At 38.9% G+C, this 212,639-nt stretch overlaps 6 protein-coding genes and 1 long non-coding RNA gene across 12 annotated transcripts in view; 3 read left to right on the top strand and 4 right to left on the bottom strand.

Moving 5' to 3' along the window:
- The window catches only part of slc2a1b (solute carrier family 2 member 1b), a 23,961-nt gene extending 12,762 nt beyond the window's left edge, over positions 1–11,199 (bottom strand). Inside the window, exon 1 of the mRNA XM_042508960.1 lies at positions 10,784–11,199. Within this exon, the coding sequence (XP_042364894.1) occupies positions 10,784–10,798 (15 nt within the window). The 5' untranslated portion in view covers positions 10,799–11,199. The remainder of the gene's footprint in view (positions 1–10,783) is intronic.
- A 24,366-nt stretch (positions 11,200–35,565) lies between these two features.
- Positions 35,566–42,942, bottom strand: LOC121949284. The gene is made up of 4 exons (XR_006106226.1): positions 42,827–42,942; positions 42,539–42,625; positions 41,558–41,720; positions 35,566–35,625 (listed from the first exon to the last, which is right to left on the bottom strand). It is a non-coding gene; the product is annotated as an uncharacterized LOC121949284 (long non-coding RNA).
- A 3,972-nt stretch (positions 42,943–46,914) lies between these two features.
- phc2b (polyhomeotic homolog 2b (Drosophila)) lies at positions 46,915–97,287 on the top strand. 4 transcript variants are annotated; one of them, XM_042508947.1, is made up of 15 exons: positions 46,915–47,037; positions 62,149–62,500; positions 64,138–64,299; positions 64,433–64,510; positions 65,832–65,993; positions 67,825–67,959; positions 68,230–68,524; positions 78,532–78,842; positions 80,311–80,500; positions 86,560–86,771; positions 89,627–89,756; positions 92,229–92,334; positions 92,427–92,541; positions 93,413–93,737; positions 94,288–97,287. In XM_042508947.1, the coding sequence occupies exons 2-15, from the start codon at positions 62,207–62,209 to the stop codon at positions 94,440–94,442; spliced, it is 2,670 nt and encodes an 889-aa protein (XP_042364881.1). In that variant the 5' UTR covers positions 46,915–47,037; positions 62,149–62,206; the 3' UTR covers positions 94,443–97,287. The 4 variants fall into 4 exon arrangements, with proteins under 4 accessions (XP_042364881.1, XP_042364872.1, XP_042364864.1 ...); XM_042508938.1 differs by having other exon boundaries at positions 92,226–92,334; XM_042508930.1 differs by having other exon boundaries at positions 86,557–86,771.
- Positions 97,288–98,483: 1,196 nt separating this feature from the next.
- LOC121959541 (T-complex protein 11 homolog) lies at positions 98,484–112,217 on the top strand. The gene is made up of 10 exons (XM_042508909.1): positions 98,484–98,615; positions 100,063–100,153; positions 100,278–100,407; positions 100,521–100,641; positions 102,291–102,511; positions 103,666–103,802; positions 104,845–105,026; positions 106,599–106,780; positions 107,229–107,401; positions 108,446–112,217. The coding sequence occupies exons 2-10, from the start codon at positions 100,075–100,077 to the stop codon at positions 108,676–108,678; spliced, it is 1,458 nt and encodes a 485-aa protein (XP_042364843.1). The 5' UTR covers positions 98,484–98,615; positions 100,063–100,074; the 3' UTR covers positions 108,679–112,217.
- Positions 112,218–112,773: 556 nt separating this feature from the next.
- anks1ab (ankyrin repeat and sterile alpha motif domain containing 1Ab) lies at positions 112,774–168,530 on the bottom strand. Of its 3 annotated transcripts, XM_042508886.1 has the most exons (14): positions 168,062–168,530; positions 151,741–151,813; positions 142,360–142,475; positions 137,141–137,239; positions 134,645–134,791; positions 131,411–131,518; positions 128,929–129,102; positions 125,247–125,384; positions 125,017–125,088; positions 124,629–124,712; positions 124,359–124,496; positions 121,133–121,309; positions 116,142–116,240; positions 114,250–115,268 (listed from the first exon to the last, which is right to left on the bottom strand). In XM_042508886.1, exons 1-14 carry the CDS (start codon positions 168,347–168,349, stop codon positions 115,149–115,151), a joined length of 1,833 nt encoding a protein of 610 aa, XP_042364820.1. In that variant the 5' UTR covers positions 168,350–168,530; the 3' UTR covers positions 114,250–115,148. The 3 variants fall into 3 exon arrangements, 2 of the variants coding, with proteins under 2 accessions (XP_042364820.1, XP_042364830.1); XM_042508896.1 differs by lacking the exon at positions 116,142–116,240; XR_006106924.1 differs by lacking the exons at positions 116,142–116,240; positions 151,741–151,813; positions 168,062–168,530 and adding an exon at positions 112,774–113,150 and having other exon boundaries at positions 114,717–115,268; positions 142,360–142,581.
- A 21,828-nt stretch (positions 168,531–190,358) lies between these two features.
- snrpc (small nuclear ribonucleoprotein polypeptide C) lies at positions 190,359–195,923 on the bottom strand. The gene is made up of 6 exons (XM_042499887.1): positions 195,860–195,923; positions 194,317–194,359; positions 193,555–193,663; positions 192,572–192,631; positions 191,593–191,697; positions 190,359–190,573 (listed from the first exon to the last, which is right to left on the bottom strand). Exons 1-6 carry the CDS (start codon positions 195,865–195,867, stop codon positions 190,452–190,454), a joined length of 447 nt encoding a protein of 148 aa, XP_042355821.1. The 5' UTR covers positions 195,868–195,923; the 3' UTR covers positions 190,359–190,451.
- A 2,388-nt stretch (positions 195,924–198,311) lies between these two features.
- On the top strand, positions 198,312–207,575 carry ilrun (inflammation and lipid regulator with UBA-like and NBR1-like domains). The gene is made up of 5 exons (XM_042508873.1): positions 198,312–198,576; positions 201,354–201,508; positions 201,664–201,861; positions 202,873–203,177; positions 207,205–207,575. The coding sequence occupies exons 1-5, from the start codon at positions 198,419–198,421 to the stop codon at positions 207,238–207,240; spliced, it is 852 nt and encodes a 283-aa protein (XP_042364807.1). The 5' UTR covers positions 198,312–198,418; the 3' UTR covers positions 207,241–207,575.
- The last annotated feature ends 5,064 nt before the right edge of the window (positions 207,576–212,639 follow it).

Genomic DNA, 212,639 nt, shown 5'->3' with positions numbered 1-212,639 from the left:
TCTGCTGCATCTGGAAGAGATCCTGTGAGAGCGGTGAGAGTGAACCAAATGACACATGACACCCACAAACCGTTTCACCACATTGGTCCTCCATGAGCCACCATACTGAAGCAAAGAGGATTTCCAGAGTTTCAATTGCACCATTATATTCTAGAGAGGGCAGACATTTGTACACTTTATATTGCTAACATTCAGCAACTCACACCAAAACAATCAATATTGATAAACAGCACTACAAGTAAAAGGAAAAAATATGTAATTTTGGATTTGGGGTGAACTTTAAAGACTTTAATTCCAACCTTGAATCTCTGGAACATTCTTTAAACTTCCACATAATAAAAACAAGCAGTGACCCCCCGCACCCAGATTTCATAAAAAGGACATTCCTCAGAAATTATTTTAAATTACTGTGTTTGCTCTGTAATATCACCAACAGTAATCCTGGTGACAGAGGTAACCTGGGTAACACGAGTCAATGACTTTTTAGGGAGGGGGGGGGCAGAATTCCTCCCCTGCATGTTGAAGAGGGAGGAGAGCTGCAAGATATAAAACTTCTGAGTGTTTTTGGACGCAGTCACTCCAGCGCATTCAGTGGGCCTGGCTAAAGACACTAAAAGACCCTCCTCCGCTTCTGGGCCAATGGGGTCTCTTGTTATGAGGGTCATCAAGTCCTCGCCAGAAATGTATATAAACACAGAAACGTTTCAGTGCCGTGAGCTGGGCTCTTAAAGGAGCCACACTGCCAACAAGGAGACCAACCAGATCTGATGTCATTCTGTTGAGCCACAGCTGATACAAATCGAAAAAGAAACAGCACGAGGTTTTAGTGAACAACTACCAGCTGTTTTTGACTATAAACAGAAAAATCCGGTCTTTCCCTTCTGGGAACAGTCTTCACTGGAGACTTGTTCAAACCCTGCCCCCTCCAGGGAATAGCTGCAATTATTTTCAAAGCTCCCTTTACTGTGGATGTCAAACGAGGGGACAGCAGAGTATGTTTAAGTGAAATCAAGCAACATCTTTACCTTTAACCCAGATACAAGAAGACCTCCCTAAGTCTGGCCTCAGTCCACACATACTGTTTGTATAAGCCAATGAGTTTCAGTCTAACTTAAACTCATCATATTTTGGGACTTTCTTCAGCCACTCCTCTCCTACCTGTCACAGTAAGAACGTGTGTTCGATACTGTTCCTCGTACATGGAAACCATACCCAGCAACATAATACGTGACTTCCTCACTGGAGAAACAATGAAGTCACACCCTCACAAACTATTTTATGACCATAGTCTTCGGTCCTCTTTTTGTTCCCTGGTTCCTCATGTTTAGTAACCTCTGAGGCATGTTTCACTCAGCTGTAGCTTTCTGTTTTGTTTACAGTTGTAAATGGAGTTCTTGTTTGTTTACTTACACATGATGGCTAAGCTGTCCACTCACACGGGCCTGGCATTACACTGCATACCACGCTAATCTACATGTATATATAAAGCTGATTAGGGGAGTTGCAATTCTCTGTTTAGAGAATATTTTTTTTATAAAAGACAAAATAGGATTAAAATTCCCTGAAAAAAAAAATCCTAAAACAGTTCCCAACAAAAGAAATGTGTATAAATAACAGGTTGTGTCCTAAAGAAAGCAAATAATTATCAAAAAGCATGTCAACAGTTTAAACTACATAACTTTTTAATATCAGTTCAAGCTAGATTTTAAGATGGATATTTAATGCTTTGTAGCTAAAGTGACTTTCACACAGCCGTGTGGTAGCTCTACAGTGTGCATCTAATGGTTCTGAACATCGCAGTAGGATGGACAAGATGGAAGAGCTGGTAATATTGATGTCTGAATATCCAGAATAAAAACAGTTATAAGGACACCCAGAAGAAAAACTGGTCCTGCGATAACACTTGAGATGAAGGGTGAATTAAAAAATAAAAAATCATTGCACTGTGGCACAAATAACTGAAGCCTATTTTCTTGGGGAGCCATCTACACGACACCTGGGTAGTTTGCACTTCAGCATGTGATGTTCACTGACGCACCAGCGTGTCATCGCAACTGTTGACTTATGCTAAAGATGTGCTCTCACTTGTTTATGAGTATTTTTCTTGAAGATAACTCCTCCAGAGTTTCAGTTCGACAGAATTAATGCCCCACATATGTCAATTCCTCCACAATTATTTTTGGTCAAACTCTGGCTGCACATATCAAAATTCCTGCACAACTCACCTCTGCTTATAGCAGCTGCCGCCTATAAAAATGCATTGCTTTTTGGTGAAATGCTCTCACAGGTAAGTGTCTGCCTCTCAGTCTGTGAAAGCAGCTGCACAGGGAAAGTTAAGAAAGATTTATGGACATTTTTAGTCATGATGGTACAAAAGGTTTTACTGCTTGTAAAGAGGAAAGTCAATAATCGCTAAGAGAATCAGCCTGTACGCATCTCGGTGACATTTGTTAACATTTTTGCAATTCCACTTTTAATTAAGGATGTTGAAAATGTAAAAAAACAAAACAAAACAAAAAAAAGTACTTGCTTGCTTATTTCTCACCCTGCTCCTGAAAACCAACTTGCCCTCATTTTCCAAACTAAACACATCTGAAAAGTGTCAGATTTCAGCATCAGCACCTGGTATATTGAGATCAAGGGAATCGTGAGTGTAATAAGCCTTCTCTCCTCCCATACCTTCACTTAATGTAAATGCTGGCCGTCCATGAAAAAATTGCCCACTTTGCATGTGAAACTACATGTAAAACATGTTGTGGGAAGGCAGAAAAGGAAATTCTATTTATTCATTGTCCTTTGCACAATAAACACGTTGATAGCGGCTTTGGTTGCTTAGCGCCACAGACTCGACTCGACTGACTTGTATTGGATAAAGACTGAAAGCAGTAAAGACGACTGAGAGAGAGCGCATCAACAAAGCACGCGATGAGAGTAAATCAGCTGAATGGAAAATGAAGATCTGTGCAAACATTTACTGTAAACAGAAACTCGCACTCAACCACGCCACTCTCTCGCTCAATTGCGCAGTAAAATGACTTTATTGGACTACAGACTGTAAAGTATAAAGAGGAAATTAGGAAGGGATTTCTCCAAATTAGGACATCTACAGCTACATAAACAGCTTCCGTAAACCATCACTACTCTATTTATGTTTGAGCCAGGCATCATCCAACATCCCAAACCTCTTAAAACATAAAGTTGATCTCAAATATTAAACAAACTTGAAATAATGATCTTGAGTTCTCTCTTGCTGACCCTAAAAGTATACGCTTAGTTATTAAATGTGACTCTTTTCTCGAGTACATCTACTGTACTGATGCTTCACCACACAGAGAGCCAAACCAGGAAACAGTAACTTCAACTCTGACAAGCTCACAGGGAAGGGACAGTCATTCTTTAAAATATGACAATGTCTTGTTGAAGCTTTTTTCCTTGTTGACGACGAAAAGGAATGTCTACAGGAAATCCACAATGTACAAAAAAAGTCATTGTGTGTGAATGCTGGAGTACAGCTGTTCATCGCTACCACGAAAAACGTTAAAAAATTAGCAGTTCTCTAAAATGTGGGTTATAATCTGGCACTGGTTGAAGAGTTTTTGAGATCCTTAGCTTGAGTTAAAGAACCAATACAACACTCTCAAATACTCACTACACATAAAAGTCCTGTATACAGAACGTCATCTAAGTAAAAATTATCAGCAACACTGAAAATCCTCAGAGTATCAAAGTAAGTGTGCTAGTTATGAAGAAAACTGTTCCCTGTGACTAATACATACATGTGTAAGCACTGTGTTTTATTGTTGTAGTTGGTTGAGGTGGAGCTGGTTTTAATTGCTTTATATACAAAGGCTGCATTCACACCAACTCGGTGTTTCAGCCAACGACAGAAAGCCAAAATCACCATCTCAGCGACAAATTCAAGTTTAGCTAGAAGCTAGTTTAGCTTAAACAAAAAAGAAAAGACAAATATAAAGTTATAATACACAAATGTGTATTTATCTTTTGGACTATTTTGAATTTTTGCTTTTTTGTGAAATGTTTGATAATTCAGGCAATTATTTAAATGAAACCATATGAGAAGTTTAGAGAGGAAATGACTGTAGATGACTCAGACATTTGAAATGTTTGGGTTTTTTTAAACTTTGTTGAATCTTCATCTGAAGAGTAACTATTGACTATAACTGTCAGTGGTGTAAAATAAAAAGCATGAAATTTTCCTCTAAAATGTCATGGAGTAAAAGTACAAAAAAATGCATTGCAAGTTAAAGTGCTTCAAAATTGTACTTAAGTACAGTACTTTAGTAAATGTATTTAGTTACACCCTCTGACAAGTAGTAAAGTCAATGTAGCATCTGGAAGGAAAAATATTTAGGCAAACATCCTGGAGGCGACTCCTAATTTCCACGGAAATTATAAACTGGGTCAATTTCAAGACAGCAGACAACTGGAAGCAATTCTAAACATTTCTCCTCTTGATAACCATCAAAAGCATTTCCCAGTTCACCAATTTCTACCGAACTGTGCAACAGTTTGTGTCTCTGTTGTCGGTAGCAACAGAGGGGCTTTGCAGAGTTTCTTACAAGTTTGTGAATCATCACACTGAGACTCAGCGAGTGTTTCCTCAGAACCGGGTGAGGCTGCGTTTGGTTGTTAAAAAAATAAAAGAAGCAGAAGTAAACTGTAATTCGGCTCAGCTCACTTCCTTCTCACCAGATTGAGCCGGATTCTTGGTGATGGCCTACACTGCTGCCGTCACGTTATTCCACACGTCACCTCAACAGTGTCAGCTTACACAGCTGTGGGGAATCTAATACGTGCCTTGTCCTCACCTACACTCCTGTGAGCACTGTGCAGCTATAAAGCCTCCTCACGCTGAGCGGGACAGTTTACAAACATTTTTAAAGATTTGTTTTAATGCAGATGGATATATTTTCATGCATTAGCACAGATGTTAAAGCAGATACTATGACTAATTTCCCATGTAAAGAGACTGTGTCCCTGCAGCGGACGCAGGTTTGACTCCAACCCTCCAACCCTTTGCTGCATGTCATCCCCTCTCTTTTCTCCTTTAATGCTTAAATATTAATTTCAAAGAAGAAATAAAAAATGAAAATTAAATACAATGGCTTATGCATGCTATCTATCTATCTAGCTAGCTATATACACTTTTTTTAAAACAAGTAATTCATTAATTAATTTGGTGATTGCTATAAGGCTGGGCAACGTGACTAAAATTTTAAAATTTATAAAAATTCATCAGTTGAATATCAATAATTATCACACTGTCAAAAAATGTCAAATCGTTATTCATTTATTTATTTCAAGATTACAGGCAATTTTTTGCATCTAAGTGATGTTGAAGAAACCATTTGGATAATTGTGGTTTAATCTTTTCTTTTCTTTTTTTTTGTCAGAGGGTTCTGGTTAGCATAATAACAGTTGCCAAACAATGTAAAAATAAGAAACAGACAAAACAGACAAAAACAAAACACTCAGCTGTGTTGTCTGATTAATAAAAAAAACATCTACTTTCATAACCAGTTGCCTCAGTTCTATTACTGTTGTTGCTTTTGTGTGTATTATTTGTGTATTATGTGTGTACAGAGACTCTATGGGTGATGTAAATAAATTAGTATTAACTCCACAGCAGAACAACAGCGACGTGTTTCTGTTATTTACCTCAATTTAACATTCTGGTAAAATTCATTCATGTTCATGAGCAGCTCAATTTTTTCAGGGGGAGTATGAAAGGGATCGGTATATTTGCCTATGAAAACCTGCATATCAAACAAGTATATGCAAAACGTCACAGACTTGAATATGTGCCATGTCATTGTGAGGTTCCTGGTATTGCTGGTTATTATTAACCTTTATTTAAACACTGAAGAACAATGAGAAACTTATCTTTTCAATGCTTGACCTGTGAAACATCTCCTAGCTGCTTTAGAGATCATTATTTTAAGGGTGTTTATTTATTTTATTTTTTTGTAAGTGTTGCATATAGTACGAGTAAACAGAAACAGAAAGTGTTAACCCCTTATCTGTCAGGGCCGGCGACACTTTGGCCCGTCAGAGTGAGATCAGATAAGAGTTTATTTACAGTTAGGCTCCATGTTTGGGAACACAAGTGTGGCAAATACAAACAAAAAGATTATTATTTGATTATTTTCATAGAAAAAAGAGACTGCACTTACAGCATGTGGTCTTTAGTAAAGTGTTTTAACCCCAACCCGAGTTCAAATCCCACATGACGGACTGTTACGATGAAAAATAAGAAGGCAAGTTTGTAATAAATAGTTACCGTCAGCCTTCATAGATGCAGTAACCCCCCCCCCACCCCCCCCACACACACACACACACACACACACACACACACACACACACACACACACTCTGCTCCTGCTTGAGAGGAAATAACTCTCCATGTCAGCAGGTGGCAGTAGTTTCTATTCGCTATTAAAAAAGGGAAACTGGAAGAAGAAACTAGCTGGCTAGTTTGCACATTAACAACTCAACCTGATGTTGAAAGAACAAACGATATTAACCGTGCGCTACCAAACAATGACACAAACAATTAGAAACTGTTTTGTAAAGAGCTCAATGGCTGAAAAAAATCATACTTAGTATTACAAGTTTGTTTTAAACCTCACTTCCTCTTGACTTTAGTTGTTTGTTTGCTTTCTTAACTTATGTTTGTCTACTTGTGCACTGAGCTGAACTGCTGATAAGAGCTAACTCTCTAACCAACTGCCTCTGCTGTCTCCAACGCTGATTCAACACGCTGAAAAAAGCTGGTATGCAAGGTCTGAAATTATTTTTTAGACTCAGGGTGGCTGATAGATGAAAAGATCTTCCGACCAAGCCTATGTTTTTATCAGACAAAATGATAAATTGCCTTTTATGATAACAGATAATAATGTATTATGTTGACTACAAACTTCTGAAGCTAAATAACACCACAGCCGCAGCATGTGAATAAGTTGACTCTGGTTAGCAGTGATACAGTGTAACCATCAAGGGCTTTTATAGCCCTCAAAGATTTACTCGACAAATGGGAAATCTACCCGCATTTGGCTTTTGGTGGGTGTACATTTCAGATCCTGCCGGCAAAAGTTGACTAGTGCTAACTGCAACACACTGCTAAAACTATGGTGACAGATACTTAACGATGGCCCAAAATTGACCAATGGCCAAACATTGGCACAGTGTGTCAGGGTAAGGTGTTTGAGTGTTTCATAATTATCAGATTAAGTAATATAACTGCTTAGTTTAGAGGTCAACAAAGTATATTTCCATGTAAATGAACCATACAAAGCTTACCTCTAAGCAGCCTTAATAATCAGTATTTTTTTCAGATTATGCAGCAACACGTCAGACAGTTCAAACTGATTCTTCAGAGCAGTCGATGAGTGGCAATGTTGAGGTGAAAGTATACATTTAGAAGTCAAAGACAAAAGTCAACACCCTGTGTTGATCACTAGATCACTAGAGTGCGCCCAAAGACGTCATCCACTTTCTCAAGAAAGTGAATTAAACATGCACTCTTGCTTGCATGTTCATCTCAATTAAAATCTTCCTAGATCTCTTGATCCCAACTGTAGCAGGAAACTCTCATTAAGCCTCATTAGAACATAACTGACAAGTTACACTATAAGACATACTGAGGGGAACAAGTCATGCAGATGAAAGTAAATCTACTGGACTTTCTTAAGGAGGGCAGGAGCTGGCAGGTGGCTGAAAGGCGATGGATGGAGAGGAATTAAAGGCGTGCAATTAAGTCTGTACAATGTGAGGCCGGTTGTTGGCTCTGGACTCCTAATCAAAATACCTGTGCTGTCAAGTCTGTCAGGAATGAAAAGTTTAGTGGCTGTTTCGTTCAAAACAGAGCAGGTCAACTGTATGCTTGACCCCAATTCCCATTTTCATTCTTTGTTGGAGAAAATAATATTTTTATACAACGTGGGTCAGCAGCTGTTGAGACAGATTTGAGCGCAGCATTTATGCACTTTTGTTTTTAAATATTTTCCACGTAATTACCCTGTTTAAAACATTTGTTAGAAAAGTTATCAAAAAGTAATCAAATGTAGTATGTTATATTACTTGGTTGCTAAAGTCATTAAAACAGTTACAGAAATCATTACATTTTGAACAAGGTAACTAGTAGTTTTGCAACTTATTATATTTCAAAAGTAACCTCCCCAGCACTCCCTGCCTACGTAGATATAAACGGCTCCTTCTTAGTTTCAGGTGATTAAAACAAACCTATCATGTAATATTTGATTTGTGCCAATAAACCCTCCTAAATTCTACACAATTAAACGTGACATTTAGTTATGCAAATTCTCCTGAAGCAAATGCCCCATTCATTAACATGGAAGAAGCCGACTGCGTGGCTTCAACAGGACAACACCTTTGTGGAACAACAGGTGGCTAAACAGGTTTTAATATTTGAGCATCAACACGTCTGAATCTGTGTCACTTAGCAAATCAAACTATGTTCTGCCACTTCCTGCAGTACTTTTTAGTTTTCTAAAAACTTGAAATTTCCACATACGTGACTGCATCTGCACATAACCAAGCACAACAAGCCAGGTATGAAAATCCAGACCACGAGATGTTAATTAGCCCGTGCTAAACTGCCGTTAACTACAGACTCGCAAAAAAAAACAAACACAAAACAGCTCAACACTGCTGGAAGCAACAAAACACAAAAAGGAGGCAGTAAAGCAAACAGCCTGGGAAGGAAAGGGTCAAAGCTTTGACACCCCCGGGGTTGGCAACTGCGTATTCCCCTCGGTGGAGTCTCACTCTCCCTGGAAATCTACTGTGTTGGTGTCATAGTGGGAAAACTGGGAACAGAGAGAACCGTTCCCATCACGTCCACAACAAACCCCCATCCAGCTGAAGGTCCACCAGCACAGTGTGTCTGGTGACAGCTAACCACAGTGTCAGACTGGGCTGCTCCGCTGGGTTTAACTGGTCTGACATCGGAGACCAAATAGGAGAGAGAAGTTTTTGGCGTACGTGCTTCACTGTGCACCACGTCTGTGTGTGTATATCAGTGACCACAAACCACACCAGTACGGAAAGAGTATTAACACCAGATATGTCATGTTTGCTTTCTGAGTATCACAGTCTATAACTGGGACTGAGATGGAGATGAGGTTAGTGGTTGTTTAGATCAAAGTACGAAAATGATGCTGTGTCAACCACTGGAGAGATATTGCAAATGTTCATACATGCTCTTACGGTGTGTCTTTGATGCTCAGCAACTTAAAAATTATATAAGGTATTTTCTTGCGATTGTTTAATGTAATAAAACTGCACATCACAAGTTTTCAGGGTCTGAGAAGTTTTTAAATGTCTTTAAATGTTTTGTCCAGCCAACAGTCCCAAACCAAAAGCACAGGCTGAAATAGTTAATTGATTTGTTGATTGTACGACTGCACAATACCAACAAAAATCTAAAAATAAATTTATTTAATTATATTTGATATACTTAGTTAACTGTTAATAGTGCCCTTACTCAGTACAGTGCAATTTAGCAATTACTTGTACACTACTTATTTCTTTATTCTGCTACTTTATATTCTGCTAATTCTAACAATTTCAGAGGGAAATATTGAACTTTTTTTCCACATTTTATATGCAGTATGTATTTACATAACAACCTATGATCTGCTAACAGTGTATTAGCTTCACCTTCACCAGCTACTACCTAGCTTTAGTAATAATGATTTGATCGAGCTGAAACAATTAGTCAATTAATCGATTAATTAATTTTGGGAATAGAAAATTTTCAAGCAAAAAATGCATAACATAAGCTTCTCAAAATGTGTGGATTTCTGCTTTTCTTTTTCTCAAATAATAAAAAAATAAATAAATATATAATAAATGACTGTGGATCAAATTGTCACTTTAGAATCCGATAACTATTTTTGTAGACGATATTAAAATTGATTAACTAAGAAAATATGCAGATTAATCGATCCTACAATTAATTTATGACATACTAATGCAACATTGACAGAGAATATCCTGGTGCATAAAATGGTATTTGGAGTGGATTTTGCTGATACTTCTGTTCTTTTTCATACGTGAATTATTTATTTTTTTACGTTTAGTGGAGTATGCTGTTATAATGATACTTTTACTTGAGTAATACTGCGTCCTACTAACACACAGCTATATCATGGTCTTATAAAAGACTCTTGGGTATAAATAGCTCCTATCAAACTTTAGTCACGTAGCCCTCTTTCACAAGAACAGCCAGCCTTTACTCCAGTCTGCAGTGACATAATGCTGCATCACACACACGGGGAGCACGCTGACAACGCGCGAGACACCACAAAGCCTTCAATACCTCACGTGAGCTCACATTTACCCGAAAAAGATGGATTTTTATGTGGATTTATAAGAAAAATAACTCTAATAAAGCTACTTGAGGTTTCTATTCGGAGCAGATGCGTAGTAGACTGCTTTAGTTTATAAACAAAGGAGAGAAAATGGTCTTTTAAACAGGCTTTTCGGGACTAAACAACACTATTTAGTAGCACAGCGGGGTAATAACTACACAATAGATAAACAGGCTTTGAGCTGCATCATGAGTCTCCGTCACGGCACATGTGGAAATGCCTCATGGGTAAAAATACTGTGAACTCAGTGAACTCGGACACACTGACAGCACGCATCTAACAAAGCAACCCAACTGGTTTTGCCGGACTTAAAAGCCTATTGTAGTAAAAAATAATAAATAAATAAAATAAGTCACAGATATATTTACCTTTCCCGAGTCCATGGCTGCGCAGGGAGGGAAATATTCTTTGTCTTCTTTTTCTTTTGTTAAAGTTGACACGATGGAGAAACTTCCTCGGGGTCTCCCGGTGGGTTTCGCTCAGCACTCAGTCATCTCAGAGGGTTTTTTTGCTCCGGTGAAATAACTTCAAACTAAAGTTGAGTGTTTTTAAGGATAAAAACTTTAAATATTTCGTGTGTCTCTCTGTTTAAAAGCCCAGCAGCTTGAGTTTTTGTCGCCCCGCGTCGTCTGGTTTCACAGCTCCAGCTTTAATTCACCTCCAGCCTCACGGATGTAAAGTCTTCCAGGATGTCGGAGCTCAGCAGCTGGAGGAGGAGAAGGAGAGAAGTACAGCCTTGTACGGTTTTATGGAAACGGCTCTTTGCACACCGGAGCCGGGTTACGCTTCATATATTGTAGCTGACGCAATTTTTTTTGGTGGGGTGTGTCCACACTCGAGGCCCATCCTTCTAAACAGCCAATGAGAGCGCGCGGTGGCTTTACATCATTGGCAAGCTGTGGCGCAAATATGCAGGTCTTTTACTTACTAAAGAAAAGCAGCAATTTAAAAACACGTTGTTAGAAGTGAACGTTTTTCACTCATACTCTTTCCTAACAATAAGTACAGTATTAGCTATATCCACTTCAATTACCAATAGTTACTGAAGTATTTTGCTACTTTGGAGAAGAGTGACGCCTGCATTATGGACTGTTATTATATATTATTTATTATATGCATAAAATTGACATAACCAACCATTACATGTATGTATGTATATCAATTGAATATGTATTTCTTTGCACTATAGGTACTATTTGAATTGTGTAAAATTGTATAACTTATGGAAACACTTAACTCTACCATAGATATGTATTTAGATAGATAGATAGATAGATAGATAGATAGATAGATAGATAGATAGATAGATAGAAAGGGTGGACAGATTATCGGCCTGGCTTATTATTGGGGCCAATATTTGGCATTTTGCCAATTATCTGTATCAGCATTTATTTTAATGATCGCCCCATTTAACAGATTAAAAAGTGCAAAGCAAGTTTCAGCACTGGAGGAAATTTTACATTACATTTAGTTTTTTTAAATATTGAAAGAAAGATTTTCATTTTTATTGTAAATACATATCAGTTTCAAATATCAGTTATCAGTCTCATTAGTTACTAATAATCAGTATCGGTCCAGAAAAACCTATATTGGTTGACCTCTGATAGATAGATAGATAGATAGATAGATAGATAGATAGATAGATAGATAGATAGATAGATAGATGTATAAGCTAATAAACAATTAGAGAATATGGCAATTTGTCGAATGTCAAATAAATAAAAGAAGAAAGAAGAAAAATATTTAAGCCTACCACTGAAACTTTGTGGAATACAAGGGTGACATTGGAGAAAACTGAAAAACTCCACAGTATGAGTATGTCTCAAAAGTGCACTTAAATGCCAGTTATACAGTTTACAGACATTTGGTTTACTATCATATATGACAAAAGCATCAGATTCACACATTAGCGAAGATGGAACCTGTGAATTGGTTTGGTATTTTTCCTTGAGAAAAAAAAACAAAACCTTAAATTATTAGTTTTATTTAATAATTTTTAATAATTCATTTTTGAAAATAATACATTTTGATCTCTTTGGCTTGGATTTATCTAAAAATCTGCAAATATACAAGGGCAGTCCTTCTTGTCTTCACTAAACAGTAAAGTTAAGTCTCCCGATACTGAGACTTTACAACCTGGCAACCCAAAACATGTTTAATTAATGGTTTATATCTAATCTAAGTGATTTATTAACCATTAACCATTACTTGCAACTTAAAAACCGCTTATATGGGGTGTTCTTTTCGAAAGTTGTACCAATTTTGATATTGCAATATCACAATTATATATATATATATATATATATAAAGTTTCTCAAAAATCTATTGGGAAGCAGCTTGTGGATAAAATTATCAGACAAGAATGTTTGTTTTTGGTTAAGCCAGTAACAGCATGGTATATGTCATTATATCAACCCAACCCTGATTTAATCTGACGATTGTCAGAGTTTTTCAAATACAGTATGTAAAAAAAAAAAAAAATGTGTCAAATGTGTTACCCAGCCCTAGATATAACCCAAGGAGTTTCTGTTTCTTGATCATTACACCAAAATTTTAAAGATACAGATTGGTAAAAAATTGTATTCTTATTCTGTATATTCTTATTACTGTGTTGCTGTCCACTTGATCTTACATGCACCATCTGTTTGGTTTCCTCCAGTTCTCAGCCTTTCTAACAATGACTTATTGAAAACATCCACGTGTGATCTAATGATCTTCAGCGTGTCGGTGATACGACATGTCTGCCCTCCATTCAACCCCTCTGCTGTGATCTGGCATGTTTGTTACCAAAGGGCTTGAAAAAACAAATTTCCAAAATGAAAACTACGCTCTGCCTTTTGTTTGGGTTTGAGGGGAGGTGTCCGGTCCGAGTGGATGTAAAAGAAATTAAGAAAATAATTAAGGGAAATGCACATGTTTGCACAGTGCATGAAAGCTCTGAGAAGAGGGAGGGTAACGGGCAGAATTTGTCAAAAAATTTGTTCCCCTTCGTATTTTATCTTCTGCCTTTGAAACCTTGGGAAAACAATAACAGGGAAACGCTGAAGAAAGGTCAAATGTGAGCCATGAAGGGACGGCACTGGTTTTCCAACAAAGTGTCTTAAATGACGAATTGGAAAAAAAAAAAACACAGTAACAACTTTTATTTTTGTCCTAAACACGTGTCACAACAACGTTTCCAGGAGTTAATGTCATCATAACATTTCCTCCATTTTTGTCATGCATTTGCAGGAATTGTAAAGAAGTCTTGTTTCCATTGAGGGGAAGAAACTAAAATGCAAAAATTTCAAAACTTTTTTTTTTTTTAAACACTCAAACCAAATTTATGTGCTTAAGCTGAAATGAGGGCGTGCAAAAACTAAAAATTCTCATTATTCTCCTCCCATAACGACCACAACAATAAAGACGAGCTGATAACATCACCTTACAGATGATGCACGTGCCTTTTTTTTAACACGTAGTGGCTGAAGCATTTTGAAATGGAAGGAAAATAATCATGATGGCAAAAGAGGAAGAGCGCCGAAGGGACATCGTGGGGAAAAATGACACATTATGGAACGGTTTGTTTATGTTTGCCAATCCTTTGAAAGCCCAACGAAAACAATAACAGACATTTTTCTGAGACAAAGACCTGGGCGAATGTTCTGAGGGAGAGTATTGTGCACTAAATCAAACGTGCAGGATGCCAGCCACAAGGAGTCCCAGTTTTGTTTGGACAAAGCCTTTGCATAAAATTATATAATGTTGGAAACGTTTCTACACTGCATAACGCATGGAAAATTGTTTTCCGTGTTCACAGAGGAATCCTCTTTGATCCATTGGCCTCCAGGCCTGCAGCCAAAAATAATACTAAAGAGACGAGCAATGAAAGGTGTAAAGCAACAGTCTGACATTTTGGGAAATAAGCATATTCCCTTTATTGCTGAGAGTTAGCTGAGAAGATTAATATCGATTTCGTGGAAAATATGAAGCTACAACTAACAGGGAATGAGCTTCGCTTTGCATAAAGGCTGAACGCAGAGGGAAACAGCTATCCTGGGACTATTAAAATATTAAAAGAAATCACCTTCCAGTCTCTCTGTCCACCCTGGTGGCACCAAAGGGTGGACCGGGGGGCCACAGCCACTAAAAGGACCAGTAAAAGTAGGCAGGCTTAGAGTTTTTTAGAGCTACAGCGGACTCCATACACACCTCTCTCAACATTAGATCGGAAGGAGGATGAAGGCTGATGAATGAATGAATCAGACTGATGCACTGGAGAGTCCAGGCACACGCGTCTGCATAGCTTTAATATACAATTTTTCTGCCATTTTTTTTCTCATTTTCCACCCCTCTCACGCCTGCACGCTCTCTCTCTCTCTCTCTCTCTCCACCCTCTTTCCGTCTTGATTCAGTTCATTTAAACTCCTGCCAATGTGCCATATAAGCATAAGACAGTTCACAACAGTTTCATAAAAAATAAATAAACAAATAAACCGTACCAGATTAAAGCCCGAGAAAATAGTAAGAAATTACAGCCCGGCCTGACCCACCAAATCGGGTTCGTGCAGAAAATCAAAGCACTAACCCATACCTACTTTGATCACTAACATTGCAGCGTCTTACATTTTAATAGTTTCAATTAAAAGATAAATAGACCTACCAATTACAACACAAATGTGACACCACAAGTCTATGGCGGTTTGCTCCTAATGTAGCCTCATAAACTCTGAAGACCTCCTCGGTCTGTTTGGATTTATGTTATGGATTACATGTCTGAAACTAACCTCTCTGCAGGCTGGTGTACTGTATGTGTCAACACTTCGTGCACCTGACTGCATCCATACTGAAACCCCGGTCTAATTTTCATCTGAGTCAACTGTGAGCTCAAATTCTCCTGTCCTGAATAAGAGCACGGGACTCTATGTGCCCTCGTGCACGTAGGCCCCCTTGCTATGTCATTCTCTCGAGTCACTGTCCGTCACCAGCTTTTGTATCACTCTGCGCTCTCGGGACGGGCTTGCAGTGTTGTGTGAGCTCACAGTTTTCGGTCAGTCAATTCTCAGCGAATCCTCTGCATGTATCTGCAGTGAGGTACACCTGCTCTTTACACTGAAAACCTTTCATTAGTGAGCAACTTCCTCATATCTTCAAACTGAGTCAAATTGTAGGAATCCTGCATTTAGATTTTTGTTTGAGGCGTTGTCCGTAATGGCTGTTTTTCTAAATATGCCCTAAATATGACAGCTAAAGTCACTTGGGTAACTCTCCCATTGAGCAAACTGATAACAAATCAGCAAATGAGTGTAAGAGAAATTAATTTTGCTTTTAGTTGTTTTTTTTTTTTATTATAAAACCTAAATTTTCAATGTCTGACATAAGAGGAAGGCCCAGTTGTTGCTTTTTATTGACCTGACACACCTTTCAGTGTCAAACACAAAAGCCAAATACTTACGTAGTAATCCCTCAGAGAACACGCTGCTTTCACTTCATCATGTGGCAGGGCATTATGTGGGTGGAGGAGGCATTTAAACCACTCAGGGTTGAATGATTTATGAAATGTAAACTACTAGTGGAATAACACAGGCATGCATTAAGCCTTTAAAAAAATAACCACAATGGGCTGAGTATGAACAGTCATTAAGAAATAGTTGTTGTGATTTGTCACAGATAGAGGCACACTCAGGAAAGGAACAGAATTATTGTATTACTATTAGTATTACTATTACTATTTCAAAAGTCTAGGTAGAGCAAGAGAGCTACAAGTTTATAAATATTATGTCAAAACTGAGGATTTGGATGCTTTTCAAGATGGATGGGATAATGAAGGATTGCTTTTCTATTTAAAGGCTTGGAATTTACATTTGAAGATATTTTGCTTTAATGGACTTAACTTATTTTGGGGTCTTTATTATAGTCTGTATTTGTCTTTGATGCAAACTATTTAAAATGTAAATAATTAGAATTTATTTTTTTTTTTTTCGATTATTATTTTTTTTCAACAATGTGGCTAAAAATTCATACCAAAATCAGGCTCAAATTGTAGTGTGTATGTATTAAAGCTCAGTGATTAACCTGTTATATCTTCTTTTCTTTTATAATCAATACAAAACCTGAACAGTGTAAATAGAAGAAACAAGACATAACATGTTAAGAGGTGAGCTTTATTAATGCTGGTAGCTGGTGCTGAGCTAAGCTAACCAGCTATCTGGCTAAAGCTTTAAATTTACTGCAGAGACATGATGAGACTGGAATCGATCTTCTTCTCTGACTCTTGGCAAAAAAAACAAATTTTCGGCCCTTTGATGAATGTCATCCCTCTCTTTCTATCCACCTTTCATGCTTAAGCTCTCCTATCAAATAAAGGTAAAAAAAATAATAATACATTTTTTTAAAAAAAAGTGTATTTCCCAAAATGTCAAACTATTCCTTTAAAGATGTATTGACTAATGCAGTGCTGTAACAGGCCGTGTGATAAGAAAACGATCAAATAAGAGAAAGATCAGCTCCAAATGGACAGATCATGGACTCTCACATTTGTTATTTTTGACCCCTACATCTAAATAGAAGAAAGAGTTGAATTATTCCTGAGTCTTGATTTGGTACTTCTCATCTTTGCATAATAATGGCCTTATTTTTTTTAAACTGACGTCACTTGACCACACCATTCAAACATTGTAGATGTTATGTACACGGATAAGGAATTCAGTCTATGAGCGGAAATGCGACAACAGGATGTGAGTTACGGCATTCACCTGACCGGCACACTTTGCATCTTCGCGGGAGCTTTTCCGAAAACCGAACATACAGACGCAATACGGTCACTCCCAAGAGTCTGGGTTTGGGTCTATCAAAAAACAGGTTTGTTTCCTGTTCTGCGCAGCCTGGGCTGTGGTCCTGCAAAACACAAATGCATCAAAGGCCTTCTTTCATCGTGGGGTCACAACAGTACATCAGTGGTGCCTGTGAGATCAGAAACCAAGATGCCAGATTTGTCTTTAGTGGCCTGAGATACTTAAATCTGAAATAAGTAATAAAGATAATAAAATAATTTAAAAAAAAACAACATATATATATATATATATATATATATATATATATATATATATATAATATGTATATAATATAATATATATATATATATAAATATATAAAAATAAAGATTCAAATTGTAGTAAAGCAGGATGATTATGCGCCGTGGGCAAAGAGATAGTTTTAATCAAAATATATGCAGGCCTCATGCAGGGATTTAATGTTTAATGTTAATGTTTTTGGCCATCAATCATAGAGCACAGAAAAGTTAAACAATGAAATTATCTACTTTCAAATATTAAAAAAAATGCAGTTGAATAAATAGCCTAATATGTATACACATATCTTAACAAAATATATTATTATCAATACATTTCTGTCTGTATTGACTTGAGAAATATAGCTATAATACCCAAATATTTTGGTGCACCAGAACAACAAGCTTTACACTAATACGACACCTTAAAAGGTGATACAGTAAAACTTAAAAGCATACAGTTTCTTATTCATATATTGGGCAGACACACAGCAACATTAACATGCATGCAATTCAGCATTCAGTAACATTTGTGTCTACCTGATGAATATAAAACCTTAAACTGACTCTCTTTGTAGTTCTCTTTCGGTCACCAACTCTTTAGGGAAGTATCGTTTGGCGTTTCAGTCGCTGAATGTGGCAGCTTATCACCAATTTTGTCTGGGTCAGCAACATCCAGCTGACTCTCTTGTGAACGACCATATTCCCTCAGGAACTAGTATAATGGAGTAAATGTTTTTCTATTGGCCTAATATTCAGTTCACAATATTGAAGACAACATTTACTTGGCATTGACTGGACTCCTTAATTTGAAATTACAGCAGCCCAGATTATGATGCCATTCAAATGGAGCAGATCTGTCAGCTAAACATTCATTCTGTGAACTTTACTCCAGCACAGTATAACAAAAATAGCTTTTAATGTAAACTGTTTATGCCACATTCCTACCCTATCTATGTTGTGTAACTTTTCAAAATAGTGCTTCTTTTTAGGTGTCAGGAGTGTAAATAAGTCATCCTCGACATTTGTTGTGTTATGTTTTCAGAATGGTGAAGACAACAATCAAATACAAAATATGATGTAAACTCTATGGGACTTTTTTTCTTTGGCAGCTATCATGTTTTTCCCACATGATGTAAATATTTTTAGGCATTCTATTTTCTCAGATGTCTAGAGAAATACTGTGGTTAGTGGCCGTAATTGGGGGGAAAAAAATCTCCTTAAGGGAGCATGACCTCCCTTGGGTGGACTGTGCCCAGAATTTTTAAAATGTCTGCTGCTGCTGCATCGGAAAAAAAGACACTGACGAGTGATGGGAGTAAATCAAAACGGGAGTTTTAAGGGAGTGGTAAAGATGTCCAAAAAGCTCAAACAGTGCGATTAATAATGCTTAAACAGTCCATCTGTAGGGGAAGCTTCAGAGTTGAGTAAGAAATCCCTCAGTGACTCCCTCTGCGTGTCATCCATTGTTACTATAAAATGATGACAGTAACTTTTTAGTCATGCAACAACATATAGTTGTTAAGATTTCACTCATAGTAGTGAATACAGAAGCCCTATACTGGTGACCCTTCTATGGACCTTGTTTTCTGTCACTGGTGAAGAGTTACAGACTTGGCCTCTTGATTTAAGTTTCTCTCTTGGCTCTACACCAACATGTCTGGTAGGCCGAGGACATAGGCTGACCTGTCATTCATCCTTTTTGGGCATTAGGAATGTAATTGAACAGAATCCTATGCCATGCCTGTTCACATAGTGAGAGATGTCCTCGCTCTGAATGGGGTTGTACTGGGTAACCGTTACTCCCAGAGACACTGCTTACACAACCATGGATACAGCGAATCCAAAGAAATGTACTCGGGGACAAAAAGAATAAAACAAAGAGGGGACACAGTCATTTGGACCACTTTTTTAGCCAGACATGGCCCTCAGGATGGCAATGTCGGCCAGTTGGTCCTGCGTGAAACCGGAGCTGATGCAGCACAATGCCAACACGTCTAAAATTGGGACATCAGTTTGGTTAGTCTCTGTTGTGTCACGCCCATTCAGCAGGTATCGCTGACCTGGACTGTACATGCACACACACTCGCTCCTATTGAGACATCTGATATCTGCGACTGTTAAGAAGATAAAGGTATCCACTGTGTTGTGTCATACACCTCGGGTAACACAAAAGGCTCTATCTACAGTCAACAGGAATAACTGGAGTGTCTGCTGGACTTTTACACACTGCATTCCACTGCAGCCTCTACTCAGAACAATGTTTATACTGAAACAAGCCTGAGAGTCTTCAACCACGGCAGCAGATCTGTGAGGCTGCACTGAGGCACAGTGGTGCTTGGAGCTAAACGCAGCATGCTAACATGCTCATAGTGACAAGGCTGATATTATCTATAATCAGCATGTTTACCATCTTAGCTTGGCATGTTAGCTTGTGAACATTTGCAAATTAACATTTAACACAAAGTATAGCCGAGGCTGATGGGAATGTCATGTTTTATAGGTATTTGCTCATAAATCAAAGCATTGAATAAATTAAATGAGTTTGGGGGCATTTTATTATGCCTTCACGCCTGTGATAGCCGAGGCCGGATGCATTATGTTTTCAGGTTATCCATCCGTCCATCAGGCCCAAGTATTATCTAAAGAATGCCTGGAGGGGGATTTCTTCAAATTTAGCACAAATGTTCACCTTGCCTCAGGAATGAATCAAGGTCATCTCGCAATGTGTTTTATCGACATTTCGAAAATATTGTGCAAGTTTTGTACAAATCTGTGACGGAAACCCACCTACTGTGATCTTGCGCTTGTCTTAATCTCATGATGGCAATATTTAAGAGGGCCTTGAGGGAGTTTCCTCAAGTTTGGCACAAACATCCACCTGGACTCAAGAATGGACTGATTACAATCTGGTGGTCAAAGGCAAAAGAGACCTCTTAAAACATATTTGAGGCCATAACTCAAGAGTTAATTTGCTCAAATTTCACACAAATGACAAATAGAATATAATGATGAAGTTCTGACATTTCATATCCTAGAGAGCAAAGGTACAGGCACAGAAGGAGGGATATTTGGTCAGGTACTGAATTGATCACACTAATCTTCAAACGGCTAATTGTATAGATCTTCTGTGTGTGAAGCTTCCATGTTTTCACCGACATGGATGTAAACTGTAAGTACAACTTGACTGGTGTGCAAAGGTATACAACCATGTGGTGACATTTCTAGTTCCTTATTTATTAGTTGAGATAGGCAGTTGAGTTTCGGGGTAGATGCAATGCTCCATTATAAGACTCTGACCTGTTGTTAATTGCTAAACTGCAGCTTGTGCTCGTTTTAACAGCGCAGGAACAACCGACTGATTGAATTCACACGTGAAGGCACATTCTTGTGAGGCTCAAGTACTTTGACGATTTAATTCTGTGTTCTCTATGATGTATGTTAGCCTACAGTATTTGCAAGTTTGGTCATACATATGCAGCAATAAACACGCCATAGTGTTAGCTACTGCTTTCACACAGTCTGAATCTGCAAAATAAACAAGACCGCAAAATCTCTCTTTGTGTTGTCTGTTTGGGGATACAGATAATTGGATGGTGAGAAACTGATAAGATAGTTTCCGCCCTCTCTGACTGACTGGTCTTCTCCATTCACTGAAAGGTCAGCATGTTCGGACAGTGTGCGGTTGGTCGACAGCGTTAGTTTGTGTTTCAGAGTTCCCTCTGCATGAGTTAAGTTGCTTCCATGAGGGGAACCACTGATCACGGCATATCCTTACAAATAAACTGATCTCTGTCATAAATTTTGAGGTTTCAAATGCTGCTATGATTGAACCCTCAGAACTTTATAAAATTAGTTTGACTATAAATGACTTTTGACTCCATAACCATGCGATGATGATGTGATTTTGACAAAAATATAAACATGCATATGTATACATGTATATAAATCTATTTCTGATGATAAGTGGATGTATATTATGTGTAATGTATGTATGTATATGGAATCTATAACCTGCAAGTTTCAAGCTGGTCTTTATACTGTACTGAAATGAGATGCTTTGAAAAATGTCTGGCAGTAATCTGACTTGTATGACTAAAACATAACAACACAACACTTCCCAACATTCATTTTCAGGTGTCTGTATTTTGTTTACAAGCCTCTAAATATGCACCGTGATCTCATCCCTACTCGTCATATTTTGTCGCTTGGACAGAAGCCCCGAAACCTAAAACATTGTACTTCTGGATCAAAGTACAGTGCTTGTTGGACCCATAAATGCCCTCAGTCGACTTTCATGCTCTTTAGACCACATCCATTGCTCTGAGCATCTAATAGCAATGCAGACGGGTTTACATCGCAGTTGGTGAGAGGCCTGGTGCATCTCACACAGGAACTAAAGTCTACTGCCCAAGTGGCGTATTTTGACACCCTAGGAGGGATATTAGGCTGGATTTAAGTGCATACATAACAGTAACTCACATTACGTATGACAGATCACAGTGCTATTTATATTTTTCCAAAATAAATTCTACATAAAGAATCTCAAAACTGCCCTTGTTAAGAATAACAGTATTTCAATAGAAACATATTAATGGTGTTTAATTTGCAGCATACCATTCCAGTATTTACAAATCTGTCCAAGCTCTAGAAGTGAGTCAAACCCCATAGACTTCCATGTTCAAATGCCCAACTTCACAGCAGAAATAAACATGTTTATAGCCTCATACAAAAAAAAACGTTTTTGGTCTCTGTTGCTAATTTCAACATTTATGACAACTGTGGGGGAGATTTTTCATATGATCACTTCTAGCTCATAAAAACCAAGTTGGTGACTGCCAAAATGCTCAAACTGGACTCCACAAACCAATGGGTGAAATTATTTTCAAACAGTCCATGGTTGATATACTCCCCAATTTTGGTAAAATGACATGGGAATTTGATGACATTTCCTGTATCATCTGTACTGGACCAGTTGATAACCTCAGTGACTTGGTAACGCTCAAAATTGTCCTCTAAAGGATTCCTGAATAAAGTTAAATTCTAATACTTATGCTCCTCGTGTTAAAATGACTCAAACAGTCACCTGACGACCACAGAGAAAAGATTCTGCGTTTGTTTTCAGCAAAAGCAGAGAGCAACAACTCTGCCAAGTACAGCTTTAGCCTTCTTGTGTCATAAACCATGGCTTTGGCACCAAGTCATGAAATTCTAATCATTTCCTCGAAGGTGATGTGTATGTTTCCCGTCTGCAGGAGATCATTATCCCGATTACAGAAAGTCAACGATTGCGGAAACTCAATTATCATTGATGTGTGAAAGGATTCACTTGTGGTGTTTTCAAAAATTCATTTTCAAATCAACTAACCGGTGATGAAAATGTGAATGTTGTGGCTGCTGACACATGTTGGGTGAACATGAGTTTAAACAGTTTTCTTGAGCGTCTGAATTCCACCTCTGTTATGTAACATATTTAGTGATAATCCTGCAAGTCGTGTAATACCAACATCAAAACAAACAAGCAAAGCAGACTCGAAGAATCTCCCTCCTTCTCTCTGCCAGCAGAATAACCCTGTTTGCACTTTGTGTTGAAAAGTTGTCAATTTAGAAAAGTCAAATTTTTTTTAACCTGCTTTAGCGCTGAGGAGGCTGGTTAATGCTTCTTGGAAGAGGTCCACAGTTATAAGCAGTTGAGAGGGATTCAGATTTGCACACCACAGATTTAAAAGGTCACAACAGAGGTTCAATTGTATGGTGCTTCTGAGAAGAGTAGGGGATTAAATCAAAGACTTTTTTTGGAGAACTCCTTTCTTATTATTTCTATTGTAAAAACTGTGAAAGCATGTCAGCTGAGGCCAGGGGCAGAGGTCAGTGGGTAAAAGGTTATCAGTGACCGTGAGAGCAGCTGTCTGTCAATTGTTATTACACACACTTCAACTTACAAAATGTTGCATCACATTATGTTATGTGGTATTTAAAATAAAGACAGAATTTTTGCTGAGGCTTTTTCTTTGTTCATGATGACACTGCATATTGGTTTGATGGTTGGTTGTTTTGTCAGTGAAAGTTAAAGCTTTGTAAAAAAAAGACTCCCAATGTTCTTTGATAAAAAAGCTGCAACTCAAACAGGAGGTGGCCTCCCTCTGCATTTTTAAAACACCTACAAAAAATTTCTCACAGAAAAATGTCTGTCTCACAACCTTCATTATCAGGGTTCAGAGTTTTTCTTTCATGTTGCCCCTTGCTGTTACTTCCTTATTGCCTTTCTTAGCCAAGCTGGCAGCAGCACGGCTCCAGAGATGGCAATGTCTGTCAGTCCAGACGGAAATATCTAAACAACGGTTGGAGAGATTGTAATTCTGTGCAGACGCTTGTCCCCAAAGGATGAAGCCCACTGACTTTGTTAATCCACAGACTTTTTCCTCTTGCAACACCTTGACGCTGACCTGACCATGAAACACAGCATCCCCAGAGAACCTTCGTTATCATTCAGTCTCTATCTGCCCTCTTTGCCTGTCTTTTCTTTGTTTTTATGCCTCTTTGCTGGCGATAGCTAATGCTAAAAGCATCAGGTTTTCAGGTTGTCCTTTCATCCGTCCCATTCTCATGAATGTAATATCTCAACAATACCTTGAGCGCAATTCTTCAAATTTGGCACAAACATCCACATGGATTCATTGTGTAGTGTCAAAGGTTGAGGTTACTGTAACCTTGCGGCCGTCTCATAGTCATTCACACAATATCTCAAGAGAGAATTTCTTCAAATTCGGCACAAGCATCCACTTGGACTCGACAGTGAAGTCAAGGTCACTGCAATCTTGCATCCATCTCATTCTCACGATATCTCAAGTTCACCTCTAGGTAACGTCTTCAAATTTGGCACAAACGTCCACTGGGATCTAAAAAATGAACTAAATTTATTTTGGTGGCCAAAGGTCAAGATCACAGTGACCTCACAAAAGATGCACAGGACATTCGGACTATTATGCAACATCTGGTCAGTATGCTGTGTGACCCAAACAGTCAAGATGGTCATTTATGTCCAACACATACAGGTGAGGAACAGAAATACTGGAGCACAAGTTCCACCCAGAAAGTTTTGCAACACTATTTGCAATTCATAAGCTGTAGTATATTGCTGAAAACCTTAAACCTGGAAAACATTTTTAAAGTAAAATGCAATAGAAAAAAATCTGAAAACTACAATTTTACTGCATTTTTATAAAGAAAAATATGAATATAAAAATATCTATTAAAGCATCCCAGTATTTGACCAGAGAGGTTAAAGAATAATTGTTTGAAATGTTCCTGCGTATCACTTGCTGTAATTCAGCTTAGTTGAAAGTGGACTGATGAGCATATTCACGTGGGAACACACGGGCATTGTTTCTGCATTTGTTTACTCCAAGTCTGCTAAGCTCTTATTTCACTACCACAAAGAAAGTCTTTGTCCTTGTACATTTGTTAAGGTTTTTGAATGACTGAGAATAAGATCTCTCCACACTGCCTGATGGTGGTTAATGGTCCGTATTAGATGCAATGAAAGACGGAATCTACACTGGCATCTCTCGAGTAAAGGGACCAGGAAGTCGTGTTTATATTAAGACTTACGTAAAGTTAAAGACATTGTTGTACAGATTTGTTTATGAAAATCACAAACACAATCTGTGCCCATATCTGCATTTTTAACACGGAAAAAATAACTCCCAAGGAAGGCATCAAATACTATCACCATTTTCCTAATATTGGACTTCTTTTTGATATCTACTTCTGAAAAAGTACTACTCTGTTGCCTGCTGTATTTTCATGTTTTTGTTCCTCATTCCCATCTGTTGCAACCTTTTGTCAACAATACCGGCATGTTTTCAGGAAACAAAGTCTCGTTTATCCAGTCGTATGTTAAGTAATCTCCAAACATGCATTTTTTACTAAAACGTTGCAGTAAAAAAAACACTTCTGCCTATGAGTAGCGCACCCTGAGCCTCCAAAATTTATCTGCACAAAGCATATCGAGGCATGCTACAGGGCCGTGCATTGGACTGTTTGTAGTGACCTATTTAAATTGAAATATTTTAGTGAAGCAAAAGCGAAAGTTTCCTAACTGTATGGCACCATTGGCACAGCAGTGTTTTCCCAAAGCAAAATAGTTTTGTTTATTTAGCAAGCATTGTGACTTAAAGCAAAAGTGTAAAGAAGCAAGAAAAGCAGATCAGGAATTACTGAAGAACTGCCATTAAAATATCTATGACTTCATGATTTATTCTTTATATAAATATGATAGCATGTGAGTAAGTACTCAAATGATCAGACGTTTTGCATAGAAGCACTAATGTCTTGTGAAACAGGTTTTTATTAATGAGGCGCAATTTCAGTGACACATGAGGTGTGGTGAAATTAACATTCACACATCAGCTCAGGAAAAATAAATAACAGCAACAATCACCATGGTAACAGTCAACAGAGTGGTGAATATGTTTGAGGTGACCTTTAAAAGAGTTGGCATGTCAACTGGTCACTGAGGCTTTCTCAATCTTCACCCACAGCCTGAGAGGTTGTGAAACTACAAGATAAAGCACAGTCGCTAACAATAGCTTATGTGTGGCAAAAAGTAAAAAAAAAAAAAAAAAACACACATCATTGTGTGGCCTTTAACTGGGCCATCAGACTTTTTCAATCATATCAGTTTTTATATTTTGCCACATATCACTTCTCAGGATTTCTTTTCACTGGAGCTTCATCTTTTAATTCCTTCACCCTGTCATCTTTTCAGAAAAAATACAGAGATTCTTCAGTTCTGAGTAAAATTATTCCAAGTTGTTGGTTATTTTCCTAAGTATTTTTCATCTTATGTAGAAAACCATTGGGGAAAGAGATGGTTTTCCTGGCTCATACCAACTAAGCAGAAATCATGTGTTGTCGGTCAAAATATTAGCTGAAGGCAAAACATTAATTACTTGAAGAACAGAAAAGATTTCTGTCAGTGAGGAGCAACATTAAGGACATTTTGCGCAACTTAATTCTTAACAAGAAAGGCCTTGTGTTGGCAGAAGCAGCAGCAGCAGGAGTTACAATCAAGGTTTTTGATTATTCAGATGCGTGACACAGATTTAAACCATACTACAAAAGTGCACTTAGCAGAGTGCAGATCTGTGTGTGAATATAGATACAATATAATTAGGAGGCTGAATGTAATTTTAATCAGTAAAACACAGCCACAAATCTTTGATCCATGTCATTCATAACTAGACTTTAAACAGTATTAACTTTATCTGTAAACTACAGCCCTATAAAGAAGGAAATAACAATAATGAACAAAACTAAAATAGACAAAACCCCCCACATTTAATTACAAATAAAGTCAACAAAATTGAGCAGACAGGGCACCTGGTAGCTCACAGAGTGGGTGCCACAGGTACAAAGGCTTTAGCGAGCAGGCAAAATGTACAGATTTTGAAATGTACTTGGTGTTGTATGACACTGTGCGATGGACAGAGTAAAATCAGGCTGCAGCCAGAACATGGTGCAGATGCATCTAGTGAAATTGTCCCTTCTAGCTCCCTTACAGACACGTTGGTAGTGAAGATAACAAAAACACTTGATTATTTAATGTCATATCATGCCTACCTTTATGACATGAGTATGGGACTAATATCTGCTCAGGTTCAAAATGAGACCAAACTTTTCTATGGATGTCTGTTTTTGAGACACAGCAAAGGCCAAAATGTGGCCTACAGCAAACTAAGCAAGGCTAAATGTTTATAACCGAGTCAAGTCAGCAGACAGTGACATAAAACAGTCAATAAAACAGGATTTTCAACAACATGGAATCACTGGAACCACAAGAGGTCCTTGAGCGCACAAACATAAATGTACAAATGAAATATGATTGGTCCAGTAGTTAGCGAGACTAGCTGTGAACAGGCGAATACACACACTCTCACATACACGACCAAATGCATAATGCCCTCCAGGCTTGGGCATAGCAGAAAGAACTAAAATTACCACCACGGGGCTGTATGCCTCCGCTCCTCTCAGCAGCACTGAAGATCTATACAACCACAATTTCAAGGTGGTCACCCAAGATCAGTGTCGCCAATTCAGTATCTGAACAAATGTCTCCCCTTCTGTTCCTGACTCATGACGTTGAGTAACGGCCAGAAAAAGTGTTTTTTGTAGAACATTAGGATATCACAGTTGACCTTTGACCTCTGGATGTAAAATGTCAGAACTTTATTATATGAGACATTTGTCCTTGAGTCTACTCAAATGTTTGTGCCAAACCTTAAGACATTCCCTCAATCCAATCAGTTCATCCTTGAGTCTGACTGAACATTTCGCCTAAATTTGATGAAATTCCTTCAAGGTTGTCATTTACAAGAATGAGACAGATGCAAGGTCACACTGACCTTGACCTTTGGCCGTCCTCGGTTATCACTGGTTCAGAGCCCATATAATACATAGAATATGATAAATTAATTAAATTAACAAAAAATATCAAGTGAAATTACAGATTGTTAACAATCAATTACTAAATGTTAATAAAGTTTGCTAACATTTTTTTAAGCATAAAATGTAAATAAAGCATAACATTTCCTAGGCAGTCCGTCCATCAGTGTTGTAGTACTTGAGATCAATCTTGGTCACTTTCTGAAGTTTTGCAACCTCAGCTCTGAATATCTATCATATCTGAAATATGTGTAAGCTCTCAAGTCAGTCTTCTTGTAATTGTTATGCAGATAGATGTTGATTTAATTTTTAAACAATGTTTCGTAATGGGTAGTAAGTAAGGGTCGACAGATTATCAACCTGGCCTATTATTGGGGCCATTATTTGGCATTTTGCCGATTTTCTGTATTGGCGTTTTATTTTAATGATCATTGATCAAATTAATTATTTAAAAAGTGCAAAGAAAGTGTCAGCATGGGAAAAGCTTTTACTTATTCAAATTTTCTCTTGACATTGTAAAAAAAATTGCTAGGAACTATATATGATGTTGAAAGTCTTAGTCTAGATTAAGCATTTGCTAAAGGAAATTTAGACAAAGTTTTGTGTTGGAGTTTGTTATATTCCAAGTTCTGAATATTAACAGAAAGATTTTCACTTTTTGTAAATTGTAAAACATTTTAAATGCATATTGGTTCCAAATATCAGTTACTGGTCTCATTAACTACTAATAATCGGCATCGGCCCTGAAAAAACAACATTGGTCGAGGGTACTTCATGTTGCACTCATGAGCAGATGTGATTTTGAGGACTCATTGCAGCTATGTGCCAGCACAGTACCAACCACAGCACCAACCACAGCACGTGAATGAGCCCAGGAACAAAGTACAACCCCAAAACCAACCAGAATGAACCGGCTGACTCAGAGGCAGCCAGAGGGACTTAACTCCTATTCTTATTCTCTCCATCTCGCCTCATCTATCTTCACAGGCTCACCTAAGCCCAACAAGGTCTTGATTCACAGTAATGGCCCTGTCACTCTGCCCACTGCCCCTGCAGAAACTCAGTTGACCAGGCAGCAGGCAAGAGGCCAAACAAGGCTGTAACTCTCGGCTAAATCGCTGACACACTCCTTTCCTTTCTTTGCTGGGCCCACAAAAGCTGCACCCCTTGGTGCCACGGGGCCCCTAAGTCCGTCCCGATTAAGACGCCCGTGAGGTGCGTGGAGGGGAGCGGGAGCTGAGGAGAGCTAAATGTGTCTAATCCCACAGTAATTAAACAACCACAAACAAAGAAGAGCAGTATGAAATATCAGACTTTAATGTAAATGTTTGGTGGTAAACTTTCCCATGACCCTCTCACCATTGTTTGACTTTGTCTGTGACTTACATAACCCAAAATTATTGGTGAATGCATTAAAGTTTCTGCACATCCATTTGGTAAGCTGACAGTAGCTGTGATCGGAGTTAAGTGTAACTTCGGTATTTTTCACTCTGTACCCTATTTTCCCATGTTTTTGTGTCTAAGTGACTAATGGATACAGAAATTTTTGAAACTGGTCCAACACTGAGCGTGAGTAACACGCTGCAATGTAACCATTTAGGGGAATTGTGCACTGCTAGTTACATCCACTAAAAGTGCTTGTTTTTGCCAATGACAGGCTCAGATTATTGTGTCTAACAACATTATGGAGAGTATCCCTACAGAGAAAGACCTTTTTGTTAAAGAGTAAGCCCCTTTTTGTTTTACCAGAAACAGCCCTGAAATGCCTTTCACAAAACCACAAAACTCCATTAAATTTATTTCCGTTTGTATTTATATTAACGTTGTCTGTCCACTATTTCAACAATAACCATCACTGGTTTGGTTGAAAAAAAAACAACCCTTAATTCACCTAGTTAGTTGTGAAATATGTTGGCTCTATACAAGCTTGAATTGCTGTTTATTTAAATAGAGTCTGGTGGGTTTGTGAACAGCTATTTCAGGGCTGTTTCCACTTTGAAACCTGAGAAAATTGGCTTGATTTCTTTCAGAAACAGGTAAAGGCATTGAGTGATAAACAAAGAAATGACCCAAAAATTAACAAGAAAGTAGTGAAAAGTGCAAGAAAGTCCCCTGAAAATTAGTAAAAAAAATAGAGCGAGAAAAGAAAGAAAAAAAGAAAAATCAAAACCAAAGAAATTACTTGGGGAAAGTGCTTTAAAAATGATATTAATTCTATAACCTAATTCTAAATATGCAACTATAATCATTATACAGTTTTCCCCAGCTTTTTTTTCTTTTTTCCCTAAGTATTTTTCTGGTGCGTTTACATTTTTTTTTTTATAAATCTACTTATTTCTTACATATGTTTGAATATCAGGTTGTTCATTGCCTTTTTCCCATATTTTGGGGAAAAAAATAAGAAATTAGCTGAGGGTTCAAAGGTTTATATATTTGTGTGGAACCGATATGCATTTACAATAAAAATCAAAATCTTTCTGTCAATATTTAGAATTTGGAATATGACAAAATCCAACACAGAACTTTGTTTAATCAAAACTAAGACTTTCAACATCATATACAGAGAGTTTCCAGCCACTTTTTCTAGAGGGGCAAAGGTCAAAAGCAGACCGCCTTGAAAACATAAGCGCGACTCATATATGAGGAAAAGAGAAAATTACGGAGGGTGTTTATTTAATCTTATGTTGTAGATAATAATGGTCATGCAGCTGAAAAATATTAATTATGATTATTTTCTCAAATAAGCACAACAAGCAGCAGTAATCTGTTATCAACGAGTTAAAACCATATTTTCCTTCATAAAAAAAAGGTGAAGTGGGCACATTATAATCTCAAACAGGGAACCCGCCTCCCTCTCTCTTCATCATTATGTTCAATTAGAGAAACGTCACTCCCACTGCCTGCGAAACCGTGCAAAATACAAAAACAGATTGTCACATGGCATTAGGCTGCTGCTGCAGTGTTTGCTGAAGTTCACTGGAGCATCTCTGTGGTCTGCGGCTCCAGCCAAAGGAGGTAAGAGGGGAGTGAAGCCAGTGAGAGGACATGCAAGCGAGCCTGCTGCCTTCTTGTGAAAACTTATTTTGTTCAATGAAAAAAAAACACTGTACAATCATGACTGCTGTCTGCTGCACTGTCACAAGACTCAAATGTGTGAGATTACTGCTTATAAGTAAATTTGACCGTGAATGTCAGAGCAACAAGCCATTTTATAAAACTGAGGTGTAAATATGTAGAATTTGCTAACGGAGGCTGTGATTGGTATTATATTATCCAGACAGGACCTTGAATTCCAGGGTCTTGCCAAGCCTCTGGCATTGTTACGAAGCATAAACACCTCTTAAAATGCTCGATGAAAGGGGGGATTTTAACTCTTAGGAAACAGGTGGAAAAGAGTGTCTGCTTTCTAGGCAAAATAAAGTTTCAAACTAATAAAACCTATCACATTATAGACTGCACTTTTGACTGATAAAGTTGGATATTTATTTATGTTTATTTGTAGCAAAATACACCATTTCTTTGTCACACTATTTCCTCCAACCTTCAAGACCTTAGGGAGATTAAAACTGCTTTCTGTTTTTTTTAAATCTGTTTTTTTTGAAAGCTGAACGTAATTTCCTGTTAAGTGTTAAGATCTCACATGCGCATACGCTATCAGAAATATTACTGTGCATTCCCTAACGGAGGTCTTATTGCGAATGCGCGAACAGAGGTCCATGTGTCTGCAGCTAGGCAGTGTTGTCCATAAATGGTCAATTCTGGCTGCAAAAATCCGAGATGGACAACAATCAACTTGCCGTCAAGTAGTCAATATTCAAATGGGTGACATCATGGTATCTGTCTATTATTTTATACAGTTTTATGGGAGAATATTATGTTTTGGGCCATGTTTGGACCACTGACTGTTTCACAAGTGATACAAAAATGTTGTTACTGCAAAGGAGCATGTGCTTAAGTCGGTCATGAGGGAAGGCAGTGAGAGCTGTATGTCAGTGTGGACTGAGGGGAAACCCGAGGCTGGCTTTTGTTTTCAGGATGATGATGCATTATTAAAACATAACAAGTGGAGAGGAACTGTTGCAGCAGCACATTCAGGATTGCACTGGTTCGGTTCAGCTCAGCGGCACGTCACGATGACTAGACACAAACTGACCCCCCCTCTCTCCGCTCTTTTTTCACTTCACATTTGTGCCCGCACATCTCCTTCTGGGCTGTTTTCACTATTATATCCTGTCTCCCCATGTCTCTATCTGTGGTTCTTTCTTCTGTACTCCCGTCTCTATGGCTGCACTCAGTCACTCTGTGACACTCAGACTTGACAACAGTGGTAAAGTTATCAAGTTTTAGTCATTGAAATAAAGTGGAAAAAGGTACCAAGAAGAAATTTATGTAAAGATAATATACTTTTTTCCTTCTTTTCATTTATTTGATCTTTTCTACAGTCCTTTTCTGATTAGATACTGCACCAACTGTCTCTTTTTCCATGGCCGTAGATTTTGTTTCAACACTGGTGGGGCAGACACATAAAACTACAGACTTGGGGGTCCTCTGGCAGGAAACTTTAAGCATCAAACTCTTAATTTCCTGTATTCTGGTGAATGTTTATGCACCATTTTTTTGCATTTTCTACATCAGTTTACAGCGTAAATGTCTTTACTTTCGTCAAAAGCCTTCTGCTTCTTTCTTGTTTTCATTGGTGGGGACAAATGCACAAATATCAAGGTCCCGTGTCCCTTGCCTCCTGTAAAGTCTAAATCATCGACTGTACAAAATAAAGGACATAACTATCATGAGGTCACCCACTGGTTTGTTGACTCCCGTTTTGAAGCCTCAAGTTTTGTCATTTGGGCCGTTGTCATCTTCTTTTTTCGGAGCCAAAAGTGATGATGCCTAACAGGCAGCCCATTACTCAAGTGAACACGCTGTTAAATATGCATAACTTTGGGTCTTAAATAAAATGTGAAAAGTTGAGTTATTGATTTAAATATATATGTATATATATATATATATATATATATATATATATTCATCCTCTGTACAGTTGTCATGGTTGTTGAAATTAGCTATACAGACAAAAACATTTTTGTGCCAGGCTGTAAACAGTTTTATTTCTGCTGTAAATGTTGGCATTTTAACATGGGAGTCTGTTGGGATTTACTTGGGTTTGGAGCCAGCCTCAAGTGGCCATTTAATGAACTGCACTTTTTAGCACTCCGCACTGGTTTCATTTTCCAGCCTCAGAGGTTGCTGCTTGGAATAAATTCAGTTTGAGCTGAATTTATTTTAGTCAGATTAAAAACACTTCTTTCTATGCCAGCTGGAATGTAGCACAAAGGATGAGTCACACTTGTGGCACATCGCCCTGCACCAAACGTAAAAGTAGGTCATGTGCGATGTGTTTGGTTACAGTTGTAGCCACACCAAGCTGCTCGGGTGCCTTGGCACTGCATCATCCTCCAGTGCACTGTGCACTGACAGCTCACCTGTTTAGTCAAGTCTAAATAAGATCATTAAAGTCTGCAGAGTTTATGATATTATAATTATCTTGTGGCTCTCCAAAGTGTTTTTAGTGAGTTTTTAGTGATGATTATGAATGACTTATATTTTGCATATTGCAGTTTCACAGTAAAATTAATATGATGATTTAGACACCCCTTTTTTGTTTCTGTCAGACTCTCATGGTATACGTGCACAGAGTCTCATACACTTTCACTCTGACTCACAGTTGGTTGCCAGACTACCAAACACTTCAAACTTCTTTTCAGGCTCTGCCTCTTCACAGATCACAAGCTCCTGTGGTTTAAACCCTCAACACTCTCTCGCACTGACAGAGTGGAAATAGCAAATGTGTGCGTGCAGGCAGACATGCTGCACAGGCTTGGTAATACTTCCGCGCTTTACTTTACTGTGGGTGGCATACTTTCATAAAATACCTCGTTAAAAACAAAGTGGGTGTCACACAGCAGAACAAAAACAAGTTTGCCACAAACCTGATCAGCTCTCAGGTCAAACTACTACAACATGTCTGGCAGTGAAGAGACGCTAACATGTCCCGCCTACACTGTTCCTGTTAGGTCACCTCATTTGACCTCAACAGCTCACAAAACACACACACACACACACACAAACACACAGAGAAAAAGAGACAGAAAATTGGTTTGTTTCAAATAATGAATAATTTAAGTATAAAGTATAAAATAATTACATGGACATATTGCAGTAAAATCTTCAGACCTTTTTTGGGCAAGCTTTTTTCAACCTCTTTTGTTTTTTTTTGTCTGTGCAGCTATGACGTTTGAGATGCTTCTGATTTAGATCATCTCCACTCCCCACTCATCTGATCGTTTCTAAGTAATTTCACAGTGTGACACCAATCTTCCTGCTAACTTCATTTCGTTTTTTGACATTTGGAGATGATTAAAATGGAAACAACATTGATGTCATGGCCTGACAAGAGAAATTAGTTGTTTTTTTTTTCTATTTTCATTTTTGTATTTTTTATCCTTTGTTTGCTGTTTCAAAATGATAATAATTATTATTAATATTATTATTATTATTACAAACATTATTTTTATAGCACTTTCAAAACAAAGTTAAAAAGTGCTTTGCAAAAATGATTTTTAAAAAAAAAAAGCGCAATAATAATAATTATAGTAAGAGGAAGAAGAGGAGGAAATTCGATTTTCAAGTCATAGCCAAACTACATGGTCAAAAAGAGCCACATAAGAGAAAGATTAAAAAAAGTCAAATTAAAATTAAAAACAATAAAATTAAATTTGTATTTGTAATTTCTTTGTATATAAATAGGTTTTAAGAAGTGACTAACAGATAAAAATGAGTTCAGGCCATAAACCCTGTGAAAGCACATTCATAAAGGTGAGTTTTTATGAGGGGTTTAATCGAGGATAAAACGCATTATTTTTACATAAGCATAGATAGAATTTTCCAGATTAACCTAACACAACCTTCACGTTAATTTAAAGATGTTTCTGCGGGGCGTGCAATGTCCTTTTAAGACAATTACCTGAGGATTTCATGAGAGCATTTAATCACCCGTCCAAAAGAACAGGAACGGTGACAGGTTAAACACTGTTTTGCGTCACTGGAATGAAATTACGTCCACATGAATGGTATTTTACTAGTTACGAGGCAGAAAACACTGAAACATAATTATTATTATGGACACATGATATGGGCAAACAGAAGTAAGCAAAGGTAAATATTAATCTGAACATCTATTATGTTTCATATGTTTTTATTTTTTATTTTATTACTTTGTCAGTATTAGTCACTTCTTCAGTGGGAACTAATGTGACCTTTTTTTCCAAGTATAATTTGCCGAAACCTGAAAGGAAAATGATGAGAGTAAGTGAAGCCAAAAGGCAAAACGGAGGCACGGGCAGCAACAGTACACAAACACTCACATGGGCCATTCATTGGCGGTGAAACGCCCTGCGAAACACTGCAGCCTTGTTCCTCCCCACACATCGCTGCACACTGCCCGGCATGTTGTAATTTTGATGGCAAAAATCCTATTATTTTGATCGGGTGTGAGGAAATTGAAGTAATGAGCGTATTTGATGTGCCCTGTAATTCAGGTTCTGCAGAGAGGACGGAGACACCGTTAAGTGCTGTGACTCAGCTACCAGTGCTGAGGCACTTTGATGGACCACATGCTCTTATGAAAGAATCCTGGCAGGAAACACAACGATTTTTCTGTAAAAAATAAAAATAAAAAAACATCAGCTTTTTGTGGCACTCTCTCTGTCTCATAAAGAACAATTGCTTTACACAGCATCATCCCAGCAGAATAATGTTTGTGGCACTATCCTCGCTGTAAATGCAGTGATTTCTCTCTATAAAGAACAACCGCTTTTCATGGCACTACACCGGCTGGAAACACAGCTCTGTCTCTGTGTAAGAAACAAACCTTTCTTGTGGCACTATCTCGGTGAAACTGCAGCCATATTTCAGTAAAAAAGAATCACTTTTTGTGGCACTATAATGGCTGGTAAAACAAACAAACAATTGTTTTCATGACTTTCCCGGCAAAAAACACAGAAATGTATTTGTAAAAATCAACCACTTTTCGTAGCACTATCCCAGCTAAAAACACAGCAATGTCTCGCTAAAAAACCCAAAGCTGCGTCCTTGCTGTAGCAGCCATGGGTTCGCTCCTGGCTCGTGGCCCTTTGCTGCATGTTATCCCCTCTCTCTCCCCTTTTCATACTTACAGTCTGTTCTATCAACTAGAAGCAAAAAAGGCAACATAATGATTTTTAAAAATTGTTTTCGTGGCACTTTTCCCACTGAAACCACAACACTGTCTCTGTAAAAGAAGAACTGCTTTTTGTTGCACTGTGCCAGCAGGAAACACAGAGATGTTTTGGGGAAAAAAAAAAACAAGAGCTTTTTTTGTGGCACCATCCTGGTGGAAAATGAAGCAATCTCTCAGTAAAAGAGAACCACTTTTCATGGCCCTTTACCGGCAGAAATCGCAGCAATGTCTCTCTGAAACAGAACCACTTTTCAAGGCAGTATCCTGCCAGGAAACGCAACAATGTCTCAGTAAAAACAACCACGTTTCATGGCTGTATCCCCAGTGAAATCAAAGCGATGGGCCGCTAAAGAACAGCCATGTTTTGTGTCCAAAAAGACTTCACCACTCACAACAAAAAAAACAGACTGAATTGGTCTGCAGCTTGGCAGGTGTCCGGAAGTGGCACGCTGTCCACCATCCTCTGTACTCCTCGATGGCAAAGTCAGCTGATACACAACATCACTTTAGAAACATTGATACGATATACATGAGATGTAAAAATGTAACATATCCTTGGTTTGCAGAAAAGTTTAGTGTCAACATTTTCTTCTGGCCACTGGGCAGAATTCAGAGGAAATTCTCCACAAGATTTTGCAGGATGCCAGAGAGAAGTATTAACTCATTTAGACATGTCAACAACAGTCACTGGAAAGGTCAGAGAAAGTTGGGAAGTAGTCTTCCTCTTCTTGCTCCATAAACGATGGGCAGTTCCTCTGACTGCTTCACTCAGCTTGTGAATAACTGTAAATATCGGTAATAGTGGTGTAAGCACACCATGACTGAGTAAACAGGTCAACGTACAGGATGCCTGTCAACCTTTTTTGTGAAGTCTACCTCATGCAGCAGGGAGGGGATGTCTGCTGGGTATGAATCAGACTAAATATCCTTCCTCACAATAGTCATCCCCGCTGTACAAACACTCAGTGAGGCAAATCGGAGAACGACACAACAATGAGGAGAAAACGAAGTAAATCTTGAACTAATAAGCAAACTTTGATGCGAGAGGCCACTCTATCGTCATTCCCAAGCTCTTTCATGCAAAAAAAAAAACAGTTCAAAAAAGGCATCAAGGTGGTGGTTTGGTCTCTCTCTTTGAAGAAAATAATGAAAGCAAACACAACAGGACTAACCAGAGAGGAAGCAAACGCATGCAGCCTTTGACTTCTGGAATTTTCATTGTTTCAGGGGAACAATTAACCCTGTTCCTGGATGCTATTTTAAACACCTTTTCAACGATGATGACAACTGAGAACAGAATTCGCAAAAGACATTACAGACTTAAAGAGGAGCTACGCCCATTTTTTAAGTTCATGCATGTTATTGCCATGGTCTAAAGCAGTCAAAAACATATTAGTAAACAAGAGCAACTCTCTCTTCCAAATCCATAAACTAAAGAGCCTAAACTCAAATTTGTGGTTTAAACAAGTATAGTCTGGAGCTGCCTCACAGACAATGAATTGGTAGAGATGTTTTAGATAGCTGCTCTCAATCAGTGAGTGAACCTCAGAGCTCCATCTACTGGACTACAGAGGTACTACAAATGGGTTAGATTAATTCAATTTGATTCAACTCAAACAACCTTATTCCTCCCAAAGGGCAATTCAGTTTCAACAGTCTACAGACCACACAAACACCCTCAAATCAACAGCAGACAGAGGCAAGGAGCACGCCACAGACAACAAATAAACAAATCAGTATGTTGGGTTGGGCCAATCACGCAGTACACAGTTCAAATTTTAAAGAACAATGAGGAAAAATAAACAAGGAAATAATGAGGATGCAAGGCAAAGAATACACAAGCGGTGAACAGCCAGGACAGTAAAATAAAACGGAGTAGCAGTCGGAGTCACTTGAATCAAAATGACACTTTTTGTAATTGACAAAGCTAATTATTTTTCTATTTAAACATGCTTAAGACTTCACACAAATAAAAAACTATCAAATTAAAATGCATGTTTCAGTGGCCAGTTATGTCTGAATATCTCCACACCAATCACAACACATCATCAGGTAGAGACAAACGTGTGTTTGTGCTGTTAGCTCGGGAACGTTGCCTTGGATGCAGTGACATCAAATGGATCAGTTTTTGAAACCAAGAGGTGATGTGAGCGAGAAGCTGAACTCATTGGCCCATTGTCTAATAATCAGGGCCCCTGGGTACAGATATGCTAAGGGCCACACTACCTCCCCTACATAGAAACAAGACACAGACTTTAGTATTGTGTCTCTTTGTGGTAGTTTTGTTTCTTTTTTTAGTCATTTTTTTGTCTTTTTGAGGTGATTTTCTGTCCTTTTTTAGTAATTTCATGTCTATGTTTTGTGTCTTGTAGTTGTTTTGTGTCCTTTTGTGATGGTATGGGTCTCTGGGATCATTTCTCATTGAGATAATTTTGTGTCGCTTTGAGGTCACTTTATGTCTTTTTGGGCATTTAAGTTTCGTTTTGGTTTGTGTCTCTTTGTGGTTGTTTTGCACATTTTTGTAGTTATTTTGTGTTTCTTTGCAATCCCCTGCATCTATTTGTGGTTGTTTTGTTTCTATTTGTAGTCATTTCAAGTCTCTTCCTGGTCAGTGAGTTTTAATTTGAGGGACAGTTTGCAAAGTCAGGGCCAGGAGCAGCCCTGACACTTCTGACCCGGGGCCAGCGTCCGGAGGGCATGTTCAGAAATCCATTCTCACTCTGCACCAGTAAAGCTCCAAAGTGTGTGATAAGAGAACGTGAATGCATTAAATTTGAATTCATGATGGCAGGCAGTGATGCTGTGTGGTAAAGGTGGTGAAACTGGCAAAAACTATCAAAGTTACAGAGACACTTTGACATAAAGTAGTCAGGATGTGTTGTGAAGCCTAAAGAATATTCCCAACATTAACAGCTGACAGTAGCATAACAGATATTTACAGAGATAGATCAATTTTTTTTTCTCCATTTTTAGGTCATGCTTTTTATCGTGTATTTGGGATGGGGGTCCTCTGACAATCAGAAGTGGGCCTTCAGTTTCAAAAGATTGAGATGAAAGATTGGGCATTACAAAAGAAAAAACCTTTTTTACTTACTTAAGTCACTATACTTATGTATATATGACAGACCACTGTAGAAATATGAATATGTTAGCAGGAATAATTCCACAGTTAATTTGGACTTTATTTATTTAATTATTATTTTTGTCACTTTGACCGACGGTGGCTTTTAGTTTTTACACGGAGAGGCATTAGACAGAGGTAAAATGCACCTATTGTGGCATTTATTGTCTTCCACACAGACATCCTGACACACACCAACTTATACTCTCCCTGCTACAAGTGATTAAGAGGAAAAGGCCACTTAGGTGGGATCTAAATAATATGATATGATAAAGAATTAACAAAAAAAACAACATCTAAGGCTATTCTATATGATTTTTTTGTTTTGATTGTGATTTTTTTCTTCTCAGAGTAGGATTTCTCCAAATGAGTGGGAGCCTGAATGAGTGAGGGCGAGCCTGAGCTGAGAACGTACTTTGTAGGGTTGTGACATGATGGCCCCCTCTTGTGGACAACAAGTAGAATAACATGACAATGCTTCCAAAATCAGATTAATAACTTACCCTATGTAGATACAATGTTTTCTGCACTACAGACTGAAACATCGACTCATACACAAACACCAGCAGCAGAGGGCTTAAAACAAACAGTCTTAAAAAGGAGTCTTAAATTAGAAAACCACTGACTCCTTTTCCTAAAGACTCAGGAGCATATTGAAATAACGTCACAGAGCGCCACAGGAAGTCATTCCTGCCTGTGACCATTAAACTTTACAACTCCTCGTTCAAAGTGTCAACAACACATCTGTAATTAAAATTCCATCATTTATTTATCATACTTGAAATGTCCTATAGGGTTTTTAAAGTGCAATAATTCTTTATATCATTGTGTTAACTGTAATATTTGGTGCAAAACATCAACTACAGCAATCATCTGTGCAATTATTATATATTATTATATATTCTTATTGTTATTCTTACTTATGTATGCATCTGTTTTACACTGTAGCATCACACACGTTTATATTCTTAATTTACATACTAGTTTTATACATTGCATTGTAGCATAAGGCACAGTTTTAAATTTTACACACTTTACACACTCAGCACATTTTATATATTTATCATTTTAAATATTTACATATGAGTGCTTATTGTTTACAACTGTATTTCTTTACATTTTATATCTTTATACACTTGACATACTTGGCACCTTATACAAACTTATATTTTTTAATATTTACATACTAGCGTTTATTGTTATACGATTACTGTATATCTTATATTTTTATTTACTTTGTGTTGGCACTTATTTCTACTTGCTATAATTCTCTATGCTTGGCATCAGAGCGACTTTAACAAATCCCAATATCCCCCGGGGAGCAATAAAGTATTACTGATTCTAAAGTTTACTGTTTACTCCGGTGGGTTTGGTGACTCCAGCAGTCACAGAGGGCTGTGTGGGCACAGAGAGGGGGATTTCTGTATGTGAGAATGATGCGTGCCAAGCATTTCCCGGATGAATAAATGTAATAAAGGACACACCCTTGTTTGCCTTTAATAGGCAGAGTCAGTGCCATTATGTTTGCTTTCAATGTGGGAGTTGACTGTCGAACATTTTGTGATCTGTTAGGCTACAGTGAGTGCAGTATTATTGTGGATTAATTCCAGTCTTGATTGTGACTCACTTAAATGATGCCTCACTCTGCGGCGCACTGAATTCACGATGTAACATATGTTTGTACCATGTGTGATAAGTCTTGCAGGTATCGTTGTAGTTATATAGTTAGAGGTTATCAAGGGGCCAAAAAGTAAATTATTGTTTATTTTCAACCTTTTTTTTTAAAAATTTTGGTATTTTTTTCTGTTGTTGTTGACGTGTATTTCTTCACTATCAGCAGATTTGTTTGCTATTTAACCCTTTCATCCTTTTTACTATTTTTATTGCTATTTATAGCTAGTTGTTTATTTTTTATGGAATTGATCTTATTATTGATTGCTATCATGTGTTATATATCCTTTTAGCCCACTAATGTACAGTTTGGGCATTGCTGTCAAAGAGCTTAACGCTTCAGTTCTAAACACCAAACTATCTTTCACTTTTCTTTCAATGTTTAATTTTACTTAAAAAAAAGGAATATGGATGTAACATTTCCTGTGTACAATTTATGTCAGCATCATAAATGAGATGTTTGTTTGCCATTTTAAAGGAGAATTGCCACAAATCACCTCTTTCACTGAGTTAAGGACATTTTTGCTTATGTAAGGTCTGTGAAAAGCGAAGGACAAACACACAAAAATCTTGCTTACCTTGGTTTCATGGCGGTCTTTCACAGTATCCTCTGCAGCAAAAATCCATGTTGAGTAATAATTGTCCATGAAAAGATGACTGGATCCCAGTTTCAGTCATTTCTGTTCACTCACAGACAGTTTTCTGTTCTCTCCAACGCTCCTCTTCCACTTCTCCCATCACCTGATTTAAAATGTAATAAAGTCATTATCTGTGCGATAAAAGAGCTGCTCATCATACAGTTTGTTTGTTTTTTACCGTGAGACAAAGCGACTCAGTGAAGCTCCAACAGATGTTTACACATGTAAGCCTTTTTTAAATGTAAAATTGTATCAAAAATGGTACGAAATTTGCAAAGACCTAGTGGTATTTCTTTATGTAAAGAATATCATGATTGGGGAAAGGAAGGAAGGAAAGATTAGTCTCTGCCTATTAAGACAGACAGTTGCATCAGGATATAATATACATCGCAAAAAGCTTAATCTTTGAGGTTAACCAAGGTCAAGATTTAACACACACATATATATATATATATACACACACACACACATGCACACACAAACAAACTAATCGGTACATATATGGGCCCAGTGTGATGACTCTGAGTCTGATAAATATATAAATGGCTCCACATTGACAAGTTACAACATTAAAATAATCTTACATGCAAACAAAATAATATAATATCCCATGATAATCTATGAAAATCATGTTATGATCATAGAAAAATTATTATGTTTAAATTAATATGATTCTTAAAAAAAAGACCTTCTTCATAATGAGTAACCTAATTTCCCTGCTGATACTTCAAGTACATTTTGCTGTTATGAACTATTACTTAAGTTACATTTTGAATCCAGGACTTTTTTTGTAAAGCAGTATTAGAAACTTTTACTGAAGTACTCAAAAACATTTGAGTACTTCATTCACCACCAGAAATAACATCATAACCAAAATTTCAGTAACTACAAAGTGACGTCATTCGTCAGCGTGCCGCTCACCTCCTCCGTCATTTGGACTGGTCCATTGGTGGAGGGTTATGGGGGGAGACGGGGCTGCTGAAGATGAAGCTGCATCTGTACTTTGGCCTGATATCGGGCAGAAACAAGGACAGATAATTTAGTGTTGATAACTTGATAAAAGCTTGATTATATTGATTCACTGACAGTGACGCAAAATGTAAACACGCAGAGTTTTCTGTGATGACATTAGCTAATGCTAGGGCAGCAAACTTAGCCTATTTCACCGTCGACTAAACTGGTTAATTTCTGCCAATCACGGTGACCCACCTTTCTGTGTGAAGAATTGGGCGACTGCTGTTGCCCTTTCTGTTCTGTCTCGTGTTTCTTTTTGTCTCTGGTATCCGGACTTTTCTTCTGGAAGCTTTTACTTGAGGCTCAGCTCCCCCGACCCTCTTCACCTCCTTATGCTAACAACAACTGTTAATTGCGCCAGGTGTAGGGGGCAGGACCGAACCATTTCATAACAATAGACGGGGGGAGCAACACTTTCTTTTATTTATTGATTTATTTTTTTTGCAAAAACAAAAAATAAAAAGAAACCGTCAGTATTAAACGGTTAATGGCGATACGTTAATCTATTCCTGAGGAGAAAAAAATCGTAATATTCTAATATTTTTAGGGCTCCTGACAGTCATAGTCCCTCAGAATCAACCACCAAATTATTGTTTGGACTTTCGTTTTTTCTTTTTTTTTTTGTTGTTATTTGTTTTTTGCAAAAAAAAAAAAAAAAAACTTAAAATACATATTACAATGAGTACAACATATTTTGACCTCTGCAGCAACTCATTTGTTAAAGTGGATGTCAGATATCAGAGATCATTGGTAGCCATCCACAGACACAGTTAAGTCTAGGGATATGCTGCCCTCCAAATGTATGTTTAGCATTCATATTTGAATCTCTCAATAGTTATTATCAAGAGCTTAGTATTTTACACACAATAAAAAAGGTATGTTTATACATGATACTTAAGGCAGCTCTACACATTATTGTAGTCCCAGTTAAACTTACAACTCAGTTTTATTCAATATATGTAGTGGGGGGTCCTTGCTCCATTTCTCTTTCAGCTAAGGGGTCCTTGGCCACAAAACCATTGAAGATCCACCAAGGAAAAGTTGATTATTGTGTATTTGTTGTTGTTGTTGTTGTTGTTCTAGATCTATCTGTGTGTATGTAGCCTGTATACTTTTTTTTTTAAATTTCACCTTATCTTACGTACTCATTCCCTTATTTGATTATTTACACTTGTTTTTTGTAATTGCATTCATAGATCATTCAGATGTTTTGTGGGACCATTGGGGATGGGTGGGTCTGGGACAAAAAATGTGTCTTTAAAGTTCATCGCATTGCATTGTTCTTGTTAAAATGTATAAATACACAAATTGCTTCCTACTGTTTTGTTTGTGTCTGGGGATGGTCGGCAGACTGCTACGACACAACCAGAGAGACTGGATTGATATGGAAAAACACATTCAAAAATGTATAATGCATTGAGACATTCATGCACAAGCAACAACCTATCTTTTTCTCAATAATGTTGGTTTACAGCAATAAATGCTGAAAGGATTGAAAAACATTGAAACAACAAAAAAGCCAAAGCTGCCAGAGCTTGTGTGCTAGCACTAAAAAAAGAGCTGTGCAAGAGTATTTTTTTGACACAGTATATGATTTTCCAATTTTAACTCTTAAAGTGTGTATAAAATCAGCGAGCAGCTCTGAGGAGGACACTCTGGTCCTCCCCATCTCTGACCTTCCTGAAATGGAAGATAAACTGAGCTGAATGGGAGACCATATAAATATTCCATAAGTATTACCTACACAACATTACATCTGATCCATTATATCATCTAAACATCACTTTAAAGATATGTTCCAGCCCAGCTGAATCCAGTGTTACCTCTGCAGCAACATTAATATCGCAGTCTGCGTGCTGTGAGTCTAAATAACATGTCTTTGGGGATTAACAAAGTTACTGGGATGATGCTGCGTTCATGCTGATGCTGCGAGTGAGCGAGGTATCAGGGGAGCTATGAAACACCAGATAATTAACTCAAGGGCCAACCAAATCAGTCATATTCTGATAAATTATTCAGTATTTGCAAGCAGATGAATGCACTCCCTCCTCATATTGCAGGCAACACAATAGCAACTGGCTGAAACATTAGCAATTCATTGCTGTCCATTTTATTATTGTGCACGGTCATTTTCATGTGGACACGCAGTGTGAAATGAGAGCTCGCAAAGTGGTGTGCAGCACAGTTTGACGATGCTGGTGGAGAATGGATGAGTGCAAGACGACAGTGAAGAGCACAACTGAAACATATTCACAAGACCAGTTTTGTCCGAGAGAGTTTTGTGGAGAGAGTGAATTACGTTATTGATGGGTGCATATTCATCACTCTCTTCTGGAAAATGAAATAACAACTAAATAGTTATTAAAAAGTTAAAGACTTACAAAAACAAAGATAAAAATAGCAATAAAATATAAAATAAAATATATTTTAAAAAATGAATATATAAAGAAGATAAAATAACAAAAATTATATTAAGTAATTGGTTAATAGCTTTTCTTTTTTATTGACAAATACAATTAAAATATGTTGATTATTTTCTCTTTTTTTTGTCACATAGACTTCAAAATAATCCAAGTTTGAGACAATAAATTCTACCTTGCACTTTGTACTTTGTAGCATGGGGAAACTATCCCAATGCAAAAGTTGAGCTCATTCATAAAGTAGAACAGTTGTGAAAGTGACAGAATATAAAAGATTTTTCTGACCTATTGAGGTGCTCAAAACACTAAATTTCATCCAGTTAGAGGTGCTGTTTTGTTAGTGGGGGCTCATCTTGACCTCTGACCCTGCAGGAGACAACAAATAAGGCAGTTTTAAAGAGGGGCAATAAAGTGTCACATATCTTTAAGACTTTGCTCTGGTTCTCCTGCAGCACTAAAGAGTACCCAAGTGAGCTGAAAATCACAATTGTAGTGTAGTGGTGGAAGTACATTTACTAATGTACAAGGTACATTACTTGACTATTTCCATTTAACACAATAATTCCATTTATATTTCTTATATACTATATGAAGAGACAAGTACTGTACATTTTACACCACAACATTTATCTGACAGCTTTGGTTACTAGTTTCTTCTCAGGTTACATATTTTAATACCCTTCACATCCAATGAAAACCATGCATTTCTAAAAATGTGTTAACTTAAACTTAATGTTTTTCTTGTAAATTGAAGAGTAAGTGTTTCTTTTTGGGTTGAGACAATCTTCCAATTTCGAAAGCTAAATCAACTATATAAAAAACCTGCTTGGATCAGATGGAAAAATGCATTTTCACAAAGCTGAATACAGGGCTGATTTTCTGATGAAAAGCTGATTTTTAGATATATGTGGTTTTCACAGGACAGAGATGCTGCAAATCATGTGATGCTAAGAACAGAATGCATTTCTGTAAATTAAACAAACTTAAAACAGTACATAAAGGAGTTGAAATTAGTACAGCATTAAACAGCTACACCCGTAAAATGCCCCATACACATTAATGCAACACTAATATGCATCTAAAAACATGTGTAATAGTAAAACTCTGACAGGAAACATTTCCTGCAGAACTACTTCCGATACTTTGGTATATTATGTAAAAATATCCAGTACATAGGTTCAAGGTTCCAGGAACAAGGTTAATTTGTGGTGAAATAAACAACAATTACAAGGGCAGTTGATGTCATTGAAAAACTTGGGTCACAGACTCCCTTCAACAATGTCAAATAAATGAAGATAAAGTGCAATATTTAGGCCTACCACTAAAAAACTACAGTTTCAGTTAAGTATGAGAATATCTCAAGTGTATTTAACAATTTACTATCATATGTGACAAAAACATCAAATCCACACTTTTGAGAAGATGTATGTGATAGACAGATAGATAGATAGATAGATAGATAGATGACTAAGCTAATAAATATAAATAAATAAACAAAGAATTTGCACCTTATTGTTATTTTTTATTTACACAGGATGGTTTTACTTTACTTAAGCAAAGGATGTGAAAACTTCTTCCCTTCACTGAACTTGAAGCTTCAGTGCAAACACTGTGCAGTGCAAGGGTTAAATCCCTTTGTTACCATGGTGATCAGGACAGCAGTCGCCACTTGACAGGCGCACAAGAGGCAGGAGGAGGCGGAGGGGAAGGGGGGGAGTGGGTGGGCTGTTGATTGACAGCAGAAGGGGGGGGGTCAAACGTCATACTCTGCGCTCATTGGTCAGATGTGCGTCACGAGGCCAGTTTGGAATGCAAATGAAAAGAGTTGCTGCGGCCCACCCACCCCTGCTCCGCTCCGCTCTGCGTGCTGCCGCTGTCTGCTCGGAGCCTGTCGGATACATCCAGGAATGGTGTAGAATATCAGGAAAAACAGCCAGGGAGAGCGGACACAAGGATCAGCGAGGCTGCGAGGCTTTCACGTTAACGGTAGGTGGTACGGCTATAGCTCGTCTTGGCACGCGGTGTCACGGTTGGCACTGCGGGGTCAGTCACCGTGTGTGTTTGTTTGTGTGTCGGAACGCGTGAGGTTAATCGGTCGCAGTGGCTAACGTCTTCCCGGGGCCCCAAAACAGCAGCACGGAGAACCGATCGTCTCTAGCTTGCTTGCTAACGTGTTTTAAAACGGCTAACTTTAGCCTGCAGAGCCTCTGTGTAGTTTAAAACAGCAGCACGATGACGAAAAACAACCCGAGTAGCGCTAACGTTAGCTAATGTTGTCATGGAATTCAATAACAGCTATCAAATAAGCTATGAATGAAAAATCAGTGCTTGATCAAACACTGTAAGTTGAATATTTTGCCCAGCAATAGCATCTCTTCTTCGGCTTCTCTATTGCTTGCTCCGCTTCATCACTTTAAAAGTGTTGGCTAAAGTTAGCCAGGTGCTTTCTGCAGGAACTTTGGTCCCACAGGTCATGACCTTTGGCACGGAGGAGGAGTTATTTTGACAAGTGTGGGTCATCAGGTTAACTCCAATGCTACACTGGAGCTAGAATAGTGTGGCCATGGCCTTCCAGTGACCTGACTGTAGTTAAAATAACATCACAGCTATACCATCTCTCCTCAGTGTGTCTGTGTTTAGACACAGTATGTGGTCATGTGTTTTCAAGTGTTTGCACTGGGCTGCAGCTAACAGTAGTTTCCATTATGGATTAATCTGTCTTTTTTCTTGTTCAATTTATTTAAAGCATTTTATTGAGAGTGGGGTCAGTTTGCACAAATCATTAGCAAACATATACAAATATAGAGATTATTGGTACATTTACAAAACTATTTCAGACACCTTTCTCTTTTAGGTTTAAAAAAAAAAAAGGAAAAAAAGTTGCCATAATTATTTCCCAGAACCCAAAACATCATTCAAACTGTGTGTTTTGTCCAACAAACAGTCTTAAATTAAAAAAATACTCAGTTTACTGATGTATATAGCACTTTGTAAACTCTGTTTTTAAAGTTGTTGTATAAATAAAGTTATTATTATTATTATTATTTTTATAGACCAAAAAAGAGGTTAAAAAATACATTTTTTCCATGAAAATTAACCAAAATGAGCAATGGATTATTACAATAGAATCTAATTTTATTACCTGTTTATTAGATAATCAATTAAATGACTACTTATTTTGGCTCTCGCACAAAAAGTTTGCCCAAAAGACAAACCAATTTGAATGTACAGCTGAGTGATATGGAGAAAATCAAAAAAATCACCATATTTTTGACCAAATAGCTCAATATGAATAATGCCACATCAATGCCAGGTTGACTGTCTGTGCTTTCACAGAATACTTACATGCTGACTTTTTTGATCATCATCATTAATGTGAATTTAATGACTTAGTGGGTACAGGGAAATAATATAATGATTTTAGTTTTTATATATAAATATATATGAGAAAATTTGTTCGAATATTGTTTCTTGCACCCATTGTGTGGTTTTGTTAATTTCCTACAGCCAATAAGGTCAGACAGCCACTTCACAAGTTAAAACCTAGTGACACACGTTGCACCTCTGTATGAAACCACTTAGTGGTGAAAACCTAAAGCGGGGGTGTGATATCACCAAGAAAATAAAGTACAGGAAGTGACACAGGTTTAGCTTCAGCGTTTAGCTTCACTGGACAACATCACTGATTACTTCCTACGGCACGCACCGCCTCGTCATATTATCTGCACTCTCAAGAGGGTCACATCATGCCCAGTAATTTGCTTATTTCAAGAATAAAAGCAGCAACAGGCTCAGAGAAGATGCTCATAGATTTTCCTCAAGGCTACAGGGTTAATTGCAGGGGGATGCTTGCTTTATCTGCTTAAAAGCAAATCAAGCTGTTATTATGGGATAGAGGGACTCCCTTTCAACCTGACATCACACAGCCTGGGAAAATTACCCAGAGACAATTACTCGCACTCCGTTGGCTGATTTGTTTATTTCACTAGAGTGAGAGCGACAGGTCATTCTCATGTTTGGTTTACACATATTTGCATGAGAGATGTGATGCTCTCTCCTCTGTACCACATCTATCAGAGATAAAAAAAAAAATGATCAGCAATAGAGAGGCTTGACGTGCTCACCCAGTAGAAATACTTAGACTGATCTATTCTTCATGCAGGGTACTCAGGCGTGCTTTTGTTGGTAAGATACTCAACAGATGTGCTCCCGTATGTGCAAGGTGTCAGTGTCAATCACAGCAGCAGCCAGTGTTTTCTCTGTAGTTACATACATGTTGTCAGAAGGTGTGCATCTGGATACAATTTTTTTTCTTTTGTTGCCTGTTTCATCGGTGGATTGCTGATTTACATGTTTTTTGACAATCTATTTATGTATAAATGTGACAATTACAAGTCAGATTTGAATGGTTGAAGTCGGCATCCAACTGTGCAATGATTTAAAACCGTTGTGATGACTGAAGGGAGAAAAATTCCCGTTTATTGCATGGAAAAAAGCTTCTTGTCAACCACCGACAGTCAATGTAATACAGAGAAGCATTTCAAAGATCCACCTGCTGGAAATATGGAGGAACAAATGAACAAATGTCACGTTTTTTTACTCCAAGGTGAAGAAATCTGCATCAAATGATTGCAGGCACTCGGAAACTGAAGTGTTGATATTCAAAACGGTTACAAAGAGCAGTGATTTTCAGTCATCTGCACCAAGCAGCACAGTTAAAAGTCCCAAGTCTATTAGGGCTGTACTCGACTCAGAATTATGTCAGATATGGCTGTTTAATACGACGATTTATTTTGTTTTCCGTTCAAAGCTTTAAATATTGAACGGGCTCCACAGGCTGATCAGTGTAACAGTGGAGTTCACATAATATAGTAAACAAGCTAACAGCACTAACGACAGATCGCAAATGTGCAACATGCTGACATTAGATATTAAACAAAAGCCAGAGACTGTGTTGTATTTACCTCCATTGAACTTTAAATTCACCACTTCATCACCTTACAGTGCGGTCTCTCTCCCTCTGTGCCGCTGCCTGCATGTCCGCAACTGCAAAAAGTAGTGTGAAAGTCAAGAGCACTCACACCGAGAAAAATCTGGGGACCAAAACATCCCCAAAACTACACTGCACAGACAAAATAACGACTGCTCAACTTAAAGCAACCTCAATCGACTAATTGTCTCGGACTGATTATTTGAATCTCCAGCTTTCCATGGGCCTTTTTTAAAGTCCATTGGTAAAAAAGAGAGTCCAGGCGTGGACACATTAACATTAAAACAGGATCAGCATAAAGGAGCATTCTCTTATTGATATGGACACGTGTCAGTCAGCTGTGTTTGCTGTGCTTATTGACATAAATCTAAGACTACAAGACATCTTACAAAATGTCTGATCAGGTCAAAGGCCGCTCTGACCCAGTGACCCAGAGTGCATCTCAGGAAACGGGGCTATTGATTATAGGTTGACGAGGACTTTTGCATCTGTTTTAAATGCAGAGTAACAACTTATGTAGTGATCAAATTTTTCTATCAAGATTCCACTATCTGAGTGTGCTGTATTTGTTGTGAGAATAATATTTGAAAATGAAAAGAAAACTTTTAACAAGACTTTGTCATTTAGGGGCGTAGTCATCTCGTCCGTGAGTTAATAAAAAAAAAAGAGCTCCATGCACAGTTAGCTTCCTCGTGATTCCCTAGCGACCTGAGGCTTCTCTGTTATTTTTTTGGATTATCTGAAATTTTTAGTGGGGAATTTAGAGATGAAATGTTTCAAAAATTTCATGTCATGATTATAAGGACCTAAATGATCACAGTTACTAGTATTAAATATTATTTTTGGGGGGCATTTTTACAGCTTTACTTGACAGAGAAAGGAAAGGCAGGGCCAGGTTGGGCTCAAACCCAAACCGCTGCACTAGAGCCTCAGCCTTAAAGTTTTTTGGGCTAATGATGAGCTACTTGGGCACCCTTGTGATTATCAGTATTATCTCGGTATTGCTGAATGATGTCGATAAAGTGCTGAGACACACTAGGGGTGTAAACATTTCAGTGACAGATTCAATGATCAGAAACAAGCACATAATCAATAATCCAATCTTACAGATGCAAAGTGAAAACATTGAGACATATTGTGTCAGGGTTGGAAATTAACCTTTTTTATCCACCTGTCACTGTGGCAATAGATTACCAATTTTTTTTAAATTCACATTGCACGTTTTTGTCACCATTTCTATCCAAGTGCACCTCCTTCCCAAACATTCAAACAAAGCTAGTGGCCTAAAATCAGGCAGATAATATTTTACAGTCCACTGTTTACTGATATTATGATAACGTTGTAGTGTGATGAAGCTTGTTATTTACACCCCTTAAAGAGTATGCTGGTAATAAATCACTTTTTTGAATTGGTTTTTGGTCAGAAGCTTTAAGGTATGTGGTTAACACAAGCTTAAGAGACTTCAACGTTTAATTCTACGACATTAAATATGTCAGTTAATACCCCACTTGCGATCTTTAAAACTTCAACCCTGGTGCACTCTATAGCCAATACCTTATATAAACATGAGAAAACCGTATCAAATGTGCATTAAAATTACAGATTGCCTGTCTTTGAAATGCTTGCTGGAGTGTCACTGTAGATCAGGATGAGGGATCAGTATAGCGTGTACTTTAGTAATAGCAAAACAAACCCTCGCTGCATGCTGCGCTCACACGGCTGCGTCTGGGAGACTGTTTGATAACTTTGGCTGATGCTGGGCTGTGTTTACCGTGAGCTTTTCAGAGCCTGGAAAACAAACACAGTTTACTGATGCTGCAAATTTAGAGCAGTAATACTAACCATCAGGAACTTTACTGCGGTTTATTGTGAAACCAGCAACTGTTTCATCCTTGTTTCTGACGAAGGCAGTTAAGCACTACATTTTGTGTGCTGCAGCTCATCTCGAACCTGACCTATTTTTTTTTGGTGTGATCGACGCCTGAGAGTGATGCCTCAGAGACTGATAGAACGGTCTGGATTGAAGCGTGCTGCTAATCTGCAAGCTTTGCCAGAACTATTTAACTGTGGTATTTATAGATCAGAGAGAGATTTTTTTTTAACTTTCAACCTCGGTCTGTCACTGTGCTCTTCTGTCTGCCTCTCCTGTGTTTATTTTCAGAGTTGTTAACAGTCCAGGCGATTTTTAGCATCTCGTGGAGCAATCTGCACTTTGCAGGCTGGGGCCTTACTAAATGAAGCTGAGCATAAAAAGACCACAGTCTACTGGGGAGAGTCAAGTGAGAGCGTTTTGTATCTTCACAGCGTGAGTCTATGTGTGCTGGAATGGTACACACACGCTCAGCACACTTAACCTGGAAAGCAGCCAGCGTCTCTTTGTGCTGGTCTGCTCGGCTGTGGAAGGCGAGGGCCGTCTGAGTCAGATGGCTCAATTACGGCAACCCGACCAATCTTGCCTCGGGATCAGAGGGTATCTCTGTCTTACACACTCTAACAAAGGCACTGCCCTGCTTGCTCTGTTTGGACAAGACCCATCGACCATCATCAGCCTCAGGGGATGACCCCGGCATCACCGAGGAAATGCTGCTTTATAGAGCGCAGGATGTGGGGGCTGACTCTTACTGTTGTCATTCACAGGAGGCCCTTTCATTCATTAGAAATTAACCAGAAAAAAGGCCATGTGTGTTGTTGTCTGTTAAGATTTGGATTTGTTAGTTCATTAGAGAAACCTGATGAATGCACTTGACGCATGCTAATGGATGACTTACTGAGGGCTGCAGCTGAGATTGTTTTCATTAATTAATCAAACGATTTTCCGTCGTTGTTTTTCACCAGTTTAAGGAAACTGTATTTTATTAGTCAGATGAACTTCCCTAAAGACTCAATAGTGATGTCGTAAAGTTTCTAGATTTTCCAGACCAAAAGTACACCAAAGAAAGACAGTCCATTTACAATGTAGCGATTGGAAAATTCTGATACTGATGCTTAAAAAAACAATTTGGCTGAAAGCTAATGCTGATGTTTTCTGTTGTGGTTTATTCTGTTATTTATTCCCCCCTTTGTGCCAGGCAAACAAAGACATCTTAACTATAAAAAAGTAATTCGTCTGATCAATTCACTACCTTTGAATGAGCATCACACACATTTTTTGAAACAACCTTTAAAATAATCTGCATCTATTTAGAAAAACTGCCTCAAAAGCCATTGACTATAAAACACATCACAATTCCCTCTTTAGTATCTATTTTATAGTGCTTTGAGAACATTATTACATGTTCTTTCAAACTCTTTATTTAGGCTACATTTTACAAGATTTCATTTCAAGACATCATGATAACGTTATAATTTACCTTTCGCCCAGTATTCAGTTTTCACTAAACAGAACTTGAACGCATCGTAGTGTAACTCAACAGCCTCTGATAGCTGTTAGTTTCAGCCACTGGCTGCTAACAGCTACTGTTAACCAGTTCTCCTCCTGCAGACGTCAACATGCATTTGTCGTTCAAAGTTAAGCATTATCAGGGAAAAATCAGGGTGTGTCCCCTGGCACGTCAGTAATAAGTTTACTCACTTTCAGTTGTCCTCAGGTTGACGTTAGTCTCGAGCTCTGCGTGTTAGCCTGCGCAAAATGTGACACAACAGAAAAACATCAGCCACCTCCATCGGGCAATGTCATTGTTTTTGTCAGTAGGTCGATGACAGTGAACAAGACAAATAACAGCTGATACCGACATTTGGCTGATAACTCAGTGCATGCCTTTTACAATGATAAAAAAACAGAAAAGCGGCGAATCCTCACAGTTGAGAAGCTATCTATAATGAATTTTCTCTCAATTATTGTTTTGGCCCTAATCATGCAAACATTTGGGCATGGTTGGTTTCTTTTCCTTTCTTTTTTTTCATGCGTCAGTCTCCGTTAGGAACAATCCTGGATCACCGATTCTACAATAAATAAATTATTACAAATCTGCCTCTCACAGTATCTGAATTTCCTGAAGAAATATACACCAGCTTGAACGCTTTGTCCATAAAAACGAATGATTCTGGCAGACAGATGCTACATCTCCCCTGAGTGATTATAAATAGGCACTCCTCACCAAAAGCTAATTGAAGACAAACACATCCAGTTAATATATTCAGCTCCTTTAAAGGAGGAAATGATTTGCTGTTTTAAATGACTATGATGTTTAATTAATCAGCTAGTGTTGTTTCTGTACAATTTCTTCTTGAGAAGCTCATGTGCCGAATCCCTCTGCTCTGTTTTGTTTCATTTAAAAAACTTTTCAGATAAATGATAATAAGCACAGGGGTGGTATATTTTCAAGTTTTTAGTGCGCTGGTTGGCTGTGTCTTTGATGTAAGAATCGGAAAGAAAGGCTCACATGGTGCCGAGATCATTTATTTTTATACAGCTCACCAGAAGAGCTTGTTAGGCGTCAGCATTCTTGAAATTGATAATGGGCTTGAGCGCTCGTTCGACAAAAGGCGGGGTTTATTTGTTTAAACGCCCCTCGCTGGACCACCCCTTACACCCTCGCTTCACTGCGAGCGCTCTCTGTTTATTCTACTATGGCAGAGGTCTTTCAGATGTTGAAGTCTATCATCAAGCAGCTCATATCAAGCTGAGCCGCCCCGTTTCTGTGTTTTTTTCCTTCTTGTTTTGACCCCCCTCCTCTCTCTGCTGCACAGCTCTGTTACCCAAGTGTGAGACTCACGGCTCGCGTTTTCAGGCTGCGCCGCCAGCTAATCTATATGCTAATGAGAAGATAATAATCAATGAGGTTCATGCATGGTTGGCCCCAATCAATACCACATTGCACCAGCAAACGCATCAAATGGCTACATTTCATACAGACAGACAGTTGGGTGGTGTGTTAATGTGGCGGGGCCGAGCATAAGTATGTCATTATCCTCTGGTTTTATCTACCCTATTTCACACAAATGAATTCTGTTGTCATTAAAGCGAGGGCTAAATTCAACTGCAAAGCTATCCCATTTCACTTTTAGGAGGGGAGGGATGCAATTTTCGGCTCTTATTGTTTTGCATTTCATTTCCATAACTGCTTTGAATAGGTGGTTTGATTCTCTCCTGCTGCAAATTGGCTCATAGATTTCGATTTATATTATTAGTGGAGTTTTGCTGGTGATTAGAGGAGGATTAGAGGAAATTTTGCAAAGATTTAGTCTCTCAGTACATCACATCAGGCAGTTACTAGGTAATTATCTTGTCGGATCACTTTTTTTTAATTCTCTAGCTTCTGCAGTCTTGTCAGAAAATTGATGATTATTATTCTTTTGTATTTATCTGTTAAACATTGTAGCATTATACACATATTTTGTATTTCAAACTTTACATATGAATTTTATGCATTGCAGTGTAGCACAAGGCACATAATTTTACATTTTTGCACACTTTAAACACTCAGCACATTAGACATTTATAGTTTTAAATATTCACATCCTGGTTCTAATTGTTTTGCTATATAAATGTATTTATATTTTTACATACTCAGCACATTATACATATTTATAATTTGTTAATATTCAAATACTAGTGCTGATTCTTTTTATTATTACTGTATTTCCATTTTATATTTTAACATACTTTGTGCTTATTTCTACAAACCACAATGTCCCCCCTGTGATAAAGAGGTATTTCTGATTCCTGTCCTGCTTGAAGGATAATGGGTTGGATATTCAGTCTGTATATCACAGCTCCTGTCCTGAGCTGAATGTTATGGTACAAAATTGGCCCACTTAGTGCTGCTGGTTTATCCTGTGGACCTTCACATTTAAAGCACAGAAACTGAGCCTTCAGTTTTGAACTGTTCAGACATATAAACTACACAAAATAAAGTGTGCTGTCATATTAATGTCATAACCTTTTATTTGACTCATAAAAATATTTTGAGTGATGATTATAGTCTATCTTATGTTGGAGGGTCAATGCATCCCAAAAAAAAAAAAAAAAAATCAGTATTCAGGCAGCAGCAGAGGGGGAGGGGAAAGCCGGAGTAAAATCATTACCATCATCTTCATTAGAGAGGATCCCGCTGCCCAATCAGCACGCCGCTCTGCACGGGGATTCCATAGGCACCCCGTTGGCTGTCGCTAGGATACCACATAATCAGGAGGCAGGCCGCGGCCTGGTTGGTGGGTTCGGGTGTTGATGCTGGGACGACAAGCTCGCTGTGCGTTGGGGGTAGACAAGAGGGGCTGGGGGTTTTGGATACAGCGCAGAAGCACGCTCGCACACGCTCATTCATTCAGTCAGTCAGCCAACCAGCCGGGTTCTCAGTCAGGCAGACAAAGAGGAGCAGCATCCTGCAGGAGGACAGCACGCTCCCGGGGGATGGGGCATCATACCCCTGCATCGCGTTGGGGGGGCCGGAGGAGGTAGGAGCACCAGGGTTAGGGGGCTTTGTCTCAGCAGCAGAAAAACCCCTCCACACAAACACACACACACACACACACACACACACACAAACATAGACACAGGCATGCATTTCTCTGTGGATCTCATGGCTATTAAAGCCATTATCACACATCAATCGATTTGTGCGGCCGAAGAAAGGTTTTTCATTTGGGTCATCTGAGTTTTCCTGTTTGCGGACTGAAGGACGGACACTGATGGAGGCTCCTGCACTTCCTCTCTGTGATCTAAGCTCTGTAGAGACAGCCAGTCTGTCTGACAGTCTCTTAACAGCTCTCATCTTCCTGCAGGCTATGCAAATCCTCCAGACACAAATCTGACAGGCGGTTCTTGCGGTCTTGTAATGCCAACATGAGTAGATCAATATGTTCTCTTGTGAGAAGCGCAAAGAGCTGAAATTGTGTTGTTATGGTGTTGACCGGCTGTTTTGCAGTGTATTACAGGCTGCTGGCGCTGCTTTGATGTGCTTGACTTCACCACTTTTCATAGGGAGCAGTTTTTTCCTTAAAAGAGCTCAAAGCTTGATTGTAGATGTGGAAGTGGGGTTAAGGATTGGAGTGGAGGGGGTGGCTCACTGATGGATGTGTGACTCCTCTCAGAGAGACAGGGGATGAAGGCATCATTACCAGAGGGGATTCCCTCCCCTCTCCGTACATGAGGAGGCAATGGGAAGCAGACTCTGGGATGTAGGCTAATGACGGCATACAGGCAGGCTTTGGCAGCAGTGGGGCTTTGTTTACAACCAGAGAGCTGGACTAGATTTCAGCTTTTATGCAGACAAGACATTTTAAATTCATGACAGGCATTGCTGAATGCAAACCCATGGTCGCTTTGTTTTGGGGGATTAATGGTAGACTTTGGTTTTTGATATTTTTACAAAATTGAATTTCTTTCAGTTGAGTCACCTTTTTATTAGCTCAACATGATGACTACACTAAATCTTATCAATGAGTCACTGAGGGCTGCAGCTAATGGTTGTTTTCATTCATTCATTTAATGTTTTATTTTATTTTTTGTTTGATTTTTGTTTGTTTTGGGTTTTTTTTTTCAAAATTTAAAAATCTGTATTAAATATTCCCCAAAGACTTCCCCAAAAACCTGACCAGATTTCAGCTTTTACTTAGACTTAAAATTTTAAATTCATGACAGGCACTGCTGACTGCAAACTATGGTTGCTTTGTTTCTGGGAATTTTGTTATTTTTAATAATTTGATTTTCTGTCAGTTGAGTCTCCATTTTGGGGGGTTTGGCTCGGGCTGCACTACTATTTTTTTATTTTGACATTCTTATTACAATGAACAATAAACACATTGTGAAAAATATTGCAATCAGAGAGTCTTTAAGTTAGTTGGAAGAGAGTGTAAATAGAAAACTGCTTAAAAATGTAGCTATTACTTTAATTAGCGTTTTTTTGTGTTTATGATTTTTCAATTTGTTCATTAAAAAATGTCGGAAATAATTTCATCGTTTTATCAAGCCATTTGTTGTATTTTACCAGTATATTGAAAATCGCAGAAAGTATGGGTAAAGACAAATGGATACAGCATTACTATTGCAATATTGTGTGTGACAATATTGTTTTAAAGGCTAACATTAAGTCTGGGATGAGATGCAAAGTTCAGTGAGATGACTAATGCCTGAACTTTCCTCCTCTCTGCATTAAAGGAAAACGACTTGCATTGCTCTGCGTTCATTAAATTGTGGCAGTCGCTTATATAATAGCTTAAATTAGTCATTTTTGCTGTGTTATACATTTGCATAAAAACAGCTATAAATAAACTGTGTATAACTCAATTTTTTTGTTTTATTATTAAATGATTAGTATGCCAAATTGAAAAAAAATTGATAGTTAACTAGAATCATAAAAAAATAGCTTTTTCAGTTCATTGGATCCATTTTACTGAAATAAAAATGAGTGAACTGAGAAACTTTATCTTTAAAAGTTTATCTTACTACACAAAACAGATGTTGATAAATCTTTCCTTCATGGGACATAATGTACAGTTCAGAAACTTAATAAATTGCAGTATTTGGCAATATATGTTATTGCAATACTCAGCTTATTACATAATGTTTAAAATCGCAATAAAGATTGTGTTGTGACTAAAGAATCATGCTAATATCATATCGCAGGGCCTCCGCTGATTTCCACCTCATCAGAAAAGATAGAACTGAGTACACTTTAATATCTGTATATTTATGGCAAGTAATATATGGTGAAATTCATCTATTATCATTTTCCTCATATCACGCAGCCCTAGTTTTGGCTGCTGCTCATCTTTTATTTAACTTGTCCTCATTTCCTGTGGTGACCCCAGTCATTCTCTCTCAAAGAACAGTGTTGACAAGATTTTGTCTGTTTTGCACGTGAAATCATTTTCAATTGAGTCATGTATATAATATATAATATATAAAATTGAGTCATGTATATAATATAGAATATATAATTATTACACCAATTACCTAATTCACGAGCACCCAACGGTTTAAAGTTTTCATTTAAAGCTCATACAATCCTGCAAACGAAAACCAAACTCAAATTGCGGTCTTTTTCTTATTCCGTGATGGATTTGTTTACGCCGATGTTTAGGGCTGCTTTATCATTTCAAGGAACACCATATGTTTTCGTTAAGATTGCAGTTTGTTTCCAAGTCTGCTTTGTAGCATAAGTGGGCTCTAGAGCTGTGCTTTGGCCCCTAATCCGTTCAAAAGAATAATGAGGGGGAGGAAATAGCTTAAGAATTGCGGCACGACAGCAGCGTTGCTCCTTATTTAATTACTTCCATCACACCCTCGTTCCACTCTAACCCATTTAAAATCCTCGACCTGCTCACTCAACCTTAACCCCGCACTTACTCTGCTTACCTTCCAGCCCCCTCCCCCCATAACTTAATGCTCACACCTCTAACCTCAAGGCTAGAAATTCCATCCTCCCTGATTCGGCCTCTGGTTTCAGCTGTTACATCAGCTGTCATGCTGTTTGAACCCCCTCCACCACATACACACTCATTAATCCCCCCCCCCCGTCCTCTACGCCGCTCGCATCTCAAGTGCTCCTGTTCTGTTGGTGCGGCGCGCCATCAAAGACTTCTAACTTTATTCATTTTCTTTAAAACAAACTGTCATCTCTTCCTCCGCCAAAGGAGGATCCTTCTCTCCTTCCATCAGGTCTCGTCACCTGTCAGGCCCTCCATCTCATCCGTCTGGAGAGCTCTCAGCCTTTTCCTCTTGTGCTAATGGATAGCAGAGCACCAGGGGACCGACCTTAAAAAGGCTTTTATGGACGGGTCCTAAATCGCTCGTTCTTTTCTCCTCCATGACTGACGAGAAGAAATGCAAGTCTGCCTCGCTGTTTGTTAAATATGGTTTTGACACAGTATGAGCAGTTTTCTGAACAATCATTAGGCCTATACTTATCTTAGAGTCAATGACGTGGTTTCAAGGTTTGGGGCGTTTTGATGGGAGTGTGTGTGTGGGAGTTTTAGTCACAGTCATTAGAAAAATCCTCTGCTTCCTTCCCAATTAATTTTCACCAAATGTGTGTGTTCTGTGTGAAACGCTTTAAGATGTAATTTAGGGCGGCCTCTAATGTCAGCCAGCCGATCTGCCTTTCATGCTGTATTCGCTGGATTTCATTAGTAGCCCAAATGGCATTTTTGTGTGCTTCTCTAACCAGCTTTGTTGTGCCATACCTCACTTTTCTGTTTTTGGAGAGTGAAGTCATCGTATAGTGTTTCAGAAACAGACTTTCTGCCTGCAGTCTTAGAACAGTCCAGGGGTGATTTAGTTGAACAGGCTCCTAAATATAGATGTGATATTCCTGTTATGAATTTGTGCATGAATATAAACAGACTTCAAAAGAATCCTTCATTTCCCAGCTGACGCTCATCCTGCTGCAGATTTGTGAAAGGCAGAACTTTGCTGTGGTATTTACTGCACTGAGTCCGTCTGTCAAGTCTTGCCTATCATCGACTGATAGACGAATCATGTTTTTTTTTTTTGCTCATTGATCCATATTCCATTTGCAACATTAGTTTCCTTTTCTTTTTTTAACAACCATGTAAGAAGGCTGAAACCCCAAATTAAATGATTTCACTTATTTTTTTGGCATAAGAACTTACTTTACAACAAGACGTTTCCATCCAGCGCTGTTTGTTGTGTGTCGGAGGTCCACTTTAAGAGGTGTATGTTTGCACGGCAGTGGTACTGTCCACAGTACTAAAAAAGAGAGAAAGAGATCAATAGACAGAAAGAAAGACAAAACACATCATTTGCTTCCTGTTTGCTCTCCCAGGTTGTGACAGAACTTCTGACCTTCTCTTAAAGTGAGATGCAAGCTGCAAACAGCTGTTTATTCTGCCCCTCCCTGGTGCTTTTGACAGAACTGTTCATAAATCCCAAAAATAATGTAAAATAAAATAATGTTCTTATGTAAGTGCTCTGATTTGTAAATGTTTACAAATTGGGTTGCAACAGTATGAGATTGTCACGGCACAATAAGCACCTCCGAAAATACTGAAGTTTCAAGGTTATTATCAGCTATAATGACTTTCTTTGGTTTGAACTAACACTTTATCATAATTTAAACTTGAAACCATTTAAAAAATGTGTGCAAAATGAACAAAATAAAGGTGAGATTCTCTGTCCAGTTGCATTCTTTTTCAAGATAAGTAAATGTACTTTGTAGTGTAATCATCAATGTTCATACCACAGTATACCCTGAAACCAGTGTACCGCTGCAACTTTAATACCACAATCGATTATACAGTATAGTGTGATTTATTGAGGGAATTGTAACCTCACTGTCTTGCAACTGCAACAATTTGACTGTGAGACTGGCAGTCCAATCAGGCTCCTAGATCGAATGGTTGAGTAGTCCTTTGAGGACTGATAAATTGTGTCCAAGTACTCTGTTTCCAGCTTCAGAAATGTCAGGATGTTAGCTTTTCTTTGTCTTTTTAATGTGAATTGAATATGTTTGGGGTTTTGAAAAGCCAGTAAAATGGATCACACTTGTTGTGGAAAACTGGCATTTTGTGATGTGTTAAAGACACACAGATTAATTTAGTACCGCTGGCCAAAAGGAGAATTTATAAGAACTCTTCTTTCCTGCTGCAATAATCTTTTTAAACAAGGCAAAACAGTCGCTGCTTTTTTAATGCAGCTTTGCACACGTTTTCACTGATCGATGGAACTGTGATGTTATGAGTCTCATGGCTGGGAATGCTTTTTTCATGTTGTTTAAGCTCCTATCTGAATGCAATTTTCTGTCACTTTATGGTAGATAATAAAGTTTTATGAATCTTTAGGAAATAGTCTGCAGATTATTCACTAGTGAAAATAACTGTTGTTTTTTAGCTCTATAAAAAGTTTTATCTCTGACGGGCTGTCATCATCTTTCACTTCCGTTATGATTTCTGCATCAGATCAAATCTTCCTTGACATTTTGTATGTTTCACGGGTCTCACATTTCTTTGACATCGAGCTGTTGTTAGCTGTTGTACAGGTTTAGTTAAGCATCTGCTACTGAATGCAGTTATTTCTTAGCTTGTCCATTGTATTTTTTTTTTTAAATATGACAAAATACATCTAGTTTCTCAGGTTGGGGTGTAAAAAAAAAAAAGTAGCTAGTGTGGCATAATTCTCATGCAGCTCTCCTTTTTTCTCTCCTCAGGCACAGGAGAGCCATTCAGAAGAGCCGGGGGTCAAAGGTGAGAAGAGCAGAGGGCACCATGGAGAGTGAGCCGGGGGCCCCTGCCTCCACGGCCAACAGCACCGGGACCACCACCACCACCACCACCTCCACCACAGCACCCCCCTCCTCCTCCAGCACCACGGCTGCCAGCAGTAGTAGTACCTCTAACACTACTACTACTACTACATCTACCACGTCCACTAGCAGTAGTAGCAGCAGTAGTAGTAGTAACACTAGCAGTATTGCCAGTAGTAGTAGTACTACAGCAGGTAGACAGGCGGTGCCTCAGATATCTGTTTACAGTGGGATACCTGACCGACAAACAGTGCAGGTGAGTCTCTGCATGCTGTGATGGAATTATCGACGGATGATTGTGACTTGCAGACACACTCAGATCAAATGATACAAACGAATAAATGATAAATAATTCAACTTTCCTTTGCTCTGCTGCCCTCTGTTGGTATACATAACGCCACATTCAGGCCCAAACATCCTACTTTAGTTGGAATAAATGAATGAAATAAAAGGCATTTGTCTTCCTAATCAATAAGGAACTCCATGATCACATGATCTGTCCAAGTTAAGGGGAGGAATGCTCTCTCTGCTTTAGTGCTCATGACCCTGTGACCCGGGAATAAGCCCCTACACAGACTCACGCTCTCCCTGACTGAGAGCCACGCAACTTTTAGTGCTGATGCTTTGACAGCAGTGTCTTTGTTACATTCAGACTTCCTTTTCTGGCACTCAGCCTGCTGACAATTAAAAGACAAACACTATTATCACCAGGCGGCTTTGGGCAGAAAGGACTGCTGGTCATTTGTGGTCAGTGAGAGTTGTGTTGCATCTCTGCTACCGATTTCCTCCCCCATTTCAAGACGTGTGGGTCCGGATGCTTCTGTGACACTGCGGACCACAGGTCAACATCTTCGCTGGTTGCTTGGCAACCGGACAGAGGGCACTTTCAGAGGTGAAGGGTGAGGAAAGTTTTTCAAAGGTTTGGGGGTTTAGCTCTGTTTTAATTAGGTCAGGAAATCTTGAAACTGTTCCTGAAGATAGTCAATACGCTCAAGCTACAGTCGTAGCTCGACTAGGCCATTTAACTGGACTACTGTCCCAGTATACAAGCCCTGGGGGATAATCCATTTATTGATGGGAGTGCACCCAACTCTGCCAGAGTAGGTGGCAGTATGGCCTCTTTGAGATAGTTGCTATGAATCTATATTATTTATACAGCCTATGATATAGACCTTTTTTTTCTCACTGATCCATGTTTCATTTCCCATTTTTTACTTTTTAACAACCAGATAAGAGGGCTGAAACGCGCAATTAAACCAATTCACTTCTTGACTTGGCATAAGAGCTTCTTCATAATCGGACGTTTCCACCCAGTTTATGGGCACAGCAGCAGCACTGTCCACAGCACTGAGAGGGAGCGAAACAGATCAACAGAAGACTTTTACCTTTACTTTGAGAAGAGATGCATCACTGGTTTGAAGTAGCTTTAGCTGCTAATGCTGCATTACTTCCCTTGTATTGACTGCTCCCCTGTGAACGCACAATTTTGCCTTCTTATACGAGTTGTGAGGTATGAGGTGCTACTGGTGTATTTTTTGTGATACTGTTGCACGTTTTGAACACTGTTGATGCGATGTTAAGATTCCAGGCAGTGTTGTACACAGTGACATTTCTCTCAGTGTGGGAGTGATGTGGGTGGCTTGAAGCAAGTGGATAATCGGTGAATGTAGGAGAGGGGCACGCAACAACACACACAAGCTAGAGGCACGGAGCTTTTAGTTTTTAACAGCTGCATTAACATTTTTGAACAGATGTATTGACTCTCTGACTCTTCCTTTTTTTTTTTTTTTTTACTTTCTAATATGTTCACCCTGACTAAATTTAATATTCAAACTCTTTTTTGTGGATATTGCAGCACTTAACCACTCTGTTTCTGTGTGTCTTTCTATGCAGGTTTTCCAGCAGGCGTTACACAGACAGCCGAACACAGCAGCACAGTACCTGCAGCAGATGTACGCCGCTCAGCAGCAGCATCTGATGTTACAAACTGCAGCCCTCCAGCAGCAGCACAGCCTCAGCACCGCTCAGCTCCAGAGCCTGGCTGCTGTACAGCAGGTCAGCGAGCGGTCATCTCTTGAAAGAATCACTCCTGCAGTGTAAAGATGAGGCTGTTATTGTTGACCCGCTCCATGACATGTTTCAGGAAATTGTAAATTTCTCTCTCTCTCTCTGTCTTGCTGTGTGATAGGCCAGCATTGCAGCTGGCCGGCAAAGCTCTTCACAGAACGGCACTTCATCCCAGCAAACAGGATCAACTCAGGCTACGGTAAGTGCAGTTTTCGGTGTTGGGCCTGTCTCCTAAGAGCCTCTTAAGTTTGAGTTATCTTTGTCCATTAGATTATCATGGAAGTAAGTTGATTTTAAACTAAGATGCTTCGAGGAAACTTGGTGCCACACTGGCTGTGCTCCTTCTCTTTTACTTTGGCAGAGATTAAATTGCATTTGGTAACATTTAGTAGTGAAAATGTTCACAAATTATGGATGTTGTATATTTGACGTATTGTTTAAATGAGCTCTATATGATATTCAGAACATTAATATAGCAACAAACAACAATTTGCTATGCAAAGGGTAATTAATGGGTCCTGAGCAGAGACTGAAGGGATGCTGTGTGTGTGTATGGTAATCTGAGCTTCTCTGCTCTTTTTTGCGGTTGGTGCTCCAGCTGAGCATTGACATTAGCGCACGTGAGTCCCTGTGTGTATCCCACTGGTCAGCTAATCGCCGCTGCTCTGTACTGTTCTCATATATTGGTTACTGCTGATCGTGGGACGAAATTGTCTCGGAAACGCTCACCCCTCCCTGGTTAAGCACTGTAAATCGGGCTCTGAATTATAAGAGTTTTGGGCAGATTCACTGTTAACAATCTGAGGAGAAATCTGGTCTCGGCCCCTGATCGGTACCGATGTCCGGCCCAGTTTATTAGGTAATGAGGGAGGTTTACAGATCCAGTCTTACACAACAAAAAAAGTAACACGCCCTTGGGCCCCTTGGCATCTAGTGACAGACTTGGGAGTTTATGCCACTGTTTGGCAGCTATGAAAATTGGCTTCAAAGCGTGGCACAGCTCCTGGGGGCCTGTATTAAAACTGACAGTTTAAATCTCACCTCCAGCTCACTGAAGAATAGACGACTTGTGTTGACCTCGACTGCCACATCATTTTCTCATCCGGACTCGTTTAACGTTCTGATTTTTTTTTCCCTAAAATATTAACATTACAGCAAGTTGTCACCTCAGGCCACTCTCTGTTTTGTTTACATCTGCTTCTCCATAAGATCATGAAAACTTAATGTCCTGTAGTGAGTGATGAGAGAAAAAAAAACCATCTGGGATTTTTCTCCTTAATGCAGGGATGCAACCTGATTTTCAGAATTGGTTATCATTTAAAACACTCCTGTAGTCTGAGCCCGGCTTTAACTGCCAGCCACTGCCACCTCCATGTTGAGAGCCGTGTGCAGACAACCACAGAATCACAGATATGCTCTCAATATCTTACAGTGCTCCTTTAAAGGAAAGCGGTGTAGGGATATAGAGCGGAGCAACGGAAGTCATTAACCTCATTATCCTGTTCATCCTCTCCTCATAGATCAACCTGACCACCTCCCCAGCAGCAGCTCAGCTGATCAGCCGAGCCCAGAGCATCAGCTCCACTCCCACCAGTATTTCCCAGCAGGCTGTTCTGCTGGGCAGCCCATCCAGCCCCACGCTCACAGCCAGCCAGGCACAGATGTACCTGCGCGCACAGATGGTGAGACTGCACATATAAGGAGCACAGCCCCTGGCATATATACATGAACGTGCATATATACACAAACACAACCTCACACACATACTGCCTGAATAAACAAGCGCACTCCAGCTCAGGGTTTTTTTGTCTTCTGTGTGTTTTGGAATTGGTGTGTTTGTGTGTATGCGTGCTTCTGCTTTATTTTCATCTTGCCACCAGAGGGGGTGGTCAGATTAATCTGTCGGGCCCCAGGGGGCCCATTAGAAAACACAGAAGGGGATGTCTTTAATGTGTGTGCTCTGAAAACAGTTTTTGGGCATCACAGGTGTTCCTCTGCTGCAGCTTAAGGTTCAGTTGTTTTAAAAATGAGTTGCTAGGAGTTTACGGTCTTTATTAGCTGCTGTTGTGGGTAGCTTGTGGGTTTCAACTTACCATCATTTCGGCAGCTGGCACACAGACTGCTGCTGTCGCCTCATTATGACACAGCATCGTCAGACGTGTCTGAAGCCTCAGACTGCAAAGACACATTTGTAAGTTTGCCATGGCTTTTATCACTGGGTTACTCTATATTAGTGCATATGATTCACATTTAACCCACAAATGTGTTTAATTCTTTTTAGTTGCTTGCTTTTCCACATATTCACCAATTAAATATTCAAAACTATACAAGTATTCTCTATAATTACGAATGTCAATATGTTGTCTTAAAAATACTTTTAAAGATAGAAATTAAAAAGATTTACCTTATTACCTGTGATTCTGTAGTTTTCATGGTAAACATGGTAAAACAGACTGAAAATGCATTGAAACCCACTGAAACTAAAAAAAACTGGATCCTCAAGCTAAATATTTTCACCAGCTGTATGACTAATAATATTTCTGCACAACTTTTATTTATAGATAGGAGCCCCTAGCAGGTGTGTACTGAAAATAAAACATGTTTATGGCTTATTTTAGGGCATTTTCTACCATAAAATACACAAATAAAAAACAGTGTCTCAAGCGCCCAAAAAGTAAATTTAATATGATAAGAAAATGTTTGTATCTCAGTAACTACAAGGAGGACAACCATGATTTTAGTATTTTTATACTCATAACAAGCTGGAAATCACTTTCTATTGGAGATATTGGAAAGCTTCGTTTGAGCAGTATATCCACACAGGTTATAATAGTTTAAAGGTTTTCAGAAATATCTGAGGTCCCTGTCTGGAGGTGATAGTTCGAGATGATCACCATGTCAGCTGACACTTGTGTGCCTCGTCCTCGCTCTCTGTGCGTTATACGTTCATGCAGAGTGAGCTGTAACATGATGCTGTATAATTGTTGTGACAGTCTGTTACACACTGCCAAAAAGAATTTACTTTTTTATTTTTTTCTGTATAGATTGAACATTCGTAATGTATGTTCAAATAACGAAAAAGAAATAAAAAGTTTAATCATGAAAAAAAGTTGAATTTTAATGGTGTGCACACGTATGCAGTGTAAGAAAAATTCACACAATAGACATAATAAACACAATTTGAGCTTTTTTTTTTAAAAAAAAAAACGTCTGACTTTGATAAAAGTGTGATTTCTTGCCCAAAGTATGTCTCACTATTTCAATATTTTTTTCTCCAATCAGAATTATTGTTGTGGCATGTCTCCTTATCATACTATATATAGTCTTTTGTAAAAATGGGTTAATCATAATCCTTTGTGAGCTCAAGGGTCATCATAACTACCTTTTAATTGTGCTGCACCCTTTTTCTATTAGTCACTTTGCTACTTTATTGGAGATTAGAGAAGAATCCAATACAAACCCTCATGTCTTACTGATCCACTTCTTCCTTGTTGTGTGTGTGATGCTTTCCAGGCTCAGCAGAGTAACCTGGTGCAGGTGGCCAGGAGCCTCGGCCGTGCCGTTCCTCTGTCGCCACAGCTCATCTTCACTCCAACAGCCACAGTGACGGCCGTCCAATCAGAGAGTTCCACGCAGGCCTCCTCACAGGTACGTTCCCTGGAAGATATTGCAAACTTTTATTAAACATGAGCATCTTGAACTTGAAGTTATGCACTAGACTGTGAGATGGCAATGAATGGCTAAAAACTATTTGTGCTTCTGCTGTGATAATAACTGGATGATCTCTCTGTGAGTTTGCAAAACAGTAAAGAACATCCTCATGCTTTCTGTAATAAACACATTTCTGATAAACTATTAATATTGCTCCTTTGTGATTCTATCTGTATCAATAATCTCGTACCATTCTGTGTCTCCCAGAATCAGGTGCAGAATCTGGCCATCCGCGGCCAGCAGGGGGCGACCACGTCCTCTTCTCAGACTCAGACGCTGCAGGCTCTCAGTCTGAAGCAGAGCCCTGTGCCCATCCAGCCTGCCGCACTCGTCAAGAACTCCAGCCAAGTCACGCAGACGTCCACAGGAGGGAAGGCGGCCTCCTCCGACAGTTCATCTGAAGCAGGGAAGAAGGGGGACAGCGCAGCTGTCACAGAGGTCCGAGCTATAAACATGAGCCGCAGCGTCACAGCCGTCAGTGCTCAGCCCCTGATTGCTCCAGGTGAGTGGAGTCTGCGGCCCCACAGCCTGAAAAGTTTAAATAATGTGAAACTGACACTGACAGAGCTTAGATCAGTGCCAACAGATCTGGGCCAACAGAAAAAAGGCGCGAACATCCTCCTATGTGATCTCTCCCACAAAGGCATTTCCTGTTTGGTCTGTGTAGTGAAAATAATGGAAATTAGCAAAGTGAGTTTAATCAGAACGACATAGTTTTAGGGCCACATTGAGGATAAAAGAATCTATTTTTGAGATTTCGAGAATAAAGTGGTAATACTATGAGAAAAAGTCATATTACAGGAATAAGGTTGTAGTTTTAAGAGAAAAAGGTTGTAATTTTAAGAGAGTTAACTTGTAATATGAGAATAAAGTCATAATTTTACGAGAAAAAAGGCATCATTTTATGAGAATAAAGTAGTAATATTATGCAAATAAAGTCATACTTTTATGCGAGAAGGTGTGTCCCCGGTGTAGTGCTGTGCCACACACACGTAACCTGTTGACCTGTGCCCTGCTGGATTTATAGTGTGCTGGCAATATGTTTATTTTTATAATATAATATCCCCTTTCTCATAAAAATACGACTTTATTATCGTAAAAATACAAATTTTGACTTCATTAGCATCATATTATGACTTTATGCTCATAAATTATGACTTTTTTCTTGTAAAATAACAACTTTTTTCTTGTAAAATAACAACTTTTTTCTTCTAACATTCTGACTTTATTCTCATTATATTACGATTTTATCTCATCAAATTAAGATTTTTTTTTTATTATTTGGTTTTTACAAAAACCCACGTTTGGACTGCGACCCACCAGCCAGGAGTCCCAAAGTCTTTTTAGAGGCTTCGTGTTATTTCTGTACAGACGGTGACACTCAATATTGCATAGGAAGTTTATTTTCATTTTTGTGGGCAGATAACTAAACTGTTAAACTGTATGCCAGCTGCTGCGTGCGTCTTTTTTTAAAAACAGATGACCATTTCAAGCCCTGAAATAGACGTGGGCCTTCAGGCAGCTGTCATGTATACAGTAGAAATGTGTTCTCGTGTTTATAGTGAGATTGGATGAGAAAAGAGTTTTTACACTTTGAGCTTTTAATAGCTTTCCCTGGGCTGCGAGTGTGACATGTCAGGGCCTGCATCACAAACCTATTCACTCACTGAAGGGGTGAAACCAGCCGTATTAAAGAGCGTGTGTCGGGCCGTGTCTGGAACAGTCGAGCTGCTTTGTGAATCAGAAGCTGTGAAAGGCACACTGCCACGCAAGAGTCTCTCTAAACCACTTATTGTGTAATTGAAAGTCAGCAGCTGTGTTATTTTTTTCATTTGAGTGTGAATGATTGTGAATATGCCAGCGGTACAAGCTGATTTAATCACATTTGGTGCAGTTTGTTTGCAGGATAAACCCCTTCAGATGCACTATTACATTTAGAGAGGATCCTGATAAGACGTCACATTTCATAAAATAATGTATTTGAGCATAAAAATGTGTGTATGTATGTACCAAATGTGTGCAAGTGTGTGCTGGGGGTAGCAATGAGCATATGTGACTATAAACCTAATATACACTGCACTACACCGTGTTAATGCATGCTGTTGTTTTTAGCTGCCTATTCAGATGTGTGCGTGCATGTTTAGGGCCTGTGTGTGTGTGTGTGTGTGTGTGTGGTGGTGGTGGTGGGGGGGGAGTCAGGATTATCTGAGCGTGTCAGTGCACAACTGTGTCTTGCTTTGTTGCAGTAATGGATTCACATAAAATAAAAGGGAGGATGGAAGCTGAAAATCTGGCTGCATGCTGTCTGGAAAAATTAACATGGGTTGCCATAGCAGCAGGCCATGAGGGACAGGTGTGCACATGAGATGCTGGGGAGTTAATACACCATGATTCAGGAGGACGAGAGGCTGTATGGCCGCCTGATGGGACTCAAATTAGGGTAAAAGCTTGGTTTCAATTTGGCTGTGACTAGATTGTGCACTTTGATTTCCAGCATAAAATCAGAGGAAACTTTTTGTGCCGACATGTCTCTGTCTCTTTTTAACCTAAAATTTAGCCAACTACTTACATGATTGATGTTTAATGTCCTGTTGTTGCTAATGGATGAGACAAACCTGTAATTTAGCTTCAGGAAACCAGAGATTTTGGCTGGTAGTTGGTTATCCGTGATTACCATAATAACCTTGGCTTTAATGAGTACATACAATTAGGCTCTGTGTCTAATTAGTGAGTATTTTTAGTTTTGTTAAAATGTAGAAAATGATGTGTGACTGTTGCTTTTCAAATTACGTGAATTACTTATTACTGTGAAGAAGAGCATTTAGTTACAGTGCATAAATACCACGCTACATTACTTTTGCTTTCCACCCTAAATGGGTCGTGCTAGACTCCTTTTTATTTGGCTAATTATAGTCTTGTGTAGCCAGACCCATCTTCACAGCCCTATGTCAGCCTTGCAGCCAATTTTTCCCCCAGTGGCCTCTTACGGTATTGCAGCGGAAAAAATCCCCTGCAGCCACCATTGTAAAAATTTTAAAAAAGCTGTCTGTAAAACTGATGACAGGACACTTGGAACTAGAAACCCCATCAACCATGAAAGTTTTTCGATTTGAAAAACTTTCCCCAAGCTGAGAAACATGATTTAAAAATCTGTGAAGTCACAATGTAAAGTCTTTGAGCGGAGCGGGAACTTGCAAACAGGGCCAGAGGGAGAAACACATTCAGTTGGCCGCATACTGCCAAAGTAAACCCGTAAGTTAGAAAACAAGAGCAACTCCATTTGAATTACTAGCCAGTATCTTTGGTCTGGTATCTAGGTTTTATTAAAATCTATAGTCTGGAGACACGCATCATCATTCTTCCATAAGGGGAAAATGCTCTGAATTGTTTGTTTTTCTCTAAACCAGTCACAATTGCCTTGGGCAGCACTAAGACCAGGATGCAGCAAAATAGTGTCGGGGTATAACACACACATTGACAGGGCAAACTGTTGGCATCACACAGCTAACAGTACCTAACAGTTATTAACAGGTTGAACAACAGAGTCGAGCCAATGTGGTTTATGTTTTCTTGGGACCGTTAAACGTTAGTTGTTGCTGTTAAGTTTTGCTAACAGGGCAAACCACCTGAGAGGAGAGCAGCTCTGAAAAGAGCAGCAACAGAAGTTTGCTGATCCTGGTGGGAGTCACGGTGGTCTGATATCAGACACCCCGGTGCCAAAAGGACTGAATTTAGATTGTTTGACTGGAGACGTTTGCAAATCAAGTGGCAAATCAACTCTATTGGGCACGAGAGTCCTGAAATTCAGAGTCTGGGCTCTTTTGAGGCGCATTCACAAGTTGTTGTAATCGAGGTCAACTTAACAGCAATTCAATCAGCAAGAAAAACTGCACTACAAGAAAAACAGCAGACACGCCTTATAGCACGATCCAGTCATCTTGCATAGGGGATTTTAAAGAGAGCAACACGCAGATATCCTTAATAGCCGACAAATGACAGGCTTATAGCCACAGTCTCTATCCGGTGAGTCAGACCAGGTTAATTGGGGAGTAAGCCTGTAATACCAGTACACATAGTCTAAATAATGACAAACCTCTTAAAACTTACTTTCTGAGTCATATTAACCAGGTTACGACTCGCTTTTATGCTGATCTGACATTTCTGGCATGACTTGAGGGCAAGGTAGAAGTTGGGGAAACAAGTCATACATGCCAAGAAAGATGTTCTAGAGGCTTAATATTAGTTACCAAAATGTTATTGTTAAAATAGTATTGTAAATCAAACACATCTTTTCTTTCATTAGTGTTGAACTTGACCCTTGAAAACTGAGGAGGTGTGATTCACTGTGTTTTGCTATTTTTGGTCATCGGTTTTTATCTTACTTTCCAAAAGATGGCAGATCATTTCAGAGCTTCGTCTGTGTTACTGTGAACTTGACATTCCCTTGACGAGGAGCTGGAGTGGAAACAATTGTTACGTCTGGCTTGTTGCAGTCAGCGCTTGTCATCGCCTCCTCTTGGCACTGAAGAGCCAGCACCTTACTATGAGAACCACAGCAGGGAACCCCCAAAAGCACCCGGTTCACAGATGAAAAGACCAGATCTGCACACGCAAGTCTGTCTTGGCATCTTTATGTAGCTGCAAGCTGCAGTATCAGTTGCCAGTTTCACTTGAATATGATTACAAAAACCTTGGAAAGGCAAGGAAAAACATTAAAAATGCTTCAACTTAATGCAAAACTAAAAGACCCCAAGACTCAAAAGTAAATTTTCCCAGTTTTAATCCTGAGTCCCTGTATTAATTGATCATTGTTCTATGATATTTGTTATATGCCACATAAAAAAATCAGTATCAGTGTAATTTTACAATAAAATCTCTATCTTATCTCTTTTTCTAAAACCAGGTTAACAAAAGTCCGTCCAGTCATATGAGAATTTGGGCATTTAGGTAGCCATTCATCATCCTCAGAGTGTGTTGTAGCTCCGTTTGCGCTAAACACAAGGCCCTGAACACTTTTTAGTAGTCCGATCAAAGGAGGATTTGTTTTAAATCCGTTTTATAACCGTCACATATTTCACGAAAACGTAACATTTGAGCGATGTACAGCACAGAAGCTGAAGACGCTCTTAGTTTAATTTCACGGGGACTTTAAAAGGCCAGTGTGTAGGATTTAGGGGGACATAAATTGGCAGGAATTAAACATAATAAGTATGTTTTCAGTAGTGTCTAATCATCTTAAAATGAGAATCATCATGTTGTCGTCAGTTTAGCACAGGGAGCAGATCCTCGCCTACAGAGATCACCATGTTTGTGCCTTCATGTTTCTACAGTAGCCCAGGATGGACAAACTAAACCAACACTGCCTGTAGACAGGGCCATTTACATCTTTGCTTTAGCGTCCCCGCTGTGACGAGCAGCGTCAGAGAAACACTGATTTTGTATTGTGGAGTGGTTTTATTCAGTGTTCTGACTGGTTGAAATCACTGAGTGTTTGTTTTTGAGAGGAAAGATCTCTGCTGATAATTCGACTCCTGGTAAAAACCTCCTGAACGATGAAGAAATTCTAACATGGAGAAGTTTGAGCTGGTTGCAATCTGTAATCACTTCTGCTAGATTCCACTAAATCCATCAAATCTTACACACTGGACCTTTAATGACTACCAGTAATTCACCTTAATGCGCTTTTTTTTTTTTTTGTCAATTAAAACTGACATTCACAGCCTCAGTGTTCAGCCTCACTGTAGAGTATAAAACTGCTAAAACACAGAGATGTGGAGTTTTGAAACCAGTCAGGAACTGGATTAATTTAGCTCTCTTAATGCCTACTTGATAAAGTATCTCCAAGTCAGTGTCTGGATTGAGTTTAAGTGAAGAAAGATGGCGTAAGGCCTGCTGTTGCTCTGTTGTTTTAGGTTGGAATGTGTTTCATGAACGTAAGCCAAAGCAGCAGCCAGTGAGAATGTGGAAACTCAGGGATTTTCCAGAGCCTGGTGCTACAAACCCATCAGGATCATATACTGTCCTCGACCGCTGGACATTGTGCAACAGCACACCCGTAGAGTAAGAGATCTACACGCATTCATAACTTAGGGGGCGTGGAGATCACTGCCAAATACTGAATATTGTGCGATTGTATGTGTGTGGGTGGAGGGGGCGGCTGAGTCATTCCAGTGCTTCATCCTGAGACCTTGAGGCAGAATAGCATTTAAATGAATTCCCCCTTCTTCCTCCTCCTCCTCCAGGACTTCTCTCTGTTCCTCGTTAGAGTCTGAGAAAGTTGTCAGGATTCACAGGGAGGGCTGGTCATATCCGGTGCGCACTGATTCAGAAATCCCCCTCCTTCACTCACACTGGGGCCGGAAATCTCTTGCTACCTTATTATTGTGTGAGACTTTGAGTGCTACAATTCAATTATGGATCCATTCCTGATGTGTTTTGACTCTCAGGTGGCAGTAATTCATAGTCTTTCTTATTCAATGGCTGCGTTTACGACGGCATAATTATTAATATGAAAAAAATCAATGTTGTATCTGGAATCTAATGTGAGTTACAGTGAGCAAAATGTTCTCAACGACAGAATAAGAGAGGTCTCGAGGTATTTCTCATGCCCTATTGTCCTGGAGTAGTGCCACAGTCACATGGTTGTTATTGCACATACATTGGTTGCCAAACATCAAGAAGGCAGATTATGAGAAGGAGTGAAACACAACCGCAGCAAAGTCAGAGTGCTTCAGACTGACGAGAAACTCCTTCAAGGTTCTGCATGCGTCATTCAGAGCATTAATGTAGCAACAAACCACTTTTTGTTATCTAAAGATATAGTGGATGAATGAAGTCACACAACCTCTGTGTGTGTGTGTGTGTGTGTGTGTGTGTGTGTGTGTGTGTGTGTGTGTGTGGGTGGGGGTTGTAATCTTAGCCTCTCTGTTGTGATAAACCAGTCCAGCTGAGCGTGCACGTTAGTTCTTGTGTGTATCGCACTGGTTAGTTCAACACTGCTGCTTTGCAGTGATTATCACTGATTTTGGGACAGCATCCTCACAGAAAGGGAATCATCCATCCTCCGCCCCCCCCCCCCCCAAACCAGAAGTTATTTAGTTTAACTGTCAACAAATTTAACAAATTTGACAAAGAGAAGGAGAAAATGTTGCCATTTGAGAAGCTAGAACCTGGAATGTGCAGCATTTTTTCACTGTTTTCACTTGAAACATTGACAATTATGTTCTATATTTTTTTTAAAAAGTTGTTGAATATTTTTCTGTCAGTCAACTCCTCCATTGAATTGCAAATCATTCGAGCTCTAGTTTTGTCAAACTACTATTTCTAAGGTCGAGAATGAAGTCATTTGTATAATGGTGTTCTCTTCTTCTTACACATTGTGGTTACTCCTACTCCTACTAAAAAAAGGATTTTCCAAACTTCTTACAATTTAAATTAAGGAGTTTTGCATAATCTTACAAGAGAAAATCCCCAAGCATCTAATAATCAGTTGTTTTTGCCACACAAAGGCATAACTGCTGAACTGATGGATGTTATCCCCTGAAGTGATTGTTGAAATATAATCGTTTTTCAATTGATTACTTACTTAATACTTAAATGTCAACTAATTTCAAAATCGTTCATCGCTTTAAGTAATTATGATGATAAAAAATTTAATTCTCAGATTCCAGCTAATATATCCTGTTTTTTACTCCTCTATGACAATAAACTGAATATCTTTGCATTTGGGAAAAAGTAATGAAAAAACACTGTTCATCATTTTTCACAATTTTCTGACACTTAATAGACCAAACAACTAATAATCGGTAAAACAATCAACAAATAATTCGACAATGTAAATATTTGTTGCTTGCAGTCCTAGAACTATCTAACCCACCCGGGCTCACATACATCCTGCTCTCAACATTGTAAAATATCCCTTTACACCATAGCTCTGAATTCTCTCTCTATGTGAAAAAAAAACACTTTCAGCAGATCGTGTAGCATTAAAGGACTAATGACATGCAAACTCTGCTGGACAGAAACATCTATATATCCCACAGCAGGGCACAGACTGCGGTTTGTGCCTCACAGGGAAACTTTGAAACCAGATGGAGCCTATCCCACACAAAACATCATGAAAAGAACAGGGGGAGGGTGGAAGCGGGGGTGGGGGAGATTTGAGTCAAACGCTGATGTACTTGGCAGATTTCCATGCTTGGATTTATTGGGGGGGTTTATTAACAGGGCCAAACACACCTCTGTGTTCACACGGCTCATATAGCAGAAGCTACCGTGCAGTGCCGTGGTGCAGGAGTCGTTTGTTGTTTGTGTCTCAGTAATAAGAACGAGTCGATTACTTCTCTGTATTTCCTGGTAGAGCTGTTACAGATCAAGGAGGCGGCAGAGAGGCTCTGACCTGCTGACTCAACATGAACTCCTTACAGAGTGTCGTGGACAGTTGGCTCTGCGTGTTCGTTCCTGAGGCATTTCTAATATTAGACTGGCCTCGGGCTGCTTCCGCTGAACCTCTCTCTCACTCAGACGTGCTCCCACAATGCAAGATTGATGTGCTGTGTCTCGGGTTTTGGGGCAAGTTATGAGCTCAGGATGTCTCTTAACCCACAGCGGCGCAGACAGGTGGTGACAGGCCATTTTGAAACAATTTGTGAGTAATGGTCAGACCTAAACTGCAGCAGCGGGCCTCTCAGTGCACCTTTCAGCGAGCTCTTAATATTACATCCTGTCAACATGGGGCACACAGGTGAAAGCTGCGATGCCAGCTCCTCTGTGCAGACGTCTGCACTGCTCATGTTTCGTAACGTGTTTGACTTATAGCTTTTGGTGTATCTGAATCACCTTATAGAGAAGAAGAATGTGTGATCTGATGTGCAGTGTGTTTTGGGTAATCTTTGTTTTAACACTGGTCCTGCAACTATACTATAACAATAACCCTATAACTATAACTATACTAGAAAAAAGTGACATTTGTCTGATCAACAATCCAAAAGCATTCAATTTATAATGACATAATGTTTTAAAAAGCGATAAATAATTCACATTTGAAAGGCTAGAACTGGAGAATGTTTTGCATTTTGGCTTCATTTAGTGGTTTACAGATTTACAGATTACCACCACTGTTGCACATTGATTTTCTTATTGGCTAATCAGATAGTTTACTTTGTTTTAGCAATATTTCACATCGAATTCTTACTTTTCCAGTAGTATCTTCTGTAGATATATTTTCATTTTTAAAGTTAGTCCAAAAAATTTGCAATCAGAATATAGATTCTGATATTTTTTAAAAATGCTTTATAGCCATTATGTAAGGAAAAAAATGATTACAGCGACTATTAACTCTTTCAGTGCAGTATATTTGGCATGGGAGACTTAAACTAGAATAGACTTGAATCCAAAATTTAATGCTAACTAAAACTTTTTAAAGCTGTTTCACTATCACAGACAAATTTCCAATGTTGGAATAAAATCCTGAGAATTTCCCCACATTTGTTGCATGCTCCTCTGATCTCGATCGTTTGATGTTGGAGGGGGGGGTCATAAAACTATGTCAGTCTTTTTCTCGTCTTGATGTTTTAATAAAATCAAACATGTTTAATATCACTGGGCTCTCTGCAGCACCAAACAGGAAGCAGAAAACTGGGTAGACAGTAAACATGGAGGGGACTCTGGACTCTGGGGAGGTGCATGGCTGTAAAAAGACACGTCTTGCTTTTTTTTTTTGTACTGTGGAAAAAGAGGAGAATCTGGTGGAGTTGTGGCGAGAAGGAGACTCGATGTTTATTTCTGCGTGTATCAGATTCACCAACCGGCACTTATTTTAGTGAGAAATCCTAATCTTTTACATGGTTCTCCTCTCGTTCCCACAGTCTTCTCCCACTAAAATAGTGCAGCTAAACAATGGAGGCCGGCGGTGAGTTGAGGCGACAAAACGCAAAATGTAAAATTTGTATGTAAATACAGTTTATCTTTATGGATTAAATTGATGCAGAATTGACAAGAATACTGTTGACACATGACGCCTTTTATCTTGTGTTTCTAGGGTTATGTGTTTTCACAGACGTGTAACATATTAATATGTTGTTTTTATTTCGGGGAGTTTGGTGTAATATTTTCCACAAGGAACAGGAGGCGAAATAAGTAGTGACTTGTAAAATCTTATAGTTTGTGACTAAAAACATGAGCAATATTACATTTATGCATAGTGCATTGATTTGTTTGTAACATTTGCTCCTGGCTTAGTGCACCTTACATTTTATATTTTTTACTTTTTTAGCTTTTTTACTTAGTTCTTTGTTTTGGCTTATTTTAATTTTTAAATTTTTTTTCATAAAGGGAGACTGTCAATTAAGAATCTCATGTACGGTGTAAACCGCTGTGTTTTTATTGTACATATGACAATAAACTTCTTGAATCTAGACGTGAGAGGGTATTTAGTCATACAAAAATCTTATTAAAGCCTCTTAGTGTATGTTAGGCAGAAAGAGATAAATGCTGTTGTTGTCGTTCCAGCGTACACACAGATTCAGCCCCACTCCCTGGTTCAGCAGCACAAGCAGCAGCAGCAGCAGCAGTTTGTGGTCCATCAGAGCCAAACTTCCCAGAGGACCGCGGGCCAGCTGCTGCAGACGGCCTCCATTCAACCGTCACAGCACCCGGTCCCCGTACTGCCCAAACCTGCTCCACACCAGCCCTCCACGCCCAGCCAGCAGGCCACCATCTTCCACTCCACCATCAGCCCCCACGCCCTCCACTCCTCCCTCAACCACGCCAAAGCTCAGCCCGTCCAGCTCACCGCCATCAACCTCCAGATACAGCCAACGGTGAGTACAGCCACACACACACACACACACACACACACACACACACACACACCAGGGTCTCAGAGGAGCATGTGAAGAACTTTGATTGATAAGATTACGACCACAGATAGAAGAAGAAGGCCAGAGACTTCCCCTTTTCCTTAAAGTTAATAGCTGTCTTTAGATTTTGTGTATTTTAGACACAGTGGACCATGTTTGGACAGTTACTGTTGTTAATGGGGGTTTTTCCCACAATCCCGGTTTCAGTCTTTATGGAAAGTAATGTCAACTGGGAAATAATTTGTTTTTAGCCCTGCTAGCATTGTGCTGTTAAGTTTGGTGGTTGGTTGGTTGGTTGGTTGGTCCACCTCTTTGGTCCAGGCTGAAATATCTACAGCGATTAACAAATTTCGGGGTAATCCATTTAAACACATTCAAGCCCCTCCCCCCTTTCCTCTAGCGCCACCATCAGGTTAAAGTTTGAATTTGACCAGTGCTTTGGTTTATGACCAAATATCAGCAAAACTAATGACATGTTAGCATGTTAATATGCTAAACTAACATGGTTTAAACATTATACCTGCTCAACTTCAGCACGTTAGGCCCAGACACACCAAACTCATCAGATCTGACTGTTAAATCACCTCACGTCACCTGTGTCTTGGACAAAAAGTTGTAATTGAACACACGAAAAAAGACTACAGCCAACGGCTAACTGGCACATAGGTGTGCCGCCTGCAAGAGACGAAATTCCTGCATCCCAGCAGGTGACGGTAGTCTGTAGTTGTGATTAAAAAGGGAAACCGGTAAACCGTCGGGATGGATTCAAGATGCTAGTTTGCCAGTTAGCACTTCAACAACACAACCCGATGCTAACAAAACAAATTCTATTTACCGTGTTCGAGCGAACAGTAACACAAAGAATTACTAACCATTTTAACATTTCTGTTAAAATCTCAATTAAAAATACAACTAATAAAACGTGTTTGTTATGATCAGACGCCCTGTGACTTTAGCTCCTTGTTTACTGTCCTCACCTCTGTTTCTCTTCTCGTCCACTGAGCCCGACTGTCAGTCAGAGTGATTTCATTCACCGACGGGCTCCACGCCGTCTGACACAGATTAGACTTGCTGAATCTACTGAGAGAAAAAGCCAACAAAAGCCGACTAGTACTTTTTGTGTTGCTCACATTCTTGATTTTTTTAAGTGGTAACCAGCAAAACAAAAACTACTGTTCCAACAACACCCACTGAATCCATGTCTGCTCCAAGACAGACACGTTAAAAAAACACAGGAATCTTCTGAGTTTGGGATTGTTGGTGTAATATTTTCCCACTGGTGTGATATTTTCCAAGCCTAATGGTTTTCAGTTCTTGAGTCACTGACATTAAAGGTATTAACAGTCCCTGATCTGTCTTTTTTTTTTTTTTTTGACTGTCTCAGATGTTACTTTCTCATGTTTTCCTTTCTCTCTGATGCACCTCTCAGGCCTCTCGACTGGTTCAGGACAGTAAAGATAAGCCAACCTCACTGGTGGTCAGAGAGACGTGTCCGGCCCCCGCCACGCAGCAACAGCAGCCACAACAACAGCAGCAACCTGCGCCTTCGCCATCACAACCCGCCAAGCCTGTAGAGCAGCCCAAGGTCGACTCAGCCGCACCAGCTGCTCAGCCACAAGGTAATGACTCAGCATGACTTCCTAAACTGCTATTTTACGCTCAAACATTTGGGTAAATAAACTTTTTAAACAATTAGCCACTAGGACAAGAAGTAGCAGAAACTGTACCATTATTTCTGCTCTGCTCCGTTTGTATTGGCCGACTCTCGTACACCTTCAGTGGAGGAAAAGAAAATCAATGCTGATGTTTACTTGTAATTCAGAACATGTTGTGTCTGCAGCACATTTACTTTCACTATCCTCCGTCTCTTATTGCTTTGTTTGTTGTTGATTTCCCTGAGCTGCAGCCAAAAAGCTGACCTGATACCCACAATTCCCTCAACGCTGCACAATCACTTAAAGCCACAAACCAAACAAAAAGCTCCCAACATCACAACGACAGTAACATAACCAGACTCATAATGAACTTTCATATTGGTTATTTTGTTGTGTGTAAATTACATTGGAGACGTTTTGGCACGCACTTATTAACTGTGATAGTGTGCAATATCAGCCTGTCAGTCAGTGAGCAGGGCTGAGGCTGACCCCCACAGCGCAGGAGACGCAAAATGATCATATTGTAGTCACACTTATTTACGTACATGAGGGTGCAAAAAGTTATACTGCAAATTCATACAACACCACTAAACAACAACAACAGCCTTTCTGACAAGGTGTCAACAAAACCTTAACAGTATCAGGCAGTCCCTCCAGATTTTTGCTGGCTTTTTTGGAATTATTGAGGCCCAAAATGTCAGCTTTTCTAAACCTTGTGATACATTTTGTAATGTTTTATACAGCTTTTTTGTGCAAAACAGTTTACCTCTGTTTTAGTTTAGGGCATGAGGGAATTGCCTTGCACTGTCTTAAATTACTTGCGTAATTTTGTTGGTAAATGTAAGAAGTTTGTGCATCTACACACCAAACCAAGGCTATCCCATGAAGGCTGGGACACGCTCTTTGACCCCATGGGAGCTGTGGGGTAAGACACAACCATGGTGTTACAGGAGCTGTGATGGTGGAGGGTTACAGCCGACGATAGTGACGATAGACTTGATGATATCTGCTTAAGTGTGCTTCTGGTGCGCTCTTTTTAACTTCCTTGAGTGTAAGGCTGTGCGATATGACAAAATATATCATCTAACGATAAAAAAAAGTCTTATCGTTTCACGCTTTGCATCCGTCCATGTGCCGCAGGGGCGTCTACACAACGCACGGCCCCAAAACAAACAAACATGGAGGAGCTGGAGAGCGATTCTGAACGTGGGAATTCAGCTTAAGACACTGAGCGAGGTTTCATTTATCCCTCGGCTGCAGCTCTCTGTCTCTTACAGACACAGACACAGAGCAGGGCTTATGCAGAGCTCCAGAGCGTGACTGTTTAGTCACATTTTGTGACCATGGAGCACCACAATGACCTGCAAATACTATTAATATATTAACGGGAGAGCTGTTATTTTTTTTCAGCTCGCAGTGAATGAATCCTCATACCGCGGTTACAGTTTAACTTCCGCTAACGCTGACATCCAACTGTTGACCAGAAGCTTCAGGTCCACAGCAAAAACAGACGAGCCGGGTCCTTAAAATCAAAGCACAGTGGGTTCCGCTTTGATTTATTTAATAAGAACGATACTTTATTTAACTTCATTCTTTACTTTATTTAACATTATAACAGTATTTTATTATACTATATTATAGTAGTACTTTATGTAACTTTTTTATGGCAGTTGCTATTTTATTTATAATTGTAGGTTATTTAATATTTTTTTATTTTAGTGGTTTACAGTAGTTTAGAGGAGATTAAAAATATCGAGATATATATCGCGTATCACAATAAAGCCTAAAAATATCATTATATTATTTGAAAGATATATCTCTCAGCCCTACTTGGGTGCGCTTGGCCTGATGGAACGCCGCAACTTCTCTTCTTTTTAACCTCCTCGCCATAAACAAGAACATTTGTTTTGTGACTCGTGGGAAACTATAATGATTGATAAAATTAGCGGAAAAGCTGTGGTGATTGGAGAAATTTGCAAGCTCGTATCGAAGTCACAGGGATTTGCTGAATTTGTGTTTGTTGTTGCAGCATCCTGTAGAGGCTGATAAAAAGGATTTAGTGCACGGTTATTCTGCTGAATTAGCACACATGTTCAGGCTAATGAACTGGTAAGTCAAAGTATAGTAGTACTGTTGGTGTCCATTTTTGAGGAAGAGAACAGCTTTTGTCCATTAGACGCTGAGGCAGGCTTGTATCATCGAATACTATGATGGCTGCTGGAAAGAATCTAAGTTTCTAAAAACGTGAGATGAAATGTGGGATGACTCGAAACTGATTTCACAATATCATCCAGTCAAAAAGCTTCCCAGAAATGTTGCATCGTCAGTAAAATGTATTTTATATTGCTGCATTTTCTGCTTATTGTGCACATTTTTCTAAGCCAGGTGATTTGGATAAAAGGGATAAAGCCAGCTCTGATAGGTGACTCATGGTCAGTAGCACACCATCTTGCAGAAGCTAAATCTTCCTGCTGAGCACAAAATTATTCTGGTGTTTTTTCTACATGTTGACAGGGATCAGTTTCTATAGTGATTTTTCTCCTAAACGGTTGGAAATGGAGCTAATGCTGTGTTTCTTGTAAAATGAAACATTCTGAAGACCACAAATAGCCGTTTATGTGCTGTGAGTTGGGTGTGATATTCACCACCAGAGCAGGAAACTATTTTTGTAATCCACTGGCTGCAGAGGCTGATGGGCTGATGACGATGGGCCCAAAGTTTCAGCTTTTCTTTTTTTTTCTTGCTTTTTTTCAAACTTTAGGAAAATGTACCAAAAGCTGATTTTCTGTCAAAGTGGCTTATTGAGTTAACAAGGTTTCCAGCTACAAAGATTATCTGCACTGAATTTGGAACTTCAGCTCTGCTCTCTGCTAACAGATATTCAGACACACTGTGATTTCTCTTAAAAGTATTTAAATAATAAATAAAGTGTGTAAATAGAGTAGACAGCGTTACAGTAAGCGCATACTGATGAACACATTCTACAGAATGTACAGTATAGCCTGCACTGATGACTCTGATGTTATATCCTTTGTGTTTTCTGTTCTGGATTTTGGGTTTTTTGGGGTTTTTTTAGGTCATGTTAAGACAAACATTTCCCTTTCCTATTATATCCATGTTACTGACAAACATTTATCAATATCTCGTTGTGTAAATGCTTATTGAAAGCACCAACCAACCCAACAATATTGTCACAATATAGATATCGAGGTATTTGGTCAAAGATATTGTGATATTTATGTGAGCACTAATTAAAATGTAGGCCTGCCTAATTTTAATGTTTAAGCTGGTACGGGTGGAACTAATTTCAACTACTTTATGTATTTAATGTAGTTTTAATGTTTACATGTTTTTCTATTGTTTGTGTCAGACATCAAGTTGTCAGTTGACAGTTAAAGTTCCCTTCAGGGATTAATAAAGTATATTCAACTTCAACCTGCCGGTCGACTTGTGAATATCCCCTTGGGGATCAATAAAGTTATATCTTAATCTGTAATATTACATCATTATTGATAATGTTTGTATTGATTATCTGAATCCGCAAAGTAGGTGAACTTATCAAATAAATGTAGTAGAGTAATATTGCATTTAATTGTAAAGGAGTTGAAGTGTAAAGAAGCAGAAAATTTTATAAACTCTTGCAAAGTACATCAAAACTGTACTCAGGTAGTACTTAAGTAAATGTACTTAGTTACTTTCCACCAATGAATGTGTGCCAGTCAGTGTGGAAAATAGATTAAAACTAAAAATTATATATTTAGAGATCTTTTTGGCGTCTCATCAAATTTTTTCTCAGATGATGCATTGGGGGGACCCGGACCCTAAAATTCCTCTCTATGGCCCTGCAGCAACCACCCACTCTCTCCTGTTTATTATTCGCTGTAATGGATTGTAGTTTAATAGGTTGGGACAAAAATAAAATCTTTTCAGCATTAGGCTGAAAATAGAGGCAGTGTTTTGGCTGCAGTCATGCAGCAGCAGGCTGCAGAGGGGCTCAGCTGCTCTGGTAGCTGCTCTGTTAGCTGCTGTGGGAGGAAACTGGAGGCGGATCCTGTTTTCAGCTTTTCTTTAACTGGTCCGAAGCGGCGCTGCAGCGAGCGCAGTCCAAACAGCGGCGGCAGGTCGGTGTGTCTCTGTCGGATCATTACAACAACAAACACGAACAAACCGCACATGTTTTCTCTGTGAACTCAGCGAAAGTTGGTAAGAAAGCGAATGCAACAGTGGAGACTTTTAACATGATTCAGCACGACGGCTTCATGTTTACTTTCGCTTTGTGGGTTTTAGCGGAGGCAGGCGTCGTTGTTGTGATGGAGGGGAGTGATGCATGACGGATTTACGGTTTGTTATTGATCGACTGTGTGTCAGTAGGTCACTGCAAATGTTTTTTTTCAGCAGCAATGAGTACAGAAAAGTAATTTAAATCGGCAGCAGGCAGGTGGCTATATGACTGGGTACTGTTTTGCATGAAGATGACTATATTGTGATAATAATGTGTCTGGTTCGAATAACATGACCTCATGAATGCTGTAATCGGGGATTACTTAAGGACAAACCACTATTTAGATATGTAAAATTGTCAAAATAAACAGTTTAAATAAAGTTTTAGCTATTCAGTTTGTTCCTAATAGCAGTGGGTAAACAGAGGTGGTCTAACCCTCTTCTACATTGCAGGTGTACGTTTTTTTTTTTTTTTTTTACTGTAAATTGATTAAAGGGCTACAAGTAATTATCAATTTAAATGTCATTTAAGATGCTGCTTGGTTTCTTGATTACTAATTTGACATGTAAGATGTGATAAAATTCAGAGAAATGTGCATTGCAGATTCCTAAAGCCCACTTTTATGTCTTTTAATGTGTTGTTTTGTCCAACTAGCAGTATAAAACTCAAAAATAATCAGTTTAGGATGACATACGAGAAGGAAAAGCAGCAAGTGAAATCAAAAAGTGTTTGATGGTTTTGATTTAAAGATTGAATTAAACAATTTAATCTGGGCTAAATGTTATTATCCAGAGCCCTGTGGGACAGTATTAGAATGCTTGTTTGTGCAACCAGCAGTCCAAAACCCCCAAATGTTGGGTTTACAATCACATGTGACAAGCAAAGGCTGAAAGTATTCACATTTGAGAAGCTGGAGTCAAAAAATAATTCATATATTTTATTTAAAGATTGATTTTGACAATTAATTTGGGTTTCTGATTATTATCTTACTAGTAAAGTGTCACAAAATCGTGAAGAATACTTGTTTGTGTGACCACCAGTCCAACACCACAAAATATTAGGTTAATCAACATATATGAGATAGGTAAGCAGTAAGTATTCACATTTGAGAAGCTGGAATGAGGTGTTCTTGATTTAAAGATTGAATCAGACTATTAATCCAGGGCTCCTGATTATGTTCTTAAATAATCAATTGTTTCGCATATAAAATGTCGCAAAACAGTGAAAAATGCTCAGTGTAATTATCCAGAGCCCAATGTGACACTTTCAGGATGCTTATTTTGTGCAACCAGCAGTCCAAAACCCCTAAAATGTTCAGTTTTTGATCACATATGACAATGAAACGCAGACAGTGTTCACTTTTGAGAAGCTGGAATAAAAAAATATTTAATATATTTGATTTAAAAATTGAATTAGACAACTGATTTGGATTTCTGGTTTCTTTTTTTGTTTGTTTGTTGGCTGTAAAAGGTTACAAAACTGTGAAAAATGCCCAGTGTAATTAACCAGAGCCCTGTGTGGCATTTTCAGAATGGTTATTTATGTGCGCCTAACAGTCCAAGTCCCAAAATATTCAGTTTAAGGTCACATGTGACAAGGAAAAGCATTAAATATTCACATTCAATGAGCTACAACGAGAGGCTGTTTTGATGTTTTTGCTTGAAAAATGACACAAACGATTAATCAACCACTTTCTTTTGGCTCTAATTAATCAAACTCCATCCACCACTGACGAGCTCTCACAGAGTACATGCTCTACACATTAACTGGATGACGTTTGTTTTCATTTCTTGGTCAGCAGGCGGGGGCTCATCCAAGAGGCCGAGTGTTGCACCTGGGACCCCACCTCCAGCCATGACCTCAGGAAATGAGAGTGAGGCGCCCACCGTGACGGGCAGCACGCCGCAGAACGGAGAGAACAAACCGCCCCAGGCCATCGTCAAGCCCCAGGTCCTCACACATGTCATCGAGGGCTTTGTCATCCAGGAGGGCGCAGAGCCGTTCCCCGTGTGTGTAAGTGTCCCGAGCTCAGCACCACTCGCAGCGCGACATGATAAACAACCCACAGCCAGCACGCTCTCTAGTGTACTCGCCTGCAGGGAGCTGTCAGCAGGCAAACCACCAAACCCTCTGTTACTACCACGAGTGACAGCTCGCAGCCTCTGTGTGATCCAGTCATTAATTTTAGGGAGAGTGTCGCTGAAGGAGTACAGATGGATGTAGGTGTGTGTGTAATGAGCTGCAGCCTCTCAATTATCTCAAAGGCATTAAAAACACCTCCCTTAATCTGTCATCTCCCTCATAGTCCTTTTATTATATTTTGTTTATGTGGTGTATGTGTATACATGTTGACATGTGTATTATCACTTCATTATTATAATCACTAAAATCAGGCTAAATGTTACTCTGAGCATCCTTTTGTTAATTTTGTTTGGGTGCAGCATGATGACATGTGCTTGTTGTTTGTTTGTAGGCTTTGGGCTCACTGCCTCCTACTGGACAGTTGGTGTAAATGCTCTGTTTACAGGCATAAAGGTCTGAGCACACAAAGAATCTGTGAAAGAGTGAAGTATCTCCATTGCAAAGATATTGAAGTGGTACTTTCCACTAGGGCTGTAATAAATGACTTATTGATTCTTGAATTAGGTGTTTATTCTATGAAATGTCTTGTTTTTGTCTTAACCTTTTGAGACATTACATTTATAATATTTTAAGGCAGAGAAAAGAAGCTCTTATATTTTAGAGGTTGGAAATATGTTTTTTTTTTTGGCATTTATGCTTGATTTAATTTCATGACTTAATAACTCAATTATCACAGTAACTTCCAATTAATTTTCTGCTTATTGGCGCATTAAATATTTGACCAGTAGTTGCTGGGTGATATGTATAAAATCAAATGTCACAATATGTTTGACCAAATACCTTGATATTGATGTTGATATTGCAACGATATTATAGTGTATGTGTATAGTTCAAAAAATATTGAGCTGATTAGATTTTTGATCAGTAATGTGGATAGAGGCAAATAGAAGAACAACTGGAACAGTCTGAAAGTTCAAAAAGTTGCATCACTTTAAAGTAATGCATCCTTTAAATCCAGGAAAAAACAACATTTATGATATAATATCTAAAATCTAGGATGATATCTTGTCTCATAAATAGCATGATATTAATATAACATCAATATATTGCCCAGCCCTACTGAGCACTTGCTTCAGCACAATGTCTCCAGTGGCAGGTTGTTAAAGAGGACCTGTAGTGCTCATTTTCAGGTTCATACTTGTATTTTCTGTTTCTTCTAGAGTAAGTTTACATGCTTTTATAGTCCAAAAACACTTTATCTTCCTCGTGCTGTCTGTGCTGAAACACCAGTACTCACCCTCTGTGTGATATCCTCCGTTGTAGTGCCTGTCTCTTTAAGCCCCCTTTTCGAAAATGTCCATTTTGCTGTGATTGGTCAGTGTGTCCAGGTCTCCTGTGTCTCCCCATCTCTTCACCGTCATTGGACTTTAGGAAAAACCTGTAACAAAGAATAGCGGCACTTTTAACTGCGAAAAATCAACAATAAAAGCTTCTAAACACAACAGAACATATTCCAGCAGGAATATGATCCGAAATCAGGGAGAAATTAACAGCATCAGCCACCACGTTTACACGTTTCCCCCCATGTTAGCATATAACTACGTACATGTAGCAGTGTAGGCTTTGCAATGTAAGCACTAGCAGTAGCGTGCCTGGAGCAGATAACCATATAAAATCACTCAGTTTTCTGTTTTCTGTCCCAGATTTGTGCAAAATTTAAGTGACATTTTCGAAATGTCGATAAAACACAATTGCAAAATGACTGCGTTTCCATTGAATGATGTCATGCAACTTCTCCTCTCGAGATAACATTCGAAGAATTATGGCAATGGATATTAAAAACATTAGCGGGTTAATTTCTATTGCAACCAGCGCACTAGCTGTCAATCAAAGGAGTCGTAGGTGTGTTATGCGAGCAATAATGGAAAGGCAAGACCCTTATACGTGGGAATGGCCACATATGAGGAATTTCTGGGAGTTTAAAAGTCCACGATCTCCCAGAGGGATTGTGGATTCAAAACTTCTGGATGTTTCGGTCAATCTTTAAAAAAGTTACACGGTACGATAACACCTCTTGTGTTTATCTTGTGGTTTTGCGAAATATGACTTTTCGAATCGCCTGATATACCTCATGTGATCGCAAAAACTGTTTCGAGTTTTTTTGAAATTGATGTTTTTCCATTAGGTGTGTTTTATATCCACAATTTCAATTTGTGCAGTTTGAGGGTTAATGGAAACCTGCCTTGTGATATCAAACTGTCACTAGAGTAGAAAAAACTGCTAAACACTCAGATGGTTTGATGTTTTTTGCTCACAGTGATTATTACTTTGTACATTTACCTCATTATTTGAGACCATTTAATACGAAAATCCTACATTGCAACAATTTACAGAGGAGCATGATAGGTCCCCTTTAATTATCAAAGTTAGCCTCAAAAAAAGCTATTAAATGGCTATTAGTCCAAGTTTGACCGTGAAACTGTCTGCATTCACTCAATTTCATTCCATGTCATCTCATCAATGGGCCTACTATAGTAATGTATTAATGAGACTGATTGATTAGTAATGGGTGGTCAGATAGGACACAGTTGGTGTAGTCATCAGAATATGTAAAGTTGCCTTTTCACTTAATTTTACTGTTGTTATATTTGCAATATCATAATCCTGTATGATGCTGAAGCAGTCCGACTATGCTGTCAGTCAGTGATCACAGCTATTGTTTGTTATTGATGGAGCACGTGCTGTTTCATTTTGATAGATTTGTAAATATTATCTTTCTGTCACAGGTGGAGCGCCTGCCGATCCTCATCGACAGCCCAAAGAAGCTGGATCATCAGCTCTCCTCAGACCCAGACAAAACCCCCGTCAGCAACGCAGGAAACAGTGACTCTGAGCCCGAGGACATGAACCAGCCAGGTGAGACAAAAAGTGTGAAATATTATCCATCCATCCATCCATTTTCTTCCGCTTATCTGGAATCGGGTTGCGGGGGCAGCAGCCTAAGCAGGGAAGCCCAGACTTCCCTCTCCCCGGCCACTTCGTCCAGCTCTTCCTAGGGGATCCCGAGGCGTTCCCAGGCCAGCTGAGAGACATAGTCTCTCCAGCGTGTCCTGGGTCTTCCCAGGGGCCTCCTACCGGTGGGATGTGCCCTGAACACCTCACCAGGGAGGCGTCATGGAGGCATCCTAATTAGATGCCCGAGCCACCTCATCTGGCTCTTCACAACGCGGAGGAGCAGCGGCTCTACTCCGAGCTCCTCCCGGATGACTAAGTTTCTCACCCTATCTCTAAGGGAGAGCCCAGCCAACCTACGGAGGAAGCTCATTTCGGCTGCTTGTACCTGTGATCTTGTTCTTTCGGTCACTACCCAAAGCTCGTGACCATAGGTGAGGGTAGAAACTAAGATCGACCGGTAGATTGAGAGCTTTGCCTTTCGGCTCAGCTCCCTCTTCACCACGACAGATCGGTGCAGAGTCCGCATTACTGCAGACGCTGCATCTGCCTGTCGATCTCCCGCTCCATCCTTCCCTCACTCCTGAACAAGACCCCGAGGTACTTAAACGCCTCCACTTGGGGCAGGATCTCATCCCCGACCTGAAGGGGGCACTCCACCCTTTTCTGACTGAGAACCATGGCCTCGGATTTGGAGGCGCTGATTCTCATCCCGGTCGCTTCACACTCGGCTGCGAACCAAAGTATTATTATATTATAAAGTACAACAGGCTGTGCAGCACCGTGCAGGTGTTCATGGACCTCGAGATGCACCAGTAAGACTTTTTTTTTCTAAAGCTTGTGAAAATTTTATTGTTGTAGGAGGTTCATGAAATCGCAACATTACAATGCATCAACCTCATAACGACGGACACACCATCATGATGTTAACAAACACAAACACACACACACACACACGCACACACACACACACACACACACACACACACACAGTTACTGCAGTTGGGTTACTGTTGTGACCTGACAAACAGCGCTGAGCTGCTGTGATAAACGATGAGCTGGTGCTGCACACGCTGTCCTCTGTCTCGCCACAGAAAAGGCTGCCCTCAGCGCAAATACATGCCTCTGCATCAACTCACCAAACCACTTGACCTCTGTGTGGCTCCGTCTTCTCTCCCCAGACCCAAACCAACACGCTAAATAATGCAGCTCCTCCAGTCATGCTTTTTACAGCTAGAGATGCTTTTTATCTCAAGTTGCTTATTGAGCTTCAGAAATCTCAGTGCCTTCACATTAAGGTAACACACGTGTTGGAAGTAGCATAATAAGTGAACAAAGCATAAGTACAGTAAAGCAGGAGCTGGGTCCCGCTCTTTATGCTGAGAGGCAGACGAATGCGGTTTGTTCCCCTTACAGTTAAACACGGAGCAACTTTCTGCTTGTAACTTTATTTAATGCACATTCAAGTGTTTCATCGTTATACGCTGTTGGCATCGAGCCTGATAGACATTTTTTACACCTATGCGTCGCACTGTAGTCAAGCCTGTCAGTATACAAACACGCACAAGCCCTGTCTCAGTGCACAGTGTAGTGTTTTTCCTGCATGCCTCTACAACACACAATGTTAGACATCTGTTGCTGCGACTGGATATCCTGATTTTTTTTCATGTCTCACTGGCCCCTGAAACAAAGAACTAATAAGAACAGTGTCAACATCAACTGGATTGAATCAGTGCCTTCCTAAAAAGAAGCCTCTCAAAATCAAATCAAACCATCTGTACTCAAACAAACAGGTTTTGTTTGTTGTTGTTTGGAGGGTTTGGGGGTTTTGTTTGCTACTTTCACACATGTGAAATGTCACATGTCACACTGATATTGTGGACAGGGTCGTCCACAACAACTAGAGCGATAACAGTGTGAGCATCCACACTGTTGCACGGCATCATTCTGAAAACAGTGGCGCCAAGCGTGCACTCCAGCTATTCTCACGACCTGTTACTGCTTTATGATGCACAGAGGAAGAAAAATCAAACCAACTCGTTGTTGTGATGTTCTGGTGTGTACAGACCAAACTGCACAAGCACATCGATTGACGCTAGCAGACACTGATGCGCAAAAGTGAATCAAAAGTAATTCCATGGATATCATTCACCGTTGTAATTGCCGTTATAAATGCGGTATGGATCTTCTTAAAATGTAAAATATATCTATAGTTACCGTTGTAGTCAGCATTCTTGGGTTTGACGAACCTTTTAGAAATAATTCACTTAATGTAAACCTGAATTTAAAATGCATCTGTTTATGCAAATATCTTTCATATGCTGTACTTTAAACGTCTGAGTAAGTTATTTGGTCAGAGATGTCACTATTCAAAGAGCGAATGTCTCATTTTAAAAGAAGTCATATTTAGTGTCTGTCTTGTTTCTCTTCCAGCAGAAAAAGAGCAAGAACCCAAGCTGACGTGTGAATACTGCGGCTGGGTCGACTTTGCGTACACGTTCAAAGGCTCTAAACGCTTCTGCTCCATGGTTTGTGCAAAGAGGCAAGTCACTTGTTTAATGTTTCTTTCCATTCAAACACTTAATTTTTTTTTTTTTTAAATACACGCTCTGATAGTGGACTTTTTATGGACAGGTACAACGTGGGCTGTACGAAACGAATCGGCCTTTTCCGTCCAGAGAGGAGTAAACCAACGAGTCGCTGGCGTAGAAGATCTCAGGGCCGCTCCAGTATAGAAGCTAAGAAGCAGGTACACACACACACACACACACACACACACACACACACACACACACACACACACACACACTCCTCCCCTATTGTAAAACTTCTTCATCAACACTTTACCTCCCATCACATACTGCTTCCACTGCACATTTTATGCCCCGCACTTTTCACGCCTCATGCCTTTTAATGAACTTCAGCATCGTTTGTGTCGGGGCCCGATTATCTGCCTCTGTCTTTAAAGGGTCATTAAGCACTTTATGGTCTTTGTCAACGTTTATTGGTGACCAGTAAGAACAGAGTGGCATTAGCAGAGATTTTCTGCCTACTGCACAAGTTATATAGACATCAAACGTAACAGGATTGGCTGTTTTGTTTTTAAGCCACTCATCTGAGACATTTGTCTGAGTAATTCTCCATATCCTGTGACCTGACTTCTCTTTTAAAATACTACATCTTGTAATGACACAAAAAGTCAAGTTTTTACTATAGAGACAAGTAGTTTGGATGATGATTTTTTTGGCTCAGGAACAGTCCTTTAAAGCTTTTGATGCCAAAATGTTTTGAGTTATGTAATGTCTCTGGGTTGGGTCCTGAACCTCCAGTGGGGGGTGCTTTTGTTTCATGTTTGGTCCAGGACGTGAGTTTTCTAATCCAGAGGGTTCAGCACCTGACAGAGTAATTGTCGAGGCATTGGTATCGATCCAACAACCCTTTTAAATCCCTGCAGGTGTATTATACTCATTTGAAGCTATTGTAGAGTATAAATCGTACTTATTACCCGTTAAATCTTTGATGTGTCTAACACAATGTCCCAGCGGTGTTTTTTACTGACGAGCCGTTCATTTCTCAAATGCGGAGCCTTGACGTCATGCCCTGACTATTCTCCTCTCCAGAAGCTGTCCCCCTCCCCGCAGCAGACTCAGGGCGGCTCTGTATCATCGCCGCATCCCTCACAGCCTAGCCAGGAGGAGTCCAGCCCGTGTTCGGACATGTCCAGCTACGAGGAGCCGCCGTCGCCCCTGTCAGCAGCCAGCTCAGGACCCCCACCTCCCGCTCCGGCGCCAGCCCAGGTCCCCGTCCACCGGCACCCAAGCAGGGCGTCAGACCAGGAGGGCTGCGCTGTTAGAGAAGCACCATCGCTCCGTCAGCGCTTCTTACCCAACGACCCCACCAAGTGGAATGTGGAAGAAGTTTACGAGTTCATCCGTTCACTGCCAGGTCAGAGGAGCACACACAGGAAACACACTCCTAAAGCATCACAAGGCGGGTTCCCATTAGCTCTAAAATTGCACAAATTGAAATTGAGAAACAAAAACTCTGCCTTGCTTGTTTTACACAGCGATCACACTATAAGGCCACAAAAAAGTCTTCTTAATGCCACCTTTACATTTTTACACAGAACCAAACAACAACAGCATCACACCACTCCAGTGTGTGATTCTAGATAGCGCACCAGCATCGCCGAACCAAAAGAGGCATGACAGGAGTAACAGCAACAGTGTCAGCCTCTATTGTGATATCTTGAACAGGCAGTGTAAGAGGGGCTGATTTGAAGCGTTGAACTGTTTTACTCAGAGTTTTAACCAGTATTAATCACCTTATCCTCTGTGGATATTTTGGCTTAGAGTAAAAAACCTTTTGAACAATGAATATTGGAGAAATTCTAACCTGGAGAAACTAACATGTTTCATTTGAGAGACTCCACAGTGTCAGAAAATGACATCTTGTACTTTTAAGTGTGACTAACTGACGTTTGCACTTCTTGCAGGTTGTCAGGAGATTGCAGACGAGTTTCGCTCTCAGGAGATTGACGGACAGGCTCTGCTCCTGTTAAAGGAGGACCACCTCATGAGCACCATGAACATTAAACTGGGACCTGCACTCAAGATCTTCGCGCGAATCAACATGCTCAAAGACTCTTAGCAGGAGAGAGTGTGTGCCTCGTGCATTGATCTTAGTGTGTCTTTGTGTGTGTGTGTTTGTAAGCGTGTGAAAGAAGAGTGTGAAACTTTGGGAAATGATGTCATCGTAGCACTGACAACAGACGGACTGCACTATGGCCTCGCCTCTTCCCCACTACTGGACCGACTCCTTTAAATCACATTCAAACTCATCTGTTGAGCTGCATCATTTAAACTTTGTCATTCACAGGACTGATGTTGTTTATACGCCAGAGCTGCAGCTCAAACACTGGAAGCTGTTGAATTGTGTTTACATGCCCTTACAGGGGTCAAAATCAGGAGCCACAATGAGATCTGTGCCATGTTCCAAAATGTTGATTCTCACATCAGATGATCTGATTTACGCCTGCTTTAACATGCAAGCTGTATCAGACTTGGATAAAGAACACAACATTTAAACGGCAGGTGAAGTTTGCCTTTAGACTGCTGTTGGATCCACCTGAGTTGGACGTGTGTTCTTGCCCACATTGTGATCAGATCTGAATGTGGAGTTGTCAGTGAGCGTCTGTCGCTCTATTTTTGGTTTTTCCTGCATTGTTGGCACCAGTTGACCCTTGTCAGTGGCTTTTTGGACATTTCAGTATGTTGAATTGGAGACAGCGGAGTCTGTGGGTAAATTAAATTACTCTAATTGGCAGTTCAGCTCAGAGCTCAAAAAGAGAAGTTGAAGTGAGGAAGAAGTCAAGAGGGAGTGAGATCGAAACTTATATAATATTCGGGGATGGGTTGCCATTGAGCCTTTTAGCCGAAACAGGTCATAATTGTGTTATTATTCACTGGCGCACAGTACATATCTTTTGTTCTTTCAACATTGGGTTGTGTTGTTTATGTGCTCACTGGCTAACTAGCGTCTTAAATCTGTCCTTTTCGGCCTCCTGGTTTTCCTTTTTGAATGTTCGATTACAGACTAACGCCGCCTGTTGCTATGGAGTTATTTTCTCTCAGGCAGGTGCAGAATGTACATACTTGTTGGCTGTAGTCTTTGCAGTGTGTTCAAGTCCAACTTTTTGGCCGAGATACAGGCAATACTAGGCCAACCAGAGTAATGCAGTTAAGTGCTAACCTCTGAGGTTGAAAAATGAAGCCAATGCAAAAGTGCCCAAAACTGCAGTTCATCAACTGGCCATGAAAGGCTGCCTCCAAAACAGACTAAATCCCCTGTAGACCCTTTTAATAAAATGTCCAACTTTACAGCGGAAGTAAAGTAAGTGGAAAAATGGTTTTGGTCTGTATAGCAAATGTTTAACATCCATGACAACTGTATGGGATTTAATTTATTAGGCCTCTTCCATTAAATTCAATTAAGGCCCAAAATTACATATATTTAAAGTGGATTCGCTTCAGTGAGACCTTGCTCTCTGCAAGGCGACACTACACCCTGTGAGTCAGCTACAAAGTCTTGTCCAAATATGTTCACTTCTGGCTCCAAAAATCAAGATCGCGATGGCCAAAAGGCCAAACTGGAGGCCTCAAAATGGCAGTCCACAAACCAGTGGGTGACGTCATGGTCGCTGCTTCATTATGGCTCCAGTTTAGTTGCATTCTCAAAATAAAAGAAAGTTATTTTTAAAAAATCATCCAACTAAGCTGCATATCATAAAGCCACACATCACTCTTTCCTCTATGAAACAAAAATAAGTCAAGCAGATACAGAAGCATTGCTGTCCTTGACCTGAGACATGCCGTGTAGCTATTTTATTATATTAAGATCTGATAAAAGCAACAGTTATTAATGTCTGGTGTAGATGCAAAGGTCTTTATTAGATATTATCCAGATACAGATTCCTCAATAATAGCAGCTGTAAACGGGGTCTCAGATTTAGCCCGAGAAAAAAAAACGTAGTTTTATGAAAAATGGAGAAGGCAATAAAGAGGGTTGAAAGAACAAGTCAAAGTGCACAACCTGCTCAGTTACACCTGGGCTGGGTCATATTTCAACACAGTCGTTCTGAATTAAGTCATTAAGACGAACGTGAGTAAAATCTGAATTTATTATTATTATTATTATTATTATTATTATTATTATAATAAGAGATGTTTTTGTACAGTTTTGTTAGTGTGTGAATGAAAAAGCCATTTCTCTTTGTGTGGCTGGGAACAGAAGATTGCATTCATTAATTTTCTCATTTTTATTCAGCAGATGCTCCTTTGCCTTTTCTCACAATAAGACTCTCACAGCCTTTGAATACAAAGCTTGAATGCAGAGAAAACGTTTAAGCGGTTTCTTTTTGTGACATTGATTTCCCTTTCATGAGGAACTCGCCAGTTTTTCTCCTGTAGATTTTAAACTACTTACAAATGATTTTTCACAATGATTTACTAAAATATGACATTGATTTCTCGACTCGGCTTCATAGAAGGACACTAAGTTATCTGAGGAACAGTTGGGGCGTGCAGCCTGGCTTTTGGCACTTATTTTCCTTTTTGTTTGCTTTAGTGTTACGAGACACTCCAGCTAAAGTGAGAGCTGCACTTGTGCAGCAGTGCAAACACATTTATATGTATATAGCCGCTTGATTAAGGAGAAAGACAAACCAAGTGTGAAGTTCTCATTGTTTAAGTTATCCTTGCTATTTTAAAACAGAAATTTAATGATGTTCAGTATTTTTGAAATATGCAAATGTATAAAATGTCATGGCCCGGGAATTGTTTTTTAACTTTTTTTTTCTAACAAAATATGATCATGTCTATTTGTGTTTTTTGGCTGTGATGGAAGGTCAACTTTTTTAGATAAGGCTTTGTCAAATGCTTGTATTTATCAATACTGTTTGTTACACATTTTGCAATTATAAATAATTTGCAATTCAGTCCTGTCTTAGACCTTTTTTGTGTGTTTGTGTGAAAGAAAAAGTCGATTTTTAATCTCAGTGACTTCTCAAAGGCATTAAAAGTTGAGGTTTGTGAGAAAACAATCAACTAAAGTCACCCAACAAGCAAAGCAGTGAATTGTCAGATTTGTCTATTTAGAAAGAACAAATTATTTTATTTTTGTTTGAGAACTCTGAATTTGTCTGTCACTACAGTTTTGTTGTTTTATTCTATGTTGGTCAAATAATTACAGGCAATTTTAGCGATAATAAATAACATAAAAGGTAAAATGATCTTTACCTTGTAAGAAAAGCATCACAACAGCAAATAGTACAAAAACTGTCACTAATATTGGTTGTCAAATATTTGTAACTTTACTACAGGGATAATAACAATACAGGTTGTGTAGGAAAAATCTCACCCAAAGAGAGAATATATATATATATATATATATAGAAATTAATTTGCAAAATTCTAAAATTAAAGTCAGATACAAACCTGAAATACAAACCTGTCTTATTTTTTCTAATGCGCGAATTCTTCAAAGCATTTTAATTTTCAGATTTTTTGGGGCAGACTTAAACGTGTTAAACTGATTCAAAGTATAGGTAAGGTAAACAAAAAAAACTAGATGCTCGTCCACTGAAACTTAGTATCACTATCTACAAAAGTTTACTATTGAAAAATACATATGTACTGTTTGTGTTCACTGCCGATTTCATGCATATCGCTGTCTCTGCTTTCTCGAGGTTCCTGGTTAACAGGAAACGGGATATTTCCAGCTGTTCACACACGATTGTCTTGCACAATGGACCATTTTATACAAACACGCCGGCCGCTTTCCATTTTGTTTCCACTCTACTAGAATGGTGCTGCAACAAGGAGCAGGTACGATAGTTTTCTTTCAAACGCAGTGACACGCCGCCGCAGAAACACACACTACGGACACGCCCACTGTTTTGTTTTGATTTGAGAACGAGCCAAACCAAATGAACCCGCGGTCTTTTTCTGTATTCAGCACTCAAAGTAATAAAAGCCAACGATTTAATATGTTTAGATCCATATTTTGTATCAAGATATAATCGTTCATACAAATTTAGATCACATGTTAAAACGAACACAAAGTCTGTAATTTTCACCCCCCCATACCTAGAGTAGAATGGTTTAGCCCAGGTTCAAACTTGACGGTTGATGTTGTTGCAGCTGAGAGACTTATAAACGGTACACAGACAAACGGTTATCATATTTTATTTAACGTTTCATTTTTGTATATTTTTTTTAATTTTCATTTTTAACTTTAACTTTATCACCAAAATACCAACAACAGGTAAGTTTAATTTAAATTTGTTTTTATTGTTATTACAGTGGGGTTTCGTGCTTGTAGGCTGTTTTGTTTTCGATCATATTTTAATTAACGTTAATGTCAGGAGGTTTTTGCTGATTTAAGTAACGTGAACGCTAACTGTCGTTATCTTTGTTTTTTTCAGTGGTGAAAAGTAAGGTTAATTGCATTTTACTAATTAAAGTAATGTTACGGCACTTACTGTACAATTTTAAGGTACTCATAAATTAAGCTACAATTGAGTATTTTCAACTTTTTGTTAGCTAACGTTAATGATATAACTACTGTCACTGTTACTTATGCGCTACTAACGTTAGTTACACTTTATTGGACTCACTTCACTGACTTTTTCAGGGTGTTTATCCAATAGAGGTTATCCTTAAGAGGCCTTGATATATTGAAATTAATTTGATCAATATCAGGCCTTAAAAATCATTAAACAGTCTTATACTTTAATTTGTGAGGTCTTAATTAATTGGCATACACATTAGATCTTAGTTTATTTATCCATCTCTTAATTTCTTTTTGTCACAGTGAAACTCTTTGAGTGAAACTCTTCTCTGTGGAAGTCGACATTTCTGATGTTAAAAATCTTTAAACCTACCACTGACAGTAATAGTTATACTTAATATTTGCACTTGTACGTGTGTTCAAAAACAAACTCACTCCAGTAACCATATTCCTACATGAAACCTACGCCTGCATGGACAACTTAAGTTATGCAGTGCTTGAAAAGAAAAAGATAATTTGCCAAATGATTCACAAACTACCCAGCAGTATTTAAGTAACGCCAAATTGGTTCCACCTTTACACTTGAATGCACCAATAAAAGCTATCATCTGATACTATAGTGTGTATTTTTCTGAAATCGGCCATTCTGCATTATGAGTACTTATACTTTTGGTGTCATTTACATTTTCATATAAATTATCAATGTATTACGTTTACTTGTAACAGAGGTTTCCTACACTACGGTCTTGTAAATTTTACTGTAGTAAACATCTGAGTAGATTTTTTTTCCAGCTGTAAAATCATACTGTAACTGCCATGATTTCTCAGCTGTTTGATCAATAAATTGTCAGGAAAAATAGTGAAAAATGTTTGTTATAAATTTCCCACAGTTGATCAGATTTCTTTTTAATTGAACAACAGTCCTAATCCCCAGACATTCAATTTGCTATCATGTGAGACAAAGAAGAGTAGAAAATCTTCATATTTGAAGAGCTAAAATGATCAAAGGTTTGGCTTTTTTTTCCAAAAATAAAGAAAATGCTGAATTAATTGTCAAAACAGTTACAGATTATTTTTCTGTTGGTTGGGTAATTAATGAATCTATTTATCAATGCACCCCTTAATATTTTTTGTAAACATTGTGACTGATTTCACTAGGCTCTGTTGGGTTTATTAGTTACGGAGTAATTTAAATGTCTAGACTGTTGCTGAAATGCCAAATCAAAGAGACGAGGCTGCTGACGATTCCCCCGCTGACCTTCCCTGTCTGGAAAAACTTGACTCTCCCACAGGTATGGAGCTTTATTATGGCAGTTATTGTTTTCAGGCACGTTCAGGGACCATTAGTAATTGAATTATTACCACCTTGGCAGTTTTAATTATCTGAGGGTGTGTGTGTCCTGTCTATGGTGTCAGGGAGCCCACCCACCGCCTCATTATCCAGTCTGATGGAGCTGGAAAATTGTGTTTCCAACCTGAACCTCGCGCATGAGATAGTGCTGAACAGAGACTTCTGCTTCAAACCCAGGAGCCCTCCTACAGACAGGCAAGAAAAACACTCCAGCACAACTACAGTGGCCTTGGTTATTCTTCTTTCTAAAATTAATTGCGAGTTTAGTCTCTTTTGAGCTGCTTTTAAAACAGTTTTTCCTTCTGTAGCCTGGAGGGCAGAGTGACGGAGATTGTTCACAGAGCGTTTTGGGACAGTCTTCAAGAGCAGCTGAACAGTGATCCTCCAAACTACAGCCATGCTGTCATTCTGCTCCAGGAAGTCAAGACTGTAAGTGTGCATGCCATCAAATTGGAGGCATTAGCAGCCGAGGAAGAGGGTCTACTGAGACCTCTGACCCCATTCATTCTCATACGCTCTCAAGATCAAAACCAGAGTGTGCAGCAGTACGGACAGATGACACATAAACACACAGCCAACATCACGGTCTTATCAGAGCAATCTGCTGTTTACAGGCACACTGACACTGAAATAATATATATAATATGTTGGTAACAACAAAATTAGATGTTAAACAAGCAAACATTTACACTGATTTGCAGGACGAAAGAACAGAATATCTACATTGCAGAGATAGTGATATGGTTCTTTCAGTGGGTCTCATAAAATGCCATTTCATTATCGATTGAAGGAATAGTTTGACATTTTTGGGATTATGCTTAGTCGCTCCCTGAGAAAGATGAGAGGACTGATGTCACTCCAGTGTCTATCTGCTGAATATGAAGCTACCACCAGTAGTCAATTAGCTTAGCTCAGCATAAATACTGGAAAGTGCTAGCCAACAAAATGATAATCTCATCATAACTCATGTGTTTAATTTATTTTTAAAAAATAGTGTTAAAATACCAATACCAACATTTGAGAGCTCACAAAAATCCAACATAAATATATGAGCATATCTTGGTCATTTAAAATTTTAAAAACATTATAACAACACTTAAATGCGGTAATTATGGGTACTGTGGGCAGTTTTCTGAAAAAGGAGAAAAGGCCAGAATTGGAAAATACACCTACCTCCTGCAGCTCTCCTCTCTCTGTCCTAAGCCCCTCCCACCAGACGACCGCTCCAGGACGTGTAGAACAGCCAATAGGATCGCCCTCTCTCTGAAATGAGCTGTGATTTACCAGAGTCTCCTCTCGCTGGCTAGATGTTTTGAAGCCTGAAAACAGAGAAGAGGAGGTGCATAAGTCTATTGTTTTCTACAAGGCTCCCGCTCCTTAAAAAGTGAACTCATTAATCTAAAAATAGGGCCTTAACTGGTATTAAATTGAATTAAATGAATCTTTCAAAAGTCTTAAAAATGCTCAAACATGGGATTTTATTAATCTTTTTCTGACATTGCATTGTAAAATCTCAAAATATTTGTTAACATAATTTTTTTGTTAAATAACTAAAAAATTAATTTTTCTTAAACCCATCATGATATGAATCCAAGCTGTGAAATCTCACATGCGGATTAAGAAACACAAAAATCACCCAGAAAACCATCCAGAAATGCCAGATATTTCCTACTTCTGTTGGTAAACAAAATAAATACTTTACGGATAACTTAATACGTTTATGTGTTGCAATTAAAAAAGATTGTTTTTTCAACATTTGATGCAGATAATCTACCCTTTTCACTGGACAAAAAAAAGTCATGTTTTATGTTACAATAAGCATTTGGGCAAAATAAAATTGGCAACATTGGTTATTAGAAAATGAGTCCTATACTTAAATCCGAGTGGCATTAAAAAAGTCTTAAATCCCTCCTGCCTTTAGCTGCAGGAGCCCCGGTTTTCTCAGACCACATGAATTACAATATACTAAAGGGTTGCTATGGAAGTTTACACAGTGACACCCCAAGATAAACTGTTTACCTCAGTTTTATGGGGTAATCTGACATTAACTTCATTAATCATCTCGCATTACCTTTTAGATGCTTCAGGCCCTGCTGCTGCCCGGTCACGTCAGACTGAGAGCTCAGCTGGACGAGGTTCTGGACATGGAGCTGATCCAGCAGGAGGTCGATCATGGAGCTCTGGATCTCCACAGACTGGCAGGATACATCATTAACACCATGGCATCTTTATGTGCACCTGTGAGAGACCCAGCGGTCCGGGCACTGAGGGACCTCGAGGACCCTGTGGAGCTCCTGAGGTGAAAAGCAAGTTTTTGCCCCCATTTTTTTTTTTTTTTTTTTTTACAGGTTGAGCTGAAAGATCTAAGACTATTTAAATGTGCTCAAGACTCATTTCCCTCAAATTCTGGTCACAAAGTTGTTAAAATGTGATAAAATCCATGTTAGTGAGCACCTTTCCTTCTCCAAGACAATCCATCCACCTGGCAGGTGTGACACATCAAGCTGCTGATTAAACAGCATAATTACTGCACAGGTGTGCCTTGGGATGGTCATGGTAAAAGGGTACTCTAAAATGTGCAGTTTTATCCTGAAAAAAAAAGACATTTATAGTGGTGACCTCTAGCTCGCTGGGTAGAGCATGTGTACATATGCCTCAGGCTTCTGTGGCAACCTGGGTTCAAGTCCAGCTTGTGGCCCTTTGCTGCGTGTGGTTCCCCCTTTCCTGTCTCTCTTAAACTGTAAAGGACATTTATTAGGATTTTACATGACTGGTGCTACAGAAATGCATTTTTTTAGTCACAGATAGTTCGTACATTATCATGCTGCAACATAGGTCATTGCAGCAGATGTATGGCACGACAATGGATTTCGTTATGGTATGTCTGTCATTCAAACTGCCTCGATGAAATGCACCTGTATCTGTAGCTTATGCTCATCCATACCATAACCCCATCGCCACCATGGGGCACTCTATTCACAACGTTGACTGCTTGCCCACATGACACCATACACGCCGTCAGCTATTTTCCCAGCTCAGTGTAAACCGGATTCATCTGCAAAGAGAATATAAGTAATGATACACTTTAATCAGCATCTTGATATGCCACACCTGCCAGGTGGATGGATTACCGTGCAGAACATCTCACTAAAACGTTTTTTTCACAAATTTGTGACCAAAATTTGAGATAAATAAGTCTTTAATGTGGATTAAAAAAGACGGATCATGAAATTATACCTGTAAAAGATAGGAGCAAAAATAAAAGTGTTTCCTTTAAATGTTTTGTTCAGTGAAAAAAACGAAAACAATATTAATATCAGTCAAGGGTCTGTCTGTTTTTTGAAATGTGCTATACGGTATGACTAAAATTTGCTTGCTTGCATTTGTTAATTTTTCATTAAAGCATCCCGAAAGCTGTTTCACTAAAAATGAATTCCCCTGCTGTTACCTTAGGGAGATCTTCCATGTCTTGGGCCTGATGAAGACTGACATGGTTAACTTCACCATCCAGAGCCTGAGGCCTCACCTCCTGCAGCAGGCCGTGCAGTACGAGAGGGCCAAGTTCCAGCAGATCCTGGACAAGCAGCCGGGTGAGAAAGAGTGCTTAAATATCCAACCTGACTGCTGCACTGTGAGTGATGGACGATAAAGGTGACTTTGCGACTGTGAAATTTATGGTCAATGGAGATTTCACTTTTCAATTAAACAGGTTTTGACCCTTGTCGCTCTTAAGTACTGTCCTGCCATTTTTCAGCTTCCCGCAGAGCAAGTGAGGAGCCGCACAGCCAATCAGTGACCTCTGGCTCAGATATTCTATCTAAATGCAGCTGGCCAATCAGTTTTTCTAAGAAATGACTCTCCTTCAAACTACCTTTTGTTAGTAAATTAATAAATGAGATTAATAATGTGTAGGATGGTATTCCATGTATTTTCTCTTTATATCAGCAGTATTTAAGTCTTTATAATAAAAAAATACGGTTTTTTTTCCAAAGGTTATATCCTCATTTGGTAGAGATTCCATGAGAGTGAAACACACGTGCAGTAAAAATAATTACCCTTTTCAAAACCTGAGCATATTGGTTTGATTTCTTGCAAAAACAAGGAGAGAATGCAATGAGCAAGTTAACAAAATGGTCTAAAATTAGCAAGAAATTAGTAAAAAACAGCAAACAACAACAAAAAAGGAAGAACATTACTAGAAAATAAGCCAAAAATTAAAAAAAGTTTAAATCTATAATTTGAATAATTACAAAAAATAGTTTTCTGGATATTTTTCCTATTTTTCTTTTTTTTTCATTTCACCCTAAAAAAAACAAACTCATTTTCAGGTCTCTTTCTTGTCACCTTTAAATCATTTCTTGTAATGTGTGGGACACTTCTTGCCAAGTTGCTCGCTGCTTTTTCCCCAATATTTCAAAAGAAATCAAACCTATTAATGCTCAGGTTTAGAGGGTTAACTGTTTTTTTCCCCATCCTCCCCAGTACTCCCCACATTACTTCCTGTTGAAGAAAACATACATTTCTGTATCACGAGAACACGTGAATCCTCTGGTAATTCAGCGGCGCTACAGCAAATCTTAATGTCTAACTGTTGTCCCTGACGTATATTTACTGTTTTTGGGTTTTTTTCAGCTGCTCTGGATGATACAACAGCTTGGCTTCAGGCAGCCGCGTCAGAAGAGGCGTCGGCCGTCAGAGCTCAGTCTGAGTCTCCCAGTCCTGACAGCCGAGGTCCTGTCAGCGCCACTGCTGTCCTCAACCGGGCCTACATGCGTCTGCTACACTGGGACCCGCAAGACCAGAAATATCCCGAGGTCAGCTGCAGCCTGTAAAACATTACATCACACTACACTTTGCCTTTCATTGGAGTGATATTTTATTGATTATGAAGCAATATTCTGCCCCACCCACACACACACACACACATACTCGTCCTCACCCTGCTGCATGTTAAAGTGTGTGACAACACATTAGAGCTCATGCAGCACCTTTTCAGCCTGATGAACTGACGCGGCCCTGTCAGATGAACTCAAGCACTCCTTCATCAACATCAGCCATCATGTTTCAAACGCGTTCATCTGAACCGATTTTAAACTCCATGTTACTTAACGCTATTAATTATATAAAAGTAGGTACAGTTAGCCTAAAAATAATATCCTCGTATCAGTAAAAGGTCAATTTTTAGGTGATTTGGTCAAGTTTGCATTTGTATTACTGTCACATGGAGTGGACGCTTCAGAAATTGTATCAGTTTATCTTTTAAGTTACTATCCACATGTTACCCATTACTTTTAGCTCCCAATTTATTAATTTATTTTAGACATTCATCCATTTGGCCATTTAGCTATTTAAACACTTCATCCATTACTTTTAGCTATCATTTTCAGCAATTTATCCAGTACTCATAGCTCACAGTTTCACCCAATATATCTATTACATTAAGATATAAGATTAAGATGTCTAATTTAACCATTTATGCTGTAGGCTTCTTGTAGCTCAGTGCTTTTAGCTCACAGTTTTACCTAGTACATGTATGAGTGTGATTACTTGGACATGAATAACCTGTTTATAAGGCTCTTCCAGGTTATGATCGTATTCAGGATATGATGTTTACATAAGTACAGAGAAATTGGGTTATATATATTCCCTGTATACATCCCAGGTTTTTTCAGAGTACTCCAGCGAGCTTATTCGGGTTTCTCATAAATTGAATGTGGTGTTTACATGCTTCAACTATTAAAGAGGATACTCCAAAAATCTGATCATAAACGGGATATTCATGTCAATGTTAACGCATTCAATTAATGTTTAGGTGTCTATTTTAACTATTTATTCATTAGGCTACTTTATATATTTTCACTCTTTATTCATTACTTTTAGCTAACTTTTCCAACCATTTATCCATTACCTTTAGCTCACAATTTTACATATATATACATTACTTTTAGCTGTCTATTTTAACCATTTATCCATAAGAATTCTTTTTTGTTTCAACGCTTCATCTAGTACTTACAAATTTTAGCTGTTTATCCGTCTTTCTTACGTTAACTGGTTAGAACTCCATGCTCGTTTTAATTTCACACACTTTAAGTTACATGTAGTGCTCTCTGTAACAACAATAACAGAATATATAGTTTTAATCAAATTGCAATTTAAAGTGATTTCTTTTTTTCCCCTCAATTTATCGAGCTACTTTATAATCTTTCCACGTGCCTCCAGGAAACTGCAAAATGAGTCCCTCAGGTAAAACTACACCTGACTGTGAATCAACTTTTTGTATCCAAAACCTAGAATGTTGTCATCATGTACAGCTGTTGGTTTTATTTACAAAGGCTCGAACGCTGCAAAATCTCTGTTAAACCATCTGACCTGACCTCTACACACAGACTGTGCTGATGGACCGAGCCCGCCTGGACGCGCTGGGCCAGCGGCTCCGGATGCTGGTCCTGGAGGCGTCGGTGCTGCTCCTGACCAGCGCTCAGTGCGGGGGCTCCGTTTTCTCCCTGCAGGGGTTTGTAGGTAAACTCAGGCAGTCCGTCACTGCCCTGCTGGAGGGCAGTCACACCAGGTAAGAGGAGAATTTGGTGATGCATGTACTGGCTGTCATGGGGAACAGGTATTGTATGAGAAGGAAACCAATGGAGGTGACAGGAGGAAACTAGCTTGTCAGAACAGATCCAGCTAACCTCATTCTTTCTATTCAAGAGAAGCCCCGTCATGATTAGTGGATAAATGTGGAACAGCAGCTTGTAAATTCGAGGACTGCTCACACTCCAAGCTGCAATAAAATGCAGCGCAGGCTACTTCTTCCTTAATCACCTTTATTAAAATGACATTTTATTTCATCTAAACCTGAGAGAGCCAGATGTTATTAAAGACCCCAATTTATTGACTTCCATGACTCCCAGGACGCTTTGCTCAACACTTATAAACGGATAATTCATAGGCCTGTGACCCAATACACATCTAATGAAGCCTGTTGGTAATTTGTCTAATGCTGTTTTCTGGTGGTGCAGGGAAGCTGACCTGAAGGGGGCGCTGCTGGGGGTTGGGGAGACAGTGCTGCAGCTGGTGACCGAAGCTGTGAGCGGCCAGGGAGGCACAGCGCTGCCTCAGGAGAGCCAGGATCTGCTGAAAGGACAAATATCTGAGCTGTGGAAGCACAACAACCCTGTCCGCACACTCATAGGTCAGACTGAACACAAGAGCGCTACACAAACAATTAACTGACGCACAAACGGGGGGAAATGGTATACGTTCACGTATTAGATAGCGGTGGTTGTTATGCAGTACTATGTAAAAGTCTTAGGCCACCTTAAATGTTATTTTAGCAAAGTTATAATGATCATACATATTTATTTCTCAGTTGTCTTTTTACTTAAATACAACCACAACATACAGTAAAAATGTACACAGTATTAAAATGCAAATATTTAAGGATAAAACAACTTCAGCATGCTAAAGTTCCAGGTATTTAGTGTGACCTCTCTTTCCAGTCAGCATGTCTTGAACTCTCTTTGACAGACAATATGAGATTTACAATACTAATCCTCTGGTGTTTTTACACCACGCTGCATTCAGGACGTGCAAAACTAAATATTATGGAGTCGTACAACCACAAGAAGAGGAAGCTTGTATGGAAGATACATACGTGACATGTTTCACACTAAATATTGACCTAAGTCTGAAGAAGCCATGTTGGTCTGACTTTTTTAGTGTTTAAATGCATTGTACATGTTCTCTGTACACACACACATAAATATACATCCCCATTACAACAAAGCTAAAACAACAAAACGATGGTGGCTTAAGACTTTTGCACATCTTGTAGCTTAGAGAAGAGTTTTTCATTATTGATTTTTGTGCCCATTATTTTCTCAATTGAATGAAACTGTCACATCAGTCGTTTTCTCTAATCACCAGTCCAAAACCAGAAACATATTTACTTTGTTGCCATATGAAGAAAAGCAGCGAACCTTAACGTTTAGGTGCTGAAACCAGAGGATGTTTAGCATTTCCGCTCACAAAATGACTCAAATTCTTGATTATCAAAATAGTCACAGAATAATGTGGTTGATGGTAGTATATTTTAATCTATTGGAGAGAACATGCGTCATAACGTCATTTAGTTTCACATGTCCACATGGATGTTTTTAAACTTGAATGTGTGCTGCTGCAGAGAGCTGACTTCTCTCTCCGTCCACCCCCTCATCCCTCCCTCCATCACACATAGGAGAAAGGGTACAGGGCTTCCTCCAGGCCATGCTGCAGGGTGGCCCCGCTAAAAGGAGTCCAGAGCCGCCCGCTCCCCTCAGGCTGGTGAGCGCTGAGCTAGCCGAGCTGGGGACGGCCTTTGGGCGAATCGTCCACTTCAACCAAACTGTCTTTGGTCCGTTCTACGCACCCATCCTCAGGAAAGCGCTGTTCCCACCAGGAGAGGCCGAGACGGGGGAGGACTCACGCTAGGCTGATGGCGACCCCAAAAACCTCCTTAACATAAGCTGTTGTTGGACATTGAATGTGTCGCTATAGAGTGTAAATACGGTGAAGGAGAATGTTGAAGGGAAAAACATTTACAGACTAAAGAAAAAAAACTTGTATATTATTATTTTTCAAGTGTTTGAACAAAAGAGTCTAAATCAAAGCATAAGACAGGTTCTTAATTATGCATTTTAACTACACATCTGACTGCACAAACATTAGGAAAACCTAACTGATTGTGTGAAGCAAAATGAGGAATAGCTTTCAACTGCACAAGAGTGACTAACAGTTTGCTGTGTGTTACTGAAAAGAGAACAAGATTGTGACTATGAAATTGTTTTTTTTGAAAGGATAATTTGTTGGTTTACTTCATCTCCAGATAAACACCCTCAGGAAAAACAACCAAAGATTATGCTAATAGTTTGTAAATAATAGTTAAGTTTTAATATGTAGCCGGTTTCTGTACTCTTTTTATGTTGACAGATGTTTTTGTATAACTTACCAAAGACGGAGTGCACTTAAACTTTGTTTTGTTTTGGGTTTTTTTGCACCTGGGATGATGAACCAAATTATAGTCAGTGTTTCCCCTACAGTTCTTGATATTAGTGGAAGGTGGAGTAACAAACTTATTTGTAAATACTTAGCAAATTGATTAATATTCCATTTTTTGGCAGCCACAAAGAAATGAAACACAATTACCAAAATTCTTTGAGGATTCACTGCTGGCGGCGATGGATTTTAAATAATATTCAGGGAAAACTATTAGTGAATACAGTTATTGTGAGCTTAGGTAAACACAAAAGCAAACAGACTGAAAGCTTAAATCCAGTGCAACAGATCACTCACGTAAACTTTTAATTTTGTAGGGGTTTTTTTTTTATTACTAAAGAAAGTTTAAAGAGGGAGCTAGCATATTTTCATGTACAAAAATTAATACATAGATGTATACAGGAATACTGCCAAAATCAGTAATATGATTTGTCTGGATTAATTTGGAATTCTTGATTAGCCGACCTGAAAATGTAACCCACGTTAATCATAAAGAGTAATATGCTGTAAATAGTGAGCACTATCAAGTTGGATGAACCCCAGAAATCAGCTTTTACGCTATTTAAAAGCAAAATTATACATACCTTTAAGACAAAATTCACAGAGGGAAGCATTTTCTGAGAGTAAAAAATCCTGTCAACTTTTTTTTTAAACCTACAAGGTCTTCAGAGAATACTCACAAGACTCCTATACAATATGAATAAAATAATATTTATTCTGCTGCACCATTAAAGACATTTTTAAACATTTCCCAAACTGCAACTTGATTTACTAATCCAGGTAGTCTGAATTATCATATCTCCTTGCACTTACAGTTCGGCAAAAGAAAATACTGTATGTAAATATAAAATATAATGTAGCATTATTATAAAGTGATATAAAACATTTTATATTTTATTTGTCTTACAAATCAAACAAGCACCTGTGTCATTAACATCTTCTATTTTTGTTTGGTTGAGGAGAGTTGCAACTTGTGAAATGGATTGAGTCTCTTCCATTTTAAGCAAGTTTTTATTTATTTTTTATTCTAAATGGTTAGAGCAGTCTTCAGCAGCAGCAGTATCAATCTGGGTTTTTCAGAAGACATCAGACATTTTAGAGAATCAGATGCGTCCCTCTGTGACATGAATGTAATGTAACACTTTGGTACGCACAAACTGGGGCTAATCGTTTGTTGAGATTAGAAGTTGCACCACCCACTAATCTCTACAGCAGGGGAAACACTGACGGTTTAATTGTACCATAATTATCATGTTGTTGTATTTTGTCACTTTAAATTCTAAACGGCTGGTGTAACTTTTTTTCTCTCCATTTAACTTTTTAACCATAAAAAAATCAATGCTGACAACAGACTTGAGAGGGATTCTTTTGTCATTGTATTATTTAATTTTTCATTAATATAATATTGCTTTGAAATTTGAAACAGTATCACATTTTCATTGACAAACCATACTCTGTCCACAAACATGGGCAAAGCATTGTATGCTGGTACAGTTTTTTTTTTTAATATTTCTCTACATTTTGTTACATTTCTGTTCACCCTCAAAACCTCCCACAGTTACTATCTCCATTAGACCTGAATCAATAGAAATGCTCGTTAATGATCTCTATCATTAATGGTCTACAGTGCTCTAAACATTACAGTACCTACATGACAAGATCAGAGGGTCACACAGAGGCCAGTAAATAGACTTGACCCTTTCTGACTGACCTCTTTCAATACAGGAGTGATACACAGGTCCTGTTTATCCAGTGACAACAAGTTACCTCTCGTCCGTGTGTTGGGGTTCATATCAGGGGCAGTGGAGGAGCGGGGGATATACAGAGTGAGATCTAAATGTTAGAGTAGTGCCGGTTGGCCCTGCAGGTTGCATAAGGCTTACCTCTCATTTTCTCCCTCTCTCTCTCGCTCTCTACCTCTTTTCCACTGCTCTGCCCACTAACTCAACACACACATCCGCTGCTCCCCTTCAACTCACAGCTTGGTATCCGGAAACTTGAACGCTGGGGTGAGCTACACAAGGAAAACACCAATGTTAAAAAAGACTGGTACATGCACAGCCAAAAGATCATGCCACCAAAACTTGCTTTAAATAGCTGCTGCTCATTAAAGTGTAATGCTTTTTTATATTATGCATCCATAGTAGAGCAGGTTGTCTTGGTGACACACAAAATGGAAGATACATACGTGACAAGATGTTGGGAGGGATGACGACGATGGAGGGATGAGGGTGAAATCGCTGTATAAGCGTGTAACAAAGAGGGGGGGGAACATAAAAAGCAGATGAGTGAGAGGAGACGAGACACTGCTACAGTACATACAGAGACTGCTCAGGCCAAGTGCATCAAAAACACAAAATAAACACTGCCAACATGCATCGTCAGTGGAAGCTAACAGTTAACAGTCAGAACAGAGTGGCAATGACAACAGCCACGGTACCGCACACAAACCGGTTACATCTTAACAGTCAGTCTCCAGACACACCGTCTCCTGGAGCTCAATACCTCACGTCTCCCGCAGCACACAGAAACAAGGACAGTGGACAGTGATGTAACAGCAGCAGTCCAAACTCCCATGAGGACAGACAGAAACAAGGCATACAGCACGCACAGTAGGTAGTGCACACAAGGCGGGAGGGGGACCCACAGATATGTGTCGACTCTACGATGAGCATTTTTGAGTCACAGTGCAGGAGGAAAATTCTTCTTTAACAAAAAAGCACAAAAAAAAAACTGTGTCATGTTCTCAGCATAGCAAATCCATTCGCATTAACACCAGAGCAACACTTAGATTTGGCTCTTTTAATGTTGTGGAATTAAATCTTTTCACCGCCGTTTATTTTCAAGTGACACACTTTGCATGTACTGTACCTAATTCTAAATTGGTGTGAAACAGCGTGGATACCTACCCATGTAATCATGATAATAAGATGCTATGTTGGGAAATGTGCGCCAAATTGTGCTCCAGGCTCATTAATATACAAATGAAATTGTGTCGAGGATGTTTACCAAAATTGTAAAATGTGGATCCAATGCCAGCACACTCAGTCCTTTTTTTGTTGGTTTTTTTTTGGTAGTATTCTCTTTGTGTTTTTTGCCTCTGGTTGTATCAATATTGGGATCCTTCACGATCCCATCGTAAATCACTCTTTCCCAAAATATTTCAATCAGCCCGTCTATCAAAAAGTATCACAAAATGCTCTACTGTCCTATTTGCACCGTAAGAAATGAAAAGGTATTAAAAGGGATAGTGCCACGTTTAACACAGTGTTGTTTTTTTTAAATTGACAAGAAGATGCTGTGATTTGCAGTCTCTCTGCGCTACCATGGATGCTGAGAGACTGCGGACAGGGCAGTACAAAGGCCAGAGCAAAGACTCTCATCTGGACAAAACTGTACCATCATAAGAACATCCCAGCCAGTCACAGTCAGTTTAACACACCAGAAATCAGAAGTGTCGTCTTTTTTTTTCTTAGTTTTTTTTTTTTGTCTTTCCGAAGCAGGGGGGAGGCGTGCATTTGTTGGGTGGTGGTGTTGGTATTCAGGGAGGTCGGGGGAAAGTGGGAGCTTTAGTTGATTATAGATAACCGAAATGACGTAAGGCTGTTGTCCTCGGTATAGTGTAGGAAAGTGTCCTCCTGTGTGTGTTTGTAGGTGTGTGTGTGTGTGTACGAGGGTTCAGTTCTTGGTCCGTTTGAGTTCAGACATCAGTGATGGATTCGTGACCAATCCATCGTGTTGTTATGAGTATTGTACAAATGCGTAGAAAAGAAAAAATAACAGGTTGTTTGCTGCATGTTGCTGTTTTTGTCTTTCTTTGATTAAATAGTCCGTCTTGCATCCCATGCTAGCAAAGCAGCCTCCTCATAGTGCCTCACAGTGGTAGATGCCTGGTAAGACAGGACAGGCTAAAGATGGAGAAAGAAAAAAAATTATAACTGTCTGGAGGCAAAACAATCCAATAATTCAGTGAGTTAAAAACAAAAAAAGTGACGTTGAAAAAACGAAAAAACGAAGCATGCTTTTTTGTTTCTTCACAGACTTGGAATCTAAATCTTCAATCAGTGCGATATCAAAAGGGCACGTTAAAGGAAAAGTGGCAAATATTCTGATTTGCTTTCTTGTCAAGAAACAAAATCGATAGAATTCACACAGAAAACATGAAGCTACTGCCAGCAGACAGCTAACTTGAGTTTTCACAAACACTGCCGACAGATCGAAACAGCTAGCCTGGTTCTGAGTGAAGGTTAATAAAAAATTGTCCAAGTACGAGCACCTCTTAATCTCACTAATTAACATATTATATCTCATTTGTTCAGTGTTTTACAGGGGCTATCCTGGTAACTCGATTTCTTCTTGGACAGAGCCAGGCTAACGGTTTCCCTCTGTTTCCAATGTTTTTGCTCTTTGTTTGCTCATTTACGTATCAGCTGAATGCCGGCTGTAGCTAGTATATTTAGTGTACAAACGTGAAAGTGGTATCAATATTTTGATATAACTCTCTGCAAGAAAGCAAAAAAGTGCTATTCCCAAAATGTGTGACTTAACAGTTTAAAGGCATATTTCACCCACAAAATGACCTTTTGCATATCAATTACTCATCCTGTTACGTTGAATTTGTGACCAAAACGCTTTTTTATGTGTTTCTCCTTGGTAAACAAGTATCCAAAAAAGGAGATTTTTGTTTATGAATGTAAAGTATGCGTGGGCCACATTGAACAGCAAAACTATATCAAAACGTGATTAAGACTCTTGCACAACTTGTGCAGTGTAATTGTGCAGGTCTCACTTTTTCAGTCGTATGCTCAGTACTTCCCAAACACATGAATTTACACTAAAACTTCCCTTTTTAAAACACTTTGGTACAAACAGTCTCGAGCATAGATGAGTAGCACACCTGAGCAAGTGCATGTGAACTCTGCTCTTTGGCTTGCACAAACAAAGTTCAAACGCCTGCCTGTGCGCACTACTCGTGAGCAGAAGTGTTTTTTTTAAATAGTAAGATCTTAGCAAAATACATGTGTTTGGAAAGTACTGAGCATATGCCAGGATAAATGAGACTTGGATTATACTGCACGTCTTTTGAGAGTTTGTATCCAGATGTTTTGGTGTTGCTTTACTGCTGCCAAAGATGGACCATTTTTATTTCAATTCAAGAATTTTCTCTTTTTTTGGATTCTTTGTTCACAGAGGAGACATGCGAGGAAAATGTTCTTTACAACGTAACACTGGTTGAGTAAGTGATACACAAATGGCCATTTTATGTGTGAAGAATTCCTTTTAAGACACTGGCCCTTTTGGTATTACCCGTAACTTTGTAATTTAATCAATATTATACACCTGACCCTCCTGGAAATTAAACTAAGCCCAGGGGAAGTCTAGATACAGAGCAAAATAAAAAATGAACATGCTCGTTTTGCCTGCAGTCAATCAATTTAAAGAATGGCCTGAAAGAAGAAGAATAAAGATGCAACCTCTGGGAGCTATCGGGGATTTGGAGGCAGATGCAAGTTGTCAGGAGGAGGAGGATGAGGAGGAAGAGGCAGTTTGGTTGAGAGAGCAGGGCCACTGTAAAATGAGATCAGTCCAGGATCATCCGTTCCAGGGCTCCGCCATTGGCTGCAGCAGCAACAGGCGAGGGAGGCTGCCAGGGGTGTTGGGGAGGCACGGGAGAGCCGCAGGAGTGTTTTGTCATGGCGGGTAAAGAGGTTGGTGTGGGTCGCTGGGCAGGGCAAAGGAGGGTGCAGGAGTAGGCAGCCCTGAGGGATGCTATACCATCACAGTGAGAAGGCACGGGGCTCGCATGTATATAAGTGTGTGTGTGAGAGAGTTAAATAAAGAACCGGATGCAGGGGGGAGGGGGGAAGTACGAGGGGGTGCAGAGGGGCGGCTGTGGGGGTCCGGCCTCAGAATATGGTGGTCTCGTACTTGGTGCTGACGGGGCGCCTGTGGGAGTCCCGCTGGTCCAAGAGCCAGGTGGTGCTGCCCAGGGACTGCATGTCTGCGTCCATCTCCAGGGGGTCGATCTGCCGAAGGGGGGAGGGAGGGAGGAGGGACGAGAGGAGGGCGTGAGACGGGCGGCAGTGGAGGGCCATTGCGCCACACTGACAAGTCCTCAGCTCACACACGTGCATGTGGATTAGAGGTACAGTCCAGTGATCATGTCATAATCACAGACACTCAGGGCTCAATCCACAACATGGATGATGTCTGACAGGAAACACACTCTGTAACGGGAGCAGTAAAACCAAAGCTACGACCCTCTGGGAGTTAGAAAACACACTGATTAATCGTTCAAAAAAAGCAACATGTGCTCGACACCAAACATGAGTGCTACTGTCACAATAAAAGCAGTCAAAACACACTGATTTATGCTGATTTACTTGGAGCTGATTATAAATTTTAAATGGCTAAAATGATATCAAGATAGGAATTTGGAATTTTTAAATCCACTGAATACGGCAGACATACTCAGTTTGACGTGTTTAAAAAGTAGAGATACAAAAAAAGGAGAAACGGCTTAAAACCATCCAACAGAGACAACCAACCATCTTGTTTACAAACCCTCGCTGACACAATTAAGCCAACAGTCCTCACAGAAGCTTATACAGAGACGGTAAATCACATCAAGAAAGCCTCTCTTCCCTGAATGTGTTTAGCCACACAGCTAATTGCATCTTAAACTCTAAAATGTAAGATGAAGATGAGAGATGGGAAAGTAAAGGGATGAGGAGAACGTTAATGGTTGAAGTATTAAGAACCACAAAACGAGAGCACCAAGTGCACCGCGGCACCCCGACGACGACAACAACAACACAAAGAAAAGAGGGGAGGGGCTGGTGTGTAAGCAGATGTGTGTGGTGATTACAGGTTGAATAGAGGAAAGGAAAGAGAAGGACCTGGACTCCAGGGCTAACAGAGTGCAACGGGAGGAAGGAAGGACGGTGGGTAGTACACGTGTGACAGTGACAGCAGCGGCATTCGAGCAGAGGGGCACCCTGGGAGGCAGGAGGACCAAGAAGACAAGAACAAAGACATGTTAAAAAAAACGAGAGAAAAAAGAGGGACAGAGCATTTAAAGAAATATTACACTGCTGGAAAGATGGTCTTTTCAAAGGCTGTCTTCTTTTACTGTCTGCAGTAAAAAGACGCAATACTTTTGACGTTGGTGCTACATGACCAGAGGAAACAGAGGAAAGGGGCTGTGGCATAAACACTCCAGCTGGTGGGTGACATGGTGCAAGTTTTTTGGTTTTGACACAGGAAACAATAAACAGGAAACAACCTCCAATAACAGTGAGACAGTAAGCTGAAACATGTTTCTGCAAACATTTTAAGCGAGAAATATGCAATGCAGAAACAGCATCTTGGTTCATCTGACAAAAGAAGACGTATGCAGCTCCTTTACTTCAGTAAAAGTACTTATACCACACTGTGAAAATACTACTACAAGTCAAAGTCCTGCATTGAAATGGTTACTTAAGTAAAAAGTAAGACAGTATAATCAGGAAAATGTGCGAAAAGTAGTAACAGTAAAAGTACACATTGTAGAAAAAATAAAATAAATAAATAGAATAATTAATCAAATTAACAAAAAACAACCTCAAATTATTTTAAAGAAATATTAGAACATGACTTAAATGTTCTTCAAAATGTTTTTTCTTTAAATTAATTTTCTGTCGACTGATTTATCAACCGATAGTTTCAGCTGTACTTGTATACACTGTTTGTCAATTGTAAATATAACAAACCATCATATTTCAGAGACTCTCATGTTTCATGCAAAAAAAAATTGTAGGGTAACTAGTAGATGTATAGAGTAACTAGTAGATAAATGAAGTGAAGTTAAAAGTGCAATATTTCCCTCTGACATGTAGTCGAGTAAAAGTATAAAGTGGAACAAAAAGAAAGTAAGTACAAGTACCTCAAATTTGTATTTAAGTACAGCACATCAGTAAATGTGCTTAGGTACATTCCACCACTGATATTTGATCAACACTGCATAGTTTTACTGTGCAGTGCTGATTTACCAGTTTCAGAAGACATTTTGGGCAAGACGTAGGCAATACAGTAACAGAATCTTGATTTGTATTTGATCAGTGCTGGTAGGTTTTACCGTTTGATTCGAGTTTGAGAAAGAGAGAGAGAGAGAGAGAGAGATATCTGCCTTCAAGTGATAATGCAGTGGGATATGCAGAGTGGAAGCTTAGGCCATGTTAACAGGTATCAAATAATTAACTGGATTGTTTTCGCTGCAGGATGCATTGATTTGGTTGATTTACTTTAATGTGAAATGAGACACCCACAGGGTTACTCTGCTGCATCATATTGCCTCTGGCACAATGAGGTGTTCATTTTAATCATTTTTAAAACTAGTGTACCCTTTTTTGACAGTTCTATATAGTTTTTACCAGTTGAAGGACCACAAAGCTGTACATACAGAAAAATAAACAGACCAGCCACACAGAAATATGGTAGAGCTGCTGTTCAGTGTAGAAGCTTCAGTTGATTATAATGGACATATCCTGCTGCCGGCATGCTGTGGCAGATGTGTCAAACTGCGTCTGTGCCCCATGTACTTTTATACAGAAAGATTCTTCTACTTCTTGGGTTCTTGTAAAAGAAAGGTTCCTCAGATCAGTTAAGTATCCTCTTTATGACACATTAAGGAGACCTTTTAAAGTATTTCATGTGCACAGCAATGATTTAAACCATGGTCAATATGTTGAAACCCATTTTTCCACCAAGTTTATAGCCATGTGATGTTTTAGGGCCCATTCTTACAAACAGTGCAAAGCGGCACACAGTGCTAGTTTTAGACTGATGCAGTTGTCATTTTCAAGGCCAGCGTCCGCACTAAGTAGCAAATGCACTAGTGCCCAGATGGGCACCCATTGGCATGTAGGTCTTAAAATATAGTATTGTTGGCACACTGCCTTTTTTTGAGGCAGCAGAAAGCAACCAACACCGACCAACAAAAACCTGGTCTTAAGTCAGAACAGCATAGTTTTTTCCTGCAATTTCAAGGTACTGGTTCACAAAGCACGTACACTCTGCTTGTTACACACACAGGGACGTAGGGACAGGTTGTGGGTGGGTGAAATAATAAAATACCATTTATGAGGAAAATATTAATTAGGTTATCTAAAAGGTGAACACAGAAAAGAGCAGCGAAGAGCTGCAGAGCTGCTGTAAGACTCCTCATTAAGAGAGACGCTGTGTGCAGCAATACACGAGGAGCAGCCAAACTTCATTGATTTCAGAAGCTAAAAGTTTATAACCACAGTTTTTAGTTATGCTGCTCAAATGTCTCACAATATTTGCTGCAGTGTTATTACTCTTCTTACTGAATTACAAATACGGCTCGCTTCTCCATTTTACAGCATCCACCAGGTGCAGGCATGCCTGGCTTTTAAAGGAAATGGGAGATAACCATGATTGATTCAATTTATGTTAGGCCCAAAACACACTTATGACTAATTAAGGGACTAAATACAATCCCTTTGTCCCTTGCGCCTTACTTTGCACCCCTATTATGCCTTGTTTAACTGGCATAAGTGGAGATGGAAACCCTCTTAATACACATGCACCATGTACTTTAGACCATGCACTAAAGATCGTTTAAATATGGCCGATAGTCTTTGAAACCTAAGTCCTAAAATTAGTGGGTAAGACAGTTTTCTTGATTTCAGACATCAGTATCTCCACAGTGGCTGAACAGATCTTTACCACTCAAACTGCATTTGAAATGACCATCTCCTTTCATTTTATTTTGCTATTTGAACCGTGAAGACAGCTCTCACCAGTCTCTTACAGCATTGGTTTATATAAAGAGACACATGCTCAAAACTCAGCACAAGGCTAGACTAGGCCCTCGGGAACATAGGACCCTGAGAACAAAAGGACAGCCCCCTGGATGCTACAGAGTAACTTAAACTCTGTCATTTTCTGTACTGGAGTATTCTCCAGCAACTCCAGCCAAACTTAACTGAGCTTTATGAGCATCACGTTCGTCCTCATCATAACAGCTTTTTATTGCAACATTAAAGTGAGAGCTTTGTTTGAAAATATGAAAAAGTATGTCAGCTAAGCAGCCAAATAGGGTTACATCAACAACGGTTTAATCTTACTTTGTTCAGAGTTCCATTTAAGACTTTTTTTAAATTCCAATTGGAATTATGTTTAAGACAATTTTCTAATGATCAAAATTGAAGAATGACAATTTTATTTTGTCCAAATGTTTATTGTAACATAAAAAAATACTTTTTTTCTAGTAAAAATCTAAGATTATCTATATCACAAAAACAGTTGTTTTTAGAGCAACTGGCCTGTTTTCTGGGCAATTTTGTGTTTCTCAATCTGCGAATGAGATTCCACTCCTTGGACTCCCATCATGATGAGTTCAAGAAAAGGAATTTATTAAATTATTGAACAAAAAAATAGATGTTACCAAATATTTTGAGTTTTTACAATGCAATGTCAGAAAAAAAGATAAATGAAATCCTATGTCTGACCATTTTTAAGACTTTTGAAAAATTAATTTAAGCCAATTTAATACCACTTAAGGCCTTATTTTTAAATGAATAAGACTTCTTAAAGATCCGGAGGCAACCTTTTGTACCATAGGGGTGAGAGCCAAAGGGGCAGCATTAACATTTTGGATTAAAATGAAATATATATCAAATAAAAGCTCTTTTTTGGCAAATTCAAGAGTAATTCAGAATTATTTATCAAAAACCAAAAGACTTAACACTAAATACACTGGACTGTTTGGGGACAATAAAGGTGAACATGTGTTAAATAAATGCCAAATATTATTCACCAGTATAATATCATCCATATGTTCATGTGGGTTTAACATTTAGGAGTTAGCAGCTACAACAGCTAGATATGTTCACTTTTGTCTGAAATTAAGAACTCATTATCTCCGATAATGTTTTAAATATTACAAATAATTCAAAGAGGTAACGCTGTCATCATTATCCCTGTAAATTGCTTATGTGCTCAGCAACAGTAACTAGAGGAGGTTGATGGCTAAGCGAGCTGTCAATTTGCCCTTATGGAAAATTAAAAAATAAGAAACCTGTACGGCTGTCACGGTCTGTTTAAACCAGCTAGATTTGGTAGCCTTCACACAGCAATAAAAAGCATTAAAACAAATTGCAGCAGATAGGAGTCCCCCCCGTCTCATTTAAAACTTAAACAACCAGCCAGACTCATTATGCAGCTCTGTGATTACTCCATATATTATCCTTACAGGCAGGTAGTAAAACAAAGTGATTTGTGCCTCTGCATAAGCATGTGGTCTCACAGTGAGCGTGCTCCCGGCTGTGCAGCTCTCTCAGGTGACAGTGATCACTGAGTGCTCATTATATGCAGCCTGAGAGGTCAATGCATCAATGCGTAGCTCAGGGTATACGTCAACATATATGCAACACAATTAATCAATAGCGAGGAAGCAGCGGATGGGCCCAACCAGCGCGGCTGAGTCCTCAGAGAAGTCCCAGAGGAAATTATATACCCGCCTGTAAGCAACAAATAAAACAATTCATTCATCATGTTTCGCATATGCACAAAAAAAAATCTTCGCTGATCTGAGTGAGTCAGAGTTGAGGGGTGGGCGAGATGAAATTGGTTGCAAAGTAATGACTCATCACTTTCTACCACACACAGCAAATCTTCCTTTGTAGGTGGCCCATTGGGGATTCAGTGGCGGGGAAAAGTCGGTCACGAGGTCTGTGTACCTTTTCTGAATTATGATTGTACAACGGCACGTTGCTTCTCCTCCCTCTGTCCTCTTAACAAAGTAGAGCAAATTCAACACTCACACACACTCAGAGATAACACACACTCAACATGTTTCTCTGAGGAGTTGTGGGGTGGTACTCACTGCTGATCTCCGCATGCTGCTCCACGACTGAGATACAGGACGGCTGGTTTTGGTCTCTATGACCTCTGAGGTCAGAGATGTAGGTGGGACATAGTGCCTCGCCCTCGACTGCATCGCCATCTGATAGGCCACCTCGAACGCCTGTCCCAGTGTTAGGATGATCTCATAGGTCTGTGTCTGTGTGAATGGAAAAAAAGTGTGTTAAAAATCCACAGACACTGACATAAAGTCAGGCCTTGGTAATCGACCTTTTCCCTAAAGGCAATTTGACTTGTCATAGTAGGGAAAGCACAGGTGAAATCTATAACATTAATGATGGCTCAGCTGCATTAGGTGTCCCAGTAAGCTTTTGCAGTCAGCCAGCATGAACAATACCAGGAGCTTCCCTAAGCAGAATGCAGTTATCATTTATGTCATTGAATCCAGCTGTGCTTCTCCTACTATGACATGTCAAAGTAAAAAAGGTCTACTGTGACGGCCCCCTGCTGTTTCTGTGCTACCTCCCTTCAGGGCTACAGACCTGGGACATGCTCAATCTGAAAATGGTGTGGATTTTTAAAATTTTTTTGGGTTGAACAACATGTTTCCTTAAAACTATGTAAAGTGGTGTGAAACAGGCTTTAAGGTACGTTTTCTCTCACTTGGCGTGTGTGTCAGAGGTTTTACCCAATCAGCAGCTACATGTATATTTTTTATTATTCTTTCTAACTGAACCTTTATTTATACAGATAATCTCACTGAGACACAGGGTAATATTCTCAAGAGAGACCTGTTTTGGACAACATAAAAAAGTAATATAATATAATATAATATAATATAATATAATATAATATAATATAATATAATATAATATAATATAAATTCTAGTGGATCTTTAGTTCTTACATGCATTTTTTTTCACACTTTCTTTTGCAATGTAAATGTTTGTTTGTGTGCGTGTGTGCATGACATACCATTAAATTCCCTGACAACCTTTAGTAAAAACTATAGCTTGGACTATCAAAATCTGCTGTAAGTACATTTTCATGACTTCTGACTCTGTAACTCTAAACCATTAAAACAGTTATTTTATTGGGTTTGTAAATGTGTGTTTTCAACCATTTGTTGAGCATCACAAAATAAACATTGCACAGCACACACACATGCTGCTCTTCCCATTGTTTGGATAATTATATGGTATAATTATCCTTTGGCTCTTGTTTGAATATCACATTTTTAGAGAAAAGCAAAAGCTGTTTTTACATGACATTCTGCCACATGGTGCAGCTGTGTTAAATACGAACATGTATTTTAAAATTGTATTTTGGTCTTGTGAAAGCTTTTATCATCTCAGCTCAGTTTTCCTGCAGTTAACCGACACTCCACAGTGATTCATCTGCCAAAGAGAAAAGATTGTCCTCGACCTTTGCAGAAGCTGAGACACAAATTACAACATAATCTGTGACTGTATATAGAAATGCCATGCATAGCGGGAGTGGAGGTTTAATCAAGCCATTTGATGAGCCAATCAAGGAAATAATGTCCACAAGATGCTACATGCAGTTTTGACTGCAGGATACCAGACATCCCAAGAGGGACACCTTTTTTTTCCAATGATGAATTTCACAAAAGTCAAGAATTATAGGAAGATGGATTGTATCAAAAAGTTAAAGTTACACTATAAGCTTATATCTGGAGCTACAGTCATATTTATATTATCAAGCACACAACTGAACACAAAACTATTTTTTCTCTCGATTGCTTACACACATTAAGGAAATTCATGGGTCGCCTTAATCTAATGATCACACCTCCTTAGCATTATCTGGTGAGTGGATGAACTCCTTTTCATTGCTTTCACACGATTTTCTTTGAGTTTTAACACATTTGTCAAAATAGTGAACACACTTCTCAAAGAGAAACACCAAACCTGACTGAATTAGCTTGTCAACATTACAAACATGTAGCAGCTGCGTTTTAAAAATTGCTATCAATGCACAATTCAGCGTTAAATATTCAACTTAAAACAGAGATCAATACAGGGCTCAACAAAAAGGATCGCCAAGGGAGAGTCAAATGCCAGTAAAGGCTAAGGCTGGTGAAGCCCAGTCATGCTCACTAGCATGACTGGGCAAATGTTAAAAAAAAATAAAAATCAAACTCATAATTTTTCCAGAGCTGGTGATGGCAGTAAGAAGCGAGCCATCTCCTATTCATCTCTGCTGAGATGTGCACATGCACAGTACCAGTCGGGAACTCACGAAAACATGGCAGTCGGTAAATACAAAGTTTATGAGCTGAAGCCCACGCAACAATTTCAATTACCCAGAAAACAGGTGTTTACTTGGGTATTGTCAGGTGGTGTAGACAAAACTTAAGCTATGAAATGTGCAGTTTGCCGAGGTTTGAGAGTGAGGTGGATAAAAACAGGGTTCTTTGTCAAAGGCTTGTCTAGTTTACGAGAAAGGTCATAGCATGACAACGAACTTAAGCCCTTTTTATTTGATAACCGCTAACAAATGAAAAAATTCGTTAGGGTGCTAGTAACTTTGGGCAAGTAGATTTTTCACCCACTTGCCCCTTAAAAAGTGAAACAAACATCAACGTTGAACCCTGCAATCGACTGAAGCTCACTGAATATTGAGCCCTGTGATTTTAATTTCTTACCGTTTAACATGTAATGCGGGAAAAAATAACTATAATATGGAAAATTTTTTTTTTTGTGAGAATCTTTGCCATTTTGTACACATCAAAACACAGGTAAAAAAATGTTGATGGGCCCCTGTTTACAATGTCCTTTACAGTTGTATTTAGTGATACAATAACAGCACTAAAATATTTTACAAATTTTATAGAGATTTCAAATACTTTGACAGTATAGTACAAGTATAGCATGGTGTCTGTGGTAAAAAAAAAAGGAGTCAGTACTGTAAGAGTGCTACACAAAAGTCGAAATGAGGGATGCAGAGATTGATATTGATAGCTGTAGTTTAAGTTTTTACTGTTAAACAAGAAAACTCACAGTTTCAGTTGAGCACATATTGTAGGTTTTGTTGAAAATGTTGTTGTTTTGATGGGTGTGTGACAGGTTTCGAGAAGGTGTTGTCATTTTGCAAACAACATCTGCTGTTTGTGTCATTTTGTCTTCTGTTAAGGGCTGTGTCTGAGCTGTTTTGAAAACTGTGAATGGAAAAATGCGCCGAAGCAATCGAGAAAAACTGTACCAAGAAAGCTTTGTATTACTCACCACTTCCACAGTGCTGAAGACATGACAGAAGTGGTGGCCACTCTTCAGATCCTTGGTAATGTAAGCAAAAGTGCAGAGGTCATCTGGGTCCTGGGCGGCACATGAGATGTTCCTGATCTCATGCTCCGCGACTATAGTCTAATGGAGAAAGGAAGGAAATGAGTGCTTACTGGAAATCAACCACTAATGAAGGCTGAGAGAGTTGCCTGCAATGTTTGGGTTGGACCGATCGATGTACACAGAGACACACAAACATAACTCTCCCATTACCTTCGTGGCTGCATCGATGAACTTGACCCCTCTATAAGTAATGGACAGTATGACGACCGGACCCTTTCTGGAGTCCTTTGATTTCTGCAGTGAACACAATAAATATATGGAACAACAAAACACAGTTTTTCATGCACTATAAATGTAACAACAGAAAAAATGAATGTACGAGAATGTGCTCAGGCTGAGAAAAGGTTTTAGTCTGTTGTATTTCTCTGCAGTAACCCTGTCATTTCATGCCTGACATTTTCATTGTTTGATTGCTGGAGTTTATTTATTTTTTTATTTATCACTTTCAATCAATAAAACACTTGTGTTTTTCTTCAAAATGTCAGAGCCAATTAAATGAGAAGTAACAGTACTTTTAAACCTTTTCAGTAATACTTACTCTAATTTTAGCACAGGCATCTTGTGTGGACTCAATCCCTCGTAGATCCCTGATTATCATTGATCCTAGGTACTAGGAGAAAATAAAAATCCAACCACAGGCTACATGTCAAATACACAGCACAGGATGGAGATACTAGCTGCAGTAAAGTAAATTAAATATTCTTGTCAATCTATTTTGTGGTAAACATTGGGTTATTTTGTTATCTAAGGCAGTAAAAAGTGACTTACGGTTGCCTCGTACCCGCAGGAGTCCAGGATGAGCTTCTCAGGCTGGTGATGCCAGGCGGACACCGTGGCGTAGGTAGCAGACTGGCTCGGCGGCCGGAGGTTTAAACGAGAGTCTTTGTGCCGTTCACTCTGTCTGTCCTGCAGAGAGGCAAAATGATTGGCTGGAGGAAAACATGACTAACATTTGTGGCATGAAAGAGATTCAATTCTTCTATAATGACAGTGTAAACTTTTTTTTCACATGTGCACACCTCAGTCAGTATAGACCAGTGTTTCTCAGATGGTACAGGTACCCTTCAGGGTGCTGCAGGGGGTTAGTGAGATGTGTTTGTCAATTTAAAAAATATCCCAGCTGGCATGGGATGTCAATATGACATCAGAAGGAAGTTGGACTCTTAAATCTAATACATGTTATATTTAGGCTGAAATGAAAATCCGGTTTTATGATATTTTAAATGCTCACTACAATGTTAGAATTTCATGTCTTGTGGGCATTAAGTCTCATATCAAGATGACGTTGGTATGAGATGTTTGGAAGTTGTTTGATTTTGGCTAGTTCACAATGCAACTTAAAACCAACAATTTATAAGCATCATGAGTCGTAAGTATTCTACATCAAACTGATGTTGGTATTTGATGTCCGGACATTGAATTTTGGTCACCTGACATCACAACTAAGTGGCAACCTCAAGGGCTACAAAATGAAGCCAGTACAGAAGTGACAAAAACTGCTGTTCCTCTAATGGCCACTTGAGGCTGGTTCCAAAACATTAAATGTTAAAAATATCTGACTTTACAGCAGAAATAAACACATTTACAGCCTGGTAGAAAGTAAAAGTTTTGGTCTCTATGGCTAATTTCAACATTCCTGACAACTGTCCGGGGGGTGAACTTTTACTTTTACATTTTATTAAGGTTTAAAGTTAGGCATAATTGAGGGTAAGCCGCTCTGAGTGACAGGCTGTCGGCCGACAGTGTCCTTGGCTTCTCAGTGAAATCCACTCCTTGCTCATCCACAGAGCCAGCCTTTTTACCCAAATATGGTCACTTTGGGCTCCAAAAGATCAAAATGGCAACTGTTGAAATGCTGAACTCGAGCCGTTATAACAGAAGTCTAAAAATCAATGGGTGACATCACGCTGGCTACATCCATTATTTTTACAGTCCACAGTCTCAAACCAGATTCAACCAAATCTCAACATCTAACAATGTTGGTGGCCAGCTGGGATCAGTCATGCATAATAAAATAATTATACTATGATGAGATCAATAACAACATGTAAGTCTGATAAACCATGAACCATTTTATATTCAATATTTCTGTTTTCAGTGCAATCTTTAACTACCTAAACTCTCCACTGCCACAGCAAACACAATCATGTTCACATTTGTTCACTGTGTGCTTCTGCCAAAAGTGTTTTGTGCTGGTCAGGAGTACTCAGCTGAAAAAGTATTTAAAAGAGGACACATTATTGAAAAAAGTTTTTGACCAACCGATGTAGACAATAAAGTGTGATAAGACACTGTATTCTGTGCATGTTAGACTTCTGACAGCTAGAATATTAGTGTGAAGGCAACTCAAGTGTGCTCGCTCAGCACTTTACAGTAATATAAGTCCTTTTTGATCTGCTGGTATGCTCATAAATATTCATGCACATGGTTGGGCCTTTAGGTCAATGCGGGCTGTGCTCCTTCTTTCATAAATCACCTGTCAGAATAAAATATACTGCTGCAAATAATCCACTAAGCATTTAGGAAAATGATAAGTATTGATTTTGAATAAAATGGATCCTGAGTGGTGCAGTCGTTGAACGTTCGTGATCTGCGGACGCTCCTCTGTGTTTTCTCTTTGGTCTCACTGAGTCAGAAACGAGACATGTCAGCTGAACTGTTTGTGTTGTAGTTTGACCTTTAGGAAATGGTAAAATTAGATCAGAGTTATTCTTAGCTCAATTCCTTCAAGAAGTACCCAATAAATTCAAGGGAGCAAATGAGAACTGAATTAATGTCAGCCAATGAAGATGCTGTATTTAGTTATTAAAATATTTCTAAAAATCAGAGATACTCTGAGGACAAGATTTTAATGGGCGAGTTAGTTGAAATGACAGGAGCTAAAAGAGCACAGCGCTTCTTCTGAAAGCTAACTAACTGGTAAACTTGAAGTGAATTTAAATGATGAAGATTCAGCTCTACAGTAGCAGAAAACATCATGTTAAGAGCTGTCTGATGGCTAGTTTGAGCTACAACTATTGCTTTGCGGTTGTATGCCTCGTGAAGACTTTCATTGGCGAAATGAAGCCATGATGATTGTGCTGCATTCACCATTCCACAAATTTGGAGCACGGGCACAGAATGATAAGAAAAGGGACACATGCCCAAAGATAGAAAAAACAGGAAGATTTGCGAGGTCACAGTGATATTTAACCAAAATCTAATCAGTTCATTGCTGAGTCTATGTGGAAGTTTGTGCCACAGTAGCAGAAATTTGCTCACAGCATTCCTGAGATATCACATTCATGAGGATGGGAAGAAGGTACAGCTGTACAGCCTCTTTTCACAACTGTTGCCGACACAGAGACGAGAAAATTGAAGGTAGAGCAGGGTGATAATCCAGCATTGTTAACTTTTAGTGAAATTATATCAATCCAAATGAATGATTCGATGCATTTCTTTATAAAAAAAAACAAACAAGACATGAATAAACAGGTCATTTTAGATTTTGTTCTGCATGTTTGAGGAGTTTTGTTTGATAAAATGCAGGATGTGATTTGCATTGAACATTAGCTTCATTCTTTTTATGTTATTTAAATACATTTTCCACATTGTGGTTATTCATATTAGAACAATTATCAAATGAATTCAGCCATCTCATACAGCCCTAATGGAGGGTTCACTAAGCTAACTAGCGAAACTTGACAATGTCTAAAACATATAGATTTAGCTAGAAGCCATTGTGCTGAGCTTGATAAAATTAGTTCCCCCGTGTGTTATATAATGCATATATTCAGTTGCCAGTTTATTAGGTACACCTAGTTAAAACTAATGGAGTGTAATACTACTGTCCTGCAATAAAATAATGTTCCATTTTTGTTTTAAAACAACAGTTTTAAAACAATATTGATTCAATTTTGAGACCATTTTGGGGGATGTCATTTGTGGTGGTGCTCCTAATATACTAGCAACTGAGTATATTATCAAACATTTTATGAAAAATGGATCGAGAAATTGTGGAAAATTGGCTAATTCAGCAAATTAAAAACCTGAGAAATCAAAGTTCTCCATCATGTTGATGAAAAACTTTTTATCTAATAGTTCCACTGATTTCTATCTTTGTCTTTGATGGTCTAATAATCCATCCAGAGATATTAAAGAGTTAGTTACCACAGTATGAACAATAGACGCAATTCACATCATCTCACTGTGCTGTGGCTATTATCCCATTGCTCAACCCTAATTACCCTTTGCTGTTTTCTCTGGGTACACTCTGATGCTGTCATGGTTCTTTGGGTCTGCCCACTATGATTTAACTCAACCAGTGGGTTTAGTTTTGCATCCAGCACGGCTCATGTGACAAGACACCCTGACACGTCTAACTTTGTACAGCATCCTCCTCTATTATTCAGCTAGTCGCTCACTGGTGGTTTCCCAGCGGACGATAAAAGTGAAGTAAGGTGGGACTCACTACAGAGCGCGGCCTCTCACTATATGAACGCAGAGAAACACTACACACTTCTTGGTCAACTCCTCTCCGTCTCCGGTCCGACTCAGCCAAGGGCAGGAGCATGTCCATGGAGCGACTGGTGTAGGGGTCCATCTGACTGAGTGGAGACGTGGTCTGGGACAGGAGGTCATGGAACTGCCATACGCGCACACACAGTCACACAAAAGAGCACAAACAAACAAACAAACACACACACACACACACACACACAAACACACACACACACACACACACACACACACACACACACACACACACACACACACACACACACAGAGCACAGCACAGATTAATGATTTGACAGCACTGTCTACATGGGCTGGTTTCCCTGATCTACATCCAAGCTTAATCCTCGACAAAAGAGCCTCTTCCATGGAGATTCTCCATTCTTTTTAGCCCAGTTTAATCTGCCTGGGAAATCAGCCCTGAGTATTTAACTGTTGTGAACATAATGATATTGAAGAATCTCATTCCAAAATTAGATTTCTGCTGCTGGAAAAAAAAGAAGGATCCATTTTCTCACAAAATTATGTTGGCATAGACATAAAGCTTGTAGTATAACGTTGTTTAACCAGTTTAACCTAAGCTCTGTTTTTATTGTTGCTCAATAAGAAAAGTAACAGGGTATAATCATCGATCTCTATTGAAATACTGAGCACTGTAACAACAAATCTAAACAAACGTAAAACCATTAAAAAAAAAAAAACAACATTCTGTTTATGGACATCAGTGACACTAAATATGGGTTTTATTGAGGCTGTAAGCAGAGCAGCCTTTCTAATTGGGCATATTGAGCACACCTAATCTATTAACCAAATTAGCACTGACAGTGTTTCTGCACCTGATGGTTAAATAGCAGCATTAACAACGCTGCAGTCTGATTCACACTCTGCTGTAAGGTGCTTTAGATAAAAATATTTTGGCAGATGCTATTAGCACGCAGATGTTTATAGCCAACAATACTATTTTCACCCAGGTGTATATACATTCCTGTGCGTCCAAGCAGCATCAAAATATTATGTTAACATGAGCGGGTCTATTCAGATATTATGCTTAAGTTTATGTACACAATGTCCATTCAGCAGCTTTACATCCAAAAAAATGTTGATAATATATGTCTAGAAGATGCTAACAATGACTCACACAAGACAAACCCAAACCTCATGCAAAAGTCCCATGCATCCACCACATCTCACTACATCTGAGAATTATGTCATTAGGCAGCTTTTCATCATCCCTAAATTTGCACAGATTGAAATTTTGAATATTAAATACGTCTAATGGAAAAACATCAATTTAAAAAAACAAAAAAGTTTTTACGCTCACATGAGGTGGTATTTCAGGCAGTTCGAAAAAGCCAGATCTTGCAAAACTGCGATGGAAACGCCTGAACCTGACCACACCCAAGTACAAGGGGCTTGCCTTTTATTTTTGTATTCTCTGCAGATCACAAAGCAGAGAACTAGTTTGGAAGATGGAAACATTCAGCAGCTGGAAATTTTCCCATTTCTTTGATTTTGTCGGGAGGTAAAATGACAAGAACATTGTTGTCAAAGGTAAAGTGTGTGCAGGTGATTGTACAAAGATTTTTTGCCACTGCAAAAAAACACACAACCTCAAAGCTCCTTAAACCAACCACCAACTACGATCGACAGCACAACAGTGCGAAGCTCCTGGAAATACACACCACCAAAGATCATCCCTCTGCAGCTGTGGGAGAAGCTGTAGCCCTACACTGGCTAAATAATCGTTTAATTGTGGACAGCTGCAGACTACTAGCAACAAAGATCTAACGGAGCTTGTGGCTGGATATGTGGTGGATGAAATGTTGCCTACCTCCATGATTGACTCTGGCTTTTTTAGACAGATCCTTGGAAAATACTAGTCACAGGCAACAGAAGAACCCCATAAGAAATAACAAGTAACAGAAATGTAACATAACAAGTATTACCAGGGCTGCACGATATCTTGTTTTTTAGATTGTCATCGCAATGTCAACAAATGGCAAAAGACTGCAATGTTGCATTCAATTTTTTATTACTCAGAAAAGAAGAGAAAACTGCACTTTAAAATTTAACTGATTATTTTTTTCGTGGTTCTTTTTGTGCTCAGTTCAATGTTCAATTTGTTCAATAAAATAATGAAATAAAGTCCTTTCATTTTTTTTTTTTACAAACAATTTGTTGTATTTTAGCTGTATACTGAAGCAACACAAATATCTCTTTAATATCGGCATAGTTATTGTACGATTTTTACTGCGATATTAATTACGTTATTACATATATACCTCATATTGTGCAGCCCTAACGAACAGTGTAATGAATTGCTGTTGGCAGAATGTAATAAGTATAGTAATAATATTACTTTTGAAAAGAGTCATATGGAATTAGTATTAAAATGAATTTTTTTAAGTAAAAAACCCAACACTGATCACCAGTCTTACCATAATTGGGGACAGACGGCGGGACTTGGTCGGAGCCTCTTCATAGGGTCTCTCTGCAAGAGAGGCAATGATCCTTTTTCTGTGTCCCAGGGGGCCAATCTTAATAACCTAGAGAGGACAACATCAGTGCTTTGTCACATCAATATCGCAAACATGAGAATTTATTTAGACTAAGCTAACAGAGATACATCCAAAATACACTGACACAGAGTTGGTGGCATGCAGCCCTCACTGGCAGGCATCCACAGGCAAACAGAAATGACTCTCGTCAATAATTCAGCCTCAATCTGTTTTGCTGTAAGCTTAAAGTACAGCACTGTCTCCTTCCTGGGACACTCTATAATTTACAATTCATTTTTGGACATAGTGCTTAAATAACAGACAAGAATTTGGAGATTTATGGGATAATAGCAGGTAACATGTAAATGCTACTTTGAAATATCTGTATTACATAGATTCACTGCATTTGCCACAATTTAAATCCGTTTTTAAGTTACAGTATTTTAACACTGACACCTGACATGTATCTACAGTATCTGTCTCCTAAAACCCTTGACAAAATGCCATATCCGCTTGTGTGGCTAAAACCCTCTGAGGAGGAAACATAGGTTAATTTTATGTAGTCAAAACTCATTATCTTAATACTGTATATTTGCATAATTGGCTATTAACATTCAAGCTCATCCTGTAAAGGTGGATGTCAAGTGATTAATGTTACATTCTCAATTTTGTTGCTGGTACAAAATATTCCATAACAGGCTCGTATGGTTCTTTGTCTGAAGGCTTCAATTATTTATTCAGTGAGAGTCAGAGGCAGATGAGGCAACTGGTCTGTAGTCTGGATTTCTGGTGCTGTTTTCCTTTTTTTCGTGTACAGAATCCCAGTGAGACCAGTGTGCATGAGGTGTGTGAAATAGGAGAATTTTTTAAATAGTAATAAAGAGCCTGGGGACTGTATGAGAATGTAAACCAGCTCGTAGATCAAATTGATGGTTGATACCGAGATGCTGTAAGATGCTGAAGAGGATGTAGGAAATGTAATGGGCAAAGTGAGTCCTGCCAAGACGCTCACAGGCAGTTCTGCTACTCTGCACACTGAAAGTAATGTGCCCTCCTCTCACACCCATCTTTTTGTGCTGCATCGCAGCGAGCTGGACACCATCCCTCACACACTGCATATACAGTGTGTTTGGCTGCTGCTTTCCTGCTGCTGCTGCTGCTTCTACTGCAGCTGTTGCTGGTTCCTGCCATTTTGCCACCACTGCCTTTGTGTTTATCGCAACCAAACACACACAAACACAGTGATGAGTGGGAAAATATGATCGCTGTAATTGCCCCTGAACTGCCTTCTGCGAGTGCTCATTAACCATCAAATCATGTGGTTGCCTGTCATGACAAAACAATGCTAATGTCTGCATGATCACATTACAACTACAACAGCCTTCATTACTACCTCTATTACAACAGCTCTTATTCCTACTTAACAGGGACAAGCATTTCAAGTATTTTCCATATTCAAATAGTTGCATTTAATTATTATAGAGTTCTCAGGTACTCACAAAAAAATAGAATAAAAATCTGACATAAGAATACGGTACAAAACAAACACCCAAGCCAAAATGCTGGTTGGAGTTAGCCTGCCTTTCTGCACTGCTCAAGTTGTAGAGATACTCAGGTTCAGCATTACATAACTTGCCCTGCAAATTAATTTTATTTGTTCTGTCAAATACTTTCAAAGGACTCTGAGTATCTCTACAACTTGAGCAGTGCAAATAGAAAGCGAACTCCAACCAGCATTTTTTTTTTTTTTTTTTTTTTTTTTTTTTTTTTTTTTTTCAAATACATAATAAACCTCTGGTAACCCACAACAGTCACAGATGACTTTTCTGTCCTCTAGATACATGTTACTGCAGTACAAATGACTGAAGTGAGATGAACAGATCTTATTAGATAAAACAGAGGCTGACAAAGGTTTTGTTTCAGCATATCGCAAAAATCACAGAAATATTGCACTGTGCCACCCTAGTACAACACATAAATGCAGGACAAATGCATCAAAGCCCAACGTATTTTGAAGATAAATACAAAAAACATTTCAAACTCTCAGCTAACTGTGATTGAATGACTGATAACAGCTGCAGCAGTTTCTATTTGAGCGCATGTCCACACACTTTGTGAGACTCACCAGGTCAGTGTTTCTGTTCTGCAGTGCCATGCATTTGAGCTTTAAAATCTTTTACACAGGAAATGCATTTTCTTGTTGGTTATTAGCAAAATCGGATGAGATCTGCAGTCAGTCAGCAACAACAAATAGTTAATGTGCATAATGGGAATAAACCCATAATGAAGCATCACCAAAACATCAAAAGGTTCTCTGTAAAGTTCCTGTTACTCATTGGATCCAAACTATTTCGGCCTGTGCCTCATACAAACAACACCAAGGATACTTGCAATCCTTTATCACAGGCTGTGAAAGTTCAGCCTAAAACTGTTTTTTTTTCATCAAAAATTGGTTCATATCACAAATATTTAGATGCCAGACAAAGTACAACAACCCAGTATTTTACAATAAATTCAAGATTAAAGAGACGTCAGGAGAAGAATTCTTTAGCAGAGGGTATGTTTTTCTTTCCTATCCTGTTAATCACCTTGCAAAGTCTCAGATTTATCTTGGGAACCCACTGCTGTAGTCTAAACACACAAACACGTACATTCAGAGACAAATCGACACCTGAACACATGTTCATTCAAACTGGTACATGCTTTTCTCTAAAACCTCCACAACTTTCAGCCCAAAGGAAATTAGTCCTCCTTTGTAATTACACATTTTCATAAAATGTTACAAGATTTCTATAAAAATTAAACCAAATTAGATACTCAGTCGCCATGTTGCTCCTTAATTTACATTTTATCAGTTAGTTATCTACTAATTATGCAGAGATATTGAAAACGTTTCTGCTATAGTTTTATGCAAATGCTTCAATCATCGAGCACTTCTCTGTCATTTCAGCATTTAATTCTAAAGTGCTTCTTCACCTCAAACATGATCAATAAATCAAGACAGTCTTATGTTTATTCTCTGAGGACTGGCGCAGAATTTCTAAAAACACAAGTCCATCAAAACTCACATCTCTTTTTCAGAGCTTAAGGCAGTGAACAATTTCCTGCTCACCCATCATCTGAAAGAAGCCAAATCAAAACTGTGCTGAATAGATGTAAAAGATGGCTTCTTACATTGACAATCTCCAGCTCCCACAGGTTCTTGACACACTCCAGTGTGCGGTAGCCACTTGAAAGAAAGTTGGGCAGATATTCATGCAGGCCGAGGCCGTCCAGCCAGGAGACAAGAGATGTGCTGCCATCACAGCCCAGCGCTTTCACCTACAGTCAAGGGAAAGACACATGTAAGACAACAAGTACTGTGCTTAAAACTTAAATTTAAAATAGGAATGTAAGGGGTATAAGCTTGTTTTTTAGTTGTGGCTGTGATTCTACATCACGAAAGCTGGACACTGCTGCTGCTGTTTATAGCCATCCTAGCCGTGTGGCTCAAGGGATACCAACGTCAGATGGTGAGAGGTCTGGTCCCCAGAGGACGAATGCTGCTGACCTTAGTGATCTCCTGACTTTTCATCTAACACTACCAGCTTTTTGGTTGTAAATAAAATATGTCGACAAAGATGGATGGAATACTGTGAAATTTTCTGCAGATATTTAAAGTCCCTATAGGATAAAAATACTGATGTTAATAAAAAAATTTAGTTTGTCCAATAGTTTGGTTTATAGCCAGAATATCTGCTAAACCAACTTTTTGAAAGGCACTGGTTCTTGAAGACTATTTTACATTTATCAACTTCACTGACTTTCAGAAAATCCTTATAAAGAGTTCTTTAAGCCTGGAACTAAGCCACCAACTATGGGATGAATTAGGATCATAAAACATTTGATTCACAGCAACAAAAAAAAAAAAAAAAAGAAACCAGAAAAAAAGCAAAAGCATAAGACTGTGTGCATAGTCACTGTAAAAGTGAAGGAACTACTCATCCCATAAACCACTGCAAATGATACCTTTCTGCTTCTTAAAGTAACCATCGTCATTATGATAGTGTTTGTATTTTAAATAACAGTGTTGTATATACTGTAGTTTGTGTTGTGTGGATAGTGTACAGTAGAATATAATATAGTGCAGACGTCCTCAATGTCTGGACTCTGGTCCGGATCTGGACCGGAGAGCAAGTCAGTCCAGGACCCAGCCCACATATTGTATTAGAAATGCAATAATACAATGTAATGAAGTATATGTTTCTTAAAAAAATGTTTTATACTTATCTATAAATTACTAGTTATATAGAATATAGTCTATTTGGAAATGTTACAGCGAGTCCAAGATTAAGCCTTAAATGTAATTGTTTCCCTGTTTAAAATAATTGTCATGGCAACATTGACAACTGGCAAGCGTATGACTTTTAAGTCATCGTGTGTTGTGTTTTTTTTTTTTTTTGTTGTTGATTTATCTTTTTGGCATCTTTTAAATGTCTGTGTGTCTCTTTGTATCATCTCTCTCTTAATTTGGATGTTTTTGTGGGTCTGTGAACACAGCGCAGCAGGTGCAACTCTCCAGTACTCTTTCTTATAATTGATCTGTCTGTCCGGGGTGGATAATTGTTCCGATCACATCACATGGATGGATGAGAGGAGCAGTTTGAAAGTGAGAGAAAAGTTTTAGTCCCAGCAAAATGAACAGTTAGGCTTCACTTTGAATGTGCCTGACGTTCTGCTGCGCCGTCTCTGGCCCAAGCTGGCTATAAATTACCCAATGATTTTGCTATGGCGCCCCGCCACAAATAAATGAATGTATGGGGAACCCTGGTGTATTTTCCTCACTAACCATTTGTGGATGCTGTATACATGTTCATGGCAACAGCGAGCTTCACCAAATAAAGACGTCACTATTACACTTAAGGATTGTCAGTGATTAAGTGTGCAATGACATGGTGAGGAAAACACGTTTTCTTAAAACAAGGTTGACACACCCCAATTCAGAGTACGAATGGGATTTTAACATTCAGAACCTCACTGCTGAGCTCTACTGTGTAGCAAATGTTGGCCAGGTAACAGAATAATGTAAGATGGTGCACATAATAACTGCTTAACATCAGCATTTTAGCATCTTGAGTTTGTTAGGATTTAGCTAAAAGAGCTGCTGTGCCTGAGTACAGCCTCACATAGCCACTACAATGACTGTAACTTAGTCTTATTAGTATCCACATTTGTAGACTTGGAGGCATGATTTTAAAAATAGAAACGTTTTCTTATTTTGAATACTTTCACCAACAACCCATGTGCAGCCTTTATCAAACAGTATAACCCTTCTCATCTCACTCTTTAGTAAATTGTAATGCAATTTGGAGCACTACTTAAAGATTAGAGTTAGCAATATAATGTATTACAAAGTTATTGTCGTCATGTACTTTTGACTTGTTTGCCCCTAAATGTAGTACAGTATATGTGGTCAAAAAATCAATTTACAGTTTTTAAAGGAAGGCTTTTACTTCCAACTCTGATGAACCACATCCAAACATGTAAAACATTTTCACATTAGCATATTATCTTTTTTCTTTTTGCTTATCTTCTATTTTTATAAACAAACTGACACTTTGACCTTTCTTCTCAGACACCGTCAGTCACTGTCGTCCCTCAGTGCTGAGGTTAAGTTATGATGTTAAGTACCTTAGGCAAGCTGCGTGCCGCATGGAGGATTTTCTTTCTATGTCCTGGGTCAGTGATCCCGATGTCTCTGAGATCCTGGTCCTCCATCACGTTACTTCCCTACATGTGCAAAAACGCAAGAGACACACACAAGTAAACACATTCACACACACAGGCACACACACATACAGACACAGCCACACTCAAACACACATACATGCATGCAAACAAATAAACACACAAGCACATACACATGCACAAAGAGAGACAATACACAGTATGGACATACAATAATACAATCCATGAAAATAAATCAGCAATTCCATTGAACTGTATATCAGTGAAGTAATTACATGCCTGCATACACACATAGGCACATAGTATTTACACATAAAAGACACCATACTGACATGTGACAAATAGCTTTATAACATGAAAGGCCAATAAAAGTATCATGACTCTCTACACTGTAACTACCAGGGCGACACTGTAGCCGTGCACACTTTCTCATTACACACAAACACACGCACACACAGAGTATGCACATCTCTGACATAAGCAGTAACAGCAGAGTGGGAGGACAATGAAGTCAAATAAATTGTGCATGCCAAGAGTAATCAATCTGATCTGGTGCGACTCAGAGGGAACAAAGCCTTCATAACTGCAGCAGCATCTACCGAATCTCTGTGTTTCATTGAGGGAAACTAAACAGTCCGAGAGAAAACGAGAACATTTCACTACAGTTTGTAACAATTCCTTAATTTAGGAACAGGAACAATGAACAATAATCGTTCCCCCACCTTCCGAAATCTTGACTGACAAGCAGATTCTTGTCTATTTCATGTAGCCGTTCATATTTGCAGCTCGTGCTGCTTTGTCATCTTATTCCGGTTTATAGGCAGGAATAAAGATACAAGGGGAACCTTGAAAATGTGGAGCTAAGCGTTTTTCCCTGTGGACTGCTGCAGATTGATTCTTCCTGGCCAAGAATGTTAAAATGTTCTGTAGTCTTTACTCAATCTGCTCTTACTGGATTGGTTTCAGTGCACAATGCAGCAGTATTCACAGGCCTGTATCAGGGTGCAGTTTGGAGATTACTCACTGATCGCTAGAATAAAGGTCAAAATGAAGCGGGGTCTGATGTAAGGGAGGACCAAAATAGATTCTCTACTTTTATTAACACAGTTTGAAGTTTGATGATGCCTCGGGAGACTCTGCAAACTTATTATTTCATGCTGCATTTGAAACATGTGACGGGAATGTATGGTTCAGTTCTTGCATAGCTCATGAGCAATGGTGGTGTGATTTAATCTGATACGACTTGCAGATGTAGCCATGGTAGAAGTCCTTCATCTCACTAAATGCACTCAGTTAATGCAACAGTGAATTAGAATTGCTCTATTTCTCTGCATCACGGGGGAATTGTTTAGAAAAATCAAATTTTGTTACTTTTTCAAGAGATATCCGGCGTAACAATAATATAGCAGAGAAGGACGACTTAATTTATGTGTTACAATATGTATGCTTAGTTCAACATTATAACATTCAAGAAAGAGGGGGCTGCAGAACCTGATGCAATATTGATGCAGGGAAGATGCAATGTAAATGCATGATGGGTAACTTCTACAATGTTTCGTACTAGACAATTTGCGTCATTGCCACATTAGTTTGGACGTCAGAGGAACAAAGGATTTTTTTAAAAAAAAGGAATTATTTGACTGACAATGAATCCCACAAACAAATCCTGATGTTCAGTTAGATTGATCACATCTGAAGCCAGTCTGGCAGAATCTAAAAGGGCACAATATTAAACATTCACAATGTCTGCCTGACTACGCTGACCTTTTCCTTGTTTGCAACCTCCACATCCTTGTAAATATCCATGGGTAATTTGCCTTGTGAAATTAATGATTTATCTCCTTGATGCATCAAGTCCAGCAGACACATTAGTCGTGGCATGAAAATGAACATCAGAATGCTTAATGACCCAACGTCCTCATCACATTAACTCTTGATCAACAAGGAATCTTCCAAACCAATAAGACAAGAAGGTCTTTGTTTTCTTTCCAACTACTGTCTAGATATCTGTACTCTAATGTCAGCCAATATAATTATACACACCATGGGACAGTAAAAAAATTGTGTCAGCCGGCAAAGATTTTGCATTTAATACTCAGCTAGCTATTTCTTTAATATCTCTGGCTGCATTAGGCAATTGTGGGCAATACTGAGAATCAATAAGCAGGGCTGATTTATGGCATCAATTTAAATAAGTACCTTTATTTGTCAGGTATTCAATTTACTAGATTAGTGAGAAACACCATTCAAACGTTATCTATTCCTCAACTGAAATGCCAGAGTGTATACTCTATTGCATTATATAATATTATTAAATACAATAATATTACATGTAGAGTGATAAAAGATTTTATCCATGTTAAAGTCCCCTGATTTTTTAGGCTGATATCAATAACATTTTTGATATGGAACCTAAGCAACCAGGTGGTGTAGAGATCATGAACGCAATGTCATCTGTTTAATTTATTTGCTGCATGCCATTCCCTATCTATATATCTCCCCTCATTTCCTGTCTCCTTATAGGAAAAGCAGATCCTTTTAATTAGTCTTTTCAATAAACTGTGACAACGAAATGCACTAAAGAGGGCATTTTACAGTTGGGAAATAAACTTTTTAATAGGCCATGTGGAGAAAATCAAATATCACAATATTTTTGACCAAATACCTCAGTCCTGTAATGATATTTTAGGGTTGACTAATGGTGCTTTTAATAAATATTTACACAATTAGATTTTCTGACAAATAATTATCATCAATGAAGATATGATGACCAAGTGGGTAAAGGAATATAATCAAACCCCTTGAACAGTTTGGTAAATAAAGAAAATTAGATCACTTTACTGCAATGTGGCCTTTATCGTTGAGAAAAGACAACACTTATCAAAAATATTAAACAATATTTAGTCTCTAGTGATGCACGGTACAACCTACGACAATGTTCTTAGTAAGTTATCAATAACATAGAGAAACATTGTGCAGTAGTCCACCTTCCACCTTCTCTTTCCCTTTCTTCATCTCTGTCTATCTCTCGACCCCACTGTAAGCAGCTCATGTGCCTTGCTGTGCTCAGGGTTTTCATTATCTGATTTTTAACCAGGAAAATCTGTTGAAATCTGACATACTTAAATATCTGCGGTCATACTGTATGGTAAAATTATTTCCCTAAGAGAGAATGAAGGCCTAAAACTGTGTCCAAAGAGCAAGCTAGCAAACCTGTCTGTCCACGCTGAATCGTTCATTATATGCACCTCTGTTGCATTATGTAAACAAACCACTTAAGATATCAGCTGTGAGCTACGGATCATACTTTAGACATAACCACTTCAAAGATGGTTCAGAACTTAATGTCTTCCTACATTTGTACTTTTTAAACAGAAAACACATTTTATGCTTTGCAGGTCAGGTTTGGGTAACCAATTGACGCACGTTTGAGGTTTAGGCTGGGCAGATTGGCTTTCATAACAGGCTGGGTTGGTGCAGGTTTAAAAAAAAAAAAAAAAAAAAAAAACCTGACGCATCACTACTAGTCTTTTATCACAATATTGATATAAAATCAAAATATTGCCCAACTCTGTTTGTCTATGTTCTCTAGCAGTCAAACTACTCAGTAAAGACACTGTAAAGACTCAATGTTGATATATATATATATATATATATATATATATATATATATACATAGTGTATACTGTGTATATATATGCAAAAAGCCAGCCAAGATGATTTTTCCATCTGACTGTAATCCATAGTGCACCCTCCTACTGCATTCCTTTTACTATGACTACCTATAATAACTGAGCATACTACTACTTGTTGTTACCTCATGAACAAATCTGAGTCTAAAGCTTGTATCCACAGCACCTCATAGTGCAAGTGATCACGTGTTCATGAGGACTCCCATTATGTTGTGATCTCATGCCTTATCAGAAAGAAAAACAGATCAGGGGGCAGCACTCTTCAACTGAAACGCTCTATGAATACAACCACTTTCCCTCTGAGCTCACTGGTCTCACTTAAGTGAGCTCAGCTGTGACAAACTGATGTAATATATAGCCTATAGTGCTAATGCAGCTCTGTGGTCTGAGAGATGTCCGCATTTACCCTTTGGGCCGAGTTATTTACAGTGTATGGCCATGTTTTTTCATGAGCAACATGACCGGGGGATTGGAAACGTAATGGTGTTTTCTAAAATCATCACCAAATGCAATATCAAGTTTCCTTGCAATGTTCTCTACGGGAAACATGATAATGCTTTCAGTCAGACTGTGGATGTCTTTTGAGCTGCAGCTGAATGAATGTATCAATATGTAATTTGATGGAGGCATTTTAAAAATTCAAAACATTCATTTAACATGTGTCAATGCTTTCCAGAAACTCCAATTGTGTTTTAAAATCATCACAGTGGATGCATCATTTTTGATAATTCACTTACTAGTGAAGTAATAAATTTGTCACCAAAATAAATGACTGCATGCAAAAATGTGCCACTAAACTCCAAAAGACAGGAGTATACAGAATATAAATACAATACCAGCATGCTGCGGCAATGTAATCATACATAGTGCAATTATTGCAGGACTGTCTAATAAGCACCACAAGCAGAGCGTAATGAGTAGTGGATTTAGTGAGATTTAGCAAGCAACCATGCAACTACAGTGTGTTTAGACTGAGCATTGTTTGTCCAGGTTATCTGACTGCATCTATACAAAGGTCAAGTCCAGTGACTGTAAATCTGGGTGTTCAAAATAAAGCTGAGGAGGTGGACTTAGAATTGTTCAGTTAATAAGATAGCATGATTGGGATTGCTGGGAAAAAAGTTAATAGGTTTTGGTTGTCATTTGTCTTTCCACTGGTGACAGCCCATAGTCTTTAAAGGGATTCTGCTTGGGGCCATAAATCTTTGCAGGGTCATGCATTGCACAAGAGGTGAAGAGGAGATATAAAAGGGGAGAGGGGAAACGGGGGGAGGATGAGAGAAGGTGCAGCGGTGAGTGGGAAAGAGAAAAGAGGAGAGGAGGGGTGAGTGGAGCTACTGACAGACAGGCAGAGGGTGAGAGAGCAGAGTGGTGACATAAAAAGACAAATGCAGCTAGGTTGACACGGGGAGAGGCAGAGTGATGTAAAGTGGAACCGACCCCTGAGATGACGTGCTGCAGGTGACTCACCATGAATCGTAGGTCGTCGAAGCCATTGAGCAGGAACTTGCTCTCGTACTGCGGCAGCCCCACGTGCTCCAGCCACTCTCCGACCGGCTGGTCCAGGGCTTTACCACAGGCCCCATCTGCCGAGAGAGGGAAGCGCTTCAGCAGGGAGAAGCCGTTCAGCCGGTAGCAGCGGCACTCAGAGGACGACACATGGCATTGCCACATCATCCTCGGCCAGCAGAGGCAGAGCCGAGTGCAGCAGCACCAGGCGGGGTGGGGGGGAGACAGGGTCCAGGCCGGGGGTGAGGGGCTCCCAAGGTACGGTTGGGGGCCCAGCTAACTCAAACACAGGAGGAGGGTAGGAAGTGCTGCGGGCCCAGCTCAAGCCCTGCAGGGGACTGACTAGGCTAATATACACCCACTGGTGTTAGTGTGACTGACTAAAAATGTCAGGCGAGGGTGGAGGTAGTGCAGGGAAGGAAGCCCATCTGAAGCTTGGTATTGTGAGTTATGTTGGACTGAGCCACTACGGCATCTTCCAACAAACAGGGTTCACTAAACATTCCTTTAGTGAGCAGATGAGCGAGTGTAAGAACAAGTGCCTAGCTAGTCCAAAAACATGACAATTCTGAACACTACAAGTTAAGAGGCTAAATAATTTTCAGGCTGAGGGAAAATGGAAATCACTAAATTAAACATTTTCACACATCACACATTATTTACTCTGCTAAAACTATCCCCCTCATTTTTCCCTAAAATTAGAAATTACTCCATCTGGGTGTAACACAGAAATTCAGTTCCCCCAAAATAAATTGGTCACGGTTTTCACCACATACTTGTAAAGCTCTGGCTGAGTCCCATGGCTTCATTGGTCAATCTCTTTGAGAGCTAGGACACGGCTCATACAATGAAGGTAGCAGCATTCTAAAGTACTGTTGAGGTACTCATGTTATTTTTGATCAAGGAATACACATTTGCTTAAATCATTTTTCATCTTTACTCCAGAGCCACAAGGAGTGCGGTCAGGTAGACATATTGTAAATCCTACATCAAAAAAAGAAATGTTGTCTCAGGATTTCCACAGTGTGCTGATTCCAAACTCCTCAATTCATAATCAAATCCAAATATAGATTCCTTGATAAAGCTCCTGGGAAGCTGTCTGCCAGTGGAAAAAGGCTCGGTGTCCTTGGTGGTGCCAGTGCTGCCCAGCATTCACACTCTTCAGCAGGCTGCTGGCTGTGGGGCTCCGCCAGAGAACGTGCCTCTCATCTCTCAAAGCGGTAAATCCAGGTTCAGATCCAACAGACGGCAGGTGAGCCTCTTGACTCTGAAGCGAGGATCACTGCGGGACCACAGTGCAGGTTAAGCTAGCTCATTCCTGAGGCAGGCGCCCCCCCCCACTCCCGCCCCAGCCCACCTGGTTCTTCTCCTCGCTGGGTACAGCTAGCAGCCTCTGTGCTCAGGGCAGAGGTTTGCTGCATCCCCTGCCTGTCTGAGACATGCAGGCAGCGCAGATGCAGTCACAGCAGATGTTCCTGGCTCACACACGCTACCCCTCACTGCTCGCAGGGCATAATGTCCTGACGCCGGCTACTTCTTCTTACACAGGAGACCACAGATCTGCCTCAACCTCAGCCGCCGCGTCCTTTCCACATCCACGACAGGCAACAGACTCAGATCATCCCCCCTTCTCATCCGAGCAAATCCCTCAAGCTCTTCTTTTTAACTCCCCCCCTCCTCGCTCTCGTCTCTCTCTGCTTTCTTTCTCCTGCTCTCGATCTCATAGCCCCATTCCCATATTGTGTGATCGCACTGCAGGGCTGCCGTATGCTGCCTGATGAAGTGGGGTGCTGCTCCACGTAACCACCTCTCTCTCCCTCACTCTCCCACTATATCAATTCCCCTCCCTCTGCCTCTCTCTCCCTCACTCTGTCTCGCTCCCTGCCTCTCGTCCTCAAACACACAGACAGATGCAAACACACACACACACACTCTTCCTCTCTCTTCATCGTCTGTCTCTCTACCTCTTTCCCCTTCTATCTTGCGCCCCTTTTTTTCCTCACACAAATGCACACATCCTCGCTCTTCTCTGTCTGTCTCTCTAACCTTACCCCACCTCTCCCCTTCTCGCTTCCCCCACTGCACTGATTAGAATTGCAGAGGCACTCTGATCTTGCCAGTGCAGAAAGGACACCACCATCAGAGGCAAGGGAACAAGCACCGAGAGCCCAAAAAAATCACAGTCCTGCTCTGCCAAGAATGACTAGAATGTAAAGGGATGACGAAGACCTGATTCTCCTCTGCAGGAGCACTGCCAAATTTTTTAAGGCTAACACGGGATATTTAAACAAAGCCCCTGCTTATTAGCAGACGGCTTTAATTCATTTACATCTTACTTTGATGGTAGGACAAGGGGGGGCAGCATTGATTCAAGTCGGCAGAAGTCTCTAATGCACTCATACGGGAGAAGAGAGAAGACACTTCAAGTCCTGTCTCCTCTCCATCTCACACAGTCATGCAGCATGACAGAAAAGAGGCAAATTCCATTATGTACTTCCAGATGCTCATGTCATTCAGGCTACCCACCACTGGTGGAATGTAACAAAGTACATTTACTCAAGTACTGTACTTAAGTATGAATTTGAGGTACTTGAACTTTACTTCAGTATATCATCTTCATGCCACTTTATACTTTTATTCCGCAGGAAATATTTTACTTTTTACTTTTTACTTATCTGACAGCTTTAGTTACTTTACAAATTAAGAAGATTATTTAAATTTAACAGTTTACAGAAGTACAGCAGCAACAGTTAGTTGTTAAATCATTTGGCTTAAGTCAGGGGGCTGGAGCCAATCCCAGCCGTCATCGGGCGGAAGGCGGGGTGCACCCTGGACAGTTCGCCATCGCAGGGCCGACACATAGAGACAGACAACCATACACACACACAGACACACCTAAGGGCAATTTAGAGTCACCAATTAACCTGAGCTGCATGTCTTTGGACATGTGGGAGGAAGCCGGAGACCCCGGAGAGAACCCACGCAGACACGGGGAGAACATGCAAACTCCGCCCGGACCAAACCCCGTTCCAACCAGGATTTGAACCAAGGACCCTCTTGCGGTGAGGCAACAGTGCTAACCACAAAGCCACCATGCCGCCCCATTTGGCTTAAGTCTTTCTATATATTTTTTGAAAAAAATATTTTGGGGGTTTGGGAAAGTGTTTTTTTTTTCTTTTTTATGATTTGGGGCTTTTTGGATTTGTTTTTTTTTCCTTTTTTTTTTTAAATAGATGACTTTTGGGGGTGTTTATCTTATATAATATATATAGAGAGTTTTTTTCCTAATAATTTTTATGTTTTAAGGGTTTCTTGGTTGTTGTTTTTTAAGATTTGTCTGCATTGGTTTCTTTTACTTTAAATACATTTTACGTAACATTTTCAATGAAGGACCTTTACTTGTAACAGAGTATTTTCATAGTGTGATATCAGTACTTTATCTAAATACTTCTTTGACCACTGCTACTGACAGGAAAAAGCCTCAATTAGCAAGTGAGTTAATATATAATTGAGATAGATTTTGGGTTAAAAAAAAAAAAGACTTGGTCTACAAAGGGAGTGGTAGACTTCAGCGCCCACCTATACAGGGCTGCTCACGGAGTCCGTCACTGGTGTTATCTGGGTACAGCTGCAGGCAGAGCGTAATTATGCAGGCTTTCAAGCTGCTTGCAATCACCTCACACATTCCCAAATGGGTAGTCAGCCAGTCAGTAAGGCAGTCAGGGCAAGGAGAAGCGGTGCCAACAGAGGGAAGTAAAGTGAAGGGCTATTGATTGAAACTCCTCCGTAATTGGCCGCCTGTACCCCTGTTGCTCTGGCCGCTAACGATCAGGTAAAAGGCCAAGTCGGGTCTCCGTGACCCGTCAGTCATCCACAAGGACCGACGCTCATCATTCGTTATCAGTGAGAGAAGCTGCTGTCAGATTTGCCCTGACTGAGGAGAGAGATGATGGAAGGAGGGAGTGAGTGAGAATGAGCAGGAGACAGATAAGAGACAGAGAAAGACTAATAAAGGAGGAGGCGATGAAACATATGGGCGAGATAAGATGGTAATAGGACGTAAGAGGGATTGAAGTGGACTAATTATGATTCACTACGAGATCCCGCAACTCCTCCTCCTTCTTTACTCTTTCCTCCCGAGCGTCATACCAAAGTCAGCTCTTACACCACAATATCCAGACAAAGACTGTTAAAAATACCCGCCACCCCATCCAATTACTTCCATTCATTTGGGACAGCAACACCTCCCACGGTAGTAGGACCTAATTACTGACTGACAGAGTATCCGATGCTCCTCCGTGGGGGGGAACTGGGTCACTGTCTTATCCCCTGTTAAACAGGCCAAGCTGTCAAATCTATCCAAGTGGGTTTCTGCACAGTTTGAGCACCGCTAGGTCTAGACTTGGCTCCGAGGAGCGCCCAGAAAGACCTATTTACAGAGGAAGAGGTAGAGGTTGTGCCTAGATAAAGCCGTGCCTCTTTATCAGAGCAGCAGAAAAAGCACTAGCTCCTTGTCAACACACCCAAGCACTGGAGAAAATGAGCCGCAAAGCTGAATTAATTCAGGGAAACTGAAGGCGGACTCTTTCCCTTTGAACGTCAGAGTGTGCCTGTACACAAACCGAGCCGATGCCTCCTGTGTGCTGTTAGCTGAGCTCTCTCTCTACTCCCTCTCTCTTTTTAAGCTCATTTACTCAGTGCTCTCTTAGCAGACAATCGAGGCACTCGTGATGGGCACACAACACAAACAACCTCATCCTTGAGCATGCAGAGTGGCGCAAAACTGTAGGGCTGGTTTTTGTTGCCACAAAAAAAAAAAAATCTGATGTTCAGAAATCTGCTTCAGGAAGATGATTTGGCCGTCCTTGGCTCCTGATATGAGGACAGCATACAAGGAAAAGGTGGATGCTATGAAAATACACCGAAACAGGGACAGAGGATAAGGTTTCCCAGTTCTATCACAATAAAAAGATAAGGGTGGAATAAAGAGTGACAATTCAGGTTTCCATGTTTGTGTAATCTCCCTCATCTCCTTCTCTCTCCCCCTCTTCTCTCTCTCTCCCTCCGTCTCCTGGTGATGACTCGGATGGGTACCTGTTTGTTCCCTTTCATTACACTGTGGAAAAAGAAAATGTGACCTCTTTACTAAGAGACACGTACGAAAACAGCAACAAAAGCATCTTCGCAACCTCCAGAACTACTTGTGCACAATCTCCGATTAAAATCGGAGCAGCAACTGCATGACTCAGCTGAATCTGGGACACTTTCAGCATGCCGTTCTCCAAACAAGGCCTATAAATAGCACACACCTATATATGTAAAAGAAAAAAACACACAAATAACATATTTCCTCTTATGTAATGTAGAATAACCGCAGGTCTTAGTCGTTAGGATAGCAATTAATCTAAGGATGCTTGTGCATGCTGCAAGCCAAATTACAATTAAAATCATAAATTAACACCGCAATGGAAACCAGCTTTACTTTGAGATTGCTTTGCTGATATACATCTCCTTTTGGTTTAAAATAATGTAAAGGATTATTAATATCGTGTGATGATTAAGAGCAGCCTGGAAGGAGCTGAAAAACATTATAGAAAATTAAAAGGATAGTTTGGGATTTTTAAAGTGGGGCTGTATGACAATCTTATGTATAGTCAGTGTATTACATACAGCAGCTGGCAGTCAGCAAGCTCCCAGTCCACACCCCACAGCTCAGCATGACCATGATGTATAGAGGGGTTTATATCAAGACACTTTAAAAACAGCCTACCTAAAAAGTACAATATCTGTCTAAGTGGATGCTGTATTGAGAGTGTTTTCAATGTGAAGTTTTGTTTCAGATGGATAACGTAAAAGCCACTTACGGCACTCTAAACCAAACAGCTGACTGGCGGCAGATGAGAAATGTAGTGCCAAAGGAAAAGGCAGTGTGACAGCGAGGTGAAGCGGTGACAATACTCAAAATATAGCGTCCACTTAGAATGATATTGATTTAAGGCAGGCTTTTTCTAAAGTGGCAAAACTATGTTTTTATATCAACCCCCGTGAGATACGTGCCCCATTTGTTTCTATTGCGTGCTGACCACCAGCTACTATATGTAATACACTGACTATACGCAATACAGCCCCACTTCAAAAATCCCAGACTATCCCTTTAAGATAAAGATGGTAAAAATTGTTACAGTAATAAAAATTGGTGTTGTTACTGTTATGTATTATGTGTTTTTTAATCTAATTGTTCTTTGGTAGTTTTATTTAGATTGTTTTCTTTTTTCTGTTTGTTTATTCATTGCATCCCTTCTCATTTTAAATTTGTTTTAATATGTTGTTTTTTAAATTCCCTACCCATTTCATTTTAATCACGTAGGGCACTCTAAGCTGTAGTTTTGTTTTTGAAAAGGTGCTTCATAATTTAAGTTCCTTTTACTTTGTTACTATCATATCCATAAACAGCAGAATATTCATTATCTGAAGGCTAAAAGAAATAAACCCTCTTCATATCCCTCATCTACAGATCCACTTCATGATTGAAAGTAAAATTTGATGTAAGAGATTTGATTAAAACAGTAGATGTCCATAACATTTTTTATTTAGCATTTAGTTTAATTGGTTAAAAAGGTCTGACTTATTTCATCCTGTTATTTCCATTAAGAGTATTACCATTTTAACTGCATACATACAGTATGTACTTTTAGCCTTTGTAAAGGTCTGACAGGAAGAAGTGATGTAAGATGCAATATAAGTACCTGACAACACACTATCACATGTGGGTTTAAATAGTGGTTCATCAATAAAAGTCTTGTAGGAAAAGTTGATATATTTCCTCTTACTTGTAGTGCTACTTATCAGTGTAGTTTCTGAGTGCTGAAGATATCAGTTATAAAAATGTATGTCTTCTCTCTAATAAAACAGAACTAGATGGCACTCAGCTTATGTAGCTCAAAGTGCCCAGAAAAATAAATACAGCGATGTGTCTGCAGGACTTATAGCCCAGTCCCTCAAGATAATCCAGAAACCTTGGCAGTTTAATGTAGGAACTATTTTCTTTCTACCAAACTACACCTGCCAACTGTGTCTTTAAACAAGAGGAAGTGTACATCTACTGCCAGCTCACCAAGCACCACTGACCTAGCGAATGTTACAGCTCAGCCGACGGGGACACCATTAATGTTTACATCTTGCATTGTCAAGAACCTCTCGTCCTTGAGCAGATGCCTGCTTCATTCTGTGTATTGATGTGGTTGACGGGTGTAGTTTGGTAGGAAGACAACAGTTCCTATTTGTAACTGCTCACAACAAGGTCTGCGGATAATGTAGAGCAACCGATATTACAGCAATGCCATAGCTTTTGTGTTTTCCCTAGAGTTTCCTTATGTTTCCCATTCCCTGTGTTCCCTGCTCTTGGCTCTGTTCATCACACTCACCTGCCTGCTATCAGCTCATAAAGCGCACCTGCCTCTCATGAGCTCATCCACACGCAGTATCTCTACTCCAGCTCTCCAACCACCCGCAGCCAGATTGTTGTTCAAGGTCGACTCAGTTTATTCTTGGTATTTTGCTTCCTTGTGTTTTTGTGCTATTATTAACCTGTGTTTTCCTGTCCTCCAGAATCACCATTCAACTACCTGCCAGCTTCACCTGCTCTCCTCACTTCCCCTCCCCCCAGCCTTGTCTCAGCCATCTCGTTCCTCCCCACGGACCCCCCTGACTCCCATCCCTCCCCACCAATCCCATATCATTACTTTTTGTAGCAATAAGCCTCTTTTCACTGTCATTCAGTCTGTGTTCTTCACTTGGCTTCTAATCGTGTTCATAACAACCGATGTGATGCAATCCGATACAATAAGATAAGCTAAAATACGATTTTATTGCCAGTTTACACTGAAATTCATTTTGCGTGCAAAGACTGCTCTGAAGTTCACACACAAGTAGCACATGCCCATGAAAACACACCAAATGACCATGAAAAACATCAAATAATATCCTCAGACTCAGATCTTAATTCGCTGCACACTGATTTTGGTTTTGCAACAGAATAGATTGTTGTATAAACAACATTTTCAGCCTGTTGCATTTAATTGGAGGGCAAAAGTTGGTGTTCTCCAATAAGAACATGCGAGGCGTCAGTAGAGATGCTGTCTGAGCATGCTCTCCTGGTGAGTTGCCTGAAAGGATTGTGCCACAGGTTGGCCAATAAATTCAACGCAAATTTGGAGTTGACTGCACTAGGTCATTACTTATGTAAAGACACATTAGAGTTGAGTTTTCCGAATGTATTTTTTCTGTGCTTTGAGCACCACAAGCCGAGTGTCATATAGTTCTATTATAATTGTAAGAAGACAGACATCTGTACAGCCGATATCTCCAACACTCCCACACCAAAACAATCTGCACTGACAAAAAGCATTACAGGTAAGAAGAAAAATATGTATTTTTGGCTAAACTGTCCCTTTAGTTCTCCTAATTCCTGTGCCCTTACTTTATATCAGTTTATCCCAACCATGTTTTACTGTTTTAGTCTTGTACCTTGGGTGACGTTCCACCTTCCTGTGGTCAGCAGATTGTTAATCCATGAAACACACTGTACATAACTAATAAGGACTTCATCTTAATAAATCTGTTGAGATTTCATGAAGGCAGTCCTGTGCATACCCAGAGGAGCTGTTACACAACACTGTATGATGAAACCACCTTATGGCACAGTCTCTAATGGAGGTAGGTTTACACTGTATCAACTCAGGAGTGTTACCTAAACAAACTGAGCTGATGCCAGCTGGCTTCTCCTTCTGCACTGCCTGAAGGACACTTGATGAAGCGTACTATCAGCTCAAGCCCTATTGAGATATACAGTAACTCCAGAAAAAAAAATATGACAGTGAGTGGAATTCAGAATTAGATTTCCCACAACAGGGAAAGTTTGCGTGTAACAAATAACTACAATGTGCCAAACAAATGTCAGCTTGAATCTCTGTGACTTATAAGAGCAAAAAATCTACCCTCATCCTTTCTGCAGATTTTTGAAAACTGCACAGCAGCTCTTAAAAAAGCTGCTCACAAATGTGAGCAGTTTCATGGTGTGCAAAGTGTGGTTGTGGCTAACATTACATAGAATTTCCATCCAATAAACTCTGCAGGGCGATCATGAAAGCAGGGGTAATTAAGAGTTTTATAAATGGTTAATGTGTAAGACTCATTAAATTTCCTATATCCAGTTGTCGTTTTGTATTAACCAACAAATAAATTACACGCCACAGTCATATATCTGAAGGAAAAAAAATTACAAACTTCAGCATAAATTAAACATCTATTATCATGCAAAAATCATAGGTGGTGAAGCATTACCTGATTTTGGTGTGGGCTGTTTCTTTTTGGATGTTTCGATGCCTGCTCCAATCAAGGTCATGATCTTCTCAATCTGTTCAAGAGAACAAGCATGAAACACCAGAAAATGAGTTAACAGTGAATGAATGACAAATCATTACAGAACACAGGGGATCCCATGATGAAATTTCAACCCAGTCGCCAAAATAAATGTTGGCCTTGTACTTTTCTGCCATCCGTGGATATGTATAATTTATACATTATTATTTAACTTTATGTTTCAACAGAGCTGTAACTAATGTTTGGTTATGTATAGGCACAAGAACCATTTGGTTAACAGACACTTTGGGTTGTAAAATTACAGCTTGAAATGTTACAGATATCACGCTAAAAATACTGCTTTGGTGGCAGAGTCACAGCTGGAATTGCCACCAATGTCCTGCTAAAAACACTGTTTGTTGAACAGTGGTCTGCAGCCTGGCATCTGTCTCACCTAGGTGTTATCCCATCCACCACCTCCCAATGAGAAACTCAGCTCATAAACATGAAGTCAAAAGTGCATCACTTCAGAAATGTTTACATGATAGGCCTACATATTAAACCTACAAACGTAATGTAATCTGTGGTCTGCAGAAATGCATAAAGGCAATATTTTCGTCTGGCGAGTGGGCTGTAAATTCTTCAAAACATGCATTAAACTGTGTAACCCTCCTCCATCCCACCACAGCCAAACCAATTACAAAACAGGACCAGTGAAGGAGTGGCACTGGGTGAGGTGTTAGGACACAGAGCTGCTGCTGCTGGGAGTATTTTGGAGGAGGCGGGCTGCTTTGCAATGATGGATTACAAGCAACAGTCCAACGTGGACAGCAATTCAATGACTAACCCACAACTCAGCAAAAACACAGCAGGGTGATGAGGTGAGTTACAAGTTTTTGAGACTCCAAATTATTTAGGCCTATAGGCACTCCTGTAGCCAAGTCCATACTGTACAGACAGACCCTCCAGAGATTGTGATCTGTTGCTGACTGATTCTTAGTGAGCATTTGATTGCCCTCTCGGACCTGTATTATTTAAGCTTCACAGAAGAAGGCAACAGCGTATTGCAAGGTTAAGTGAGCACAATGCTGCATGCAGGAGATTACAGAGCAACTCAGAGAAGAGTTGTTTAGGGGCTTAGAGCCAAAAATGTTTATTTAAGTGGTCTCTGGCTTTCCAGGAGAGCCAAAATACATTTCCAGGTTGTTTGCTTTTGTTTATTTGCTGGATAACTGAACAGGAACTGAACAGTAACTCAAGTGCCAGCAACGATCCTTTCTGTTGCTCAACACAATATTTTATCAAGTACTGTTAGAAATATAAGTAAGACAAATAATAAACAATCATTTATCCAGAGCCAATCTACCTCCCTGAACCTTTATATCTCATAAACACTTTACATAAGTATCTCATTTGTTAAATCTGAAAAAAATCTCACAAGATGTCACTCTGTCCAGTCAAAACATCGCCCCACACACGACCCCCAAGTGTCCATTTTACACTTTTGTTTCTTATTCAACATGATCTCACAGATATTCATGAAATGACCACGACCTCTGAACACCCTGTTAAGTGGTAGTGCCATGTATTGTGCTGACATTATGTTGTAGCGGCACAGTTAGGTTTAAGAAACAAAACTACTTGGTTAACATCAGAAAAAATGATGAAACTGTTTAAAGGATGAGGGTAAGTTAAGTTAAAAGAAGTCAGCATTGACTTTAGTTTCACACGGTACACGAATAGCGTTCTCCCAACTAAAAGTTTGGTGTTTGTTGACCAATCCACCATCGGACTTCCTCCCTATGCGGTCGTTTTCGCTCTCTATACTTCGAATTGTAACATTAACCACAGCCCATTGCATGAAATAACTGAATGAGGGAATTTGTGTGTATACCACACCCGTGGATCCTAATTGACTTTACATTTGTGTGTTATTGGCACATAACTTTAACACAATACATGCTACCACCTTGTGGCGCAGTGTCAAGAGGTTGTCATTTCATGCATTTCTGTGAAACCAGTGTTCTTATTTAAACAAAGAAGGTAGTAAGTGGATTTCATTACCTTCAGAATGAGCCAGGCTTGCTAAGCTTGCTGGAGTCCCATTGAATGGACAGATAATAGAGTGGTACCAATTTTGTCATCTAACTCTCAACAAGATGAATATGCATTGTTCCCAAAAGGTTGAACTATTCCTTTAAACACAACAGCATGAAAACTGAATAAGGTGGGACCACTTACACTAGGTGTGAGACAAGTAATCCTAATGTCCTGTTTCTGTTCCCTATTATTAAACATTCAGAAACAAGGATTGTATTTCACTGATTTCATTAAGCTCGATCGCAACAGACAGTTCATTCTGAAGTACTCAATGTCATATTTCTTCCACACAAATATACACAGCAGTGAATTCATGAGTCATGATATTCAAACAAAAACAGTCTGGGATTTATCATACATACTGCATATTTGAATAATCCTCACTCATCACTGGTTGAGTGTGAGCAATTTGTCTACAGATCACCACACTACTTGCTGACACTTCATGCTTCAAGGACAACAGGACGTCATGCACAGAGCGTACCATTCACCCCACTACAAAGAGAACAGACTATACATATTAATAGCACTCGACATTCTTTGGCTGTTGTAGAAAAGAGAAAATCTGCAAGTACATGTTTTGATGATTCTGAACAAGGCAATTAGCAGGCTGAGGTCACCTAAAACTGTGTGGGAACTATTGCAGATCAGGCTGAGAACTAAATTTAGAATCACTAGAGTAGTCTATTCACAATCAGCAATGAAGATTTTTGCAAGCCTGAAAAGCTGATTCTGCTTTCACTAGTGACACCAGAGACACAGCCAGGCTTATTTGATGTAATATTTAGTGTTTGAAAAAGCCCTATGCACTTCGCTAGTGGCATCAACACTGTGGAAAAGCCTTGATTCATTTGGAAGTCAGGCACGTGGGACGCATGGCATATGCCTCCAGCAACACAGACCTCACATTACTCTCTGAATTAACCTAGTTACATTCTATATCATACACACACACACACACACACACACACACACACACACACACACACACCAGGACTGCATTACATCTGAGCTTAAGTGCACCTTTATCAAAACTCGTCACCAAAATGCTGCCTCTAGGGAAACCAGCGTCATCATAGTCAAAGTGCTGAAGTATTTCATAACACTATGCACATGCAGCCTCAACCACTACAAACAGCTACATGTTAGGCACCGAAATAGTGTAGAAACATATTGAATACATTTCTGTTACTCAAAAGATAAACTTGTTTTAGAATATATCAAACATACAGTATATTGCATGGAAATACATGTGAACTCAGGTCAATTGGTCCATTAGTGTTTCCATCCCTCCATTAGCTACGACCTTGAGAGTCGCCAGGGGACTGGAGACAATCCCAGTTGACATTGGGCAAGGACAACCTGGACAGGGTCACCAGTCAATCCGGGCTGACACTAAGCGAGAGACAACCATTCACGCTCCCATTCAAACCTACGAGCAATCTAGAGTCACCAACCTGTGGGGAGAACCCGGAGCACCCAGAGGGCCACTGCACCCCCACAGTAACTTTGAAGAAATATTTTACCCTCAAATAACCATTTGTATGTCAAATACTCAAACCGAGTTGTTATGTTGAATTTGTGAAGAAGAAACCTTTTACAATACAACAATTACCAACCCAACCTCAACATCCAATATGGCTGCCCTTCAAAACAATGGTATTGAGAGTTGAGGTAATACTAAGTTTATCCGCACTTTTAACCTCTTCGTGTATCTCTAAACCAGCAGTAAACAGTCCTGTCCAACTTTTTTCTGTGGACATGTTGCTATAGTGTTTGTATGCACAAAATAAAGAGTGATGAGTTGTTAAAAACTGGTAGCGCTAACAATAGGTAGCCCAGCAATAGGCGTTGCTAACAATATCTTGGTTTTCCAACATGTACTGGAAAGTGATAAATTTGGGTGTGATGTCATTCCCTGCTCCAACCTCCAACTTCAGAAGTAAATGGAGCAGAGCTGTAGACAAGCAGCTAACGTGTTCAGTGAGGTAAAATTACTGTTTTTGTCAATGTAGTCTGGCTATGAAGAGCACGTCGATAAGTTTTACATTTAGTTTATATTCCCATTGGAAAGGGCTGTCTGTTTGGGAGGTACTGAGTGTACAATTGGATAAACGAGACTTGGATTATATGGCAAAAGATGTGTGAGAGTTTGGGAAACTGGTGTTTTGATACAATTTTGCTGTTGCTGAACACAGTCACCTTTTACTCTGATTTATCAGGAATTATATCCATTTTTCTTTTCCATTCTTGGTTCACTGTTGAAGGATACTAGAAAAACATTGTCTTTACAAATTAAACATAACACAGGATGAGAATTAGATTGTAAAGGAATTTTTAAAAGAAAAGTGTGTAATTTGGGGTGGGGGGTCAGTTTTCTTACAGAGAGTTAGAAGACTGACGAGAAGAATGGTATCATTTTTTTCATCTAACTCTCAGGAAGAAAGCTGAAAAACGAACTGACTTGTTACTGTTATTCAGTCTACCCCATTTAAGTCAAGCAGGATACAAGCTAAGCGACAGAAACACATCTTTCTATGCAAAAGAGTTCAACTGCACCACAAATACATCCTCCAAAATGAGCGAGTAAATGTACACGAAATTGCATTAAGTATCTACTTTTCCTTATTGGACATGGATTAGAGAGAGAAAGGTGATATTTCCTTGACCTACAACTGCAAGCCAACTCTCAGTGGAAATTAACTTGACACAAAGAATGCTTTCCAGTGAATATCTGGAAGCAGGCTGGAAATAATCAACTAAGAAGATCTATTCATGCAGAAATGTAATTGACGGTGCAGTTGTGAAGCACATGAGGCTCTGAGTGGACTGTCATTAAATCACTGGTGCTCAACTCTGAGTGATGGCTCCACATCCTGAAGTGATTTACATGTTAATACAGGTTGATCTGCTCTTCAGTTCCCGCACACACTGCAAAAATTATCCATTTAATGTCACCCTTTCATGCTCAAGTTTAGGTGAAAAAGATCTGACAGGAAGGGGGAATAATTTTTGCTTATTTCCAATGTAAGTCAAGTAGTTGATAGATATTTTTGTAAGCATATTATATCCTTGGCACTTGCCTTATTTTGCATGACCTGTAGATATTATTTTGACCTGTTCTTCTCAAATTTAAAACAGATGAAAATACAAATACAAACATAAATGTTCTCTGCTTTGTCCTGGAGCCTGAGACCAGGTACTCTGACAACTAGTCTTGTTTTCATCAAGGAGAACAGAACACAAGCCCTTGATGGTCACACAATTCGACTCTAGGATACAAAAACCTTCAGCAAGACGTACAAAAATAGACTGAAAAACTCCCAAACAGACCTTGGTATCACACTTTCTAGTACAACTCAAAGGACTACAAAGTCAGACCCAACTTAAATTGCTACTGATCTTGGGTCTGTGATTTTGATTGGATCCAAAAGCACCCAAGAAAGATTAAATGAGCAACACGAGCTGCTCTTTTTTAGGCAATCAAAGTACAACAGATTGCTGACTTGAGTCGATGTGGCTTCAACGTGCTAGAGACTGTGCTTGTTAGTTTAAAGAGACCTCCATATTAGCCAGGAGTTGGCCAGTTTTATCCTGAGTCAGTCAGTCAGTCTCAGTGGGCTCCTCTACAGGCCTAATTAGACCTACATTCATTATGAGTATCACTGCTCCGCAAAAATATAGAGCATATACATACATACATGGAGCTGAATCCTGAAATATTCAAAAGAGCCACGAAACTGTGTATTCTAATGTAATCGAGAGATGTGGAAATGTTGCAATTATCTGTAACATGTTCCCTGATTGCTCCAGCCAGTCAGTTTCAGCAAAGTTGTTATAGTTCACTGTTGTTTTAAATGACAAAGGGCACAGAGAACAAAAGAAAATGTGAAAATGGTGCAAACATTATGAAATTGTACAATAATTGCATGAGAAAGCTATTAAGACAATCAATGCCAGCAGCCAGTATCAGCCAAAGTGATGTAAGGCTTATTTATACTCCCTTTTCAAACATTTTAAATGTCATTGCCCTCATACTTTCATGCATCCTTTATGATAGCATAGATACAGCCAATACATGGCACTAAAAGGAAAAGTTAAAAATTTCTGACAACAACAAACATAGCTACTGTGGAGGTCATAATGTTCCTTTTAACATAGGCAGGGAAGTGTTGTATATACAGCACTGTTCTGCGAGGCCATTAAATATATTGCGACATGTTGACGGAGGATTCTTTTCACTATATTACAGACTCGTTGCCTTCCACCATTTTTTAAATGTCCTCGTAGTCTCCTACAGTTGTATCAATGGACGTATTAAGAAACGTGGATACAGTAATGGGCGCAGGTTTGTTTGTTTGTTTTTAAGCATAAAAAAACAAGGTAAAGATAAAGCCAACGGGTGTAGCACATCATAAGAAACAGCATAAATGGGTTATTCATGTCCATGTAAATACACTGACTGTCAGCTGTGGGCGTTGAAGAACAACACCTAAAATAAAAGACCAATAAATCAGCAAATACAATAGAAGTCCTCGTAGAAACCATAACTTCATCCCAATTCTACACAAAAGACTAACTTTATACGTTAATCTTCATTTTTATGCAGTCAGAATAGAAATAACTGCTTCATCATTTTTTTCTAACAGTGTGAGACATGAGCTGTCAATCGTACTGTAACTATTGTGAATACTACTGCCAATTAAACTTCAAGAGGAGGAAGCAAACTGTTTACTTCCTTTTTTTGTATTACAAGATGTTCCTCAAGCTGCCTCACCATTCACATTTTGACAAGCTTTAAGCTGCTTCTTGGTTTCCTTTAAGCCTTACATTGAGGGGCAATATATAAACATATAAATGAAAAAAGGCAAATTTAGAATAAACACTGACAGATTTGAGTACAGCAGTAACAGAAAGACTATGTGATATAGTCTAAAAAGAGAGCCATAATGTGAAATAATCTTGAACAATGGCTTTAGCGATAGGGAGTATAATATTGTACTAAGCCAATGTCTCTTGCACATAAATGATGGCAGTGTGCCCAAAGCCAAACAGATAATGGAAATGATGGCTGGATATAATAAACTAACCAAAAAGGCTGCTTGCCTCACTGGCGCTGGCCTGGAAACAGGATTACCGCCTCAGTATCATTGTCAATAAAGACAGATGGGCCAGTAGCTCCACACTATACAAGACCCAGATCACATAATTCTATCCAGCAGTACTCATGATTTGGATTGATTTTTATTTATTTGACAGCTTTGAAACCACACGCCATAAATAAAGCTACTAAAAATGATTACAGTTAAGTCATGATGTCCTTCACGGTGTACTGTGATTGTGTCGAGGCATGGTGACACGAGTGTAAAGCTTTGTCTCATGGATGTATTATGATTTATAGTTACAATTAGCATACGTGTCTAACAGATTTCAGTCATTTGATCGTAAAGGTCTTTTTAGGACATCGCATTAAGTTAATGCCTTTTTGCAATTGATTTTTTTTTTTCAGTAAATCCTTGTGATCATCATCTTGGATCTTCATTTATTACTCACTGCTTTATTAACCACTACATAAACATAAATGTAAGGCTCTAACTGTGTCACCTCTACTGTATGACAGAGTATACCGTTACTTCGTTTTTGTAGATTTTACCATGTAGTTCTTCTGCATCCAGCTTGTTAGGTTGTGCTGGAATTGGGATTTAATGTCAGGTAATATCAGATTATCATAAATTAAAGTCCTTAGGGTGTATTTTTTCACCTGCGCAAGATAAGACTTATCAACTCTTTGTGAATGATAGATGAGATCTAGGGCTACAACTAACAGTTATTTTCATTATCTATTATTCTGTCGATTATTTTAGATTAATCGATCAATCATTCACTTTTAACTGCTGTCGCGAATTCGGGAAGCCCAGTGTCCAGGCCTCAGATGTCTTGTTTTGTCAGACAAACACTCCAAAACCTACAGATATTCAATTAATTATGACATGAGAGAAACGCTTAAAAATGACAAACTTGAAACATACCAATATTTGGCATTTTATTAAAATAATTAAACTACTATCAAAATAGTTTGTGAATATTTTTTTATCAACCAAGTGATTAATTAACTACTTGTTTCAGCTTTATTGAAAGCAAAATTTTAATGTTAAATATTTTAATCAACTTTATTTGACATTACTGAATGTATCTCTCCACATATTTGTGTTTAACTATGTTAAGCATCTACTTTTGGAGATTTTATTTTATGGGCTCAACATATTAACATTTCCATTAATGTTTATGCATATCCTTTGAATGACATAATCTAACGCCCGGGCCATAATGCATGTGTAACGCAAGCAGCGTGTGTGCGTTGTGTAACCTGTGTTTTTTGTTGTATTTTTTCTGCACCCATTTTAACATGTTAGAGCAGCCACAGCTGGTGAAAGTAGCATAAGCCGCACTGCTCAGGCATGGTGCTGGCGTACACATGTAGAGATTCAGAGTCTCACAGATTTTAACCACGTGTCTATTTCAGCAAAAATAGACAAACAGTTTCAATGTCTACATCTATCACAGAACATAATAAATATGATTTTTTATGCTTCAACTCAACCATATTTGTTGCCGTTTAAAAATAAATGACTTGTAAAAATGTTTCTGTTGACAGAAACACTTGAGTAATCAACACAGGCTTTTTTATTGTGAAATATTTGTATGACCGTGTTGTAGACATTGCAGTGGCCTGCATGGCTCCATGAATAAGTGGAGTATAGGCTTTTAATTGTGGAAATACAGCAGTTACAGTTGCAGGCAGCTCTGCAGCAGCACCGGAGCGACAACACTGTCAGTGTAAACACTGAGAGCGTGTGAGCCGTAGAAGTTCAGCACGGCAGCTGTCACATGCTGCTCACGCATGCAGTGTGGTTCGGTGGAAAGCTATATTTGATAAGCAGCTATTTTCAGAGCAAAGTAACATTATCCTATGCTTTTCTTTGAGACGTTATATATATCTTTCTGCAATACAAAACTGCTTAATCAAGATTAGGTAAAGCTTATGGTCACAATTAAATAGTTAAGTGCCTACTACTATAAAATGAGACATGAACCGAAGACACCAGTGTTAAAGGAAAATGGTTTTGAAAACTATCCATAACCCTGTTCTCAACATCTCATTTCATGTAAGATACTTATTTTTTTTTAGCAAAATGCAGTTTTCAAATGCTAAATAGTTACTTATGACAGTAACTTGTAAAAGATTTGGGCTCGACTTTTTAGAGAAGCAGCTGAAGCTAATTTAAAAACTGCATGAACTCAATGAGAAGCACCACTTAGTTAGTCTGACTTTAGGAAAGCCAGATTTTAGTTTTAAACTGGCAATCACCACAAAGAAAGCTACATTTAAGTTTCTGAATTTATATTAATATTTGAAAAAATGTGTCTTTACTAAATGACATAATACAATCATTTAAACATGATCAAATTGCCTCAAAGTTAAACCTCATATTGCCATTTCCACACTGGCAGACTTCCATTCTTAAAAGCACACAATAGCATTTGAACAGGTCTAGCCGTTGCATGTCTGGAACAAAAGCATTTAACAGCAGGCTGGATGACATGTGGTGTCTCATGTGTTACACCTGGTAGGAAATTTTACGGGCAATGTGGCAGGTAAATCGGGACTGTGCCTCCCACCCTCTGTGCCCAGCCCCCACCAACACCATCACCACTACTCTCATATTCATGTACCACATCTGTCTAACCAGATCTTGGGATGTGTTCACTCTGCCGTGACTCTCTATATGAATTATAAACCAGCTTACATGTACTTTGAAAATATTCCCTCTATATTAACTGGATTTACCAACATCAAGATGTTTTTGTACATTCATCTTATCTAATTTTCACTGTGGCCATTCCAAATTCATAGCTATTGAAAACTAACATTGGTTACTAGAAGCTAAGGTATATGTTTTCACATATTCAATTTCAAAAATCATTATATAACAAACGTAATCCATACATACTACATCTAAGAAAATAGACTATAATAAACCGAAATTAACATAATAAAAATAAGAGTATTTTCATTAGGAATCCCAGTCTACTTGTGTTATGTAAGAGCACAGCCATTAGCAGGTGTAGCAGCATATAAACACACACACACACACACACAAACTGTATGCACTCAAAAAGCTTGCATGCGTAATGACCTGAGAAATACCGTTGGGAAATTTAGAGTACGCACACGAATGAAGCCACTCAAGCATCTGTAACATGTGGTTGTGTTAACCTTTGCCTTTTGAGTATTGAACAGATGTGGTGAAAACGTCAATCACCTTAATCATATATGTCATTTCTATTATTAGCACAGTATGTAATGGCCACTGAAATGTATGATTATTATATAATAAGGGCTATTTATGGCATTTGAGGTAAAGGAAAAGGAGTAAGCCACCTTTAAAATACATGGACACACAAGAAATTAGTGAAGGCAGAGTGGCTGTACCTTACGTTCATAAATCCATTTTGTTGTTTAGTGTTGTATGTTTCCTATTTCCATAGATGACTCGCCAAACGTCGACAGGAGGATGATAAAATTGTTCCATGGCAGCTACACTACAGTTTAACAGAAAAATTACATTTGCAGATTGACTTGGATTGACAATAGCCTCTTACAATAAAAAGACACAAATTTAGGATGGCGTAATTCATTAGATATGTGCTTTGGTAATATGAAATAGCAGATAGCCGTAACTTTGTGCCGCATTTACTTTGTGATGATAACTATTATTTATTTCCACTCTGATTTAATTTTCATCATACAAGTTGGGCCAGATGAACAGTTTCTTTTAGCAAGTTGCAGTTATGCTCAATTCAATTTGTGGACATTAACCTTTATTACTAGTAAAATATTTCATATGGCTAAATTTCATATGTGAGAGATAAAACTTTCACGAACACAGTATACATTAAACATTAAGTTTAAAAAAGCCGTCACTTACGGTTGAAAACGTCAATTCTAACGACTTGAGTCACGGGAGTTGCGGACATCACCTGTAACGGCATCTCAATTATTGGTAACAGACGTTGAGTTCATGCTACTCTTTTCCTGAAACTTTAACGGCATATTAAACAGATATAACGTGGGAACAAACTTTCAATTCTTTTCTGCTAATTCAAGCTAAATTTTTGCGGACTTATTCAGCTTAGGTTTTGTTTCACTTCGGCTCCTCCCTGCTGCCTGTATTTTTATTTTCTTCCAACTCTAACTGACAAAGATGGCGGCCAACGGAAATGCTCTTTTTTATTCTCAGTTTTGTATTTTTAAAGACTTTTTTTTCTTTTTATTATTTGAGTGTTTTGGTTTTATTGCGCGTGTTTCTTTTTTTATTTCATTCTACAGCCACATGTTTCATGTAAATCCTTTTGTGGAAGCCATAACTCACTTTCACAGCAATTTTATTTACTTATATATTTATTTATTTATCTATGTAAAATTGTGTTAAAAGATCCTCCAGATATGATAATACCATGACCTTGACCAATTTTCCTAAAATAAATTATTCATTTCAAGTAATTTCCATTCACTTACTTATAGAGGGTTTTTAATTTTAAATGTTGTTTTCCCCATGTCTTCTTCATGTAAATCTTTTTGTGTCAGGGATAACTCACTCTCGTGGTAATGTTTTTATGTATTCATCTACTATTTATTTATGTCAAATTGCCTGACAAAAATACTCCAATATGGTAATACCACAACCTTGAACAATGTTCCTAAAATACTCACTTCAAGTAATTGTTGTTCATTATTTTTCCAATTTTTACTCATCTGACTAGTTTTTGTGTTGTTGTTCTTTATTTGTTTTGTGTTCTTTTTTCCACCTATAGCTGTTTCACATGTTTCATGTAAGTTTATTTATTTATTTATTTGTCAGTTTATTTTATTTGTGTGAACTTGCCTTAAAAAAATCCCCCAAGTATGATAATACAACCTTCAACAATGCTGTGTTCCTAAAATAAGTTATTTAATTAAACAAACTGTAATTTCTTTATTTCAAAATATTGTTTTATTTTACCAACAGGCTATGCAATGTGATCATTAAATATTAAATATGATAAAGAGTGAGCATACCTACAGATGCTGCCTAAGTCAGATGTCAAAAGACTGATTTACTAATCCAACAAAAGCTGACAGGACATGTAGAGGATATCATAAAGTGGCATCATAAATCTGAACCATCACATAGGCAATGACACTTACTATGCAGACCCAGCCAGCTATTGCCAGGCTGAGAGTGAATGTGACGTATATCTTTGAAGTTTTCCATTGAGTATTTGCATTTATCAAAATTTTATTTGATTAGAGTAATGGCAACCACAGAAGGCTTGACATGAGTCCCACACACACATAAGCTTTTTAGAATACAAATTCAACACTAGTTTCCAAAAAACAGGAATCCAAAAAAAAAAAAAAAGAAAGAAAATAGTCAGCAATTACAAAAGTTGCCAGACATAATAAAATTTAAAAAGTGTAGAGATATATACATGTATATATCACTGAAAATGTCATTGGGGTTTAAAAATATACTTATCACATAACTTTGTTATTATTAAAATGACAATATGTTAATACCAGCATTAGCATTCAGCATTTTTGCTTTCTGTGTGTGCATGTACTGACACGTGTGTTTTATGTGTCCGATATAAAGCCCAGCCTCCCTCTGAGCCTTGTGTGTCGCCTCAATGTTTGATGGTGGCTGATCGCTGCCTGAGATATACTCACAAGCAAGAGTCAATTTTTTTTCCCTTTTTGCCACACACACACACACACACACACACACACACACACACACACACACACACACACACACACACACACACACACACACACACACACACACACACACACACACACACACACACACACACACAGAGGCATATCCCCAACCCAAACAAATCCCTTGAAAACTGGAAGAGAAACAGATACTCAGGAACAGCTGCAAAACAGGATGCCCTTGAGAACCGGACACTCCACCCAACACGGCCTGAATAAACAGTTTTGTCAGAGGGCAGAGGGGTGGAGCAGAGGGCAGGCACGGGACAGGGAGGGATGACAGAGAGGGGGTGCACAAAGCCAAGGAAAAGTTCAAGATGGAGACACCTCATTGTCCTTGAAGTATGGAGAAGGTGAACGCTCACGACATACTGCAAAAGACAGATGTGACCATAACCTCGGCGTGGCTGTCGCCAAGACCACTCACTGTATATCAAGACCAAATGTGAGTTATAGAGTAGATTTAAGGTGGATTCAGGTCCAGATGGGGACAGGGTCAAGACCAAGACTATGAAAGAAACAAAACAGCCCTGAGTGCATATTCATCATTGCAGAGCAGTTGTTCAAAGTGAGTCAGCTGTATTATCACTTCAATCACTCAGTCCTAGTTCAATAAAGTTTAAAGTTTACTGAATTTTTTCTGTGATAGGAACAACTTGAGAAAGATGATGGACAATGCATCTATCAAATGCATCAACAGTATCTGCTTTGTTAGATCAAAGTGGTGCTCTCTTGCTTGTTTTTGTAGCAGGAAAGGACACAAATTTGTCTTAAACTATCATTTTCTAAAATCATGATTGCATAGAATATGCCCAGAATAAAATGTTGGCAAAGTAGGTTTCTGCAAACCATGGATACTTTACATTTCATACTTATCATATTAATGTTTCTAAAATGACCTATTGTGCATGAGCTGATTTTGTTATCAGGAGGCAGACGACATGGTGGATGGCGCGATATACTCAGTGTGGGTCATTGCTGTGTTTCCGGCATCTTTACAGCCACCAACCGTGGGACTTTTTTATCAACCCATAACTGTGTTTCCTCCTGGGATAGTAACACAAAAAGTGATTGTTTTTTTACTGAAACATTGATGCATTTTCAGTGGGACTGTGCCATCAAAAACTGATATTGTATTGTACGCCAAGTGTTTATCTGCCTAAACCTAGCCACACATTAACTGCAGCTGACACATGAAAAACCATTAAGTTTCCATGTATCTGCTGCATAACTCACAAATATATATCCATGGTTTGCAGATATAATCCTAATGGCTATAGCCAGGATTTTTAGAAATAATGAGGTCACAAGTCCAAATTCCTCCAGCAGAGCCCACCTACTCAAGAAATTATGGACAAGTAACAAACCAAACTCCATTAAATTATGGTCTAAATGTTTTTGCTGTCCTGCCGTGAAGGAGTAAAATCATCAGATTAAAAGATATGTAATGTAAAATCAGAATTAGCCACACCCAATATGTGTAATATTTCTCTTGCAAACCCCACTTCTCTTGTAAACCCCACTTCATGTCATAAAACCTCCTTAATTAAAAAAAAATACATTATAAGGACATGTCTTCTCTGTAATCAGTGGTAGCTGACACTACTGACACTGACACATGTCCGAGTCAAAACAGCTGCAAGGCACAGACGAATGCATGATAACACAGACATTGCTGCACAAGTGCTACGGTCCTGGCAAGTTTAAAGCTTGAAATGATTGTGCCAGCATAAATAACTTCTTGAATATATGTTTTCAGAACATTACCTTGAATTTTATGACAGCTCTGCTCAGGAATTATGCTGCTCTGTAATTCTCTTTCTCAAGAGTAACTCAACTTTCTGTCAAATCTGCAGATAAAAATGTACCAAGTCATAGGAGCTAAATCAGAACTGTTCCATGATACCACTAAGATATGACAAGAATTCACTACTAACTGCACTATGCCAAAACTTAGCCTAATATTCGGATGATTTTAGGATTTGGTTTTTTTTTTCACTGTTGTGATGGAGATTAACTCTTTGAAATCTGGATCGGCATTACTTTTCTTGTGCTGCGTTCAGACGCTTTTACAAGTATTTAAACCTCTAAATCCTTAGCAAATTGGTTTGCTTTCTTTTGAAAATATGGGGGGAAAAAGGCAGTGACCAACTTGGCATGACATGTCCCGAAAATTGTAAGAAAGTAGTAGATTTGGAAAAAAAATGTAAACTATATTTATGATGATCACAATTATACATTCTTCAAATTATTTTACAGAGTTAGTGTTTCCTTTTTTTTTGGGGTATTTTTTATGTAATTTTCTTTTTTTTTTTGTATTTCTTATAGCACTAATGGCAACAGTCATGACAAAACTTATGGGTTGTATGAATAAATATTTGGGGTAAAATCACGAAAAAAAAATAAAGCAAACAAATGGGGAAAAATATAGAAAAAGCAACAAAACAAAACAAACAAAAATGACATAAAACAGACAAGCTAAAAACCCCCCAAAAAACAAGAAGGCTCAGTGCTTACAGCCAGGCAGGGAGGTCAAAGAACCAATATAATGTTTTTGGGTCCTTTCAAGTTGCTCATTGCCTTTTCCCATGTTTTTTTTTTTAGAAATCAAGTCAATTTGTTTAGGTTTCAAAGGGTTAAACTCTCAGTAGAAAGTGTCAGAAATGTACTAGTCTGCTGTGGACATTTGCCTCTCAACTGCGCACTATAATCATATTTTATCAGTCATCAGCCATTGTCCCCACAGACTTTGACGTTTGGATGTGTTGGTAAGAGAATATTATTAATATCAGGGCCTTCACAGCGCTTCAGGGTGAACTACATTGATGCTCCAAGAGTGCTCAAAAATCACAAGTTAAAGCTTTTGGGGGGTGGGGGGGGGGATTGCTCACAGTGGGCTGAAAGTAGATGGCGTAAGACGGAGCAAAGGAGCCAGAGGAGTGCAGGAGGAGACAGTGGAAGCGTGGGTCGGCCCCAGAGACATGTACTGAGTGGATGTGGAATGACAGCACAAGCCCAATTAGTCTTGGATGCCAGGGCTGCTACAGGGAGGTCGGTGCAAGTGATCAAGCCATTCATGCATTCAAGCACTCACCCACAGGCACTCTACGCCAACAGCCTGGGTAAAGTTACTATAGTCTATCACTGCTGCTGCTGGACTCCTGATCGCTCTCATACTGCTCCACTTCCTTCCTTCCTTCCCTTTCTCTCTCCCCTGAAATATGCTGCTTCCATTCTTTTCCCCTACAAATCTACAGTTGCATTTTTTTCTTTTTTCACATTCACACTCACTTACGGACATACTTGAAAGCCTGACAGTGCCACTCCCTCTGTCATCTACACCCTCCCACTTGTTTCCCATCCCCAGAGCTCCAGTGTTACCTCATCCCACTCGGAGGCAAAAGAAGGCATCCGCTCCATGGATGGCCGCCCGGAGCTGCAGTTAGACACGGACCCACTGCGGCCAGCCAGACCTCCATCCTCCTCTCCGAGTGGCGACGCCAACAAGTCAGAGTCCGACTTGGACAAGCTTCGGATCAACCCCAGGTCTGCGGGTCTGAGTTTGACTGCTGATGCAGACTCAGCTGAAACTTCTCTTGAGTCCTGAATGTCAGCTTTTGGATTCTGGATCACCTTGGCGGGGTTGGCATCCTGCGTGCACTCTGCCATTGTTCTGGAGCTGCCAAGTGCAGCTCAGGGTCCTCAGTTTCCTGCAGTATAAGTCAGTCCAGAGGGGGATCCAGCGTCTTTGTGAAGCTCTTAAACCTTTAGAAAAGCCTAAAAGACACAGAATAATGAAATATAACTATTGTAGACTTGAGGAATTTGCCTTCAATTCATGCAAAGTGCCCCTGTTGGAATGGGAAGCAAAATATGAAAGTGAGAGACTTGTTGTGCACAGAAACAATCACCAAGGTCCACCCACTAGTTGTATCCTGTTGCCCTCCCCTTAGTGACTCCCTCAAAGAGAGAGTCCCCCTCCTTTACCCTCTCATCTATGACTTTTTGTTTTGACATTCCTACACTTCTTCACAGTCTGCTTTTCTTATCGGGCCATGTAGAGTGGCCATACAGTTAAGAGAGAATATTCCTGAAGGTAGCATATAGATACTGAATCCATCACTCTGGCAGAATTTTGAAAATCATCTTACTATACTATAGTATAGTATATTTTTATGTTTATTTCTTTTTTTAATTTTACATCTTTTTTTTTTATAGAATTTTATTGGGTTTTTTTTAACTTAACACAATGCTCTCCACATTCTCAAAACAAAACAATAAAATAAAATAAAATAATAAAAAAAATGACAATAATTGCAATTACATTATCTTCATTAATTTATTGATTTTTACTTAATTATTATAAATGTCTTGATGCCTTTTTTCTTTTCTCCCTGTTTTACACTAACTTTCCTCAGTAATTATTCTTATTATTAACTGATTTGTATTGATATGCAGTGGTCATATTTGTTATTATTTCTCAATCTTGGATGAGATGGGTAGGGGTGGGGTGCAAGTTCATTGTTGGAATTACTGGTAATGACTCCTAAATGCTGATAAAATATGTTCATTAAACACAGAGAATATTCCCAGCAGAATTTGACAGATAGAGATACACTGAAATGCATATGGTGCTCTAAACTCAACACTATCAGCTAAGATAAAAAATGTATGCATCCTCTTACCTGCTGATTTTTGCTGCTCTGGTGCTTCCCTTGCTCCGTGTTTTTGTGTCTGTCCTGTTCTGAGGTTGTTTCCAGACTCTCCAGGAGGACTGTCCCGTACTGTGGATCAGACGACGGGAGGATCCCAAAGCGCGGCCTTATTCAGACTGACAGCTGGGGTAATCAGGTTACTGACGCACTGGGTGGCTGCTCCATTTTAAAGGAGGGAGAGTCGGGATTCCTACTTTTTTTCTGTGTGTGTGTGTGTGTGTGTGTGTGTGTGTGTGTGTGTGTGTCTGCAGGAGACCGAGGTTACTGAGTTGAGCTTAGTCTTGTTATTGTAGGTCAGACGTGGCACAAATTGTATTTCAGACCTCTTGAACCAGCACGGACTGCCACTGCAACACAAGTAAAAGTCCTGCATTCAAAATGTAACTCAAGTAAAAGTACAAAAGTGTTAGCATTAGTATTACATAAGTATCAAATGTAATTGCACTCATTATGCAGACTGGCTTACTTCAGAATAATATATTTTTGTCATATATATTTTTCAATATATTTGAATTGTAGTGATACATTGTACACACAGTGTTCATCACCTAAATGATGCAGCTCGTAAAGGTGGAGATAATTGTAAGTATTTTATATACTGCTGAATGATTAATACACCATATTTCATTAGTTGATAAGATTTTTTATTATTATTCTGAACCTGGACATTAACTAAAGCTTAAAAAATCCATGTGGTAGAGTAAAACATATAATATTTTCCAAGATTTGATTTGATTTCAAAATTTGCAGGAACTCATGTTGACGGGTTATCTGGGGAGTTGGGGCAGAATTTAATTTGGGATTTGAGTTGGCTTATAACTTTTACAAATGAAAGGTGCTTATGGAAAAGTTATGGCTCATTGGTACAAATAAGCATGTGATGTGAGGTGAACTGTAACGTGTGAGAGACATCATTATATGCATATTGATTTAATTTCTACAATCTGGCATTATTTTTTTCACCTCGCCATCTGCGTCGCCAATTTCCCCGTCTCCAAATGTTCGTACACGTGGGTCAGAGTTTCCCTACAGATGCGCACATTCCCCCTTCAAGTTTGTTTTTCTAGATCACAACTTTTGTGATTTAAACAGGTAAAAACGCTGAATGAAGCCAACACACACATTAAAAAATCGGTGTTTATCATATATTTTTGTCACGTTGGGGCTGCAAACAACCAATACAAAACACAAATAACCCTATTGATGGCCTGTGTTAGGTTTGTCTTTTCTGGGCTACTGTAGAAATATGGAAGTGCAACTGTGGATAAGGACCCACTTCCTATGTAGATGTAAATGTCTTACTCTAAGTTAACAAAAACACTAGTCTTAATTTCAGGCGATAATATACACAAGAAAACATACTTATTATATTATATTTAATTTCTGCAAATGTATCCCTTTAAACTCGACACACTGAACCTTTCAGTGCAGTTTCTGAGTACATGTACTTATTTACTTTCCACCACTCTATCTATCCATCCATCCTGGTTCAACTCTGTAAAAGTGTCAATGACCTGAAGTTTAGCAGAAAATTTAGGGTTTCCCTCTGGATGCTTCTCCTCTTTTGACCCTGTAAATTCTGCCAGACCAGGAGGTTTGTCTCTAAATACACCTCCATGCACATATTTTACAGTCACAAATCCAGCCTAAGCCACAGGAGGTGACACCTCACAGTGACAAAACAGAGATTTTGATGCCAAAATCATTAGATCACATAGATTTTCTCTACTTCTCTGTGATATATTTGAGGGAAAAATATCTCACTGATATCATTTATAAACCTGTAAATGCCATAAAGTGTTTTTGTTGTGACTTAGGGAAAATATGAACCCTTGGGATCTGCAGAGGAGGGAAAAAAATCAAGATAGGAAATGGTGATGATATGAGAGGAATGTAGAAAAGATCTCACACACTCTGTGCTATTCATGACTCCTCTCAAAGAGAGTTGATGCTGACAAAAGAGTCTCTTGTGAGTGAGGCATCCTTAGTATTCACAGGCAACCATAGCCGTGCACAGCGCGCCTCTGTGCCCTGTGCCCTCAATCAGCCAAGCTCCTTGCATGCTCACCTCTTCCCTATGGGCAGTGCTGGTATGTGCATGACAGAAAAGATAACATCCTTCGCTCGCCAAGGAGGGCTCACACAGCCACACGCTGCTAAGCTGACAATAACAAAAGCCACATCTAATGAAGCAAGCTGAATTGCACATTTAATGATCTCTATGACTATGATGAGGATGAAACAGTTTAAGTTATCCACATCTTCTGTGCCATTTCAAACAATAGAGGCTCTGGAATACAACATGTTTCAAGATAATGATGTCTTCACGGCATATTAGAGCGACTAAAATAAAACATGCATCCCCTCCTTCAGCTGGCTGGCTGCTGAGCCTCAGGCTAAAGACAGTGGTGACTCATGAACACTCTTCTCCAACAAAGACATGCAAACTGTGCAAGTCACTGAGAGACAGCGCGTACAGTAAACACACACTGTAGTGCAATGTTTTCATGTGCACGGTGTTTGGGCTGTGTGCTCCTAAATTGTTTGTGCTCGCTGACACACGGAGGCCTTTTCAGGATTCTTGTGTGTGTTTGTGACATTCTTTCCACCTGCTGGATGCGTCCCCAGGTAGACAATTGACATTTTTAATAACACTGCGCAAGCTCTAAAAACACTTTTCTCACGATTACGGCATATAAATCATTGCCCTTCTCTGCAATTTGGTGCCCTGCAGTTCCCCCCTGATCAGCCGACATTACAGAGACGGAGAATGAGGCCACTGGGTAAAGATCTAATAAAGTTAATCAACCTTGGAAGCTATTACCTTCACATAGACTGTTTGGCTTCAAAACAAATCTGCAAGTGGTGACAAAATCTCCAAATCAGCCTCTCATGAATGCCATAAAAATTGCTGTATGATTCCCTGTATGCCTGGGAATCTACAGAGCTAAGTGACAGCTATATGCTTCACTCTCACTGTGCTTTGTTTAGCTCGTGTTTTTCTCCTTGGAGAGTGTGAGAGGACGTTAACCCGAGAGTCACGGACAAGAATGCTCTAATGCTAACCTTTAAGGTCATCTGCTCCCCGAGGCAGTGGGGATGCCATTCATCCAAGCTTTCATTTTCAGAGCTCCGAAATGTGGGAATTCATACTGTCACAGAAAAAAAGCAGAGAATACAAGAAATATCAAGAATACAAGAAATCAAGGTATGCTTTCAAGACTATAAATAAAAAGGTAAATTATAGGCCAACAACACACTAAATACTTAACTTTCAGTCCACGGGCCAAACATGGCCCCCAGTAGGGTGCTGGGTGGTTCACAATGGGGGTTGTTTTTGTATTTTTAGTATACATGAGGTACGAGAGTGCATAAAACAGCATCAAAAGAACTTGTTTATATATATAAAAAAAAAAGTACCAGTGGAGGATCCCTCGCATCCCTTGACAGGGGTCCTAGCTAAGACCCTAATTTCCAAACACCCTAGAAATGTCTTGATATCCGAAAACTGTCCGATATTTCTTAAAAAGGTCCTAAAAATCTAGAAATGTCCTAACATCCAAGAAACATGTTAAATCCTAGAAACATCCTGAAATTTCTCTAAATGTGCTAAAATCCTAGAAACATCCTAATGTCATAGAAACGTCCTTGAATCATAGAAATGTCCTACAATCCTAGAAACATGCTAAAATCTGAGAAGTCTCCTAAAATCCAAGAAGCATCCTAATATGCTAGAAATGTCCTAAAATTCTAGACACGTTAAAATCCTAAATGTCTTAAACTCCAAGAAGCATAACAAAATTCTAGAAATGTCCTTAAATCCTAGTAGCGTCCTAAAATCCGAGAAGCATCCCAAAATCCTAGAAGAGTCCTAAAATCATAGAAATGCCCTAAAATCCTAAAAGCCTGTATGGGGCTGCTGCGACTGGCCCCTGGCCTCCTGTAATTTTGCAAAAGTGACCCCGGGAAAAGCAAGTGGAGCATCCCTGGACTACAGCATATGAATTTTGAAATAACCCATGTCCATATTCAGGCAGTAAAAAGAGATGTTATTTGCATTATTTTGGCGATATCAAACATCGGTGTCTCCCTTTGAAACAACACTCTACAAATATGACTTCATTGTAAAAGTATCTTCAAAGTTGTGGGATGAAATAAATCATTTCAATGGAGGCAACGGCGAAACTACCTGCTGTTAGCTCAGAACAGCTAAAGATGCAGCTCCTGTGAAAGCTTTCCAACAGACACGAACAGAGCTGACCTCTCAGCAGGGAAATGGGAGGGCAAGTGTGCATGGCTGAGTGAAGACGTAGCGCTGGATATCCATCAGCGTTAGAAAGCGGGAGAGAGAGACAGAGAGACTGGAGGGTAGAGATTCAATCTTTTCTCAGCATCTAACTGGGTTTACTTGGTAATCTCGCTGGGCTTATTCTGTGAATTTCCTCAAATACTCTCTTATCAGTAGCATCTGCAACATCTGTAGGTTATGGGAAATCAACATGAGGTTCCCTACAGTGAAGGAATCTGTCAATTCTTTACTGGTGTAGAGTGCTTTACTGGTATTTTAGCCACCATTGAAGCATGCTTCTATGTTGGTCAGTTCTTTCAAGTGATATATCTCAACAATTATTGGATGTATTGCCATGAGATTTGCTGCAAACATTACTGGTTTTAATGGTTTCCAGATGACAATAATGAATTTGTGATCTCACATTTATCATTAGGTCAATGTTTTCACTAGTTCAGTTCTTCAGTGGCTAGCATTAACTGAAGCTAAAACCACATTTTCTCTATTACTTAATTTTGTTTTGATGAATTGTGACAAATTGGGATGAAATGTCATGTTGGTAATCCAGTGTTTTATTCCACATAAGTAATTGAAGCAGTAGCTAATCCTAAATCCAAGCATCACAGGAGGAAACATTTACTGCTGCTCAGTAAGCAACAGTAGCTAAATGTCATCTCAGTTTTAAATCTGGTGTAATTCATGCAATTAGCTGCCAGTAAGCCATATCTAAATACCATATTTATAGTATTTTATTGTAGATGAGAGATACATAGCCTATTGCTGCAAACATGATGAATACAGATGGAGAGACAGACACTTAGCAAGTAAAAAAAAGCTGCTTTAAATGAGCAAAATAGCCAACATATCCAACAAGTCATTGAATATTACCGCTTTGTCAGTGGACTTCCACATCTACATATTACGCTCTACATTTTCTACTGCTTTTCTACTATTTTTTCTACTCTCCTGTTGACGTAAGAAGATGCCTCTACCTGCGCCAGAATGTCAACAACAGCATGTTAGGATTACAACAAAAGTACGTGGTTATGTTGAGGCAACAAAAACAGATGGCAACTGACGCCAGGACATCCGCAAAAGAACATGTTCAAGATAAGCCAAAAAAGGCACGTGGTTAGGTGTAGGAAAAAAAACATATTCAGATGGGAAGAACACCAGACTCCTGCTTGAAAGTCTGGGGTTCGTTGGATCCATCCACCTCCCCTCCCAACTGCCCTGTACCGACCTTCATGCTCCTTTTGTAAGCATTTTAACCTGATGCCGTCCTGCGGTGTATCATGCAGACGTTACAGGTTCTGTCTGGTCACGTCAACTGATACTGCCCATTTGCGTGCCATGCTGCCGGTGCTGTCCAGCGGCATATCATAACACTGTGTACTGTTCTGTCTGGTCGTGTTCTTAGCTGACGCCACCCGGTGGCCCATGACACAACCGTGAAAGGTGACTTTTGGCCAAAATCATTGAAAAAGCAGCACTATATGATGACTTCCAAATGAGAAATGAAATAACATTTATTTTCCTAGAATATTTTTTTAAATGAAAGCTGAATGTGTGGGTAATGCATTTGTGAAGAATACATGAAGGGAGAGAGTAGTATCTTATCTTTGGTTTTTTGTTTTTTTTTAAGCATAATCAGCCGACAAAGGCGTAAAATGAAGGCAAAGGCTACAACCTCTCTGTCTGTTACGCAGTTTGCCAGCATGAAAACCCTTTTGTCTCAACCCCGCCGCTGCCAAAATGCTGAAAATAACAATATGAAGCTCCAGAAGGACTCATTTTATGGATTTCTGAATTTCAACATGTATATGTGCTGTGCAGGCATAAAGGAAATGTGGATGTACCTCTAACCCCCGCTCATTCTCTTGTTGTGTCTTTCTTCTCATTAATAGCAGCATGAGCAATCTTAAAACCGTTCAGTTCAGCACTTGCACACTAACACACAACATGGTGAATCCAGAATGAAGGTGCAGTTTTATCCATAATGATTGTGGAAGATTACCTGCAAGCAGAGGGCAGAGAAGTTTCACAAATCACTTCTTCTCCAGCCTCAGAGGCATACACGAAACTGCCTCATGTATCCCAAATTGTTTCTATCGGGAAGCTGTCTTTGCAATCAAGTGTCTCTCTGCTTATCTCCCCTACAGAAATGTCTGTTGTTCCCTCCTGCCAGTCAATATGTGCCCAAGGTGGTGCTGAAAAACCCATCATCGGTTACCATCTCATTCATGCATGTAATGGTTTTTAATAGAATGACTCAGCTCTTGTCAGAAATCAGCAAAACTTGTCTTTGTCAAAGTACGCGAGAGGCAGATTTTCACTGTTGAGTATTGTTCCTTCTTTGCTTACGTCTCGGTTTTGGCAAAGATTTGAGTTTGTCAGCTTTCTACTAAATGAGAATATTCAACCCTTTTCCAGGCGCATTTTTATTCACTTTCTGACAATTCAGACTTTTTAGAGCGGTCATGTTGTCGGGTCATGCTTGTTTTAACATCTGTGGTTATAACTGACTGAGATTTCCAAGATAAAGAAATAACATTGTGCACCAAACATAAGAACATTCTCTCTTTTCTAAAAATAAGAACGAGCAGGTGAATTGAGGTTAACACAAAAATTTCCTGTGATGTCACCTTTTAAATCTGAGGTAGTCATAACAGAAAGCTAGGACTGAATACTAGAGTGCTATCTTGCCTTTTACTCCAGCAACAAGTGAAATTGCTTCTAAAAATGTGCTCAATATAGAGTCAAGGGCAGTCTATTTTTAAGGAAGGAAAAGATTCTTACTCTCTAAAATTCTTTGATGTTCAAAAGTTAAAAAGGCTAAAAGCCTTTGGCTAAGCGCTGTGTATCTAAAGATGAAGGCAGATTTAACCATAGCAATAAACTTTTGCACATGAAAGAATGACTTTTTTAAGAGATTTGAGACAGTAGGCAGGGTTTGTGCAACAAGGAGTGATAATAGAAAGACGCTCCTGTATATCGTACCCTGACGACGTGCAAATTCTTTTATAAATGGATTTCCCCTCAACTATGAACAGTGATTAATCTCTTTATTCTCAATGTGTGTTCTTAATCTATCTTAAAGCGCTGTGTGAGCCGTCTAATAATGGAAGTGGATTGTCTTACAGTATCACTTCCCTGAGAATAAATTTCTAGACTCCCAGCTGAATACATCAAGCATGTCTGATTGATTCATGACTGCCAATATCATTACTATCATTAGGACATACATCTCCGGTACTCTCTGGATATGGAGCTTGTCAAGGGCAGCTATTATGGAGGTGTTACGCTCAAAGTGACCTGCCTGTGAACCGTCAGCATTATCTGTGGATTAATTAAGGGGCCAGTGTACTCCATCAGAAGTGCTCGCTCTATACCTGCTCTTCTTTGTGGCATCTTTTGCTCATTTATTCCCTTTGTCCCTTCATGTGATTTCACCTATTGAAACCTGGCTCGACATCAATTTTCCTGTGCTGCATTCAGACGCCTTTCACAAATATTTAAACCTTTGAATCCGGAGGGAATTGGTGCAGTTGCTTTAAATGACATTGCAAAAAGGCAATAAGCTGCTTGGTGAGAAATGCTCCACAAATTGCGACAAATAAGTAGATTTATAGAATTTTTTTTAACAGAACTGGGGGAAAATGTCAAAGGAAAAAAGAAAAAAAACGAAGGGAAAACTATATTTATGATTATCATAGTTACATATTTGAAATTTTATTACAAAATTGTTGTATTTTTTAAGTCCATTCCCCAGGTCATTTCAATTGTGTTGTCTTTTTAACTTCCTTTTTTTCTTTTACTCATTCTCAGGTTATTTTCTTGTACTTTTTACTAATTTTTTATTAATTTCTGGGTCATATCTTATTTTGTTGCTCATGGCTTTCTTTCCATGTTTTTAAAGTTTTATAAGCATGGTTTTTGTTTTAAAACTGTTTATAGCTAATTATCATAATTGCATGATTCAAATTACGTTACAGAATTATTATATTTTAAGCATTTTTCCCTATTCAATTCTCTTTTTTCTTTCTTTCTTTTAAAAAAAACTAATTTTCATGGGATTTTCTTGTACTTCTTACAAATTTCTTGCAATTTTTGGGGTAATTTCCTGCCATTGCCTTCATTCCCATGTTTTTGAAAGAAATCAAGCCTATGTACACAGGTTTCAAAGGGTTAAATGTGTGTCCCTCCTTTGATTTTTCCCCATGTAAATATGATAAGCCACACAGTGAATTGATAGTTTTTTTTTTCAGTTTTAGTTGTTTTGTTTTTTTTTACCGTCATACTGCACTGAAACAGGGAATGTGTTTCATCTGTCAGTGGCCATTGTCATCATCACCCCCCTGAAGGAAAATTCAGAAACATGGATCTGTGCCCATTGTTTTCACTGAGAGCAGCACAGAGAGCATTAACCTAACACAGGAAGCTCTGCATGCCTCTGGTGTCAACACAAACATTTACCCCCCCCTTGCACACACATGTGCACACACAAACACACGTGCATGCATACATGAACACACTGCAGGTGAGCTCACACCTGCATGCACACACATCCCTCTATCATGCCATCGTTTCTCGTCTCATGTAAAAATGAAGAAGCGACAGCTGGAGTCCACGGTGCGCTTTGATTCTGATCTCTCTGGCATGCTGAATTTATCTGTTAAATTTATCTTTATCAGTGTGTTGCCGGCAGCGCTTGTTGTGGCACATGATGCCACGCAGCGTGATAGAAAAGAATGAGCAGTCCCTTATCACACCAGACCCAAAAAATATTTTCCTTTTGAAAAGGATGCAGTATAAATGCTGTAATAACATCGCTGATAACCAGTTTTTGAAGGTGAGAATTCATAGCAACAATGCTGGAATGTCCCGCTCAGGATTGATTGCTCTCTTTTTTACATCGCCACAACAATGCATCTTGTTCAAAGGCATCTGCAGGCTATCAGCAGTTCTTCAGGCATTCAGATTCAGATGGCTGCTTAAGTACAACTAAACTAGAGTCTACAGCAGCAGTTCTGTGAGGCTGAGCTGAGGAACAGCAGTGCTTTGAGTGGGGTCATTCCTGTGTTCCCCTGATCTAATTAGTGAGAACATAACAAAGTGTCCTATGTTCATGTGATGATTTTTTTTTTCTTTTCTCAGCTATTTACAGTATATTTTATATATACAAACCCCTTTATAACCATTTTAAATTTTTTTAATGCATTTTTTAAAATGATTTTTTTTTTTTAAATTTATGTTAAGATTTTTTTTCACAGCCCGAGCCCTACCCAACCTGACAGATCAGTGCAAATTTTTGTCCCGAGCCAGGCCTGACCCTTTGAACTTTATGGGAACCATCAAAACCCATTGGCTCGGATTGAGATTCAGAACTGTACGATGTAATGTACAGTGGCCCAGAATAGAGAAAGGCCTTATAGCCTACACTGGCTCTAGATAAGGCAATTCACGTTTTCAAGCTTTTGCACCAGCCACTGTAGTTCTCCTATATGCTTGGCACAGGGAAGAAGTTTAAGCTCTACAACCTCACGGCTAGATGCAACCACATACTGGACCTTTAAAAAAAGAAACTGCATGTTGTTTTAGAACAAAAATAAAACAAAACTGGGTCAGAAAGTGCAACAAAACAAATAAAGTTAAGTGAAACAACCTCCAATGGTTCAGGGTAAACTGGAACAACACCACATGATCACAGGGGCAGGATAAGCCTTAGACAAAAAAAGCCAATAAAATCAGATTTTCTGGTAAGAAAGGCAAAAAAAAAAAAAAACCTTTGTGATGGCACATCAGCTACGGGCAGGGGACACTCATTAAAGGCAGACATTTGCAACTACTTTTATATGCATGTATGGATGAGAACCATATGTTTGAGGTGATGAGGACTCTGATAAAAAATTCAAGTCCTTTAGTTGGAGGTGAGGTTATATGAAATATTTATCAAGTCAAGTTATTCCAAATTTAGACTTTCAGAATTGGGGGGAAAACAAAAACACTCCTAAAAGGACCATAGGAATCCAATCTCCAGAAGTGTACTTGAGTTTTAAATCAGCTTCTAAAAATTACCTTTTACTGTCTGAGCTGTTCATGGTACCCGACTGTTATGGTGCTGAGCTGATTTGTCTTTAAATATGATAAATTTAACAAGTAATGATATTTTTATTCATTTTAAACCCCTGGATTCTGATACCTATTACACGATACTAGTAAAAAATATCACATATATTTTAAAAGTAGGTAGTATTTTAGATTTGTGATCTACAAGTTACATTAAACAAATCTTTTTGAGACTGTAAATGGTTCTTAGGGTGACATTTTTATGTACAGACATGAATAATTTTGTTAAATATTACTTCGTGAATAAAACAAACTCACCTCAAGCTTCTCTTAGCTGTTCTGGAGCTATTACACAATCTTCACTGGCTCATTGATTTTGCACAGTCCTGATTAAACTGCAGAATTTTATATTGAGCACAACTTCATTATAGTATTGGCTTAAAAGTTGAGCATCTTGACCATAAAGAGTCACTAATGAAGATCGTGCAATATGCTACAAAGCGCCAAAACAGCTAATGCTGCCGTTTCTGAGGTCAAGAAATAACGTCCCAGTGGTTGCGTCCCAGTGCCCTAGTGGTTTAAGGTGCTGACCAGGTAATAACAGCAACATCTGTGGTTCAATTCTGGCTGTGGCCATGGGCGGATAACAAAACAATGAGCCCCAGGGCATAGATATGCAAAAAGCATCTTGGCTGTCAGAGAGGAAATAGGCTACTCCTCCTGGTTCAACTAGACTGAAGTCAGTATGTAAGTACGAAAATAAATAAATACTATTAGAGTCATTTTGCAGGTCAAGGCCAGGGGGCGGTGGGCTAACAATTTGGGCCTCTGGGCCTGTGTCAGTAGGCTTGTTAAGTAATCCATCTATGGCTGTGGCTCTTTGTTTTACATCACTGTGACTCACTAATAAAGGCATAAATCATTAAAAAAAACACACTGAAGCTTAAATATTATCTAAAACAGCTAAGCAACTTTACAGACTGCAGTTCTCTGTAGTATAATAAGGTCTATAAATAAATAAAAAATGACTGAATATTTCCTTTAGGCCTACATAAAATACAAACATAAACTCAAAAATGTGTGAATAATATACAGGTGGGATGGGTCGTTTTGAGGCTGATTTACTTTTAAAATCTATTAAAAATTAATATAACACTCTGACATATGTCATCAATATTTTGTGTCTTATTTCACACCAGTATTTACCATCGTGTCAGTAAATAGTTGAGCAAATTGTTTGCCTGTCCTTTTGACTTTATGAAACTCAGCTGCAAAATACTTTGGATGCAAATGCTGACAGATGAATATTTAACACGGTTATTTATAAAACATGGCAATGCACAACGCAGTGGAGCAGGTGAAGGAGAATCACTGTCAGTGTCCACAGAGCGTACAGCTGGCCGGTGGCAGGCCGCCACGGGGCCGGCTAAACACAGTTTACACTGAAGTAGGCCAGCTAACAATGTTATGTGCGCTCAAAATGTTCACCCAATGGCAGCGAGTGACTAATTCTTACAGTCACATTTAGACTTTTAGCTGATGGCGTGTGGTTATCTTGCTCAAGGACACTTTAGCAGACCGTTTGTGGTAATTGAACCTTTTTATCGCAGTATAGTAGATCTGCCATTGCAGTATGCCACATTGTGCCGACAGTAAATCAAATCCTGGAGGGAATAATAATTCCATCTTTCTTCCTGGTCACTTACAAGGCCCACTAATCAAATTAGCCTTAATTGAATCTATTTTGATGTCATTCATTTGCTTACCAGCCGGGCGTTGCATTTCAACATCTCAGTGGGAGAGAATAATTCATCTGTGATCAAGAAGAGAGTCTTTTTGGACTTTAACCCTTTGAAACCTGAGCAAATATGCTTGAATTATTTCAAAAACATGGAAAGAAGGCAATAAGCAACGAAAGAGGAAATGACATAAAATCGAGCAAAAAATCTGTAAAAAGAAATAATTTTTTTTAAAAAAACAAACTATAAGAAAGTTAAAAAACAATAACAAGGAAATGACCTGGGTTTAAAAATGTAATAATTCTGTGACAAATTTCAAACACATAACTACGATAATTGTAAATATAGTTTTTTCCTAACTCTTTCCCCTAGATTTTTTTAAAAATAGTTTCTACCTCTAAAAATTTCATTGCCTTTTTTCCTATATTTGGGAGGGTGGGATCGCACCATTATGCTCAGGGTTCAAAGATTTAACCCTTTGAAACTGACTTGATCTCTTGTAAAAACATAGGGAGAAAGCAATGACTTACTTAACAACATATAGCCCCAAATAAATTGGCCAAAAGTTACAAGAAAATTACCTGAAAATAAGCAAAAAAATAAAAATAAAAAAACAAACAAGAATTACCTGGAAAAAAAGTACTAAAAATTGAAAAAAAATGCACATTTTTTGTAAATATAATATTTGGTAACACAACATTAAACATGCAATTATAGTAATTAGAAATATAGTTTTCTGGACATTTTTCCCTATTCGTTTTTTAGTTTTCCGCCATTTCCTAAGCTAATTTTCAGGTAGATTTTTTGTCACCTTTACCAATTTCTTGTAATTTGTGGGACATTTCTTTGCAAGTTGCTTATGGCCTTTCTGCCCCAGGTTTTCAAAAGAAATCAAACCAATTTGCTCTGGTTTCAAATGGTTAAAAAGCTTTTGAAAGGCAGCTAAACAGAAGACAAAAAAACTGATGTCGCTCCAGGTTTCAAAGGGTCAAGTGACACTAAGCCAGTAAAAATGTTTCTAGAAAAATGTGAAAATGCAGATAAAGCTTCAGCATCTACTGCTGTGTTTTGTACAGCAGGTTGGTGAGAGATTAGATGTACGCTTTGTTTTCTCAGACACTGTGGTGTACTACATCTGTATCAGCCCGCAGGCCCATGGGAGCCCCTGCTGGCCAACACAACCACTGTTTGAAACAAGCACATTCAAGAGACTCTCCCTTAAGGCCAAGGAAAATGGATATTGATCTGGAGCCATGACTAAATGGATTAAATTACAGGGTAGTGTTGGTAGCAGGGCGGCAGGGAGAAGGAGAGGGAGGAGGAGGAAGAGGAGGAGGAGGAGAGAGAATAGAGGTGGAGACAAAAGGGAGGAGGAAGAGGAGAGGCAGGGGGTATTGAAAGACTCACCCAAGTTTGCCTTGCAGACTGCTTTCTTTTTCTCTGCTACCTTTCATCAATAGCCCACCCAGCAGCCCTGTGCAATCACGCCGTACTCCCAAGCATCATCCTGGTATTTATGCAGTTTTGAGCCAATTGGCTTTGGAGGAATCGACAGTCGGGGGGATTGTTATTTTCCATTCAACCAAGGCTGTTGAGTGGTAAGAATGCCAACCACGTGCTGGGAGCAAAAAGAAGATGCACCATCATGAATACAGAACCTGAATGATTCCTTCAGAGAGGGTGAACCTGGGTGGATGTGGCCCGGCCCATGGTTGCAGTAAGACCGGTTCAGTATAAACAGTTAATCAATCAGCTGTAAGGCCCCTCACTGCCACAGCCTCGCTGATGGATCTGGGGTCTGCAGAGAATAGCATTCTGAGTGCTTCTCCAGTTCTGAGAGTTGATATTCGGGACATTAATGCGTTCGCTTGTATGACAGGAATATCAAAGAGGGGAGTGTGAACCGCACTGTAAAACAACAACAACATCAACTTCATGGCAACAAAATACAAGCGCATTATATTAAAGCTGCTAACAGCGAATAACGGGACTTGCACCTCCACAAATGCAGGGGTTCTGGCGGGACGCCGACTGACGCAGCTGTGCCTTGCTGCGAAAAGAAAAACACTGCGAAATGGTATATCCTAGATGCAGTACTGCGGCTGGAAAGGTGTGACACATACATATATATATATATGTATGTATTATATATATATGTGTGTGTGTGTGTATATATATATATATATAAAATGTGGCAGATTTTACAGTGGTGACAACTTTGGTATAAAGTAAACATGGGGTCAACCCTCAGAACATTACTTTTTACACATTTCACAAGTAAGGATCATGAGTTAACTGAACTTTTTGAGTTAATGAATGGTCTGTTCTTACAGCTATTGTTCTTATTAAACAGAAAAATACACCACACAAGTTTGTCTTCCTGATTGAACTAAGACTAATGATAACTTAATTGCCTTGTTAACTCATTGTGAAACACACTTAATTCAAACTCATCAGAAACAAAGTAAAACCCTCTTTGTTAGTCTTGGTAGTCATTTAGTTAGTTAGTCCACTCTTTCAACATTGTTGGACCAATAATCACCTCGTCTGGTTTGGTCATAACAGACTCTAAATCCAGCAAGTTAGATGTGAACATATTAGCTCTCACTCATTCTTCAGAGGCAGCATCGGTACTTCATGTTTCAACAAACATTTTTTTGCATCAAAACTATCGAGGAAATAACAGTAACTGTAAAATTTTAAAAGTAACGGATTACTTATTTGGAAACACAACGTTACTAAGTTTGTACGCATGGAAACCCAAGACAACAGTTGCAATGGCAGCCGTACACATAGAAATTGCTATTGCGCTGAACATCCTGCTATATTGATTTTAACCCTTTGAAACCTGGATAGACATCATTTTTCTTGAGCTGCATCCAGGCACCTTTACAGGATTTTAACCTTCAAAATCTCAGCAACTTGGTTTGATATCCTTTGAAAACATGGGGAAAAAGGTAATGAGAAACTTGCCAAGAACTGTTTCATAAATTGCAAGAATTTGCTTGATTTAGAAAATTATTTTTAAAAAGCTTTAGAAAAAGGTAAAAACATATCTAGATTAACAGTTATTATAATTATACATTTAAAGTTACTTAACAGAGTTATCATTATTCTAAGCACTTTTATAGGTCATTTCCTAGTTTTGTTTTGTTTTTGTTTATTTTTAACTTTTTTCTTGTTTTTTTCCCCCTATTTTTTTTAGATTTAGATTTAGGTAATTTCTTCTTAAGTTGCTCATTGCATTGTTCCCATGCTTTTGAAAAAAAAAATCAAGCAAATTTGCTCTGGTTTCAAAGGGTTAAAGGGAATGTCCTACTGGCAGTATTTTTCTATGGTTTGAATTATGCTTGCTGCTGAGGAGAGCAACTTGTCCGTGTCTGAGGCTGTTTATGCAGAAGTGGTTTACATAGTAAGGTTTCAGAAAAAAAGCGTGTGTGTTTGTGAAATACTGAGCATACGACTGCATAAATGAGACTTGGATTATACCGCATGAGTTGTGTGAGAGTCTGTAAATAGATGTTTTGATATATTTCTTCTGTTGTTCATCATAGTCCCATTTACTGCAGTTCATTAAAATTTTTCTCCTATTGTGGACACTGTTTTTATCACGTGTATCACGAAGTGATCACACAGTGTAGCACAGGGTGACTAATTCATATTCAAATGGTCGTTTTGTGGGTAAAGTATTCCTTAAAGACTGTAAGTTATCAGTATATTTTATATTTCTAAAGTCCTAACAGTGTGCAATCATATTTATATGAAGAAAATCTAAGTTGTTGTTTTTACAGTGCGGGACACAGCAGCAGCAACATCAAGGGAACATTGTTTTCTCCCAAAGGTCACTTTGTCTGTGATTGTTGAAAAACATCTGAATAACTGTTTTTTCAGAAGCAAAATTTTCTCATCTAACATTCAAAATATCTGGTCAAGCCCTACAGTGTCTTTTCATGAGTGGTCTCCCTCCTGTTAAATTTATTATAATACATATTTCTCATGATCAAGGCTTATTTCCTCAACTCCTGAGCTCTAATCATAAACACTTTTCCCCACTCCACTTCATTCCCTTCAGGGCAACGCTCCACTTCATGGCTAGATTGAATATTCATAAAGACTCCTCCGATTTCAGATGACACACGGGCATCCGCCTATGCTCGACATATGCATAAAATGTGCATTAACATGGTTTTATTCCTGTCTCGCTGATGTGGGGAATGGATGTTTATAGGACTTTTAATGGGATCCATCCTTCAGAGTGGCCATCAGATTGCATGTAATCTGCCAAAGTCTCTTTGAAGATCGAAATTTACAGCATGCATGACTGACAGCTACCAAAAGTTATCTGATGTGGTGCACAGCAGTAGAGCAGTTTGGATTGTCTTTGCAGTGCTCTCCCTCTGGTCTGCAAGTATATAAATTGGCAAACACAGCGTGAAGCATATGGCTATTGCCCCCCAACAAATTTGTTTCTGTTTTATATGTGGCCTAGAAATTTCCTAAACCATAAAGCCATAAAAATGTCCTCTGGGAGTGTGAGATACAGAGAAATTTGACAGTCCATGGAAGCACATAATCAGTCATCGCACATCATTCCAGTGTCTTGCTTCTAATTGTAAAACATTATGACTCTCTGGCTCCATCTGTTGAGACATTTTCATAATTATGGTCGAGACGGTTTGTGATTATGGATACAGAAGTTACAATCCAGCTAGAGGAGGAGTGCTGGATTCTTGCGAGGCATTGTCGACACAAATGTCAGCTGAGATAATGATTCACTAGCAGCCACAGATTCTTATGTAAGAGCTGTAATTCTTCAAACATGCTCGACTGAATAAACTAATGAGGGCTGGGTCAACGTTCTCATTTATCCAGTGAAACAATATTTTAAACATCCGGCTGCTTTTCTATATCTGCTTGAAATATTCATGCTCATCCCAGAATGCAGTGGGCAGGACGCAGAGTTCACCCTGAAGAGGTCACCAGTCTCACACACTTAAACACATTCACACCTTCGGGCTGAGAGAACTTGTCAAAATCGCTCATGGAAACCTCAGGTGGCATCGTTGGGTTCAAATCCAGGACTTCTTTGCTGTCCAGCGCAGTACTGACCTTAATTACTTAATTTAGGTTTGACAACGTGAATCTTTTTAGAAAATGCCAGCCAAAAATGATGTGCCTCATGTTTCCAGCATTTACTTCCTGGGGAGCATAAAAGAACATTTATTTCTTTTGGCTGAGGTCTTAGCCAAGTTTAAAGTGAAAACATTTTGGAGCTATTATTTTTACAATTTATAGACATTTTTAGCAAGAATGCCAAAATATTTGCTGGTTCTTGCCTCTCAAATGTGAGAATTAGGTGCTTATCATTGTCAGGCATAATAATTAACTGAATATATTTGGGTTTTGGACTGGTGATTATACAACACATTTGAAGGCATCAACATATGCTGTGGGAAATCGAAACATTTTTCAAGACAAACAGTCTTAAAATTGAGAAAAAAAATAGATTAATTGCAAATGAATAGTTGAAGTCCCATGTGAACACACATATTCCACCACTTGTAGTTTTGTGTTAACTGCATGAAGTTGTCATCTAAGCTATAATTTCTATTTTTATAGACTTTTAGAGTTTTCTATTGAGACGAAGAGGTACAGAGTTACAGATGACATCTACCTTCTTCATTCCCACCTCCACTCCCTTCTAACGTCAACACATAAGTACATGTACATTACATTAACAAACAGTAGACAAAAAAATGTTGAAAATGGGCTAAGCACGCTAAAATAAACAGCCATGCAGGACAAAAAAATGTAAAATGTGAGATAATACAATGGTCAGACTGGGAATTTTCTAATTAGCTTCATACATTCTTGAAGAGCTTTAATTTTCTAGTTAACCCTTTGAAACCTGAATCAGCATCAGTTTTCTTGTGCTGCCTTTAGATGTCTTTCACAAGCTTTTTGACCCTTTACAACTGAGCAATTTTTTTTATCAATGGAAAACATGGGGTATGACCAACTTGGCGAGAAATGTCCCACAAACTGCAAGAAGTTTTACCTAAAAATGTGTTTTTAAAAAAGGGGAGATTATGATTTAATTATTTAATTAAACAATATCAGGGAGGGAGTTCTGTTGTACTGTATATCATCACTGCTGTGATTTGGTTGTAGGCACCAGGCCGCAGGCTAATACTTTTATTAGGGCTGTGCGATATATGACGAAATAAATCATTTGATGATTAAAAAGTCTATTGTTTCATATTATGCTATATCATTTCTTTAGCTTACGTCGCCTGATAACGCTTTACATCTGACCCCTTTGATTTATTTAGTTATAACAATACCTAATTTAACTTTACTGTAACAGTACTTTACTTATCTTTATACTTTTCTTTAGCATGAATAACATTAACATTATAACAGTAGTTTATGAAACTACATTTAAAGCAGGAGCTATTCTATTTCTAACCATAGTTTATTTTATAATTTTGTATTTTGGTAGTTTAATTAAGAGGCACTTCAAAAAACAGAGATATATATCGAGATATATTGCAATATAGCCTAAAAATATTGTGATTTTTTTTAAGTCATATTGCCCAACCCAAGCTTTTATGTAACAGTTGAACAGGCATCCTTTATTAGTTAACAGTAATAGGCGATAACATATTATGATTTGTTTGCTCACCTCAGGTTTTTTGGCTCAGCGAAAACAAATAGCTCCCCAATAGCTGAAAGTGATAGCCTAGCTGTTGCCTAGCAATACAAAACTTTTTCCAAAAACTAGCCAACTACTCTATGTTAGCTAGGTCTGAATGTTATGCGCAGGGCGGCTGCTTATGTACAATTATCTGTGTTTCCAGTGAAATAAGTTGTGTTTCTCTTTAATTGCGGAGGCGAGTATGAAGAATCCTTACCGGCTCATAACTGAAGTCTCCGCCGCCTCCCGCACTCGCGCTGACCGCCACCTCCAGCTGCCTCACCCAGCTGACGAAACTCTGTCTCCGGTCGCCAGTGAGGGGAAAGGACATAGTTCCTACCGGGCGAGCGACTGTCAACTTCCCCGTGCCGGCTTTACAAGGGTCCTTGTCCCGGCGCCACATTTTGGTATCACCGGGGCTAGACAGCTAGCTATACTGAGGCAGGTAAGCTAAAAACAGCGCTAACGGCTCCACACATCCACAGAAAAGTCCTCACGGCGGCTTGTTGAAGGACCGCTGCCACCAAATATAACCGAGCGTCCTCGGTTCGCCTCACTGGGTAACTAATAAAACAATAAACGGGACGGAGGACAGAGAGACAGTGACACAGCTCCAACTGCAACTTCTGCTGTTTTGCTTTCCTTCAAGTGGCGCTGCAACCAATCACAGGTGATATCGCGCGAGAGGCGGGAAACACCCCGAACAGGCCGCCAGACTATAAAATGACTGATACAAAGTCAGGCAGTCACAAGAAGTGATCAGAATGATGAAAATTATGGACTTTTTTTGTAAAACACTTTACAACAAGCCCTCCTTTTGAATTATTATTCTCTAATAATCATTTGAGTGTCTAGTTCCGGTTCTGGATGGGACTTACATGGAAAAATCATCAAGGGTCATCTGCTTTTTGTACATGCCTTGATTGTAAAATATATAAGCACTGTTTGGTTTGATAAAATATTTTGATTTTTGAAGAGAAAGTTTGATGTTAATTTTGTGAAATTGTTAAAAAAAAAAAAACCTAACTGAACTACATATCATAGGCCATGTTGGGCTGTATGCGCAACTGGTTTTTGCACAAGGGAGGACGTTTTTTCTGTAGGCCAACATAAAAGTTAGCTTCACTCTGGTTCGCTCATCAAAAAGCCAATTGGACTTTTCCATTGGATTTTGGATCATTGCGGGAAAAAATTAGCTCTGTGGTAAACAAACGTTTATGATATGTGCATTTTTTTAGTCAGCAATATAATATCCACAGATGAACACACTGAAAAAGCTAATACTAGGCTATAAACCAACTAAACCATAATCACATGATTTAACGTCGCCATGACAACAAAGCTGTAAAGCCACATGCAGTGCAGTGCAGTGCAGCATGATAACGTTTTGTAGTCTCATGTAGCTACTTATTAGCAACCTTCTTTTTAAAGACAAATGAAAGCTTCAAAGTTCACAAGTGGGGTATTTAATGACTTATTTTTGGGCTGTCTCATGTTTTTAAAAGAAATTAAAATAGCTTGCTCTGGTTTCAATGGGTTAAGGGCCACCAGGTTCTTTTGCTATTGCAAAAGTAAACAATTTAAGCAAAGGACAAAGTTACTATGTATTTTATAAAAGGGAAGCAAGTTGAATGACATGTTCTGAGACCTGCATAGTTGATATCTGCATAGTTAATATCTTATTGTGTATACCATGGCAATGTCCAGGTATGCCCATCACAAAGCCAGGTGAGAGAAGTGAAATAATTGAAAACATGTTTTTAAAACATTAAAAACTAGCTTTGTTTATAATTAGTTCCTGTTTACTACAGTCTCACCAGAAAAGGTTTGAAATTTTTCTTTTTTATTTTTCAAAGCAATGCAATGAAATACAACAAAAAAACAAGTAAAACCTGAAACAAAAGTAAAAACATAGTAACAAATATTATCATATCAAACACGCTCTTTAACTGTGCGCGCTGAACAGTTTGTCAAAGTGAGACGAGATTTTTCAACAAACACAAGAGGAGATTTAATTTAAAAAAAAAATCTTTAAAACTGGGATCTGAAATCAATTCTAATGAAGTGGATAGTAATAAATACCACAATTCTGGCACAAGAAAATTAAGTAATTATACAAAAATAACATAATTACATCAGGGGTTTCAGGTTTGAGGTTGAAGAGTTTAAAAAGTCGCACTGAAAAATCTGAGTGTTAACCAAAGTGTCCTCACTAGACAGCATCTGTTCATGGCAACAAAGAACGCAGAAAGTCCAGCCGGTCTTATCTGTCTGGTCGCATCATGCCCGGTCTGACTGGCATCATCATCGGTCGAGGATGACGCATCATGTGTGGCGGTCCTGGCATCATCTGCATGGGTCCTCCCATCGGCGGCCTCATGCCTCCTAAAATGTGACAGTGAAGGAATACACAGCTTCAGGTATTTATTGATGAAAACAACGTGAATAACCTGATAAATGTTATACTCTTTAATCAGTCTTTAATCAGGGTTTTCTGATTCTGCACAAACGCAGATATGATTAAATGTTTATATTTCATCAAAAAATGTCAGAAAACAGTTTTAAAACAAAATGCTGTTTACAAGTTATTGCCAGAGCTGAAGCAAACAACTGCCTAAAACCCCCAAATGTTTAACGTTAAATGATACTGAACAGAAAAACTGCAAGTTTGACAGTTTTCTAAATAAAACAACTTGATAATGGATTAATGTTTTATGACCTTAAGTACATCATAATATAAACAAAAAATAAGTAAGAATCAGAAAGGGAGCAACTGATGGATGCTCAATTTTTTTTAAACAGGCAGGCTGGAATTGTTATTTTCATTTAATTAATTAATCTCGTAAAATACTTTTAAATCTAAAATTAACACACAAAAAAATAGAAGCAGATTCCTTATGATGTCCATATTTTAAATTTATCTGATTATCAGAAGAACTCTTCTATATTTCTCTTGTGAAATACCAGTTCCCTGTGCTTAGTTTTAAGTTCATTTGTCTCTTCCTTGATCTCCTGTTGTGATTTTTGTCTGTAAATATGTTTTTATTATGATGCTGCCTCTTCGGGCCACATCTCCCTTGAAGAAGAGATTCTTGATATCAAGCAAACTCTCCTGGTTAAATTAAGTAAAATATATACAGTGTATATATGTAAATAAAATGTAAATAAAATAAAAAACAAATTACAGGGTATCAAAAAACTGCATAAGAACATAATAAACCCCATTAATGCTGCTATGGTTTACTGAATTGCTGCAAACTTGTCTAATATGAGGTGATCCCTGAGATTTCTTGTCTAAAATATTCGAAACTGCCAAAGACACTCAGCTTCTGTGAGCACTTTCAAATGTTTCAATGCGCAAAATGGGAATGAGTGAAGCTTTGGAAAAGCAACACGTTTCTTACCGGGTCCGCCAGGCATCATTCCATGTGGTGGAGGCCCCATCATGGGCATCATAGGCGGCCCTCCCATGGGGGGCGTTGGTAGCATCCCTGGGCGAGGAGGACCACCTGTGTGACACACAACAAATATTAGAGGACAATCAATTCTAAGACAAAGTACTGCGCAAATGAATAAGATCAAATGCATCCCAGCCAATTATGCTATATTCTGAGCGTTTCATTTGCACTGACCTCTGACTTAACAGAAAACACACACAACTGTGTCAATAATATTAAATTGTTACACAATTAAGTTGTGAAACAGAATTATGTAAACAGTATACATAACAAAGGGAATCCCCTTTTGTAATTTCTTTTATAAAAGTTTGGCATGTGGGGGAGCCTGGTGGATCAATGGATAGAGCGGCGACCTCGATACAGAGGCTGTATCCTCGCCGCCACAGCCGGGGGTTCAATTCAGGCCTCGACCCTTTGCTGTATGTACCCACCCCCCCTTCTCGCTAAACTGTCCTGTTTGGCATTTGTTGTTATCATCTGAGACAAAGCTGCTTGACACATTAAATACAGTGTTTCTGCCTTTTTTGCAATATCAAAGACAGCTCTCATAACTTAGAAATGCTGCTTATTTTCATTTAGTGACACACTGAGTGCAACTTTTATGTCATCGCCAGATCACATCACTGAAAGGAGTAAAATGTTACAACAAAGAGAAGAAAGGCACAGGTTGTAAAGAGAAAAAAGTAGTTTCCTGAAGGTTTCTATTTAATTCCAGTGGTGTGGTACCTTTATCAATTTAATTTAGTTGGAGGAACCAATAGCTTCTGGTGATTGTTTATTCTAATTTTATTTGAATAGTTCTTGATATGAAGCAAAATGGTGACAGTCTTTCCCTGTTTAAATAAATCTAACTATCACGAGCCAGTGTGTCTGTGTTACGCTTACTTAATCAAATTACTGCGGAGCTGAAAGAAGGTGGACTCACCTGGGGGAGGGCCACCAGGGAACGGTGTGGGAGGAATCTTTCCCTGTTGAAAGGCAGCCGCTGTTGGGAGAAAAAGACAAAACGTTATCAAAACAACCACACAAATTATTCATGTTAAGCACACAGTCTTGTCTCTGTTTTTGTCTCTGTAGAGAATTAATTTAAGCCTGTTTCATACTGTATGTATGAAATGAAAACAACACAAGAGTGCACCGCATGGGGTCTTTCTAACACTTCTGCATAGCCAAATACACAATGTAATTCAAAATTGCGTGAAGGGGATGCTAAATTAAAAAAAAAAATAGAGATAAAACCAACACTTTCAATAAAGCAGTCTACTTTAAAAAAACAGTCGCTTTGTATTCTTTACATGAAATAATGTGCCTGCCATCTTTTTGTTTCAAAAGGAGACTAACGTGCAAAACAAGTTCCTCCACAGTGGACAACACGACACTCCGGCATCTTTCATGTGGATTAGAGTTTTGTAATCTCAGAGGGGGCCCGAGTAAGCTGGTGTACAGAGTGCACTGTTTAAGCAAAGAGCTTGTATATCCCACACATAAGCGTACACATGAGCATGTCTTGTACCAGGCTTTACTCCAACACTGAGTTTATTGTCTGTGTCTAACCAGGATACACAATATGGAAAAGAAAAAGCATGCTCTGAATATGGAGTGTGTGAGTGTGAGAAATCAGCATCAGTAATATGATACTGCCACTAGAGGTCACTTTTATATTCAAGTTCAAATTGCTCAACACGTGAGCCTCATTGAAAACAGCTAAAACATTTCAAATCCTCATTCAAGACCCAAAATGTCTGTAAAAAAAAAAAAAATCATCCTCCAAGTTATAGGATGTTAAGAAGTTCAGCTGAGACACGTTCTGAATTAATGCGAAAATGTTTTTAAAGATTTAAAAGAACAAGTGTTGCGTCTAGATTTATTCAGTCATGTCTTCCAGATAATTGAGACGATTTTGCTTACTTGTTTTATCGATCAGACTCTGAGCCTGCTCCTCCATCCATTTCTGATAGTAATCTTTCACATTTTCTTTGTGTTTTCGGCCACTGCAGTGGGTTTTCCTCACTGATGGCTGGAACAGAAAGAGAAACATTTTAAAGTTATTTAATAGTACAAGAATACAACAACAACAGAGTATTTTCCATAATCAGATTTAGTACAAACTGGAGATACACAATCATTTGTATTTTTGCTGATATCTGATATGCAGATGTTTTCCCGACTCATTTTCGAACAGTGCCAATACATGCACCTAGTTTTCACCTAGTTGCAGTGAAACATCAGGTCACTTCTGCAGTAGAATTGACATTTTGTTATGCCTTCTCTTATACGATGGCCCACTAGTGGCAGATGGAGACGCATCATACAATGCCTTTAAAAATGAACACATTTACCAAAAAAATACCCCAAAACAACTCAGCTTACATGTAAAAAATGACAGATTTTTACGTTTATGTAACATTTTCAAATAAAACTACAAAATGATCCTAATTTAAATGGCTTGGATGATGAGATAATCATGACGATAGCCACAATCAGGGCAAATTCGACCTATTTTGACCGATTAAAGTCACATTGTTAAAGCATCATCTTATTGGCCTGTCACATCAGCAGAGAGGTTCATTTCAAGCCGATGCTGACATTTCATTTGAAAGCCTTTATCTGCTAATACCGAAGCTGTGCCTATATTATCGCGCATCCATAGCACACACAAACATAACTTACCGAATCATGTGTAAGGTAGGTGTCACAGTAATCACAGTAAAACCTGTTGAAAGAAGAATGTGGGGTTAACAAAAAAGCTTCAGAGCTGTAGACTTTAAATTAGAACCAAGACATATCTCATATTCACAATTTTTCATGAGATAAAAACTATAGAGACAAAGATCTAATTTACACTGACACACACCTTGTCTTTTTCTAGTATTAAAAGCTACAATATAGAAATACAATTTTGTTAACATTTTTGTTTTATTGAGCAATCATGGCCACATTAAAAATGACTCCTGCAAAAACATTCAAAATCAATATAGTTCTTTTCAAGGAGTTCTGTAGGTAATACATTATATGTGTTGCATATTATGCAGACCAGTCCTGCAAGACAATTCACTGTCATACCGGAAACTTTGAGATGTTCAACAAAACTATAGTTTCCTGTTAAGCGGGACATCTTTGCCTTCTGCAAGACCAGAACACTGTCCTGTAGAATATGTCCATATTTAACAAGATTTTATCACTTAATCATTTTTAATCACAGACCCAGATGACCTAGACCCTGGTATATATAAGGCCTATATTATTGTAAAAAAAAAAAAAATACTGGAGTTTGTTTATGATGTTTAAAGTTTCAGTTCCAACATTGGTTATCGATCTAATTAACTACTAATAATTGGTATAGGTATTGGCCCTTAAAGACCAATATCGGTTGACCCCTAGTTTATACTTCAAAACATACAGTGTGTGGTCAAATTCGTCCCAGACTACCTCAGCAAGTGGTTTGAGTGATCGGATCAGACATTTTTTTAAAACTTGCAGGGAACTTAACATCTATGAGGCTGAAAGTTTCAGTTTTAATTAAACAAGTTTTGAGTTGGACTTTGTTATATACAGAATTTCATTATTTTTGTAAATGCGTATTGGTTCTAACTATCGGTTGTTGGTCTTATTAAGCACTAATAATAGGTATCGGTATCTGCCCTGATACCAATATCAATCGACCCCCTCATGTCTTATCTACTTATTTTATTCTGATGAGTTGTTCTCTGTAGCTGATCCACTTTACGAAGCTGTGGCCCCAGAGACGACGTTCACCTTGAAGGTAAATGAATGTTACTGTGCATTACATGTTGTTATTGTGCTTTTATCATTTTAAGAAATTAGTTCATTTAACTTAGTAGAAAAAAATGCAGCATTGAGTCATTATTTAACCCGACGTTAACAATACCAGCTCATATCAAAGAATGATCAAACAAACAAACAACAGAAGAAAACATGACTTGAAAGAGAAAATCTTGCGATATCCAGCCTCGTGGACTCTAGTTTGTCTTTTACTGTTAGATACGATCACATCGAGGTGGAATCCAGCAAATAGACAGAGCCCAAACAAAGCTACCAGCGTTCAATGGAAACATAAAGGTCTGTTTCGTGAGTTTTTAAATAATATTTTACCGTCGTTCGCTACTTAATACAATTCTAAACAATATTTGAGTTTGTTTGAACGTGAAAACTCACAGATAAAGCATAAAAAATAAATAAGATTGTCACATACTTAGGCATGTTCCCCGGCAATCTCCGTCGAGAGCGCGATTCCGGTGTTCCTGATAACTGTTCCTGACAGATATAAGAACCACCGACAGTTGGTTCCGCCTGAGAGTATGAGTGACCAGCAAACCAAAAGGTAGCTTAAATAACACACATCAAATAAATCTTGTCATTTATCATCGTTTGGAGACAGTTTCACATTTTAACAGCAAACTTTAAATTAAAAACATTTCGCTTGAAAGTGTTAGTGTCTGTTAATCACAACTGTATAAGTCGAGGTGATTTTTTGTGTGCTACAAGAACTTCAAAACAGCTTTTCACGATTACTTTAGTGGTATATTTCATAGGTAAAAACTTAATTTGTCAAAATCTTGGAAAAACACAACACACCCAGTATTTGGACTTCGGTGCTGGAGCTGAATCGTTATCGACAATGAAAAAGGGACATCCACACATTCAAATCCATGCAAAAATCATGTTTACTGTGCAAGCTTTAGGTCAAAGATCTTCTTCAGTGCATAGCAAGGTAACTCACATTGTACAATGGCAAAGCCTCAATGTAGAAATCACCCATTAAACTCATATATTCGCATTATATTTTATGAGATCATCATAAAACTAATCAGTCCTTTAAAGTAACTGGTAACTATAGATATCTTATAAATGTAATGGAGTACAATATTTTGCCCTAAAATGTAATAGAGTAGAAATATAAAGTGCCATATTAATATAAATCCTAAAGGACAATACACTAAAAAATGTACTTACCGTCAGCCTATTGAATAGCTTAATTACTTTCCTCCATGGAAGTATGGGTATTTAATCAAAATCAACCAGTAATATATTTTTTAATCCCTCAACAGCAGCAAAAACAATCTCTGCCAACAGTACAAGGTCAAAAAACAAACAACAATAAAGAAGCAGGACTTATAGTGATAGAAAGAAACAAGGGAAAGAGGTACAGAAAAAGCATTATTCTACCTTAAAAGAACACCTACACAGTTATGTATAATTTACACACTTCATCATTTATGCATGTTCACAGGAGCACATCAAAAACAAACAAAAAAACCACAACCCATTTACTATTCCCTTTCATTTAAAATGAAGGCCTATTTTTCAGCCATGATAGAAAAATGGAGATAACATCAGAACACTGTGTCTTTATACAGTAGTAGGTGTTAAGCTGATGATTCACAGAGAAACTAATGTCTTGTAAACATGTGAGAAAGGTATTAAAATACTTTGCTGCATTTTTAGCAAACTACAAGTATGTCTTGAGGATTTTAGAGAGATGATCAAGTCCTTTTTAGTTAAGTTAGATGCTTTAGATAGCCCACAGGAGGAAAATTATGCACACACACACATATATACATATATTACAAACAGGTCTTTTTCTTGCATGAAGACTTGTTAAAATGTAAATGTTATCTTCCAGAAAAAAATGTTTCAGTTATGTTCAGCTTGAATGCAAATAATTAATTATTAAGTTCAAAAGTCAATAAAATAAAATAAATAAAAAAGATAAAGAAAATCTACAGCTTTAAAAAATGTGTTCCAATAATTAAAATGATAAGGTCAATTCACTTCTTATTTTACAACACAGGGTTGCACAGTGAAACTTCAGTTGTAACCTCTTCACACAACACACTCTGAAAGCACAATTGAACATACAAATTATTATTGTTAATATACAATTCAGATAAATACCTGGAGAGAATTTGGTTTTTAGTGGGAAATGATGGCCATGCAAAAGGCATTAGCTTTACAAATTGTGCATGTATTTCTGAATTGGTCATGCTGTATCTCAAGAAAGATTAAAGCTGAGGGGAATTTACATCTATAATACCAGTGTTCTCGTGACATAATACAATCATTACAGAATATGTAGGCTAATTATTGCATCCAATATTAAACTTGTGATATTTCTGGCACCAAGCTGCAAAATGAGCATCCATGATTCATTATATTATTATTATTTTTATTATTATTATTATTAGTAGTAGTAGTGGTAGTAGTACAGCCAATATTAAATCTCTTATAAACATGGTACTGAGCTGCAAAATTAACAATTTGATTTGAACTGGTACACAAATAATAATAATACCAACAACAAATATGATATTTCTAATATCCTCAAAGTTACGATTTAGTCATGCTATATCTCGAGAAAGATCATAACTGACGTAAATATACATCTATAATACAGTCTTCTCATGACATAATACAACCATTACATAATATGCAGGCTAATTATTGCATCCAATATTAAACTTGTGATATTTCTGGCACCGAGCTGCAAAATGAGCATCCATGATTCATTGATAAACCAATGAAAAGGTGGCTGCAAATAGCAACAGATGACGTCGACGCCTTCTACGTGATTGGCGAAGGTGACGCGCGGGCTGTTGCAACGTCAAACATCGTCCCCCTGCTCGTGCCATGCGCACTGACGGTTGTTGTTGTTGAGCTGGTTGTTATGGCTGGACGAGGCCTCGGACTAAACTGAGAGAGGTCCACCCCCCTCCCACACCACCCCGTCTCCGCCACGGGACACCCGTCACCCATGGAGGGCACGGACATGGACGTGGACGCGGAGCTCATGCAGAAGTTCAGCTGCATGGGCACCACGGACAAGGACGTCCTTATCTCGGAGTTTCAGAGGCTGCTGGGCTTCCAGCTCAACCCGGCCGGCTGCGCCTTCTTCCTGGACATGACCAACTGGTGAGTGCGGGGATGAGAGGGCCTGTTGTCGGGACAGCAACATGACGCTAACCTTGCCTGGTAATTAGCTAGTTAGCAGACGTTAAAAAGAAAAATGGAGGCTCGCGGCAGCTGAGGTGGTGTTGTTAAAACCCGGGAGGACAATTTCATCGTTTCTTCACGGGAGACGGTAGTTACGTTGGTTAACTCCTAACGATCGTCTCGGGGGCAAGCGGAAGTGTAAAGTTTGCCCCAACTGTGGCTCATAATGAGGTGAAATAACTGGGGAAAGCAAAGAGCGACCTGGCTAACTAGCTAGCAGGTTAATTTAGGCACAGACTCTCGGTGTAGATTATCTGCCATATTACATAATAGTGGTCGGAGCCATTAAACCGAGCTCTTTGTGAAGCCACAACTCAGGGCAGCCACTTCACGTTAGTCTGATGACGTAACCAGTCGTGATCTATCAACGGCCGACAACAAGTGGTCTCTGATCAATACACATAAAGCTTTCAGTTAATCAGTGAGCGATGGCTTTGATCACATCTTTTGTTTTTTTGGTTTTGTAAAAGGACCCGCCCAAAACAGATTTCACGTTATCTTTCAGTTTTATTTTGGTGTCTGGAAATCACCGCGTCCTAAAGATGACATCATCACGTGACAGTGGATGGAATTTATTCACTGAAAATAGTTTACTCGCACTGTTAGTTTTATTTGAATCCAGAGCTTATAGCTTTTGTGATTTTTCCCCCAATTACACGTTCAACACTTGCAATATAACATTAGTTCATAGCATTTTTTCTTTCTTTCTTTCTTTTTTTTTTTTTTTTTTTTTTTTTACAAATGCACAAGAACAATAAGCCACATACTGACACACACAAAAACACACAAAGTCCAATCAAAACCAGCAGAACATGGTGAACACACAGTCACTCAGATGATACTGACAGAGAACAAGAAATATATATATATATATATATATATATATAGATATATGAAACTATATATGAAACATACATACAGACTAGTGTTATGTTTTTTCTTTGTTTTTTTTCCTTTCAGATGATACTGATATATATATATATATATATATATATATATATATATATATATATATATATATATATATATATATAAAAATAAAACATAAATAAAGACAAGACAAGTAGTCCATATTCATACACAAAGACTAGTATTGTCTCGATACTAGAATTCTAAATTTGATACAGTACCTTGAAAAATATCAATATTCAATACTGACTGCAATTGCAGAGTGAAACTGTCATTAAGGATCAAATCTTAGAACCACTTTAAAAGAGGTATGTGTAAAAAGTTTGACATCAGTGGAGGAGGACAGGAGATGAGATAAGCAGGTGAGATTCTCCGTCTAACTGCATATTTACAATGTATGATAACCTTCCATTTTAATACCACAATATTCCTTGAAACAGGTAAACTGTTTTTGGGTTGTGGCAGGGTTTGTTTTGTTTTGTTTTTGTTTTTATATAATTGTTCTTAAATCTCATTCTGAGTGGCATTAAAATTGTCTGAAATCTAACTTGCCTTAAGGTGTAACAACCCTGTCGATGATACCGACAGAAAACAAAAAAAGGTATATAAAATAATAAAAAGCCCCCCAAAAAAGACGACAATTAGTCTGTGTGCCCATATTCATACACACAACCCATTTCTCTAAAGTCCAGCATCAAATCCTTTAATTATAAGCTCCAGACCTCATTGAAACTATCCTCTCTCTACCTGCAACTTTGTTTGTGACCTGTTCATATGTTGCCATTCTACACATTGTTTCCCTCCATTGTTTGTAAGCAAAAGGAGCAGAGGACTCCCAGTGTTTCAGTGAAACTGTACAATCAGCAGTTTGTAGCCATAACCTCATACGATTAGTCACTCTGATATCCTCTGGCAGCCGTCCCAAACGACAGAGAGTGCGCGGGTGAATGCAGAGCTTATAGCAATAAATTAGTAATGTCTCAGGAATATTTTGAGAAAAAACATCCTGAGCACAGTCCTTCCTCAGTGTAGATCTTTTTGTAGAGGATTTGAGTCCCTCCCCCCCAACATTTTTAAGGTTTTAAGTCACCCAAATCCTGATGGATTTTGTCTTTAGCAGGTGACATGGTAGTCACTTTCATTCAGTCCCCAATTTGACACATTTAATCATATTTATAGTCATGACAAGTACTACTTAACCTGGGGAAGCGTTGTATCACGTCTTTTGTGTCTCTGGATAAGCCTTGAGAAAATAGTCCCTGACGATGTCACGGATGTTGTCAAGCTTACCTCAACTTGGGAGATTACAGATTTATACCAGAAAGTCTTCATACAAATAGAATAAATGTGTCAATAAAGTTCAGACATATTCAGTTTCCCAAGAGTGGCTCTATTGTTTACTGTCTGTTTGGATATTTCTCTTGGTGCACAACTCAAAAAGAGTCTGACAAATTGTAACTGAGCTACACAATCTATGAATTCTATTCTAGGATTGATATTCTTTGTAATTGTCTGCATGGGATTGGTGGACTGTCACATTTGATGAAATAGTTTGAGTGGCAGCAGATTAAAAAGACTGTCCTAAACTCCTTGACTCAGCAAATATAATTTTTAAAATGTATTCAAAAGACAGGACAATGTGCACAAAAAACATATAACTTGACTGTCAGATTTCTTGATGTTATTTTATATTCTAACAGTCAAATACAAAATGTTGTGGTCAGGGTCACGTGTGTAATGTTGGCGTCTGTTAACAGCATACTCTTCTTCCCTCTTTGTTGGTACAGGAACCTGCAGGCTGCTATTGGTGCATACTATGACTTCGAAAGTCCCAACGTCAACACGCCATCCATGTCCTTTGTTGAGGATGTGACAATTGGTGAAGGAGAGTCTGTTCCTCCAGATACACCGTTCACAAAGACGTGGAGAATACAAAACACAGGTGTGGAGCGTCTCAACACAATCACATCTTTAGCTGACACAGTATGAGTAGTGTTTCTGAATCTGTATGCAATAACTGCTAGAGAAAATCAGTCACAGCGTCATGGTTTTGTTGTTGAACTGTGTTTTGACTGTACTCATCTTTTTGTATTGTAGGTGCAGAGTCGTGGCCACCTGGAGTTTGTCTCAAATATATTGGTGGGGATCAGTTTGGGCATGTAAACACAGTTATGGTAAAGTCACTAGACCCCCAAGAAATTTCAGATGTGAGTGTGCAGATGCGAAGTCCCACAACTCCAGGCATGTACCAGGGCCAGTGGAGGATGTGTACAGCCACTGGATTATTCTACGGAGGTAAGAAATCACCAACAATCTAATTTGATTCAGTATGCACGGTTGAAGCATAGATTTGTGCGTACGCACTGTTTGTAAATGAGGCCCACTGTCCCTCCAATTTGTGGACATTGTTGGCTGCTGATCTTCATTTGAGTGACTTGCTAACTACTGCTAGCGACTCTCTAAATCTCTGGGTGGTGGGTTGCACACATAACACCTTGTCAAAACATCATCTGTGGTCCTGTCCTGCTGGCTGACCCTTTTAAACAGATGACGATTTGGCGCAGTTATTACCTCTGCTGCCGGCTTAAAGGTGAAACAATGCTGTCCCCCATTTCACGATTGTACCTTTCATAAAGAACGGTGAGGTGGAATACCAACACGATTTTCCCACCAAAGCCATGCATGCTCTGCATGCTCAGGCTCTCTTGTTTGTGGCTGTAATGTTTGGAGGCTGTGATTATCCTAGAGGTCCATAAAGGTAATTTTATACAGCTATAGTTTCAGTACAATGAATAGCTACTGGGGAGCATCTTCATATGTGAATAAAAAGATGGGCTAATTGTATCCACCAGAGCCTCAGCTTTCCAGTCATACCCAATTTATCTAATTCTTAGATTGTTAAGACCCTAGTATGCAGAATTATTCAGATACAGTAGGCGAAAATTACACATTTCCACTGCATGTAAAAAATGCATGTTTTCACCCAAAACTGCATGGTACTGAGCATATCTGTACAGGAGACAGTTGTAGGTACACATATAGCCGATTTTCAGTCAGGTTTCCCAATGTCAGAGGTTAACGGACCCCTGTGAAAATGGTCATGTCAGTTTTTTAGAGTGTTTATTTTTGTTTATTCCTCTTCTGGCCAGCTAGCATGACATGGTTAGTGCCAATGGATTTCTTAGGTCTTCTACTTTCATATGACACCAGCTTGCTAAAGCCCAGTGCTGGAAGAGGTTTTCTGTAGGTAATGCTTTGGTCAGCATACACAGTCACACATGTTGCGTATCCCTCTTCTCTCTGCAGACGTAATCTGGGTGATTCTTAGTGTAGAAGTTGGAGGTCTCCTCGGCGTGACCCAGCAGCTGTCCTCCTTCGAGACAGAATTCAATACCCAACCCCAGCGCAACGTGCAGGGAGACTTCAACCCCTTCGCCTCGCCACAAAAGAACAAGCACGACGCCACTGACAACAGCTTCAGAGATCCTGGCGGGGCGTGGGAACGCACACAGGAGCCAATCCAGCAAGATCAAAATGGACTGTCTCATAATGCTGTAAATAGGGCGTCAAATGGTCTTCAAACCAACCTTTCTGTGGTGACATATGGGCAGGTATGTATGAATCAGATTTGGGGTTTCGCACTTCACAAAGCTACTACCATTTTGATCCTACATGACTACATCCATGTGGTTAGCTCATATCAGTAGCCTTTTTGATTTACTGTGCGTGTGCATGAGCAAAATACAGTTGTTAGTCCTGTGCATGACAGCTAGACATGCCTTCATCTACAGTATTTAGTTTGTCTCCAGGTTTACCATATTAAGTGCTTCTTAAAGGGTTTATCCTACATGGTTAATGGATTGATTTGCTGGTTGATGTTCAGTTTTTTGAGCTTTCTTCAGTCAAAACTAAAATATTCACTTCAAATAAAATAAAATCAAGACAACTGATTAATCAAAAGAAAAGACTGTAGGCTGCAGTCACAGTGGATGTAGTAGCTGTTGTAGCATTAGTGCAGGAAAGATAGAGACCAGCTGTGATGGAAGTTGCTGTATTTTGAAATTTTATAAAATCCATTACCATATTTTGTGGATATTTTCAAGTGGTATTTGTTTGGTTCAAAGGGGAATCAGCAGTGCTTGATAGCCAGAGACTTTGTTGACCAGCCTGTTTTGAAAACAGGATCGCCAGTGTTTCTCTAGCTCATCAAGTTTAAGTTTGCTCTATGTTCCCTTTACACGTAGAATTTTATGATCATACGAAAAACTCCTGAGTCTTTTCCAACTGTTTTCTAACAAAATTTTAAAAAAGTGCAATATTTTGGTTTATGCTGGGACAGTAATCTTAAAAAAATGGATTTAGTCACTAGGAGTTTATATTAACTATTACTGTTTTAAATTAGTTTCCTGTCATTTCTTCAGCAGTAGTAGTCTGAAATAAGACTAAAGTTTTGTGATACTAGTAGCTTGTAGAAGCAATGTTCATTCCTCTCCACAAAAAGTAAGCGCTTAACAAGGTCACCCATTTCATTTATTATTCAAATGTGCTCTTTTTAAAGGTTTTTCAGTGATGCCCCTAACACAGCAAAATTTGTCCTGAGGATGGTAGTGGCAGAAAGGCCTCAAAGTCTTAAATATTTTTCCTTTCTGAGATTGATGTGCTCAGCAAATTTATTTGCAACGCACCTTTTACTTCATGACATATCTTGTGTGTAAATTAAAGTAATGTTTTCGAAGTTCATTGAAAAAAGGTCATGGAGATTTGAAAATATAAAGGATTCATCCCCAGGGAGCATTAATTAGGGCTGTTCCACACACATGCTGGTTTGGCTTGATTCTGTTTGATTCAGCGTTGCAGGGATTTGCGTCTACATGCAGCAGGGCTATCTGCTCACAGGTGTGTCTTTAACTGATGATGCACTTGTGCTTGTTGATCAACAGAGAGTTTTCTGTTGGCCCTGTTGGTATTATTGTGGTCAACAAATTTCTTATTGTTGTCAGAGTGTTTTTATTCTCTCATACTCCGGATGCCCTCCTCCAGGTTACTTGCAATATCCAGGAAGCATAGAACCTCATTCCCGCTGCTCAAAAAACCTGCCATCACTGGCTTTTTAATGCAATGAGAATGCGTAAGATTGGCATTCACACCAGGGTCAAATGACTCTGCAGTAGACACCTCCGGCTCCGATCGGCATTGATGAGAACACAGCACCCGGGTGAACACGGTAATTTCAGCTCCTTAACAGACCACATGCAATGATGAGCCATCACTAATTACCATCCGTCTCCTTTAAAGCAGCAATAAAATGTTAAGTTAGTCTGCACCAAGTTTGAAAGATAAACTGAATAAGTAAGAGAGATATAAAGAGAAGAAACCACTGAAAAGTTATTCAAGACCTCTGTTCCTGCAGCTGTACCCTGTTTACCTGTTCTCCTGCCTGTCTGTGATGTCACACGGACACAGCAACAAAACAACCCCATACACACACACACACATGCCAGCTTACATATAGGCAGACTCGTGTGATGCAGCGTTGTGTTTATTGGCAGGTGGAATGCAGCCAATCGCCCATATTTAGCGGGTTTACCTGTGTTTGAAAAACCTGCGTGCACATGCTAATTTGATGGGAAAGGGGTTAAGGTGTATTGCTACAGGAGTGCATGAAAAAGACGGTTTGGACACTTCACCTAACAAAGACACAAAAAAAGCCTTGCTCGATTAGGGCCCTGTTGAGTTGAAACATTGTATCTGTTGTGATCAGTTACATTTTACTCCAGTGTGCAGGTATTTATTGTCTTTGTTATGTTAATATGTAGTTTTATCCAGCAACTGGGCTCAAAGCAGGTTGCATGTGCACACAACTACTCTGCTGAGGAAATGGAATATCCACAGTTGAGAAACATTTTGAAGTGCTTGAAAATCCAATCATCACATATCTCATGCAGCAGCTGTTGAGGTATCAGGTTCTGGACAGTTGGAGGAGTATCACAGTTTAAGTTGTGGCAATACAACTTTGTTGGAATAAGATTTAAGTGAGGGAGGACATGTTGGGACAGAATTAAAGAACACATTGCAGAATTAATATCAGTCTGACTATAGAGTTTAACACAGTTCGCATTTATAAACAAACTGGTTTCCAGCTGTTCATCAGTTTAACTTCACTGCTGACTTTATTTTTCTGTCCCTTTTGTCATGTAGTTTATTCCCGATACATTTGAGAAAACAAATGCAATAGTTGCAGTAGGGTTTTTTTAACCCACTTTTGGTACTTCAGCAAAGTTGTCAATTCTCACAGTTTTGTTTTTTGGTGCATAATAATGATTACAGCTTAATAATGCAGTGACCATGGCTTTTTAGTTTTGATGAAGGTGATGTCAAAGATGATATCAATGTCAAAGATGTAATGTGGCTAATGGTGCATAGTGATGAGGCGACCGCCACGTGAGTATTGCTATTATTATGTATGTAAGAGATTTTCATGGTGCAATAATCGTCTGACAAAATATCACGGTTTCAAGGTATCGCAGTATTACAGAACTGTTATTCCTATCAGTTACCTTAAAGACAAATAACCAATATTTGGAACCGATATACATGTACAATGAAAACTGAAATCTTCTTATCAATATTTAGAATTTTGAATAAAACAAACTTTAACACAAAGCTTTATTTAAATGTCTTAAGCAAATGTTAAAATCAATACTGAAACTTCCATCAAATACAGCAAGTTCCCTGCAGCTTTTTTTCAGAAAGTCAAGTGAAAATTTAAATAAAAAATGGAAAAATAAAAATAATCCTGGGGTTTTGCAAAGTAAAAGTTCCCCCCATGCTGACACTATCTTTGCATTTTTTTAATTAATCAGTTTTATTGGTGATCATTAAAGTAAAATGCTGATACAGGTAATCAGCAAAATGCCAAATATTGGCCCTAATAATCGACCCCTATTTTAAATGGAAGTATGCTTAAAAAGTGCCCAACCAAAATAGATAAATAATATCTAATTCTCTGTCCAGCTGTTTTTTTTATACCGTAAGTTAGTAATTGTACATGGTATACCTTGAAACCGGTTAACAACTGCAGCCTTAGAAGTGTGTCAGAAAAACATCCAGTTTTAACTTCTTTTAAAGAAATTTATGGATTTGGTCGGGGAAAGTCCATCATCACTGCATCCACCCGTCACTCTAACAACTCATGTAACCCTACTGAATCACCTGAATTTCTCGGGTGGGGCCACATGATTGTTAAATTATACAGTAGTGTGACCTCATACCAGTCATAGCTGAGCCTTTATTCACAGTTTCAGCTGATGGCTCTCCTGGATGGCTGAACTGGACTGTCAAGAACCATTTATCAGCCAGCCGGGGCATTTAAATAAGACATTAATTCAAAAAGACAGACTGAGCCGTTTTCTACATGTAATGCAGGTTTTGTTACTGACCTGAAACTGATGATCACAGCAGAGGGTGGTGCAGCTCTTACGTTCATAACACTAGAGTTTTCCACACATATCCCCTTTGACTTAGAAAGTCACAGCTTGATTTGGCTTTAAATTACTTAACAATTTTACTTTCATCTTCACACATATTCACTCTCTTTCTGTATAAACAACTCTAACACCCTTTCTCTCATTTCCTCAGGGTATTCATGGACCCTATCCATTTGGACAGAGCTAGAATGACAAAGACTCCCCGCCCCACACACCATGGTGGATGATGAGCTTAACATCCTTGGAGTCCTTAAACGCAGAGGAGTCTAAAGGGGGGGAGGAACAGTTGTTTTATATTGACTCGTGACAACCTTCTCCCCGAACCTACGGCCCTTTCCACAGAAACACAAACTACAGTGAGGTGGTGGATTACATGCGCTACAGTGAAACATCCCACCTGACATCAACACCCGGATTCGCATGTGTGAATGCTTCTTTTAAGAGTGCTATAAAACCTTAAAAATAGAAACACACAACTATTTTTTATTTCCACTGTAAAACACACCTAATTAAAGGGAAAATCAGCCCTAAACGACCTACATGCAATTTGGTATTCCCATGGACAATTGAATACTTTGGGGTTCCTACACAGGTCTAGAAAACTACTGAGAAAAATAGATTATGATCGCTGATCATTTTGAGGCCTTTAAAGTGTTTAAGAAGTCTGAAAAATTGTGGGATGTATGATTTAGGTGAAAAAGTAGTGTATGGATTATTTTCAGTTATACTCCAGATGAAAGCCTTATACCACCAATATGACAACAAGTATGACCTGTTTTACCAGATTTTTGGTCACTGGAGCATTGCCAACCACCAAAGACCATAACTAAACCTCAGAACTGCTCTAACTTTTGGATAAATCTGCCCTTGTGCTTGTTATATTAGATGGATGGTAGAGGTTGGAAAGATTTCCATGTTTACGTCTTGTGAGCGGTCACATCACTTGAAATGGTTGAATGATTACAGACTTTGGTGTGTCAGGGTCAGTTTTAGGTTTGTTACTCAAAAAAAATTAAGTTATTACTTGTTATTCTTTTCAAAAGTGTTATTGTTGATTTACTTAATACTTGCTGACAACAGTAATTATTTTGTTACTCATTATGTTAATTTTCCGTTACACCCTGCAAAATTGGTCATTGAGTCCTTTATCCTCAAAAGTCAGACTGCATGTGTGACATCTCCGTGTGAATGTCACAATATTCTGCGGTAAGCACAACTAAAGCTAGATCGCTTGCCAGTTGTTGTTTTTTTTTTTTGGCCTCTTCTGTTGCCTGTACCAGCATTTTCCCAAGGATCTGTCTGAAAGACTAGAGAATCAATCGTGGAGATAGACAACATTAAATCTACCACATATTCAGCCACAAGCTTCATTAGTTCTTTGTTGCTTGCAGCCAGCAGCTGTCCACGATTAAAATCCAGGTTTGGTTGTTGTAATGTTTGGAGGGCTCACCTTTGGTGGGGTGTATTTCCTGGAACTTTACATTGTTGTGTAACAGCTTCAGGAGGTTTTAGGTTGTGTTTTTCGCAGACTCAGTACGACTACCTGTAGTTTTTTTTTGTCATCTTTCCTCTTGACAAAATCTAAGTATTGGGAATGTTTTTGGCTGATGAATGTTTCCATCTTCTAAGTGAGATTTTCTGCTTGGTGACGTGCATGGTGAGGGTAAAATATGACTTGAGACATCTGTGTTTGTTTGGTTTTCAGATATGTTGTCTGGGTAGCGAGAGCTTTCAGAGAAGTTTCCAGATGTAGTAACAGCTTAGCTGTTGATGTGAACGCTATTTACAAATTGGGACAATAACTCCGTTTTAGGTCTGGAATTCTGCTTTTACCACGTCAGGTTTAGCATTATGTCCACCAATCTTTATTCAGCCATGTGCTTCAAAAGACTTTGAGAACAAATGATGTTCTGTCATGTTTCAAGAATTTTTATAATGGAGAGTATTTGGATTTATGGTTCAAAGGAAAATAAGTTGCCATCATCCTTGGTTTCTTTATTACATTTATTACTTAAAAGTTACTGTTTTAGCCATTAGGGCTGCAACTAATGATAATTTAAGCTGTCAATTAATCTGCTGATTATTCTCTTGATTAATCAGTTAGTTGTTTGGTCTATGAAATGTCAGAAAATTGTGAAAAAGGTTAATCAGTTTTTACCAAAGCCCAAGTTCACATTCCTGAAAATTCCTCCACAACTCAAAGATATTCAGAAACCAGAAAACATAAACATTCAAGAATGACTGAATCAGAGAATTTTGATCATTTAACTGATCATCAAATTTGTTGGGGGTAGTTGACTAATTGATTTATCGACATCATTGTTGTAAAAGTAAAAAAAAAACATCCATGTTTACCATGTCTGAATGAAGTATTTGTTTCCAGACACTAATCAGACACATATCGAACACCATATACTCACATTCAAAGCGAGAAGCAAATATCCTCCACTTCAGCTTTCAGAAAATGTGCCTGTGTAGGAACCCTGTCTCTCCCAAAGATAAAATCCAGAAAAACACGACACTAATCTGTTTCGTCGACAGGTTTCCCCTTCAGTCTGCATGGGACATGTGTGTGTTTTTTAGGGTGGGTTTTCGCTTTAAATAGATGCTGAAGCGCAAAAGGATGCGAGTGAGTTTGAGCAAGTGAGGTGTGAGGACGGGTTTAAAAAAGCCATCTAAATCTATTTTGCCTGGTGAGTGACTGTAGTTTCTGAGTCCATGTCTACAGTATGTGTACTAGATATATGTGTATGTGTGTGAGCGAGTGTGTGGCTGTTAAGTGTGCATGTATGTTATGGTTTCTCTTTGGATTTAACTGACATGAAAATGGTGTATACTACTTGGGCAAAGGATGACGTGTCTGTTCACACACAAACACATTGAAATTAAGAGAGCTTTACTGTGTGTGTACCTCTGAAGTATTGTCGAGTGATTCTGCACGGTTTGGATGAACTGACTCACTAATTGCCCTGATGTAATTATTTATTTGCTGTCTTGTTGTGCACTGCGGATGCAAGAATTTGCATTTACAGCCAGCAGGTGGTGCTAAAAAACAGACGACCAACTTTGACTCGACATCATGCTGAAAGAAGTAATATGAAAATGAATGGTTTGCATCAGCTGTATTAGCACTGATGTTCTGTTACTGCTATTTGCACAACTCTGTCCACCACTTCTGAAGAGGAAATTTGTTTTTTTTTTTTTTGGCTTATTGTGGATTGTTATACCAGCATTTTTCAGAAAATTTGATTGTGTTTTTTTTTTTCTTTCTTATCTGCTCTCACCGAAGGGATTTTGTCCTACACAGCTTGAAAGGGATAGTTCAGATTTTGGTTTGAAGTTTGGTTGTTTGGGGTACTTATGCAAAATCAGTATACTACCTACAGTATATGTCAGCTAGCTGACTCCCACTTTGGAGAAGCGGGAGTCTGACATGGAGGCTAAATAATTTACTGCTGTGGACAGGGGTCAGCAACATATTTTAGCTACCACCTAAAAAAAAATCAATATCTGATTAAGTGTATGCTGGTTCCCACAATCATGGAAAACCTAGAAAAGTCATGGAAGTTTGAGTGAAAATCATTGACAGTTTTGAAAAAGTCATGAAATTTTGTTGCGGTGATGAATTGTTACAGTAATTTTTCATGTATAACCTTCCATGTTTTGTAACATAACTGCAAATTTATTTTTTGTAGCTGTCAAAGTAACGTAGCTACAAAATCTAATCTAATGATGTGTGACGTTTTGTTCACCATCAGGTAGTTTCTTCATTCTCTCCTCATGTTCTGTCCCGATTATGTTTGAATACAGTTTGAATCTGATATGTTTAAAATATATTTAGGAATTGGGGCAAGGGGAGGAAAGAGCCCTTGAAAAGTCATGTAAAAGTTTTGAAATTTTGTCCATGAAGAAGTGAAGGAACCCTGGCTATTTTTAGAATACCTTAACTGCTTTACCTCAATGTCAGACATTATCATCTTTTTCACCAGACTCTGTTGGGAAAAACAGTGATTTAACATTGCCAAACACAGGAGCTGCTGGTCTACCACTGCCTCGAGCAGTAATTTTGTTTGTGTTATTCTGTGACTTTGGTGTTAAAAATTGTTAGTTTGGATTCACCAAAGTCACACAACAACACAAATAATGATCGGTAGCTCCTGTGTTCAACGAGCTAAAATGACTGTTTTTGTCAGTGGAGTCTGGTGGCTTTGACAAGAGCATAGATGAGGAACTTAAGTCATGAGTGAGTTTCCCATTAAAACGGCCTGTCTGATGGAAAGGTAAAGCAGTGAAATATTCTCAATATTGCACACACTCAAACTGATAATGTTTTTTTTTTTTTTTAGGTAACTAAATACATTTTGTTGCTGCCTGTCCGTTCGAAGTACATTTCTTAGCTTCCGTGTCGGACTGTAGCCTGCTTCTTCAAACTGAAGGTGTGCCGACTGACATCTACTGTATGTAACACACTGATTATGGATAAGTACCCCTATTTGACCCCACTTTAAAAAAAATCCAAACCATCCCTTTAAGATTTTTTTTTTTCACCAAGTTTTAAACATTAGTTTCACTACTGCACCGATGTCTTATCTTAAAAATATCCGTTGATCACACATTTAGGTTTTTGCATACCTGGAAATCTGTCAGTCTGCTAACACACCTGGATTTTTACTTCACCTTTGTTATGTTCGTTATGTCAGACGGTGGATTTCATGATGTATTTTGGGCTTAAAAAATAAAACAGGAAAAGTTTTTGATGAAACGTGATAGTGTTACAATTTCTTGAAGAGTATATTTTAATTTATCAAACTTTCTCTTTAGTATGAACTTATAAATGTTATTCATGATGTTGTGAGTTCATCGCCTCTATGATCATGTGTTTCTAAAATTCACCAGCATTCTGTGTTGCAGCTGTATTTGTACTGACAGTCAGCTGAGAGTCCTCCTCCCAAACAGTATACACTGTTATGCATTGCCTCTTATAGTCACGTCAGTCTTTTTTTTCTTTATGTGTGTGTGTGTTTCTTTCTTGTGAGCTCGCTTGTGTGTGTTTTGGTGTGTGTATGTAAGTGTGAGAGAGGGAGAGACAGGTGTTGAGAAATTTGAATATTGCTGGATTCATTCTCTAGTTTTAGTTTGTGACTATGTATGAATTTGAGGTGGGTGGCATGGTGAGTGGATGAGATGAAAGTTTACATAGTCCTAAAATAGCACATTTATCTGAAGAGAAACTGTCAAAATAAAGCTTTTTTCCCCCCTGTATCTATAATTAAGCATTTGTATGATTAAATTAACACTGAAACAATGAGTAAGTTGTCTTTTTTGAGGACAAATCTTTGACAAATCTTGGATGGCTGTTGTGAAATGAGGTACATATGTCCCAAAAAGTATGCAGGAAACCCAAACGACACTTTTATTTTGTAGCCAAGGAGGTGACGAAAACAAGCACACCCGCCGCCCCAAGAACCTCGAGGCACCATGGAGTTAGCACACAGTTAGCATTGAACTTCACACACAAAACTCACAACTTTGTTTAACTTTTTATGAAAACCCGTCGACTCTTTTGATCAGAGGACTCTTACGGAC

Source organism: Plectropomus leopardus, chromosome 2 (genome assembly GCF_008729295.1).
Source record: "Plectropomus leopardus isolate mb chromosome 2, YSFRI_Pleo_2.0, whole genome shotgun sequence".
Taxonomy (NCBI): Eukaryota; Metazoa; Chordata; class Actinopteri; order Perciformes; family Serranidae; genus Plectropomus; species Plectropomus leopardus.
The sequence above is the reverse complement of the archived record's forward strand: the minus strand, read 5'-3'. Positions and strand labels throughout refer to the sequence as shown.

Excerpts from the sequence above, each read along its gene's own strand:
- phc2b (XM_042508921.1), top strand. The coding sequence starts at position 62,207 with ATGGAGAGTGAGCCGGGGGCCCCTGCCTCCACGGCCAACAGCACCGGG. Across the intron at positions 64,300-64,432 it reads GCCTGGCTGCTGTACAGCAG|GCCAGCATTGCAGCTGGCCG; the intron begins GTCAGCGAGCGG and ends GCTGTGTGATAG. Across the intron at positions 92,335-92,426 it reads TCCATGGTTTGTGCAAAGAG|GTACAACGTGGGCTGTACGA; the intron begins GCAAGTCACTTG and ends TTTTATGGACAG.
- LOC121959541 (XM_042508909.1), top strand. The coding sequence starts at position 100,075 with ATGCCAAATCAAAGAGACGAGGCTGCTGACGATTCCCCCGCTGACCTT. Across the intron at positions 100,642-102,290 it reads TGCTCCAGGAAGTCAAGACT|ATGCTTCAGGCCCTGCTGCT; the intron begins GTAAGTGTGCAT and ends ATTACCTTTTAG. Across the intron at positions 107,402-108,445 it reads CCCTGTCCGCACACTCATAG|GAGAAAGGGTACAGGGCTTC; the intron begins GTCAGACTGAAC and ends CATCACACATAG.
- anks1ab (XM_042508886.1), bottom strand. The coding sequence starts at position 168,349 with ATGGCAGAGTGCACGCAGGATGCCAACCCCGCCAAGGTGATCCAGAAT. Across the intron at positions 131,519-134,644 it reads GGGAGCTGGAGATTGTCAAT|GTTATTAAGATTGGCCCCCT; the intron begins GTAAGAAGCCAT and ends TGTCCTCTCTAG. Across the intron at positions 125,089-125,246 it reads CCTGCGGGTACGAGGCAACC|TACCTAGGATCAATGATAAT; the intron begins GTAAGTCACTTT and ends ATTTTCTCCTAG.
- snrpc (XM_042499887.1), bottom strand. Across the intron at positions 191,698-192,571 it reads CCCTGGTGGCCCTCCCCCAG|GTGGTCCTCCTCGCCCAGGG; the intron begins GTGAGTCCACCT and ends TGTGTCACACAG. Across the intron at positions 190,574-191,592 it reads AATGATGCCTGGCGGACCCG|GAGGCATGAGGCCGCCGATG; the intron begins GTAAGAAACGTG and ends GTCACATTTTAG.
- ilrun (XM_042508873.1), top strand. The coding sequence starts at position 198,419 with ATGGAGGGCACGGACATGGACGTGGACGCGGAGCTCATGCAGAAGTTC. Across the intron at positions 201,509-201,663 it reads GTGGAGAATACAAAACACAG|GTGCAGAGTCGTGGCCACCT; the intron begins GTGTGGAGCGTC and ends TTTGTATTGTAG. Across the intron at positions 201,862-202,872 it reads CACTGGATTATTCTACGGAG|ACGTAATCTGGGTGATTCTT; the intron begins GTAAGAAATCAC and ends TTCTCTCTGCAG.